The 288,358-nt window shown below is 37.7% G+C and overlaps 2 protein-coding genes across 2 annotated transcripts; one reads left to right on the plus strand and one right to left on the minus strand.

Annotated features, from left to right (window-relative positions):
* The first annotated feature begins 79,992 nt into the window (after window positions 1–79,992).
* Window positions 79,993–196,170, plus strand: PRKG2 (protein kinase cGMP-dependent 2). Its single transcript, XM_033214294.1, has 19 exons — window positions 79,993–80,229; window positions 90,156–90,629; window positions 118,610–118,776; window positions 121,706–121,819; window positions 123,739–123,844; window positions 126,280–126,343; window positions 133,084–133,161; window positions 134,756–134,850; window positions 137,856–137,924; window positions 141,806–141,904; window positions 143,222–143,375; window positions 145,516–145,652; window positions 148,386–148,475; window positions 150,573–150,714; window positions 175,685–175,848; window positions 180,756–180,878; window positions 182,238–182,300; window positions 191,510–191,576; window positions 193,855–196,170. The coding sequence occupies exons 2-19, from the start codon at window positions 90,169–90,171 to the stop codon at window positions 193,948–193,950; spliced, it is 2,289 nt and encodes a 762-aa protein (XP_033070185.1). The 5' UTR covers window positions 79,993–80,229; window positions 90,156–90,168; the 3' UTR covers window positions 193,951–196,170.
* Window positions 196,171–235,772: 39,602 nt separating this feature from the next.
* On the minus strand, window positions 235,773–261,091 carry BMP3 (bone morphogenetic protein 3). The gene is made up of 3 exons (XM_033214295.1): window positions 260,215–261,091; window positions 244,458–245,368; window positions 235,773–237,450 (listed from the first exon to the last, which is right to left on the minus strand). The coding sequence occupies exons 1-3, from the start codon at window positions 260,534–260,536 to the stop codon at window positions 237,259–237,261; spliced, it is 1,425 nt and encodes a 474-aa protein (XP_033070186.1). The 5' UTR covers window positions 260,537–261,091; the 3' UTR covers window positions 235,773–237,258.
* Window positions 261,092–288,358: the final 27,267 nt, after the last annotated feature.

Raw genomic sequence — 288,358 nt, forward strand, 5'->3', positions numbered from 1 at the left:
CCTGCAAAGGAGCGCAGCCCATCACCAGCAACGGATCAAAGCTGGTCAGAGAATGACTTTGACGAAAGGAGAGAAGAAGGCTTCAGTCCATCAAACTTCTCAGAGCTAAAGGAGGAATTACGTACCCAGCGCAAAGAAACTAAAAATCTTGAAAAAAGAGTGGAAGAATTGACAGCTAGACTAACTAATGCAGAGAAGGTCATAAACGAAATGACAGAGATGAAAACCATGACACGAGAAATACGTGACAAATGCACAAGCTTCAGTAACCGACTCGATCAACTGGAAGAAAGAGTATCAGCGATTGAGGATCAAATGAATGAAATGAAGCGAGAAGAGAAACCAAAAGAAAAAAGAAGAAAAAGAAATGAACAAAGCCTGCAAGAAGTATGGGATTATGTAAAAAGACCAAATCTATGTCTGATTGGGGTGCCTGAAAGTGAGGGGGAAAATGGAATCAAGTTGGAAAACACTCTTCAGAATATCATGCAGGAGAACTTCCCCAACCTAGTAGGGCAGGCCAACATTCAAATTCAGGAAATACAGAGAACACCACAAAGATACTCCTCCAGAAGAGCAACTCCAAGACACATAATTGCCAGATTCACCAAAGTTGAAATGAAGGAAAAAATCTTAAGGGCAGCCAGAGAGAAAGATCGGGTTACCCACAAAGGTAAGCCCATCAGACTAACAGCAGATCTCTCGGCAGAAACTCTACCAGCCAGAAGAGGGTGGGGGCCAATATTCAACGTTCTTAAAGAAAAGAATTTTAAACCCAGAATTTCATATCCAGCCAAACTAAGTTTCATCAGTGAAGGAGAAATAAAATCCTTTACAGATAAGCAAATGCTTAGAGATTTTGTCACCACCAGGCCTGCCTTACAAGAGACCCTGAAGGAAGCCCTAAACATGGAAAGGAACAACTGGTACCAGCCATTGCAAAAACATGCCAAAATGTAAAGACCATCGAGGCTAGGAAGAAACTGCATCAACTAACGAGCAAAATCACCAGTTAATATCATAATGGCAGGATCAAGTTCACACATAACAATATTAACCTTAAATGTTAATGGACTAAATGCTCCAATTAAAAGACACAGACTGGCAAACTGGATAAAGAGTCAAGACCCATCAGTCTGCTGTATTCAGGAGACCCATCTCACATGCAGAGACATACATAGGTTCAAAATAAAGGGATGGAGGAAGATCTACCAAGCAAATGGAGAACAAAAAAAAGCAGGGGTTGCAATCCTAGTCTCTGATAAAACAGACTTTAAACCATCAAAGATCAAAAGAGACAAAGAAGGCCATTACATAATGGTAAAGGGATCAATTCAACAGGAAGAGCTAACTCTCCTAAATATATATGCACCCAATACAGGAGCACCCAGATTCATAAAGCAAGTCCTTAGAGACTAACAAAGAGACTTAGACTCCCATACAATAATAATGGGAGACTTCAACACTCCACTGTCAACATTAGACAGATCAACGAGACAGAAAGTTAACCAGGATATCCAGGAATTGAACTCATCTCTGCACCAAGCGGACCTAATAGACATCTATAGAACTCTCCACCCCAAATCAACAGAATATACATTCTTCTCAGCACCACATCGCACTTATTCCAAAATTGACCACATAATTGGAAGTAAAGCACTCCTCAGCAAATGGACAAGAACAGCAATTATAACAAACTGTCTCTCAGACCACAGTGCAATCAAACTAGAACTCAGGACTAAGAAACTCAATCAAAACCGCTCAACTACATGGAAACTGAACAACCTGCTCCTGAATGACTACTGGCTACATAACGAAATGAAAGCAGAAAAAAAGATGTTCTTTGAAACCAATGAGAACAAAGATACAACATACCAGAATCTCTGGGACACATTTAAAGCAGTGTGTAGAGGGAAATTTATAGCACTAAATGCCCACAAGAGAAAGCAGGAAAGATCTAAAATTGGCACTCTAACATCACAATTAAAAGAACTAGAGAGGCAAGAGCAAACACATTCAAAGCTAGCAGAAGGCAAGAAATGACTAAGATCAGAGCAGAACTGAAGGAGATAGAGACACAAAAAACCCTCCAAAAATCAATGAATCCAGGAGTTGGTTGTTTGAAAAGATCAACAAAATTGACAGACCGCTAGCAAGACTAATAAAGAAGAAAAGAGAGAGGAATCAAATAGACACAATAAAAAATGATAAAGGGGATATCACCACCGACCCCACAGAAATACAAACTACCATCAGAGAATACTATAAACACCTCTACGCAAATCAACTAGAAAATCTAGAAGAAATGGATAATTTCCTGGACACTTACACTCTCCCAAGACTAAACCAGGAAGAAGTTGAATCCCTGAATAGACCAATAGCAGGCTCTGAAATTGAGGCAACAATCAATAGCCTACCCACCAAAAAAAGTCCAGGACCAGATGGATTCACAGCTGAATTCTACCAGAGGTACAAGGAGGAGCTGGTACCATTCCTTCTGAAACTATTCCAATCAATAGAAAAAGAGGGAATCCTCCCGAACTCATTTTATGAGGCCAACATCATCCTGATACCAAAGCCTGGCAGAGACACAACAAAAAAAGAGAATTTTAGACCAATATCCCTGATGAACATCTATGCAAAAATCCTCAGTAAAATACTGGCAAACCGGATTCAGCAGCACATCAAAAAGCTTATCCACCATGATCAAGTGGGCTTCATCCCTGGGATGCAAGGCTGGTTCAACATTCACAAATTAATAAACGTAATCCAGCATATAAACAGAACCAAAGACAAGAACCACATGATTATCTCAATAGATGCAGAAAAGGCTTTTGACAAAATTCAACAGCCCTTCATGCTAAAAACGCTCAATAAATTTGGTATTGATGGAACGTACCTCAAAATAATAAGAGCTATTTATGACAAACCCATAGCCAATATCATACTGAATGGGCAAAAACTGGAAAAATTCCCTTTGAAAACTGGTACAAGACAGGGATGCCATCTCTCACCACTCCTATTCAACATAGTGTTGGAAGTTCTGGCTAAGGCAATCAGGCAAGCGAAAGAAATCAAGGGTATTCAGTTAGGAAAAGAAGAAGTCAAATTGTCCCTGTTTTCAGATGACATGATGGTATATTTAGAAAACCCCATTGTCTCAGCCCAGAATCTCCTTAAGCTGATAAACAACTTCAGCAAAGTCTCAGGATACAAAATTAATGTGCAAAAATTACAAGCATTCTTATACACCAGTAACAGACAAACAGAGAGCCAAATCATGAATGAACTTCCATTCACAATTGCTTCAAAGAGAATAAAATACCTAGGAATCCAACTTACAAGGGATGTCAAGGACCTCTTCAAGGAGAACTACAAACCACTGCTCAGTGAAATCAAAGAGGACACAAACAAATGGAAGAACATACCATGCTTACGGAAAGGAAGAATCAATATCGTGAAAATGGCCATACTGCCCCAGGTTATTTATAGATTCAAGACCATCCCCATCAAGCTACCAATGAGTTTCTTCACAGAATTGGAAAAAACTGCTTTAAAGTTCATATGGAACCAAAAAAGAGCCCGCATTGCCAAGACAATCCTAAGTCAAAAGGACAAAGCTGGAGGCATCACGCTACCTGACTTCAAACTATACTACAAGGCTACAGTAACCAAAACAGCATGTTACTGGTACCAAAACAGAGATATAGACCAATGGAACAGAACAGAGTCCTCAGAAATAATAGCACACATCTACAGCCATCTGATCTTTGACAAACCTGAGAGAAACAAGAAATGGGGAAAGGATTCCCTATTTAATAAATGGTGCTGGGAAAATTGGCTAGCCATAAGTAGAAAGCTGAAACTGGATCCTTTCCTTACTCCTTATACGAAGATTAATTCAAGATGGATTAGAGACTTAAATGTTAGACCTAATACCATAAAAACCCTAGAAGAAAATCTAGGTAGTATCATTCAGGATATAGGCATGGGCAAGGACTTCATGTCTAAAACACCAAAAGCAATGGCAGCAAAAGCCAAAATTGACAAATGGGATCTTATTAAACTAAAGAGCTTCTGCACAGCAAAAGAAACTACCATCAGAGTGAACAGGCAACCTACAGAATGGGAGAAAATTTTTGCAACCTACTCATCTGACAAAGGGCTAATATACAGAACCTACAAAGAACTCAAACAAATATACAAGAAAAAAACAAACAACCCCATCAAAAAGTGGGGAAAGGATATGAACAGACATTTCTCAAAAGAAGACATTCATACAGCCAACAGACACATGAAAAAATGCTCATCATCACTCGCCATCAGAGAAATGCAAATCAAAACCACAATGAGATACCATCTCACACCAGTTAGAATGGCAATCATTAAAAAATCAGGAAACAACAGGTGTTGGAGAGGATGTGGAGAAATAGGAACACTTTTACACTGTTGGTGGGAATGTAAACTAGTTCAACCATTATGGAAAACAGTACGACAATTCCTCAAGGATCTAGAACTAGATGTACCATATGACCCAGCCATCCCACTACTGGGTATATACCCAAAGGATTATAAATTATTCTACTACAAAGACACATGCACACGTATGTTTATTGCGGCACTATTCACAATAGCAAAGACTTGGAATCAACCCAAATGTCCATCTGTGACAGACTGGATTAAGAAAATGTGGCACATATACACCATGGAATACTATGCAGCCATCAAAAAGGATGAGTTTGCGTCCTTTGTAGGGACCTGGATGCAGCTGGAAACCATCATTCTTAGCAAACTATCACAAGAAGAGAAAACCAAACACCGCATGTTCTCACTCATAGGTGGGAACTGAACAATGAGATCACTTGGACTCGGGAAGGGGAACATCACACACTGGGGCCTATCATGGTGGGGGGAAGCGGGGAGGGATTGCATTGGGGAGTTATACATGATATAAATGATGAATTGATGGGTGCTGACGAGTTGATGGGTGCAGCACACCAACATGGCACAAGTATACATATGTAACAAACCTGCACGTTATGCACATGTACCCTAGAACTTGAAGTATAATATAAATAAATAAATAAATAAAAGAAAGATTAAAAAGTAAGATATAAAGCAAATGACTTAATAAGTAACCCCTGCTCTTCAGAGGCAGAATGATTGGGGCTTTAGGAAATAGCAATGGAAGCACAATTTTTTCCTTTTAGCTTCTCTTAGCAACCTTGGAGTTCTGTCTTAGTGGATTCTGTAGTCCTCCCATGAGCTAGATGTTTGTTCAGGGACATAAGAAAATGCTTTTTCTGCTGACCTCTATGTGAGCCATGGGAAACAGGATTGAAATGAAGGCAGGAAATAAATAGGACATTTCCCATTAATTTTATAGTAAGAATAGGTTATTAATTTACTCTTTAAAAAAATTACTATGGGCCAATACTGTTTTTATATTTTAAGCATACAAATTGAACACACACCAATTTAACTTTGGCTCTGAGCAAAAGGGCATCCTGGGTTTTAAATGGATGAAACAGATATATTATCTTTTGCTCTAGAGAGCCTGGTCCTTTTTGAATGATCTCTTAACTTTGAAATTGCTGGTATTTTGTTACAGACGTTGAGAAGCTAAATAAATGAGAAGCATCTTGACATAGTGAAAAAAAGTTAAGTTGGGTTCCTGAGTTTGAATTATTGATTACTTGTATAGCCTTTCTGGCTCTCCATTTTTCATTGGCAAAAACTGGAGTAATACATAAGCCCAAGGACTGTTGGTAGAATGAAACAAAACAACATGCAAAATCCTCTGGCACAGTATCTAGCACACGTAACATACTCAAGGGATGTTAGTTCACATAATATGGTATGACATGGTGTTATGCTTCATCCAAGGATCAGTGTCCATTACTCAGTTGGTGAAGATTTCTATGACTGTAGCAGGATTTTCATATGAGAGAATTTATCATCAATGATTTTGGTAGAAATTTTACACTTTCTGGGAACTTTGGATACTGTATTTGCTGCATATAATTATACCAACAAAATCCCAAGACCGCTGGAGCAATATACCTCAAGAGAGTATCAATACATTTTAATAATTTTCTTCATAAAGTGAAGATCTGCTTCAAAAGATAACATCAAGACTGTATTTTTCACTCTGTTAATTCCTAAGATAAAAGAACATACTGATCAGTGTGTATGGGTAGGTAGCAGAAGAGGCTGATGTGTGTGTTTGGGAAGGGATGGAACATTTCTCAGGATTCTGGTTTTAAAGGTTTATTGATGGTGTGAAGAACCAAAGTATAACAAACTTATACTTTTTAAGTATAAACTTACAAAGATCACAAGGCTGACTGTGAGAATACAATTGTTCTATGTGAACTTACTTTTTTAAGCCTGGGAGGCTGTTAGCAACTTGGGGCTCTGTCCTGGACAGCAGCAGGTTTATTGTTATGAGATCCTGTTGGTCTTTGGTTGCCAGAGTCTGTGTGACAGCAGACTGAAATTGATCTCCATCCTTGCAGACAAAGATGAGTCTTATTGGCTCGAGCCAGGACCTCTCAAGAACATGGGATGGGCCAGGCAAGGTGGCTCATGCCTGTAATCCTTGTACTTTGGGAGGCTAAGGTGGGCGGATTGCCTGAGCTCAGGAGTTCGAGATCAGCCTGGGCAACAACAGTGAAACCCTGTCTGTACTAAAGTACAAGAAATTAGCCAGGCATGGTGGCATGCGCCTGTAGTCCCAGCTACTCAGGAGGCTGAGGCAGGAGAATCGCTTGAACCCAGGAGGCGGAGGTTGCAGTGAGCCGAGATCATGCCACTGCTCTCCATTCTGGACGACAGAGTGAGACTCCATCACCAAAAAAAAAAAAAAAAAAAAAAAGAACATGAGACGGACTTACTGTCTGGCTCCTTCTCATAATTGAGGAAATATACTTGTTCCTGGGGCAGAACATTGGCTTAATTGTGGGACAAATATATGAAACCTTCACCCTCCAAACCAGCAGAACCTTTGTGTGACTGTGACTATCCAGCTACAACACTTGTCTTTCCATGCTACAAATCACTAAGCTTGGCACTCACATGTCAGATTAAGAAGACAAAGAGTTTATAATGTGAGGACAATTTACAAATTATTTCTTTGACAAAAAAGAGTCTCAGAGGGTATGTCATAAAATATTGTATTATTCCCTTTTCTTACATGCTCTTTTTACATAGAATCGAGCCAGCAAAGCTCTTTTAAAATTAATATTTATTTATTAAACATTTCATTAACCCTTTTCACACTAAATGATTAGAAGTAGGAAATGAATTAACACAATTCTAAAACAATGCATTATTCCTGAATCTGCTAATTTCACAAGTGTCACTACTGTACTTTCCACAGTCTATTAATAAGACAGTATTGTCCATTCAGATTTGGTTTTTAATCACTCCTTGGGAGAAATGTTTATTACAGTTGGGATATTTTTTTGAAAAACTTGCCTATGGGGCTAAAATATACACTTACAAAGAGTCACAGAACCAATTTGTCTTAAGGCATTTTTTTTCCTATAAAGGATGATAGTCCTATTCAGTAAAGCAGTTTACTCAAAATGTATACAAGGTAGAGCACTGAGGGAGGGGTGAAGGGAAGGGAAGGGAAGGGAAAACCAGCAACATAAGCTGAGGTCTGACTTCACACTTCATCAGCCCTCAGACTCCCTGAGGAGGGTCACGCATGAATAGGACACAATTACATGGTAAAGCAAGGCAGCGTTAGAGAATTTCCTGCCAGAGAAATCGTGGAGGCAGAAAGAGCTCTAGGAATGGATGCCAACCAGCCAGATCAGTCTCTTGGTGTAAGTGGAGTTAAAATACCTCTTCCTGAAGCCTTTGGGCATGGCTGAAAACTAAAGGTGAATGGACTCAAACAGGTGGAAAGTGATGTGAGTTTTATGGACTTGAACTTGGCGTAGCAACATCTCTAAGGACTTGTAGATCCTAAGTGCCATGGCGGAGTTTTTCCTCAAGCTGTGCTTAACAGTTTTGAGTCTCTTAGGAGACTGACACAGTCCCTTCATACACCCAAGTGAGAATCTTTTTGTCTGTAACTAAAGCCAAGTTTGTATCAATGATGAACTGAATAGTACAGTGACTTTGTTTCTCTGCTGAATACTACTAATAGGGTGTAGTGAATAACTCTGAGTCTGACCCATGAAAACAAGCATTCTGGGAGACACCAGAGTGAGATAACAAAACTGATTCTCATTTTCTTTCATCCTATGCCTAACGGCAAATGTGCAAATCCCTACATGGCAATAAAATGTGTGCTCTTTAAAAATAACCTGAATTACTCTGAAAGTCAAATTGAAACCTCACTGACTTCACCTCTTATTAAAAGAACTTGCCCTAGACCAAATCTGGAAGAAATGCTTCATTTCCCTTAACTCTAGAGTCAGTAAAAGAAGACCTTTGCAGATATTGTTAGAAGTTAAAAAAATCTATAGAGCACAATAGTATCTCAACAAATTCAAGATTCGGTGCTTCTAACACCTGTGGGTCTTAGAAGGTTGCTACCCTTTAACAAGGCAAGACACAAAAACTTAATTTTTTTAAGTTGTGGAAAGTTCACTCCTCTTGGCATGCCGGTTTATATCTCAGAGCTCAGTGATAAAAGCCAATGAACCAAAACATAATGTCAACTGGAGTCATGTGTAGGGCTCCCTGACACCATATGAAGCTATGTGTCTATCAGCAACTAAAACTATGTGTCCTTCTTGTGTGACTTAGCCATGTCCTATAGAGGTTGATATCATTTCAAGACACTATGGAAGCATGCCACACAGCCCAGCCTGAATGATGCAAAGAGGTACCATCAATGCCTTCTTGGCTCTTCCTTGTCACTAGCTCTGAGTGCAGAGCCTGGTGTTCCATTAGAGAGCTAGGCCACCTTGCCTGATGTTTTTGATTACAGTGTTCATTTATTATTTATATCCCATCACTTGAAAAAATTTTGAGATGGTTTTGAGACTCTTTAGGTCCTTATAAAGATGGTTTTTGCTTAAAGGAGGAGGCAGTAGCTCTTTTCCTTTTAAGCCTTGACCCTAACTCAGAAAAAAGGCCAGAGATTTTTGTTAATATAAGGGAACATGAGGCAAAATCATTCTGAAATAACAAAATAAGGTGATAATGCTCATAGTCTTTAGCAACTAAAACTAATAGAGAGTCCTTTTCAACAAGGTACCCCTTACATTAACATAAAACTTTTAACAGAGAATTTATTAATATATGCTTTGTTATTGTTTGGAATTTGGAAGTTTCTTTTAAGCTTTTTTTCTTAAACATGGTTTCTACTACTAAGAAAATAGCTTTCTCCAATTTGCATTCATGTAGTACTTTCTACAGCATATAGTAAAAATGCAGAACTTACCTGTATTTTAATAAAAATGTCTTCATTTCTCTAAATGAAGAAAACTGAAGGGAATTCACTATTTTATTGAAATGAAAATATATATTAAAGTTTAGAAAAAGTTTATCCTCAAGTAAGTTTCATTGCAAAGTTCTAAACATTTTTTGCTCACAAAATTTTGTGTCACCATAAGAGATTTAAAAGACATAAAAGCAAGGAAAAGAGGAGAGAGAGAAAATATATGTCAGTAAATTGCCGAAAGAAAAATCCACGTTTCACATCTGGTTATGTGAAGAAACACCTATTCTCCCCTGTGGACCATTGGAACAAATTGTTGAGAACAGAATCTTGTGTTGGTAAGAGGAAAATATATATTCTACACTTTAGGTATAAGTTGAAAATGATAAACAATGTAACTGGGGAAGAAGTGGGAGAAATTTTGTTGCTTCCATATGAAGGGACTACATGTCCATGCCATACAGATTGGGGGTCTTGCGGGAGGCATAGAAGGAAAGAAATTCATCTAGTATCAGAGGCATGACAGTACCCAGGGTCAGAGCCAAGGTCTTCCTCTAAAGACACACATAATGATGAATATGTTGACTTTATCAACTCTGCTTTTTGGGGAGCATGACAAATGCAGCATTTCTCTGTGTATTCATTCCTCAGTTTCTGGAAATTTTACATCCAGAGATTAATGATCCATCACATAATTTATCAGGCCAATGGATTTATTTTTGAAACACTTGCTAGATGATCCTGATTTAAGTCATCCACTTAAAAGTCCAATTCACAGCCTCAGTTTGATCATTAAGCTATAACCACGGCATCCCCAAATGGGTTTGCTGGTCATCTCCATAGTGAAGGCCAGTAAGATTCTTTCCCTTTTATTGCTTTCCTGTCTAGCAATGCCTCTGCCTGTTCCAACCATGCCCACAAGAAACCTACCTCTGGCAGTGATGCCCAGTCAACAAACTCAAAGGGATGTGTGTCTTTCATGGAAACCTGTGACACTTCAAATGCTTACCTGTGTCTATTAGATTAGTACTATATTAGAAGATTAAACTTATAAGTAATTTTTAGTATATTAGGATTATTAGTAGTATATTAATTATCTTCATAGTATATTAGATTATTCATTCAGCAATATTTGAATACTTGCTATTTGCCAGACACTCTTTTAGTCCTATGAACAATACCATGAACAAAACAGATACAAGTCTCTGTGAATGTAGAAGGTTATATTCTACCGGGGGAAAACAAAATAAACCATAACTATAATAAATAAGTTAACTAGATGCTAAGTGCTATGAGCCAAAAAAGGAGAACAGGACAAATAAATCAGTAGTGCTGGAGGGGGTGGTTCTAGGAGGTAGGTAACAGTTTAAAATAAGGCAATTGACCAGGCACGGTGGCTCACGCCTGTAATCCCAGCACTTTTGGGAGGCTAAGGCGATTGAATCACGAAGTCAGGAGATCAAGACCATCCTGGCTAACACGGTAAAATGCTGTTTCTACTAAAAATACAAAAAATGAGCCAGGTGTGGTGGCACACACCTGTAGTCCCAGCTACTCAGGAGGCCTAGGCAGGAGAATCGTTTGAACCCAGGAAGCTGAGGTTGCAGTTAGCTGAGATCATGCCACTGCACTCCAGCCTGAGTGACACAGTGAGACTCCATCTCAAAATAAATAAAATAAAATAAGGTAATCATTATTGAGAAGTTGAGTTTTGAGCAAAGGCTTGAAGAAGATAAGGGAATTACCCAGGGGACGAAGGATCCAAGTAGAGGGAACAGCCCATGAAAAGATCTTAGGGCAAAGAGCTATTTGGCATGTTCAACAAACAGCAAGGATGCTTTGCGGCTGGAGCAGAGGGAGCTACAGGAGACTCGTGAAAGATGAGGTCAGGAACTAGAAAAGAAGAGGTGCAAGATGCGAGCAGCTGATCATGAGTGCCTGGTAGGACATAGTAAGGACAGGGGCTCTTACAGTAAGTGAAATTGGAAGCTATGGTTGGATTTTAATCAGGAGAATGGCATGATTTGTGTTGTCATCTGAATGTGTGCCTTCAAAATTCATGTTGAAATTGAATCCTCATTTTGGTGGTATTAAGATATGGGGTATTTTAAGAAGGGCTCCAGCCTCATGAGTAGAATTAGTATCCTTATAAAAGAAGTTGAAGGGGGCTGCCTTCTCCTGCCGTGTGAGGACACAGAGAAGGTGCCGTTGGTGAAGAACAAGCCCTCACCAGACACCCAATCTGTTGGAACTTTAATCTTAGACTTTCCAGCCTTCAGAATTGTGAGAAACAAATTTCTATTGCTTTGATTGTTTATAAATGTATCCGGTTTAAGATTTTTTTTTTTTTTATAGCAGCGTGAACAGACTAAGGCTATCTCACAGTTAACAAGAATCACTCTACCTATGTAAGAATAGAGCACAAAGTGGGAAGGGGAGAGGCTGAAAGTAGTCAAGAGATGACTTCAGTAACCCTGCTACCAGATGATGTAGCTTGGACCTGGCAATAACAGTCGTGGTAGCAAGGGCTCTTCTAAAGTTTCTGCCCAAAGGATTTCCTAATGGATTTGATTACACAGACCCTGCAGGGCTCAGAGCCATGCCCTTTGGGCAGTAGTCCTCTAATATTTTTTGCCTTTGGTTTTGTCTGTTTGTAGTTCAGATTAGATAAGCCTATAGTCCCAATTCCTTCACTTTTTTGTTCATTTATTTCTAATTACATATTTGTTGTATATGTTATTTCTTGTTAATGATCTTCTTATTTTGACACTTAGGGAAAAAAGAATGAAAAATAGCATTTGTTACAATTATACAAACCAGTTCCTGGACTGGGTATTTAAATGCATATAATGGATTAACTAGTATTTATTAAGTACTTACTACATGTCAGATTCTGTGTTAAATACGTTTATACAAATCATGTTCTTTAATCTTCTCAACAATCATGTGAAGCTACTATTACCTGTTCTTACAGATGAAGATACTGAAGCTTAACAAAAGGTAAATCAGTTGCCTAAGATTATCTCATAAGCAGAAAAGCAGGGAATCAAACTTAAGTTTATCTGGAGCCCCTAAGTATTTTGCTTTTCATTTAATCCTCATTCCTGATTACCCAAAATGCTGTGAGCTTAAGAATTATTGTCTTCATGTAAGTTAAATAACTGTCTAGTAAATTATTATTATTTTCTATTGCAAATCATCTGTTTGTATTTGTGTGCAGACTCTCTCCAATTGGATTATTAGTTCCCTGAATCTAGAAAAATTGAATATACACCATAGCACCAAGTATGATGCTTTAAGCATAGTTAGGGTTGAGTAAATATGGGTTGATTGATTTTGTGCTGTGTTTTTTCATGAGATCACCTTACACCATATGTAGGGTCAGATTCTACCTCTTTGAGTTCCCCAGAGTACATATTGCATAGTTTGTGTTCCAGAAATGTTATTCACAGCATATGTTTGTTACTTAATCTATCTCTGTGATTCTACAATGACTCTTTCAGCTCTCACCCAGCTATTTTGCTATGTCTCTTATGAGAAGACACAAGCACTATTTTTTAATAGAACATTTTTATTGTACTCCCATTTGGGACGATAAAAATGAATCTGACATCAGACCTCAAACAACAGCAGTGTTCACATGGACTTACTTTTGCCAATCTCATGAGATCTGTAAATTTATAGTATTCTTAACCCCTTCAACAGGGGAAGGGAGTCAGTGAGAACTAGATAGTAATTCTAGCCAGGTCAAAAAAACATGGACAGGTGTCATGGCTGATAGAAGAGGCATAAGCCTATCTGCTAATTGGGGAGTCAGAGGTTTAGGTTGGGTTCCTGAAGAGCATAGAAAGAACTTGTGAAGAATTATATGGCACGTACACACTAGATTCTTGCCCTTTTTTGAATGTTTTCTTTATTCATGGACCATATTGGGAATCTCCACTCCTGCAAAACAAAGAAACAAGCAAATAATAACTGCAAGAGGACACTAAAAAGTACATTCATCTTTTACTTAATGGATTATTCCTCTTCCCTTTTCCTATCTTAATATTGATTTCCTTCTCCCATCATAGCATTTGTATTAGCCCATGTGGCTGCCAAAACAAAATACCACAGGCTGTATGCTTTAAAGAACAAAATGTATTTCTTATGGTTCCGGAGGCTGAAGTCCAAGATCAAGGCACCGGCCAATTCAGTTGCAAGTGAGGGCTCTCTTCCTGGTTTGCAGATAGCTGTCTTCTTGCTTTGTTCTCATGTGGTCATTCCTTGGTCTGTTGGAGTGGAGAGAGAAGGAGAAAGCTCTGGTCTCACTTTCTCTTCTTACAAAGACACAAAGCCTGTCTGATTAGGGCTTCACCCTATGACCTCATTTATCACTAATTACATCAGCAATGGTCCTCGTTTTAATGAAGTCACACTGGGAGTCAGGGCTTCAATCTATGAATTTTGTGGTGGTGAGGGGTCAGGGAGAACAGGCAGAATTTAGTCTATGGCAGGGCCTATTTTTGTGGTTTATCTTGAAACTGGGATATATCTATTTATTGAATTATTGAATATAAATTTTCTTTTTATCTGTAATAAAATGCTCCGACCAGTAATTATTTAGGAACGATAGATCCATTTCTGGAATAGCTGAGTGCTGTATTACTCCCATTTAAGATGAAATAAATAATAACTTTAATGATGAAAGCAGATGTTTAAAATTAGCCTTGGGGGACTGACTGCTTCTGTTCAGGGTGTCATCAGCAAATCTTATTAACAATTTAGGAGGTGCTTAAAATAATAAGTTAGATCTATTCTACTATAAGCTCTAGAATAGAGGTAATTGTTTCCAAGTATACTAATTTCCTTTATTGAACACACATTATATAATACTGATATTCCAAACCAGCTTATAATAACAATTTAATCAAATTACCATATTCCTTGCTTTATAATATAGTCAGAATAAAGTTATGTTACTAAGCCAGCAATGTTAGGAGGAAAAAGAGTATTGTTGATCCCTGTTTAGACTTCATCTAATCTGTGTCTATATGACTTTCTAAACAACAGATTGGTTTTAGTCAATTTAAGGAAGTAGCTGGCTAGTACAATAGAGGAAAAATAAGAGTAAATAGTTTTTTGATTAAATACATGTGGTAATGACTGTACTATTTATTATTCTACTTGAGTCAGATACATAAATTGTAATTTTAAAGGCACATTTGGAATTTGAGCTGCCAAAATCAGAGGCTTTTGATAGAATCCTGGAAAAGGAAGGAATTGTAGAATCTTCAGGCTCAACCCTTTTTTGGTGATTATGGCCGTTACTCCAGAGGGACAGTAGGAATGTAGGAGCTCATGCCTAGCAGAATCTGGACTAGAATCTGAGTCTAGGTGTTTTCAAGTTATATTAAGCTTCTCACCTATATCACCCCATTGTAGATTTGGATTATGTCCAAAATATACTGCAATGTTCTCTACCTAATGAAACATTGCTAAACAAGGGTTACCTGAGATATTTCTTGACTAAAAGGGTCTAAATATTCATGGAAGTATTCTTCAAAGAATATGAGAACTAGCCTTTCTTTGTTGTCCTAAGAATTGTGTAGGCACAATGCCAAAAATTGCTATATTAATTTTTTTCTTTTCTTTTTTTTTGAGACGGAGTCTCGCTCTGTCACCCAGGCTGGAGTACAGTGGTGCGATCTTGGCTCACTGCAAGCTCCGCCTCCCGGGTTCATGCCATTCTCCTGCCTCAGCCTCCCGAGTAGCTGGGACAATGGACACCTGCCACCATGCCTGGCTAATTTTTTGTAGTTTTCGTAGAGACGAGGTTTCACCGTGTTAGCCAGGATGGTCTCGATCTCCTGACCTCGTGATCCACCTGCCTCGGCCTCCCAAAGTTCTGGAATTACAGGCGTGAGCCACCGGGCCCGGCCCATATTATTATTTTTTTTTTAGAAAATTATAGTTACAAAAAGTTATAATTTTTAAGTTTAAAGAATTTTCTGGAAAGAGCATCTTATGTTTTATTTACTAGGTCAGTTCCTCCATCTTAACTATTTTGCTTTGCATTTCTTTCTTGAATTTGTGAAATTTCCCTTCCTTGTCTCACTAGCCATAAAGAGTTTACTCTTGCTAACCAGGTACCATGATTAGTGCGGGTAAAAAAATCCACGTGTGCCTTTGCAAGGAATGTCTTCAGCAAGGAATTGGTGAATTGTCACCATTGTCTTTTGAAGTCTGTAGAAATACTACAAGAATACACCTGCGTATTATATTTTTAAAATCATACTGCGACCATTTCCTACTTGTAAGTAGCATGTAATGTGAAACAGCTGAAGTGTTTCAAAAATGGGGCAGATATATTAGAAAACATACGTACATGAAATGCTTAAATTTTGTATTGAGTTTGATAAATAGCATGAGACCTTGGGAAAGTCGGAATGTTTACTAATCTGTGGTATGTCAAGAGTGCTGTCATATTTATGTGGTTGCATTGTCAAATTTGAGCATGAGAAATGGCTTGGTTTTCTCATACAGAGTGGTAGAGTCAAAACATTGTGTTATTGAAGAATTAGAATTAAGATATGGTATATAGTAAATGTATGTATATATACACACATATACATATATACATACACACAACTGTACATATACATATAAAAAGCCCACATACACATATAAATATATATAACCTACTATGCATAAACAAGAATACTAAATTCTGTGAGAGCTACAGAGAAGAATAAGGCAGTGTCCTGGGGAACATGGGATGTAAATATTTAAATAACATTGGTTAGAAAATGTTCAGGCCTTGGTCAGGTTTGTTGAAGATCAGACAGTTGCAGATGTGTGGTGTTATTTCTGAGGCCAAAACAAACAATGGGGAAAGGATTCCTTATTTAATAAATGGTGTTGGGAAAACTGGCTAGGCATATGCAGAAAACTGAAACTGGACCCCTTCCTTACACTTTATACAAAAATTAACTCAAGATGGATTAAAGACTTAAGTGTAAAACCTAAAATCATAAAAATCCTAGAGGAAAACCTAGCCAATAACATTGAGGACATAGGCATGGGCAAAGACTTCATGACTAAAACACCAAAAGCAATTGCAACAAAAGCAAAAATTGACAAACGGAATCTAATTAAACTAAAGAGCTTCTGCACAGCGAAAGAAACTATCATCAGAGTGAACAGGCAACCTACAGAATGGAAGAAAATTTTTGCAATCTATTCATCTGACAAAGGTTTAATTTCCAGAATGTACGAAGAACTTGAACAAATTTACAAGAAAAACACAACCCCATCAAAAGGTGGGCAAAGGATATGAATAGACACTTCTCAAAAGAAAACATTTATGCGGCCAACAAACATTTGAAAAAATGCTCATCATCATTGGTCACTAGAGAAATGCAAATCAAAACCACAATGAAATGCCATCTCACACCAGTTAGAATGGTGATCATTAAAAAGTCAGGAAACAACAGATGCTGGATAGGATGTAGAAAAATAGGAATGCTTTTACACTTTTGGTGGGAGTGTAAATGAGTTCAGCTATTATGGAAGACAGTGTGGCAGTTCCTGAAGGATTTACAACCAGAAATACCATTTGACCCAGCAATCCCATTACTGGGTATATATCCAAAGGATTATAAATCATTCTGCTATAAAGACACGTGCACATGTATGTTTATTGCAGCACTATTCACAGTAGCAAAGACTTGGAACCAACCCAAATGCCCATCAATGATAGACTGGAAAAAGAAAATGTGGCACATATATACCATGAAATACTATGCAGCCATAAAAAAAGAATGAGTTCATGTCCTTTTCAGGGACATGGATGAAGCTGGAAAACATCATTATCGACAAACTAACATGGGAACAGAAAACCAAACACTGCTTGTTCTCACTCATAAGTGGGAGGTGAACAATGAGAACACATGGACACAGGGAGGGGAACATCACACACTGGGGCCTGTCAAGGGGTGGGGGTCAAAGGGAGGGAGAGCATTAGGACAAATACCTAATGTATGTGGGGCTTAAAACCTAGATTTTGGGTTGGTGGGTGCAGACCAGCGACACATGTATACCTATGTAACAAACCTACATGTTCTGCAAATGTATCCCAGAACTTAAAGTAAAATGTAAAACAACAACAACAACAAAATGTTCCAGCCTATGACAAGAGGCCAGGAGACTTTAGATGATGGTAAGGAAGTTCTGGAAAGGGTAAGGAGGCATAAAGATCAATGTTGTCAAAGACAAACAAATCCTCCAAAAAAAAAAAACAAAGCAAACCAAAATCTACTGCGCCTCCTGGACAATTCCTAGCAGTCCTGATCACAAACTATAGAACAGGGCTGCCTGAAATCAAATTCTTGCTCTACTCTTACTACCTATGAGAACAGAAAAAAGTCCTTCACTTCACTCTGCTGGTTTCTTTATTTATACAATGAAGTTGATGGCAGTGCATATTTAACAGGGTTGTCATGTGGACTAAGTGGATAAATATACGTAAACTACTGCAAAGCATGGAAGTGACACAACTCAGGTCAGCCTAGGCCTTAATACAGGGTAGGGGATAATTTGGTGTGAGGAGAGGGAAAGGAAGTGCTTTTTCTTGCTATCCCTAAGGACAGTATATTTTCCAGCTTTAACGTCTATAAAAAAATAAAGTGAGAAATATTAACTTGGTTAAACATCAAGCTTACAACTTCAAAATTTAAAAGTCCAAGGAAATTTGAACTCAATGAATCTCATAATAGTTGTTTCACAGAGGCTCCCTGTGTGCTTTATTGTAGTTAATAATAATGTAATCATTTTTCCAAATCAAATTATGAGGAACAGATGAGTTAACAGTGTTTTGTAGACTTTTTCACTTCCTGATATTTGGGTCAGAAAAAAGAAAACACCCTGCCTTTATGTTGTGTTACTGTCTCCCCGATTGATCCCAGCCCCTATCTGAGGACAGCAATGTTCCTTCTTAAGTTAGTTGTGATTTCTGAGTGTACAAATTGTTTCCTGGGCTGGTGGTTACTTTCAGAAGCAGCATTTAGGTTATTACAGGAAAACACAAAGAGTTTTTTTTTTTTTTTAAACTGTGGTACTTTGTAAGTAACTGTCATAAGAATTATGTAAAAATTCTATCCTTTTATGTTGTAAATTAGACATCTGAGAGAGCTTTCCTTTCAAGATTTATCTACAGAGTACTTTGAAAAAATACAACAACAACAACAAAATCCTTTCAATTATTTCCAGATAAATACTACCAGTAATGTTTATGTTTAGGTCTTTGAGGCTGTGTCACTAAACTGGAAATTCTTTTCTCCTTCAAAGATGCTGGAGTTGTTTGTTGTTTGTGTTTTTTGTTTTTATCGCTCTCTCTCCTTAACTTGTCAGACTCAAACTGTAGACAGTTATGCCTTTATAGTATTAAAAAAGACATAAATCATTTCTTTCCCTGGTGGACAGATCTTGTTTTCATTGATTGATATTTCCCTGGGAAGTCCAATGGGAGTAGGAAAGGACTGTAGAGGGACTGGCCAGGCCTAAGGAATAGTGCAGGTAAGTTTACCTGAAAGATCAAGTTGACTAGTGAGCTGCACATAGGAATTAGGAGATGGGCCTTTGCATTTTTGAAAGAGTGAGTCACCTGAAAAGACAGGTGACTTTCCTTTCTTTCCCCTTCCCCTTCCTTTTCCCCTTCCCCTTCCCTTCCCTTTCCTTCCCGGGTTATAGATCACTTTGGGAAATAGGAACATTTTCATAATATTAATTCTTCTGATCCATGAACAGAGTATATCTGTCTTGTTTTTTTTTGTATCTCAGATTTTTTTTTTTACTGTTTAAAGTAAACTATTTATTGGTTTTGTTTTTGTTTGCTTGCTTATATTCAGGTGGTACAGGTGCAGGTTTGTTACATAAATATATTGAATAATGTTGAAGTTTGGGCTTTGTATCCTGTCACACAAATAGTGAATATAGTACCCAATAGGTAGTTTTTCAACCCTTGATCCCCCTCCCTTAACCCTTTTGGAGTCCCCACTGTCTATTGTTTTCATATTTAGCTTCCACTTATAAGTGAGAATGTGAGGTATTTGGTTTTCTGTTTCTGCATTAATTCACATAGGATAATGCCCTCCAACTTCACCCACATTGCTGTAAAGGTCATGATTTTGTCATGAACACAGTATATCTTTCCACTTGTCTTCTTCAGTTTTTAAAAATTAATATTTTGTAGTTTTCAGTGTACAGTCCTTTTAGTTACTTGGTTAAATATATTCATAATTGTAAATGGGATTTATTTTGGGCTGTAACCCTTCTAATTCTCTCCCTTTGGAAGAAAAGTCCTGATAGAGTCATTGAACTTTTTCCTCCTGCATCTAGTTGGTTGAGGTATGCTTCAGGCTGCCTGCCCGGACATCATTTAGGAAACTCGTTTTGCGGCCTCTGTCCCTGCTACTGTGTCTATTGCCTTGAATGACAGCTCGGCATCAGCAGTACCCTCAACGGTTTGTGTGGCCAGGAGAACAGGTTGCTGTATACGTCCACTTCAGGCAGATTGTTGTGTGCTGCCACATGTGCATGAGGCTGTGTGGCTCCCATTCTCTGTAGCCAGGTTCACCACTGCTCAGGAAATTGTTGCTGATGCTGTGGAAACTAGATATGGCTTCCTCTGCTCCCAAGTCAAATAGTCAAGGGTCTCACAGTCCTCTCCTTTTCTCACAGCTCTGAGAAACCTGGTGTATATCAGGCAGAATATCACCTGGGTGTTTTGAGGTTGAGGCTGGCTGTAGTATCATCACAGGCCTGTATAAATTTCCCTCCTTCTCCCTCTCCCTGAGGTTCCAGCTCTTTGACCTCGAGCACAGCATAAAAACATGGTTTGAAAGGCACTGATGGCTTCATGTGATGGTGGTTGGTCATATGGCTTCACTAGTTATTGATACTGTTACAGCACAGAGAGAACTATGATATTGACATCACTATTATATACTTGATGTCATTTAATTTAACAATTTTGTCTTTCACGTAGATAGAGAAAAAAAATTTTTCTTGTTTTGGAACTACGGGTGGGTGGGAATCAGGAGGGGTATGCTCTTCTCTCCCCATTATAGTTAAGTTACAGCCACTCCTTGTTGTACTCTTTTACCTCACATCCCCCAGGAAACTTTATAGACTGCTCCCCATCATACAGACTTCCCCTTTTGAAGTTCTAGGCAAGGAAGCCATCTCCTAGCCCTGCCTAATACTCAGGATTTTGAGTGTTAGCAGGAGATGAGCAGATAGCCAAGGGCATGACAGAAGCCACAGGGTTGCTTTAGGGTCCTATAGGGGAATGAGGGGTGGATGGAGTAAAGTTGGCAGACTGAGGCCCTGCAGGGGCTGGGGAGATAAGGATATGGGTGCAGTAGGGCACCAAGCAAGGCAGGGCCCCAAGCTGGAAGACTCTTCAGGAACGAAAGGAAAGTTATTTTGAAGTGTTGAGACTACAAGTCACCCTAGCCAATAGCAGCTCTATTTCCTGCCCGGGTCCTAAACAAGTTGAAAAATAAAAAAGAATTGAGAAAGGCCAACGATATCACTTATGTTTCTAATAGAATTAGATGGCCACCTTCCCTGCCATATTAGAAGTCTGGCTACCCTGAAGACTCCATCCTGGAAAGCCCAGTAGAGAGACCACACACGGATAGAGAGAGAGGCTGCAGGTGCCCCGTTCAGACATGTGAGTGAGTGAGACTGCAGGTGATTTCAGTCCTGGACACTATTTGACTGCATCCAGAACCACCTAGCCAAACTCTTTTCATAATTTTAACCTGCAGAGATTATATCATGTTAAATAACTGTTTTAAGCCATTGAATTTTGTTACACAGAAATGGGTAACTGAAATCCTACTTTCTCATTTTGAAAAAAATTGGTTATCATTTGTGGGATAAAACCTTTTGCAATTACCATTAGGAAGCTCTATTTTTGTGTGTATGTGCCTGTGTGTAGGTGTGTCTTTAAATATTTTTCAGTTTGATGCATCTTTATGAATTATTATTATTATATGTTTTATAGGCCAGCTAACAAATAACGTCTACAAAAGGCTTGAAATCCTGCATTTCTAACAAGCTGCCAGGAGATGCTGATGCTATCAGACCAGGGATGACACTTTGAGCAGTAGGACACTAAACTGTATTGTTTTGAATATCAGTTGATAGACTGGATGTCTTCTCGTAGATTGTAGGTTGTAGTACTCTTGGGATAATGAACTCTTGCTGCCTCACTAGAATGCATCACAAGATTTAAAACTGGCAGCCCAAATGCACTAGTGGCTTTTCAGGCCCTTCTTCCTCCAGGTCTATCTGTTTTATTGCTGTCCACTCTTGTGCAAGAATGTCTTTCCAATGTAGCATGGCTTTGAATTGTGACCAATATGTTCTCCTGTTCTTGTAGGTGGGATAGATTTAAAATAAATAGAAGGGTTCATGTTTATTGGAGTTTATTTTGAGGCATTGTAGTAATTAATAGAAATTTCCACAGGATAAAAGGTTTGAAGAAACTATAGTTAAGTTTTCCATAATGCTTATTACTTGGGGAAGCAGTACTTTACCAATAATCAAGTAGTCAATAAGCACAACGTTAGGTTTACATCATTTATTCCTGTTTTGATTTTTATTCCTGTTTTGATTTTGATTTTTTCTTTTTGTGAGACGGAGTCTCATTGTATTGCGCAGGCTGGAGTGCCATGGTATGATCTCAGCCCACTGTAGCCTCCACCTCCTGGGTTCAAGCAATTCTCATGCCTCAGCCCCTCAAGTAGCTGGGATTACAGGTGTGTGCCACTATGCCTGGCTAATTTTTGTATTTTTAGTAGAGATGGGGTTTCACCATGTTGCCTAGGCTGGTCTTGAACTCCTGACCTCAGGTGATCCACCCACCTTGGCCTGTAAAAGTGCTGGTATTATAGGCGTGAGTTACTGTGCCTGACCTTTTTGTTTGTTTTCTTAAAGCTAACATTTAAATAGTCATGCATCCTGGATTTAGGTGTCAGCTGGATAGTAGAGAGAAGCTAGGCAAGGATTAAAAATACGGTAGTATGGCAGGCCAGGTATCACTAATGCAGGCCTCCATAACAACTGGTTCAGTACTGACTGAATTGTTAAGCTAAGTATTAAAAGCTGAAAGGGCCAGGGTCCTTATACAAAGGCTGGAATGTAACAAAAGCCCACCAAGAGTTTTGCCCAAGCACGACAAGATAACAAAGGAATTCTTAGCAGGGCACATTTAGGATTAAACAAGTTTTATTGGGGGTCTGAAGAAACTCCCAAGGCCTCCACAAATAAGTTTAATGAGGGGCTGAAGGAGCTTCCTAAACCTCCATGATTTAGCAGCGGATAAAATAAGGGTAATCACCTCAGCACCTGGACCCATTTAGATTAAGTAAATTTACTGAGGCTCCAGAGGAAAGTCTTCAAGACTCAGACCTTAGTTATAGATTAAAATAAGTTAATCACTTATGTCTTTAGATGAATGCACACTTACACATAGACATATAGTTTAGAAGGTATATAAGCTCTGAAAAACTTTGTAATTTTGAGTTCGTCTGGTGATCGTTTCCAGGCCTTCTCCCTGTAACTGGTTATAAAAATAAAAACTCTCTTCCTCCCCAGTTCATCTGCATCTTGCTTTTGGGTCATGAGAAATAGCAGTCCGATACTCAGTTTGGTGTGGGAAAATTAGCAATTTAATGCTTGAAAAATGACTCCCCTATACACCCTTGTTTGGAAATGTATTATAATAAGAAAGCAGGAAGGGCAAACTTCTAAGACCCTAGGCTAGGCAGGGCTGTAGCTAATAACTTAAATTTACAAAAGAACCAATACTCCAATTCATCTCTCTGTTAGTCCAACATAGATGATGTTGCAAATCTCACAATTTTAGCAGCTTTATTAATTGACATTCTTGAAGTCTCACATACTATGAGAGTAGTTATTATTCAATAATGAATAAAAATTAAAAAGGAAACAAAAGGTAATTGAATAGGCCACTGAAGTGTGCACAGTTATTACTGATGCGTAATGCAGCTAAAGAAGTCTGGAAACAGAGTCACCAATCAGCACATTAAAATCCAAATGTTGGTGAAAGTCATTCTCTATGAGAGCCACTTTAGAAAGTTTGGAAGAGGTGATTGTCTCACCAGATGCATAAACATCAATGCAGGGATACAAGAAATATGAAAAAGCAAGGGAATATGATGCCACCAAAGGAACATAATAACTCTTTAGGAACAGATCCCAAATGAAAAGAAAATCAATGCATTTCCAGAAAAGCAAAGCAAAGTAATGATCTTAAGGAAACTCAGTGAAATAAAAGAAAATATTTACAATTCAGCAAAATCAGGAAAACAATTTATGATATAAGCAAGAAATTTAACAAAGAGAAATCAAAAGAAAGGAATCAAAAGGCAATCCTGCAGCTGAATAATTCAATGAATGAAATAAAAAATACAATGGGGAGTTTCAGTAGCAGCCTTGATTAAGCATATGAAATAATCTTTGAACTTGAAGATAGATCATTTGAAATTACCCAATAAGAGAGAGAGAAAAAAAAAAGAATGAAAAAGAGTGAAGAAATCCTGTAAAACTTATGGGACACAATTAAGCAAATAAATACTTGGGTATGGGAATTCCAGAAGAAGAAGAGAAGGGGAAAAGCATGGAAAAACCTATTACATGAAATAATAACTGAAAACTTTCCAAGTCTAGAGAGAGCTATGGACCCCAAGATTCATAGAGCTCAAAGATTTCCAAGTAGTTTCAACTCAAAATGTCCTTCATAAGGCACATTATAGTCAAATTGTCAAAAATAAAAGACAAAAAGAATTTTTAAAACAGCAGGGGAAAAGTGTCAAGTTACATATAAGGAAATTCCCATCAAACTAATAGCAGATTTCTCCACAGAAAACTTACAGGCCAGGAGAGAATGGGATGACATATTCAAAGTGCAGAAAGAAATTAATATGCAGCCAAGAATACAATACCCAGCAAAGCTATCCTTCACAAATGAGGGAGAGATAATGTTTTTTCCAGATAAACAAAAACTGAGGGAATTTATCACCACTTAGACTGGCCTTACAAGACATGTTCAAGTAAGTCCTACATCTGGAAGTGAAAAGATAGAAATCACTATCATGGAAACATGCCAAAATATGAAACTCACTGGTAGAGAAGACACACAAAGGAGAAAGAGAAAATATCAAGCCTTATTGCTATAGAAAACCACCAAGTCTCAATGATAAACAGTAAGAGAGGAAGGAAAGAACAAAGTATATACAAAAACTTAGAAAACAATTAACAAAATGGTAGAAGTCCTCACCTTTCAATAATAACCTTGAACGTGAACAGATTCAATTACTGATTTAAAAGATAAAGATTGACTGAATGGATCGAAAAAAATAATATATGCTGCCTACAAAAACTCACTTTATCTATACAGATACATATAGACTGAAAGTGAAGGTACGGAAAAAGATATTCCATGCATATGACTATCGAAAGTATGCAGGAGTAGCTATACTTATATCAGATAAAATTGACTTTAAGTTAAAAATTTTAAAAAAAGAAAAAGAAGGTCTCTATATAATGAAAAAGGGGTCAATTCAGAAAGCAGAAAAATAATTGTAAATATATATCCACTCAATACCAGAACACTCAGATGAACAAAGCAAATATTTTTAGTTCTGAAAGGAGAGGTGGATCCAATGCAGTATTAGTTCAGCAGCCCACACTCGACATTGAATAGCTCATCAGGACAGAAAATCAACAAATAAACATAAGATTTAAACTGCACTTCAGATAAAATAAACCTAACAAATGTTTAGAAAACATTTTATAAAATGCCTTCAGAAAACATTCTTTTCATCAGCTCATTGAAAATTCTCTAGGATAGATCACTTATTAGACCACAAAACAAGTCTTAACAAATTTAAAAGAATTGAAATCAAATCAAGTATCTTATCTGATCATGATAAAATAAAACTAGAAGACAGTAACAAGAAGAATTTTTGAAATTGTGTAAATACATGGAAATTTAAAAACATGCTCTTGAATGACTGTATCAATGAAGAAATTGAGAAGAAAAAAATTTTAACTTTCTTAAATTAAAATAGAATCACAACATAACAAAACCTATGAGATACAGCAAGACCAGTACTAAAATGGACGATTATAGCAATAAACACCTATATCAAAAGAAGCAGAAAGATTTCAGATAAAAAACTAATGATGCATCTCAAGGAACTATCAATGCAGGAACAAACCAAATGCAAAATTCATAGAATAAAAGAAATAATAGTTTATCTATGTAACTACATGCACATCCTGCACATATATCCCAGAACTTAAATTAAATTAATTGTTTTTAAAAAAATAAAGATCAAAGCAGAAGTAAATGACATTGACACTAAAAAAATAGAGAAGATCAACAAACAAGTTGGATTTTTGAAAACATGAAAGATTGACAAACTTTTAAGTAGACTGAGAAAAAACGGAGAAAACCCAAATAAGTAAAATCAGAAATGAAAAAAGAGTCCTAACAATTGAGGCAACAGAAACAGAATCATTAGAGACTATTATGAAAAGCTATATACCAAGAAATTAGAAAACCTAGAAGAAATGAGTAAATTCCTGAACACATAAAACCTACCAAAATGGGACCATGAAGAAATAGAAAATCTCAACAAACCAATAATGAGAAATGAGATCAACACCACAATAAAAATTATCCCATCATAGAAAGGTCTAGGACCTGATGACTTCAATGCTGAATTCTACCAAATATTTAAAGAACTAATACTAATTCTGCTCAAACTCTTACAAAAAATTGAAGAAAAGGAAATTCTTCCAAACAGATTCTATGAGGCCAGCATTACCCTGATGCCAAAAGCAGATAAGGACACGACAACAACAATAAAACTATAGACCAGTATCCCTGATGAACATAAAATGCAGACATTCTCAACAAAATACTAGCCAACTGATTCTAGCAGCATATTAAAAAGATCATTTACCATGAACAAGTTGGGTTTATCCCAGGAATGCAAAGATGTTTCCACACATGAAAACCAATAAACATTACCTATCGCATCAACAGAATGAAGGATTAAAAGCATATTATCACCTCAATATACACATGCAGAAAATTGACATTTTAAACAATTCTTCATGAGAAAAACTCTCAACGAGTTAGGTGTAGCAGGAATGTACCTCAACACGATAAAGGCTATATATGACAAACTCAAAGTCAACATCACACTAAATAGGGAAAAGTTGAAAGCTTTTCTTCTAAGATCTGGAATGACAAAATATCTACCTTCACCACTTTTATTTTACATAGTACTGAAAGTCCTAGCTACAGCAATTGGCAAGAGAAAGAAGTAAAGAGCATCCAATCCAAACTGGAAAGTAGGAAGTCAAATTGGCTCTGCTTGCACACAACATAATCTTATTTATAGAAAACCCTAAAAACCCTGCCAAAAACTCTTAGGACTAACAAACAAATTCAGTAAAGTTTCATGATACAAAATTAGCATACAAAAAAGTAATCAAAAAAGCAGTTTCATCTACAATATCTATAAAAAAATACCTAGGAATAAATTTAACCAAGGAGGTGAAAGGTTTTTACAAGGAAAACTTTAAAACGTCAATGAAAATAATTGAACACGACGTACAAAAAATGAAAAGACATCCCATGACCATGGATTGGAAGAAGTAACATTGTGAAAATAACCACATTATCAGAAGTGATCTACAGATTCAATACAATTCTTATGAAAATACCAATGACATTCTTCATAGAAATAGAAAGAAAATTCTAAAATTTGTGCGGAACCACAAATGACCTGGAATAGTTAAAGAAATTCCCAGCAAAAAGAATAAAGCTGAAGGCATCAAACTACCTTATCTCAAAATATATTATAAAGTGATATTAACCAAAGCAGTATGGCACTAGGATGAGAAAAGACACATAGACCAATGGAACAGAATAGAGAATCTATAAATAAATCCATGAATTTACAGTCAACTGATTTTCAGCAATGATTCCAGAACATTAACTGGGGAAGGGACAGTCTCTTTAATAAATAGTGTTGGGAAAACCAAATATTCATACACAGAAAAATGAAACTAGGTCTCTATCTCTCACCATACAAAAGCCAACTCAAAGTGGATTAAAGACTTAAGTGTAAGACGTGAAACTATGAAACTACTAGAAGAAAACAGTTGGGAAACCCTTAAGGACATTGGTCTGGGCAAAGACTTTATGCAGAAAATCTGAAAAGTGTAGGCAAAATATAGAGTGCAATTAACATCTTCATAATGTAAAAATAGACAAATAGGATTATACCAAACTAAAAAACTTCTTCACAGCAGGAGAAATAATCAACAGAATAAAGAGAAAACCTGAAGAATGGGGGAAAATCTTTGCAAACTGCTTGTTTGACAAGGGATTAATGTCCAGAATATACAAAGTACTCAAATAACTGAACAACAGAAAAACAAGTAATGGGATCAAAAGACAGGCCAATGAGCTAAATAGACATTTTAAAAAATAAGACATACAAATGACCAACTGGTATAAAAAAATTCTCAACATCACTAATAATCAGGGAAAAGCAAATTAAAACTACAATGAGATATAATCTCTTGCCATTTGAAATGGCTGTTATCAAGAAGACAAAAAATAAATGCTGGTGAGGATGTGGAAAAAAAGGAAACTTTACATACTGTTTGTGGGAATGTAAATTAGTACAACCATTATGGAAAACAATATGAAGTTTCCTCAAAAAACTAAAAATACAACTATCACATGATCCTGCAATCCCACTACTGTGTATACAGTCAGAGGAAAGGAAAGCAGTATATCAAAGAGATACCTGCATTCCCATGTTTATTGCAGCACGATTCATAATGGCCCAGACATGGTATCAACCTAAGTGTCCATCAACAGATGACTGGATAAAGAAAATGTGGTATACATACACAATGGAATACTGTTTAGCCATAAAAGAACTAAATTCTGTCATTTGGAGCAACATGGATAATCTTGAAGAAAATTATGTTAAGTGAAATAAGCCAAGCACAGAAAGATAAATACTGCAAGTTCCTACTCATATGTAGAAGCTAAACAATTTATTCATAGAAGCAGAGAGTAGAATAAGGGTTACTAGAGGTAAGAAAAGGTAGGGGGAGAGGGACTAGCCAAAGGCTGGTTAACACCTAGAAAAGTAGAGTTCGATAGGAGGGAGAAGTTCTAGTGTTTTATAGCACTATAGGGTGAATATAATTAACAATAAATTTTTTGTGTATTTTCAAATAGCTAGAAGAATGAGTTTCGAATGTTCTCAACACAAAGAAATGATACATGTTTGAGCTAATTTGATCACTACACATATATACATTTATCAAAATTTCACACTGTACCCTATAAATATACATAGTTATTATGTGTCAACTAAAAAAAATACAGAGTGCAATTAAAGATCTTCACAATGTAATAGTTTTAGACATATTATTTCCTTAACAAAAGTTTTCAGAGGTAAAATTGCTTTGTCTTGCCATCATGAATGAAATGCTAACTCCTCTGAGAGGCCTTCCCCAACATGTCTAAGATAGACCCCTCTTCTGTCACTGTTTATCCAATTACCTTATTTTACTTTTTATAGGATTATTACTGTCTGAACTTAGTTTAATAATTTATTCATAGCTATAGAATGTAAGGTCCATGAAGACAAAGATTTTGCTAGATTTGATCTTTACTATATTTCTAGCATCTGGAAAAGTGCCTGGCATATGGCATATGCTCAATAAATATTAAATAAATAAATGTATACGAATCTCTGTTTTCCTATCATCTCCCTAGCACTGGCTATTATCATTTAAAAAGTCTTCAAATAGGTACAAATTGATATCTTGTTAATGGTGTAATTTTATGTCTGTTCAATATTTAGATTGAATTTCCTTTTCATATATTCACTGGCTACTGTAGATTTACTTTAAGAAACCTATAACAGTTCTTTATATATTGACTCATTGCATGCTATGTATATTACTGGGATGAATTATTCCGAATGAATTTCTCTATCTAGATCACATCACTTGCATGTAGACTTTTCAATCCCGAGAAGACAGTGACAGAGACGGATAGTTTGAATAAGCATGGCAGAAAGAATTCATTCTGTTCTTGGAAGTGTGGTTGCAGCTGCTATTTGCAGAATCAGAGCCTTTTGCTTGCTCTGAGTTTCCTGAGTCAGTCTAAGGTCTTCAAAAGCATAGCCTCATCATGCCAATGTGACAAAGCTGGGCCTCATCATTTGAAGTTGTGCTTCAGGGAATCCTTAAAATAGTCCTTCTGTCCCACCCTGCTTGTGGCTGCCCTACTTAGCTCACAATTATGAAAGTTCCTTGAGTGTTTGGTGGTCATCTGTTTTCCAAATGGGGCCAGTTCGTTAAAGCCATGCCAAGATGAATGTCACTTTACTGCTGGAGTCCCTGGCTGGTCATTTCCTGTTCAATAGGTTCATTGAGAATGCTGTTGGAAATGCTCAAGCAAGAAGTGACTTCTGAGGTAGGTATCACTCTCACCATGTTCAGACTTGGGCTTTAAGCTCTGAAATCACATTCTGTCTGCTATCATCTCAAAAATGTGAGCCTTCTTGGTTAGGTTTTCTTCTTTGTCTATCTGTGCAATATTGGATCGACAATTTTCTGACACATTGCAGGGACTGCTTCTCCCTCTGCATGACTGAAGAAACTTCACATATGGAAAGATTCCCCTGATGCAGTATAGCACACCTTCATCTCTTTCTCTCTCTCTCTGACTCTGTCTTTTTTTCTCTCTCTTTTTCTGTCATGACAAAAACGAGAATGGATTATGACAAGTGAAAAATATGAGTACATATGGTACTGTAACTTTGGCCTATCCATTTGGCGATGAGAAACTATATTATATTACATATACATAGAATGGGTTTAAAATAAAACCATTATACCAGCCTCCTCATCTATTTAATATATTAGAGAAATAGGAAGACCTCTAAATTTCAGCTTTATATTAAGGGTTTAGTTATTATAAAATGAGATGATTGGAGCTGGACAGGAATGGACCTGGGAGTGAAAGGTCTTCCTGCTGCCCCTGCTGCCATTTAATTGGGTTGATTTCATGCTGCTCACTGAGCTTTATAAAGGCATAATTGGAGTGTGTAAATGTAGCACATCAAAATCAAAGTGAGCCTTCTATAATAGTTCTGTGTGATAATTCAGAAACTCTTTGCTATGCTTTTTTTTTTTTTATTTTATGAACCTGGCCTTAATTCAACATGTAATTGAATTGGGCCAGTGATAGAATCTTCTACTCACAGATGATTGCAAAATTGCTCTTCTTGAATTGTTAACGCAGATGTGAAGTTGAGGCCATGCTGTTAAGCACTTTTGTTTTCGTTTGAAAACGGTATAACTTTTTGGTGTTTTCCTCTAAGAAAGGGCAGTGCTGGTAGTCATAATCTTTTTATTTTGTTTTCTGAGAGTGCACCTTAATGACCATTTTTATCACCACTTCGCTCTAGCTGAGGATCTGAATGTATGCGAAATAACGTCAGAGGCCTGGGTGGAAACCTTATTTCAGAAACTACCAGCCCTAAACAATCTCTGGGCTTCTTTGGCATGCCACTGGTATACCCTTCCATCAGGTTAGGACAACACCTTCTTCTTTAGAGAAAACCTCTACCAGCTTTTTCACTCTGGTCTTCTCTCCTTTGCAGAAATATAAAGAACTGTGCTTCCCTGTGTGGCTGATAAGCTTACTTCCCATACAAAGGAAGAGCAAGTCCCATGAATACCCTGTATTGTCTAGGTACTTTATAAGCCACAGTCAGCAAACCCACCCCAAAGCCCTATGTTTTAAGGTATGCTACAGTAGGGGTCAATATGGCATGAATCCAAAACTGGGGGACTATTATTTTGTCTTATTAAAAACATGATTTTTATCTACCATGTTGTGAACAATTAGCTACTTCATCTATCAAGACCTCTCTGAAAAATGACATTTTTCATTTTCTCTATTTTCTTTTCCTTCTTCTTGTTTATATTTGGTTTCCATATTTGTTCTTTCAGTGCCATTTGGAATTGTTTGAGGAAGGGCATATAGCACAAAATAAAAAGTAATATTCAACAAGGGTTTTAAGTGAAGTGATGGTGAAGATGCAGTGGATCTTACGATCACATTTCAGGTCACTGGTGTGCTAGAGATGGTTTGCCCTGGCTCTTGAGAGTGGATTATGCTCACCACTTCCTAACTTCACATTTAGTGGGGTTACAGTGGTAGTTTGAAGTTAGCTGTGGTGGGAGTAATTCCACCACAGAAACTGGCAATCTTTAGACATCTGGTGTGTTTTTTCTCCCAAAAGACCCCGTTTTAAACATTTGTCAACATGTCACTGCCTGTGGTCAATAAATGGAGAGTAGGAGGGCAAAAGTTAATCAAGAGAACTCACCTTTAGAAGCGTTCCTGATTGGCGAGAATAGTAGAGCTACTTCAGTTATGTAACAATCCACATAAACTGAAACTATAAAGTACAGAGGGAAATTATTTTTAACAGATGCCAGAAAATAGGTACCTCTAAATGGATCTTCTTTCAAAATTACCACTATGAAAAATGATGAACCCATTCCACTTAGTTGTCATTACTCAAATCCATTTTGAAGGCTTTTCTTGAAAATAGTTTCAGAGAAATATTCGTGAAGCACACACATGTTTTACGATTTCAGTCTGATATGTAATGATACATAAAAGCTAAAATATCTTCATTCTTACCACATTCTACTATGTCGTTGATGGCATTACCTAGTATTTCTCTAAGAAGTGATCTTTGCCCCCATGTTGCTGTGGTTCCAGCAAGACTGCTTACCCAGTGTACCCTCTGCAGGTCCCACCTCTGGGACCTATCCCTTATGACATCTCAGGGGCAAGGCTCTGGTGAATGAGGACAGATACTAGGACTGGCTCCCTCCATTAGGCCTCACCACCACACCACCTTCCCCAGTGTCCCATGTCTGGACTTGAGTAGCGTTGGGCAGACAAACTAGCCCAGTTCCTCCACAGAACTGTAACCAGGGAATGAAACATCAATCTCCACTTGCTGCCGTCACCCTAAATCCTACCAGAGATCTGGTGGGGCTACCCACAACATTCAGGGAGGAAAAATCCCCCTTTTCCAGTAGGGGGAGCTGCAGGGAGGAAATAGTTTCTTTTTATTAAAAAACCCACTGTACTTCCCTAAAAGGGAACTCTATCTGGCTCCCATTTCTCCTCTTATAGTGTTGCCGGATGGGAGGAGAGAAGTAGGAATGCCTTGTATTAACACCTCAAACCCTGGAAAGGTGTCTGGACTCCACTTCTCACGGTTCTTTCAGGAACTTAGCACTCTTTTCCCCCTTGGCTATCACCATAGTTGTTTTACAAGGCAGAGCCTGATCCAGCACCTAATATCAGAAATTCTATTGCAAAAATAGACTTTTTTTTTTGTACAGCTTTTATGCTTAAGAATCCAGTGTGTGAAAAATGGAGGCAATGCAACACATTAGACTTTTAAATGCTGCATGAGAAGAGTAAATGGTAAATTTGTGGGTGGGTTTGTGCGTGCAGAAGCTTGTACATAGGGAAATCACGACTCTTTTTTCAGCAGCGCACAGAGGTCTCCTCAGCGCTGCCTCATCACTATTCATGTTTTATCTTTACTCTCTAATTTTTTGAGGAACACTTTATCATATTTTGAAACCGTATCTTTTAGTACTCCTCTTGCTACTTGGAAAGAAAATGTGAAAGGTCAAGAAGAGAAGAAAAGCTTTGAAAAATTGTGTGATAGGTAACATCTACTCATTTTTATCCTGTTGGAAAAAGAAGCACATTCACTTAATATATGACATTGATTCAAAACAGGTGGACATAGTTTCAGAAAAATGGTAGGAATGTTTGAAATTTGGTTCCTATCATAAGTTCTTCCTCTCTGTGAGGTCAGTACTGGTATCTGAGGGGAGAGATGCAGTTTACTTAGAGCTGGCTTAACACTGGGGCTGGTGTCCAACTTTCACTATAGTAAGATTGGAAAGAAAAGAATAGGAAAGCAGGGAGGTAGGATTGAAGTGGTTTCTGAGGATGGCTGTGGTGAAAACAAGGGCAGAGGAGATGGTATTTGAGAGTCACCTGGATTAAAAGGCAGGTTGAGTGGGAGAGAGGACATTGCTGAAAGGAAGATACTTAATTAAGCTGAAGTCTGCTGTAGCAAGTTCCTGGCAAATGCTGACATAGACTGAAGGATGATTGGCTCTGGGACACAAACCACTGTATAAATTATATGAAATGAATAACACATGGGAAAGGTCTTAGACACATATGTAACATATAATGGAAATTCAATTAGTGTTGGTTTTCCTTCCCTTCCTGCTCTTGATGGTGCTACCAGGTGGCACATAAAACAGATTGTGTGAGTTTGGGTCAAAGCGTCACTGTGACAATATTGTCTCAGTAGCACTTTCAGTGCAGGTAAAAGTTGAATTCAATTCAATGTGTGAAATGGCTGAGTGAGAAAAATAGCAAAGTCACAGATCAGGATAGAAATAAAGCTATACCCTTACCTGGCACTGAGAATGAAATAATAGGGGTCTAGCTTCTCTTGGGAAAGTAGGAGTAAATGGAAGTGCAAACCTAGCATCCCCAGGGGCCAATCCATGAGCTAGTGACCCTGACTATGAGAGGAAAACTAAGCCCAGGGAAGAATGCTGGGAAGTCATAAAAAAAAGTCATATGATGTGGAAGTCCGTGGATAATGAACCTTGGCATTTGGAACATGTTCAGGTGTTAAATACAATTTCTATCTAAGGAGGTCAGAATGCATAGGGCAATTAAAAGGGTAGCGATAGGCAGCTGTCTGCTTCTGTGTGTTCTCTGGGTATGGACTCTTGGACTCTCTGGCTAGCTAACCTGAATCTACAGTGTCTTGATTGTTTACCATGCCCTTTTATGGTGCCTTCCGACTATGAAATGTACAACTACTAGTAAGAGAAATGCTCAAAATGAAACTTTCCTCTTTACTAATTAATCAACTCTTCAATCTTTATTTACTCAACACACATGTGCATGAGTATGTGTACGCACACACACATACAGACACAGAGTACCAATTAAGTCATTAATTTCCCACTACCTAAAAAGACTTTCATATTTCTTTGAGCCTTAAGACTGATATCAGATGTCTCTTTCTGAAGCATTCCCTGACTCCTTCCCTTGGGGTAGTTAATATTTCAGGACCTCAGAAAACTTTGCTTTGTGTAATGGGCCTACAAGACACCCTGACAATGATGTTGATTAATTATCTTTGTATTTATTTACAGGATGGTTGGTTGTTATTTTCTGCCACCCACAATCAATTGTCCCTTTTATATTTTTTTTTTGATAAGGGCATCTATTTTCTTCTGGGAAATTATCCCTCTTCCATTGTGTGTACTTGGTGGGGCTGCCAATCTTGGTGGGGCTGCCAATTTTGGTGGGACTGCCAATTCAGCCCCACCAAGGTGTAGGCATATGAGCTTTGATGGCCAATTGGACTAAAATGGAACTATTTACCTGTTTAAGCAGAAGGGAATTTATTACAGAGAATGGAGTCTCCAGTAATTATTTGCAGAAAAAAATAATTGTTATATAACAAATAACAGTCTGCAAAGAGAACTGTTAACATCAGGAAGCTGAGGAAGTGGGAACTATGATGCCAACTTTTGATTGTCGCTGTAATCATTGCTACCAGAAATATACACGTTAGCTGTGACTGACAGATTAGAAACCATGGCCACAATCATTGGCTCCAGAGCCATGACATGCCTACTGGGACTGCACCAACAAAATGGATGAGCCATGCGATCCTCTAAATATCTAATAAGTGGTTAGCTACTGGGATTTCAGTTAAAGCTGTTGCAGAAAAATCAACCACCTTGCCATCTATGTTCTGCACCAGAAATTGCAGAAGCAGCACAAATGTGGCCTCCACCTCATTTCTGCCTTTCTGATCTCACATGAACACATGTGACTAGCTGGATATTATTAAGTACCTTCTGGAACACTGTCTGCAAACTAGACTATGGAATGTAGTGTTTCGCTTTCTGGCCTTAACGATGACTGAAGGAACTCTAGAATAAGGGCAGAATAGATATTGAATATCAATCCACCATATAAACAATGGACTCTCTCCCCAGGCTCTTGAGCCCAGTGGTTAAAGAGCAGAAGAAAAATGATTGGAGCCAGTGGATCCTCTTGCAGTATCTTGAAGACTAGCTCCCTAGATCCTCCAAATGCCCTGATTCCTGTCCTTTTAGGTTTCTGCTTTTGTAGATTTCCCTTTGGGTCTGGGAGCTCCCACCAGGACCTTGTAATTATTTCCCTTTTACCTGTAGTTAGTCAGATTTGAGTTTTAACATTTGTAATCAAACCACCTCAATGGGTACATTTAGGAACTCAGTTATCCAGTGTTAGCATCCTCAATTCTTGCAGAATGATTTTGGTTGGCCTTAACTCTGCATCTAGAGAGCTGGCTGCTACCAATGTGAATAGCACCCTTGGAATTCTAGTTTCTAGAATCAAAAAAAGAAGTCCTTGGATGTCATCCAATCCAAACTGTACTTTTTATTTTTTGGTTATCAGACACATTCCTTTATTATTAACATTATAGAAATTCTTAAGATAGTTCATGTAGATAAAAAGTACAATTATTTTAACAGCATAGAAATACCTTTGAAGGAAGAAAAGGTATATAAACAACTCTTGAAAAGTTTTTAAAAAATAATGTAGGTTTTAAATCATTGCCATTATTACCTAAGAGTTTTACTGTAGAATTCATAGCCAGACTTGTAAAAATCTGTAAATATCTTATAGAAATTTCTATGATAAGGAAATTCATACTCAGTGGAAATGCTTTGTGGATTTTTAATGCAGCGATTGATCTCTTTTTAATTTTTCAAACTACAACGGGCTTATCTATCAAAGCTTAATGAAATACAAACTTTTCCAATGATCCAGCCACAATCTTACATTCTATGCAGATTTCCAAATGCATTCCATGTCCTTCTACAAAAACACTTCCTGATGAATAATGTTTAAGTTGGTATTTTATAGTAGTGGTCCAAAGACTTTGAAAAACATTCTTAAGAAGCTACTACAGGAACTTCCAATTTAATGAATTTTAACAGCTGTTTCTGCCACTAGGCCTATAAGTGAAACTTGATTTCCCTTGAGTCAATTCCATTAATTTGTTTTTATTATTTTAGGATAGTGAATATGCTTTAGCTGGCTGCGTTCAGACACTAGAATTGGTGTGGTTGGCACAGCAACTCTGGTTTCAATCAGTCTTCCTCTGAGGGCTTCCCCTGAAGACCACCCAGATGGATGGGTGGTGCAAGAGCAAGCAGGGCCACAGTGTGAATGGGGGTCACGTGGCTCCATTCTGCACTCGGGGGTGGGACATTTCTGCTAAACACTTGGGAGAATTTCTCAGGAGATCAGGGCATTCAGCAGTTTTCCAAGGTGGTAGAAAAATATTATTTTCTCTCAGCTTGCAACGTGCACAGACCATCCCTCGGGTGTTTAAGCCCACACCTACTGGAATGTACTTGGAATACAAGGTCAAAAGGACTGTGCTCAAAATGCAGCTAGGCTTCAAAGGGACTGAATGTGACTTCAGATTCTATCTTAGTAAATTAAGAATAATAATATCTGCCCTACCAATTTCTCAGTGCTATTATATGTATAATATATGGATATAAAGACAAATATATTTTAAAAAGAAATATTGCTAAGCATTTCAAATAAGTTTAGACGGAGACTAATATTAAGCTTCCCTAAAAATGTTGTGCCTTATAGACCATCTCTCTCTCCCTATGGTGAGGTTGAGGTAAGGTTTATTTTTTTTTCTAATTATTTTATTGCCAAAGGTGAATTTCCAAGGGAGAAAAGTTAGGACTTTTCCTTGAGAAATCTGAGCAGTTGGGTCAGCAAAGATTCTCTGAATTATTTATTTCTGATCATCAGTGCCCTTCGTCATCAGGTCACAGGCTTTATGAGAGTGCTAAGGAAAGAATCAAGTTGTGCAATCATCTTGGCTCCACATCGTTTGTATTTGGTTACATCTTTATCATAACAGCTTAGTGCTTGGGTTTGCCTGACTCATAAGCTCAAGCTTTCAGAAGCTGATTACTCTGTAATGGATTGAATTGTAAATGGGATCTCAATGAGTAAAATAACTGTTATTTTCATTTTTATTTCCCCATATCCAAACCTAATTTTTTTGTTTGATTACTGTTGCTGATTTTTGGTGTAGGCAGGACTGGAAGATGTGGATGTGGCGAAAGGATTAGAAAATATAATGTTTTTCTGGTTTCAAATATTATATATATTCACTGTAGAAAACATGGGAAAAGCTAACAAATTATGATGAAGTTAATAGAAACATCCAAAAATCTCACTACTCAGAGTCATTCATATGTAAGATTCTTGTTTTTTTTTTCTTTTATTTACTATGTAATTATATACTTCTTTTTTTAAAAAAAGTACTATTATGTGACCCATTTTATTGCTTGTCTTTAAGCATATTTGTTCATCTGATAAGTATTTATTGAGTGCTTTCAACTATACATTTCTAAGTCATTACAAGATATTCAACATGGTCCGTGTTTTACTAACTTATGATCAACAAAGGATGGGAGGGATATAGCTTTTTTGTTTCTTTTGTATGTGTGTCACTGCTTCAGCTCAATAATACATCTGAGTTATCCCTAATTGGGTTTCTAAAGACTCTTAAATTTGAAGAACTCATAAAAATCAGTAGATATGATCATAGTTTTTGTCAGTGAGTATGTGAGTCACTTTTATATTAATTTTTTTCCACTTAAAGAATGACTAGCCATCACTATTTAGTATGTAAAGAATCTGTAGTATAATAGATAAATACCTCATGGCAACAAATGCTCTTTTCTACAACTTTAATACTTTTAAATCATACAATATATTTATAAAAAATGATCAGAAAAACCATTATGTCCACTTTTTCCTTTATAGTCAATACATTCAACAAATATTTTAAAGAACCTTTAACATACAAAACACTGAGCAGGAGAATACATGATTCTTAATCATTGAGAGCTTACATTCTAGTTGGGGACTGTATTAGTTTGTCCAGGCTGCCATAACAACACAGACCAAGTGGCTTAAAGAACAGAAATTCATTTCTCACAATTCTAGAGGCTAGAAGTCCTAGATCAAGGTGTTGGTGGATTCAGTTTCTGGTGTGGCCTCTCTTTCTGGCTGGTAGATGGCCTCCTTCTTGCTGTGTCCTCATATAGCATTTTCTCTGGATATACATGGACAGGAAGGGAGAGGGAGGTGGGAAAGAGGGAGAAAGAGACAGAGATCTCTGGTGTCTCTTCTTTCAAGAACACTAGTCATATCAGATTAGGGCCCCATGCTTATGACCTTGTTTAATCTTAAGTACTTCCTTAAAAGTCTTATATCCAAATATAATCATTGGGGGTTGGGACAACATATGAATTTCAGGGGGACACAGTTCACAGGGAACCAGTCAGGAATATAATTATCTAACTTTTAAATTGTGCCATATGAAGATATAAATGAAGTGCTATATTTAATTTTGATTGGGGACTGTGGTCCCCAATCAAAGTTTCACAGAAGAATTAGCATTTTCGTTTGTTTTAGACACAGACCCTGATATGAAGATTCATGTGCAGGTGATGAAGTGCTCGCTGAAGAACTAGTAAGGAAATGGGTGAAGCAGAACAGGGGAAGGAAAGAAGCCAAGCATAAGGGTGTGATTTCAGGCAAAGTCCTGGAGAGGCAGTTTTAGCCTGATATTGCAGGAGGACCCTAGAGTTTGAGTTTTACCTCAGGGTTGGCCTGAGTCAAAAGGAAGTGAGCTTGATTTTCATACTCCTGTACCAGTCAGTCAGGGGCTAAGGGCTGCCCTGGGGTGAGGTTAGGGGGAGGGGGCAGGACATAAACTCCCAGGCCCTCTGAGCTCTGCTTCTGTGTGCACCATGGCTCCAGTAGTTTCAGGACAGTCCTGTGAAGTGAGTTATAGGTACAAGCTATTAGAAGAACAATCTGAGAGGCCAGGGGAAATACAAACAACAGTGGTAAAAGAGACCTGAGAGGGTATGGGTGAAACATTGACTGTGTTCCCTACAGTGATGGGCATTGAAAGGAAAGAGTAGAATTTCAACAGATTTGAAAATAGGAAAGAAGATTCTAGACCTGTGCTGTCCAATATATTAGTCTCTAGTCATATATGACTAGTGGCTTCTGTGCTGGACCATGTAGATATAGAACATGTCCATCAACAGAAAATGTTCTATTAGACAACACTCTATCTAGACCAAGGACAGTATGAATAAAATTACAGAAAGGTGAAGGAGGAAGTAGTTTACTAGGAATATATGACCAAGTTTGCTGTATTCAGGAGAATACCAGTTTGCTGTATTCAGGAGACCCATCTCACATGCAGAGACACACATAGGCTCAAAATAAAGGGATGGAGGAAGATCTACCAAGCAAATGGAAAACAAAAATAAGCAGGGGTTGCAATCCTAGTCTCTGATGAAACAGACTTTAAACCATCAAAGATCAAAAGGGACAAAGAAGGCCATTATATAATGGTAAAGGGATCAATTCAACAGGAAAAGCTAACTTTCCTGAATATATATGCACCCAAATACAGGAGCACCCAGATTCATAAAGCAAGTCCTTAGAGACTTACAAAGAGACTTAGACTCCCATACAATAATAATGGAAGACTTCAACACCCCACTGTCAACATTAGACAGATCAACGAGACAGAAAGTTGACAAGGATATCCAGGAATTGAACTCTGCACCAAGCGGACCTAATAGACATCTACAGAACTCTCCACCCCAAATCAATAGAATATACATTCTTCTCAGCACATTGCACTTATTCCAAAATTGACTACATAGTTGGAAGTAAAGTACTCCTCAGCAAATGTACAAGAACAGAAATTATAACAAACTGTCTCTCAGACCACAGTGCAATCAAACTAGAACTCAGGACTAAGAAAGTCAATCAAAACCGCTCAACTATGTGGAAACTGAACAACCTGCTCCTGAATGACTACTGGGTACATAACGAAATGAAGGCAGAAATAAAGATGTTCTTTGAAACCAATGAGAACAAAGATACAACATACCAGAATCTCTGGGACACATTTAAAGCAGTGTGTAGAGGGAAATTTATAGCACTAAATGCCCACAAGAGAAAGCAAGAAAGATCTACAATTGATGCCCTAACATCACAATTAAAAGAACTAGAGAAGCAAGAGCAAACATATTCAAAAGCTAGCAGAAGGCAAGAGATAAATAAGATCAGAGCAGAACTGAAGGAGACAGAGACACAACAAACTCTCCAAATAATCAATGAATCCAGGAGCTGGTTTTTTGAAAAGATCAACAAAATTGATAGACCACTAGCAAGACTAATAAAGAAGAAAAGAGAGAGGAATCAAATAGATGTAATAAAAAATGATAAAGGGGATATCACCACCAACCCCACAGAAATACAAACTACCATCAGAGAATACTATACACACCTCTATGCAAATAAACTAGAAAACCTAGAAGAAATGGATAATTTCCTGGACACTTACACTCTCCCAAGAGTAAACCAGGAAGAAGTTGAATCCTTGAATAGACCAATAGCAGGCTCTGAAATTGAGGCAATAATTAATAGCCTACCAACCAAAAAAAGTCCAGGACCAGATGGATTCACAGCCGAATTCTACCAGAGGTACAAGGAGGAGCTGGTACCATTCCTTCTGAAACTATTCTAATCAATAGAAAAACAGGGAATCCTCCCTGACTCATTTTATGAGGCCAACATCATCCTGATACCAAAGCCTGGCAGAGACACAACAAAAAAAGAGAATTTTAGACCAATATCCCTGATGAACATCGATGCAAAAATCCTCAATAAAATACTGGCAAACCGAATCCGGCAGCACATGAAGAAGCTTATCCACCATGATCAAGTGGGTTTCATCCCTGGGATGCAAGGCTGGTTCAACATATGCAAATCAATAAACGTAATCCAGCATATAAACAGAACCAAAGACAAAAACCACACGATTATCTCAATAGATGCAGAAAAGGCCTTTGACAAAATTCAACAGCCCTTCATGCTATAATCTCTCAATAAATTTGGTATTGATGGAACGTATCTGAAAATAATAAGAGCTATTTATGACAAACCCATAGCCAATATCATACTGAATGGGCAAAAACAGGAAACATTCCCTTTGAAAACTGGCACAAGACAGGGATGCCCTCTCTCACCACTCCTATTCAACGTAGTGTTGGAAGCTCTGGCTAGGGCAATCAGGCAAGAGAAAGAAATCAAGGGTATTCAGTTAGGAAAAGAAGAAGTCAAATTGTCCCTGTTTGCAGATGACATGATTGTATATTTAGAAAACTCCATCATCTCAGCCTAAAATCTCCTTAAGGTGACAAGCAACTTCAGCAAAGTCTCAGGATACAAAATCAATGTGCAAAAATCACAAGCATTCTTATACACCAGTAACAGACAAACAGAGAGCCAAATCATGAATGAACTCCCATTCACAATAGCTTCAAAGAGAATAAAATACCTAGGTATCCAACTTACAAGGGATGTAAAGGACCTCTTCAAGGAGAATTACAAACCACTGCTCAGTGAAATAAAAGAGGACACAAATGGAAGAACATTCCATGCTCATGGATAGGAAGAATCAATATTGTGAAAATGGCCATACTGCCTGAGGTAATTTATAGATTCAATGCCATCCCCATCAAGCTACCTATGATTTTCTTCACAGAATTGGAAAAAACTGCTTTAAAGTTCATATGGAACCAAAAAAGACCCTGCATTGCCAAGACAATCCTAAGTCAAAAGGACAAAGCTGGAGGCGTCACGCTACCTGACTTCAAACTATACTACAAGGCTACAGTAACCAGAACAGCATGGTACTGTTACCAAAACAGAGATATAGACCAATGGAACAGAACAGAGTCCTCAGAAATAATACCACACATCTACAGCCATCTGATCTTTGACAAACCTGACAAAACAAGAAATGGGGAAAGGATTCCCTATTTAATAAATGGTGCTGGGAAAATTGACTAGCCATAAGCAGAAAGCTGAAACTGGATCCTTTCTTTACTCCTTATGCAAAAATTAATTCACGATGGATAGGAGACTTAAATGTTAGTTAGACCTAATACCATAAAAACCCTAGAAGAAAACCTAGGTAATACCATTCAGGACATAGGCATGGGCAAGGACTTCATGTCTAAAACACCAAAAGCAATGGCAACAAAAGCCAAAATTGACAAATGGGATCTATTTAAACTAAAGAGCTTCTGCACAGCAAAAGAAACTACCATCAGAGTAAACAGGCAACCTACAGAGTGGGAGAAAATTTTTTGCAATCTAGTCATCTGACAAAGCTCTAATATCCAGAACCTACAAAGAACTCAAACAAGTTTACAAGAAAAAAACAAACAACCCCATCAAAAAGTGGGCAAAGGATAAGATCAGACATTTCTCAAAAGAAGACATTCATACAGCCAACAGACACATGAAAAAAATGCTCATCATCACTCGCCATCAGAGAAATGCAAATCAAAACCACAATGAGATACCATCTCACACCAGTTAAAATGGCAATCACTAAAAAGTCAGGAAACAACAGGTGCTGGAGACGATGTGGAGAAATAGGAATACTTTTACATTGCTGGTGACTATAGTCAACAATAATTTATTATACATTTAAAAATAACTAAAAGAATGTAATTGGAATGTTTGTAACACAAAGAAATAATAAATGCTTGAGGTGATGGATACCCCATTTACCCTAATGGGATTATTACACATTGTATGCCTGTATCAAAAATATCTCAGGTATCCCATAAATATATACACCCATGTATCCATAAAAGTAAAAACTTCTTTAAAAATCAACTCAAGATGAATTAAAGCCTTAAAATTAAGACTTGAAACTAAAAATACTAGAAGAAAACCTGCAGAAAACTCTTCTAGACATTGGTGTAGGCAATGAATTCATGACTAAGACCTCAAAAACACAAGCAATAAAAATGAAAATAGACAAATGGAATTTAATTAAACTAAAAATCTTTATCACAGTCAAAGAAATAATCAGCAGAGTGAACAGACTGCCTGCAGAATGGGAGAAACTATTTACAAACTATATACAAGGACTAATATCCAGAACATATTAGGAACTCAGCCCAATTACAACAACAACAGAAACACAAATAACCCCATTAAAAAGTGGGTGGGCTACATGAATAGATATTTTTGAAAAGAAGACATATAAATGGCCATTTAGTACATGCAAAAATGTTCAACTTCACTAATCATCAGATAAATGCATATTAAACCACAATGAGGTATCATCTTACACCAATCAGAATGGTTATTATAAAAAGATAAAAAATAACAGATGTTGGCAAGGATGTGGAGAAAAGGGAACTCTTACACACTGTTAGTGGGAATGTAAATTAGTACAGCCTCTATGGAAAACAGTATGGAGAGTTCTCGAAGAACTAAAAATAGATCTACCATTTGATCCAGCAATCCTACTACTGTATATCTGTGCAAAGGAAAAGAAATTATCATATTAAAAAGATACCTGCCCTTGCATGTTTATCGCAGTGCTGTTCACAATTGCAAAGATATGGAATCAATCTAAGTGTCTATCAACAGATGATTGGATAAAGAAAATGTAGCATATATACATAATGGAATACTATTCAGCCACTAAAAGAAATAAATCATGTCTTTTGCAGCAATATGGATGGAAATGGAAGCCATCATTGTAAGTGAAACAACTCAGAAACAGAAAGTCAAAAAACGCATGTTCTCCCATAAGTGGGAGCGAAATTTTGTGTACACATGGACATAGAGTATGGAAAAATAGGCATTGAAGACTTGGGAAGGTGGGGGGATGAGACAGGGGAGATAATGAGAAATTTCTTAATGGGTATAATATAAATTATTCAGGTGATGAATACACTAAAAGCCTAGACTTAGACACTGCTCAATATATCCATGTAACAAAATTACACTTGTACTCTTAAATTTATACAAATTTTAAAAAATCATAGTAAAATACATATAACATCAAAATTAACATCTTGCCCATTTTTAGATGTACATAAACTTTAGTGTTAAGAATGTTTACACTGTTGTACAACCAATCTGTGGAAGCTTTTCATCTTGCAAAACTGAAACTCTATACCCATTAAATGACAATTTTGTATGACCCCAGTCCCTGGCAACCATTGTTCTATTTTCTCTTTCTATGAATTCAATTACTTTAAGTACCTTGTCTTTAGAATCATACAGTATTTCTGTTTTTTTGTGACTGGCTTATTTCACTTAACATAATCTCCTCATTATTCATCCATGTTGTTGTATAGGTAATAATTTCCTTCATTTTAAAGGCTGAATAATATTTCCTCTTGTGTATATACACATTTTACTTATCCATTCATTAATCAATGGACACCTGGGTTGGTTCCATCTTTTAGTTATTGTGAATAATGCTGCTATGAATACAAATCATGTAATTTTTACAAATAATCTTTGAGAATGGATCTTTAGTTGGTAAGTCAACATATTTTTTTAACATCACTTAGGTTTAGTAATCATAATGGTAACCTGAAAGCACCCCAAGATATTTTAAGTCATTGAAAATATTTATTTGAAGGCACAATTTCTTGTTCAGATATTTCATTATTTGTGTTCTTTGTCCTGGGCCATAGAGTCATAGTGATCACAGTTCAGAAGACTATGTTTTTTTTTATGTAGCCAACCTGCACGTTGTGCACATGTACCCTAGAACTTAAAGTATAATAAAAAAAAGAAGACTATTTTAAAGATATTTATTATCTTTCTGTGCTGTCAGGCTACCATTATTTAAGAAGTATTAAATTACATTCTGCACACTATACTTTCTAAAGCAGAAAACTAGTCTAACACATAATAGCATGACTTTCAATAAACATTGAAAGAAAAATGGATTATGAATAACATTTTATCTAACCAGAAATTTCTCTTCTTCAGAACATAATAAGCCTTCCAATGCTTATTGACCATATTAAAACTATAAAGAATTGTGCTTCAAAGGATGCAAACCCTTGATTTAATCACATGTTGAAAGGCTAAAAATGACATTTGTGTGTAGTTAATTTGGGGTAGTTTGTCCTCAACCAGATGCAAGAACAACATGATTTCAAATAGGTCCTTTCAGAGCTGAACTTAACCCCAATACATGAAGCAAATCTTTTTAGAAAGATGATTTTCTCAGCCAATTCAGCCAACTTTCACCAACCATAATTTTTACTGTCATGAATGCCTTCTCTTAAGATTTTTGTTCCTTTTTTTGGAATCTGCTAAATTGCATGGTGAGGTCTTTTTTCACCACACACTCACTTGTGGTCCCAAGCCCACTGAAGGCCTTGCAGTGTGTCTGTGCAGCTGATAAACAAGCTCACAAAACAGTTACAGTGAACAACAAAAATTCCTGATTTTCTAAGTTTAGTGGTCTCTTCAGTGTGGGAGAAGGAATGTGTGATACTGGGCGAAATAGCAAATATTCAGGCTTTTAAGTGTATCATTCTGGGAAAAAATGTTTTAAAAAAATACAGTCAAACCTGTTAATTTTATTAACTCAAAGTGGATCTCAGTATAGCTCGATTCGCAGTTTTATTTCTTCAGTCCTTTTAGCCTTGTCAAGGTATTTATATTTGACCTGTAACTACTCCCTTTCAAGGAGTGATTATTATAATATCCTGACCTTATGCCTATTTAAACTTCTCAACTTGAAAATCAGCAGGGCTAGCTTCCTGGATAAAAGTACTTGCTTTTATATTTTCTGTATCTCAGCAGCCTTGAAAAGGGACTGTGACAGATACAGGAGACCAAGACGCAAATATCTGAGCCTGCAGGCAGAGCTTGTGTCATGGCCATGGTTTCCTATATTAAATCCCATCCATGAGTGGGTAATATCTGTTCTCTCTCATTCCAGTTCCTTTCTGAGGGATATAATTTTGTCACATGGACACTGTCCACTAAACCCGCCAGAACAGACAGTGAGTTGTATGATTGTGTACATGGGCAAGGGACTTTGGAGGAATTTGAGGCTGTGGTACACGGTGACCCCAAATGGGGAGAGATTTCCTGGAAACTGAACTTCAGCCGAAACCCAGAAGTTTAAAAAAGGTAAGAAAGTAAATGTCAGTTTATACTACTGGAATAAGTTATTGACGGTGGATTAGGGCAAAAAAAAAAATTATAGTAATTATCTCCATATCCCTATCAACTATGTTTGTTTAATAACTTAATAATATCACTATTAGGCTTTAGAACAGTTTATCAATGTTTATATTTGAGTGTACATGGAAATAGAATATTTTAAAAAGTGAAAACATACAATATAAACCATTTGGTTGTCTGCCTAGTTAGTTTATTTTCTTGCCTACCTTTTTTGGGTTCACTAATCTCAATGGGAACTCTGTAAACTTGTCACATGATTCTTATTGACTTGAGAACTGCAAATGAAAGATATTTGCAAAAGATAAGGCATATCATGTTTCTTTCTCCTTTTATCTACTTTAAAACTGGATATTTGCTCTTTTTTTTTTTTTTTTTTTTCGCTTCAGTTTGGCCACTGTAACCTATGATAGGTGCATGTATGATTCCTTTCCTACATATCCTCAAATACTTCTTTTTCCTGAGAACATTCAGAAGGTAGGAAAACATGAAAAACGATTATAGAAGTCTTAATTCAGAAGATCTGGATTCAAGTTCTAACTATGACTTATCAACTTTGTGATTTTGAATAAATTTTCCACCTTTCTCTGCGACCTAAGAGTAATGATACCTGTCTCAAAAGTTATTTTATGGATTAAATGATATGATGGATGTGAAACACTGAGGAAGTTGTAACAAACCACACAGGTCTAAGACATTATCAAGGTTGGGCATAGTGGCTCACATCTACAATCCCAGCACTTTGGGAGGCTGAAACCAGAAGATGGCTTGAGACCAGGAGTTTGAAACCAGCCTGGGTGGGAAAGTGAGACCCCATGTCAAAAAAATAAATAAAGATGATATTATCCATATAAGATTTAGGATTGGTAAACTCAAAAGACACTAAACAAATAATTTCCTATTCTGGGATTAAAATAATATGATAAAATAATATGATAGGATTAAAATAATAATGATATGATGAATATATTAATAAATAATTGATCAAGAATCTCTAGATACTCTTCCAGGAATGATTTTATTAATCTTAACTATAATTCTATGAGGTAGTGACTATTCTTCTATTTTACAGATATGAAAAACAGTAAGCTGGGCAATGCTGTTTATAATTCTAGTAGGAACAAATGACTTGATGGTCTGCAGTTTTAACCACTATTCTATACTTGTTCTCTGCTACTAACAGATAATTATATATAACACAGATTATGCTCCCAAGAACTCTGTGATATATCTTGGGAATGTCAAAGACAATATAATGTTACTACCATTGGTTCTGATGGCTAATGTTTGTGACAAAGGTTTACAACATTTTTGAGATTTAGCACATAAGATAATAAGAGGAAGCATGTTTTAAGTGCTTACTGTAAGCCGGACAGAAATAACATTTACATATTGCACATTTAACCCTTCTGGCCCAGCAAGATAAGCTGTTCTTTAAAACCACACTCATTTTACAGATCATTTTACAGATGAGGAAACTATTGCGCAAAGAGGCTAATTTGCTCAGAGTTATACAGTCGGTAAGAGTAAGAACAGGGCCTTGACATGTCCAGCTTGGCTCTAGAGGCCCATGTTCTTTTTGTTACCTTTTATTTTTACTTGTCACATAATAATTGTACATATTTATGGGAGACAGAGTGATATTTCAATACATGTATACAATGTGTGATGATCAAATCAGGGTAATTAATGTATCTATCATCTCAAACATTAATCCTTCTTTGCATTGGGAACATTCAAAATTCTCTCTTCCAGCTTTTTGAAAATATACAAGAAATTGTTGTCGTCTATATTCACCCAACAGTGGTATAGAACTCTAGAATTTATTGCTGCTTTCTAGCTGTAATTTTGTATCCATTAATCAAGCTCTCCCTATCCTGCCCTCCTCCTCTCCACCTCCAAAAGCCCATGTTTTAAACTACTACACTAAGTCCCTGATCATCTGTGAATATGAAGACACATCCATAGAGTACCTGATTCATTTTATTTGATCCTAAATAACAGACTGCAATGTTGATGTCAGTCTTTTCGGTCATCAGTTACATATGCAGAAAACATATATATTCATTGTGTCCGCATTCATGAGATGCTGTTTCACACATTTACATTATTTCCCTAAGCTTCTTGTATATGGGGAAAATAAATCATTTAGAAAATGTGACTGAGATGAATAAATCCTATCGCCTTGTCTTTTCTCTTTAATTCTGCTTCTTAGGAAGACATATGATTAGAGGGCAATAAGTATAGTCTTTATAATCCTGGCTCTAGCCTACTAGCCAGAGAGGAGTGTGACCTCACACAGGATACCTAATGTCTCCAAGTCTTAGTTTTTTTTGTTGTTGTTGTTCATAAAATAGAGATAGCACACTTAAAGGATTTTTGTGAAGAACAGAGAGACCATTATGTCAAGTGTCTCCTTACAGTATAAACCTAATAAATATTGATTCCTACCTTTTTTTGCTTCTACCGGAATTCACTTGTTGTCTAAACACTTTAACATTCTGCTTTTAAAACTCCTAAAACCACCAATTCATCTGAATTTCTCAGAATATCTGATATCTAGAAAAGTTTTTAAGGACATTCAAAAAATTAGTGATTTTCATATACCTAGCAATACAGACAGTCACAGGGGATATTGATGCCCTAAAGGTAGCCTCATGATAAAATCTATCTGAAGAATGTTCTAGCCATCTCAATGGCTGATTACTTTAGCTGATATGAGTTACATTTATCATGAAAACCATTAAAATAATTTGTTTGGAATAATGTTCTATGTCCTGGCCCTTACAGTCATAGTGATCACAAGTTCAGAGGCTATTTTTCAAATAGAGAAGCAGGGAATGTTACGGAACAATTCTGGCTGTTGTAACTGGCTGTATATTTAATTTGGTTTTGTTTGTTAGGAACTGATATTCCTGAACAGAGAAAGTTTATTAAAAATTTGTTGAATAAGGAAGAGTACTTCCCAAACAGGAGAGACTCCTGGAAACCTTAAGAAAGGGGATTGTAAAGGTTATTTTTGCAAGAATATAGACATCAATGTGTCTTCAATTTTAAAAGGTTTTGGGGAAAATTTTCTAATATGGTCTGACACACAGACTCTCCGCTCAAGGGAGACTATAATAAAAAGTACTTCCTTGTTGGATCTGGCAAAATCAAAGAAATTAGATTATGAAAGGGACCCCTGAGGAAGCTAGATCATCTCCAGAGAGAAGAGAAAAAACAAAGAAAAATTGGAGAATGCTTTTCAACATTCAAAGATTAAAAAATGATTTAAAAAGAAATAAAACTACAGCGATCTTATTGCATTACCAGAGAGGAAAGAAAGAAAAAGCCCCCTAGCTAAAGAAGTGATGATTATATGCCAAACCAACTTTGTCCAGCTACAGACTACTAAAATAAATGGTCAAAGCACAAAAGGTTTTCTGGACAACCTCATACGGAGGTTAAGGCTGATATCTGAAGGCGGCAATTTGCAAACATAGAAGAAATTATCCACGAATCAACCTATTTCTATAAACAAGATAGACTTTACATATTAACAAACTGACTTAGAGCCAAGCCAAAGCATCAGGCTTCCTGAAAACATAGGAAATGGCAGAAACCCAGTTAAAGCCAATGCAAAAAGGAAAGCAGTGTGAAAATCAAGCAGTGGAAAGCCCCGTCCAATCCCTAGACAACCACAAGGGGAAAATGTTGACACTTGGAAGCAAGGTAGTAATAGGCCCTTAGTACAGTGAGAAACTGTGGTGGTGGTGGTGGTAGTGGATGGTATGCATACAGTGACATTTTTGAGAGTAGAATTGTCCATGATTTTTGGTCGATTGTTCCCAATAAACTAAATTTTTACAAAAATGTCTTTAAAAGAAAAATATAGCTACATAAACCATTAACTTACATCTAAATATTGCTCTGGGGTATGAGTAGTCATCCTTTAAAAGCAGAAAACATCTTAATTCACAGCATTTTAAATAGTTACTAAATTCTTCACGAAGGTGGGTGATGCCATAGTTTGAAAATTTGTCCCCTCCAAATATCATGTTACAATGTGATCCCCAGTGTTGAAGGTGGGCCTAGTGGGAGGTGTTTGGTTCATAGAGGGTGGATCCCTCGTAAATGGATTGGTGCCATCCTTGTGGTTATGAGTTCTTGCTCTATTGGTTCACACAGTAGCTGGTTGTTTAAAAGAGTGTTACGCTTCCTCACCTCTCTCTTGCTCCCTCTCTTGCCATGTGACATGCCTGCACCCTGTTTGCCTTCCATCATGATTAAAAGCTTCCTGAGGTCTCACCAGAAGCAAATGCTGGTGCCATGCTTTCTGTATTACCTGCAGAACAATGAGCCAAATACACCTCTTTTCTCTATAAATTACCCAGTCTCAGGTTTTCCTTTACAGCAATACATAACGGACTAACATAGGTAATAATATGTGTAATATGCAGGATAGGATTTTGAATGAGACTAATCCAGTTAGAGTTGGAATTGTGAATTATCAGTTTCCCAATAAGGGAACCATAAGGCCACTTAAATAGGTAGGATTTTGCAATGCATCTGTTGGTCACAAGTCTAACTGTGTTTAAGTATATAGGAAAACTTGAAAAGGAAAAATATAGAACTTGAAGTAAACGTGAATTTACTAGAAAAACTTCCTGCCAGGTGAAGAAATTGCCCATCAAAGCAATGGTTGGCTGGGAGATTCATAAGAGCTTTGAGATTGCCAAAAATATTTGGATACTCTTTGGAATACTAAGTTGAATTTGATGACCAAACACATTGAACACTTTCTGTCAAAAAGTAGAATTGCTCCTCTCAATATTTACTCAGTTGAGGAAATACTTCTGACATGCATGAAATTTAACTTCACAGGACTAAGTTTATTTTGGTGAAAACATTGGTATTTAGAGATGCAGCATTATACATAAAAATAAATAAACCGTGGTTTCTATCTGAGTGAGGGTGCTGTGAGGTGCACTTGATTTGATTTTTTTTTAGAAATTAGGTCATGTTAAACTTGGAGAAGAACATACTTTGACGAACATATTTTTGGCAGAGGTATTGAGTGAAATATATTAACTTTAGGTTTAAGGTGATAGGGTGATCAGTGCTATTGGACTTCCCAAGGGACAACTTGAAAGAAGAAATGAAATATTTATGTGCAATTACAGCTAACTCATCCTTAGAGTGCGAGAGACACTATATTGTTGGGGAATGTTGATCTCAGCATTTCCCATGTTACCAGCACAGCTCTGGCAACTCAGTAATATCCAGAAAATCTTACAGTTTTAAAACCAAATAAAAAATATACCAAAATTCAATTAAATATAGCCATAATCAGTTAACCTTTGCTGTGTAACAAGCTACCTTAAAACTTAGCAACTTAAAATAACAGTCATTTACTGGGCTTTCTTCATGGGCTGCTCTTTAGGAATAGGCTTAGCTGGGCAGTTCTCATCTTGCTGGTCTTTGCTAGTGTTATGGGCTGAAACACATCTCTTCCCCTTCAAAAATATATATGTGCTGGAGTCCTAATCCCCAGTAACTCAGATTGATACTGTGGTATTTGAGATAGGGTCTCTACAGAAGAAATTAAGTGAAAATAAGGTCATTAGGGTGAACCCTAATCCAATATGACTAATGTTCTTCTAAAAAGAGGAAACTTGAGCACTGACTTGTGCAGAGGAAGATAATGTGAATGTATGGGGAAAATGCCATTTGAACCTGAAGACAGGTGTCTACAAGCCCAGGAGAGGGAACTGGAACAGATTCTTCTTTCATAGCCCTCAAAAACAAACAAAAAAACCCCCAAAAGACACACAAAACACAATACTGCCTAATCTTGATTTCAGACTTCTAAATTCCAGAACTGTGAGAAAGTGAGTTTATGTTGGTTGAACTCCCCAGTGTGTGGTGTTATAGGATTTGTTACAGCAGCCCTCTCAAACAAATACAGCGGGGCTCTCTCATGCATCTGCAGGCGCTAGTGGGTTCGCTAGCCTGGCTGCTTGTGATGGCATCAGCTGGGATATCTGAAAGAACTGGGGCCTCTCTTCATGTAGTCTCTAATCCTTCAGCAGGCTAGCCAACCTCATTCATATCTCATTTTTAAATTTCTTTCTTTTTTTTATTATACTTTAAGTTCTGGGTTACATGTGGGGAACGTGCAGGTTTGTTACATAGCTATAGACGTGCCATGGTGGTTTGCTGCACCCATCAACCCATCACCTACATTAGATATTTCTCCTAATGTTATCCATCCCCTAGGCCCCACCCCCCACAAGCCCCAGTGTATGATGTTCCTCTCCCTGTGTCCGTGTGTTCTCATTGTTCACCTCCCATTTATGAGTGAGAACATGTGGTGTTTGGTTTTCTGTCCTTGCGATAGTTTGCTGAGAATGATGGTTTCCAGCTTCATCCATGTCCCTGCAAAGGACATGAACTCATCCTTTTTTTATGGCTGCATTGTATTCCATGGTGTATATGTGCCACATTTTCTTAATCCAGTCTATCATTGATGGACATTTGGGTTGGTTCCAATTTTTTGCTATTGTGAATAGTGATGCAATAAACATACGTGTGCATGTGTCTTTATAGTAGAATGATTTATAATCCTTTGGGTATATGCCCAAAGGATATAAGGATATAAGGATTGCTGGGTCAAATGGTATTTCTGATTCCAGATCTTTAAGGAATCACCACACTGTCTTCCACAATGGTTGAATCAATTTACACTGCCACCAACAGTGTAAAAGCATTCCTATTTCTCCACATCCTCTCCAGCATCTGTTGTTTCCTGACTTTTTAATGATCACCAGTCTAACTGGCATGAGATGATATCTCATTGTGGTTTTGATTTGCATTTCTGTAATGACCAGTGATGATGAGTATTTTTTCATATGTCTGTTGGCTGTATAAACGTCTTTTTTTGAGAAGTGTCTGTTCATATGCTTTGCCCACTTTTTTGATGGGATTGTTTACTTTTTTCTTGTAAATTTGTTTAAGTTCTTTGTAGATTCTGGATATTGGCCCTTTGTCAGATGGATGGATTGCAAAAATTTTCTCCCATTCAGTAGGTTGCCTGTTCACTCTGAGGATAGTTTCTTTTGCTGTGAAGAAGTTCTTTAGTTTAATTAGATCCCATTTGTCAATTTTGGCATTTGTTTCCATTGCTTTTGGTGTTTTAGTCATGAAGTCTTTGCCCATGCCTGTGTCCTGAATGGTATTGCCTAGGTTTTCTTCTAGGATGTTTATGGTTTTAGGTCTAACATTTAAGTCTTTGATCCATCTTGAGTTGATTTTTGTATAAGGTGTATGGAAGGGGTCCAGTTTCAGTTTTCTACATATTGCTAGCCAGTTTTCCCAACACCATTTATTAAATAAGGAATCTTTTCCCCATTGCTTGTGTGTGTCAGGTTTGTCAAAGATCAGATGATGGTAGATATGTGGTGTTATTTCTGAGTCCTCTGTTCTCTTCCATTGGTCTATATATCTGTTTGCTACCAGTACCATGCTGTTTTGGTTACTGTAGCCTTGTAGTAAAGTTTGAAGTTAGGTAGCATGATGCCTCCAGCTTTGTTCTTCTTGTCCAGGATTGTCTTGGCTATGCGGGCTCTTTTTGGTTCCATATGAAGTTTAAAGTACTTTATTTCCAAATCTGTAAAGAAAGTCTGTGGTAGCCTAATGGGAATAGTATTGAATCTATAAATTACTCTGGGCAGTAAGGCCATTTTTATGATATTGATCCTTCCTATCCATGAGCATGGAATGTTTTTCCATTTGCTTGTGTCCTCTCTTATTTCCTTGAACAGTGGTTTGTAGTTCTGCTTGAAGAGGTCCTTGACATCCCTTGTAAGTTGTATTCCTAAGTATTTTATTCTCTTAGTAGCAATTGTGAATGGGAATTCACTCTTGATTTGGCTCTCTGTTATTTGTATATAGGAATGCTTGTGATTTTTGCATGTTGATTTTGTATTCTGAGACTTTGCTGAAGTTGCTTATCAGCTTAAGGAGATTTTGAAGTGAGACAATGGGGTTTTCTAAATATGCAATTATGTCATCTGCAAACAGAGAGAATTTGACTTCCTCTCTTCCTATTTGAATACCCTTTATTACTTTCTCTTGCCTGATTGCCCTGGCCAGAACTTCCAACACTATGTTGAATAGGAGCGCTGAGAGAGGGCATCCTTATCTTGTGCCTTTTTTCAAAGGGAATGCTTCCAGATGTTGCCCATTCAGTATGATATTGGCTGTGGGTTTGTCATAAATGACTCTTATTTTGAGATACACTCCATCGATAACTAGTTTATTGAGAGTTTTTAGCATGAAAGTCTGTTGAATTTTATCGAAGGCCTTTTCTGCATCTATTGAGATAATCATTTGTTTTTTGTCACTGTTTCTGTTTACGTAATGGATTATGTTTATTGATTTGCATATGTTGAACCAGCCTTGCATCCCAGGGATGACACCGACTTGATCATGGTGGGTAAGCTTTTTGATGTGCTGCTGGATTCGGTTTGGCATTTCCAAATATCTAAGAAAGTAAGAGCAAAAGGTGTAAGGCCTCTTAAGTCTTAGAACTGGCACAACATCACTCTTGCCATAATTTGGTGATCAAAGCAAGTCCCAGGGCCCATACAGCAATGGCTGGGAAAATAGACTCCACCTCTTGTTGGAAGACACAGGGTGTTGTGGAGATTTTTGCCATTCACCACAATGGCCATTTAACGTTATAGCACTGAACCTTTTCCAGTGATCAGAAATATGGGACTACATTATGCTCCAATATCAATTCTGGAAACCTCTTAAAGGGAACCTTCTGTCAAAATTATACTGAGGCTAAACTGGGCATGGGGATGTATTCCTGTAGTTCCAGCTACTCTGGAGGCTGAGGAGGGAGGAGGATCCCTCAAGCCCAAGTGTTTGAGGCCAGTTCAGACAACATAGTGCGACCCCCCTTCTTTCTCAAAAAAAAAAAATTATACTGAGGCCAGTATCTAAGTAACACAGACCAGGTTGTTGAACATCATAGGTGATTTTAAGTGTATTCCATTTCCATAAACAAGTAGTATTTCAAGCAGATACTAACATAAAAGGACTGAATCACTATATTTAAAAAAAGGAAAAATCTCTACTTGACAGGCTTATTAGATGCAAGTTTTATGGACAGAATTAAGGGCATAGTAAATTATAATAATTATTTACTTAGTGGTAAGTCATTATTTACTGTAATCATTATTATAATTTACTATGCCTTTAATTGTTTCTGTCCATAAATTATTTACATTATTCATTCTATCCATTAATTTATTTATAAATTAAACAAAGGCATAGTAAATTTATTATTATAAAAATAGTAAATTATTACTTGTTGAAACTGCCTTTCCCAAGTTCAGATCATTAAAAGCAGAGTTTACCTATTTTGTTTGAACACAAAAGACTGTCTAGAATCACCAATATTACCTTTTAAAGTATCTCCCTTTGGTTGATAATTATTTAATTCACTTACTGAATAAATATTATGGTGAGGGACTTATTACTTGCAAGGTCCTAGTAACATAGCAGTGAATAAAATGGACCCGATCCCTACTCTCATAGAACTTTAACAAAGAAAATATTAAGTCAATAAGAGCACACATAAAAATATCATTAAAATTGTAAAAAGTTCTGACTATTATATAAAGTATGTAATAAAAATCTCATTAATTCAATAAGCACATATTGATTAGCTTATTATGAGGTAGTTAATGTGCTAGGCCCTGGGAATGCCAAGGTATTGAATGAGTCATACCCATCCCTTTATTTTAGGATGAGAGACAGATGAAAAACCAATTAGTTAACTAATTAAAAATAAACAAACACTTATCGTTATTATAACTCGTGATAAGTGCTATGAGAAAACAAACAAGAAAAGGACAAAGTGGGGCTGTCTTTAGAGGCTGTGATCGGATGAGAACCTGCAGAGAAGGTGATACCTAAGTTGAAATCTACAGATGAAGGGTAGGCAATTCCCAGGCGGAAGAAACAGGAAATGCAAAACCTGGAGAGATGAATGATTTTGATATGATGCAGCAGGAATCTTAACTGAAGACCAGTGATCACCATGGTTGGAGGGTAGTGAGCCAGGTGGGGCAGGAGCCAGATCACATTTGGATTTTATTCAAATGAAGATTTTTTTTTTTTTTTTAGACAGAGTCTTGCTCTGTTGTCGGGCTGGAGTGCAGTGGCAATCTCCTCTCAATGCAACCTCCGCCTCCTGGGTTCAAGTGATTCTCCTGCCTCAGACTCCCAAGTATCTGGGACTACAGGCATGCACCACCACACCCAGCTAATTTTTGTATTTTTAGTAGAGACGGGCTTTCACCGTGTTGGCCAGGATGGTCTCGATCTCCTGACCTGGTGATCCATCTGCCTTGGCCTCCCAAAGTGCTGAGATTACAGGCGTGAGTCACTGTGCCCGGCCAACTGAAGGATTTTAAGCAGAAACTGACATGACCCATTATAAGAACAATGTGCTGCTGTATGGAGACTAGACTGAGAAAATTAGGAATAGGAGTAGTGAGACCACTTTGAAAGTTGCTGCAGTAGTTGGTGTAAAGAAGGATGGTGGCCTAGCCTAGGGCCGTGGGACGGAGGAATAGACAAACTAGTGCAAGCTTATAATAAGGCATGATGAGGAATAGAAAGGCAAGGGAAGGCCTCTCTAAATAAATTTTATTTAACGCGAGAACAGTTAATGGAGGGATAACTGTTCCCTCCATTAACAAGAGAGAAGCCTTCATTCACATTGTAACAGCAGGACTGAATTAAGATGGAAAGAAGCCTGAAGTTCCGGAAAGATACTGCTCTTCCTTTTCCCCAGAAACAGACACATCCTTAGGTAATTCAAAATTAAAACTGTGCTAAACCACAAAGTAGGTATAAGCAGGTTCCACAAGATTCAGATTTTTCCCACCACAACCATGTTCATGCTTTCACTTTTAAAATGTCACATATCAGATTATCTCAAGATAGTTTTGTTATGAAATCCTCACATCTGCTGAGTCTGTTTGTTTAAATGTGGTGTTTTACAAAGTCCCTGAAAAGGGAAAGTGTTTGAAGTGTTTGAAGCTGAAAGCAACATGGGAGTGCTGGGAAGGGAAGAGCGGAAGAGCGTGGTCCCTTTAAATGATATGGGAGTGGGGACAGGGAAGTGCTGGCTAGAGAAAGGCATGTGGTCCCAGGCTAGGGCTCTACCCACACAGATCTAGGTGAGGACAGGCACTTCTGCCTTTGCTCCCAAATGTTGCATTTTCCAAGACCACCCTGGCCCGCGACGCCCCCCATTCTGGGCCTATAAAAATCCGAGACCCGAGCAAGGCAGAGACAGAAGCTGCTGGACAGCAAGAGGAACACATCTGCGGAAGAAGACAAGCGGCTGAACATCTAGAGGATGTTGAGGGGAGCACGTCGGTGGAACAGGAGCACACCAACAGCGCCAGCACACTGGCAGGCCATTGACCCGCAGAACAAGGCAGAGTTTGACCAGGGCAGTCTGAGGAGACCCGGGTGATTGAGCCGCCTTACTCCAAGGGAAAGCCATCTCCCTTCTGGATCCCCCATGTGCTGAGAGCTACTTCTACTCAGTAAAACCTTGCACTCAATCTCCAAACCCATGTGTGATCCAGTTCTTCTGGTACACTAAGGCAAGAAAGCGTGGGATACAGGAAGCCCTCTGTCCTTGTGATAAGGAAGGGGATTTAATTGAGCGAACACAAGCCTCCCACAGACGGTTAAACCAAAAGATCACACTGTAATACATGCCCATAGGTTCTTCAGGAGCTGTAAAGATTCATCCCTAGACACTGCCGTGGGGTCAGAGTCCCACAGTCTGCCCAACTGTGTGCTTTCCTAGATGTGTGAGCAGCGGGGAACTGAAGAAGCAAGACACACCCCCCATCGCATGCCCTGTGAGGGGGATAAGGGAACTTTTCCCATTTCAAAGTAGTCTGCATCGCAGACATAGGCATAGGCAGACTATACAGGGATCTGCAAATTAGATAGGGGACTGGACCTTAAGAACAAAGAAGGAGGTATGATAGAATGTTCAAGAGCAAGAGAGATCAGGGAAGTTCTGGGAGGACATGACTGCAGTAACTCAGGAGGGAAAAGAGTGTGCTTTCTAACACAGGTGTTAGTGGCCGTGGAGGAAAGTTCCCCTCAGAAGCCAGGTCAGAGGTTTCTGGAGGTCAGTTCTCAGCAGAAAATGAAGAGCTTACCTACTCTAGTTTTTAGAAAATATATTTATTTGTATACCATGTCTCTATTTTGACTGGAGAAAAGCAGAGTCGAGAGTTACTTTAATTGGTACAAAGAAAACATCAAAGGCAATGTATTGGTTTACTGATTTCTTCCTTGAAAAAACTAAAAAATGTCATTTTGTATTTGGAAATGAACTCTCACTTTGTTCTGTTTTGATCATATGATTTGCTTTAAAGACTATACAGTAGCTACTCTGGTGTGTATGTCTAACAGTGGCTTTTAATATTCTGACCTTACCTATTATCATTCAGTTTTGACTGTACCTATGTATTTTTTTCTTTTAATATTTTCGTTTTCCTTGACTTTCCTATTAGGCTAAATTCATTTTTGATATTTGAATTATCTAATTTTTAGTCGACAGGTTATATAAACTTGAGACAAGTAACACATTCATCTTCATATCTTGAGCAAAAACATAGTGCATGAAACAAAATAGCTGCTCAGTTTGCTGCAGGATGGAATTTAGACAATCCCTGCCCTCAAGGGGCTTGCAGATGATTTAGGGAATCAGCTATATTAAAAATGACACACAGTGTCTTAAGTGTAACAGGGGAAGTATGTCAATACAGAATTAAGAGAGAAAATTAGAGGGTTAATTGTGCACAGCAGCATCAGGGAAAGCATTAATGCAGAGGTTATTCCAGAGGAGCAGGTAGGAAAGGACAACTCAGGTGGAGGAAACACCATGCAATGAAGAAGCAAGGACCACAATCCTTAAATGTACTGGAGTATACTGGGAAAGTAGTGCTATAGAAGCAGACTAAGCTTAGAAATAAGCAGATACAAAAACATACAGAGTTTGCAGGCCAGGTTATGCAATTTGAACTTTTCTTGACAGGCAGTCAGGCAGGGGAAGTGAAAGGTCTTGGCGTGGAAGCAATATGATCAGACTTGCCTTCTGCAAAAAGCACTTTGGCTGCAATGTTGAAATGAGGACAAGTGCAGTGGCAGATTGACTTGGTAAGGTGCTATGGCAATAGAGCAGGGTAGAGGAGACTATGACCTGAAGTAAAGCAGGGGCAATGGAAATGGGGAGATGGGGTAGGTTTAAGAGATTCATAAGATGAAATGGACAAGATTTGATGATTAGGTATGAGGGTTCAATAATAGGGAAGCCTTGAGGAAGTTTCCATTTATATAGCTTTAGAGATAAGTAAATGGTGGCACTACCCACCAGGGTAGAAAATATAGGACTGGTTGTAGGGGAGTAGAGAAAGTTGAGAGCAAAAAGGGAAAATGAGCTCTTTGGGACATTTTGAGTATGGAATGACTGCAGGCCTTTTGATTAGAGAACACTGCAGTGCAGTGTCCTTGTATGACTTCCCCAGGCAAAGGTAGTTTTTCATAAATGTTTTTAATAAAGCTCATGCCTTTGTGATCCCTGTTTAACATCTTGTATATTATTATTCTCTCTGTCCCATAGAAAATCTGCATCTTCTCCTGTGCCTTCTGTCCCAGTCATCCCAGGTAATGACACATACCATCCACTTACCCAAGCCCATCAATTCAGAGTCAATATCAATTCCTCTGCCTTTCTTAAAAGTCACATCTGATAGGTCACTCAGAATGTTCTCTAACCATTCTCCTCCCCTTCTCTTTATGGTCATTGTTTGAACCAACATACCCACCCACTGCTATACACATACATATCTTAGCCCTCTCCCACTAATTTATTTCTCCATGACCTTGTAGAGTTTTCCTAATTGCTATTTCTACCTGTAATCTTTTCCCTGAACTATATGTTATTCACACTATTGCTGGAACAATTTTTCTATAACATGCTTGATCACATTGTTTTGGTACTTAGAAAATCAATTGCTCCTCAATGCCTAAATGGTCATGAAGAAAAACCTTGGTTTTTCAGCATGTGTACAAAACCTATTTTTTTGACACAGCAAATTACTCCTCACTTCAATAATGATAACTCAATTGACTTTAAATATTCTAAGGCACTCCGATAGGTTGGTTTTACGACTCTGTATCATTTCAGGTAGGTTTTGGACGGATGAAAAGAGCCCATCTATCTGAATCCCAGCACCACCACCATCACCACACACACTGTTAGATTCAGTTCCACAATTAATTAAGGATTGCTAAGGATTGGTTTGTTTTCTCCTAAAAGGTGTGTTGGAGTCCTGATTGTCAGTACTTGTGAATGTGACCTTATTTAGAAATGGATCTTTGCAGATGTAATCCAGTTGAGTCCATTAGGGTGGGACCTAATCTAACATGGCTGGTAACCCTATGGAAAGGGGAAATTTGGACATTGTCACATATAGAATGCCATGTAATGACAATGGCAGGGACTGAAGTGCTATAGCTACAAGCAAAGCAATGCCAAGGATTGACAGCCACAACCAGAAGCTAGGAAGTGGCAAAAGGATTCTTCCCTACAGGTTTTAGAGGAAGCAGGGAACTGCTGACATCTTGATTTCAGACTTCTAGCTTCCAGAACTGTGAGACAGTATATTTCTGTTTTTTAAAGCAAAAGTACTTTGTTATAGCAGCCCTCGGAAACCAATACAGATACCATATTCCACGGGATGCAAAATAACCACATAACCTATCTTCTCTCAGTCTCCAAACTTTCTAGTGGGGGGCAGCTGCTTGCAGCACTGTCACTACATGGCAGTGATGCGTCGAATTTAGAAAAAGTGCCACCATTGTAATTCTATGTGGAGCTTACATCACCATTCCTGAAGAATGTATAATCTGTGGTATTCTGTTCAACAGAATGTATGCAAATGTACTTTTCTGATTCTTGATTCAAATTCAATGTTGGCAAAACCAACCATGGAGATAAACTACAGTGAGTGCTCAGGTGTCTCCAAATCATATCTGTGCCTCTAGCTCACTGGAAAGCCCATTTCCATGCAGACTCATTTTTGGATAAAAGCGGTACAGTGTTACCTAGAGTAATAGTCCATATTCACAATGCTAATAAGATATTACCTGAGACTGGGTAATTTATAAAGGAAAGAGGTTTAATTGACTCACAGTTCTGCATGGCTGGGGGTGGGGTCACTCAGGAAACTTGCAATAGTGGAGGAAGATGAAGAAGCCAGCACCTCTTCACAAAGTGGCAAGAGAGAGAACAAACACAGGGGAAACTGCCACTTTTTAAAACATCAGATCTCATGAGAATTCCCTCACTATCAGGAGAACACCCCCATGATCCAGTCACTTCCCACCAGGTCCCTCACTCAACATCTGGGGATTACAATTGCAGATGAGATTTGGGTGGGCACACAGAGCCAAACCATATCATTCCACCCCAGGCCCCTCCTAAATCTCATGTCCTTTACACATATCAAAACCAATCATGCCTTCCCAACCATTCTCCAAAGTCTTAACTTGTTTCAGCATTAGCTCATGAGTCCAAGTTCAAAGTCTCATCTGAAGCAAGTAAGTCCCTTCCACCTATTAGCCTGTTAAATCAAAAGCAAGTTACTTACTTCCAAGATACAATGGGGTACAGGCATTGGGTAAATGTTCCTGTTCTCAATGGGAGAAATTGACAAAAACTAAGTGGCCCCATCCAAGTCTTGAACCGAACTGAGCGGTTATTAAACCTTAATTCTCCAAAATCTCCTTTGACTCCATGTCTCACATCTAGGGTATGCTGATGCAAAGGGTGGGCTCCCATGACCTTGGGCAGCTCCACCTTGAGGCTCTGTGGGGTACAGATCCTGTGACTACTTTTACAAGCTGGCATTGGGTGCCTGCAGCTTCTTCGGGTGCATGGCACAAGATGTCAGTGGACCTACCTTTCTGAGGTCTGGAGGATGGTGGCCCTCTTCTTACAGCTCCACTAGGCAATGCCCCAATGGGGACTTTGTGTGGAGTTCCAACCCCACATTTCCCTTCCACACCACCCCAGCAGAGGTTCTCCATGAGGGCTCTGCCCCTGCAGCAGACTTCTGCCTGGACATCCAGGCATTTCCATACATGCTCTGAAATCTAGGCAGAGGTTCCTAAATCTTATCTCTTCTGTGCACCCTTAGGAACAAGATCATGTGGATGCTGCCCCAAGAGAAGGCTTGGGGCTTGCATTCTCTGAAGCAATGGCCCAACCTGTACTTTGGCCCCTTTTAGCCATTGCTGAAAATGGCATGGTGGGGACACAAAGCACCAAGTCCTGAAGCTGCACAGAGCAATGCAGCCCTGGGTCCAGCTCATGTAGCCATTTTTCTCTCCCAGGCCTCTGGGCCTGTGATGGGAAGGGCTACCATGAAGGTCTCTGACATGCACAGGAGATATTTTCCCAATTGTCTTGGCTACTAACATTCAGCTCCTCATTACTTATGCAAATTTCTGCAGCCAGCTTGAATTCCTCCTCAGAGAATGGATTTTTCTTTTCTACCACATGGTCAGGCTGCAAAATTTCCAAACTTTCATGCTCTGCTTCCCTTTTAAACATAGCTTTCAATTTCAAACCATCTCTTTGTGAACGCATATAACTGAATACTTTCAGAATAAGGCACGTCACCTCTTGAATGCTTTGTTGCTTAGAAATTTCTTCCACCAATACCTTAAATCATCTCTCTCCAGTTCACATTTCCACAGATCTCTAGGGCAGGGACAAAATGCCATTAGTCTCTTTGCTAAAGCATAGCATAAGTGACCTTTATTCTAGTTCCCGATAAGTTCCTCATCTCCATCTAAGACCACCTCAGCCTGGACTTCATTGTCCATATCACTATCAGAATTTTGGTTACAACCATTCAACAAGTCTCTAGGAGGTTCCAAACTTTCCCACATCTTCCTTTCTTCTTCTGAGCTCTCCAAACTGTTCCAACCTCTGCCTGTTACCCAGTTCTAAAGACATATCCACATTTTCTGGTTATCATTTTAGCAGTGCCCCACCCCCAGTACCAATTCTCTTTATTAGTCAATTTTCACACTGCTATGAAGATACTACCTGAGACTGGGTAATTTATAAAGGAAAGAGGTTTAATTAATTCATAGTCCCTCATGGCTGTGTAGGCCCCAGGAGACTTACAATCATGGCCGGAGGTGAAGGAGAAGCCAGCACCTTCTTCACAAGGCACCAGGAGAGAAAGAGAGAGTACAGGGGAAACTGCCACTCTTAAAACCATCAGATCTCATAGGAACTCCCTCATTATCAGGAGAACAGCATGGGGGAATGGCCCCCATGATCCAGTCACCTCCTACGAGGTCCCTCCCTCAACACATGGGGTTTACAATTTGAGATGAGATTTGGGTGGGGACACAGACCCAAACCATATCACCTAGTTTTAAATGCAGAAACTCAGTCCTCTTTGTCTTTTTCCCGCAGCATGGTGATATACCCTATTAAAGTCTTTCTATCCTGGTTGCTTTTTTCTCTGTAGGTGTTTCAGAGTGTGACATTTAAACAAAAGAAAGGCAGTTCTGATTTTACCTCAATAAGGATTTTGTGATATTTTACTACATAAACTTTATCAAGTTTACTTTATTTCATTTGTTTCCTGGATATGCTATACTCTTTCAAGTCTCTACTAGGTTAAGTTACTCATGAAATGTTTCTTTTCTTGCATTTGCTTTAGTAATGGCACATAATAGGTGCCTAATAAACGTGTTGAAAGGATTAGTGTATTCTGAATAAATGCATGCATGGATTATAGAATGAAAATAGCATTTTGTATTACATTGTGAACTTCTGGGAGATCTTGCCTTTTTCAATTTCTACTCCAAAGTGTTGAATAAAAGTCTACTGGTTGAATGAATAATTTGGTTAGTGAATGAATACTTAAATGAAGGATTACAGCAGACTAGAAGCCCTGCATGTGGGAGTTTTCCTTTTGTCTTTTACAAGGGTTGGGAGCAAGTGATAAAAAATCATACAAGGGCCCAAAAGTTTGTCTCATCTTTGTTAACTGCAGATTGAATGGAGCTAATTTAATTATAAGATCAAGGAAATGAAAATATTAAAATCTAGGAACAATTTTATTGTATCATTTATTTATTCATTCATTCACTTTCTCACACTTATGAATTGAGAAAGCATCTCACAGCTGAGTAATGACTCCACTTTTTTAACTTTTTAAAAATTATTGGAAGTCTGATCTGGGGAAAGCTAATTGGGCCATTGGCTGAATCTCAGAGACAGCCAGCATAGTAACTGCTTTTGGGACCATCCATGACATATGAAATACTATGTGACTCATAAATTAGAGTCGTGGTTCACAAAATGTGGTCCAGAGACACATGGGAGTGCCCAAGATATTTTCAGAGTCGCAGTTCAGAGTAATTATTATGATAGTACCGAGACCTTATTTGCCTTTTTGGTTTTCATTAAGTAGAGTTTCCCAGACACTACAGATGTAACCACAGATTGAATGCAGACATCAGTGTGCAAATCCAGCTCTCATCTATTAACCCAAATATTAAAGAAATTTGGAAAAAATGTGAAATAATGCTTCTCTTCACTATTTTTTGGGGAGAAATAGTTATTTTTATAAAATGATGTCATTTGTGCTAATATGTAATGGTTTTATAATAGTTATTTTAGAATGAATAAATGTTTATAAAAATTTCTCAGTTTTAATTTAGAAAATGATAAATATTGATAGATATAACCCACATAAACAAAAGTATGTTGAGGTCCTCAATAATTTTATGACTATAAAACTCTTCTGAGACCAAAAATGTGAGAACCACTAAATTAGATAAATATGGACTCATGAGAAGTTTCAAAACACACTGTCCTTTCAGAAAGTATCACCTAGAGAATGTTTCTTTCTTGTTGGTGTGTAGGTTGGGCATAAATGCAGGAGATGAATCATTTACATAGTTTAGGATGTCCACCTTTTTCTCTGCTTTATTGCTCTTAACTTACTGCCTGTATAAGAGTAACTGTACTGTTATCCTGGGAATCTGCAACTAGAATTGAATGTATACTTATTTATTTTCAAGACAGGGGAGACCTGTCACTCTGTCACCCTGGCTGGAGTGCAGTGGCACAATCACAGCTCACTGTAGTCTCGACCTTCTGTGCTCAAGTGATCCTCCCACCTCAGCCTCCTGAGTAGCTGGGACTATAGGTGCGTGCCACCATCCCTGGCTAATTTTAAGTTTTTCTGTAGAGACGGGTTCTCACTATGTTGCTTAGGCTGGTCTCAAACTCCTGGGCTCAAGCAATCCTCCCATCTAAGCTTCCCAAAGTGCTGCGATTATACGTGTGAGGCACCATGCCCAGCCTACAACTGAATATTTAATCTCTGGCCTGAGGCCAAACTCTAGTGTCCATTCTTCCTAACGCAAATCCCTCAGTGTTTTTCTCCCAGTACCCTGAAGCCTCAGCTCCTTCACAAAATCGTTCAAGGGCAAGTCATTATAATCAGCTACTGGAAGGTGTGCTAATTATGTAGTTTCTGAAATGTTCTCTCAATAAAGTAGCCATTCACTAATGGGGAAAAATAAAATAACCCTTAATCACAGCAACAGAATTTTTAATAAGAATTCATAATTTGAAAAATTGACCCACAAACATTTTCACTTTTATTAAATTGCCAAAAAAATTAAGATATTTACCTCTGGTCTTATAGCTAAGTAGCCTAGCACATGCCTACATCCATTTAAGAAATGTTTATTGACTACCCATGATGTATTAGGTATACTTTGAGAATATATGTAAATATCCAGCCTAGAAGCCGGTGTGTAGCCTGTGACTGGCCTCTGATAAATAGTCATTGAACCTTGCCATTTATAAAATGAAATAACTAAAGACCCGGACAAACTATGCATAAAATTTTTATTATACTTCATTAACATGGGAGCCTGTTTTAAATAATCACACTGGACAACTAAATTGGTAGTTTATTGCCAATTAGGGCCTCTTAAGGGAAGTGAGATGTGTAAATTGAGAAGTCAATAACAAATAATATAGAAGAGAGCCTCATGTAGCTCAGGCTAATCTGTAGTTATTCCCATTGGCAAGATCATAATGTGGAAATAAATAGTGGCATGTGACAATGTGCTAAGATAGAAGACTATGTAGTTGTGTCAGAGGCTTCCTCATGCAACATGCTGGCTAAATACAGGTCCAGAGATGATTTATTATTTGCTGTCTTTGACTGCTTGGAGCTCATTTAGTGGTAAACTGTTTACACAAACCAAACAAAATCCAAAAAACAATTTGACCCAATGAAGAACTGAAACTAAACAGTATTCTCAATTACCTGTATTTCAGGGAAATATTATTGCCAACTGATTAAATGAAACCTTTGGTGTCTGGAGGACTTTCTGGGAGGAAGGAGCAGTTATAGACAATCTGGGTTTGGGAAATGTGATGCTATCTCCAACGATGTCCTAATAGATTTAGCTCCTCTTGAATGGTTATGTGAAAAGATAAATATAACATAGTTCAAGTCAGGTTTCTGCTATTTAAATGCCAGGATGGGAAGATAATAACCCATATATTCATGGTATAATACTTGAATCTAAAAAAAGCCTAATGAAAACAATAACACCTAAGTTATTTTCATTTATCTTCCATTACTTTGAAGGTAAAGGTGTCACTGTTGCTAATACAAATTGATATATAATAACAATGTGAACAACAAATATCACAAACCAAGGAGCAAAAATTAGCCACTAGTAAAAAAGCAGCTTATGCTACCCTAGTTGTTGCTAGCTAGGCATGGATTTTTAAAAAACAATTATAGATAGGTTTGCCATTTATAGACCTGTTGCTATGTGCTATTTCTATGTGTGGGGACACACGGCATCTGCATGCCAAAATGGCTAACCCATCTCTGGTTACTCTATGAGAGGTTGTGCTGTCAGATGAAACTATTTCCCAGCAGGTCAGAGCTATATTGCATTCTGGCTGGAAGTTATACTTGAGTAGGCTGTTAACATCATTCTTTTATTCATTAATCTTCACTAAGTGATTACCATGAAGAAGACATTGTCTTGGCTGCACCGGAGATTACAGTTTAATTCTAAAAGGCACATAAACATATAATTATAAAACTGCTTGATAAAAGCGGTGATACCACCAAAGGCGCCACCAGGTTCTAGCATTGGAGAAATAGTGTGTACACACACACACACACACACACACACACACACATATATATAATTACACACACACTGGAATTGCTAGTTGGCATAGTACTGTTTTGTAGATAATTACACATTTTATCATTTCAATTTTGTAACGTTCTTTTTTGTAGCATGGAAGCCCCATGCAATCCTACAGGTTCTTGACAACCTATCGCCCTAAGCACTGTGGCTATATGTCTGCTAGATTAAGAGACTTGCAGCAGGGGAGCAACAAAGGCAGCTTTGAGTTCTAAAAGATCACTTTGACAGCAGTGTTGGAGTGGGCATAGGAGTGGCTACAGGGAGATGGTGAAGAGACTCTCCCAGCATCCCAGCAAGAAATGCTGCTGATGTTGATTTTGAAGAGACACCTAGGAATATTAGAGATATATTTGGGGCAGAATTTCCAGGACTTTGTGGTGGATTCTTTATGGAGGGTGAGGAAGAGAAAGAGAAAGAGACAAAGACAATGTTTGTAAATTTAAAATTAAAAAATCTAATTGGAGGATGTCTTATTTGTATGACACCTGAGGAAGAATTAGTTCTTAGGGAAAAGATGTTCCTTTACTTTTGGACATGTTGATATTGAGGGGGTAAGCATTTTAATTCTAGAGTGGAAATAATGAAAAGGCAGTCAAATAATCTGTTCTTGATCACAGAAGTCAGAAATGGAAATACAGATTTGGGAATCATGAATATAGATGATAATTAAAACAAGGATTTTTCTAGGCTTCTCTTTCTTTAGAGCAACTGAAAAAGGGCACTACTTTGAAGAGGATGGCTCCTACAGAGAGGAAAGACAACCTTGCTCAATGCTGCAAGGATTTTTAATGTTTATGGCTCAAGGCAAAGTCATTTGCAAGGGAACCTGAGAAGGAGCAGCCAGTGAAGAAAGAGAAACTGGAGATTATGCAGTCACTGCAGCTACTCCTATGAGAAGAAGCGAGGTAACTGAACTCAGTGCCACTGAGTGGCCAAATAAGACAGATATTTCTCATGAAACTAGAAAGATGGAGGACATTAGTCACCTTAGGGAAAGTGTTTTTGGTAGGATGGTGGGAAGCCAAATCACTGAGTCTAGTAGACAAAATAATAGCTCCCCTAAGATGCCCAGGTTCTAATCCTCAGAACCTATGAAGATATGACCTTGCACGGCAGATATGATTAAGGACCTTGAAATGGGGAGATCATACTGGATTATCTGGGTGTGTCAAATGTAATCACAGCAGTCCTTAGGTGTGAAAGAGGGAGGCAAGACAGCCAGAGTCAAAGAGCTTTGAAGATGCTAAGCTGTTGGCTTTGAAGATGGAGGAAGGGGCCACAACCTAAGGAAAGTGGATGACATCTAGAAGTTGGAAAAAGCAAGACAATGGATTCTTCTCTAGAGCCCCCAGAAGGAAAACAGCCCTGACACAATTGACACAATTTTTTTTTTTTTTTTTTTTGAGACAGAGTCTTACTCTATCATCCAGGCTGGAGTGCAGTGGTGCGATTTGGGCTCACTGTAACCTCCACCTCCTGGGTTCAAGCAATTCTCTCATCTCAGCCTCTGAATAGCTGGAATTGCAGGTGTGCACCACCATGCCTGGCTCATTTTTGTATTTTTAGTAGAGACGGGGTTTCAACATGTTGAACAGGCTGGTCTCAAACTTCTGACCTCAAGTGATCCACCCACTTTGGCCACCTAAAGTGCTGGGATTAAAGGTGTTAGCCACCACTCTCGGCCTCTGACACCATGTTGATTTTAGTTCAGTGAGACCCATTTCAGAGTTCTGACTTTATGAACTGTAAGAACATAAATTTGTGTTGCTTTAAGACACCAAATTTGTGATAATTTGTTATAGCAGCATTAGGAAACGGATATACCATAGGTCAAAGGAATGACAGAGGAAATGAAGACAGTGAGTGTGGATGCTGGGAAATTTGTGAAGGAGCGGTATATTACAAGATACAATGAAGAAGCTCTTGCTTAATGTGGGAGAAAATTAAGAAGCCAAAGTTCTTTAAGAACAGGCAGGTGATCAAGAGCACAGGTAGAAGTACTGAAGTTAGACAGAGTAATGGACGCATCATCCTAAGGGAAAATGAGGGAGAAAAGGGTGTATCTTGGCGCAAACAGGCTTCTAGATTTTATGTAGGGGCACTGAGGTAGTGCTTATTGATGAGTTGTACTTAATCCCTTTGTGCCTCAGTTTCCTTATTTAATAAATGGCTAAAATAATAGTATCTCATAGGGTCTTCCTGAGGATTAACTGCATTAATGCATTTCAAGTGCAGTGCTCACATGCATTGTAAGGTCTCAACACATATTATTGTTATTGTATGAGTTGGCTAGGGCTGCTGTAACCAAGTTTCATAGACCAAGTATTTTAATGACAAATTTTATTGTCTCACAGTTCCAGAGGCTAGATGTTCACAATCAAAGTGTTGACAGCATTGGTTCCTTCTAAGGGCTGTGAGGAAAGAATTTGTTCCAAACTTTTCTCAGCTTGTAGGTGGTTGTCTTCATGTTATCCTTCCCATATGACTGTCTCCGTGTCCAAATTTCTCCTTTTTAATAAAGGCACCAATCATATCAGATTAATGACACCCTAATGTCCTCATCTTAATTAAATCTGTAATAATCCTATATCCAAATAAGGTCACATTCTGAGGTACAGGGAGTTGTGATTTTGACATATGAATTTTAGGAGGGACACAATTCAATCCATAACAATTATTTGCTTTGAAGAGTCAGTGAGGCCAACGACCATGAGTAAGAACGGTTAGATGAAGGTTTGAAGAAAGAGGAAAAGATTTACCACATTCACTGTAGTAGAGAGAAATATAGGTGACCAGGTAAATTCAGGAAGATTACCAGGGAGTATTCAGTGCCCAGAGGAGATTGATATCAAGAATTCAGAGTGGTGTAAAACCCAAAATCCTTACCATTGCCTACAGGGCCCTATGTAATTGGGCCTTGCTGTACCCTCTCTGAACTACCCTGATCATGCTCCTCCATGTTCTTAGGTTCCAGCCACAATAGCTTTCTTTCTACCCCTGAAACTTACCAAGTTCTTTTGGCCTTGATATAGTTTGGCTGTGTCGCTACCCAAATCTCATCTTGAATTATAATCCCAGTAATCCCTACATGTCTAGGGAGAGACCTGGTTGGAGCTGATAGGATCATGAGGGCGGTTTCCTCCATGCTATTGTCATGACAGTGAGTGAGTTCTCAAGAGATCTGATGATTTTATAAGGGGCTCTTTCCACTTTGCTCCTCCCAATCTCTCTCCTGCTGTCATGTGAAAAGGTCCAAGTTTGCTTCCCCTTCACCTTCTGACATGATTAGAAGTTTCCTGAGGCCTCCCTAGCCATATGGAACTGTGAGTCAATTAAAACTCTTATTTATAAATTACCCAGTCTCAAGGAAGTTCTTTATAGCAGTGTGAGAACTGACTAATACAGGCCTGTTGGCCATTGCACTTGCTTTTCCCTCTGCCTGGCATATTCCTTCCTAGATCGTCTTGTGGTAGGCTTTCTTTCATCATTTGGGCTTCACGCAAATGCTCCCCCTTAAAAGAGGTCTTCTAAATACCACTTCTCAGAAGTAGCTCTCCATTTCTTTTTTTGTTTTTCCTTTTCTCTCTTGTTATTTCTTTTATTAAAATACTGTACTCCCTAACATTCTACTGTGTTTTTTGTATCTTTTTAATGTGTTTATGCAAAATGAATAATGTATTTTGTGTATATTATCTTTAATTTATGAAAGAATATTGTTATATATATACATATCTCATTGTACTTCTGCTTTCTACTAAATACTGTTATTTTTAAGGTATATCATTTTGTTTGTGAACATCTAACTTGTTTCTAAGTATTGTTTAATATTCTATGGCATATAGCCTTAGGAACTTACCTATTTACCCTCCCAGGGATGCATACCCAGATGTCCTCTAGCCTCTAATCATAACAGTAAAAAAGAAGTTGCAATAAACATCCTAGTACATGTTCCCTTATGGACTCATATGGGAATTCCTCTAGGATATATGGTGTACTCAGAAGTGGAATCGCCAATGGGCTGTACATATTCTTCATTTGAGTAAATCCTGCCAGATGGTTCTTTAGAATGGCTTTCCCACCAGTCTCCTACTGGTGACCCAGAATTTAAGTTTATGAGAACAGAACCTATCTCTACCTTGTTTCACTAGTTCTTATTGTTTAAGTACAAGAAGAAGAAGTGGAATTCCTTCCTAATGGGGGCTTCTCCTGGCTATTGTAAGACATAAGGTTGGGGCAAGGTACCAGTAGTATGAGATAGTGCATTCCATACCAAACTGTGTAAGGAGTATAGTAAAGACAGTGAGGAAGTAAATAGAGGATCAAGGAACTAGAAGGAACTAGAAGTCACTATAGGGCCAGAAACACATGAAGAGAACGTAATAGAGCAATTAAGTTTGAAGGATGGAAAGTTGTTGTCATAGAGTATAATGTCTTATTTTAGTTTGGTTTCTCTAGAAAATAGAACCTAAGGTAAAGCTCACATGTGATATTCTATTTAGAATATTATCCTAGGGAAGCAAGAATGAACAGAAAAACAGAAATAAAAGAGTGAAGGAGAAAAAGCAGATTCGAAGTCGTGCATTACTGATTTGTCTACAGCTTCTCTAGAAAACAAAGCTGGTTGCTGAGTCATGCCAGAGTAGCCAGAAATACAGAACCATTGCATCTTTGAACAGCTCCTGGGTGGGCAGGAAGGGTGAACAATTTATTTGTTGTCTTCTTCCTGGCTCCTGTCTCTCAGTGGTCAAAGTCGGCTCCACAGGGCATTAATTCCACTTATTTCTGGGTTGTGTTTTGGGCCCCTCCAGGCAGCAGTGAGGGAATCCAGAAATCCAGAGCTTCTGTGGGTTTGGTCAGGTCAGCCCAGGGGCCTGGAGCTGCTGATGTTCCCTCTACAGTGGGTGTTATGAAGGTCATGCTGGTCTGGCCCTGGATCCAAGGGAGGCGGAGGTCAGTGACAGCATTAGCCTGGGCTTTACAACCATGGGGACAACACCAGCCATTGCTTGGGCCATTCTGGCTGAGAAGCAAGGCAAATGGCTGAAGCCCTGGAGGCAGGCAGGGCTGTGCAGATCTGGGGTGCATACGCACTAGCAGAATTGGTGATTTTAGAGGGATTTCCAGGTGTGACTATGGGAGTGATGGCTGAAGCTGAGACAGAGCTATTAGATATGGGAAGACTAAGGAGTTGAGAGGTGAAAGTGTTGGATGGGTAGTCCAGGTTGACTCTGAAATAGCACAGGGTGGTGGGATGCTAAATACTGTGAACCTAGTGCATGGTTAGTGTACACTGGCTATATTATTTGATGACTATCTATACCTAGAAAAAAAAATCACTATTTAGGAAAGTTAATGCACCCTGGGCTGAAACTTACTATGTATAGATCAAACCAGAAAACCAAATTTATTTATATTTTGTACTTTTAAAGTAAAATTTACTATTACCTGATTGCCAATTGGACAGACTATTAATTTCTAATTCATACCATTATTCTAAACAATTGTCTATTCCAGAAGGAAAATCAAGAACGTATTCCAAATTCTTTCTGTAGAACTTCAGAAACATAAGCAAAATTCTTCTGGATAACAAATCATGACTTTCTATCAACTCTAGGATTGGACCTGCTGTGTGTGGTACTGGGATATATACAGCAAAGATAATCAAATGTGAACCATGCCCTGCAGGTATTTACAGTTCTGTAGGAGAGATAAATATATTTAGGCACCAATAATACAAAGTAGAAAGTGATAAATACCACAAGAAGGGTTGAGACAAAGTACAGTGCTGGCAAGTTCGGGAAAAGGGGCGGACACCTAGAAATAATCAGTGTAGCTATGAGATGAGAGAGAGAGAGAGAGAGAGGAAAGGGCTGAAACCAGAATCCTGGGAAAATGTGGACTGGGTGGAAGTGGGAATAGACAAGCGGGGACATTCAGAGAGAGCATGGGCAAGAGACTGTTCAATTCTGTCCTAGATTGGGATCACATGAAGGCTCGGCTGCTGCTTGGAGGAGCTTGGAAATAGCCCAGATGTACCAGGAGCTAATGCCTATAACACTCTCATCCCCATCTGGGATCACTGGGAAGGCATTGGTAAATGACAGGCTACTGTGCCCTTTGGAAAGCAGAGTAGAAAGGAGACTAATGCTTCCAATGCTAGGCCTGGAAGATTGTATGACATTATTGATGAGCTTCCACAGAGGAAGTAGAGGCACCACATATGGGGTTCACTTTCAAGTCTCTAGTATCTTAATAGACAGTTTTTGTTTTTTAAAGAAGATAGTAGATTAAAGAGTGAATTTTATTTATTTATTTATTTATTTTTTAAATTTATTTTTATTATACTTCAAGTTCTAGGGTACACGTGCATAACGTGCAGGTTTGTTACATATGTACACTTGTGCCATGTTGGTGTGCTGCACCCATCAACTCGTCAGCATCCATCAAGTCATCATTTATATCATGTATAACTCCCCAATGCAATCCGTCCCCCCTCCCCCCTCCCTATGATAGGCCCCAGTGTGTGATGTTCCCCTTCCCGAGTCCAAGTGATCTCATTGTTCAGTTCCCACCTATGAGTGAGAACATGTGGTGTTTGGTTTTCTCTTCTTGTGATAGTTTGCTAAGAATGATGGTTTCCAGCTGCATCCATGTCCCTACAAAGACGCAAACTCATCCTTTTGGATGGCTGCATAGTATTCCATGGTGTATATGTGCCACATTTTCTTAATCCAGTCTGTCACAGATGGACATTTGGGTTGATTCAAAGTCTTTGCTATTGTGAATAGTGCCACAATAAACATACGTGTGCATGTGTCTTTGTAGTAGAATAATTATAATCCTTTGGGTATATACCCAGTAGTGGGATGGCTGGGTCATATGGTACATCTAGTTCTAGATCCTTGAGGAATTGCCATACTGTTTTCCATAATGGTTGAACTAGTTTACAATCCCATCAACAGTGTAAAAGTGTTCCTATTTCTCCACATCCTCTCCAACACCTGTTGTTTCCTGATTTTTTAATGATTGCCGTTCTAACTCGTGTGAGATGGTATCTCATTGTGGTTTTGATTTGCATTTCTCTGATGGCCAGTGATGATGAGCATTTTTTCATGTGTCTGTTGGCTGTATGCATGTCTTCTTTTGAGAAATGTCTGTTCATATCCTTTGCCCACTTTTTGATGTTTTAAATAATGAAGAGACTTGATCTGGGTATGTTCTGGAGATATAAGCATTGATACAACAAAGTCCTGGCTCTGAAGTCTAATAAGGGAGGCTGGCAAGTTAACAAGGATTTGTAACTTGGAGCACCATGTTGCTGTGGGTTCGTGGGAGAGAAACACTAACCTGCATGGTCAGCAGGACTTCATGGAAGAGATAAATGGCACTGAGGTAAATAAAGGGATTGTGGGCTGCAGGGAGCTTAGATAACATGAAAATTTGGGTGGATTCAATTGGCCCAGTTTTATAACCATATTGATTGATGCTGGAACCTGGACAGCAAAAGCATCAAAGGCAAATGGGATTTTCTCTGGGTTAGGGTTTGGCAAATCCAACTAGAAAAAAGGGCACTTTGACCTGAGGTTCTAGCCTTAGCAACTGAAATGGCTGCTCATGGAGTTAGTCTGGTAGGGTAAGGAAGCCTGAAGATAAATGAAAGAATAAAAGAGGGAAGGAAACAAAGCCAAAGAAATGGTGAGAAAATGGAGTGTGAACCACCAACATGGAATTTTTGTCCCTCTTATGTCCCCAGGAGATTTTTCTGCTGATACATAGAAGGGGCCTCAGTTGGGCCTTGGAGGGCACTAAGTTGGAATTTAAAGGTTAGGAGCACAAGGCTGATCTGATGGGGTGCCCTGACAGGAGTCTGTGTGCAAAGGTAACTACAGAGTCTCCTGTGTAGAAATTTATCCCAAGAAAATAAGATTGTCATGGGATGATCCTAAACCATAATTTAGTCATCCAGGGGCTTGGGAGTCTGAATTAAGTATGGAAACATTACTGGATCTCTTCCTAGCTCAGCCTCTTGGATGCAGGTCCCTGAAAGAAACAGAAAGTCGGCAAAACTGGGAGATTTCTGGAAAACACTTGAGCTGCTTGGAGACTTTTCTGTGTATAAAACAAGGGAAGACAGGCCTTTTATCATCCCCATCTCCATAGGCTACCTCTGAACTTTGACATCGTGAGAATTCTAGTGCTCTGGTAACAGTGCTTAGCAGAGACCAGGAGACCTGGTGGAGCAGAGGCTTACCTAGTGGGAGGAGGATTAATCGTGAACATGTGACACATTGCCCATGTGCTCAGATTAACATTGCAGACGGGCCTCTGAGAGGGCTGTGTTCCTCAGTCAATGGCAGAGAAAGGCCAGTGGATTTTGATTTCTCGTTGTCTTTGTAGAGGTAGAAGAAGTCAAGATTTTAGGGTTTGGAATTATATAGATTGGTTCTGCAACTTATTAGCTCTGTGAATTTGATTAAAGTTACTTAACTCTCTGAGTTTCCTTCCTCAGGTGTGCTTACCTCCTCAGGTCAAAGGAGTAAATGAGAAATTACATGGAAGCCTTTAACTCATGACACAGAGTTCAACATCACAGGCTAGATTCCTTCAGCCTGAAGGTGATTCCTCCTCACTCCTTGTCTCACTCTTACCCACCTTAAGTTTAAATGCCGCCCCCCCTTTTTTTTCCGAGAGACATTATCCCTGTAGCAGACTCTAGATTGTCTGCCCAGCATCTGTTGCCATCCTCTACTTTTTATTCGGGTATGCACTTCTCAAAGAATGCAATCCGAAAGAGTTAGGAACCAGTCCTACAGAGCCTAAGAGCCTGGGAATGGTGGTTCCCCCTCCATCTCCAGCATTTAGCTGTGAGCACATGCTCAGTTTGGATTAATGACAGGTGAGAAGTCTCCTGGAAGCTTCCAAGAACGATTTCCCAGCTCTGGAAAAGAGACTGTCTGCGACCTTTGGGCACTGTTGGGATTGCCCATAATAAATGCAGTTGTTCCAGTCATCCTGGGGCCATGGGTGAAGCAGCTCCAGGAACAAAGCTGCCATACTGGGGATGGCAGGGGGAATAACAGGAACAGGCCAGGGCCTTCCCAGACACAACTCTGTTCCTGAATTCACCAACTAGAGCCTCCTGACCTTGGAACTTCTTCCCTTGTGAAACAGTAAGTTTCCTTATAATTTAAGACATTCTAAATTGGGTTAATTATTAATTACAGCCTCCCACATCTAAATTATAACCTCATATTTTTTTCTCTCATTTTCCTTCACAGTATTTCCCCCATATATGCTTACTTTTGTGTTTACTTGTTTAATGTCTGTTTCTCTCACTGGATTGTACACTCTAAGTTGGCAGAGATCACAAGTTAATTTTGTTCACCATTGAATTCTAAGTATTTGGCACGGGGCCTGAGATGCAGGAGCTGCTGAAAGCACATTTGTTGAAAGACTGAATAAAAGCCTCAAAAAATGGTCACTTTCCTTCTCTTCCTCCTTTTCCTTGTTCAGCATGGTACAGTTGACAGAGCACAGGACTGCTGGGAGGGAACTTAGGTTCCCCCTCAAACTCTTCCTAGCTGGGTGACCTTGGGCAGCAGCCTGCACTGCATTCACAGCTTTCAAGCTTTTACCTCAATGAACGGTAAGAAACTACATATGACCCACTTGACCCAGTGTGCGTGCATACTCTGCTATTTTTTATTCTATTTGATATCATTTTAAAAATGCTGGCTTTGACTCAATACATCAATTTTATAATCCATTAATTAGCAACCCATTATTTAAAAAAAACCCAGGACTCAATGAAATGTGAGGACTTTGCAGCACTATTCACAATAGCAAAGTCATGGAGTCAACCTGTGTGTCCATTAAGGAGTGATTGGATTTATAAATGTGGTTTTATATTATATATACACACATATATAAAATATATACATACACTATGGTGGTATACACACACACACTGTGTACCTATCACCTGAAAAATTCAAACTTTTTTTAGATTCAGGGGTATTACACACACACACACACACACACACACACACACACACACTGGAATACTACCCAGCCACAAAAACAATGAAATTATATCTTTTGCCACAACATGGATGGAACTAGAGGCCATTACCCTAAGTGAAACGACTCAGAAACGAAGTCAAAAACTGCATAATCTCTTATAACTGGGAGCTAAACAATAGGTAGGCATGAACATCCAGAATAGAATAACAGACATTGGGGACTCCAATAGGTGGGAGGGTGGGAGGTGGGTGAGGTAGGAAATATAACTTATTGGGTACAGTGCACATTATTAGGGTGATAGGTGTGCTACAAGCCCAGACCTCACCACTAGGTGTTATGTCCATGTAATGTGACTGCACTTGCACCTCTGAATCTAAATTTTTTTTAAACTAAAGACTTTGAAAATCTGTTTTTCTTCTTTTTGTCATTAAATCGTTTATAAAAATTCAGCCCAACTTAAAAGTCCATTATTACAGTGATATACAATTACTTATTTTCTCTTTTCCTGTGGAATTCTTCCTCACTCCTTTCTCCTCTATTTTTTTTTTTTTTTTTGAGGTCTATATAAAATGTACCGATTCTGGGATAACTTCATGAAAAAAGTACTTTGTACACTTTTGCTATTTTCCTCCAGTTACCACAAAAACAAACAGGACTATATTCCTCCTCCTCTGAAACTTAATGGCCTCATTCAACATATTTTACACGGGCCTCATTTTTTATATAAGTTTATGTATGTAACAGTGTATACAAATGTTACATGAGCCCCACTGCCACCATGTGGTTTAAAAACCCAGGAGAGTTGGTTGTAACATTCTCTAGATGCACAGTGAGGAATAGACCCTCACTGTACTTTCCATCTCTCAACACAGAAACTGCCCTTGTCCTCCGTGAATTTGCTGGTGAAATTCCTCTAGGGGCAGGAGGAAAGGGAAAAAGCCACACGAAGATCTCACAACTCCAGAACACAGCAAATAATGCGGTGGGGTGTACATATATATTTAGAAAACCATATTGCACCCTTCAAGAAAAAAAAAAATGTACTCAAAAGGCGAAGAGAGAGCATTATCTACTTGGGTGATCAAGAAAGCTCCCTGCCCAAAGACCTGCAGATTCGGAAGGTATACTCTCTGTCCCTCGAAACTGGATTCAACCCCTGCCCCCAGCGTCACGTGAATTGGCAAACTAGATGTAAGTTATGGCCCCAGAATCTGGGAGGGGCGCGTCGACGAGCTGCTTCGGGGTCACATGTCTTCGTAGAAGTGCATTGGTGTGACAGAGGAAGGCATGTCCAGGGTACCTGCGCCTGTTTGAGCTCTGGGAGGGAAGGCGAAGTGGAGAGAGCCTGCAGTGAAAACAGATTGGAAGGATGGAGGAAAGGGAGGGGAAGGAAAAAATGAACACCTCCCTGAACTTTCCTCTCCCTTCGTCCCAGACACTTGAAATAGAAATAATAACATGAACAAAAATGCTTACAACCACGATGTTATCGCCTTACTTAAGTTGCCTCACTCTGGAGGGTATGGGGTATAAAGTGCACATTGCGGTTGTGTCGGGAGTAAAGGTTCGGGCTGGTGTGGGTGCGCGCGCGGGTGACCCCACCTTTAGGGAAGCCGGCGCCCTACTCTCCAGGCAGTAGCCCCGGCTGACCCCCTCCCTCCTCCTTCCTTCCTCTTTTCCCTCCCTCCCTGCGTGTCTCCTCTGCACCGGCCCCCGCCGCGGAGCCAGGCGGCAGCACCGACGCGGCCGCAGCTCCTGCCCGCATCGCGCTAACCCGCGCCCCCGGCTCACACGTAGCCGGAGCGACTGAGCCAGCAGCCCCGGGCCCGCGCTGCGCACTGTGCGCACGGCGGGGTTGGCTGAGCTGACCTGCGCTGGGCTCCGGCGCCGCAGGCAGCTGGGGAGGGCGGCGTGGGAGAGGACGCTGAGACGCAGGGGCGGCCGCGCCGAGGTGACAAACTGCGCACCTGGAAAGTTACCCGGCTGTCTGGTGAGGTTCGTGGCCTGGGGGGCTTGGGCACCGGGGTCTGAGGGCGCACCGGGAGGGACAGGGTCGGTGTGCGCGCGTGTGCATGCTGTGCATGCGTTGCGCGATGTGCGCCTCTATTCCACACCCAGCCGGTCTCTTGATTGTGCTGTTTGAGTGTGGACGTGTGTACGCGTTGCATTCGCTAGGTGTGGCAGCGTTTCCTGAGCTCCTGGAGGCAGGGAAAGGCTACTTGTGTTTAGAGGCTCGGATGAGGGCGGGCGAGGCTCAGCCCCAGTGGGGAGTCCTCAGGGTTCTCTAGGTTTAGGGAGGAGCGGCGGTGGAGGCTGTTGCTCCAAGCTAGGGCTTGGCGGTGCTGTCAGGGCTTGCGCTCCCGGCTTTGCTTCATCCAGCTCTGAGTAGTTGCTAGGGGACAGTCCTCAGACAAGGACTTTTAGGAGTCCTGGTAAACTTGTGTGGGTGTCCTTTTGTCACTCTCGGCACCGTGAGGCGCTTTCATATTTCTGTATTTCTCGGTGATGAAGAAACAAGAGCAAACAAAGCCCAGAAACCAGCTACTTTGGGGATGAGAGAAAAAGAAATAGGTTCAGTTTTGAGAAGAACTACGATGCAAGTACAAAGTAGCTGAGGCCAGAGCTGACAATAAAAACAATGCATGCAGAATTAGGTAGAAAGGGTGACGCTGGGACAAATGCCTTGATTTCCTGATCTTCATCTTGTTCCCCAAGTTCTCAGGGGCTTTTAATTTTTTTTTTTTTTTTTTTTTTTTAAGGAAGAGAGCAACATACACCTGCCTCCACCCCACCACACTGTCATACTTACAGTTTCTTAGAATTGTCTCTTTTCTTTGCAAGTTTCTATTTAACTCTTGAAGAAGGCAATCATCCCACATAACATACACTAGCTGTTTTCAGTACTCCTGTTTAGTTTTGCACAGGAGGGTATGGGCTAATATGGTAGAGAATTCTCTTTGGAGAATTAGAGCGCATCCTCTCCATTGGAACACTGTGTGACTAAGAATAAACGACCTGAAAAGATGATGCCCAGACATCTTTCTCTTTTACATGAAATCCTTAACTCCAGTTCTATGAAGTCATTACAAGTGAGGCTAATGAGAATTCACCTCACAATGAAGGTATATGTTGCCTGGCTGTTGCCCAAGGCCTGTGATCCCTTATTGTCTTGCTTCCTCTAGGCTATTTTTCCTATCAATTATCTCTTCTTCTCCCATGTTTTCATTTTTCCAATCTCCTGTGCTTCATTATCCTGGAGCTGCAGACATTTTCAAGTTTTCATTATTTTAAAAATCCCTTACGTGAACCGTGATACCATCTTGCAGGCTCTACTCTTAGTGTCAGCTCTTTCCATGGTTCTTTGTAGTTGGGTGTCTATCCCCATTCTTCTTTGACAAATCAGATTTAGTACTTTTCCCTCTGATCTCATTTCCTGTGACAGGCCTGTGGGATGTGAGTACAGCCTGCTCACCTCTTAAGGATCTTATCTGCATGGTCTTTCTGATGCTTCTCCTAAATCTCTTATTGGTATACATGTTCCTTCTCCTTCTTTGTTATTTGCTTCTCCTCCTCCTCCTCCTCTCCCACAAATAATATCCACAGATATTACCTATTTGTTCATAGGTAACAATAGAGACATTCCTTTCTTATCTCCTTTAGTGATCTCATCTACAAATGGGACTTCAAGTCTTCTATGGAGCAATCTCTTCCCTTGACTTTTCTTTTTTGCTTCTAACTGCTAGACATTTGCATCATGATGACCCAAAAGCATCTCAAAATCAATATGTATAAATCCAGACTCATTACTGTCTTTTCAAAGCAAGCTCATTCTCCTGACTTCTATCAGTGCCACAGTGCCTAGCCCATACACGGTGCCCTATGTGTTCTTTTGGAATGACTGAATGAATGAAGAGTAGATAGTACTACTTTCCTTCAAGCCTCCTAAGATCAAAACATTGAAATCATTTTGATTGCCCTCCCGTGCACATCCATTTAATTACTACATTAGAGATGCTATCCTGCAGTGTTCCTCCTACTCATCCTTTTCTTTTAATATTAATCTCTTCACATCCTCTCTCACTTTAACCAAAGCAGTACCTTCTTACCATATCTTACAGTTTTCTTTCCAACCTCATATAGACCTAGACACTCTTCCTCTCCTCATCACCAATATCCTGGGCATTTGCATCCAATTCATCAACTTCAGCCTCTATTTATGTATCAATAACTGCTTAATATTTTCAGCTTTCCTTTTTCTTTAGCTTTTCTTGTCCCTCATTTCTTACTGCTCACTAAACTTCTCTACCTTAAAGTTTCCACTGGCGCTTCAAACTGAGTATATCCAAAATTAAACTCACCGTCCTATCCTTCAAATCTGCTCCTCATTTTGGTCAATGACATTACCTTTTACCCAGTCGCCATGATGTAAACTTTCAAATCCTCATCCTCTTTCTTCTTGCCACCACTCAAAAATTCTGTCAGCTATAATCTTCTGACCTGGACTTACAGACCCACATTTCTGTGTGTTTGCTTGTTTATCTGTTAATGTAGCCCCCAAAATAGCTGAATTTGGTAGTCAAATATAGGCTATGTGGCATTCATAAAATTCGCTGCAAACATTCTGCTGGGGCAGAGGGTGGGGAGGGGAGGCAGTTTAAAGAAATAATCAACCTCCAGAGTAGCTGCAACTTTGGTACAATAAGGTCATATGATTTCCTGTCAAGAGAAAGTTTTTCTCTAGCCAGGATGGTGTGGACAGAGAAAACAAGCAGTAGATTCCAAACTGAGCCCCAGGTCAACAGTCACAAGGTCAGATGGACAGATGCTTTTAATTGTGGCATTGATGTGAAAGTGAGCTGTTTCTCACAAGGACAACTCTGTGTGGTTTTGTTTCAGGGAGAAGAATCAGGGATTTGTATATTCAATTATTTTCTAAAGGAACTTTAGAGAGACAAGCTAATGGTAACATCAAATGTATCAGTTTCTTATCTACCTAGAATATTATCTGTAAACGTCTGTATAATTCACCCCTCTGATTTCCAGCCGAACTGCCCATTATCATTAAAAAATCAATTCTGCTTTCCATGATGTATTGAAGGGAAGGACATTGCAGTGTTACATATAGCTGTAACTTTTATTGAATCTCATATGACAATGTTTTTCTCTCTGGCTACCATGGAGATGGTCAATTTTTTTCTCGAGTTCAAGAAGTTCAAGTCATTAAGTAGTGCTGGGACTCTGAGCTTTAATCCTGAAACTATCACCTCCTATTTGGATTGGTGCAATAGTATCTTCCCTTGTCTTACTTCCTCTAAGCTCTTTTTACTCCATTCCTTATTTATGAGAGTATTATTTTCCTAAAGGACAAATCTGACCACATAACTAGAAAACTTAGTGTATCTTAAGATTCAGATACCATAATGTGGCATAGGAAGTTTTTCAGTATCTTACTTTTTCAGTTTCATTATTCATTACTCTCCTTTCATCCATCACACATTTCAGCCTGTCCCTTGACTGTGCTATGAGCTTTCTTGCATTCATTTCTTAATACATAATTCTTTTCTTAAACTAATAGACTTTCTATTTTATAGAAATTTTAGGTTTATAAAAAAATTGAGTAAAAAGCACAGAGTTCCTATATACCCACCTCTCAGCACTTTCCCCTGCTCTTAACATCTTTCAGCAGTATGGTACGTGTGTTACAAGTGATGGAACCAATATTGATGCATTATTATTAAAGTCCATAGTTTGCATTGGGGTTCATTCCTTTTATACATTCCATGGGTTTTGACAAGTATATAATGAAATGTATATGTCAATACAGTCTCATATTAATCGTTTTACTGCCCTGTCAATATTCTTTCCCACCTATTCCTTTCTGTCTTTCCCCAAGCTCCTGGCAACCACTGATCTTTTTATGGTCTCCAAGTTTTGTCTTTTCCAGAATGCTATATAGTGGAAATCATACAATGGATAGGCTTTTCATATTGACTTCTTTCACCCAGCAATATGCATTTAAAGTTGCTTCATGTCTTCTCATTGGCTGATATTGCTTTTATTATTGAATAATACACTATTATATGGATGTGCCACAGTTTGTTTATCCATTTACCTACTGAAGGATATCTTGGTTACTTCCAGGTTTTGGGAATTATAAACAAAGCTGCCATAAACATTCATGTTCAGGTTTTAGTGAAAACATATGTCTCGTATTAGTTGGGTAGATACCAAGAAACATGATTGTTGGCTTGTAGAGTAAGAGTAGATTTAGCTTTGTAAGAAGCTGCCAAATTGTCCCCTAATGTAACTGTATCATTTTGTATTCCCACTAGCAATGAATGAGCATTCCTGTTGCTCCCTATTCGCACCAGCATTTGGTGTTGTCAGTGTTTTGGATTGTAGTCATTCTAATAGGTGTGTAGTATTATCCCATTATTGTTTAAATTTGAGATTCCCTAGTGACCTATGATGTTGAGTATCTTTTTATATGCTTATTTACCAACTGTGTGTCTTCTTTGGTGAGGTGTCTGCTCAGATCTTTTGCCCATTCTTCAGTTGAGTTGTTTGTTTTCCTATTATTGAGTGTTCAGAATTCCTCCTTTATTAGACATATGTTTTAGAAGTACATTCTCTCAGTCTATGGCTTGTTTTTTCATTCTCTTTTTTCAAAGCAGAAATTTTAAATTTTAATCAAGTCAAATTTATCAATATTTTTCTGTCTATGAATCAGGCTTTTTGGTCTTTTATCCAAAAAGTCATCACAAAACCCAAGATCACCTAGAATTTCTCCTATGTTGCCTTTGGGGGGTTTTGTAATTTTGTGTCTTACATCTAGGTCTGTGATCCATTTTAAGCTAATTTTTGTGAAAGCTATAAGGTCTGTATCTAGATTCTATTTTTTTTAAAAAAATTAATGCCTAGTTGTTCCAGTACAATTTGTTAAAAAGACTATCCTTTCTCCATTGATTTGTCTTTGCTCTCTTTTGTATTCTTTGATCTTTGGATCAGTTGACTGTGTTGTTTAGGTCTACCTCTGGGATCTCTGTTCTGTTCCATTGATCTACTTGTCTATTTTTTCACCAATACAACACTATATTGATTACCATTACTTTATTAGTAAGCCTTAAAGTTGGATAGTATCAGTTCTTCCTCGATATTGTGTTGGTTTAGTACATGTTTTCTGTTCAATAAGTTTTTCTTCTAAGATAAATTGTCGGATAAATAATGTTAACTGTGATAATAATAGTAACATTTAATATTTCTTAAATACTATATGCTAATACCTGTGCTAAATTTTCATCATGATTTATCTCATTTAATCCTCTAAAATCTCTAAATGACAGGCAGCATTATTTTATCTATCTCTCTATGTTTCTATCTTTTTCTTCCATTACTGACACTCAAGTATCTTGCCTGAGGGCATATAGACCACTAAATGAAAGTGCTTCGACTGGGACTCTGAATCAGTAACCTTAGCCAGCACTATACCATCTCCCATATTGACAGATATACACGTAGCTATACACACACATCTATATATGTGTGTGTGTGTTTGTCTGTGTATATTTATAACAGACTCCAGATGGGTAGAGAGAGAAATAGATATTATCTAGACCAGAGCCAAGATTCTGGTTTCAAACTGCTATAGGGCTGGAGGAAAAACAGAAAACAAAGCTTAATTCCTCCCACATTGACTGCCAGGTGTTAATCCGCCTGCAGGCGCCTTCACAGTCACTTTTGCTTTTCTTATGTCTATTCTAATTACCTCATGGTGGACAGCATTTTCTAAATGGTGATTACATTAATATAATAATTTGTAGTTGTATATAGCTTTTCTCTCTTCTAGCGAAATGCCACTACTCATTTGATTGCTGTCTCCTATACCTAACTGCAGAAGAGTATTGCCCCCACAGTGAACTATGGTTTTTGGTTGCCTTCAAAGATATTTAGGTGGACCTCTGTGTTTTAAGCATTTCATTGCAATGCGTGAAAATAAATAGGGGCTACATGAGAGAATTACAGAGTTTCAATTATTAAGTCCTTGTAGTCATGAATTGGCTCCGTGTCATAAATAATCTTTTTTTGTCTCTATCTTTAGGTGGGGAACTTGTTTTGCAGGCTGTTTGTTTCCAAATTATTTCTTTTCTCAATGGAAGATAGAATCCAGGAAAAGTAAGAGTCCTTTACTCCTGGCCACATCCTCCCAAAGGAATAACGTGCTTCTTTAAAGAGTTTTGTCACTTGAGAGGCTGAGGTAGAAGGATGGCTTGAGCCCAGGATTTCGCGACCAGTTTGAGCAACATAGTACAAGACCCCATCTCAACAACAACAACAACAAAAAAATCAGTCAAGCATGGTGGTGTGCCTCTGTAGTCCTAGCTACTCTGAAGGGGGAGGCAAGAGGGTCACTTGAGTCCAGGAGTTTCAGGTTACAGTGATTGCACCACTGGCCGCTGCATCTCATGGCCTCAGAGGGAGACCCTGTCACCACAAACAAACAAACAACCCACAAAAGACTCTTGTTAGAAGACATTCAGTTTACTAGACTTCTGTCCTACCCAGAAATGATCCTCTCTGGGTTTTCTTCACACCAAGACATTAATTGCCTGTTTCTAGTTACATGCTATAATAAGAGCTGCTTACCTACTTCATGTGTGCGACCTGCCAGGCATTGTATGGGATACTTTACAAATGTAATAATCATAGTAACCCTATGAGATAGATATAAATATATTCCCTTTTGTAGTTAAGAAAGTAAGACTCAAAGATTTTTAGGAATATATAGAAGGTTGAGAAAGAGCAGATTATTTTATAACCCTAATTGGCCTGACTCTATTGCTCATGTTAAATTCTGATCTTTATCTCCAAACTCATTTCTTATTACATCATGTGCTGCCATCTGACTGTAAGAATGATTTTAATAACCTGCAGTTGCCAGATTGATGGAGCAACATTCTGTGGTTCATTTCTCTTTGTGGCTAGCAATACGTATTTGAGGAATAGCTTATCTTAGTGACTGATACAGGAAACAGAGTGAATCTAATTAGGTTTTATGAAGCCAGAGTCTTGAAACCTTGGCTTCAGGGACAACAATATTTAAATGGATGAACTAAGTAAGAAATCAGACTAGTATTGAGCCATTTAGTAACTTACTTATGTATCTTAAATTAGTGACTTGAAAGATGAGTTACTCTCATTTTCCCATCTTTGAAATTCTAAATAGCTTGAAAGATTTACATAGCTTCCAACTAAACCAGAGGATAATTGGTGTTTTGGGAGAATTTAACATCCTCTACCTACTGTGCTTCAAGTTTGTAAAATTATTGGATTGGCACAGAATTTTTCGAATACCATCCATAGAGCAAAAATGATTCTAAGCCTTTTCATATTTGTAATGCTAAAACTGTTTTCTGTGTCAAATTTGACTGCAAATCCATGATGGGATATGCCCCTGATATAGTATATGATACTTTGGTCTCAGTAAACAATTTTTCCATGAACAAAAATGAGTGAGTTGTTAGTTTAATATTAAATTGGAAAGATTTTGTATGTGCTCTTTTCTTTATAAGGCAAATCCTTTTCCTCCTACCATTACATCTCCCTTCTTTCTCTAGTGACCTAAGAATACTTGTCCATGAACTGAGAAGGCTGTCTAGAAAATGGCTCACTGATGCGTGTTAAAAATGTGTGTACACATTAATTTAAAATATTTTTGGAGTACCTTTCTTATGCTTGCAATTCATAATCTCATTCAGGCTTATTCTCAGATTTCCATATAACGTATTCTGAATTGCTTATTCAGGATACAAGTATGTCCAGGGCGAATTCTTTGAATTCTAGTCTCTTCATCCTTCTTATATATTCATAATATACAAGATCAGTAAATGCTGCCAAGTCAACAGAAACTTAAAGGTTAAACCTGCCACATCTCTGCAACATATTAAGGCAATTCTCCGAAGGCTAATGTTTATTAATGACCACTTTGAACCTGAATTATATGAGAAATATCTAGGTGTTTCAAGATTGCTTTTATAAATGCATTTATTTTCTGTTTATACCATCCATTGTAGGCAATCTGCATTGACTATTTGGTCACATCTGTTTGAAACCTAGACACTGTGTTACATCTTTGCATCTGTGCCTTTGTTGTTGTAGAGGTCACTATTATTCTGGTAGAACTAGTGAAAAAACTCTAAGTATTTCACTTCTATTTAAGTGTGAACTTTGGAGGGAGAGGGGGCAGATGTGTGGATTATAAAACTGCGAAGTTTCATTTCTTCTGATTTGAGATAATCAGAAGTAATTCAAGCTTAGTTTACAAGTGTTATAATGCTTTTTGGGTTATGGCTGTTGTATTTGTCTGTTCTCATGTTGCTATTATAATAAAGACACATCTGAGACTGGGTAATTTATAAAGGAAAAGGGTTTAATGGACTCCCAGTTCCACATGGCTGGGGAGGCCTCATAATCGTAGCAGAAGGCGAAGGAAGAGCAACGGCATGTCTTACATGGTGGCAGGCAAGAAAGCATGTTCAGGGGAAACTCTCCTTTATAAAACCATCAGATCTCATGAGAGCTATTCACTATCACGAGGACAGCATAGGAAAGACCCGCCCCCATGATTCAATTATCTCCCATTGGGTACCTCCCACGACATGGGGATTTATGGGAGCTAAAATTCAAGATGAGATTTGGGTGGGGACACAGCCAAATGATATCAGCTGTCAAAAACTGCATGTGTAAAAGTATGAAGTTTAAATAGGTAGTCTAAAGAGCTTTTAAACATTATAATAATTAGTCAGAACAGTATTTCCCAAACTCCACACATTCAAGTTCTACTTTTATGATTCTGCTCATATGTGCTTATTATCTGCAGATGATTTATTTTTATTTTCATCAAATTGACTCAGTAAGCCTAAATATCTAGTTTAGATTTCACTGAAGCAATAATAACAATGAGATCACAACTTTGTGGTGATATTTATATTTCAAATATGTGTTAAAATAAATACATAGCTATTAGACTAAAACAAGTTCTGAATAAACTAAATCATCCCTCATAACCCCTGATCTGCATACCACATCCTGAGACTCACTAGATTCATGATTACTTTGGGGCCTGAACTGAGGACATTCATTTTTTTAATTTTTGAAATTTTCATAACTTCCCACACTACACCAATATAGGAGGACATTCTTAATAGGAAAAGAATAGAGCCTTGCAGGCATGGGTCGTACATGTTGGAGATCCTCCACTTTGGACATAAAATAAAGGATGTAGAACAATTTAAAATTCTTCTTCCTATTGGTGACCACAGTTCAGAAGTGTTTTAGCAGTGAGTGTTATCAGAAATGCAAAAACTTAATAGATACATACAGCAGGAGGAAAGTGCTAATCAAGCATCACCAACTCTGCTTCCGTCTTCTGAGAAATGCAGATGTGTAATTTTCTAAATCTGGGGAAGGTTTCTTACTGTTGCCGCATGGGGAGCTGTGAAAGTTATGACATTTCCATACCTCTGTTGTTGTAGCTGCTCATTTGCATTTTATCTTTGCCATGCTAACATCCAAGTCACAGTTTTGTTGTGATGATTTTGACAGCTGTTCAGAGAGACTATCCAGAGAAAACAGCAGGTAACTCAGACCATTTGTGCAAAATGTTTAGGTGTGATACTTGTGCTCTCAAAGGGACAGGTAAGAATGAACCCAAATGCCAACTCTTCCTCATGGAGGGAAAAAAGAAATCAATAGATAGCTTTTTTTTTTTTTTCTGGAAACATGGGGAAATTTATTACTTTTCAAACAATGATGATTGCTGTGTTCCTATTTATGAAACAAGATAGGAATGAGAGGAATGGTGGGGACTGTTGGGAAGTGAAACTCCACTTGATACTTCCCAATTCTGTGCCCTCTCAGGTCCCTGAGCAAAATGGGAAATGGTTCAGTGAAACCTAAACATTCCAAGCACCCAGATGGACACTCTGGGAACCTCACCACTGATGCTCTGCGGAACAAGGTGACAGAGCTGGAGAGAGAGTTGAGGAGGAAGGATGCTGAGATCCAGGAGCGGGAGTACAATTTGAAGGAGCTGCGGGAGCAGCTGTCGAAGCAGACCGTGGCCATTGCTGAACTCACAGAAGAGCTCCAGAACAAGTGCATCCAGCTGAACAAGCTGCAGGATGTGGTGCATATGCAGGGAGGAAGCCCGCTTCAGGCTTCTCCAGATAAAGTGCCTCTTGAGGTCCACCAGAAGACCTCTGGATTGGTCTCTCTCCATAGCAGGAGGGGAGCAAAGGCTGGCGTGTCTGCTGAGCCAACAACCCGGACCTATGATCTCAACAAACCCCCTGAATTTTCCTTTGAGAAAGCAAGAGTCAGAAAAGACTCCAGGTAAGAAGTTTCCACAACCTTTAAACTCAGATGGCCTTAATATTGTGAAATATGAGAGTGATATTTATTAAGCCACCTTAATGATAAAGAACATATTAACCCTTTCAGATGTGGGGGTAGAGGGGTTTTTTAAATGATTTTGTTTTGCAAAAGAATCTCCCATTGGGCAGAAGTTTAAAGTAGAAATTGCACTATGTATCTCACTCTGTGAGGAGCTCAGTTTACTCACAGTTATTTCTATTACCTTGAAAACCCTAGGGGTGTGAAATAGTATTAGAAAGTGTACACTTCTCTTTCTAGAGGAGTGAACTTAAAAATGTATACACATCATAGTGAATTGTGACTATGTTAGCCAAAAACAGTCACATTTTAGCATTCTTCTTTTCAAGTGTCATGAAAAAGGAACATACTGTAGCCTTAAAGAAAGATGAATTCATTCATTCATTCATTCCAGTTTATGTTGGTCTCTACTCTCTGCCAGCCAGTGTGTTAGATTCTAGGTATGCCTCAGTGAATAGAAACAGAGCCTTTCTAGCAGGGGCGGTAAGCAGTATACACAGAAACAAGTCAGCAATGTGTAATTATTAATTGGAATCAATAATATGATACAAACCAATACTATGGCAGGTGGTATCTGGAGTGAGGGGAAAGGAGGTCAGGGAGACAACAACAGAAGCAGGCTTGTCATGAAGGCCTGGCTGAGGAAGTGACCTTTAACAGACTTCAAGTAGCATGAACCAGGCAGAAAGAGGATTTCAGGCAGAGGGAACAATTAAAAGCTAGAATTACTTTTAAAAATTTGAGTTTTTAAAAGAACATATAAATCTTTGCCACTGCATTCATGTATAGGGGGGTGTGTGTGTGTGTGCGCACGTGCGCGTACATTTCTTTATGGGTGAAAGTTCGATTTTCTGGGTCAGGGAAGACTCATTGGAAACATCATGAATTAGGGTTCCCTTCCTTCACTATTTTCAACTGAGTATTTATTAACTGAAATTAAATCTTTTGCCTCAATAACGCCTTGGTCAAGCCTGAATCTCTATTGCAAAATGCAAGATCTGTGAAATTGAAACAAACTTTAACTTATTCACTAACATAAGTATTATAAATGAAGATAAAACATCTGACCTAGACAAACAAATGATTAATTTTAACCACAGAATTATAAAGGGAGGTTTAATTAATCAATTTGTTGACAGTATTTGAAGCATAGTGAATGATCAATAAATATTTGTGAAGGAAGTTAGTGATGCCAGATTATTAATTGTAATATCCTGTGACTGAAAGAAATTTGATTAATATTGGATTTCAGCAGAGTTTTATTAAGTCAAAATTTTTATTAGTCTAAAACTTTCTCATCTGTTTCCTTTCAAAAGTAATAATTATTTTTAATGGTATGAATTCTGAAATTATAGATGGCACAAACTTATATTTGTTTTAAAAAAACTGAGCATCATCCAGTGTTCTCTTTTGTTATATCAGAGATATATGAACTCTACATAGTATATGTATCCATATACACATATATAATAATATTATAGAATGTATACTGCATTACTATATATATATACATAAGTATAATCTATTATTTACTCACAAAAATGTTACAAATATCAATGTGCTTTTTTATGAAGAATGACATGTAAGAGAATTTAGTAGCAGTTCATCTTCTTTGACCTTCTCCCTATATATGACACCAGATGTATTCTCTTCAATCAAGATTATGTTCAATTACTTTGTTCAAAGACATATGCTCATCTTGAGGCAAAACACCATTCTCCTGGTGCTGAAAAATCTGAGATAAGCATATTTCCTTGAATTTATTTAAGGATAAATTATTAGCTCTGCTATAACCAGGCAAAAAAAATCAGTAGTTATATACAATTTCTGTGCCAAACCAGACTTCTTTCTGTCTGTAGTGAATGGAATGCAGGAAGGATATTGTATCTCCTGAATAAGGATTATTGATTATTCTCCTCACCATAAAGGCAAGCCAAGTGGGTACAAGTCTGTGTTGTGGTCAGGATAAAGAAATGGGCTAATAGATTTCTTAATGATTAAGTCCCAAAGAGACAAAAACTGTATCATCCATGCCCTAACAATCCTCATCTGCTTTCACAGAGCCCTGTGGTTCTAAATTGAATAATGACATAAAAAATGGAAACATTCATTTTCAGTTGACTGTTTTGTACCTCAGTTTCCCTTGCAAAAAGTACAGATACCTCAAGTCTGAAATAGCTAGCTAAACACACATAGTTAACTTTATCAATTCAGAAATTTAAAATTGTTCAATTTTTCAAAAGTGCTCAATATTACAATTCATTTTCCATTTCCAAATCGTTTCAGTATTGGATAAAAGCCAAAAGTAAACTTTGGATATTTTTATATCTCTTTTATATTATACAGCCTATCAAAAATTTGTAAGAAACAATTTTCCAGAAGTTAGAGCATTAACAGGGTAGACGTGTCCTTCACTGATGAAAGGATGATGTACGGTATACATTAGTTTGTCTACTTTTCCAAGCAATTCTTGCTAGATAACAGAGATTTTAAGATCATCAGTCAAAATGACTCCTCTGTTTAATTTTTGGTTCTCCTAATTTATTTGTTGGACTTTTATAAAGTATCCTGGCTGAATTTATGGCTAAATCTGTTTCTACTAATGTACACGTCAACTACATTTTGGATAAAGTTCACCCTTCCATACTGGGCCAGAAAGCCATTGAATGGCTTTTCAGTCTTTTTGTCAAAGGGACTATCTACGATGAACACTTAACAGTGAGCAAGAAGCTGAGGGGGGAGTGCTAGCTCTCCTTCAATCAACAATATTAGGGAGATATGAAGCACCCATAGAAGCCAGAGAATAAAATTTGATGGAATGATAGATTCTGAATTTGAATAATCAGTTTCTGTAATTCATGTCACAGTATTCTATGATTTTGCTAAGGTACCTGTGCTCAGATATATCATAAATGGTGAGTGAGCCTCTTCAGTTGCTGGGCAGCTCCAGCTCATTCCAGCTTTATTGTCCTGTACCCATCAAATACACTTTTATGGTCTGAAGGTGTAACTTACATTGTCTGATTGTACCTCCCTGCTTTATATGGAGGAACTAATAATGACACACTACTGGCATTAGGAAATTCTGGAAATTTGTTTCTTTCTCATTTCAAGGATCTGCATTTTAATATCAGGTTCTAGATTCAGTGCTGTCCAGTAGAACTTTCTTCAGCAGTGGAAATATTATATAATCCATGCTTTGCAATATGGTAGCCAATAATCAAATATGGCTATTGAGCACTTGAAATGCAGCTAGTGCCACTAAGAAACTGAATTTTTAATTTATTTTCTTACAGAGAAGATTGAATCTGATGGATTTTTAATTTTAATTAATTTAAAAACTGAATAGTCACATGTCTATTGCCTACTCTACTGAATACTGCAGTTCTAGATAATATGGTTTTGACTGTAACTGCTATTGCCTAAGATGGGAATTATGACTTAGTTTGGGAACCCTTTATAGACAAAGTGAGACCTACGTTCAGTTTTAGGACAACGCCACAGAAAATGAGTCTATGCCTGTCAGATTGAGGTGGGCACAATGTGAAATCACTGTGTGGGTCAGCTGTACCCAAACTGCAGTATATCATAGCTCTTTGTAGGGACCTGGCTTTGTGCCTACTGACCATTTTAGATCCTCAAAAGCATGCAGCATGCAGTGGGCATGTAGCCTGTTTACATAACAGGCACTCAGCTTTATTGAAGTATAAATGTCATGATGAGTCAGGGTACTACCGTGTGTCAAATACTCTGATCTGTGATTTAAATTTAATATGTTGACCATCAGAAGACCTTAGAGCCATAGGAACCTTAGAGATTGTTTGATGCTACCCCCCTTACTAGAGAAGTAAGGACACAGGTGCTGGGGAGTTAAGGAATGTACCATGGTTGGTGGCAGAGCTAAGATAGAATCCAAGACTCTTGAAATCAAGATCAGTTCTTTTCCTCTTCAGTCGTACTCTAGTGTTCCAAGAACTACCCACAAATGTGAAAGACCTTGATTAGACCAGCCTGGGCACCAGTCTATCTTATTATAATATGCCCTATTGATTGATATTAAGAGTGGTGGTGCTTCCTGGAGCTCTCTAGCTTCATCCATGTGGATTTGAGCAGAGGCGGTCCATTGCATTGATGCCTACTAAGTTCTGGATCCTTAGAGCTGAGGTCTGTGAGAAAAGGACATTGAGAATGGGTTTGATCCACCTGATGGCACCAACTGTGGCATATATAGAGGGTCACATATGGGCTCCTGAATAAGTACAGTGCTTCTCAAGGCTGAGAACTGAATATCACTGGCAGAGAGGGCAGAGAAGAGCTCGCCTAGCATTTCTGCCCATGTCTGGTCTGCCTTGAGCACCAAGACAACCATGCATTCAGATGTCACACCTTTTACTGAGATTAAGTTTTTCTTTTCTGTTTATGTAGATATTGTTTAGAAAACTTCATCAGAGCAAAATTAGGAGCTCATGCTGAATGTCTGGTGGAACACAGGCAAATTAATCAGAGACATCTGGCAAGTTGCTGGTATGACTGCATTTTGCTAGGGATGCTTAAACTATCATTTGAAACTATTGCTCTTTCATGAAAAGGAAAGATAAAACAAAGACTTGCCATCTGACTTCAGATATGAACTCCAGTTTTAGGAAGGACAGTTAGTTTTATCCGTCACTCCAACCACAGGAGCAGAATAGGTAAAAGAAGAAAATGCTAGTGAGTCATATGTTTAAATAAGATGTGGAAAAGGACTGTGGAAGAATATGTTTGTTTTTATTTGCTTCCTTTCCAAAGCAGTACTGAGCATTTGAGGATGTACACTACAGAACATGTTGTATTCCTCTTTATTGAAGAGGAATGTTTCCATGGAAAAAAAAAATATTTATATACCACTAATTATGTGCCAGTCACCACTCTGAATGCCTCACAAATACTGAATCATTTAATCCTCACAATAAACCTATGAGGTAGATATTATTCGTCACCCCCATTTTGTGTATGAGAAAACTGAGGCATACAGAATTATATAACCTGCCAAAGGTTATGCAGAGTTTAATATAGGAAACAGAATTCAAAATCAGAAAACCCACTATCTAGAGTCTGCTCTAATCATTCCTATAGATGATTTTTTCAAGATAACAATCAGAGGTGGACTCTTGACCTTTTTATTGGAAAGCCTTATTTAAAAATTAAATATATAATCAGAAATACATTTTTTTAAATGCAATGATTAGAAAAATCTCCCTGCTATTGTTATTTTTCTCTGAAAATGATTCTTCCAGAAAGTGCTGCTCTATTAGCAGTTTGCAGTAGTGGGAACTTTTGCTGGGAAGGAAACACCCCTTTTTTCCCTTCCATGAAATAGTGACTTATATATTGCCATATGAGAGGCTCTATATGTAGATTTTACATAGATAATTGAAGATTTTAAGAGTGTATATACCGGCTCTTAGCAGTTGGACAGTTAAAAATTGGTATACATTCTCATAAATGCTATTGCCTTAACCTTGGTCTTCAGAAAAGCAAAAATTGAAGCTGTCTATATAGGATAAGGCATGGAAGAAGAAAAATATCCAGTTGTGTGGTGATCTGATACCCAGAATCTACAGGTGAAGGTAACTGGGTGATGTATCTGGTGAATGTTGTCAGTATGCTTGAAAACAAAAGGTTATATTTCATAGTGATAGATAATGTGCATGTAGACACTCAGATCAAAACTAGCTACTCCGCGATGGGATGAAAAAACTAAGTTATTGGTTGGCTATTACATGTCTGTCATTCTGCATATTTAACTCATGGAGGCCTTAGACTTGCCTAATGAGGCATCAGGTTTTCGTTTTACTGAAGGTGAAATTAAAGCTCAGGGTCATTCCATTTGTTCCAGGTTGTAATGTTTATGTATTTTTGGAAACAGTTTTCCAATTTGAGTCTGCGTGATGTCAAATGTGTATTCTCTACCACAATGTGCACAACATTTATAGCCTGTGCAGCCTGCAGTGTGAGTGGCTTCTCTTGGGGTTGTATAACTAGGCTGGGGGCTTTCTTTGTGGGGGTGAGGTAGGGTGGGTGGTACCGTTAAGCTCCAAAAAAAGAAGAGGTAAAAAGCACGGAGGAAGCCGGGCGTGGTAGCTCACGCCAGTAATCCCAGAACTTTGGGAGGCAGAGTTGGGCAGATCATGAGGTCAGGAGATCGAGACCATCTTGGCTAACACGGTGAAACCCCATCTCTACTAAAAATACAAAAAATTAGCCGGGCGTGGTGGCAGGCGCCTGTAGTCTCAGCTACTCGGGAGGCTGAGGCAGGAGAATGGCGTGAACCCGGGAGGCGGAGCTTGCAGTGAGTCGAGATCACGCCATTGCACTCCAGCCTGGACAACAGAGGGAGACTCCGTCTCAAAAAAAAAAGAAAAGAAAAGAAAAGCGTGGAGGAATTTAGGAGCCTGACTGGGATTAAGTGGCAGCTGCCTTGACATCTAGATGAAGTTAAAGAAGCTTTGGCAGCAGGTCTGAGTCCTGGCACCCAGTCAGTCTCCCTTTGTGCCTCTGTCTTTGCTCTAGGAGCCAATGAGCTCTGGGCTCTGCTCACTGTGCTTCCCCACCTTAGCCCTCTCAGCCTCTCAGATGGTCTTCTGCTTGGTTGATATCTGCCGTTTAATCCTTCTCACTTTATCCTTAAAACTTCTAGTCTGTTAGTTGCTAGGCATTAGGAAAAATATTTAATGAAGCTTTGGAAAACACTGAGAATTTGAAGGCTAATTGTTTTGAGTAGTCAAAGTTTAAGTGCTCACTGTAAGCACTGTGCTGACTCCGAGGAGCCTACCCTCGCCTTGTGGGCTGCATTCCTAAGGGGATGCACAATGCTGTTTTTACACCACACAAAAACCATGGCACTTTTGGACCCAGTACCTAGCCTTGGCTTAGCAGCTTTAATGTCCAAGGTTCCCTTTAGTCCTTCAGATTAATACATTCAATGCAACAAATATTTATTGAATGTTGAATCAATGAATCCAGTTCTTTAATATTTTCTTCCACATTTGCTTCCCTTTTCCTTATTTCTTGTTGTCTTCCCTCCTTCATTTTTTTTTCACTAATTCTTTAATTTGGTTTCTTCCTAATCTTCTCTCATTCTGACTAGTCAATGGCCAACACTACCAATTTTGAGTATCTGTTATTGGGTACACTCTGCTATGACTTATCCATAGTTATCTCAGTTATTTTCACAGTTAACCTATCAGGTAAGTATTATTATATGAAGCTTATTAAAAGTAAGTAACTAGTCCATGGTTATCACTAGTAGTGGCTAGGGCTTCTATAAAATCACCTAGATGTTAAAACATCTGCCTCTTAATCACAACAACTCTGAAATCTGTTCTCATTTTATTTTGCTTGCTGTTGTTTTAATTTATGTAGGATATTTATAGCAGTTTCTGGATCTGCTTGGTTCCAAATAGGTTATTCCAGGTGAGTTTGAGCAGTGCTGGCTTTTAACAAGGATCCTGGTTGCCTGGGCAGGAGCCTCTACCTCTTCTCCCTTACATTTTCTAAATGTCCTCAGAAACGGGTGGCTCCTTTTGACACCCCCCCTTTTTTTTTTCTTTTCTCAAAAACATTCTGGACACTGCCCATTCCTTGCTAGATACCCAGGAAAGACTGTAGTAGAAATAGCATCATTGAGAAGAACAGTGATCTTTCTTTTCCTTGCTTGCTGGATAAGAGAGAAACATCACCACTGGCCTTTGCCTCCTAATAAGCAGCACTCAGTTTCCACAGAACCTCCCTTTTCCTTCTGTAAGCCTGAGCAGCTCAGCTCCTGTCGCCTCTTTCTAGAGTTTAAATTGCAATACAATTCTCAAAAAGGGGAACAGATCTGAAGACAAGGATGCAATGTTTCGATTTTCAGACTCTTTGGAAGTCCTTTCTTTGTGAAAGATACATTTCTTATATCTATCCTTTAACTAAAACTATTTCTTTTCATTAAAGTCTCACTTTAAAATGATTTGTCTTCTCTTTTTGCTGATTCTCCTTAGAGGTATTTGTTAGTTGTAGATTTTTCAGTGCAGTTATGTGGGACAGGTTTCTTTTTTTCCTTTTCCTTTTTTTTTTTTGAAATCTATAGCCAGGAATGGCCAGAGAATATTTTATATTTTATATATATTTTATAATAAGGTGTGAGTGATTAAACAGACCAACATCTGTTTAATCCTTATTGGGTTATTTGTGATGCCAAATCAATTTTAATTGGTAAATTTCAAGCAGGTGTTTAAATGGTCTTTTTGGGGCTTACAGATTAAGCTCTGGGAAATATGAGAGAAAGAAAGACCTAGAGATTCCAGTTCCCTTTCCAGGTGAGATAAGGAAAGAGGAAGTATAAGTGAGAAGAACAAGATACAACTTGAAATTACTCAGGAAATGCAAGCATATTGGTTTTCTATCGCTGTGTAATAAATTACCACAAACTTAGTAGCTTAAACAACACATAATTTGCTATCTCAGTTTGCAGTGGGCCAAGAGTCTAGGTGTGACTTGTTTAAGTCATCTTCTCTGACATCAACCCCAAGGTTGCAGTCAAAGGGTCAATTGGCCGTGTTCATTTCTAGAGCTTTCTACAGGAAGAGGTCCTCTTCCAGGCTTACGTGATTGTTGGCCAAATTTAATTCTTTGTGGTTGTAGGGCTGAGGTCCCCATTTTCTTGCTGGCTGTCAGCAGGGGCTGCTCTCAGCTCCTAGAGGCTGCCTAGAGTTCCTGCCTTGCATCCCTCTCACAGGCCCTCTCACAGCACAGCAGCTTACTTCTTCAGATCCAGCTGGATAAGCCCTTTACAGTGACTAAGATGAAGTCTTATATAACCTACACAGGAGTGACCTTCCATCATCCTTGCTGTATTTTGTTGATAAGGAGCAAGTCACAGGTACCCCCTCCTCACTCACCAAGCCCTTTTGCTTCTCTGGTGTGAGATTCCTGTTTAGGAATATTGGCTATGCCAGGTAGGTAAAACTATGCATAAAAAATCTTGTACATCCATGCTTATAGCAGTGTTATTCATAGCAGCCAAAAAGTAGAAACAACCACATGTCCATCAACAGATGAATGGAGAAACAGAATGTAGTATATATATGCGATGGGATATTATTCAGCCTTACAAAGGAACTCTGACACATACTACAACAGGAATGATGCTTGCAGACGTTAGCCAGACTTAAAAAGACAGATGCTGCAGGATTCCGTTTATACGAGGTACCTAGAATAGTCAAATTCATCGAGACAGAAAGTAGAATGGAGATTGCCAGGAGCAGGAGGGATGAGGAGACCCAGGGAATATATAACAGGTACAGAGTTCCAGTTTGGGATGATTCTGGAGATAGATGCTGGTGATGGTTGTAAAACAATGGGAATATACTTATTGTTACTAAACTGTACACTTTTAAATGGTTAAAATGATACATTTTATGTTATGTATATTTTCCTACAATTAAAAAAAATGTTCAGACCCTGAGGCTGACTTGACGGCATGTTTTTAGGTGCCAGGTCAGGTTTCAGGTTCCAGAAAGACTGCTGGGAGGAGGGAGAGGAGAACAGGGATCTTCTCATTTGTGTATTATATTGCAGAAAAGAACAAGCTATGTCAAAGTCTTCTGACAAACATTAATTGATCATTGTTAATCAATACTTGTCAATTACCTAATTGATTGATTGCTTGATGAGCCTTCGGTAGAGCATGTTCCCAGTGCTGTGGAAATATAGAGGGAAGGGACAGCTCAACTCCCTTCCATGTTCTTGTTTACAGCTGTCATCCTTAATCTTCAGTTCACATTGTAATCACCTGTAATAGGAAGTACTGATGCCTGGGTCTGACCCCCAGGTATTCTAACTAAATTGATTTGAGGCGAGAGCCCTGGGCATATGGATTATAGGTGTACATATATATAAAAAGCTCCCCTGCTGATTCTCGTATGAAGCCACCATTGAGGAGCGTTGTGTTATAGGAGCAGGTTTCCCTGCTGCTGACTCCTCAAATACATAGTTTGAAGATTTAAGAGCAGTACTAATTACAGACATTTAAAGGAACTGTTTGTCTTTTATACCTAATTACCATGCCACACAATGATGATTATGCCTGTCATTGAGTGTGTCAGATAAACTTCTTCGTAAGTTTTGATTGTTTTCAACATTTAATTGTTAAACCCTGTTCTTTGATGCTCATGGGAATAGAATAATCTACACAAACTTAAGGAAGAGAGAGAGAGAGAGAAATGTTTTGTTGTGAGCATGAAATAACAGCAAACAGAATTAAATTACAACTGTATTCAATTTTATGGGCAATAAGTAAAAGAATTGAGAGAGGAAAGTCATGCTTATTTTATGACTTCCATGGGATGACCTCATTTTTGTCGTGCTAGTTTCTCAAATTATAAACTTGTGCATTTTTTATTATTTTTTTGGTTCATCACTCAAAAACAATTGTCTGCAGATGGGGAAGAAAATAGAGATGTGTATCCTGTTTATTAAATGTGCCTTGTTTATTAGGGTGACTGACGTTTTCCAACTCCATTCTTGTCCCCATAATTTTTAAATTGGGAGAAAGAATTTGTCATTTGGGTTTCTTAATTTTGTCAAGTTTCTAATACGTGCAAAATACAGTTCTAGATGTTAAGTAATAGGAAAAGCATAGTCATACCCTTAAAGATCAGAGTCTCTTTGGGGAAATTATAATTTATGGGTTTAATAGTCTAAGAGATAGGCATACAAAGGAAAGTGGGCACATTCTTTACTTGGTAGGGTAGAAGAGAAAATCTCTAGCTGGGTTTTTAAGGAGGAATAGATTATATGAGACAAAGAGGTCTGGCACGGTGTGGTTTGGTGGGTCTAGGGTACCCTAAATATGGGGAGCCTGGACATGCAGAGGGGATAGATTGTCAGGAGCATTACCATTTTGAAGTGGCCTTCTTCAATTAAAGTTAGGTCTTAAACATAGACTTTTTGTTTGTTTGTTTGTTTTTTAATTTATTTTTGAGATGGAGTTTTGCTCTGTTGCCCAGGCTGGAGTGCAGTAGCATGATCTCAGCTCACTGTAACCTCTGCCTCCCAAGCTCAAGCGATTCTCTTGCCTCAGCCTCCTGAGTAACTGTGATTACAGGTGCCCACTGCCACGCCCTGCTAATTTTTGTATTTTTAGTAGAGACAAGGTTTCCCCATGTTGGCCAGGCTGGTCTAGAACTCCTGACCTCAGGTGATCTGCTCACCTTGGCCTCCCGAAGTTCTGGGATTACAGGCATGAGCCACCGTGCCAGGCCAGCATAGAGTTTTTAGATCTGTTCTAACTCAGTGTTTAAGGTGTTGGTAACTTGTCTACTTATTATGGTGATAGCTAACCCTTATGCAGTATATTTTATGTACCAGGCACAGTTCTTAGTGCTTTATTTTGTTAACTAATTTAATTCTCATAGAAATCCTGTGACCTGTAGAGTGTGTTTATTGTTGTTTTACAGCTGAGGAAACTTAGAGGTTAAGTGACTTGCCTAAGGTCCTGCAGTTAGTAAGTGGCAGAAGTTGGAATCAAATCCTGACATTCTAACTCTAGTAGATTTTGTGACCTTCACAAATACACCTTACCGTATGTTTTCTAATTGCATGTAGATATAATTAAGCTGTGAAGTGAAATACAAGTAAAGTTGCTGCCTCTTATGTTCACAAAACTCCTTGATAGATAAGAATGAAGGAAGGTAAAGGCCACTGACCCCAGCTTTGCACTGAGCCTTATTCAAAGGAGGTTACAAGATACATGCTTTGACCTGAAAAAAAAAAAAAAAAAAAAACCCAACCCAAACCCAACCAAACCAAACCAAACCAAACCAAACCAAACAAAACAGTGAGAACATGGACCTCTAATATATGAGCCCAGAGAAGAAAGATTGAGAGCCTAATACAACTGTAGGTGAACTTTGCCAAGTTAAACTTTCTGAAGCAACTTAGAAGATGAAAATTTATTGCTTCAAGAAATGTTGACTGTAAGTTGGGGTTATAAAATGATTACAAAAGGATGACTGCTGCCACCTCAAATGGGCGTAAATTCAACATCCAGTCCCATTGGAGGAATTTTGAACTGAGCAGAGGGTCTTGTCAGTGCCTCCTTATTCTATGGTTTTCATAACTTTTCTCATTCCACGCTTTCCCCCAGAAAAACTTCTACCATTTCCATCAACTATGACTACCATTTATTAAGTTACTGGCACGTTATTTAAGTTAATGTGCATAATATTCCTATGAAGTAAGCATAATTACTGCACCCGTTCATAGATGAGAGATCTGAGATTCAGAGAGGCTAAGTTACTTGTCCAGGATAATGAAGCAAGGAAAGTGCTGGCAGCACGTATATTAAAATTGAAGCTAGGAAGTGCCAGAGCTGATATTTCAACCTAAGATTTTCTGATTCCAAAGTCATACACATTTTTTAAACTGAATTTTTAATTGAAGTACACAAATAGTAAAGTGGACATACCCATGTGACCACCGAAATGATCAGAAAATAGAGCATTACTAGCACCTTGGAAGCCCCTCGTACCCTCTTTCCATTTCTACTCATTATCTTCCTTAAAGGGAGCTACTATTTGCACTACTCTTATCAGAGATAATACTTTTTACCTGTTGTTGAAATTTATTTAATGGAAGTATGGAGTGTGTACTCTAAAGACTCTGGCTTCTTTTGTTCCTATAGTGAGATTCATTTATGTTACTGTATGTAACAGAGGTTCACTAATTGTCATTGCTATATAGTATTTATTGTATAACTATATACAATTTATTCATTCTATGATTTATAGGCATTTGGTTAATTCTGGTATTTAGCAGTTATGAATAATGCTGCCATGAACATTTCTGTGCATGTCTTGTAATGTATATGAATTACGATGGGTATAAACCGAGGAGTGAAGTTACTGGGTAATACATTATATCCAAGTTTAATATAGATGGCCAAATAATTTTCCAAAGTGATTAAACAAATATATACTCCCACCAACACATATGTGTATTAAATTACTTCACATGTGCAACAGCATTCAGTCAGTCTTTTTCATTTTGGCCATTCTACTGGATATTTTGTGGTATCTCAATGTCCTTTTAGTTTTCTTTTCCTTGATAATTAACAATGGTGAGCACTTTTTCATGTATATATTTTCTATTGAGGTCTGTTTATCTCCCATAGCTCTGTAGTACAACTGTGGTCATAAATCAGGAATCTATGAGTGTGTAGGTCAATTTTTGAATTTTCTTTTCTGTCCAACAAGTCTTTTTAAATTTTTATTATTAATATTATACTTTAAGTTCTGGGATACATGTGCAGAAGGTGCAGGTTTGTTACATAGGTATACACGTGCCATGGTGGTTTTGCTGCACCCATCAACCCATCATCTACATTAGGTATTTCTCCTATTGCTATCCCTTTCCCAGCCCCTGACTGCCTGACAGGCCCCAGTGTGTGATGTTCCCCTCCCTATGTCCATGTGTTCTCATTGTTCAACTCCCACTTATGAGTGAGAACATGGGGTGTTTTGTTTTTCTGTTCCTGTGTTAGTTTGCTGAGAACGATGGTTTCCAGCTTCATCCATGTCCCTGCAAGGGATATGAACTCATCTTTTTTTATGGTTGCATAGTATTCCATGGTATATATGTGCCACATTTTCTTTATCCAGTTTATCATTGATGGGCATTTGGGTTGGTTCCAAGTCTTTGCTATTGCGAACAGTGCTGCAATAAACATAGGTGTGCATGTGTCTTTACAGTAAAATGATTTATAATCCTTTGGGTATACACCCAGTAATGGGATGGCTGGGTCAAATGGTATCTCTGGTTCTAGATCCTTGAGGAATCACCACACTGTCTTCCACAGTGGTTGAATTAATTTACACTCCCACCGACAGTGTAAAAGTGTTCCTATTTCTCACATCCTCTACAGGATCTGTTGTTTCCTGACTTTTTAATGATTGCCATTCTAACTGGCATGAGATGGCATCTCATTGTGGTTTTTATTTGCATTTTTCTAATGACCAGTGATAATGGGCTTTTTTTTTTTTCATGTCTGTTGGCTGCATAAATGTCTTGTTTTCAGAACTGTCTATTCATATCTTTTGCCCACTTTTTGATGGAGTTTTTATTTCTTGTAAGTTTGTTTCAGTTCTTTGGGGATTCTGGATATTAGCACTTTGTCAAATAGAAAGATTGCAAAATTTTTATCCCATTCTGTAGGTTGCCTGTTCATTCTGATGATATTTTCTTTTGCTGTGCAGAAGCTCTTTAGTTTAATCAGATCCCATTTGTCAATTTTGGCTTTTGTTATCATTGCTTTTCGTGTTTTAGTCATGAAGTCTTTGCTTATGCCTATGTCCTGAATGGGGTATTGCCTAGGTTTTCTTCTAGGGTTTTTATGGTTTTAGGTCTTATGTTTAGGTCTTTAATCCATCTTGAGTTAATTTTTGTATAAGTTGTAAGGAAGGGGTCCAGTTTCAGTTTTCAGCATATGACTAGCCAGTTTTCCCAACACCATTTATTAAATAGGGAATCCTTTCTTGATTGCTTGTTTGTGTCAGGTTTGTCAAAGATCAGATGGTTGTAGATGTGTGGTGTTATTTCTGTGGCCTCTGTTCTGTTCCATTGGTCTGTATATCTGTTTTGGTACCAGTACCGTGCTATTTTGGTTAATGTAGCCATGTAGAGTAGTTTGAAGTCAGTAGCATGATGCCTTCAGTTTTGTTCTTTTTGCTTAGGATTATCTTGGCTATACTGGCGCTTTTTTGGTTCCATATGAAATTTAAAGTAGGGTTTTCTAATTCTGTGATGGAAGTCAAAGGTAGCTTGATGGGGATAGCATTGAATCTATAAATTACTTTGGGCAGTATGGCCATTTTCACAATATTGATTCTCCCTATCCATGAGCATGGAATGTTTTTCCATTTGTTTGTGTCCTCTCTTATTTCCTTGCAGAGTGGTTCGTAGTTCTCCATGAAGAGGTCCTTGACATCCCTTGTAAGTTGTATTCCTTGGTATTTTATTCTCTTTGTAGCAATTGTGAATGGGAGTTCACTCATAATTTGGCTCTCTGTTTGTCTGTTACTGGTGTATAAGAATGCTTGTGATTTTTGCACATTGATTTTATGCCCTGAGATTGGCTGAAGGTGCTTATCAGCTTAAGGCGATTTGGGGCTGAGACGATGGGGTTTTCTAAATATACAATCATGTCGTCTGCAAGCAGGGACAATTTGATGTCCTTTTTTCCTATTTGAATACCCTTTATTTATTTTCTCTTGCCTGATTGCCCTGGGCACAACTTCCAATATTATATTGAATAGGAGTGGTGAGAGAACACAGCCTTGACTTGCGCCAGATTTTAAAGGGAATGATTCCAGATTTTGCCCATTCAGTATGATATTGGCTGTGGATCTGTCATAAATAGCCCTTATTATTTTGAGATACATTCCATCAACACCTAGTTTATTGAGAGTTTTTAGCATGTAGGGGTGTTGAATTTTGTTGAAGTCCTTTTCTGCATCTATTGAGATAATCGTGTGGTTTTTGTCATTAGTTCTGTTTATGTAATGGATTACATTTTTTAAATTTGTGTATGTTGAACCAGCCTTGCATCCCAGGGATGAAGCTGACTTGATCCTAGTAGATAAGCTCTTTGATGTGCTGCTGGATTCCGTTTCCAAGTATTTTATTGAGGATTTTTGCATCGATGTTCATTAGGGATATTGGCCTGAAATTTTCTGTTTTTGTTGTGTCTCTGCTAGGTTTTGGTATCAGGATGATGCTGACCTCATAAAATGAGTTAGGGAGGAGTCCCTCTTTTTCTATTGTTTGGAATAGTTTCAGAAGGAATGGTATCAACTCATCTTTGTACCTCTGGTAGAATTTGACTGTGAATCTGTCTGGTTCTGGGCTTTTTTTGGTCGGTAGGCTATTAATTACTACCTCAATTTCTGAACTTGTTGTTGGTCTATTCAGGCATTTGAATTGTTCCTGGTCTAACTTGGGAGGGTTTATGTGTCCAGGAATTTATCCATTTCTTCTAGATTTTCTAGTTTATTTGAGTAGAGGTGTTTACAGTATTCTCTGATAGTAGTTTGTATTTATGTGGGATCAGTGACGATATCCTCTTTATCATTTTTTTATTTCATCTGTTGGATTCTTCTTTCTTTTCTTATTTATTAGTCTGGCTAAGGGTCTATCTATTTTGTTAATCTTTCCAAAAAACCAGCTTCTGGATTCATTTATTTTTTTTAAGGGTTTTTCATGTCTCTGTCTCCTTTAGTTCTGTTCTGATCTCAGTAATTTCTTTTGTTCTGCTAGCTTTTGAGTTTGTTTGCTCTTGCTTCTCTAGTTCTTTTAATTGTGATGTTAGGGTGTCGATTTTAGATCTTTCCCACGTTCTCCTTGGGCATTTAGTGCTATAAATTTCCCTCTAAACAGTGCTTTAGCAGTGTCCAAGAAATTCTGGTACGTTGTGTCTTTGTTCTCATTGGTTTCCAAGAACTTATTTATTTCTGCGTTAATTTCGTTATTTACCCAGTAGTCATTCAGGAGCAGGTTGTTCAGTTTCCGTATAGTTGTGTAGTTTTGAGTGATTTTCTTAATCCTGAGTTCTAATTTGTTTGCACTGTGGTCTGAGAGTCTGTTTTTTGTTTTTTTTTTTTTTTTGATTTCCTTTCTTTTGCATTTGCTGAGGAGTGTTTTATTTCCAATTATGTGGTCGATTTTAGAATAAGTGTGATGTGGTGCTGAGAACAATGTATATTCTGTTGGTTTGGGGTGGAGTTCTCTAGAGGTCTCAGGTCTACTTGGTCCAGAGCTGAATCAAGTGCTGAATATCCTTGTTATTTTTCTGTCTTGTTGATCTGTCTAATATTGACAGTGGGGTGTTGAAGTCTCCCACTATTATTGTGCGGGAGGCTAAGTCTTTTTGTAGGTCTCTAATAACTTGCTTTATGGATCTGGGTGCTCCTGTATTGGGTGCATATATATTGAGGATAATTAGCTCTTTTTGTTGCATTGATCCCTTTACCATTATGTAATGCCCTTCTTTGTCTTTTTTGATCTTCGTAGATTTAAAGTCTGTTTTATCAGAGACTAGGATTGCAACTCTTGCTTTTTGTGGCTTTCCATTTGCTTGTTAAATATTCCACTATCCCTGTTTTTGAGCTTGTGTTTGTGTTTGCATGTGAGATGGGTCTCCTGAACACAGCACCCCAGTGGGTCTTGACTCTTTATCCAATTCACCAGTCTGTGTCTTTTAAGTGGGGCATTTAGCACATTTACATTTAAGGTTAATATTGTTATGTGTAAATTTGATCCTGTCATTATGATGCTAGCTGGTTATTTTGCCCATTAGTTGATGTGGTTTGTTCATAGTGTTCATGGTCATTACAATTTGGTATGTTTTTGCAGTGGCTGGTACTGGTTTCTCCTTTCCATATTTAGTGCTCCCTTCAGTTCTTGTAAGGCAGACCTGGTGGTGACAAAATCTTTCACCATTTGCTTGTTTGTAAAGGATTTTATTCCTCCTTTGCTTATGAAGCTTAGTTTGGCTGGATATGAAATTCTGGCTTGAAAATTCTTTTCTTTAAGAATGTTGAATATTGGCCCCCACTCTCTTCTGGCTTAGATGTAAATGGGCTAAATGCCCCACTTCGTCTGATGGGGTTCTCTTTGTGGGTAACCCAGCCTTTCTCTTTGGCTGCCCTTAACATTTTTTCTTCATTTCAACTTTGGTGAATCTGATGATTATGTTTCTTGGGGTTGCTCTTCTTGAGAAGTATCTTTGTGGTGGTCTGCGTATTTCCTGAATTTGATTGTTGCCCTGTCTTGCTAGATTGGGGAAGTTCTCCTGGATAATATCCTGAAGAGTGTTTTCCAACTTGGTTCCATTCTCCCCATCACTTTCAGGTACACCACTCAGACGTAGATTTGGTCTTTTCACATGGTCCCATATTTCTTAGAGGCTTTGTTTGTTCCTTTTCATTCTTTTTTCTCTTATCTAATCTTCACTATTTATTTCATTAAGTTGATCTTCAGTCTCTGATATCCTTTCTTCCACTTGATTGATTCAACTATTGATACTTGTGTATACTTCTCAAAGTTCTCTTGCTGTGTTTTTAAGCTCCATCAGGTCATTTATGTTCTTCTCTAAACTGATTATTCTAGTTAGCAATTTCTCTAACCTTTTTTAAACATTCTTAGTTTCCTTGCATTGGGTTAGAACATGCTCTTTTATCACAGAGGAGTTTGTTATTACCCACCTTCTTAAACCTACTTCTGTCAATTCATCAAACTCATTCTCTGTCCAGTTTTCTTCCCTTGCTGTCGAGGAGTTGTGATCCTTTGGAGGAGAAGAGGCATTCTGGTTTTTGGAATTTTCAGCCTTTTTGTACTGTTTTTTTCTCAACTTCATACATTTATATACTTTGGTGTTTGATGTTGGTGACCTTCAGATGGGGCTTCTGTGTGGGCATCCTTTTTGTTGATGGTGATGCTATTACATTCTGTTTGTTAGTTTTCCTTCTAATAGGCCCCTCTGCTGCATGTCTGCTGGAGTTTACTGGAGGTTCACTCCAGACCCTGTTTGTGTGGGTATCACCAGTGGAGGATGCAGAACAGCAAAGATTGCTGCCTGTTTTTCTTCTGGAAGCTTCGTCCCAGAGGCGCACCTGCCAGATGCCAGCTGGAGCTCTCCTGTATGAGGTGTCTGTTGACCCCTGCTGGGAGGTGTCTCCCAGTCAGGACGCATGGGAGTTCAGGGACCCACTTGAGGAGGCGGTCTGTCCCCTAGCAGAACTTGAACTCTGAGCTGGGAGATTTCCTGCTGCCTTCAGAGCCAGCAGGCAGGATCATTTAAATCTGCCAAAGCTGCGCTTACTGCTGCCCCTTCCCCCAGGTGCTCTGTTCCAGGGAGATGGGAGTTTTATCTATTAACTGATGCCTGGGGCTGCTGCCTTTCACTCAGAGATGGCCTGCCCAGAGAAGGGGAATCTAGAGAGTCTGTCTGGCCATAGCATCTTTGCAGAGCTGTGGTGGGCTCCACCCAGTTTGAACTTCCCTCCAGCTTTGTTTTCACTATGAGGGGAAAACCGCCTACTCAAGCCTTAGTAATGGCGGACACCCCTTCCCCCACCAAGCTCGAGTGTTCCAGGTTGACTTCATACTGCTGTGCTAGTAGTGAGAATTTCAAACCAGTGGATCTTAGCTTGCTGAGCTCCATGGGGGGTGGGATCCACTGAGCTAGACCGCTCGGCTCCCTGGCTTCAACCCCGTTTTCAGGGGAGTGAACAATTCTGTCTCGCTGGCATTCCAGGCACCATGGGGGTATGAAAATAAAAATAAAAAAAACTCCTGCAGCTAGCTCAGTGTCTGTCCAAATGGCTACCCAGTTTTGTGCTTGAAACAAAGGTCCCTGGTATCATATACACCCAAGGGAATCTCCTGGTCTGCAGGTTGAGAAGACCATGAGAAAAGTGTAGTATCTGGGCCTGAGTGCACTATTCCTCATGGTACAGTCCCTCATGGCTTACCTTGGCTAGGGCAGAAGTTCCTCAACCCCTTGTCCTTCCTGGGTGAGGTGATGCCTTACCCTGCTCAGCTTGCCCTCCGTGGGCTGTCCCCACTCTCTAACCATCCCAGTGAGATGAGCCAGGTACCTCAGTTGGAAATGCAGAAATCACTCACCTTCTGCATTGATCTTGCTGGAAGCTGCAGACTGGAGCTGTTCCTATTTGGCCATCTTGTCAGTCACTCCCCAAAAGTCTTTTTATCCATTGTTGTGCCAGTAGTATATATTCTCTTAATTATTTTCTTTCATAGTAATTTTTGATATCCATTACTTTTTTTTTTTTTTTTTTTTTTGTTGTTGTTGTTGAGACGGAGTTTTGCTCTGTCGCCCAGGCTGGAGTGCAGTGGCCGGATCTCAGCTCACTGCAAGCTCCGCCTCCTGGGTTTACGCCATTCTCCTGCCTCAGCCTCCCGAATAGCTGGGACTACAGGCGCCCGCCACCTCGCCCGGCTAGTTTTCTGTATTTTTTTTAGTAGAGACGGGGTTTCACCATGTTAGCCAGGGTAGTCTCGATCTCCTGACCTCGTGATCCGCCCGTCTCGGCCTCCCAAAGTGCTGGGATTACAGGCTTGAGCCACCGCGCCCGGCCGATATCCATTACTTTAAGTGTTGCAATTTTGTTATTCTTCAATGTTGTGAAACTAGTCTTGGGCCTTTTTATGACTATAAGAAGTTTAGTATCAGCTTCTCAATTTTCATAAATTTTTAAATTTAGAGCATTGATTGGGATTTCATTGAACCTGATCAACTTGAATGTAATTAACATAATTAAAAATGTAGTGTTCTAATCTATGACCATGGTATATTCTTCCATTTAGTTAGGTTTTCTCTCCCTCTTTTAATAGTATTTTGTATTCTGTGTAGACATCTTACTTATCTTTGTTAGATATAATCTTTCATAGTTGATACTATTTTAAATTATTTAAAAGTTTTTATTATTAATTGCTTAATACTAGAATATAGAAATACAATTAAATTTGTATAGTGACTTTGTATCAAGTGAGATTGTTGAAATCACCTGTTGATATTGGTGGTTTACCTGTATTTTCTTTTGAATTTTTTCACATACGCAATCATATCTTTTGGAAAGAATGCAGTTTAATTTTTTCTTTTTCTACGTTTATGTATTTTATTTTCTTATTTTATTTTTCTTCTTTTTGCTTCTTTTCTTTCTCCCTTTATTAAATTTGCTCAGACTTTTGATTCAGGATTGAAGTGTCCTATTTCTGATGTCTGTAGGAAAACTTTCAATGTTTCATGATGTAATATGATGTGTTTTTGTTTTGTTTTATATATGTATTTTATCAGATTAAGGAGATTTTCCTCTATATTTAATTTGTCAAAAGTATTACTTAATTCAAAAAGTATTACAGGTGTTTAATTTTACCAAATACTCTTTCTGCATCCTACTATATTTCTACATTTTTCTCCTTTATTCTTTTCATGTTGATAATTATGTTAATTAATGTTCAATCTAATTAAGAATATTTATTTTTTATACTTTGCTTGTTTGTTTTGTTTTTTACTTTTGTCCCTCTGTTCATTAGGGATATTAGATTTCATTTTTCTTTTTTGTAATATAACTCCTTATCAGGCTATTCTGGTACTATAACATGAATTGGGAAAAATTCATCTTTCCTGTTTTCTGGAAAATATTATATAAATTTAATATTAATTTTTCTTTGAATATCTATAAGGCTTAATAATAAGGTCATCTGGGTTTAGACTTTTTTGGGTGGGATAGTTTTTATATTTGATTTAGTTTCTTTATTGCTAATCAGATTTTCTATTTCTTCTTGTCTCAGATTTGGTGGTTTATTTTTCTAGAATTTTTTTTCATTTTATCACAGTTTTCCATCGAGCTTCCCTCGATGTTTTTGAAGCTATTTTCAATGATGTCGTTTTAAAAATTTTATTTTTAATTGCTTGATGCTGGACTATATAGTATGAACAACTGTTTTGGCAAGAATGCAGTTTAATTTTTAACTGTAAAGTTGTTCATACTACTCATTTCTCTTTTTATATCTGTAATATCCATAGTGATGTCTCCTTCTTATTTCTAATAATAGTAATTATATCTCCTTCCTCTCTTACTCCCCAAGTCCTGTCTTGTTGTGAATTATCATTTTATTATTCTTTTCAAAGAAATTATTTTGGACTGTGTTGATTCTCTTCATTATACTTCTATACTTTTTTTTCCTGTTTTATTATTTTCTGCTGTCATTGTGTTATTTTCTTCCTTCCTTTTTTGAGTTCAACTTACTTTTCTTTTTCTAGTCTTTTGAGATGGATGCTTAGGATGCTCATTTATAATATTTATTCTATTATATAATTTGACAGCATAAATTTTCTTCTGTGCATCATTTTAACTGCATCTTGCAAGTTTTATGTCATATTTTATTATTTATTTCAAAATATGATTTGGCTTTTCTTATAACTTAAGTTTTGACCAATGGGTTGTTTAGAAATGTATTGCTCAATTCTCAAACATTTGAGGATTTTATGATTTTTCTGTTATTGATTTCTAGCTTTATTCTATTAATACTATATTTAAAAGAATATACTCTGTATTACTTCTTATGAAATGTCTTGAAATGATTTGTGGTTTGCCATGTGGTCAGTTTTTATGATGGTTTAATGTGCACTGGAAATGAATGGGTATTCTGAATTTATTGAATAGAGACATTTAAAATATCAATGAGGTCGAGAGATTAAGTAAAGTTCAGTAATCAAATATTCAGATCTACTTACTAATTTTTGTTGGCTTATTCTATTAATTAGAGAGATGTGGTAAAATCTCCCAGAATTAATGTGGACCCTTGTCTATTTCTTCTTTTAATTTTGCCAGTTTTGTTCCATATATTTTGATGCTATCATATTAAGTGGATACATATTTAGAATAGATATTCTTGATGATATAAATATGAAATATTCCTCTCTATTTCTAGAGATATGTTTTTTTATTAAGGCTTACTTTCCTATATCAGAGAAAAATTCATTTTTAGTTGATGTTTACGTAGTATGTCTTTTTCCACTTTTTTATTTTCAGCCTTTCCATACATTGTCTTTAAGGCATGTATCTTATTAGCAATATACACTTGGTATTTCCTTTTAAATTTTATTTTATTGGTCTGACAAGCTTGTCTTTTAATTGGGGTATTTGATATATTTATCTCCAATGTAAAAAAAAAATTTGGGTTTAAATCTAATATCTAATATTATTCAATTTCTCTTTCTGTTTGCCATGTTTTGAGGATTAATTAAGTATATATTTTAATTCTATTTTATCCTTGTTAGCTTTCTTTAATTAATTAATTTATTTAATTTTATTTTTTTGAGATGGAGTTTCACTCTTATTGCCCAGGCTGGAGTGCAATGGTGCGATCTCAGCTCACTGCAACCTCTGACTCCCAGGTTCAAGTGATTCTCCTCCTTCAGCCTCCCAAGTAGCTGGGATTACAGGTGGCCACTACCATGCCTGGCTAATTTTTGTGTTTTTAGTAGAGACGGGGTTGGCTAGGCTGGTCTCAGACTCCTGACCTCAGGTGATCCATCTGCCTTCGGCCTCCTAAAGTGCTGGGATTACAAGCATGAGCTACCACGCCTGGCCTATCCTTGTTAGCTTTCTAGTTAAACATTCTTTGACTAATCTCCTAGGCCTCACTATAAATTACAGCATGCATCCTTAACTTACTAAACTTTTAACATAGATTAGTACTTTTATCAATTGCTGGACCTTAAATTATGTTAACTCCATTTATTATTCCCTCTCCTGCAGTTTTGGCTGTTTTCTACATTTATTTATTATATATTTTACACTGCACAAGGCATTATTATTGCTCTTTGAGAAACACAAGCTTTCTTTAATCACCTACAGATTTATATTTTCCATTGCTCCTTCTTCCTTCTAACATCTGCCAGTTTCCATCTGAGATCATATTTCTTCTGTCTGGAGCTCTTCACTGTTACAAGTCTGTTGCCAACGGAAAAACATTTTGAAAATATCTTCGTTTAGCTTCATTTTTGAAGGTGATTTTCACTGGGTAAAGGTATTGAAATAGGCTCTTTGAAGCGCTTTGAAGATATGCTACTGTGTTCTGGTTTCTGTTATTTCTGTTGAAGAGTAAGTTAGTCATTTGAAAGTAATGCCTTTTTTTTAAAGCTACTTTTTAGAGTTTTCTCATTGTATTTGGTTTTTCAGCAATTTGACTATGGTAGGCCTAGATATGGTTTTCTTTGTATTTATTTTATGCAGAGTTTATAAGGCATCTTGTCTGTGCTTGACATCTTATAATTGATTTAAGCTAACTCTGCCAACTCTTCTTTTCTTTTCTTTTCTTTTCTTTTCTTTTCTTTTCTTGAGACAGAGTCTTGCTCTGTTGCCAGGCTGGAGTGCTGTGGCACAATCTTGGCTCAATGCAACCTCTGCCTCCTGGGTTCAAGCGATTCTCCTGCCTCAGCCTCCAGAGTAGCTGGGACTACAGGCATGCACCACCAGGCCCAGCTAATTTTTGTATTTTTAGTAGAGACAGGGTTTTACCATATTGGCCAGGATGGTCTTGATTTCTTGATCTCGTAATCTGCCGACCTCAGTCTCCCAGAGTGCTGAGATTACAGGTGTGAGACACTGCACCCTGCCTGATTTAAGCTAACTCTTAAATATGATTCCTTCATATATTGTTTCAGCTCAATTATTTCTCTTTCTTCAGGGTCCCAGCTGATTTTTTAGTTTCAAGTTTCAGATATTGTGTTTTTCAGTTTTAGAATTTCCATTTGATTTCTTTAAAGATTCACATTTTCTACTGACATCTCTGTTTGTCCTGAAAGCATATTGCTTATAGTTAAAGTTGCACCTGATAACTGCAATATATTGATCTACTGTGGTTCTGTTTCTATTGTCTTTTTTCTCTCTGTCCTCAGTCATTTGGCCTTTTCTCTTAGTATGCCTGGTAACTTCTGATGTCATGACAAATATTCGCTATTTTAAAAACTGTGGAGAAAATTTGAGTGTCCAGATTTTGTGAACTTCTATGGAGAATATTTACTTTTGCTTCTGGCAGGCAGTTAATCTAGTGGCAGATAGTTGTAACCAAAATATGTTTTGTTTGTTTGGTAGCTGCTTTTCAGTGTTTTTGAGAGCTAGCCTATTTTGCTTAGTTCTTACTCTTAGGCTGCAGCCCTCCAGATGTCCCATCTGAAATCCTGGGTGTTTACCAGAATCCCAGGTAGACACCCAGGATTTCAGATGGGACATCTGAAGGGCTGCAGCCTAGGAGTAAGAATGAAGCATCCTATCATTTCACTTCATGGTATGCTTTGAACATGAACTTTTGTCTTTGAGATAGCCAAGACTGTGTTCAGTAGCTGCATGAAAAGCAGGAAATGCCTTGAAGGAAATGCAGAGGAGACTGTCTGCCTCATGTTCTCTTGTAGATCATGACTCTAAGTTGTTGCTATGTTGATAGATCTTTAATACTTCCAAGAGATTATCTATCTATCTAATCAGCTTTCATAGTTGTTTTGTGGGAGCAGGAAGAGTTATGCTGATGATAGCTGGTCTATCATAGTTGTAGAAGGAGTTGCGAAGTTTACATTCTTTTTTTTTTTTTTCTTTTGAGACAGTGTCTCTATCGCTCAGGCTGGAGTGCAGTGGCGTGATCTCGGCTCACTGCCACCTCCACCTCCTAGGTTCACGCCATTCTCCTGCCTCAGCCTCCCGAGTAGCTGGGACTACAAGGCGCCCACCACCATGCCTGGCTAAATTTTTTTTGTATTTTTAGTAGAGATGGGGTTTCACCATGTTAGCCAGGATGGTCTCCACCTCCTGACCTCGTGATCCGCCTGCCTCGGCTTCCCAAAGTGCTGGGATTACAGGTGTGAGCCACCATGCCTGGCTGAAACTTATCAGATTTTTAAAATAAGCCGTTTTAAATTTATAATGTACTTTTGAGAAAAATTCATAGTGATAATTTTACTAGTTAGAGACTATTACACTATGTTTATACACTAAGTTATAAAAGTCTGGAAACTTTTTGAGACCATGGGTCATGTTTGATTAATTTTTATGTCCTAAGTAAGTGCTTAATGCCATTTTAAAAGCAGAACAGATGTGAATATAAGTACTCTAGGAATTCAGAGGAGAAAGAAAGGATTGTGTAAACTACAGCATCCATTTAAAATCATCCAATTTAAAATCATGAGGGATTTCTTGGTGGATGTATAAGGTTTGGAAAGGTTGAGGAGTAAAAAGTAAGTTAAGTCACAAAAGAAAACATGTTCCATCTCTTAAGGCAAAGTTCAAAGATACAGGGGATGATAAGGATACCAGTTTATCTATAATAAAAAATTTGTTTCGGGAGTAAGTACTAAATGGATAGATTGGAGCCATGTTGTAGAAAATGGTAAATACCGGGTTGTAGGATATTAATTTTTTTCTATGGGCAAAAGAGTCTTTTTGAGTACTTCCATGGAATGTTGGATATTGAATGAATGAAGTTAAACCAAAGAAGAAATAAATAAAAAGGACATTGAAGCTTGAGAAATACTGGTTTAAAGAGATTTGTTTACAGCAAAACTTCTTTGAATCTTTAAAGTGTGCATTGTATATTTCCAAAGTTGCTTCAACGTAGCACACTTTGCTTATAAAGAAACAGTGTTCTTGGAACATACTTTGGAAAATTGGTATATGTGGGCATTGAGGAAACACTAACTAGAATATTATACTAACATATAAAGTCTGTGAAAGCTGGAGCTTCTTGATATTGTTCACAGTTCTACCAGTTGTACTAGGAGGATTACCTAGCAAAGATACGTTCTCGATATATATTAAGTGAGTTGGCTTTAGTGGATGAAAATAAATTGGATAAGCATGAAATCTATTTTTAAATTTTTTTTAGTAAGAGTAATCTGATGATATAGTACAGATGAATTTTAGGGAAAATAGGCTAGAAGCTTAAGTCCAAGAAAATAAACTTTTAAAGTTGTCCAGACCTAAGATTTGTTCTTGGACTGTGGTGACATCCTTGAAAATGGGAAATAAAATGGATAACAGTGATATTTTTTTAAATGGATTGATAAGATTTGGTAATAGATTAGATGGAACTTCTCAAGGCACTCAAAGAATTTGAATAGCTTTGAGTCACTGTGGGGAAGAAGAAATTTCTTTGTACAAGACTTCATTCTGTTTTCTTCATGTAGCCCAAAGATCTTCATGTAGCCTAAAGGGTCATGAAAGAATTATTTAATTTCATGGTCTTACCTTTTGTTCTAAAACTTTTTGTGTCGAAAAAGATCACCAGTTTTCAAACAGTAATTGGGAGAGAGTTTGAATGAAAAATATAGAAAAGTATTTAAAAAATCATGCTGAGTTTTATGATCAAGAGCAAATATATTGTACAAATTCTGACTTAGCCCATAGAGCATCTTTTCTTTCAGCACAATAATTTTATGAAATATACATATAAAGAATTTTAACTAAAACATTTTAAATTTATCTTAATGACGATTGAGTAACTATTTTGAGCTACGTCTTTTCCAAAATAAAGCAGAGCATTATAGGATTATCAACAAGTAGAACTTGGATTTGAGGAGTGAATGGACTGTGAGATTGGAAATGTCAGTTCTGCCTAGTCCACACATATCTAGAGTAAAACCTAGTCAAACCTAGACTGTCACTGTCACCACCGATGTCTGATCAACCCTACCAAGGCCCAAGGGCTTTCTCCCTTAGCAGCTTTCTCCCTCAGAAGAGACAATGGGGTAGAATGGAAGCAGCCCAGACTTCAGATTCATCTACTTAGTTTTAAATCCCATGAAGAATTAGTTGCTTCTTACCTATTAGTCTACTTCTTCCTAAAATAGGAATAGTCATTATCTCATAATATGGTAATGAGGATTAAATAAAATATAAAATAACTAGTACTACAGGCACTATGCATACATGAATACATCAATGAGTGAAGACTGTGTTGTATTCCCTTAAATGCAACTCCTGTATATCGATGAGATTTGCTTTCCATCTAAAAAATCATGTGTGCATCAGTAGTGTGTCTATGGATCTTGAGAAATGCTACATTTGTGTTGATGGCAATTAGGAACAATAATAATATTGGTGTCATAATGACTATCAGAATAATATTCAAAAATATTTTCATAGGTTTTTCATGTAAGCTGTGGTAGTTATGAAATGTTTGGTGGCATTAGAAAAAAATTGTTCTTGATAGAAAGTTGTAAGTTTGTAGATAATATTATCAAGAATCAGAATAAAGTAAATCTACATAGCAAAACATGATTTTCATTAATCGTAACTAACATCTCTTTTCCATTACAACAGTGAGAAGAAGCTCATTACAGACGCCCTTAATAAAAATCAGTTTCTGAAAAGACTGGATCCTCAGCAGATCAAAGACATGGTGGAATGCATGTATGGGAGAAACTATCAGCAAGGGAGTTATATTATTAAGCAAGGAGAACCAGGAAACCATATCTTTGTGCTGGCAGGTGGGTGTCACAGATTTTTCCGGTTATTATATAATAAATATTTTGCCTGTTGTAATTTTTTGCAGGCATTTATAAAAACGTAAAACTAGTTGCTCTATTTGTAGAAAACATAACATATTGAATTCATGAAATAGCAGGATTGTTGATCTGATCATAATGATGGTAATACTTAATATGTGCTGAAAGATTTCTATATATCAGGCATCCTATTGAGCAGTCGGTAGAGAGATCTCATTTTATCTTCTCACCAACCCTGTAAGGCAAGTTCTATTTTCTCCATGTTACTAATGTGGACTGTGTCTTAGAGAGGGTAACGCCAAACAGCTCATACGCAGTGGAGGTAAAATGCACACTTTGGCAATTTGACTTAAGAATCTGCACATCTAATCTCAATACCACTCACTCAAAAGTGTTTTTATTCAAAATACTGCTGCTGAAGTTAACATTTTAAGATAATGCACCAGGAAAAAAGAAAACAATTATTATTGTGGCTCTGGAAAAGTTTTGGTTTTATACCAATGATTTTAAAAGGTAATTTAGGTACCTTTGACCAACACACAAATCAAATGACACATCTTACAATTAAAACTGGTGTTTTTAGAATCATTTAAATGGTTTCCTTCATCTGTGGTAATTTGAACATGCTTACACGTCAGGAAGATTATAATGGTTAGATAGGCAAATGTTTTATTTTTGTAATGTATAGATCTTATAATGACTACTCAATTTTTTTTCTCTTTTATATATAGCAGCAAAAAATTATGTGAACAGGGATTAAAGTTATAGAACATTTTGTCACATTCTGGCACAACTTTTTGAGTTTTAGGGAAAAAAGTTAAAACTGGCTTACCCAGAAGGAATGATGAATGGAGGTATGCTTTCTATTTGGCATTGTAGTTCCTGATAATCTAAGTAATGCTTTTATTCTTGTTCCTTTGGGGCCTTCAGTGTGAGGCAGAAGTTGTCTATCTAAACAAATTAATAAACATGTATTATTCTATTTATGGTATATAAAAGATTGTTTTTATATACTTTGATTATTTGAACATGCCAATTTAATGATTATTATTTGCCATGTATATCTTTGTAGGCAGCTTTAAAATTATACAGTCATTCCCAAGTAATCATTCTACTTAATTAATGAGCTATAGTCTTAATTTAGCCAGCCTTGAATTTTTTAGGGACAACTTTTCCCTCTTGCAACTTTTCTCTTAGCCATTTTAACTTCTGCTTTAGCAACACTAGAGTATTGCAGCAAGAGAAGATGGGTCATTAAGTCAACAAATATTTATGAAACCTCCTGGGAGAGGATGAGAAACTGATGTTAGCCTAACTCATTCCTTCCCAAGTAGTTCTAATGAAAAGTTCAGGGAGAAAAGAGGTTGAACAGCAGTCAGTATCAAAACAGCTATTGAGATCAGGGTTATGGCACACATGGAAATTAAAATTGGATGGTTTCTTATTTGAAATAATTACAGTGTCACCCAAGGATTGAATTGCCTGGTTTAATTATCTGGTTGGGCAAATTAATTTGATGATTAAAAATATTCCCTTTATGAAACATAGCATGAATAGCAAATAGTAAAAGCATATTTAGCTTAAACTTTTGATATTCCATATAATTCTTCAGCATTGCTTAGGTACCATGAGCCTTAACCAATTTCAAGATAAAAACTTGAAATGCATTAAGATTCATGATATCAATTGGACACTACCACTAAGTGGCTTTGAAAGAATAGCTAATGAGAAATTTTAAATTGCATGTCTAACCTGTAGGATTTGGAGCCAAAACTGAGTTTTTTTTTTTTCTTGCTAATATAAATTCTATCAGACTAAGTATCTTTTCTCTTTTATCCCCTCTATGGCTCTGGCACTTGGAACAGTTCCCAGCACAACATAGGTACTCAGATCAGTTTTACTGAATGGATGGATGGACAGAGATGATCCAGAGCTCCTTAGCAGTGAATTAGGAAAAGGAAAGACTAATTCTTTAAGGAAAGGAGACATTGCCCCACCATTTTATTTTTCCTCTAAGAACTTAGATCTTTTTTGCTTATGCTTTTAGTTGGTTAAGGTTTTGTTTGTATTTGTTCAAAGCAAAAGAAGAGTAAAGCTACTAAGGCAAAAAAAAAAAAAAAAAAATAGTGAAGGGGATACAAAGTTCTGCCTCTCCCTTCCTCCAGTCTTTGCCTAGGTAATGATAAGTGCCAAACACTCTTCTTAGTGATTTTCATTTGTAACTAATATGTATTACATTTAAAGAAATGAGAGGTTAGATAACAATTGAGGCACCATGAAGTAACTTGCTCAAGGTCACATAGGCAAAAACGAGTTGAATCAGGGCACAACCAGGCAGTCTGATTCCAAGGCCAGTCTACTTACTGGTTATGACGGGTTGTCATTCCATCAGTGTGAACAACTGCTCTGTGATTTAAGACGTACAGTGATTGTTGAGCTCCTCATAAAAGAAAAATAGTTTCATGTATTACATTTCTCATAGTTTATAATGAATTTTAAACAAAACACTTGCCATCCACTGCTTCAGGAAAAGAACATTGTAAAAATAATAATATTAATAATAGCTAACACAGTATTTACTATGCACTAGCCATTGTTCTAAACTCTGTACCTAGATTAACTTACTTCATTCTCACCACTGTAAAATAATAATAATAATAATTATTATTATTATTATCCTCATTGTCAATGAGGAACTTCAGACAGATAAAGTTTCTCAAGGCAACCCAGCTAACAGTAAGTGGCAGAGGTGATTTCGGTCTGCACTTTTAACCAGTATATTATAATGAGAATCATAAAATATCTTACCTGTATACTTTGTGTGCTCTATGATTGTTTTATTTTTCTAATTTATACTATCTACATGGATTTTGATTATTTGTGTGTGTGTTTTTAAAATTCTACTTCATAGAGGGTCGACTAGAGGTGTTCCAAGGGGAGAAATTGCTGTCCTCCATCCCTATGTGGACCACATTTGGGGAGCTTGCCATTTTATACAACTGTACAAGGACTGCCTCTGTGAAAGGTAATAAAAGAGGAAATGCTCCATCTTTGGATTGTTGTGGCATGTTAAAGATAATCCAGTTCAGTCACGTTTGCACCCTGATCCAGTCTTTTTGTTTCCCATTTTACCCTACATGTTCTTAAAATAGAAATGCTATGCCTATTAAGGGATTTATATTGAAGCACTTACCTATATAATTTAAGCTAAAAAGAACTTCTCTGGATACCTGTGTATAAAATGTAAAATGGCTTTAAACTGTTCACAATGGTAAAGACATGGAATCAAGCCAAATGACCATCAGTGATAGACTGGGTAAAGAAAATGTGATATGTATACGTCATGGAATGCTACATAGCCATAAAAAGGAACAAGATTGTGTCCTTTGCACAGACATAGATGGAGCTGGAAGCCATTATCCTCAGCAAACTAACACAGGAACAGAAAACCAAACAGCATGCTCTCACTTATAAGTGGGAGTTGAACAATGAGAACACATGGACACAGGGAGGGGAACAACACACACTGGAGCCCAACAGGGAGGGGTTGGAGAGAGAGAGCATCAGGATAAACAGCTAATGTATGCTGTGCTAAATACCTAGGTGTCAGGTTGATAGTTGCAGCAAACCACCACAGCGCACGTTTGTCTATGGAACAAACTTGCATGTCTGCACATGTCTCCTGGAAATTAAAATTAAATTAAATTAAAAATAAAAATAAAAATAAAAAGGTTTGTTCTGCCAAAAACAATGGCTTTAAGGTGACAGATTCCAATATTTGCTTTAATTGCCACTTTACGTTTTACTACATAGACACATGCCTTTGGCTCATCCAGAATGTTTGCTTTCTAGCTGGTCTCAACGAGATTCTGACCATATTATAAGCCAGAGAAATTGATTAAACCATAAAAAATATATCTATGTCAAAAGGAATATGAATTAGAGTAATTAGAGTTTTCATGAATGACTTTTGGGATTACTTTATTTGCTTTTCTTTAGATTTATGTTTTATTGACTTTACGGCAAACGTGGGTTTCCTTCTGAATTACATAGATATGATGTTTTTCAGCGTTTGGGACTGGGTTATACGCGGTAGCCTTGCTGAGGTATTTGATAAAAATGCAGCTTCTGCATCTCTACTCCCAACCTGAATCAGAATCTCTGGCAGTGGAGCCCAGGGAGCTTGTATTTCTAACAAGAATATCAAGATGATTCCAGTTTAAAGTTTGGTAATCCAGAGCTTTGGGTTTTGATCAATTTTAGAGGCTTTGTTTACTGTTTTTTTAAAAAATTGTGCAACCATAATTTCATCTAGATTTTTTAGAGCCACCACTTCTGCCCCACTTTCTTTTTAAATTTTACACTTGCCCTTAAGTCTTTCCTGTAAAAAAAACTATCTCAAAAACTTTCTTTCATAGTCTGTTTCAAATAATTTGTAGGCATTTTACACAAAAGTAACTGTAGATGTTCTTAATATGTAGCTTCTTTAGCAACAGTGTCAGAACAACATAAAAAGACACATAAAAACACACACATACACACAGATATCTTTAACTTTCAATTATGTTTGTGACTTCACTCTCCAGATTAGCTACAAATTGATTGCCTTTCTCTTGTATCACAGCATGAATCTAGAGCACATCCTGATGATCTAGTGCATAATTGGGAATTGCAAACTAATTGGAATGTCATCCTAACTATAACACAATTAGAAAGGAAATTTTTTGCTAGTCATTTCCAAATAATGGTGTATTTCAGTGCCAAAATGATTTATAAAATTGCTCGCTATTTATTTTGCTGTCTCCTTCATTTGTATGTTTAAATAATGCATTTTCCAAGAAATACCATTTTATAAGAACATATAACAAATCCATCGATTTATATTATGGAATGTTTTCACAATGTGGTACTAAATGCTTTATTGTTTTCTTGATTTTTCTAAAGCTATTACCAATGTTAAAACATGGGCGCTAGATCGAGAGGTATTCCAGAATATAATGAGGAGAACAGCCCAAGCTAGAGATGAACAATACAGAAACTTCCTCAGAAGGTAAGAATAATACATTGGGAGACAGTGAAGACAGTGGAGTCGCCATATTGTTAATGTATTGGTTTTATCAGAATAATTATTTTACTATAGCTACTTCCATTTAAGCATTTTCCACATGACTAAACCAAAGGAACATTACTTGCAGTAAATGCCAGTGCATACCAAAAACCATATTTAATTTCCATTATCCTTGTATGCTCATTTACTTCCCTTGCTAGTTTTTGCCCTTGCATTGATGGAGTGATAGTGTACAGCATAGAAAAATGTGCAAAAAACCTAAACTATTATTTGGGTTGCTCGTTGGCTTTGAAAGGCATTTGAAATTTGAAAGTGGTTAGCCAAAAGACAAGCTTTCTAAAAGTACTTTGCTTATAATGGTATTAAAATTAATTAAGTTTACTACCCTTATTTGCTTTACCTGAGACTTTGTATTTGCCTAGTCACACCATCTTCCGAATTCCTATTATTTGTAGCAAATTGACTTGCTAAAAATGTTACTATACTTGTCATGATGACTTGGAACATACTCATTTTGTGAACTGTTCTGTACCTCAACAACTTGAATGAATCAATTTATAAGGAAAAAATGGTCTATGTAAGTGAAAAAAACTATTCCACATTAAAACTTTATTTGGAAGTATAAGTTATTTAAACAGTTTCTGTGCCTTTAGTAGGAGTTTTGCAAGTTTCTGAAGCTGCAATACATTCTGTAATGAAATGTCATCTATGATATGTAATAATAATAATAATAATGATAATAATGTATCACATGATTTCCAAAAATAATTATAAGTTCTTCTTATGGTGATTTTTTCTAGCATAAGAATCCTTCAAAGCTAATGATTTTAGGGCCATATAGTGCTTAGCTTATAGTGTAGACTCTAAATAAACATTGAATAAGATTTCTCATATAGAATCTTACTGATTTGTCCTCCCAGAGACAATAATGTCTGCTGGCAGAGAGCTGCAATAATGACAAGCAGGTTCTCTACCTATATGCCAACCAATGAGTTAGCTATCATATTGTGGGGTCCACTTGAATCTAGGTAATCTCAGAATCCACCAACTGAGCAACACAGATACATTTAAAGCTGATAAGCCACACTTATGCAAGGGCCAAAAAGAGGTACCTGAAAAAAACCAGTGTACCTGGGTTGTGTTTGAATGTCTGAGATAAAACGTGAACTAGGCATAGCAGTTAATTCCCTTGGAGTCTAGTATGTCCTTAGTGGAAAAAGCTCAGATGATCTGCTAGTGAATATTCCTTCCTTCCTTCCCTCCTTTTGTTATTTCCTTCATTTAACTAATACTTATTAGCAGGCACTAAATATTGTAGATTTAGTGGTGAACAAGATAAACCTGATTCTTGCCTTCATAGAGGGGAGACAGAGAAAATATTTTTTCTTGTATCTCTTTTCCCACCAACCTCCAAACGTGCTAGCTTTATAATTGTTAATTTTCACTAATGTTATAGATCCCTGTTTGGACCAGAAGTAAAATTTCATGATAGCCTGTGTTAATAACAAGTTCTGATGACTCTTTTACCATTTCATCTATAGTGAGATGTATTAGGGGAATACATTCCTCTTTGTTTCATAATATACAGTATGTTTTTTTTCCATTTACATTTTTATTTGAAGTATGTGATATTCTATGTGATATATAGTACATGTGTAAGTTCTAAGACATCATAACAAAATGAACGCCCATGAAGCTACTGCCCAACCTAAGGAAGAGAAAGCAGTTGTTGAAGTTCTTATGTCCTTCCCCATGTTATTTCCAGCTTCTTTCTCCTTCTCTCCTTGAGGGTATCTGCATTCTGAAGTTTAGCGATCATTCCCTTGGTGGTGTTTATAATTTTGCCTGTAGCTTGATTTAGCTGATTTTTGAAGTTCATCCATGCCTCTGGCTGTCATTAATTTTAAAAGACAGTACAGTATGACTAATAATCAGAGATCATTTCAATGTCAATTCCCATGTTCCCTCCCAACCCCGGATTCAGTCCTTACTTAATTATAAGGATTTAGACAAAAATCTGATTCTCCACTGGAAGCAGAGCTCCTTGCACAAACTAATAAAAGAGATACTGAGATGTGGAGAGGAACAAATTGCAAAATGTGATTCATTTTGAAAACCAACAACAAATATAAATTTATTTTTACCAAAGAGACAAAATGTGATTTTTCCCCCCCATCTGGTATCTTACTATTTTCATTTATTTGCCTATGGCACATGTCTGTGATTATATATCTATAATTTCCAGTGTATATGGAATTTAGTTATTGATGTGTTTTCAGTTATTTGGACATTTACTTTGGAAGAATCAAAGTCCATTATATATTTTTAAATGTTTGTAAAGATTTTAGAACCTGCATATGTGTATATTTATAGCTTAATTCAGGAAGGTAATTAAAGGTTTCTTTTTAATTTTGAAGTGTATCCTTGCTGAAGAATTTACCTGAAGATAAATTAACCAAGATCATTGACTGCTTGGAAGTGGTAAGAAATTTTGAAGTAAAAAATAAATTTCAGTAGAGGATATTAGAATGTAGTTATATTATTAACACCATAAATAAATAAGAAAAAGATGTCAGAGCACCAGTCCTCAGAGACCAAGAGCCTTTTTCTATGATGAAAAACCTTAAGCTAACTCATGCTGCCTTAAGGGGTGGAGAAAGGTTTAAACTCTTTAGATGTATAAAAGGAAATTGGATTTGCATGTGTAAAGTGAAATTTGATTTACATATTTTAATCTTTTTAGTATATCTTATAAAACAAACCTGCCTTACTCAAGAAGCATTTTATTTCCTACAATTAACATCACAATCCCTTACAGAGTTTTCATAGTATAAAGGAGTCACTGATGCATAATTAAAAACTGGAGCAGAGAAAGGGTATGTTGGTCCTTTTGGTGGCAAGCCTCTGAGTCGGGCTGTGAAACACTTTCTACTTGAACACTCTAGGCCACAAAAACACATTTTAAAAGCTCTACTTAAGAAGCACTTTATCTATTTTAACATCTAGGGGGAAACGGCATATTGGAATGTGTTCAAAAAGTCATTTTAGGCATCACCCAGATGGTTGGTTCTAGTCCAAGACTAGTCAAGTCTTTTCATGAATAATGCTTTTACGACATGTACCTTGTATTCTAACGATATGCATTTTGTGAAAACGTCTTCAGATTTCAGAGATTAAAATTCAAAGCAAATACGTTCTTTAACTTTTTGGGGGGTCAGTTTTATTGAAACCCAGATGGCTTTTATGGAATTTAAAGGAGGTAAGGAATAGTAAAGGAGTCACATAAAGAATTCAAGCTTTTATAAAGCTGTTCTCAGTGGGAGGGAAAAAAACCCCCCAAATTCTGCAAGGCTGATTGTTGACAGATTCATGCCTCTGTCAATCACAATATACAATGTAACTAATATCTGTCAAGCAGGGAGTAGGGACCATTTTATCCGTAAGTGTAATTGACACCAGCAGTGTTTCCATTTACAATTCATGGAACCCATCCAGCAGTTTATCAAGGACAGACCATGATGACACAGTGCCTGGCCTTGTGCCCCCAGGGGGTTCAGATATGAAGTCATTTTCAAGAAGATTGCTTACCCTGGGTCTCTTGAGAGTCTCCCATTGTAACATAACCCAATCACAGATGTTACAAATTAATAATTCATCCTAATTTCTAAGGGTGTTTTTTTTTTTTTTTTATTTAAAGCTGGAGAGGCCCTAGTTTTTTTTTTTTTTGTTAACCAAGGAAATCTGTTTTTAATATAATACTAATAGAGTAGATTCACCAGAGGGGATTTCTATGTTGACAGCAAATATGAAAATTTAGTATCATTAAAAATAAATGGTAAATTAGACATATTTATAGCAGCCACAGGCAATTGCTACAGAATATATAGATGGGGGCTCAAATCCAGTAATAATTAACACACAATTCAAATTTGAAAAACTCATCTTTTCAAACACCCTGGAAAGGATTCACTGTATCTCAGCATTTGCAGACAGCAGCACAGTTTATAAAGGGCTCTTTATTCATACCTGGCAAACAAATGTGTCTCTGTGATGTGTGAAAATTCTCAAATGTGAAAGTGATTAACAAGGGAGTAATGGGATCTATTTAGCGCTAAGAAAAGCATGTGATTTACCAGCGTAGCTTGGACTAATGACCTATCAACTTGGTCCTGACAACAGCCAATCACTACTGTATCAGTTTTGACAGCATCTAGAGTTCTAGGACCAGCTGTCCCATAAACTGTCCCCATAATCTTTGAAAAACACAAGCTAAATCTGTCATGAAGTTTAGGAGTTGATTTGGGAGTTTTGCATGTAGCAGGGGGTGGGGAAGGGAGAATCAGAATTTCCCATCACCAAGTAGTTGATCTGATGTGTTTGTTGAAACTTAGATGGTTGAACTCCTAGAACAAATGGCCCTGATTGTGCAATGTTTCAGTAGCATTTCTTGCTTTAGCTTAAATCACTCAGAACGTTTAGTTATAGAGGCAGCCATTGCCTTTAAGCCTCTTCTTGTGTTCTGATAAGAAAATGAGGGTGAGAATAACACCAACATACTAGAGTTCATTAAGAGTTAACTCATGAGAACTGTAACAGCACGATATAGATTTAGAACGGAGTGTAAAGATTAACGACAATGAAAATAACAGTGTGACTTATGCACCGGGCAGTTGTGCAGTATGGAAGATAAGAGTGGAAGTGGTTTCTGCTCCCACATATGGTGATAAATCCACTAAGCATGAGATTTGACTGTGACATCCTTCTGAACTACAAACATTGTGAGTCATCATAAAGTCACCTGTTAGTCACAGTGCTTTGGTATTTGACCCTTTGGCCTTTTGCACTGTGACTCTAACCTGCCATCTTTCACAAAGCTGAGGTGTATGAGGCTGGGATGAGGGTATAGTGTGAAGCATCCTTGCACTTAGATTGCCCATGGTGCTGATGAGAAGGCATATTCCCAGGCACCACCCCACACTTACTGAATCAGAAACTCAAGTTAGGCCCCCCAAATCCACACCTAACACTCTAATGGTGGGATTTTTATGCTTATTAAAGTCTAAGAGGCACTGGTTTAGTTATGAATGTTTAGAGTTTGCAACCATCTGCCTCTTTCTTTGGGAATTTTACATTTGAATCACTTTTTTAAAGTCTAGTCTTTCTTGTAGTCCTTACCAACACTTACATAAACCAGGATGTTTTTTCCTGTCATCTTAATGGTTAAATCCAGAGTCATAAGAAAGTTGAAATAATTGTAGATTTTGCTACCGTTTATGAACCATTGAGCTAAAGGTGGGGCAGCCAGGTGTTGTAGAAAGGTCACTAGTCCAAAGTCTGGAGATTAGGGCTTGTGGTTCTGCCTCTGTCACTCTACCAGCTCAATGAATTGTGGTGGACTTTAGCATATCATCTCCTCATCTACAAAATAATGGAGTGGTGGGCCATATCTCTATAAGCTCTTTCAACATTTAAATCATAGAATTCTATGATTGGCTCACCCAAATAGGAATAACTTCTGTTGTTTTTCATTTTGTAGTATCTGGTTCTTTGAAAATAACCAATCAGGTGCTACATGCCTGAATGGCTGACTGGGTCCACCTGATCCAGGTGTGCTTGCTTTAAAATTTCTGAGGTGTTTTAAACTCTTGTACTTGGAAAACAAAGATTAACTAGTAACAACATAGATAACCGTAAACAATTTTTTAACCAACACACTTGAGTACATAGTCACATAATGCACAGAGGTATGTGCATGGGTGTGTGTACTACACATCTGGTTGTATATCATCAGTACTTCCAATACTTCTTTTTGATGAAGATTTCATTTGCTTTTTGCAAGATATTTGTAAAGAAGATTTCTAGCTGCAAATTAAAGACTCTAGGGAAGTCGTTGCCTTCCTTGTTTGTCTTTGTCCTCCGTCACGTTGGAATTTCCTTCTCGTTTTATATATTGTATTTACAGGTACTCAGGCTCTAGCATTTTGCTAGATTGTCACAGAATGAGCATTTTGTTTACGGTAAAAATGGGCTAAAACTCATTACTAGGTTATGGAACCAATTTAGAGGAACATTTAAAAAATCAATATTAAGTATAAGTATTATTTTGAAAAATGTTTCAATTTTGTGTAAATATGTGTACATGCTCTTGTGTATGTATTGGGAATACATGCAGAATGTATTTCTTACTGTTGGTGAGGGTAAAAAATGCTTGAAAACCATTGCTCTGCAGGATGGGGTCTATGGCTTCTTGGTCCTCTAAGGGACACCTTTGCAATGTAACCACAAGGACAATAACAACATTATTTGCATTTCTCTTTTTGGTCTCAGTGACCACCCTGGCTTCACTGGTTGCACTCTCCAGTTGACAAACACTGGGCAGTCTAGCATCACAGTCAGTACTTACCACTATATATTTTTGGTCTGACCTATTTCCACAGCCTTTTCCGATCTATGAAGTTACTGTCAACACACTGGGAGGTATTATTTATCTTCCTCCCATGGTTTTGGGTGACAAAGAATCATCCATTGAAAAAAATACCACTAGTAAGGTTGTCCCTTAAAAAATAACAAAGTTCTTCCTCAGTATCCCGTTTCAAGCTTTCCCCCCTTTGAAGTTATTCGGTTGTCAGGAATTAAAGCCACACCTCTGCACACATCAAAGGCTTTATAATAACTGAAGAACAGCCTAACAGCACTTCAGAAATTCTCCGTGTTTCTTCTGCTCCATATGGGTAATGAGGACTAAAATTGTGATGGGAACAGGGGAGCTTGAAGAGCAGACTGTCTGAAATAGGAACATGGAACACAATCCCAGCAGCTATAGCAAAGAACATTGAATGTTAGCTACATGGTGAAGACAGCTGGACTGTGTGGGGGATCAGGATCATCCTGTAAGGGTCATAGTCATCTCTACTGCAAAATCACACTGCATATAGTCAAGGTTTGTGATAAAGCTAAAATTGGGAAGGGAATGAAGGGTCTGAGTAAACAAACTATGAGGCAAAGAAATGCCAAATATCATTGCTTAAATAAAACAGAAGTTTGTCTCTCGTTAACATAACTGTCCAGGGAAGATAGTCCCAATTGGCTCCACACAGTCATTTGGGAACCCAAGCTGATGTCTACTCTGCCATTTTCAACATGTGGTTTTCTAGGTTTATGTGGGCCATGCCATTATAATTGGGGAAAAAGTATAAAGATACATGCATGGAAGCATGCATGGGCTTGGTGTGGAAGTGTCACAGATCACTTCCACTCAGATTCTTTTAGATGAAAGTTGATCACATGGCCATAGGTAATGCAGGAAGGCTGGCAAGTGTAAATTACCTAGACAGTCATGCATTCCTCTGGAAGACTTTCAAGACCAGCTCACAGCCTCTTTCACAAGATGAACAGTCACTGGGTACCTAGTGTGTACTGAACATTCCATCAGGTACTTTAGATACACCATCTTAACTAGTCCTCAAACAACATTAGGTGTAGTAGTAAATACAATCTTAACTTTACAGAAAAGGAAATAGAGGTCCAGAAGATGTAGGAAACAGCTGAGCAAATCATTACCATTCTCCTTCTTAGCATGGCAATTATTAATTGTGCATTTACTGTATTTCAGATGCTTCTAATATTTCAGACAACATTGCCTTTCATTGACTTATTGTGGTAGGCAGAATGGTTCCCTGCCCCACCCCCCCTTCCAGATATCCAGATTCTAATCCTTGGAATGTGTGAATATGTTATATTACATGGCAAAAGGGACTTTAACGGTATGCTTAAAGTTTGGGACTTTAAAATAGATTACCATGAATTGGCTAGGTGAATGACTATTGAGTATAGTTACATGAGCATAGAATTATCTCTGGTTGGGGTCAGAGAGATGCAGCAGAAGTAGAATCCAGAGGCTCTCTGCAGGAGTGGGAGAGACCTGATGGGCAGTTCCCACTGTCAGTCAGTAAGGAAATGGGATCTTATCCTGCAGGTGAATCCTTCCAGCAACCTGAATGACCTTGAAAGTGAATTTTCTCCTGAGCTTCCGGAATGACATAAGCCTTATTGATACCTTGAGCTCCATCCTGAGAGACCCTAACTGAGAAACCTAATTGAGCAACATCGTGCCTAGACTTTCTGACTCAGAAACTATAAATATTAAAAGGGTGTGGCTCTAAGCCACCAAGTTTGTGGTTGTTACAGCAGCAATAGAAAACTAATGCATTTTCCTAAATCTTTGAAGATAAGTGTTGTTACTTTAATTTCATCGGTTGAGGAAAGTAAAATTGATTGTAAACTGGGATTTGAATATAGATGTGTTTGGCTTCAAAGTACTTTTTACTCCAAAAATATTATACTTCCTTCCATGAGATGTTGACATGTCTTATAAAATGTACATAGTATTATGAAAATAAAAGGCGTATTTATTAGTATTAGGAGTGACATTTATTCCAGAAATGTAAATAGGTTTTAAGAATAAATGATCAAGAAAGTACTGAAAAACAACAGACACAAAAGTAGTTTAGTTTGGAATTTATTTTCAAGTCTAAAAGAAAAACAAGAGAGAGCAATTATGTGGTTAGTTATGCCTTTTTAAAAATTAAAGAAGCCACTTTTTTTGTATAAATAATTAAGAGATCCATCTTAGTTCTGTGACTTTAAGACAAGATCAAATTAAAGCAAAGTAGAGGTGAACAGTTTAATCTATCCTTTGTTTTCTGAGATCTTTAGTTGTTCTTTTGGTCTGACAGGTGGATAGATTACTTTTCCCTCCTCAAGAATTTTCTAATCATATAAACATTTACAAGAGAAACAGATGTTAACGAATAAAAAGAAATATACAATAATTTGAGATTTCATGAGAATAAATCTAAATTAAATAATAGAATTTACATGTAAAAATTTCCAATGTCAATGTTTTATGATGAGAAATCTTTGGATATAGTATTATGACAGCATTACCTACTGTGAAAGTAGAATCTTCTGAGAAGTTGCTTTTCAAGGACTTTGAAATTAAGGGTAATTTTCCTAATATCCATTGGGGATATTATATAATCACTTGTTCTTTTTCTAGACCCCAGACTCAATTTTTAGAATGTTGCTGATCACCAAACAGTTTATATTTAGATTATGCAGGTGAAAGCTGGTGATGTTGCCTGGCTCTCGTTTCGCTTTATGTCTTTGGACCCCATGCCTGAAATTCAGTATAACATTTTCTTTCTCTCTCATCCCAACAGGAATACTATGATAAAGGAGATTACATCATTAGAGAGGGCGAGGAAGGAAGTACCTTTTTCATTTTGGCAAAAGGAAAGGTAACTGTTAATTAAATCTTACTAAATCAAAAAGATTATTTTAAATCAGTTTGCCATAATCTCAACTATGCTTTGCATTGTAACATAGGTCCTCCATTTTGGACAGATAAAGGAGCTTCTACCGGTAGAGTCCCATGCAATTCTGTTTGAACACTGGGTTTGGAGCGGAGGCCACAGGACCCCCTAAGAAATAATCACTTCTTAGTAATGTTATGTAGGTCACTTGATTTTTTGGGGGTAGACCTAGCTTAATTGTATATGAGATGGCTGGATTATTTATAAGGTCCCTTCTGGCTATGAATATGTGATTCTCAATCATCCCCAGATTCCAAGATCAGTACTAGAATATTTTCTCATCCAACAGATATGACAAGTAGTAGGTGGAGAATGAATTGAGCAATTGAAGACAGTAACAATTAGGTATCAAGCTTATAGAACCAATATGGCTCAGAATTTCAACTGATACAAAACAACTCAAGTGAACTTAGATGCTGATGCAAAATTTATATTAACATGTAAATAAGTCTTTTTCTTAACCTAGATATTGAATGGATAACATGTTGCCAGTTGTTCCAGTGTTGACTCAACAGTGTTACTCAGAGATAAAAAACATCTGTGAAATATTGAAGGGAGGGGTCAATTCTTGAGTACCTGTGTGTATAAACTGGCAGATTTTTATGTATGTTATCTCTTCTCTGGAAGAGTTTATCATCAGGGAGTCAGGCACTGCCATTTGTAAACTGAATTGTGGTTGAACTTTGAATTTGGCCCCAAGTGAAGGAAAAACATGGACAAAATAGTTTCAAACCTCTGAAACTCTTCAACACTCAGAACTACTTCCTATCATTTTTTCCCAACCTAGACCCCATACTTTGAAATAATTCTTGCTAATAAAAAATTGCATTTATTATTTTTAAATTTTTATTTCATTGTGACATACATAAATGCCAAACAGAATTTCTATTCAGCCTAAAGCAGCACTTGTTACCATGTTGAATTGGAATAACTCTAACCACAAACAGGGCTTTTGCTGTTTGGCCCTGCTGGGTGGGGGGTTCTTAAGCCTTTCTGGGCAACAGATTGCTTTGAGATGCCCATGAAAGTTATAGACCCTTTTTCAATCAATATTTTGCATTCAGTTTTAGGAGGTGCACAGGATTCAGCCAGTCAATCTATTGATACCAGACTCAGAACTACTGATACTCAACCTTATTTTTGATTAATTTGTCAACTTGATTAGGCTTTTTAAAATAGAAAAAGTTCCCACAAGACCATTATTATTTGCTTTGTGGACCTCTCAGAAGGAATCATGGATTCACATTTAAAATTTAACTTTAGGAGGTGGAGTTTAGATGGTGAATTTTCCTCTTACAGTGGGTAGTTATTTGATAATATTGGACCATAAGATTTCCCACATCTATCAAAATGGGTTGATTGTAGGTAATTGTCCTAATTACCATAAAATTAAAACAAAGTATTGTCTTTTTCCTTGTCCAAGTTTATCTAGGTCTGGAGGGTTTGGTTGAATGAATGTGTGTTCAGATTCTCCTTTTCCTTCGGTCTCTTTTTCTTTGTATTGTTTAACATTGTGTAGGTAAAAGTAACACAGAGTACAGAAGGCCATGATCAACCACAGCTGATAAAAACACTGCAGAAAGGAGAATACTTTGGAGAAAAAGCTCTTATCAGGTGAATTCATGAATTTATGTGCCATAGTTTAGATAAAATGCTTTGACTATTTTTTATATAAAATCATTTAGAGTTGTTAAATTGAGCTACCAAGCTAATGGCAACAAATATCCTAATATTATATATTTTGAAGTGATTTCTTAGGACATTTTTTATGTGGGAAATAAGTATACTAATTCGCAGAGGAAATAATTGGAAAATCTTAAGTTTGCTGGTGAAAATGAAATTGGTGTTCTGTTAAACTTTTAGTTTCAAAAAAGTGTCTGAGAAAAGATTAAAAATAGAAAAATTATCCTTATAAACAGATTTTTATATTTCCAAAGTTTGAAATATTGCCTACTTCAGAGTTTTGACCTTTTAAAAAATTATGAAATAATTGTATATATTTTGTGTGCTTTTAAATCATCAGTTCAAAATTAGTATTTTCTTAAGAATTTTTATCAGCTCGTTTTGCAAGTTTTAAAAACAACTCGAAATAGTACATTTGAAATTTTTAGCGCAACCTTCAGTCTTGAGGTATGAGTTTATTTACTGTTGATCTAATTTGTGGAAGAAATATTTTTAAAAACTAATTAAATGGCTTGAGGCACACTTTGCATTTCCTGGAACTCATAAAAACCTCAAGTCTGATCAAATGCATTTTCCTAAATATAAATAACTTTATAAAATATTAAGTTAAAGTTAGAGCAACACACTTTATTGAAATTATCTATGTTTTCAAATTAATACTTGGAATTACTTAAGAAATAAGTTAAAATTTGCATATGACTAAATGCATTTGTTTCAACTGTATGATTTTGGAAAAGGAATAGTATTCCTGTTCATTTATCTTCTTAACCTTTGCCCATGAAACCCCAATTCTGCTGGTTTGTAGATCAGGTTTACATAAGTACAGAGCAAAGAAAAAGTGTTCAGATATTACCTGAAGACAAATTTGAGTCTTTAAAAATCATAAATCTCTTAGTTTTTAAAGAAAACCAACTACTAAAAATAAAGTTTTAGCTATTATTTAAATAATTTAAAAGTGGGATTTAAAGACAAGCTGAATTCTTCTTTACCACTTTATAGCTAGTAATGAACTTGTTTCAGTATTAGGAAAATTATTCTTCTTTTTGTTTCTTTGTAACAGAATATACATTCGTGCAATATAATAACGTAATATTATTATCCAGGACTTCGATATCTTTGTTCTTAACACTTATAGGTTTTCTCATACTTTCAAGCAAAACAGCTGAAGCTTGTAAGCGCACAGTACTTTGTAAATGCAGTATAGAGTCAAAATAGCTCTTGAAAGAAAAGATGTTATTCAGTTTTGCTGAGCCTGAAGTAATTTATGCTATATGTTGTGGCTAGCCAATTATAGTGTTTTCCTATAAAAAAGCATGGAAATTTATGTTTAATATAGACACTCAGTTCCTAAAGGTGTTTGAAAGCATTAAGCTAAAATCAATGAGAAGGAAAGCTGGAGATAAATATTTTTATATTTTTGTGCCTTTTAATGCTATCACTTTTTAGGGCCACTGACCATGATTCAGTATTCCTTATATTCTGTATATTTCCATGACTTGACATTAAATAGTCCCTAGAGTTCTTTCAGAATTTTATGTGCGAAAATAAATCTATGGCACTTACACAGTTACTATGAAAGAAACATAAGTGTATTTACATACATCTAATACTTGTAAAATGTTTGCAGAGAATATTCTCAGTCAGAATCATGATACTGACATGCAAAAGGAATACCATATGCCTTTCCTTTCTCTAAGCTCACAAATCAAATGGTTGGCCCACAGTCAAGATCATGTCTGTGTCTGTGTCTATGTTTATGTCTATTTCTAGATCTGTCTGGCTCTACATCCACCATCTCTATCTCTATCTCTACCTTTACATATACAAGTACAAACTACCTGCTCCTGTCTCAAAGGTCCATGAAACTGAAGTGTTTTCACTGATATCTTCTAACAAGGACCCTGTAAACTTGGGAGGGACAGTGAGTTATGTCAGAAGGTCTCAGAATGTGAGCTAGGTAGATAGGGGTCTTCTTTGAAATAGTAGAGGTGGGCTGCCAGTGTTTTTCCTGTCCTATTACTAAGAGAAGGTAAAGGAAATATACTTTGTGTGATAACATTTTTGATGAAGTTGTCTAGAAGAGTCCCAAAGTGTACTCCAGGATATGCTTGGTACTCCCAAGTCACCTTAAGTGAATCTCAGAGCATGGGGTGCCTTGTGGATGTACCATTTTTGTGTGTGTCTTTTAGTTTATAACTAATAGAGGGAGGAAGCTAATATAAGTAAAAGTCTCTAAAGAAGTACTTTACCTGATACCCATTGGCATTCACTAGGTAATTAAATTTGCAATCGTTAGATCATATACAATTGCAAGCTATCAGTTATAAGATGCACTGCCCTGTTATATACTCCTAAGTAAAAGAAAATGCTGCTAATTACATTGTATTTTACCAATTTTAAGACATGCTCTGATTTCAGAGATTTTAATGGAAAAATATACACTTTACGCTTTGAAATGAAAGTATTTTAGTATTTAATTAATTGGGTGATATGGCACTGAAATTACTTTTTTATTTTATTAATGATTGGTTTATCTTATGCTAATTACTTGACTGTTTTTCCAATACATTTCTCTGATCAGTTAATTTCAGTTTTGCCTTCTTGTTAATGAATACTTCTCCTTTGATCAGAGGAGAGCTATTTTATTTGGACTTTCACAAAGCTCAGAATGAGATTCCATAAACATTTGTTGTCACTTATTCTTCTCTTTCCCAGTGCAATTATCTTCTTCTCCTCTGAATTCCTTAGGTACATAACCTCTGTTGGGGCGTATTTCAAATCTTTTTTGGGAGATATAAATTATGATGTTTAAAAGCAGTTTTTGGGAGGTTTAAGTGATGGTTGTGTTTTCATACAAAGTTAGTACATTCCCTAATAAAAGTGGATGTTTAATTTCTAATTATAGTGAAAATTGGATTTCCTATTTTTGTTTGCAGTGATGATGTCAGGTCAGCTAACATTATTGCTGAAGAAAATGATGTTGCATGCCTGGTTATAGATCGAGAGTGAGTATACTGATGTTGGAGGAGGCAGGCCACTGTCACCTTTGAAGACTTGGCCTTCTGTTACTCCAAGGCCGATCTGTTTTCTCATTCATCACCACTTGGAAATACTGGCCGATCTCAGCTGCAAGTACATTCTATTAAAATTCATGGGAAGGAACAGGGCCTTCTGATCTGAATCGGTCTGTGGCAGGGGCAGATGCTGGCAGGCTAAATATTTTGTGTGCAGAGTTTGTACATAAATATCAGCAATAGACTGATTTAAATTCTGCATCTTCTAAGGAAGTAAGTTTATTAGTTCGCTTATGGATTTCTTCCATACAATATAGTGAACAATTACAAAATTTATTTCTAAAATGCCTTTAGTAGTCAAAAATTTTTTGAACAAAACCTCTCTCAAAGCATAAAATATTTATTAGCTACATATTTTTCCAGAGTCACTTTAATTGAACGTTTGTGGTAATTCATAAGTGATTTGTGTCAATATTAATCTCTAACTGTCTTAGGTTATTCTTCAAAATAAGTCTTATTTTATATCCATCACTCATTTTAAATCATGTTTGAATCTGCCCCCTTGGGTTTCTCATTAATCAATTCAGTATTTATTGGTTATCTACTTGACAAAATGAAGGAAATTCAGTGATACCAAAGGCAGGCCAATGTCAGAAAAGTCATAGTGTAGTCAAAGAAATAGAGCATACTCATAGGAAATATTAACAAAAATTATAAAATGACAACAGATATCACAAGGTAGTATATAGTTGACTGCTAAATAAATAGAACATTTATTGAACATAGATTCTAGAGATATAGAGCTGGAAAAATTTTTAAAGCATTTAAAATATATTTTTATTATGGAAAAATGTAAACATATCAAAAAATAGAATGGTATCATGAACCCATAATGCAAGTTAAACAATGATCAATTTATGCCTTATCTATACCCCTTTACCACTTCCTGCTATATCCATACTATTCTTAACCAAATTCCCAACATAAAATTATTTTATCTATACATTTTAGTTGCATTTCTAAAAGCTAAGTATTATATGTAATGCATGACCACAATAATGCTAACATGCCTGAAATGTTAATAATAATTCTTAATATCACTTAGAGTTGTTTTAATTCTCTCCTCTACAGACACAAAATGAGTCCCAGGTAGGTTAAATAATTTCCCCAACAGTGCTCCCTGTGTTGGAGCCATCCCTGTCCAGGCTTCCTAACTCATTTCCCCATGCCTTCCACCATGCCAGTTGACTCCCAAGCATGTGTTCAAAAAGAAGAGCAATCAGTATGCAGTAAAGTGGTTAAGGTTTTATTTTAATTTTTAGGTGTGGAAAAGGGATTTAAAGTATTAACAGGACTTTTCTAGGCAAAGAGGAAATGTCGAAGTCCCCCTAGGTGAAATAAAACCCTCAAGCAAAAGCGTAGGACTAGAAAAGTGCCAATTGTGTTCAGATAAAGGTAATCTTTGGATGCCAACTCTCAAATGGAAAATATACTGGTACAGTATATCAATAATGCATGGTCTTGTATATATGTTCCTTAAAATATGTGCAAGCACTGAGTGGCATTAGCTGTGTGGTAAAATATTATAAATGGATGCAAAATGCTAGGACTAAAAATAGGATAGAAAGGAGGAATTCATTTCCTTTTCCTTCATTGTAATCACATACACCACATATTTATACAATATCTCATGTATTCATAATCCATAAAGAGGATACAATAATTTTACATGGCTTAAAAGTTACTTGCCAGTTTATAATTTTAAAATGTTTAGTTCACATGTGTGTAATTTAGAGTCTGCAATATATAAAATATTGCATTAGGCACAATGAGACATAAAAATTATGTGACTTTTTTCTGTGGATGAGACAAACTGATGATCAGATATAACTGTGTTTACTTACATCTTGGATTTACTGAGACAATTCAGATTACACCAGCATATTTAATATTGACACATCATTTCACTCTGAAATATATTCCAGCTTGGATGATAAATTATATGATCATCCTAGCTATGACTTATAGACTAGAATAAGATCCCACAATAATGCACTCCTAGCAGCCTTTATACCCTTGTCATATCATTATAACACTTTGATTGCTTTATTTAACATCTGTCTCCCCACGCTTCTGTAAGCTTCATGAATACAGAAACATGTAACTTGTTCACTGCGGTTGCAGTGCCAGCCTTTGACATAGTCCTTGGCATATGGGAAGTGCTCGCCAGATGGTGGCTGAATACAGGGCACCATCCTTGCAATGAAATATAGTGGCTGAAAGCCAGTGACTTTTTATTTCTTCTTTCTTAATTCATGATTTTAACAAATGCTTAGATTGAATACAGTGCAAGAAGGAGAGTTAAAGTTTGAGTTATATTTCCTATTTTTAAAAGTGATAAAATATGAAATAACCCTTTTGTATGGCAAGAGCTCTAAAGAAATGGGAAATGCTATTTGTCACATCTCTATCATTGACCGTTGGTACAAATTTCAAAAAAAGCTCATTAGTTATTTCTCAGACTATAGCATCTGAATTAATGTAAGCTATTTGAATATCACAGCAACAATGTTGTAGCTGTTTAAACTTGACTTTAGGATTAGTTAGTGGAGAATTTCTAGAGACCTATAGCACCTGTCTCACCTCTATTTAAAAAATAAGATTTGTTTACAGCAATACTGCAGTTAGTTTAATAGCCAGCAAAATAATGCTGAAGTATAGAATAAATAAAAGTAAAACAAAGTAAGAGTGTTTCCTTTTTAACAGAAAATTTCAACTATTGGAAATTAGAAAATTCATAACCATCCTGTTTTATGTCTCACTACTCTTCAGTCGACACAGGTCAGCCCATAGAACAGGCTAGAAAAGAGTAGAGAATAGATCTGGAGGGGAAAAGGAAAAATACTCTGCACACTATGTAATATGTGCTTAATAAAGTAAATATAGATTGGTTGTCAAGTAAATGGGTAGAGGCAGTAAGCTGAGACAGCACAATACTGAGGTGGCTCTGGCTTATTAGTTTTAGGTATTTTGAGGTAAACTCACTCTTTTCATTCTACTGTGTACCAGGTACTTAAAATGTTACAAAGATGATTAAAGCATGGTCTTTACTTTTAAGAAGGATACTATTTTGTAGTAGGGAAAAGAAGTACCCTAATAATTACAAGTCAAGATAGATTGTTGGAGATAGAAGCAGGGAAGCATTGGAAGTAATCAAGAAAGTTGGCCTTTCATTGGTGGGGAAAGGGATTAATTTTTCTCAAGGGCATAGGACTGTGTTAGAATTCCCAATGATCATGGACTGGAGACAGAGAGATTAGATCAGGCCCATGAGGAACCTGTGATCCAGGAAGGATGAGAAAGGTAATGAGATGTTGGCTAATCCTCAGAGAACTACTAAAGTAAGGTAAAACGATTTGGATTTAATTATGAAGGAATGTGACATGGAGAGAGTTATCTTGAGACAAGAGATAAATTTTATTCTCGATTTTACTTAACTTAATTAAGCAAAGTTAAAAGAATCTGCAACCCCTGTAACCTGTTGATTCAGTAAACACATCACGTAAGGCTGTTCCCTTCCCACTATCTTCTTAAAAAAATTGTTGTTAAACCTTAAATACCAGGCAGAAAACTATAAAAAATGTTTTCTGTTCTCATTAATAGCCACTTTGCTTTTATAAGCTCAAAGGATCAACTTATATGGCTTTTAATAACCTTTCTACATATTATATCAACTTTAATATCTCATAAATGATTTTAAAATGATTTATAAAATCATAAATAACCAGCTAGTGTTTTATGAGCTTAGAAGAATGTCAAGTTGCCTTGGTAACTATCAGCACGGAGCATTTTATTTTATTCTATCTATTTAGAACATTCAACCAAACTGTTGGTACATTTGAAGAGCTGCAAAAATACCTTGAAGGATATGTGGCAAACCTGAACCGTGATGATGAAAAAAGACATGCGAAGTAAGTGGAGGAATGTTTTCCTGAGCTGGAACTGACTTCTGGCAGCCGATAAATAAAGAAGGGGACAGAGGGTGTGACTTGCTGTGTGGTAATTTTAATGTGCCTTCACTAGAAAATTCTGGAGAGTTCTTTTTAATTGTTCTTCCACAAAGACAACACCACTTCCACTAGAATGGATATTATCTAAGTCTATTATAAATAGTCTGCTCCTTTATTTTGGGTGATGAGTAGGAACGTTAGGGAGAAATGTTCTAATCCAGGGACTTACAAAAGGGATATTTTATGTTGCCTGGTGACTTAGCTCAAAAAGACATTAATATTTGATTAGAGGTAAAGAGCAGGGTTATAGTTAGAATTTTTTCAAAATGTAAAGAAACTATTGCCCAGGGATATGTGGAGGAGGGGGTTGGGTAGGTCTCTAAATGTAGTGATAGTGAGTCATTTTTTTTATGTACTAGAAAACTCTACTTTGTTAAATGAAAATTATTTGAAAATTGCTGAAACTTTTTTTAGAGTGAATGCTTAAGCATATGTTCACTCGATAATGCTATCAAAGCCATATAGTCAAAATTCTTAGAAAACTTAAATTTGAATTAAATTAAAAGATTTAATCAGTACTTCACATATGTTTTTGCAATTTTTATGCTGAAGGCCTTTTGTGGTAATAATTTATGAATGTGTAACCCGGAGCAGTAAACCTTATTAAAAGAGAAAAAAAATGGGTATTTCCAAACAACAATACTTAGACATAAAGTAAGAAATGTACTTTTCGTATTTCACAAAGCAGTTATTTTGGTTCAGCCATGCAAAGCTTCAAGAGCTGACAAAACTAGCAAAATGTGGGAAAGATTGTCAGTGTAGCATTCTCCTGTACATGCAGCAAAGGAAGTGGCTGCCTTGTTTTATTCCCTTTCATTGACTGCTTTTCATGGTTGTTTTTTAATAGCTTTTTTGAGGTATATATATTTTTAATTTAAAAAAATTTCCACACTGAGAAGAAACCTAAGAAGTACATTTTAAATACCACATAACTATACCCATTTTACCTCTCATTGATTCAATTTGGCATTTGTCTGTTCCCTGGTGTATGTGTATGTGTATGTGTATGTATGTGTGAGTTTTATGTTTATATATTCTGTTGTTTTCTCCCTGCATGGGACTGAGTCTGATCCATAGAAGTTGAGATAGCCTTTGTGGCAACTATAAATCATAGTTACAGCAGAAATCAGACTGTCGTAGGAGTGAAATTTATGTATGGCATGACACCTTCTTGATTATGGGGGTGTGTGTGTGTAAAGTTTCACTTCTCTTGTACAGGCGGTCCATGTCTAACTGGAAGCTGTCCAAAGCACTCTCTCTGGAAATGATTCAGCTGAAGGAGAAGGTGGCCAGATTTTCCTCATCATCCCCATTCCAGAACCTTGAGATTATTGCAACACTGGGCGTTGGTGGGTTCGGAAGAGTTGAGCTTGTAAGGGGTTTACGTTTCAAGCATCTGAGAGAAGCCTTTTGACTTTTTTTTTGTTTTATATTCCAGCATATCTTGGAGGAATATATGAATTGTTACTGCTATCTTAAATGTCGCTTTGAACCAAAATAGAGAAAGTAAACTTTTCACTCTGTAAATTGTATAGTAGCAGGTCTGTGCTAGTAAGTAACTTGTAATAATCAACTGCTAGTTCAAGCTTACATCACATCTTTTGTGAATTTTCTTCTCAATAGTTTTCAATGTACCAAGTAAGCACTTCCAAAAGGAAACATAAAATAATGTATTTTCTAACAGCAAATGTGTGTCTATATACATTCATGACACTTTTAGTCTCTATACACTAAAGAAAAGAAGAATGTGTCAAGTGAAAATGCCATAGAAATGAAATATTCAATGTTATAGTTACATTCTTTAAACAAATCCAGTACCATGTCTGTATTTCACCTTCATTATCTTATTTTTGGGTTGCTCAAAATTTCATATTGTGAGAAAAGACAAGAAGATGAATGCAAGGGAATATTTGAAGAGCAGCCTTCTGTAGTGTTGATCAGGATATCTTGGAACTTACAGACTGATTTCAGTTGTGCCTTCCACATCACCCCCTCTCTGAGCTATCAGCTTCCAAAGAGTAGCAAAAGTGGTACTGTCAGAACAAGTTTTCTAAGGAAACTGTGGAATAGAGATCTGTGGCCTTACTGGGTACAGATGGCTCTGAGGCCTTGGCAATTACCAAGTCCTTCTTTGCCCATCAGATTTTTAAGGATTCACCATAACTTATCTTCTGGGAACTCTGCTGACCCGCTGGTCTGCTGGCTGGCCTTGGGCATGAACAGATTCGAAATGTTGTCAGGAAAGTCTGGACAGTACACTTCACACCCAGTCCTTACTTCATCTCTGATGGGGGTGGGGACAAATAGTTCTTTAGGATAAATAATGTGTGTAATGTCTCTTATGCCTTATGGAGAGACAAAGATAATACCCGTCTGTAGTGGTATTTTTCATCTAAGTTTGTAGCAAAAGGATTCGATTAACAAAGCTGAGATCTGTTTTCTAATAATAATTGAAGCAGTAAATTCACCATTGATTTGAAAGTCATGGGCAGCACTAACGGCAAACATGAGCAAAATATGGAGTGCAGCCATTTCTGCACAATCTAGTTACTTGTCTACCGTAGCCTGCTTATGGAGTTTTAAATCTATCAAAAAATTATTTAAAAATGTTTATTTCCTTTTAAGGAAATACTTGTTTGTGCATCTAGAGTAGTACTGTTTAATAAAACTGTGCTGAGGGAAGTCCTGTATCTGTGCTATTCAATAGGGTAGCCACTAATTAGATGTGACTGTTGAGCTTTTGAGATGCGGCTAGTATAACTCAGGAACTGAATTTTTAATTTTATTTGATTTAAATTTAAATAACCACATGTGATTTGCAGTTATCATATTGGATGGTACAGATATAGAGCTTGATTCCATATATCTTGCTTTAGGCTGGGTGCAGTGGCTCATGCTTATAATCCCAGCACTTTGGGAAGCCAAGGTGGAAGGATTGCTTGGGCTCAGGAGTTTGAGACTAGCCTGAGCAACATAGTGAGGCCTCACCTTTATAAAAAAATACAGAAATTAGCTGGGTGTGGTGCTTTACACTTGTAGTCCCAGCTACTCAGGAGGCTGAGATGGGAGGATAGATTGAGCCCAGGAGATCAAGGCTGCAACGAGCCCTGATTGCACCACTGCTCTCTGGGCAACAGAGTAAGACCCTGTCTTAAAATAATAATAATAATAATATGTCTTGCTTTGAAAGCAAAGTGAATAATAAGAAAAAATGGCAATTCTGGTCAAAGGTTTTTATGTCATGCAATTAAAAATAGAATGGCTATCTATTAAGTCTAACAGAATTTTATTTTGCTTTAATACAAAATTTTAGAGGCACATCCCAGATAGATGTACTATTCTAGAAATTATGATGAAAGGGAAGTGTGTACAGTTGAATGAAAGTTCTCAAAGGGATAAGTGGTTAATGGCTTCCATACTAATTAAACATGAAACAGTTTTAACTCTCATCAATTAGCATGTTTTATATAGATATAAGTTAATTTTGAGGTATCTTTCCATTTCTTACATAGGTTAAAGTAAAAAATGAAAATGTTGCTTTTGCTATGAAGTGTATAAGGAAGAAGCACATAGTTGACACCAAGCAGCAGGAGCATGTCTACTCAGAGAAGAGGATCTTAGAGGAGCTGTGCTCTCCATTCATTGTGAAGTAAGTGAGCATTTGGCTTCCAAGGACTTAGGATTTTCAGGCTCTTTATTTATTTATTTACTTAAATTATTTTTATTTTTATTTTTATTTTTAATTTTTGTGGGTACATAATAGGCATATATATTTATGGGATGCCTGAAATGTTTTGATACAGGCATGCAATGCATAGTAATTACAGCATGGAAAATTGGGTATCCATCCCCTTGAGCATTTACCCTTTGTGTTACAAACAATCCGCTTATACTATTTTAGTTATTTTACAATGTCCAATTAAATTGTTATTAACTGTGATCTCCCTGTTGTGCTATCAGTTGCTAGAACTTATTCTTTTTTTCTATTTTATTTTGTCCCCATTAACCATCTCCCCTTTCTGCATGTCTCCCCACTATATTTTCCAGGCTCTGGTAACCACCCCTCTATTCTCTATCTCCATGAATTCAATTGCTTTGATTTTTAGATCCCACAAATAAGTGAGAACGTGTGATGCTTGTCTTTTTATGTCTGGCTTATTTCACTTAACATAAGTACCTCCAGTTCCATCCATGTTGTTGCAAATGACAGAATCTCATTTTTTTTGTATGGGTGAGTAGTACTCGGCTCTTCTTTTAAACTTTCCATGCAAGAGGACAGAAAGAAGAGGAGGAGGAGGCCCCACTCTGGATTCTTCATCCAAGTCACAGCAACAGTACTAAAAATGTTAGAAGTTTGAAATCTGGGGTCAGATGTTTTCCAGTTGTTTTTATTGTTGAGTAAACATCACGAAAGTGTGTGTGTATATACATCTGTTTGAGTATGTATATATATGAATATAAAATTATTGAGGAATAGTTTGAACTGGTTATATTATTCAGACTTAATGCAGAACTGGGGACTAGGGAAGCAAGGATATGTGTGAAACTCCTCAGAGAGCATCCTGATCTTGAATTTCTGCAGGAGGCAGCATTTGGGCACATGTGGGAAGTCAAGGGGGAATGTAACCTGGTCCTAGTAGTACCTAGGTACCAAAACAGTCGTCTCCTAATAGTTATTCTTTCTGTAGCTGTCACAAGAGTTTGCAGAAGAAATGTTAATTATTATAGGCCATAGCTCTCTATCCTTGTGAGTTCAGGGGTAGTGGTGTAAGCCAGTTTATGCTTTCATGTATGTCATAATGCCCCAGAGTGTAGTTTTCGTGATTTCTGGGTAAAGTGTCCCTGTGATGACTAAAATTTATGATTTTTGATCAAATGCTTTAAAAGACTCTTTCTGCCTATCCATCTTTCCAGACTCATTTTTTTCCCCAAGATCAACAAAGAAGTTTGAACCCAGGCAGTGGTGCCAATAGAAAGTCATTCAATTACTTTTATATTAATTATGTTCCCAGAATGGATGCCCTTTTGAAATTAATATTTTGTTAACAAACTATAATGAGCAGCTTCAGGGCATGGATTAGATTGCATTCATTGTCTTATTTTCAACTCTTTCGAAAGTGCCTGGCATGTAGTCAGGCAGTAAAATGAAGAATAAATATTAATGACAACATTTATTGAGAAATTAACATATACCAGGTGCTGTTCTAAGCTATATCTATATGTGTAGATAATCAACACATTTATCTCACTGGTCAATTATAATAAAATGGATATATATATATATTTTTCAATGAATACGTATCAATAATATACATAATAATATGTAATCCATATAGAGTAAAATGAATATATATGTTCATTGAGAATCAATGAGAAAACAGAGGTTGCATAGCTAATAAATGTCTGATCTGGATTTAAGGCTTGGCAGTTTGGTTCAGAGCCCACCCTTTGAACCACTTTACCTGATTGCTGCTTCTATCTGTATATGATATGGCTGCTGTACTGTTTACTTTGGTCTCGGTGTGGCGCTAGGGAGAAAAGGAGGTCTCTTGATGATTAAGACCCCAAAACTGTTTTTACACAATGTTGAAATATGATGCCCTGCCTAGGTTCCGCTTTGGAACTGAGGCCCCCATTCCCCCAGCTTCTAGGAGTGTGGTTGTCAGCTGAGGACTCTAGCTCAGTTCCTCTCTGGGCATTGGTTTATGTTTTTATTTGGTGAAGAGAACCACCTTGCCTAAGATCATATTCTCTCTTTGGGGACATGTATCCAACAACTGCAGAGCCCCTTGAAGCTGAGGCTTTTGTCAGCACTAAAACGTAGCCCAATTCTACTTCCTTCCTCCCCCACAGTTGTTGTTTCCAATTGCACTCCCCACTAATCTGACTGCTTGCAAATCTCAGTCTCAGAGTCTATTTCCAGGGGAATCCAACATCAATTAACCAACTAGGGGACTTAAGACATTGACATAAATTACTACTATGCAGGGCAAATCTTAAAGGTGACATATGCAGGGGTCTCTGAGTGTTTGGAAAAAGGAGAGGACATATTTGGTAGGTGGGATAATGAGCTGTTTTGTTAAAAAGATGGGCTTGAAGGTTGGCCCTGAAGAATGGATAAAATTTTTACAGTGAAACTGAGATTAAGAAGTTCAGTCTGTGGTTAGAGAAAGGCCAATCTAAGTAAAGAGATCCATAGGAGCAGAAGCAAGGCAGTAGGGAAATCAAAGAGGATTTGGCAAGAAGCCCAGTGTAGTTGTGGGGTATTTATATGGAGATGAGGATCATTGTTCATAATGTTATGATGACAGTTCTAAGCAACTTTAAACAGGCTTTTAAACTAGATTTCTAATAATAACCATGTTTTTATCTGTCTTCACAGATTATATCGTACTTTCAAGGACAATAAGTATGTATACATGCTTCTGGAGGCCTGCTTAGGTGGGGAGCTATGGAGTATATTAAGGGACAGGTAATGAAAAAGTTTGTGTACTCACATCTGGTCTAAGGGATGCTATATTTATAATCATTAAAAAAGGCATAGAGGAAATCATTAGGAAATTATTATAAGAAAATATCTCTTGATAAAATAAAGTAGTAATAGTGATATTTTCTTAGCTAATGTTACAATAGTGCCGTAACACCACAGAAGGTAGTTGTTGTCATCTCTGTTTTAGGAATTAAAGAATCCCAGACTAGAGAGGAGGTGAACTATCCCAGGTTACATGACTAGTATAAAGCAGAGTCAGGGTAAAAACCCAGATGTTTCTGATTCCAAATCTCCTAGCAGAAGCAGTGTGATAAACAAAATGGTGGGGGGGTGCAGAGTGGGGAGTGGGTAAGCCCTCACTGAGGGCAGAGCAAGATGCCTGCAAAAATTCAGTTTAACACAAGGGGGTGATTTTCACACAATTAAAGTCACAGATATTTACTAAGCACTACCTATGTAAAAGGCTCCATAGTGCATGGTGGGGGTCAGGAGGAGACGCTCTAGACAGTGTGGATTTTTGTAACCAAAAGAGTAAAAGGTAGAAACTTTACCTCCAACGAGTTTAGAGTTTCCTTGGGAGATATGTATACAGTTCTAAAACATTTCATTTTTTAATGAGAAAACTAAGTGGTGACAAAGAAGTTGGAAATTTGTAGTTAAATGCCAAATAGTGTTGTAGATGGTGAGCTCCGAGGAGGGGAGAGAGAGAGAATGTGATGATAGATGAAGGATTTGAATTAAACTCTAAACATGACCCAAATTTGGAAAGGCAGAGAGGCAGGGAAACTGCTTTAAGACAAAGCAGGGAAGTTGGGGGAGTATTGTGTCTCTTTGTAGATGGTGAACAGAAGAATTTGGGTAGAAGATAAGGGCAACAGAAGACATGAGAACGTAGGCTGGCATTAGATTGTGGAGGCTGATGCAAGGCCACATATTTACAGTCAGACCTGTGCCAGTGTTTTTCAAAGTTGGTCATACATTGCATTCACGTGGAAAGCTTTTACAAAGTAAAAATGCCGGGCCCTAATGCCAGAGGTTATGATTCATTTAATCTGGGATGGGGTCCAATAAATGATTTTTTAAATGCTTCTCAGACAATTTTAATGTGCATTTATGGTTGAGAGTCACTGACTTAGGCAAGGAAAGAACATTGAGCATCTGAGTAGAAGATGAATGTGTTGTGTCAGGAACTTTTTTTGACAGATTTGAACGGGGAGAACCTGGAAGGGTTCTTTCATGATACCTGCAAATGCATTAGCCTCTTCTATCTTTGCTTCAGTAGGCAAATTTGTTGAGAAAATCTGAATCATTTTAGGAAAGGGAGTTACTGCTACCTGTTAGGCACTGTGCTTAATCCTGAAAATGCTTTTAAGTAAGTATCAAACCTTTTTTTACTGATAAGGATTCTCAGCCTCAGAACAGTTAAACAATTTTCTCAAGGATACAGTGAGTGAAAGAAACAGGAGTCAAACCCAGTTTCTGTCACTCCAAAGCCATGTTCCTCTGTGAGATCATGTGGCAAGTCACCACTGCATTAAAAATAATTCAGTGTGTAAAACTACACACAGTGCTGACAGAGGGGACTCTAATAAAAGATCAAGGGGCCCCAAATAGAAAAGACTTATGGTCCCATTTCTGCCGGGGTTACTCTGACATGCTATGCAAACAGGAAATGAAAATAATCACTTGAGTCATTTTTAAGTCAAGCAATAGGTTGGAAAAGTCTGGTTCAAGCACTCCACTATAGTTGCAGTTTCTTCAGAGCTCATGTTGGGAGTTTAAAGACAGTCTTAGTTTTTGGATTTTTCTCTTTTACATGCTCATGTATGATTACCAAAAACAGTTGTTGATATTTTAATTTTAGTGAAGTAGTCCTTGTTTGTATCACATATCTCCCTGAATTGCCTTATGATCTACAAACAGCTTAATTCATGGGTAGTATAAAATACATTTTATTGTTGATACCCTGCAAAATATTTATATTGCATAAACCTGCCAATCCAGTAATTGATTTGACACCTAGAATAGCACCAAAGATGTGCATCCAGAGTATTAAGAGGGAAAATGATTTCATTGCAGAGGCAGCTTTGATGAACCCACCTCCAAATTCTGCGTTGCTTGTGTGACAGAAGCATTTGATTACCTGCATCGACTAGGTATTATCTACAGAGACTTAAAACCAGAAAACTTAATTCTAGATGCTGAGGGTTACCTTAAATTGGTAAGACAACTTTTCTCACTTACAGTCTCATATGAGATATTTCCCCTGGCAAAAGTTGTGTTATAGTTGCAATTTTCTTTTTAATTTTGGTGCAGCTGTTATTGTCTCTTTGGGGGTATGGCCTTTGACATTTCCTGACAATACAGGGAGCAGTGTTATGAGTACATTATTTTTGACCTAAGGATTTAATGTTTAACCATATTCGTGACTCCTACGGAAGGTTCACATAATAGAATGCCTTTAAAATTGGATTTTGTCAGTATTTTTGTTTAATTTTTAATACTTTTAACTATTTTTAAAATGGATCCTTGCTGTACATAGGGAGTGATATAAGGAATAAGAAAAGAAGATGATATGATTTCCACCCCAAGATATCCACTGTGTATATATAAAGAGAAGATAAACATAGAGACGTTAGTAGTTTTCTTGAAATCTTTTGAGGTGATTATAATGGGACCCCAGGATTTAACATCACAACCCTGGAGTACAGGCTTCTTGAGGGCAGAGACTTTCCTGGCTGTCCATCTTTGTAATCTTCTGATCCCTAATATGAACTCCTTTGCATGTCACACTAAAGAAAAAATTACTACCAGTCACATAAACTGCTTTCAGTGAGAAACTGTAACAGACTGGACAGTCATAACGGAGGAGAAAGCAAGGCACTCTGGATCTTGGGAAGGAACCCCATTAGAATGGGGAACCCAGGCTTTTACCTGAGTCCATTTTTACTTCAAGGACGTTAGACCATCTCTGAACTTAACATTTACAAAGATATTAAAAGTTTCTCACTTCAGAACTTTCATAAAAGGAAATATAGCTACAATTTAATCGGCAGTTACTATATTTAAAGCTACTATGCTAAACATTTTACAATTAACCTACCTAACAATCTATAAGATAGGTTAGATAGGTTTCATCACCCACATGTTATAGTTGTAGAATTCAGCCTTATGAATTAAATTTATTATGTGTAAATGCTAAGATATTTTTCTCGGTGGTAAAGAGTAAAATAAAAGCCCTTTCATGTGAAATCTGGCTAACTTCCAAGAAACACTTTTAATCATTCAAGCTTTATTTTATCCATGAAAGATAGCTTTGAGAACTGGTGAGGTACTAACACAAGACCCCAATCGCTTCTGTTCTTCACAATTCCTTCATTGGTTATGCCTCCTACATCTCTTTACAGAAACTCTTTGGAGTATTGTAAAAGTAAAACCAACATGAGAAATGCAGACAATTCAGTAGCTCCATCTCTTTTTTCTCATTACTGATTTTTCTTAAAAAGCTGTTTTTAAAAAAACATATTTCACATGTATAGGCATAGAGCTCAATAAATAACTGCTGTTATGCATTCTGCTAATTCACTTACCAATCAGCTAAACAAAGAGTAAGAACTATAGCCTTCAGTGAGTAAAAAGTGAATATTAAATACTTCAATTTCTCGCTATGCATTAAACTATATATCTTGAAATCCTCTCACTGCAAAATGTCTACTGGATGAAACATGAAAAGCAGTATTAAATATATGGCTGAGTTTATAAGACAACATGAGAATTCCTCTGGGGTTTGAAACCAAACTTGAGCAGCAGTATCTGGTGGAAATCACACATTGAAGCTGCCATCTTACGTGCACCTAACAATCCTAGGTGGTCTAGAGGTTTGATTTTAGTAGCCGTGCCCTCTGGGTACAGGAGACCAAGCTTTGGACCTATGTAGTGTGGGTAGGTGAATCAGAGAACATTGCATGAAACCGGGGATCACATAGATTAAACTCTTGGAGAAATAGGAAACAAGAAATAAATATCAAATTTGTCTTGACAGATTACATGCAAAGAAACATGCTTTTCTCATTATTGGCTCTTGTAGAGGAATAGAAACCTATCCCTAAGAGTTCTTGGCCACAGGTTGGTCTTAGTGGAGGTTGGGTACCCAGTCTTCAAGGATGGAAAAATCTAAGCAAGAATTTAAATGAAATGGATCTATGTTGGTGGCATGCCCAAGTTCCCAAGAATCAATGTATATTCTTTCTGGAAGAATATACTCTCAACTCAGTACACAAAGAACTACTGGATCTAAAGTTGTAGGGAACATAAGCCAACATTAAAAAACATAAATGTATGAGGAAAAAAGCTACTATAGGCATTAGTTTTCAGAAACAAAAAGAGCAGAAGCAGACACATAAATGCTTCATTTATTGGAGTAATCAGATATAGACTATACAGTAAATACATCTAATATGTTTTAAAACTAAGAGAGGGATAAAAAATGAGCAAGGATCAGAAACTTGAAAAAGATCTAACAGGTATGGAAGGAAACTAACAAAGCATCTAACAGGAAATTAAGAGTGTAATGATTGAAATTATATATGCAATGAAAGCTTTCATTAATGGTGAAGTAGCTTGCATTGGACTACCCTCTTGATAAGATTAATCATAACTGAAGGCATTGAAAATTAACAGAGTAGATGTTCAAGTTTTGTAAAAAGGAAACCATGCTGGGTGAGATCCACATTAAAACAGCTGTTATACAGCTGTTCACTTCAGGACATTCTTCAGTGTATAAGGAATGGGGAATAAACCTTTAGTTAAAATTGTACCTCATGGTAAATTACTGAGCATTTTTTATCAGGTTGTGAACAGACAAGAATATCTCCTCATATCACTTGTATTTAACATTGTAATAGAGGTCTTAGCAAATTAAGTAAACTAAGAAAGATAAATGAAACCCCCAAAGATTATAAAGGAAGAAGTTATCTGTTTTTATTTGCAATGTGAATTTTTATTGAGAAAAGTCTGAAGACTCTACCAAAGAGGTACTAGAAACAAGAGGTAAGTTAACTATGATTATAGGTACAAAGTAATATACAAATATAAATTCTGCTTTTATATACCAGCAATAAAAATTTATAAGTGAAATAAAATAACCTTCATAACACTGAAAATTATAAAATAATTTTGAGTAAATTTAATATGTAAAAAGTATGAGACCTCTACATTAAAACCCACAAAATATCACTGAAAAAAACTAAATGGCAAGATATACTATGTTCATGGATTAGATAATTCAATATTTGATAAGCTATGCTCCTCAAATTGATCTAAGATTCAATATTACTGCATTAAAAATTTGAGCAGCCATTTTTAAAGAAATGGAGACATTTATTCTAAAATTTACGTAGAAATGCAAAATGATTAGAAGAAACTTTGAAAAAGAACAAAATTAAAGAATGTATACTATAAATATCAAGACTATAAAGTTAGAGTAATCAAGGCAGTATGATACGGGTATAGGAAAAGACAGATAACTCAATCTAATAGAATAAAATCCAGAAATAAACATGTACAGTCAGCAAAAGAATCGTTTCAAAAAGCATTGCTGAAACAACTGGATATCCATATGTGGAAAAAAATTAACCTAAATCCCACCACAAACCGTATACAAAAATTAATTCTAGATGAATCTTAGACCTGTAAATCACTTAGACATAAACATAGGGTAATATTTTCACAATTTGAGGTAGGCCAATACTTCTTAGAATACAAATATTTGCAATATATATTTACATGACAAAAGTCTTGTGTGTAGAATATGTAAAGAACTCCTACAAATCACTAATAAAAAGACAAGTCAGTTTTTTAAAATGGTCAACATCTAACCACTTCACAGTGGCTGGCAAGACGGCCAAATAGAAACAGCTCTGGTCTGCAGCTCAATGCAGAAGACAGGTGGTTTCTGCATTTTCAACTGAGATACCCAGCTCATCTCACTGGGACTGGTTAGACAGTGGGTGAGCTGAAGCAGGGTAGAGCGTCACCTCACCTGGGAACCACAAGGGGTTGGGGAACTCCCTCCCCTATCCAGGGGAAGCCATGAGGGACTGTGCTGTGAGGAATGGTGAATTGCGGCCCCAGATACTAAGCTTTTCCCATGGTCTTCACAATCCACAGACCAGGAGATTCCCTTGGGTCCCCACATCATCAGGGCCCTGAGTTTCAAGCACAAAACTGGGTGGCCATTTGGGCAGACACTGAGCTAGCTGTGGGAGTTTTTTTTCTCATACACCAGTGGCACTTGGAATACAAATGAGACAGAACCATGCACTCCCCTGGAAAGGGAGCTGAAGCCAGGGAGCCAAGTGGTCTAACTCAGTGGATCCCACCCCCACAGAGACAAGCAACCTAAGATTCACTGGTTTGAAATTCTCCCTGCCAGCACAGCAGTCTGAAGTCAACCTGGGATGCTCGAGCTTGGTGGGGGGAGGGACGTCCACCATTACTGAGACTTGAGTAGGCAGTTTTACCCTCATGGTGTAAACAAAGCCTCCAGGAAGTTCAAACTTGGTGGAGCCTGCCACAGCTCAGCAAAACCACTGTAGCCAGACTGCCTCTCTAGATTTCCCCTTTCTGGGCAGGGTATCTGTGAAAGAAAGGCAGCAGTCCCAGTAAGGGGTTCATAGATAAGACTCCCATCTCCCCAGAACAGAGCACCTGGGGTAAGGGGTAGCTGTGGGTGCAGCTTCAGCGGACTTAAACATTCCTGTCTCCCGGCTCTGAAGAGAGGAGTGGATCTCCCAGCACAGAGCTCGAGCTCTGTTAAGGGACAGACTGCCTCCTCAAGTGAGTTCCTGACCCTTGTTCCTCCTGACTGAGAGACACCTCCCAGCAGATACCTCATACAGGAGAGCTCCAGCTGGCATCTGGCAGGTGCTCCTATCAGATGAAGCTTCAGAGGAAAGAACAGGCAGCAATCTTTGCTGTTCTGTAGCCTCACCTGGTGATACAAAGGCAAACAGGGTCTGGAGTGAACCTCCAGCAAACTCTGGCAGACCTGAAATAGAGGGGTCTGTTAGAAGGAAAACTAACAAAACAAACAGAAAGGAATGGCATCGACATCAACAAAAAGGACTTCCACACAAAAACCCCATCCAAAGGTCACAAACATCTAATACCAAAGGTAGATACATCCATGAATATGAGGAAAAAACAGCACAGAAAGGCTGAAAATTCCAAAAACCAGAATGCCTCTACTCCTCCAAAAGATCACAACTCCTCACCATCAAGGGAACAAATTGGAGGGGGAATGATTTTGATGAATTGACAGAAGTAGGCTTCAGAAGGTGGATAATAACAAAGTCCTCTGAACTAAAGGAGCATGTTTTAACCCAATGCAAAGACTATAAGAACATTGAAAAAAGATTAGAGGAATTGCTAACTAGAATAACCAGCTTAGAGAAGAGCATATATGACCTTATGGAGCTGAAAAACAGCACGAGAACTTTGTGAAACATACACAAATATCAATAGCTGAATCGATCAAGCAGAAGAAGGGATATCACAGATTGAAGATCAACTTAATGAAATAAAGCATGAAGACAAGATTAAAGAAAAAAGAATGAACAAAGCCTCCAAAAAATATGGGACTATGTAAAAAGACCAAACTTGTGTTTGATTGGTATACCTGAAAGTGATAGAGAGAATGGAACCAAGTTGGAAAAAACTCTTCAGGGTATTATCCAGGAGAACTTCTCCAACCTACAACAATCAAATTCAGGAAATACACAGAACACCACAAAGATACTCCTTGAGGAGAGCAACTACAAGACACATAATCATCAGATTCACCAAGGTTGAAATGAAGGAAAAAATGGTAAGGGCAGCCAGAGAGAAACGTCAGGTTACCAACAAAGGGAAGCCCATCAGACTAACAGTGTATCTCTCTACAAAAACCCTACAAGTCAGAAGAGAGTGGGAGCTAAAATTCAACATTCTTAAAGAAAAGAATTTTCAAGCCAGAATTTCATATCCAGCCAAATTAAGCTTCAGAAGCTAAGGAGAAATAAAATCCTTTACAGAGAAACAAATAGTGAAAGATTTTGTCACTACCAGGCCTGCCTTACAAGAGCTCCTGAAGGAAGCATTAAATATGGAAAGGAGAAACCAGTACCAGCCACTGCAAAAACATACCAAATTGTAAAGACCATCAACACTATGAAGAAACCACATCAACTAATGGGCAAAATAACCAGCTAGCATCATAATGACAGGATCAAATTTACACATAATAATATTAACCTTAAATGTAAACAGGCTAAATGCTGCAGTTAAAAGACACAGACTGGCAATTAGGAGAGAGTCAAGATGCATTGGTGTGCTGTTTTCAGGAGACCCATCTCATATGCAGAGACACATGTAGGCTCGAAATATAGGGGTGGAGGAATATTCACCAAGCAAATGGAAAGCAAAAAAATGCAGAGGTTGCAATCCTAGTCTCTGATAAAACAGACTTTAAACCAATGAAAGTCAAAAAAGACAAGGCTATTACATAATGGTAAAGGTATCAGTGCAACCAGAAGAGCTAACTATCCTAAATATATATGCACCCAATACAGGAGAGCCCAGATTCATAAAGCAAGTTCTTAGAGACCTACAAAGAGACTTAGACTCCTACACAATAATAGTGGGAGACTTTAACACTCCATTGTCAACATTAGACAGATCAACGAGACAGAAAATTAACAAGGATATTCAGGAATTGATGTCAACCCTGGACCAAGCGGACCTAATAGATATCTACAGAACTCTCCACTGCAAATCAACAGAATATACATTCTTCTCAGCACCACATCACACTTATTCCAAAACTGACCACATAATTGGAAATAAAACACTCCTCAGTAAATGCAAAAGAAGGGAAATCCTAACAGTCTCTCAGAGCACAGTGCAATCAAATTAGAACTCAGGATTAAGAAACTCACTCAAAACTGCACAACTACATGGAAACTGAACAACCTGCTCCTGAATGACTACTGGGTAAATAACAAAATTAAGGCAGCAATAAATAAGCTATTTTAAACCAATGAGAACAAAGACACAACGTACCAGAATTTCTGGGACACAGCTACAGCAGTGTTTAGAGGGGAATTTATAGCACTAAATGCCCACAGGAGAAAGTGGGAAAGATCTAAAATTGACACCCTAACATCGCAATTAAAAGAACTGGAGAAGCAAGAGCAAACAAATTCAAAAGCTAACAGAAAACAAGAAATAATTAAGATCAGAGCAGAACTGAAGAAGATAGAGACATGAAAAACTCTTCAAAAAATCAATGAATCTAGGAGCTGGTTTCTTGAAATGATTTACAAAATAGACCACTAGCCAGACTAATAAAAAAGAAAAGAGAAAAAAATCCAATAGACACAATAAAAAATGATAAAGGGGATATCACCACTGATCTCACAGAAATACAAACTACCATCAGAGAATACTATAAACACCTCTATGCAAATAAACTAGAAAATCTAGCAGTGAATAAATTCTTGGACACGTACACCATCCCAAGACTAAATCAGGAAGAAGTCCAATCCCTGAATAGATGAATAACAAGTTCAGAAATTGAGGCAGTAATTAATAGCCTACCAACCAAAAAAAGCTCAAGACCAGATGGATTCACAGCCGAATTATAACAGAGGTACAAATAGGAGCTGGTACCACTCCTTCTGAAACTATTCCAAACAATAGAAAAAGAGGAACTCCTCCTTAATTCATTTTATGAGGCCAGCATCATCCTGATACCAAAATTTGGCAGAGACACAACCAAAAAGGAAAATTTCAGGCTAATATCCCTGATGAACATCATTGTGAAAATCCTCAATAAGGTACTGGCAAACCAAATCCAGCAGCACATAAAAAACCTTATCCACCATGATCAAGTCAGCTTCATCACTGGGATGCAAGGCTGGTTCAACATATGCAAAACAAAAAATGTAATTCATTAGATAAAGAAAACCAATGACAAAAACCACATGATTATCTCAATAGATGCAGAAAAGGCCTTCGATAAAATTCAACACCCCTGTATGCTAAAAACTCTCAGTAAACTAGGCATTGATGGAACATATCTCAAAATAATAACAGCTATTTATAACTGACCCACAGCCTATATCCTACTGAATGGACAAAAGCTGGAAGCATTCCCTTTGAAAACTGGCAGAAGACAAGGATGCCCTCACTCACCACTCCTATTCAACATAGTATTGGAAGTTCTGGCCAAGGCAATCAGGGAAGAAAAAGAAATAAAGGGTATACAAACAGGAAGAGAGGAAGTCAAATTGTCTTTGTTTGCAGATGACATGATTGTATATTTAGAAAACCCCATCATCTCAGCCCTAAATCTCCTAAAGCTGATAAGCAACTTCAGCAAAGTCTCAGGATACAAAATCTATGTGTCAAAATTACAAGCATTCTTATACACCAATAACACACAGAGAGCCGAATCATGAGTGAATTCCTTTTCACAATTGCTGCAAACAGAATAAAATACCTAGGAATACAACTTACAAGGGATGTGAAGGACCTTTTCAAGGAGAACTACAAACCACTGCTCAAGGAAATAAGAGAGGACACAAACAAATAGAAAAACATTCCATGCTCATGGATAAGAAGAATCATTTATAGATTTAATGCTATCCCCATCAAGCTACCACTGACTTTCTTCACAGAATTAGAAAAAACTACTTTAAATTTCATATGGAACCAAAAAAGAGCCTGTATAGCCAAGACAATTCTAAGCAAAAAGAACAAAGCTGGAGGTATCATAATCCCTGACTTCAAACAATACTACAAGACTACATTAACCAAAACAGCATGGTACTGGTCCCAAAACAGATATGTAGACCAATGGAACAGAACAGAGGCCTCAGAAATAACCCTACACTTCTACCACCATCTGGTCTTTGACAAATGTGACACAAACAAGCAATGGGGAAAAGATTTCCTATTTAATAAATGGTGTTGGGAAAACTGCCTAGTCATATGCAGAAAACTGAAACTGGATCCCTTCCTTACACCTTATACAAAAATCAACTCAAGATGGATCAAAGACTTAAACATAAGACCTAGGACCATAAAAATCCTGGAAGAAAACCTGGGCAATACCATTCGGGACATAGTCATGGACGAAGACTTCATGTCTAAAACACCAAAAGCAACGGCAACAAAAGCCAAAATTGACAAATGGGATCTCATTAAACTAAAGAGCTTCTGCACAACAAAAGAAACTATCATCAGAGTGAACAGGCAACATACAGAATGGGAGAAAATTTTTGCAATCTATCCATCTGACAAAGGGCTAATATCCAGAATCTACAAAGAACTTAAACAAATCTACAAGAAAAAAAACAAACAACCCCATCAAAAAGTGGGCAAAGAATATGAACAGACACTTCTCAAAAGAAGACATTTATGCAGCCAATAGACATGAAAAAATGCTCATCATCACTGGTCATTAGAGAAATGCAAATCAAAACCACAATGAGATATCATCTTATGCCAGTTAGAAGGGCAATCATTAAGAAGTCAGGAAACAACAGATGTTGGAGAGGATGTGGAGAAATAGAAATGCTTTTACACTGTTGATGGGAGTGTAAATTAGTTCAACCATTGTGGAAGACAGTATGGCGATTCCTCAAGGATCTAGAACCAGAAATACCATTTCACCCAGCAATTCCATTACTTGGTATATACCCAAATGTTTATAAATCATTCTACTATAAAGATACATGCACATGTATGTTTATTGCAGCACTAGTCACAATAGTAAGACTTGGAACCAACTCAAATGCCCATCAATGATAGACTAGATAAAGGAAATGTGGCACATATACACCATGGAATACAATGCCGTCATAAAAATGGATGAGTTCATGTATTTTGCAGGGACATGGATGAAGCTGGAAACCATCATTCTCAGAAAATTAACACAGGAATAAAAAAACAAACACTGCATGTTCTCCCTCATAAGTGAGAGTTGAATGATGGAGAACACATGGACACAGGGAGGGGAACATCACACACCAGGGCCTGTTGGGGGCTGGGGGGTCTAGAGAAGGAATGGCATTAGGAGAAATACCTCATGTAGGTGATGGGTTGTTGGGTGCAGCAAACCACCATGGCATGTGTATACGTATGTAAGAAACCTGCATGTTCTGCACATGTATCCCAGAACTTGAAGTATATATATTTAAAAAAAAAACAGTTCACAAAAGAAAATATAGAAATGGTCAGTAAGTCATGTCAGTAGTCATCAAGGAAATGCAAATTAAAACCACAGAGTTGCCATTTCATACCTACTTAAAAAGATTTATAATACCAAGTGTTGGTGAGGTTGTTCCCCTACATTTCTATTAGGAAAAGAAAATTGTAAACTATTTCAAAGAATAGCTAGGCAGTTTTTCATAGAGTCAAACGTATACCTATTCTGTGACAAGAAATTCCACTTTTTTGGTATTTATCCGGGTAAATTGAAATATCTTCAAATATCTTGACCACAAATTTTATAACAACTTTATTCCTAATAGCCCCCAAATTGGAAAAAGCCAAAATACCCATCATCAACTGAATTTATAAACATGTAGTAGTGTACTCAGCAATGGAATGCTGCTCACCAATAAAAAGGAACATGAATGCAGTTTTTAAACTGACAATCAAAGGAAGCCACACACAGAAGAGTACCTTCTGCATGATTCCGTGTATCAAAGTTCTAGAACAGGTGGCAGGCAAAAATACAATGGTTATCTCTGGGAAAAACATTTGACTGGAAAGGAGCTTGAGGGAATTTTTTGAAATAACGGGAATGCCTATATCTTGACAGTACAGTGGTTGCAGCTACATCAGTATACTATGCATTAAAATTCAATGAACTGCACACTAAAAATCTATGGATTTTATTGCTTATAAGTCAATTTAAAAAACTGTATCATAAAGGTTAAATAGCAGATGATTGACCCAACAAAGAATAAAAATCTGTGAACTGAAAGATAAATTCAAGTAATTTACATAGACTAGAGACATAAAAATGTGGAATATAGGAAAGAGAAATGGAAAGAGTTGGAGAATAGAGTCCTAGACAAAAATCATGTAGAGAATGAGGGAAAAGCAGTATTTAAGAAATAGTAACTAAAATTTTCCAGAAATTAAAAATGACACCATTCATCAAGTAAAGGGACCCCAACAATTCTAAACTAGGATAAACAAGTTCCTATTTTACCTAACAAACCACTCCAAAATATAATAGCTTAAAACAACAATAATCATTTATGATCTCATGTTTCTGTGGGTCAGGAATTTGGAAGTGATTTTGCTTGAGGTCCCTCAGGAAGTTACAGTCAGATGGTGTCAGGGGCTGCAGTCACCTGGAGGCTCAGAGACCCATTAGATTAGAGGAAGCGAATCCAAGGTGACTCCCTCATGTGCTGCAAGCTGATGCTGGCTGTTAGTTGGGTGCCTTAATTCTTCTCCAGGTGGGCCTCTTCCTGGGACCGATTGAGTAACTCATGGCAGCTGGCTTCCCTCAGGGTGAGTCATCCAAGAGATAACGAAAAAGCTACAAAGCTTTTGGAAGACCTGCTCTTGAAAGTCACACACTAGCACTTCCAGTGTGTTCTGTTGGCTAAACAGGGTCTGCTCTTATTCATTGTGGGATGAGACGCTTCAGAATAGCAAAAGGATATCACAGATGTTTGCTATTGTACTAGTGAAAGTACAAAACAAAAACAAACAAAGTCTTAAAAGCTATCCCAAGGAGAAAAGATAGTTTATATGTAAAGGAATAAAAATTAAGCTTTCAGTTGATATCTCAACAGCAACAATAGAAGCTAGAATGCAGAATTTAAAGTTCTGAAAAAAAGTAAATGAAAAACTGGAGTTACATGTCCAGGGAAACTGTCTTTCAGAAAGGATGAAATAAAGACATTTTCAGACAAAGATAAAGGGTGTTTACTTCTACGTACAAAGGATATGCTTAAGAGAGAAGAGAAATGATCCCTGATGAAGGATCTGATATGCCACAAGGAGTGGTGACCATAAAGAAATGGTAAACATGCTACCTTGTTAAAAAATTATGGCATAAAGTAATAATTATTCCAATAGATAGTATTAAAATTTTAAAAATGTGAAATACTGAACAGTAGCATGCAAACTGAGAGTGGGTATAATTGGAATTAAAATAGAAGGATAAAATTCTTTTTTGAGAAAATGTTATTTTAAAAGAGGGCTGCAAAAGAGAAACAGAAAATCCAAAAATAATCAAAGAGAAAGCATAAATTAAGGAAATAGAAAAGAAATCCAGTATATGTAAATGGACTTAACTCTCCAGGTAAAAAAACTATTGTCAAATACATTTAAAAAACAAAAACTGGCCAGGCGCGTTGGCTCACGCCTGTAATCCCAACACTTTGGGAGGTCGAGGCGGGCGGATCACGAGGTCAGGAGATCAAGACCATCCTGGCTAACACGGTGAAACCCCATCTCTACTAGAAATACAAAAAAATAGCCAGGTGTGGCAGCGGGCGCCTGTAGTCCCAGCTCCTCGGGAGGCTGAGGCAGGAGAATGCCATGGACCCGGGAGGCGGAGCTTGCAGTGGGCTGAGATCTGGCCACTGCACTCCAGCCTGGGAGACAGAGCAAGACTGTGTCTAAAAAAAAAAAAAAAAAAAAAAGAAAATCACCTATGTGATGTTTACAAGAGATATGCTTAAAATATGAGGATGCACAAAGGTTGGAATTAAAAGGGTGGAATTCCTAGAGATAAATGGGGTTACCACATGATCATGAAAGGCTGATTTCACCAAAGTGATATAAAAATCCTAATATTCTATTTACCTAATAAAATGCTTCAAAAATAAAAATAAAAGGAATTTGGCAGATAAGGACACATGAGCAATTGCAGAAATTTTAATATATGTTCCTCAGAAATTGGTAGAACATTTAGATCCAAAATCACTAAAGCTTTAGAATATGTATAAAACACAAATAATACACTTCATCTAATGGGCTTGTAGAATATTGTTCCCAGTAGGTGGAGAATGCACATTAACAAAATTTGATCATATACTGGGACATTAAGCAAGTTTCATGAAGTAGCAAAAATGGGAATTGATTGGGCTGACAGCCCAGCCAGAGCTGTTTTAGCTGAGGCTCCTGAGCGGACTGTAGTGGGATGGAGTCTGGAAAGGGTGGCCTAGGGTGGGGTGTGCCCTGTGGCAGTACAACAGGACTTCCATCTGGGTGATGGACACTGTGGGCAGTCCAGTTTTAAATACAATGTCTTATAAGAATGACTTTGGTCTCATTCTACAAATTCTGAGAAGTGGCATTTTCATCCTCCTTCATCAATTCTTGGCAATATCTATGAGGGGTCAGATACCTAAGGGAGGCAAGTAAGGGAAAGTTTGCTTGTCTGTTTGTTCTTTCAGCAGAGGAAAACCAGGGAAAGCCCAGAAAAAAAGGCCTAAATAAGAGGAGAAAAGTCTGGGTCTGGAAGTGTGTCTTTGGAGTCTGTAGTGGTGTGTCCTTTCTTAATAATTACAGATGATGAGTTTGTGGTGAGGGGTTAAGACCTCATTCTACTCTTATTCCTTAGTCATGATTGACATTGTCAGCCTGATTTTTTCCAAAATGAATCTCACCTGGGTTCAAGCTGTTTTTAATCAGAAATCACACTGAGTGGAGATTAAGTAACTAAAGGACCATCATTATATCTTACCTGCCCATCAGAGAATTTCCTATATCTTACTCCACTTTTCAGGCCAAGAAGAGCTGATGAAGGTTAAGAACCTTTTTTCTGGTTGTAGTGAATGAATCAATAATAATGTTAAGATTAGGACAATACTTAAAGGATTTAAAAGAGAGCCCACTTTATTCTCAACCTATGCAGCATTTATATAGTAGCTAGCCTTTTTTGCGATTCTTCAGGAGAAAACTTGGTTTTACTCTAACAAGTAATAATCCAATAAATCTCAGCTGCTGCTCATCAATAAATGTCCTAGATGAATTATTGTTAACTCATGTGAGTAATGCAGCTCAGCTAAAATTCAGGGCCTGCTCACATGCTTTTGCACAGGATGTGTTAACAGAGCAACTTAATCTTACTTATATTGAGTATAAGAAAATATAATACAAGACATATTAAATGTTGATATTATTGCCTGACTATCATCTATCTGCCTCTCTATACTGATAGCCCTATAACGGCAAACTATGCTAGGGTGTTTACTGCTGAACTTAGCATGTTACTTAGCATATAAGAATGAATGAAACCAAAAGTTATGTGAAAAGATCAATAAAATCAATGTCTCTATCCAGATTAAGAAAAAAAGAGTGAAAGAGCAAAGATATAAATTACTAATATCAGAAATGAAAGAGGGCACATGGATTCCACAGATTTCATGGATATGGATTCTACATATTCCATGGATATTAAAATGATAATAAAAGGATGCTATGAACAACTCTGTGTCTACAAATTTGATAACCTAGATGAAATGGACTAATTCCTTGAAAGACACAATCTGTCAAAAATCACACAAGAGGAATAGGCAATCTGAATAGGCCTTTCTCTATTAAAGAAGTTGAATCAATAATTAATAACCTTCTAGAGCAAAAAGAACCAGGCTTAGATGGGTTTACTGGTGAATTCCAGCAAACATTCACCTAAGAAATTATACTGATTCTCTACCATGTCTTTCAGAAGATAAAGAAGAAGGAATACTCCATAACTGATTTTATGAGGCCATTATTACCCTAATACCAGAAGCAGACATAGACATTCCAGGAAAAAAAAAAAAAAAAAAAACTATGCACCAATGTCTCCCATGAACATAGATGCAGAAGCTCCCAGCAAAATATTGACAAATAGAATCCAACAATGTATACAAAGGATTATATACCACAACCAAGTAAAATTTATTCCAGGTATTTAAGACTGGTTCAATATTTGAAAGTCGATGAATGTAATCCATTACACCAGCAGGCTGAAAAGAAAAGCATTATATTATCATATCCATAAATGCAGAAAAGCCATTTGACAAAGTCGAATACTCATCCATGATAAAAACTCTTAGTAAACTAGGAACAGAGGAGAACTTTCTCAACATGATAAAGAATACCTACAAAAAGCCTACAGCTCACATCATACCTAATGGTGAGAAACCAGAAACTTTTCCACTAAGATCAGGAACAAGACAAGGATGTCTTCTCTTACCACTCTTTTTCAGTACCACACTGGAAGTCCTAGTTAATGCAGCAGGACAAGGAAATACAGGGTATATGGATTTGGAAGAAAGAAATAAAAGTCTTGCTCACAGATGATATCATTATCTATGTAGAAAATCTTAAAGAATCAACAACAACAACAAAAAATGTCACAGAACTAAAAAGCACTTACAGCAAGGTTGCAGGATACAAGGCTAACATGCAAAAATCAATCACTTTCCTATATACTAGCAATGAACAAGTAGAATTTGAAGTTAAAAACACTAGACCATTTACATTAGTACGCACAAAATGAAATAGGTTTAAATATGACAAAATATATGTAAATCTATGAGGAAAACTACAAAATTTTGATGAAAGATATGAAAAAAAACTAAAATAAATGAAGAGTATTCCATGTTCATGAATTGAAAGACTCAGTATTGCTAAAATAAAATCTTCAGCCAAATTAAATGTAAAGGAATTTCATTGATCAATGGGTGATTCATGAATTGGGTGGCCCCAGAATCACAGCAGATTCAGGGAGACTCCAGGGGTGCCTCATGGTCAGAACAAATGTACAGACAAAAAAAGGGAAGTGACATACAGAAATCGGAAGATACAGAAACGGCTGGATTGGTTACAGGTTGGTATTTTCCTTATTTGAACACAGTTTGAACATTCAGCAGTGTATGAGTAGTTGAAGTATGGCTTCTGGGATTGGCTAAGACTCAGCTATTGTTACAGGGGCATGCTCTAAGTTAGGTTTTCAATCTTGTCTACCTACTAGGTTAGGTTGCAGTTTGTCCACAAGGACTCAAATATAGAAATATGGAGTCCTTCTCAGGCCACATTTAGTTCACTTTGACAATATCCTTAAGATGTCAGTTCTTCCCAACTTGATCTATAAATTCAATTCAATTTCAATCAAAATCTCATCAGGTTATTTTGTGTACAGTGAGAAACTCATTCTAAAGTTTATAGGTGGAGGCAAGAGACCCAGAATAGCCAATGTAACATTGAAGGAAAACAGAGTTGGAGGACTGACAGTTTCCAATGTCAAGACATACTATAAAGCTACCATACTGAAGACAGTGTGGAATTGACAAAAGGAAAGACAAATAGATCCATGGAACAAAATATAGAACCCAAAAGTAGATCCATGTAAACATAGTCAATTGATGTTTGACAAATAAGCAAAGCAATACATAGAGCAAAGATAGTCTTTTCAACAAATACTGCTGGAACAATGAGACGTCCAGATGCTAAAAAGTAAATCTGGATACAGACCATATACCCTTCATGAAAATTAACTCAAAATGGATCAAAGACCTAAATATATAATGCAAACAATAAAACTCCTAGAAGATAACATAGGAGGAAGACTTTGAATATGGCAATAACTTTTTAGATACAACACCAAAGGCATGATCCATGAGAGAAATAATTGATAAACTGGACTTCATTAAAATTAAAAGCTTCTTGGCTGCGCCCAGTGGCACATACCTGTAATCCTGGCACTTTGAGAAGCCAAGGTGGATGGATCACTTGAGCTCAGGAGTTTGAGAGCAGCCTGAGCAACATGGTGAAACTCCATCTCTACAAAAAACACAAAAAATTAGCTGGGCATGGTGGCTCACACCTGTAGTCCCAGCTACTTGGGAGGCTAAGGTAGGAGGATTACCTGAGACCAGGAGGTTGTGGCTGCATTGAGCAGAGATCATGCCACTGCACTCCAGCCTGGGTGAAAGAGTGAGACCCTGTCTCAAAACAAGCAAACAAACAAACAAACCAAACAAAAACTTCTGCTCGGTGAAAGACTGTTAAGAGAATTAGAAGACAAGCTACTGACTGGGAGAAAATATTTGCAAAAAACATACTTGATAAAGGATTATTATAAAAATATATAAAATGCTTTAAACCATAAGAAAACAAACAACTTGATTAAATAATCGGCAAAAGACCTGAAGAGACACTTCCCCAAGGAAGATATACACATCTCAAATAAGCATATGAAAGGTGTTCAAAATCATAAGTCTTTAGGGAATTGCAAATCAAAGCAATGAGATATCACTACACACCTATTAGAGTGGTTAAATTCTAGAACACTGGCAACACCAAACGCTGATAGGAATGCAAATGGTACAGCCACTTTAACAGGCAGTTTGGAGGTTTCTCGCATAACTACTCATACCTTTACCATATGATCCAACAATCATGTTTTTTGATATGCATGGAAAGTAGTTGAAAACTTCTGTTTACACAAAAAACTATACACAGAAGTTTATATAGCAGCTTTAATCATAACTGCCAAAACTTGGAAGCAGCCACAGTATCCTTCAGAAGGTGAATGGGTAAACAGTGCTAAATCCAGACAATGGAGCATTTTTCAGTGCTAAAAAGAAATGACTTATCAAGCCATGAAAAGACATGGAAAAGCAAAATGTATATTATTAAATGGAAGAAGCCAATCTAAAAAGATTACATACTTCATTATTCCAACTAAATGACATTTTGTAAATGGCAAAAATATTGGAGACAGCAAAAAGATTAATGGTTGGTGGGGTTTGGGGCAGGGGAGAATAAATGAATAGGCAGTACACAGGATTTTTAGGAGAGTGAAAATACTCTGCATGATACAGTAACAGTGGATACCTGCCATTATACATTTGTCCAAATCCATAAAATATGCAACACCAAGAGTGAATCTTTTTGTGACAGGTAGACTTTGGGTGTTCACGATGTATCAATATAAATCCATCAATTGTATCAAGTGTTTCACTCTGGTGAGGGATGTTGATAATGGGGAAAGCTATTTATATATGGGAGCAGGAGTTATACAGGAAATCTCTGTGTCGTTCCTTTCCATTTCACTGATTGCTCTAAAAAAGTGAAGTCTTAAAAATTTTACTAAATCACCACTTTACCAGATTAAATGAGAAAAACGTTATATAACTACCTTAATAGATGCTGAGAAAATTTTAACATATTTCTACATTCAGTTATGATAAAATATCTTAGCAAATTGTGAAGAAAAATAATTTTATTAACCTAATGAAACCTTACAAAATTTAGGGCAAACATTGTACATAATTATGAAACATTAGAAGTATACCACTGACTTTTGAGAGTCGGTGGTATAAGCACTCTATTTGGTATTTTACAGGAGGTCCCAATGCAGCAAACTATGAATAAAATTAAAAGATGGATTGAAAAGTGAACAATAAAACCTTCCAGGTGATGCAATTAAATCTATGGAAATCTAAAATGTAACAAGAGGCCAGGCACAGTGCCTGTAATCCCAGCACTTTGGGACACCTGCGGAGGGAGGATTGCTTGAGTTCAGGAGTTCAAGACCAGCCTGGGCAACATGGTGAAACCCCGTCTCTACAAAAAATATAAAAATCAGCTGGGTGTGGTTGTGCACTCCCGTAGCTTCAGTTACTTGGGAGGCTGAGGTGGGAGGATTGCTTGAGCCCAGGAGGTTGAGGCTGCAGTGAGCCACGATCATGCCACTGCACTCCAGCCTGGGTGACTGAGTGAGACCCTGTCTCAAAATAAATAAATAAATAAATAAATAATAACATGGTAAATAGATAGCCTACAGGATGGGAGAAAATTTTTGCAAACTAGGCATCTGACAAAAGTCTAACATCCAGAATCTATAAGAAACTTAAACAAATTGACAAGAAAAAAACATCCCATTTAAAAGTTGGCAAGGGACATGAACAGATGCTTCTCAAAAGAAGACATACATGTGGCAAACAAGCATATGAAAAAATACTCAACATCACTAATCATGGGAGAAGTGCAAATAACAACCACAGTGAGATACTATCTCACACCAGTCATAATGGCTAACATCACAAAATCAAAAAATAGGAGATCCTATCAAGGTTTCAGAGAAAAGGGAACACTTACACTGCTGAGGGAATTGTAAATTAGTTCAGCTATTGTGGAAAGCAGTGTGGCAATTTCTCAAAGAGCTTAAAATCACCATGCAACCCAACAGTCTCATTACTGGGTATATAAATCATTCTACCATAAACACCTATGCACACATATGTTCATTACAGCACTCTTCACAGTAGTAAAAACATGGAATCAACCTAAATCCCCATCAACAGTAAAGAGAATGTTGTACGTATATAACATGGAATACTACACAACCATAGAAAATAATGAAATCATGTAGTTTGCAGCAACATGGTTGGAACTGGAGGCCATTATTCTAAGAGAACTAACACAGGAACAGAAAACCAAATACTGCATGTTCTCTCTTAGAAGTGGGAGCTAAACATTGAGTACCTATGGACACAAAGAAGGGAATAATAGACACCAGGACCTACTTGAGGGTGGAGGTTAACAGGAGGGAGAGGATCAAAAAACTACCTATCAGGACTAGGCTTATTACCTGGATGATGACATAATCTGTACACCAAACCCTGTGACATACAATTTACTTATATAACAAACCTGCACATGTACCCATGGACCTAAAATAAAAGTTAAAAAAAAGAATCAGGTAGAGAGTTTAGTATAGTTGTGGGTGTAAGATTAATAATACAACAACTTAGTGTATTTTTAAATGCCAGAAAAATAGTTGATACGTAGGCATCAACTATGTAATTTTGGCATTTATAATGCCATTTACAAAAAGCATGGAAATATGTATCTAGAGCTAACTCTAACAAAAGTGTGTAAGAGTTTTATTGAGAAACATAAAAATTTATGGAAAGATGTTTAAAAGACCTAAATTAATAGGTAATATGGATTTTTTCTCTCTTCTGGGTACAGAGCTAGACAGCATATCTCAGACTTTTTTCTGGTTAGTTGTAACCTTGTGGCATAGTTCTAAATAGTGAAATGTGAGCAAAAGTGATGTTTACCACTATCAGACCTAAAGTGTAAAAATTGTTTGCAGCTGATTTTTATGCACTCTTTCTGGCTTGTTAATGAACATAGCCATCTGGAAGTTGACAGAGCCCTAAGATGGAAGAAACCTGCATTTCTGAATCACTCCTCAGCTACAGATTAAATACACTTCCAATGGAAATTCCAGCAGAACTTTTTGTGAAGCTTGGCAAACTGATTCTAAAACTTATGTAGAGTAACCAAGGGCCAAAAATAGCCAAGACATTTCTGAAGATAAACAAGGAGAACAGTGTGGAAATAAATTGCTCCCTCAGATATGAGAACTAATTATAATGCTATAGCTCAAACTATTAGTGGAGGAGAGGCAAGTTAAGACCACAGTGATTTTATACTCACAGGTGGCAAAAAATAAAAAGTTTATATTACTAAATGATGGTGAAGTCGTAGAGCAGTCAGAACTCTTATACAAAGGGGTGGCAATATCACACAATCCCTTTGGAAAATAATTTGGCAATATCTAGTAAAGTTGAAGAAACCATGTCTTTGATCCAGCATTTTTACTCTTGTATACATTTCTACTACGTAACCTAGAAAATCATGTTAATAGAAGCATTTTTGCAATAATACACGATTGGAAATAACACACATGTCCATCAACAGCAAAATGGACAAAAATCATGCTATGTTAATCCAATGGTGTTATAATACAGCAGTGAAAATAAGTGGACTATATAGGGTATAGATTAAATTGACAATATAAATTTTCAGTAAAAAAGACCATTTGTCCGAGATCAAATACATTAAGATTTATCTAAAATTTTAAAAAACTATAAAGTATTTAAGGATATTAGATTTGTGGTTAAATTAGAAATCAATGCAAGCAAATGATGAACACAAAAGTCAGGGTAATGGGACCTTTGGGCAATGAGCAAGAGGACACTGTGGGAGGAAGACAGAAGGCTTTGGCATTGGTTCTGTTTAGTTATTAAACTGTTGGTAGGTGCAGGGGTGTTTTATTCTCATACTTTATAACTTGTTTATATGTCACATTATTTTATATATATCAATTATTTTTTAAATTGAAAATTAAAAATAATCACCAACTGGAACCATATTTTTATTGCCAGATCATTATTAGCCAGACCATTATTAGCTGTACTTGACAGTTAAGTTTTTCTCACCAATGTGCTTAACACATACTGTTGCTTCTCACTTAAACGCCTTCTACTTCCTCATCAATTTATATAGTAAGAAGGTTCCCTTTGAACCTGGTTCAAATTTTACTACAGACATGTATCCATGACCTTCCTAAACCTCATTATGTCGTAATAAAACTGACGTTATTGATTATTTCTTCATTCAATTTTTTTTTTTCACCAAACACAGGTTGAACATGTGTTGCAAAGGCTGTAGGGGTACAAAATGTATAGGATAAATTGCCTTTTCAAAAGAGCTAGATTTATTCACAACTAGACACCACTGGCATTGGGGATGTAATTCTGGAATATAAAAAGTGTTACAGAACCTCACAGGAGAAAGGAATTGGTTCTGTAAATTCAATTAAGACTTCAAAGAAGTGGTGGCATATGAGATGAGCCTCAAAAATATTTCCAGTTTGTCCTGGGGTGTGCAAGTCTTCCCTTCATCTCACCCACCTTCTACTAAATACTCTTAGGTATTTCAGCTGAATTTGTACACCAAACATGAAGAGTGGGTCATTACTTGGAAAGACTCATGCATCCCAGATCTTTAGCTTCTTTCATTTTCACTTCCTCTCAGTCAAACCCATCCATTGTTGCCTCTTTTAGTGGATGGACGTTAGTAGCAGAAAGACATTAAATCAACTTTGGTTGTTGGTGGACAGAATAAACAGATTCCATTTTACCCTTGTCTAGACTTGGGTAAAGGAAGCACACTAAAAATGCCACATAAATATTTTTTTGGAATGGCATGTCACCATGAATCATCTGGTTTAATTAGACTAGTCATTTTGTGTCCATTTTTATGTGACCAAGAGAACCAATATCTGACAAATTTACTGACCCAGAGAGAAACTTCTGGGAAAGAGTTCACACTTACTGGATACCAGCTCCAGCAAGCCACAATGCAAATTTTTCTATTTCTGAATGATGCAATCATCAGTACAGATTTAGAATCATTTTAAAACCTTCTAGTTTATTAAAATCTTCGGAGATGATGTTTTCAGCATGATGTAAGCCATCGTTAATAAAGAGAATTTAATAGAGACAAAGGCAAACCTGTGTACACCTTCCTCAGGTTCTCTTCTTGAAACCTCAGTTTTGGTAGTAGAATTTGAAAAAAACGGGGTGCTCTTCTTGAAACCTCAGTTTTGTTAGTAGAATTTGAAAAAAACAAGGGGGGTGTTGTCTATTCTCTTGTCTCCTAGATTGATCCCTTTAAAACATGTCAGGCCATGCCATACCCCTTCTGTTAATCTTACTGTGATTTCCTAGAAAAGAAAAAACTCTGAAGTTGTTTCTGTGGTTTACAAACCCATAGTGCTCTCACTTCTTGCCTCTCTTCCCCTCATCCATTTTTGCCCAGCCATGCTGGCCTTCTTGGCAGTTCTTGATTCTACCATTCATAATTCCATGTCAGGCCTTTTCATTGGCTCTTCCTTTTGGCAGTATGACTGCTGCTCAGATACTTATACAGTGCTTTCTTTCTTATCTCATGGAGATTTCTACTCAAATCTGCTCAAACGCTACCTCCTCAGTGAGTCTTTTTGGTATATAGTGGTACTCAATAAATATTTATTGAGTTATTTATTAACCTTTCTGTTGTCTAGAAGAGCTGGGATGAAAAAAAGACAGGCTTTCTGGTGGTATCCATGGTGGTACAAGACAGACATAGCGTGATTATTATAGAAAATATACAAAACTTGATGTAGAAGATTTGGGGCCTTCTATATTAGGCACATGTTTTAGATAGGTCTGAGTGTCCAGTTCCCACTGACAAAACGGATTAGACCAAAGTTAATATGATCAAAGGAGATAAAGAAAGTGATACGTTTACATCAATCTTAAAATTTTAATATAAGTATTGCCATCTCTTTAGGCCAATATGAAAATATTACAAAAGCTAAACCAGAAATTCAAATGGAAATATACCACTTTCAGAGCTAGAGAAATTCTCCTGAATAGCTAGTGAGTTTCCAGTGATCCTTACAAGGAAAACTTAAATGCAATTAAAAAAGAAATGAGTTGAAAGGCTGTTATAAAGCAACAGATTAGAATATTTTCATATATGTGTGCATACAAATGATGCACATTACACGTTGCAAACATTAATGTGCGTTACATTGATGCACATTACAAACATTACTTTCTTGCCTTTTAAATTTTGTTCTTTATAAAATTAGCTAGGATTTTCATATTGGTTCTTTCTCTGAGGAATACGTTGAAGTGCTAGTCTCAGCTGGTTACAAATTTTAATTTTGTGATATCCCCAACCACACAGTAGATATAATCACTGTGAGTCATTCTGTGTGGATGAAAAAAATCAGCAAAAGCCCACTTCAAATTAGATTGTTTAAATTCCCTTTTTCCAGTAGGAAGATCCTTGCTGTTGTGTGATAAACACTAAAAGGAATCATTAAAATGGTAAATTTCTAAGGGGTTTATTTAAGGTAAATTAAGATTTTAAATACCAATATTTGAATAAATAAATAGGGGCTGGATTTTATAGTTCAATGACTCATACTTTTTTAGGTGAGGGCTTATTTTGATATATGAACCTTGTTTATTTTTTAGCCAAGATTGTTGCTGTATTATTGAGAGAGGCTATGTGAAATGTGCATGTTGAAGCCCAGGAACAATTTGTGTGACTGTTTATTTGAGGAAGGTGGAGGATAGTTTTATTAGAAGAATATCTGTATATATTGGAGATGAAAAGTATTTGCTAAATATGCCTGGGAAAGAAAACCAACTGTGTTTTGAAGGGAAGGATTTCAATCATGTACACTGCCTCGATTCAATGAGGGGCCCTTCTGTAGCTCCAGCTTTTTTTCTGTCTATTCTGTGCACGGAGTTCTTTGAATAGGGCCTCAGAGAAGAGGAAAGGTCTGTTTTGCAAAAACGGAGGATGATAGCACTGATTCATTACCCTGGGAGAGTTCCTGATCCTCAGTCAGGGCCAAGCTCAGATGTCACCTCCTAATAACATCTTCCCCAACCATCATCTCCCTAATGTTCTCGATATATATGTTTTTTGCCCTCTGAGTTTATACTTTGTTCAATTATATCATGTATAACATGATATAATATTAATCATCTATGTGTACATTTTGCTAATGCACTGAACGTCTCAAAGTTAACTGTGAATCTATAGGCCTAGCACAAAGCCTGACCTTGACTGAGTGCTGAATGTATGTTTTCAGAATAAATAAGTTAATGTAGATGCTACCCACCACTCGCCTTCCTGAGAGAGACAAAAAGTGCATAGAGCCCAGACAAAGTTGGCGTGAGATTACCCTGACTTTGCTTTGGACTGCCAAAATGTGTAGGGTGCAGACATTGTGTATAATGATTTAAAGACTGTCCAGACTTTTAAGCCCCCCTTCTCAGCAGTAGTCCATTTCCCAAACTCTCAATTTTGTTATTATTTTTACATTCATGATGGAGCTTTACTTGCACAGATGTTCATCACTTCTTCCTTGTCTCTTCTTCCCAAAGAATACCACCTTTCAATTAAACATGTATTTAGACCTGCTTGCCCTGAGCTTCAAAGTTGTTGTTATGGCTCTCCTTTGCTAAGCCATTCGTCTTATCCTCTAGGGGTCGTGGGCAGAGAGGTATGTGCATGGATCTTTCCCCAGTTCGACTAGATACACATCTGACTCTGCAAAGGAATACACGAGGTGGTCGCTCTCTCTCTCTGTGTGTGTGTGTATGTGTGTGTGTGTGTGTGTGTGTGTGTGTTTATATGTGCGTGTATGGTATAAAAGGAAGGGCGGGGTGTAGAAAGCAGATTTCAGAGGTAAGAGGGAGACTTAAAGAGGAGCATGAGTTTTATGGTTTCTACACAATTTCTTTGCTGTTCTTTACCAGGTTGACTTTGGATTTGCGAAGAAAATAGGGTCTGGACAGAAAACATGGACATTCTGTGGGACTCCAGAATATGTAGCTCCTGAAGTCATTCTCAACAAAGGACATGACTTCAGTGTGGATTTCTGGTCACTGGGAATTCTAGTGTATGAGCTTCTAACGGGCAAGTATGTACCTTCAAGTTTTATGCAGCCACCTCTTCAGAGAAATGCAAGAATAACCTAATTAGTGATAAAGTGTATATACTTTAAGAGCATAACATTTTGAAAATGTTTTTGATTAAGTATGATACCTTTTTCTTACGACATTGTTTCACATACAGTGAACTTGCTGGTTTGTAACATAAACAAAATATTCAGAAAGGCAAAGGAAAGGAATATAGAATTGCTGTGGTCTACCTAACATGGCAAGACCTATTACTGCAGATAACAAATTAAGTATGAAGGTTTTAATAATTCAGCATAGGCCAGGCGCGGTGGCTCAAGCCCGTAATCCCAGCACTTTGGGAGGCCGAGACGGGCGGATCACAAGGTCAGGAGATCGAGACCATCCTGGCTAACATGGTGAAACCCCGTCTCTACTAAAAAATACAAAAAAATAGCTGGGCGAGGTGGCGGGCGCTTGTAGTCCCAGCTACTTGGGAGGCTGAGGCAGGAGAATGGCGTAAACCCGGGAGGTGGAGCTTGCAGTGAGCTGAGATCCGGCCACTGCACTCCAGTCTGGGCGACAGAGCGAGACTCTGTCTCAAAAAAAATAAAAATAAAAATAAAAAAAATAATAATAATTCAGCATAAGAATAAGAGAAGGAATGAGAAGTTGTGGCTGTATTATTATTTCCTCTTTTTTGTGTAATGGAGAAAATAGCAATCTTAGTTCAGTTAAATCCATTGATCAATTAAACTAAATTTATCCATCTTCCCAACATATCATTAACTAGAAACGCTAGAACAAAGCCCCATTTCTGGATTTAAATTTTAATCCTCTTGTCAGCTGCTTTCTAGAGGTGCTAATGAACAGAGACAAGACACTGCAGGGGTTTTCGCAGTGAAAATTGGATTGTCATTCCCAAAGAGATTAAAGAACTGTATTAATGAATCCAGGATCTCAAATATTTAATGCACATACACACATTATGCACCTATGCAAACACACATACACAGGCTATATGTGATATTACCTCACATTTGTAAAGTACTTTACATTTTACAAAGCACTTACATGTGTATTGTATAGTTTAGTTTTCACAAACTTGTGTGAAATATAAGTCAGGAATTTTTATTATGATTATTTTATGATTTACATTTTTATTATGATTATTTTATAATTTACAGTTTATAGATTAGAAAACCAGGTGAGAGAGCTACCTGTCCAAGATCAGTAACATAATACTAGATCTTCTGACTAAATGTGACATACTTTCGTTCTATATGTGTTTATTATATAATGCATGGGCATACACACACAATTCAAACCAATTTTCTGTCTGATTTTCTAGCTCCATTTCTGGTTAACTGATTTGATCATCCTTATAACCCTTTGTAACAAAATATTCTCAGTCTTAATTTCAGAGAGGATTTGCATCTGGGATGGTTTAAGAAATACTAGAACGAGTCTATTGGTGAAGATACAAGTCTTAACACATAATTTACGAAAAGAGTTTCATAGAAACTTCTTGAACTGTTTACACTAAAATTTCAGTGTTAGACTATCTGTGGCTACATTTTACACCTTTGTCCACATGCACTGAGCAAACAAATATGAAAGATCATTTTACATTGTCTGTAATCATTTTCAAATATTCATCACTTATGATTCTGAAGGAAGGAAGAGAAAATATTCAGTCATTCAGAGAAAAGTTGTTTAAGGGCTTGGGCACAACGAATTCTATTTCAAAAATTTGTTTCTCTGGAAAATTTGTCAGCTGCATTTGTAAGAGATACATGATGGCTTCTGTAGGTAATCAGATATATATCTCGGTTTTCACCAGCTGGAATAACATGTTAGAAGGAGTAGGTCATAAAGATGTTGAGAAATTGTTTTGTTTTGTTTGTTGAGACACGGTATCACTTTATCACCCAGGCTGCAATGCAGTGATGTGATCACTGGTCACTGCAGCCTCCACCTTCTGGGCTCAAGCAATCCTCCTGCTTCAGCCTCCACAGTAGATGGCACTACAGGCACATGCCACCATGCCCAGCTAAGTTTTAAATTTTTTTGCAGAAATGGGATCTTACTATGTTACCCAGGCTGGTCTCAAGCTGCTGGGCTCAAGCAGTCCACTCACCTCAACTTCCAAAAGTCCTGAGATTACAAGTGTGAGCCATCACACTAGGCCAAGAAATTGTTTTTGTAACAGTTGTTTTGTTTGACCTGTAAATGATTTTCTGGGTAGGGCATGAGAACGGTTAACTTTAAATGCCCTGAACTCCAGAGCATAGGAGGGAAATGAAAATAAAAAACAAAACAAACAAACAAAAAAACAATAGTAAATATGTAAATAAGTTGAATATATCATATAATGTTTTTGGTTTCCTGCCTTATTCTCTTTACAAGTGAAATATAGTTTAGTAAAAGTTGGTACACTGACTGTCTCGTTTATTACCTAGAGTGGGAAAGCTCGGTAACACAAGGTCTCCAGCATGACTAATATACAGCAAAGTAGTTCATGAAAGTCGTCTTTAATTTTCAAAATTAAATGGCATAATAGAATAAATATGAAAGTGTTTTTATTATTTATTTATCTATTTTTGAAATGGAGTCTCGCTTTGTTGCCCAGGCTGGAGTGCGGTGAGGCAATCTCAGCTCACTGCAGCTTCTGCCTCCCAAGTTCAAGTGATTCTCCTGCCTCAGCCTCCTGAGTAGCTGGGATTATAGGTGCCCGCCACCATGCCCGGCTAATTTTTGTATTTTTAGTAGAGACAGGGTTTTGTCATGTTGGCCAGGATGGTCTCGAACTTCAAACCTCAGGTGATCCTCCTGCCTCGTCCTCCCAAAGTGCTAGGATTACAGGCGTGAGCCACTGTGCCCAGCCCTGAAAGTGTTTTTAAAAGCAAAGTATATGAATTAAAATGTTATCCAAATTCAGTGGCCAATTCTCCGTCTTTGTTTACCAATCTTAGCAGTATTAGCAATATTAAACTAGTGAGATGATTTTCTAGGATATATCCAGTATTTTTAAAATATACTCTTGGGCAGGTGTTGTGACATGCCTGTAATCCCAGCACTTGGGGAGGCTGAGGTGGGTGGATCACAGGGTCAAGAAATCGAGACCATCCTGGCCAACATGGTGAAACTCCATCTCTACTAAGAATACAAAAATCAGCTGGACATGGTGGCGTGCACCTGTAGTCCCAGCTACTTGGGAGACTGAGGCAGGAGAATCGCTTGAACCCGGGAGGCGGAGGTTGCAGTGAGCTGAGATGGTGCCACTGCACTCCAGCCTGACGACAGAGTGAGGCTTCCTCTAAAATGAATGAATGAATGAATGAATGAATGAATAAATAAATGAATAAATGTAAAATACTCTCTTCACTTGGCTTCTAGATTTTTCTTCTCTATTCTTTTCCCACATTGGTGGCTTCTTCTCAGTCTCTATCATAGATTCTTCTCATCTTCCTACCTCTCAATATTGGACCAATTCAGTTCTTGACCTCTGTTCTCTCTTTTCTACCCACTCACTCTCTTGATGATACTATCAATTCTCATGGCCATAAATACTGTCTGATGACTCCCCAAGTCACACTTTCAGCCTTAACCCCTTTCCTAAATGTCTATGTCATAAATCCACCTTCCTGCTTAGCATTTCCGTCTGGATGTTTAAAACATAATTCTTGATTCCCTTCCCCATAACCTGCTGTGCACACCACCCAACTCCATCTTTCTTCTCCTAGGAAATAACTCCAACAAGGCCAAAACACTTTAGCATCATTCTTGAATTATTTGTTTCTCCCACATGCCATATTCACCCCATTAGCAAATCCTGATGGCTTTACTATGTGTCTTAGTTAGCTTGGGCTACTATAGCAAAATACTATAAACTGGGTGACTTAAGCAGCAAACATTTACTTTTCACAGTTCTGGAGGTTGGAAGTCCCAGATCAGATTAGCAGCATGGTCGGGTTTTGGTGAGCATCCTAATCCAAGTTACTGCTGACTTCTCACATGGCCGAAAGCCAGGCAGCTAGCTCCCTAGCCTTTCCTTAGAATGGCACCAGTCCCATTCATGAAGGCTTCACCCTTCTGATTTAATTACCTCCCACAGTCCTCACCTCCAGATACCATCATATTGGGATTAAGGTTTCAACAAATGAATTTGGAGGAACACAGACATTCAGCCTGTTGCACAGTCTAAGTAGATCTGGAATCCAGCCATATGTCACTACTTTCAACGTTACTATCCTAGGCAAGGTTACTGGGGCTCCTTCCCCCTGACTTTCTCACTATCACCATCATAGTTTATCTTCCACACATTAGGAAAACCTTATTCTGGCTGCTGTAATTTAGATCATCCCACTCAGAATGTATCCCCACGTCCTTCCGATAGCCCACTTCATCTATGCGATGTTGTCCTCATCTGTGTACTCCCCTCTTGCTTCCTCACTCCACCAGCCACACTATGCAGGACCACCCAGGCCCACTCCTGACTCAATTGTCTTTGTGCTTCCTGTCTTAGAACCATCTGCCACAGGTAGTGGTGTGGCATATTCACTTCCTTCTCTCTCTTTATTCATACGTCTGCTCAATTGTCAGCTTATGAGAGGCTTTTCTTATTTACTCTATCTCAAAAAATCACACCTTCTCTGTTCCTTTCTTCATTTTCTTTTTAGTGATCATCCACACATGACCAGTTACGTATGTGTGAGTGTGCATGTGTGTGTGTGTGTGTCTCGTGGTAAATGATATTAAATGAGTGAGATGGTTTTCTAGGATATATCCAAATTTGTTATAAAACAACTGAGAGAGAGAGAGGAAGAAATGAAAGAAGGGAGGGAAGGAAAGAAGGAAGAAAGAAAATTCATTCCAAATGTGATCTCAGACCCTGTTATTAATGTGTCCTGTTTTGGATTTTTTCTAGCCCACCCTTTTCTGGGATTGACCAAATGATGACCTACAACTTGATTCTCAAAGGAATTGAAAAAATGGATTTTCCCAGGAAGATAACACGACGACCTGAGGATTTGATTCGAAGGCTTTGCAGGTGAGAATGACAGTTGGTAACCCCTTGTCTTGAAGAAAGTGTAAAGGCTTCGGTTTCTGTTTCTACACATTTTAAAATTAGGCACATATTTACTTTTTGTGCTTTTTTTATATAGGCCAATTATATTTAAAGAAAGTCATCTTCTGTTTTGCAGTGTAGGGAGTTTTAGTTGACCTCACATTATAGAATCACAGTACCTACTTATAAAGTAGTTTAAAAAGAGATCTAAATTTTTCAGACCACCTTTAGGTATCATCTTTATCTGTAATAGAGCAAAATAAACCACAAACCTTAGGCAAAAATGGAGTAATTTACTATTTCAGCAATAAAAAAGAATGAAGTCATGTTATTTTCAGCAACATGGAAGGAACTGAAGGTCATTATCTTAAGTGAAATAAGCCAGACACAGAAAGACAAATATTCAATGTTCTTGTTTCCATGTCAGAGCTAAAAAATTTGAACACATGGAGATAGAGAATGGAAACGTAGATATTAGGGACTTGGAAGGGAGGGGGGAGGCTGAAGGGAAGTGGGTTAAATATGTAATTTAAAAGTAAGATAAAAGGAATAAAATCAAAGTTCAAAAAGAACAATTGAATACTTAACAAAAATGTATTGTACTCAGGCAATGAACATCCTTAATACCCTGAGTTGATCACTAGACATTATATACACATTACGAAGTTTTTCATGTGCCACCTAAATTTTCACAATATAAAAAAGGAGTAATTTATTTATAATCTTGTTATTTTGAAAGAAAAGTAGTTGTGATAATGAAGTGTTATTATACGACCTCTTTCCAGCTTCATTTTGCAAAAAGTGCTCCTCTGTTCTTATTTTAAATTACCCCAATTTCTACTTACCATTAAAAATAATTTGTCAGAGAATAGGAGACTTCTGGATTTTTTTGTTTAAAATTCATTTTGCTGTTTTTTTCCTATTTGAACTTTTTAGAAAGCATTAAAATTTAGTAAATTTAGAACTAAAAACCTAGCTATGGGTTGCCAGTATGAATTCCTGCATGCTTCTGAGATTTCACCTTAGATGTAAATGATTCTCTAAAGCTTGCCCTGGTTTTCTCAGCAGAGTTGGCAAGATAGTGCCTGCTTGTTCCTTAAAGTATTTATTCGTACCTTATACACACACATATATACACTCCAAAGTCTAATTTAACTGTGGCTCCTCCAGGGAGGAAGTCATGTCTTTTCACCTTCCTAAACTCAGACGTCTGGTCTACAGTAGCAACTTCATGCATGTTTTTGAATGAATGAATGAATGAACAAATAGATGTTAAGTTTTAATTTAAAATTTTCTCAATTGTAATTATTATAAATTGCCTTTCACAAATTATTATTTTAGGCAAAATCCAACAGAAAGGCTGGGAAATCTGAAGAATGGAATAAATGACATTAAGAAACACAGGTACATAACTATTTCTTTGCCCAGTAAAATATAGAAATTTAGAGAACAATGTGGTACTTGCAAAAACTTCTCTCAGGGGGTACAAGGGTCCCTTTCTAGAGTTTCAATTTTTTCTTTATGGTGCTTTGCTTTTTATCTGTGTTTTAGTAGATGTAGTTATAATAATCAAACTCAAAGTGATTTGTCTCATGTTGGAAATTCATATCAAGAATGACTGAAGTTACAAAAGAAGTTACAAAATCACGTCTTCAAGTCATAGCAAATTAACTTTTTATCCAATTCTGTCTGTATTATTCGTGTGTGTGTGTGTGTGTGTGTGTGTATGTGTTTTGACAGAGTCTCGCCCTGTTGCCCAGGCTGGAGTGCAATGCCACGATCTTGGCTCACTGCAACCTCCACCTCTTGGGTTCAAATGACCCTCCTGCCTCAGCCTCCCAAGGAACTGGGATTACAGGCAGCCACCACCACGCTCAGCTGATTTTTGTATTTTAGGAGAGGCAGGGTTTCACCATGTTGGCCAGGCTAGTCTCAAACTCCTGATTCACCTGCCTTGGCCTCCCAAAGTGCTGGGATTACAGGCGTGAGTCACCATGGCTGATCCTAGTATGTATTTTTATTGCTCTATGCTAGTTGTACATATTTATTATACTTTGAAATATCAACTTGGAATCTGTGAAGGAATTACATTCTAATCTGGGCATTTAATTTGTAAAGGAGGATACCATTGTTGTTGTCAGTATTCAAGAGGATGGGTCACCTAAATCAACTGTGAAAAAGTATTATATTTCAGGTTTAATTAATAATATATATTTATTTTAAATATAATTTTCCTTTGAATATCCTCAAATTCTGAACCCTTGTGGTATATTTTCCTTTTTGCGTAGTGGACACTGATTTCACTGGTTTCCACAGAACCTCAAACCATGCTTTATTCTTGTGCAGTAATCTGACATGTACATTTTCAGTTCCGTGAATTTTTAAAGCTGGCCTTCAGAACCATTGATAACCTTCATAAGACATCCTCTCTGATTTATTAAATATTCAAATGTGGCAGTTCAAACCTTCAAGTTTTGGCTTGTCAAATCAGTGCTTGGATAACTGCTGCCATCTTTAAGATATTTTCATTTTGTTCATGATTCACAGATATAAAAAATTCTGAGAATATGTAGATAGTGCAAAATACATTTGAGAATTTTGTTATTGAAATTCTTTGACTACACTGATGTTCACTTTCAGAAATGAAAACACTTCATTCCTTTATGGATCTTTCCACTGAAGAATTAGGGGCACATCAACATGGTATGAATATAAAAGGAGAAGGGCTGCTGCTGAACAGAAATGCTATTCATGTTTCTTAACAGTAGCAGTGCAGCTTCAAAACAAAAACAAAAAATCAACCTGCCAATTCTACTGTATGTGTTAATGAACTTACTTGAAATAAAGTAATGTATTCAATATTGTAAATTCATATTGAGGTCTGCCTTAAGGGTGTTTTTAGGAAGAAAGGGAGGGAGGAAACATAGGAAGGAAAGAAAGATAAAGACACGTGTAGATTTTATAGAATCAAAATGCTTGTAGTATTCTAATGTTCTTTGCTATCCTTTGGATTGCCTTCAGCTGTAAAGCTCATTATTTGTCTTAGATTCTAATTTATTTTCTTCCAGCATTCCATGCTGTTATCACAATTTTCTCATCGTAAAATGACACAGAAACACACTATTCATATTGAGGAAACAAGTGCTCTGTCAATTAAAGCCTTTCTTCCAATATACATTCTTCCTTTCTCTTATTATAGAAGGGTCTTCATGTTTTGCTCTGGCATAGCTGGGAGATAGAAGCGATATATTTGTTAACAGTCTCCAGCTTTAGCTTTTACTTCTTCTTTACCTGAGGCTTATTTAAATGGAGCTGTCAAATTGTCATTAGATGCATGTGCAAATTGATGCTTAAGATTTTCTCACCTCAGCATAGTAATAAAGAATTTTGAGTTTCCTTCCCTGTAGGGATTAATTTGTCTATTCCTTCTTAATAGGCAACATTGTCTTTGCTATATGTAATATAGAGTCTGAGTGCAGAGTATAGAGGTGATTAATAAGTTATACCAAATTTACACAGTGTATTTGGTTGTGTAAATGCTCAGAAGCATTTTTCATTCTATTTTCATAGTGCTTTTTAAGCTATAAAGCTGAAGGTGGGGAACATCAGAAAACTTGATCTCTCTCTTCAAATGGGAGTGTTTAAAAACCTTCCACAAGTCTTTAAGCTGTGTAGCTTCTCTACTCGGTATATTCTTAGAATTAAAAACAAACAACAAGCAAACAGACAAAAAACATCTTGCTAAAGTTTGGCATCAGATTTTCTCAGTCTCTTCTAAAGTAAAACTTTTTTTCTTAGATAACCAGTCACTTTAATTTTGTATTTTAAAACAATATAGTTGTATGTATATGTCCATTCTATATTAAATAATATTCCCCAAAAATAGTTACGGAGCTCTACTGTCTTGTATCTAAGAGCTAATTTAAAATGAGGCACCAGTCATGTCTCCCAACACCTATCTTAAAAGAAGGCTGATATCCTTGTGGGATACAACTAAATCTTTCCGGAAAGGAAGAGGAAACATTTGTTTCAGGTACGGGCATACCTTGTTTTCTCACACTTTGCTTTACTTACTACACCTTGTAGATATTTTATTTTTTACAAATTGAAGGTTTGTGATAATCCTGCATCAAGCAAGTCTATCAGGGCCATTTTTTCCAACAGTGTTTGCTCACTTTGTGTGTCTGTGATACATTTTGGTAATTCTTACAATATTTTACACTTTTCATTATTTTTATATCTATTATAGTGATCTGTGATCAGTGTTCTTTGATGTTAGTATTGTAATTTTGAGGGCACCACAAACTGCAGGCAAACTTCATCGATAGATGTTGTGTGTTCTGATGAGTTTATCGATGGCCCATTTTCCCATCTCTCTCTCTACTCAGACCTCCCTATTTCCTGAGACACAACAGAACTGAAATCAGGCCAGTGAATAACCCTACAATGGCCTCTAAGTATTCGAGTAAAAGAAACAGTCTTATGTCTCTCACTTTAAATAAAAAGCTAGAAATTATTAAGCTTAGTGAAGAAGGCATATCAAAAGCTGAGACAGACTGAAAGCTAGGCCTCCTGTGCCAATTAGACAAGGTTTGAATCCAAAGGAAAATTTCTTGAAGGAAATTAAAGGTGTTACTCCAGTGAACACACATGTATTAGTCAGAGTTCTCTAGAGGTATAGAACTAATGGAATAGATATAAAAAGGGGAGTTTATTAAGTATTAACTCACACGATCACAAGGTCCCAAAATAGGCTGTCTGCAGGCTGAGGAGCAAGGAGAGCAGTCCGAGTTCCAAAACTGAAGAACTTAGAAGAACTGAAGAACTTGGAGTCCCATATTTGAGGGCAAGAAACATCCAGTATGGGAGAAAGATGTAGACTAGGTGGCTAGGCCAGTCTCTCTTTTCACATTTTTCTGCCTGCTTATATTCTAGCTACACTGGCAGCTAATTAGATTGTGCTCACCCAGATTAAGAGCGGGTCTGCCTTTCCCAACCCACTGAATCAAATGTTAATCTCTGTTGGCAACACCCTCACAGACACACCCAGAATCAATACTTTGTATCCTTCAATCCAATCAACTTGACACTCATTATTAACCATCACAACACACATTCTAAGAAAGCAAAACTGTCTTATTGCTGATATGGAACAAATTTTAGTAGTCTGTGTAGAGAACAAACCAGACACAACATTTCCTTAACCCAAAGTCTAATCCAGAGCAAAATTCAAACTCTTGTCAACTCTATGAAGGCTGACAGAGGTGAGGTAGCTGAAGAAGAAAAGTCAGAAACCGTCAGAAATTGGTTCATGAAGTTTAAGAAAAAAAGCCGTCTCCATAACTTTAAAAGGACAAGGTGAAGCAGCAAGTGCTGATATAGAAGCCAGAGCAAGTTATCTGGAAGATCCAGCTGAGATCATTGATGAAAGTGTCTACATAAACAACAGATTTTTAATGAAGAATAAATTGCCTTACATTGAAAGAAGATGCTGTCTAGGATTTGCCTAGCTAGAGAGGAGAAGCTAATATCTAGCTTCAAAGCTTCAAAGAACAGATTAACTCTCTTATTAGGAATGCAGCTGCTGACTTGATGTCAATGCTCATTTGCCATTCTAAAAATCCTAAGGCCCTTAAGAATGATGCTTAATCTACTCTGCCTGTACTTTATAAATTGAACAAAGCCTGTATGATACCATATCTGTTTACAGGATGGTTTACTAAATGTTTTAAGTCTCCTCTTGAGACCTACTGCTCAGAATAAATTATTTTGTTCAAATATTACTCTTCATTGACAATGCACCTAGTCACCAAAGAGCTCTGATGGAAATGTGCAAGGAGATTAATATATTTTCATGGCTGTTAACATCTATTCTGCAGCCCATGAACCAAAGAGTATTTATTTTTTAATTTTAATGTTTTGAGGGTCTCATTCTGTTATCCAGGCTGGAACGCAGTGGCACAATCATGGCTCACTGCAACCTAAACCTCAAGGAATAATTTTGACGAATTTAAAGTCTTGTTTTTAAGAAATACATTTTGTAAGGCTATAGCTTCCATAGCGATTCCTTTGATGGCTCTGGGCAAAGTGAATTAAAAACCTTCTGGAAAGGATTCACCGTTCTAAATGCCATTAAAAGCATTTGTGATTTCTCAGAGGAGACTAAAATAGCAACATCAATAGGAGTCTGGAAAAAGTTGATCCTAACCCTCATAAATGGCTTTGAGAAGCTGAAGACTTAATTGGAGAAAGCAAATGCAGATATTCTAGGAATAGCAATAAAACTAGAATTTGAAGTGAAGCCTGAACATACGACTGAATGTTGCAATGTAATGATGAAACTTGGACAGATGAGGAGTTGCTTATTGATGAGCAAAGAAAGTGGTTTCTTGAAATACAATCTACTTCTTACAAAAATGCTGTGAACATGTTGAAATGACAACAAAGGATTTAAATATTACATAAACTTACTTAGTTGATAATGTAGTAGCAGAGTTTGAAAGAATTGACCTCAATTTATTTATTTGTTTATTTATTTATTTTAGACAGAGTCTCCCTGTCACCCAGGCTGGAGTGCAGTGGTGTGATCAGGGCTTACTGCAGCCTTGAATTCCTGGGCTCGAGTGATCTTCCTGCCTTAGCCTCCTGAGTAGCTGGTACTATGGGTGATGCCACCATGACTGGATAATTTTTTACAGTTTTTTTGTAGAGATGAGTGTCTTGCCATGTTACCCAAACTCCTGACCTCAAGAGATCCTCCCACATTAGCCTCCCAAAGTGCTAAGATTATAGGCATGAGCCACTATGCCTAGCCTGACCTCAGTTTTAAAAGAAGTTCTACTCTGCATAAAATGCTGTCAAACAGTATCACATGCTGTGGAGAACTTTTATGAAATGAAAAGTTAATCAATGCAGCAAACTTTATCATTGTCTTAAGAAAATACCATAGCCCCTCCAACCTTCACCAACCCCTACCCTTGTCAGTCAGCAGCCATCAACACCAAGGCATGACCTTCCACCAGCAAAAAAGATTATGATTCACTGAAGGTTCAGATGATTGTTAGCATTTTTAGCAATAAAGTATTTTTAAATTATGTACATTTTTAGACATAATGCTGTTGTACACTTAATATGTTGCAGTTTAGTTTAAACATAACTTTTATATGCACTGGGAACTCCAAAACTTGTGTAACTTGCCTTATTACAGTGGTTTGGATCTGAGCCTTCAATGTCTGCAAGGTATGCCTGTATTTTAACATTGTTTTGGATATTTCTAGTCTTTGAAATTACTTTCAAGAATAGGCTCTGTGAGTCTTCTGAAATGAAGAAGGAGTTTATGTGCTGTTGCTGCTAATATTTCTCTGGTGAATATTTTTTACACACCAGTGCATGCTAGCGCTTGCATTACTTAAAATGTAGTTAGTGTCAAAAGGCCGTGTGTTAAGTGAATAGCCACGCATGTTAAGTAAATATTGTGATAAGTCAGATTGTAACAAGTACTCTGTAAGCAACACATGGGTTGTTTGATTCAGTAAATTGATGGTAATGATTTTTATTAATATTTGTGAAGCACCTCTGAGTAGAGCATTGTAAAATATGTTAAAAGAAATTGTTACCATATTTGGTGACGAAAGAAAAGAATCCGTAGAACTGTGTACCTAGAAATCCGTAAAAGTGGAGTCTCAGTCTATGCAAAAAAGCAATGGGTAGAACAAAGAGAGGACTTTTGTGGTTTTACAGTAAGGGCAGAGGAGGGATACAAAACAGCTGGGTTGCTGTCTCTCACTCTTTGACTTGAGTTTCAGCAGCTTATGGCAAAATGATATTTTGGTTTAGAATAGCATCTGAAATGGAATGCACTAGAGTCTGCTCTCTCTGTTTTTTGTTCCTTTTATATTGCTAAGCTTAGACTTGTAATGGGAAATCCAGTCAAGCACTGAACCAAACCCAAGTCTGGGGATGAGAAGAGATTGAGAAAGGTGGGAGAGCCTAACTTCTGGTATGGCCAACAGAGTAATGTGATAGCCTCCTGAAAGTTTCCCTGCCTTTAATCACAGAGACACATCACTATCCCATTCTGGCCCCTGTGGTCATTATTTCTAAAACAGCCAGAAGTAGCTTTTGAAAACTAGCTTGTGTCATTTACTTAGAGCTTTCTGATTCTTTCACTACATGTAGAAGTCTTGATTCCTTACTGTGCCTGCAAATCTCTATGTGATCTAGCCTCTGGGTCTTTCTCAGACTCATTTTTTTTTCTAGTTTCCTCTGCATTCACTACACTTCAGCTCATTCCTTCCATCTGGAAGGGCTTTGCCACAGATCTTCCCATGGTTCCCCCTTCTCTTTATTCAGGCTCTTTCAAATATCACTCTTTCAAATACCACCCTAGCTATTAGCAGCCCCTCCCAACCTGTTTTATTCCCGACATCATCTACCACTTTATTCTCTTTTATCTTCCTTGTACTTACTACTATCTGAAATTAATTTAATAATTTATATTGTTTACTTGACTTTTTTCATCACCTCCCAGCAAAACAAAAACATCTTAAAACCGTCCACAACTCTTTAAGCTGTGTAGCTTCTCTACTCAGTATATTCTTAGAATTAAAAAACAAACAAACAAAAAAATTTCTTTCTAAAGTTAGGTGTCAGATTTTCTCAGTCTCTTCTAAAGTAAAACTTTTTTTCTTTGAGAACCAGTCACTTTAATTTTGTATTTTAAAGCAGTATAGTTGTATGTATCTGTCCATTCTATATTAAATAATCTTCCCCAAAAGTAGTTACAGAGCTCTACTGTCTTATATCTAAGAGCTAATTTAAAACTAGGCACCAGTCATGTCTCCCAACACCTATCTTAAAAGGAGGCTGATATACTTGTAGGGTGCAACTAAATCTTTCCTGAAAGGAAGAGGAAACATTTGTTTCGGGTATAAGCATACCTTGTTTTATTGCACTTTGCTTTACCTACTGCACCTTGCAGATATTTTATTTTTTACAAATTGAAAGTTTGTGATAAACCTGCATCAAGCAAGTCTATCAGGGCCATTTTTTGATGTCTGAGACCAAGTTGACTTTCCATAAATATTGGTTGGCTGGCTGAGCTGACCTCAATGTGCCAGTAAAAAAGATCAGTGGCTATAGAACAGCATGATTTCATGTTCTTGATATAAGATCCTGAGAGACAGAGTAGATTGTTTCTATTTAAGAGAAATGAGGCCTCCTGACTCCTGGTGTTAGATATTTCTAGACCATCAAGCTGGAAATATATGCTTGAAGTACATGAAGATCAGATCAGCCCTTTTAGATTAATGATGCGTAAGCAATGATGAAAGAACTTCCGCTTAATCCCATATTTTCACAGATTACTGTAAAATACTTTTTCTGTGTAAGTGTGTTCCTTTGCAGAGTCATTCAGTCACTCAACAACAATTTATTGAGCCCCTGTCCCATATCAAGCACTACTCCAAGTGTTGGGGCACAGAGAAAAGGAACTAGATAAAAATCCCTGCCCTTATGGAGCTTGCTTTCTATTGGGGAGATAGAAAGTAAACACGATAACTAAGCCAAGTAGTGTATTAGATAGCTATAGATGCTAAGGGGGTAAAATAAAGTAGGGAAGGAGGATGTGTGTGTGTGTGTGTGTGGTGTGTGTATGTGTATTTGTGGGGGAGAGTTGCAATTTTAGATTGCATGACCAAAGAAGATCTTGCTGAGAAGATGACCTTTGAGAAAAGATATGAAGTTGGTGAGAGAGTAAGACATGGAAATCTAGAGAAAGAACAATCCAGCCTTGAGTACAAAGGCCTTAAAGTGGGAACATCCTTAGCTGGTTACGAGAATAGTGAGAAGACAAATGAGTTAAGAGAGAAAGAAAGAGAAAAGTAAAACAGTGGTAAGGTAATGGAAGGATGATGGTAGAAACAATGATTTTATAAAGCCTTGTAGGTTACAGCAAAGACATGGAATAGACTTTGCCTTTTACACTGAGTAAGATGGAAAAGGGGAGGGAATATTGAACCAAAGCATGCTGTGACCTGACTTTGCTATAAATGATCAATCTTGCTGCTGAGTTATCTGCAGCACAAAAGTAGGGCTGGTTCCTTGCTTGTAGAGTAAAAGTGTTGAAGACTGGCCAGATACTGAATATAGATAGAATTTGAAGCTAGCACTGACAAGATTTGCTCATAGACTCAGGTAGAATATAAGACAAAGAACAACTACAAGAGTTTTGGTTTGAGCAACTGGAAGAATTAAGATAAGGTTGGTGGAGAAAATTTTAAGCTTCTCTTCGGACCTGATACATGCCAGATGCCTTTTAGACATCTAGTTGTGAGAAGATGAATAACAATTGTAGACCTTAGCCTGTAAGCTGATGGAGGGGTCTTGGTTGGAAATAGAAATCTGGGAATAATTAGTATGTAAGTGCTATTTAAAGCTGTAGCAGATAACTTGACATGCGAATACTTTATCATCCAAGTAATATTACTTTTTGTCCTCTCTTTCTCTCTTTCTTTCTCTCCTTCCTTGTTTCTTCCTTCCTTTCTTCCTTCCCTCCCTCCTTCCTTCCTTCCCTCCCTCCTTCCTTCTTTCTGTCTTTCTTTCTCATTTTTCAGGTGGTTAAATGGTTTTAATTGGGAGGGACTGAAAGCACGGAGCCTTCCATCGCCTTTACAAAGAGAGGTAGTGTATTTATTATATTACTTTTTAATTTTTTTCCCAGGGACTTGTTTTTGTACACAGATTTTAGATGTATGTGAATGTATATGCCCATAACAGATTTTAGGTGGTTTTTCTTGAAAAACAGGTGTTTCTTTTTAATTAAGTAAATTTATCTTAGTAATTGTGATTATAGGGACTAAATAGTACTGCCTAGTTGATGGACATTAACTTACCTATCAGGAACCTAATACATGTCAGTGCCACTTAAGTCCCAAAGTAGTCAGTGTTGTTCAGGCTGACAAATGACTGTAGAAATTTGATGTGAACAGTGTATGTAACTTAAAATTTTCTAACAGCCATGTTAAAAAGGTGAAAAAAAAAACAGGTGAAAATAATTTTAATTATTTATCATAATACCTCCAAAATATTATTTCAATACGTAATCAATACAAAATAATAGTAAGGTAGGTTATGTTTATTTTTCACACTGAATTTTCTAAATCCCAAGTGAATTTTACTGTTACAGCACATCTCAGTTCAGATGAGGGACATTTCAAGTGCTCAGTCACTTCGTGTTGCTGATGGTTATATTATTGGATAGTGCAGCTCTAGAGGAAGCAGAACTTCGGCTAACATGGGAGTAAGAATGACTTAGGAATGATCTAGGTCAACATACTAATAAGTTTATGTTAGTGTTTTTTCCAAAAGAATGCAAAGATCTGTGTTTCCTGTTATACATTTGTAGATTGATATCTGAATTTTTTTCCTCAAAGTGTAGTTGTGGAGAGTATGATTTCTAGTATGTTGTAAATATTGACATTTTAAAATAAAACACTACTGTTACTTCATTCCTTTAAATGTGTCTACTATAATTTAATACCATTGAGATTTAATACATATCAGCCACTTATAAAGTATGGGCAGAAATATTGTATCACTCCTTTTCATCATATCATCATATTTTCATTCTATGTTCCCTATAAGATTTCATCCTAATGTAAAATGTTTCTATGCTTGACAGTCTTTCTTGATCATTCTTTAAATGCCTTTAAATTTTAGATTTAAAATTTGTAATAACATCAATATTTCTTCTCAATTCCGTTATAATTACATTTTTATGGCATGCAGTATCAAATGGCATAAATATATTGTGAATTTCTAAAGGTCATTATTAAATAAACATTTTTTGAGAATAAATTATTTCATGGTACCTATGGATAAATGTTGTTTATTAGAAGAATGGGATCAGATTCAGCATCAATTCTATTCCTTTTTAAAATTATTGTTATATAGATACAAGTTCTAAGAGTTGTGTTCTCACATATATAAGTGGGAATGGAGGGTTCTATTACAGCGATGTCACTTTGAGCTCCTGAATAATCTCTAGTTCTCTTCCTCCACCACATTATCATCTATCATAAATAATATTTTTAATTATTTTTCAGCTGATTATTCAATTAGACACTACTTACATTTGTTTGAAAGCAGAGTTAGAAATCATTTTATTTGTGAAATAATTTAATACCAGCATAATTTTAGTCTTTCAACAGGGTCACTAGTATTTTGAATTGTTCCTTTTTTGGCATTCTGAATACTTTATATGGATCAATTAATCGTAAAAAAAATCAGGATTGGTGAGAAACTTATACAATGGAAGAAGAATGCTGGCAGATTTTGATTTTAAAAGAGTTTTCAATTAAAAAAATAAATAGACATAATTTCTGTCACTTTTTTTTTTTTTTTTTTGAGACGAAGTCTTACTCTATTACCCAGGTTGGAGTGCAGTGGTGTGATCTCAGCTCACTGCAGCCTTCACCTCTCAGGTTCAAGTGATTCTCCTGCCTCAGCCTCCAAAGTAGCTGGGATCACAGGTGTGTACCACCATGCCCAACTAATTTTTATATTTTTAGTAGAGACGGGGTTTCACCACATTGGCCAGGTTGGTCTCGAACTCCTGACTTCAGGTGATCCACCTGTCTCGGTCTCCCAAAGTGCTGGGATTACAGGCATGAGCCACAGCCCCTGGCCTATTTCTGAAAGTTTTCTTTAGGAAAACTCCTTATGCCATGTAGTTACTATTGAACGTTATCTGGTGACCAAATATATTTGGTTGTAAAGAGAAGATCTCATGAGGCTGAGACTAGGACTCAAGAATGATAATTGGTCATTTTTTCTAGTATGTAACTTCCAAGTTGTTGCAGTATGAAATCAGTGTTCTGATATAACAAGCATTACCCATATGTGATGGCATGCTTGGTCAACATTATTCTTCCTTTTGTTTTAATTATCTCTATATTAGCTCAATGGACCCATAGATCACAGCTACTTTGACAAATATCCTCCTGAAAAGGGAATGCCTCCAGATGAGCTATCAGGCTGGGATAAAGACTTCTGACAGAAGAAAAGTTGATTACTGCCTGTACATTACAGAAGAGGACCTCAACGATCAATAATCCAACACATTATTTTCTTTTCAGAGTATTATAATATCTTTGGAAGACCATTAGGGAAAAGAAATCCCTGCACAAGGGGAAGAGGAGAATGGTATGGATGTGATTCTGAGTTATAATGTCTCATTTAGATGCTGTGAATTGTTGATGTATTACATTCTTTGCTTTTCTCAACTGCTAGAGGCTGCCCCATTTTCCTTTCCACAATCAGAGCCATTTTTGTTAAAGTGGCAGTTTTTTCTGTGATCTATTGTTCCACTCTAATCATATCCTTCTAGTTTGAGTACTACTAACGTTTAAAAAGGGTCTTGTCCTTGAATAACTAAGTCATACAAATAGAAGGAAATACAATGGTGAATTTTGGAGAGCTCCCCAGCTCTCAGAACTTCATATAAGCATGATGGCATCTTAAAATGGTGGTCTGCAGAAAGCATGGTAGCCAACAGAACCTCCTGACTTTCACCTGCTTGTAACCTGAAAGTATATTAATATGCCTCTGACATGAGTCCAGGGAGAGGGAAGATTGAGCAATAGTCAGTGGTACCTTTTCCCAAAGTAATTGAATCAATCAATCCAGTCAGATAATTATTTTCTATTGGGCAATAGAAAAAAAAGTAAAGCAAGAACTATTTTCTTTCCTTTACGATCAGCTGTGATACCTTAGAGACTTTTCAAAAGCCTTTGTTCAAGATAGTTACAAATGTGTGGTTAAATGATGCTAAAATATTTTCATAACCAAAGTAGAAAATATGCTGGAACAAAATTGTGAAGGCTTTTGCCTTCCAGTAAATAGAAAGGAGAATATATTCTAATAGGTAAGACTGCTAACTCTGAAAATCTGAGGTATTTTGAAAAATTCTGTGATTGTTATTAATAAACCAAAATTGTATAGAATCATCGTTAATTTTTAATCTAAATCCCATTGACAAATGTTGATGCACTGTAATCACTGCTGAGTTAATAGTTCTTTTTAAAGACATCTGAGTCATGGATGGGTTTATAAATTTAGATTGTTAAGACAGGCAAGCCACTGGAAAAGTGATAGGATTTCAGAAGTAAAAGGGACAACAGCATTCCTCCTATCCCTTCCTTGCAATCATCCAAATAATAAATAGGATAGTTTCAACAGCATGGGATCCTAGTACCTAAGAACTTCACTGGTGAATGGTTGTATGTATTGACCATGATCATTCCCTTACCCTCCTTCCAAAATGAATGAGAAGCAGAGACTTTTCTGTATTTTTTAAATCTAGCAGAGTAAAAATGCTGTATAAGTTCCGGGATTATTCGAGCTTCTGGTTATATTTTCATATGATAATGTTCTATGTCAAAAGCAACCTCTACTCAGTCCCCACTCATAATTTCATCATTCAGAAAAAAGCCAGCTACATGCTTCCTTAACAAGTTAAGCTAGATAAGTGAAGCCCAATCCAGAGAGGTGCATCCTTAACAAATTAGATTTCCACATTTATAATCCTTTTGCTGAACCAAAGAGTTTTTGTTCCTGGAGCTGTATTTTTAAAGATTATGTATTGTACATAGAATAATCATTTTTAAGAGGATTGACATAACCTGCTTAAAGAATTTCTAAGAGTTTTTAAAGATTTTTATTTGAATTTGCTTTATTTGTACTGTACGTTTTTCCATGTATATATTTTTAAATTACCAACATATAAAGATAGAAAATTTACATATTGGGTGGATATTAGGACTGTACAGTTATAATAGGAATGATATTCTCAAAGCAGATCAATAGTTGTAATTTTTAAAACCCTACATATATAGAAATAAAAACCAAGTTAGAGTACTACAGGTTTATTTTTCCTGTGATTGACCATGCCAATGTGTTATCTTCCCATGTGATTTTTATTGTTTCCTTAGAGTACTTAAAAGATGAAGAAATAAGAGATTGAACCATTAAATAATCCCAACTCTGCTATTTACTAACTGAGTGACTTTGGGAAAGTGATTTAGCTTTTTGAGTACTAGCTTTCTCATTCATAGAAAAAGGCAGAGTAAAGTAATATTTACTTTAGAGGTTTGTTTCAGGGATTAATTAAGTTATGTAGAGAGTCTTTTGCCCGGTATCTGTGAAATAACCATTGCTGCATAGACGGGAGCTACTGTTACTGTCTCTATTAAAATTAAAGGGGCCTTAATAACCATTTAGTCCTGAATCTTATGTATCATTGGTATCTGTATGCAGAATTGTACTGATCAAATCCAGTATCTGTCTTTTTTTTTTCTTTTAAATCATGAAGTAAAAATGATTGATGAAAAACTTTGGTGTATGAGATGAAGGGTTAACCCTCACTAAAATGAAGTGCTTCGTTAAGTTAACCTAAATTTTATTTTTTGTGAGTTAAAGATACACACATATAAGGAAATACAGAAAATTATCCTCATATATGCAAACCCATCATTTTCATAATCATTAAATCATTCCCAATCTCTCTTGTTAGGATATAAACTTAATTTTTCATCCGTGAGCTTCTTCCAAGTGGGACCAACTTTTCATAATTATAGGTTCTTAATGTTTTCTTAAAATATAAACACATCTGAAGAAAAGAGAGTATAGTAGTGAAAAGTAAGAGATTTAGAGAAGAAAAAAAAGACTTGGGCTTGAATTCCAGCTCTGCCCAGATTTATGTAACCTTGAACATTAAACCACAGCTTTATTCTTCTGGAACTTGGAGATATACATTTAAAGCTTTGAAACCTTGCGCCAGAATATTATTACTAGTAGTTCATTCATAACAAACATTTGAAAATAAATATATATGTATTTTTTTGGGGCACAATAACAAATCCTTGTTCTTTATTGCTAGGCATTGTACTAGGAGAATTTATATCTTAATAGATATAAATAATCGTTCACATAAGATTCTAAAATAATTATAAATATACAGATAGTTGACTTTATTCAAAATTTTTTATTTATTGGCCTTAAACATGCATTTTTTTTTTAAAAAAAAGATGCTCATTTTATTTTTTGTTTAAATTACCTGAGGGCTCCAGTATGATGATGATGATTATTATTATTTATATCTTTCTCTCATTTAAAAAATTCTACATTCAGGGTGCACATGCATGTTTGTTACTTGGGTATATTGCATAATGGTGGTGATTTGGTTTTCAATGTACCCATCACCCAAATTTAAATATACATTTTATTCACGATTTAGCTCTGATGGTTTTGCATGGCTTAATCCCAGTTGTTATAACTGTGTAACAAATTACCCCAAAACTTAGTTGCTTAGAACAACCATTTTGTTACTTTCCTAGATTTCATGGGCCAGGAATTCAGACAACACATGACAAGGATGGCTTGTCTTTGCACCACAGTATCTGGGGAACCAGGTGGAAAGACTCAAAGACTAAAGGTGACTCAGTGGCTAGGAGCTAGAATTACCTGAAGCCTTGTTCACTCACATATCTGCTACCTGGCTGGGACTTTTTAAAGACAGGACTTAGGACCAGGTTGCCTACACTTACCTTTTCCACAGCTTGGATTCCTCATATAATGGCATCCTTAAACTAGTCAGATTTCTTCTGTGGCAGCACAGGGCTCCTAGAGTGAGTATTCTAGCTAACAAAGCAGAAGCTATACTACCTTTTATGAATTAGCTTTGGAAGTCAAATGACATCACTTCTCCCACACTCTGCTGGTAGAAACAAAAACCCACCCAGATTTGAGGGGAGAGAACATAGACTTAAGTTCCTAATGAAGAGAATTTTAAATAATTTGTGAACAAGTTTTAAAACTGCCACAGTTCACTTCCTGGCCACACATTACTTATATTACTCCCATATGAAAAACAAATTTATTCCCTCCCAAGAGCCTCTCTAAAAATGTCATCAGCCTCTGTGTCATGGCCCTGGGTCATGTCATCTAAATCCAATTCAAGTGGAGATGACACTCTTCAGGTGTAATTCCTTCCATACATTATTTTAGGTCTAAAATCCTGTGAAATAAGTAAATAAGTAATCTGCCTGGACACTCACACAACTAGCGGTAAAAAGCAAAGGATGACAACACCAGATACTTGGATTAGGAGGAGAGAACGGAAGGCCCAAAGCAATAACTAGCCTATGGTAATCCTGAAATTTGGCCAGACACATGTGAGCTTTTCTCGGCTAAGGACTCACTCCCACGCCCTGTGAGTCATTGTTTATAGCTCATGGTGCCACCATTTAGAATCTTGGTTCTGCCTTCTGAGCCATCCTTCCTCTTCCATAAAATATAGCTGATTTTTCAACTGAGGAGACAGCCACTTTGATGCATGTGAAAATTTGATGGTAGAAATGCCTCTTTTCAGCTTGTTTCTTCCTCTTTATTTCAACTGATACCTTTCTTTTAAAAACTTCATGACTTTTTGATATGCAAATTCATAATCCAGTCCACTAGACAATAGCCAGTCACAAATCTTTTCTCTAAAGATGCTCTGATAAAATGCACTTAAGATTCTTAGAAGTTTTACTTTTTATGAGAGAAGTTCTGTACAGCACATGCAAGATGCCTCAAAAGATTGGTTGACGGGGTGGGGTGGGCACCTTCAAAGATGGCTTCCAGCAATCCCTGCTTATGGTAGTCACGGCCTTTTATAATCCCCTCCTCTCGAGTATTGGCTGAACCTAGTGACTTCCTTCTAGCAAACAGAATATAAACAAAGTGAAGGGATGTCACTTCTGAGATTGGATTACAAGGTGACTCCCCGTATATTCTCCTGAGCCTCTCTCCCTCGCATTTGCTTGCTCCCAATGGAAGCCAGCTGCTGCAATTTGAGTAAAAGTGGCAAATAACTGAGGGAGCCTCTGGCTAACAGCCAGAAAATGAGGCCCTCAGTCAAGCAACCTGTGATGAGCCAACACCTGTCAACAATCACGTGCCTGAATTTAGAGCAGATCCTCCACTGAGTTGAGCCTTTAGATGCAACTGCTGCCCCAGCCAATACTTCGATTGCAGCCTAGTGAGAGCCCATGTACCAGAGGACTCAGACAAATGATTCTGGAGTTCCTGGTCCACAGAATATGTGAAATAATAATTGTTCATTGTTTTAAACTACTAATTTGGGAAGGGAAGATTGACATAAAATGGAGGAAGAAGGATAAAATGGACAAAAGAGAAAAAAGTTGAATCCTTGAGGGAAAAACAGATTTGTAGTGACAAACTGGAACACATGAGGACAAAACTGAACCTGCATCTGTTTTTCCTAGTTGCCAGCCTTGGTCATATAGGTGACCTACAGGATAAGCTGGCACCTGTAAAATATTCCTGCTTTAGGATTTGAAGATGCTGAAGGAACAATCTAGCTGGAGCTGGCAGTGCTCTATATCAACAAGGTGAGTCAACAGATGAGACAATGTGTATGAGCTGCAGCAGTACTTGGTCTTATATTGTCCTCTGGAGTGCAAATATAGCTGCTTCTCATGCCTGCCTTTCAGATCTTATGTAAATTTCTCTTGTGAAAAGACCTAACTCAGAATCATACTGAGAAGGGAATTCTGGGAAATATATTTCTGGCTTAGCTAAATTGACATAGTACAAAGTCACTCAGTTTTAAAACTAGTAAAACATATTATATATTATTATTATTATGTAATTTATTCAGTTTGATTTGGTAATGAGATTTGCTTTCCCTCTTTCTACCCAATAATCTTTGAAATATATTTAGGGCATGGGACACATGACTCAATCAAAATCAGTGATAACAATTTGTCTCAAGTGATTTACAAGCAAGCTATAAACTGAATTAGAGCTGGAGCATTTTCAATTCTGAAAGATATAAAACCAAGATATTTTTGTTTATTTAATTGTTGGTTGCTAAATTAAAAGTGGTACAATGAAAAGTAACATGGAATTTGTTTTGATAAGTATAAACTTCCTCAGTAAGGGAAACACAAATAGACATGCATTTTGGGGGAAGAAGCAGAAGATGATGTGATAATAGAACAAACGGGACTTACTCTTCAGGCAGATGAAAGCAAGCTAGGAGTCACACTGGAACACAAGCTGATATGAGCCAACCACCCAATTCTGCTGCTTAAAATTCAGAAGGATCCTCAGATTGCTAAGTGGATCATAACATGCAAAAGCTCTAACATTGCGCTCTTCTGAATTCTGCCTGTTCAGCCTCTTTTCCTTTGATACAGGGCCTTGCTCTGTGTTCCAGCCTGGGGTGCAGTGGCACAATCACAGCTCACTGCAGCCTTGACCTCCCTGGCTCCAGCAATCCTCCCACCTCAGTCTCCCTACTTCCAGCTACCCCCCCCAAAAAAAACCAAAACAACAACAACAAAACAAAACCCCCAAAACACAACTTTATTTTGTACTTTTTGTAGAGACTGAGTTTCACGACGTTGTTCAGGCTGGTCTTGAAATCCTAGGCTCAAGCAGTGCACCCACCTCAGCCTCCCAAAGGGACTACAGGCATGAGCCACTGTACCTGGCCTTAGCCTCTCTGAAGATCTTGTGCTCAGTTTTGCTTTTGGGAAAGATAGTCAAAATATTAAAGTGTGCCTTTTCTCTTTGAGGGCTCATAAGGATTGAGAGTAAGGGAGACCTCTTATTCAAATGGGTGCTGAATGCAAAGAAAATTATTATGTACATGTCTTAACTGATTCACTCAACAATTATGAATTTGAGCATTTATGTTCCAGGCATTGTTCTAGGTATTGAGAACACAGCAGGATAAAACTGTAGTTCTAGTAAATGCTTATATTTATTATATAACTATGTTAACAGTAATGATCTCCAGGTGGTATAATCATGCATACTTTTTCTATTATCTATATTTTCTTTGTTCCATACATTGAAATTATATAATACAAAAAAAACTTCATTAAAAAAAGAAATTTGAATCAGAAATGTAGGCTAGATATCAGATATATTATTTTTAAAAAGGGGGGACTGTTGAACATCTATAAATTTTACTACATCACATCAGTTTATTGGCAGCATACTGGCATAGTCTTTTTCAGGCCTCAACAGCATTCAGCACCTTTATTCACTTGAATCTTTGAGTTAAACTTTTACAGACTTCCTGGTTATGCTCTGTATTAGTCCGTTTTCATGCTGCTGACAACGACATACCCAAGACTGGGTAATTTATACAGGGAAAAGCATTTAATGAACCTATAGTTCCACATGGCTGGGGAGGCCTCACAATCATAGCAGAAGGCAAGGAGGAGCAAGTCATCTCTTACATGGATGGCAGCAGGCAAAGAGAGAGCTTGTGCAGGGAAACTCCACCTTTTAAAGCTGTCAGATCTCATGAAACTTACTCACTATCATGAGATCATCACGGAAAAGACCTGCCCTCTTGATTCAACTGCCTCTCACCAGGTCCCTCCCACATGTGGGAGTCAAGATGAGATTTGGGTGAGGACAGAGCCAAACCACATGATTCCACCCGTGGCCCCTCCAAAGTCTCATGTCCTCATATTTCAAAACCAATAATGCCTTCCCAACAGTCTCCCAAAGTCTGAACTCATTTCAGCATTAATTCAATAATCCATAGTCCAATGTCTCATCTGAGACAAGGCAAGTCCCTTCTGCCTATGAGCTTGTAAAATCAAAAGCAAATTACTTCCCAGATACAATGGGGGTACAAGCATTGGGTAAATACAGCCATTTCAAATGGGAGAAATTAACCAAAATAAAGGGGCTATAGGCCCATGCAAGTCTGAAATCCAGCAGGGCAGTCAACTCTTAAAGCTCCAAAATGATCTCCTTTGATTCCATGTCTCACATCCAAGTCATGCCAATGCAAGAGGTGGGTTCCCATGGTCTTTGGTAGCTCTAGCCCTGTGACTTTGAAGGTACAGCCTCCCTCCCAGCTGTCTTCATGGACTGGTGTTGAGTGTCTGCAGATTTTCCAAGCACATGGTACAAGCTGTCAGTGGATCTACCATTCTGAGGTCTGGAGGATGGTGGCCCTCTTCTCATAGCTGCACTAGGTGGTGCCCCAGTAGGGACTCTGTGTGGAGGCTCCGACCCCACATTTCCCTTCTGCACTGCCCTAGCAGAGGTTCTCCATGAGAGCCCCGCCCCTGCAGCAAACTTCTGCCTGGACATCCAGGCGTTCCTATATATCCTCAGAAATCTATGTGGAGGTTCCCAAACCTCAATCCTTGACTTCTGTGCACTTGCAGGCTCAACACCATGTGGAAGCTGCCAAGGCTTGGGTCTTGCACTCTCTTAAGCCATGGCCTGAGCTGTACCTTGGCCCCTATTAGTCACTGCTGGAGTGGCTGGGACGCAAGGCACCAAGTTCCTAGACTGCACACAGCATGGGAAGCCTGCACCAAGCCCATGAAACCATCTTTTATTCCTAGGTCTCTAGCCTGTGATGGGAGGGCCTGCTGTGAAGACCTCTGATGTGCCCTGGAGACATTTTCCCCATTGTCTTGGGGATTAACGTTCAGTTCCTCATTACTTATGTAAATTTCTACAGCCACTTGAATTTTTTCTCAGAAAATATAATTTTCTTTTCTATCACTGTCAGGCTGCAAATTTTCCAAACTTTTGGGCTCTGTTTCCCTTTTAAAACTGAATGCCTTTAACAGCACCCAAGTCTCCTCTTGAATGCTTTGCTGCTTTGAAATTTTCTTCACAAGATACTCTAAATTATCTCTCTCTAGTTCAAACTTCCACAGATCTCTAGAGCAGGGTCAAAATGCTGCCAGTCTCTGCTAAAACATAGCAAGAGTCACCTTTGCTCCAGTTCCCAACAAGTTCCTCATTTCCATCTGAAACCACCTCAGCCAGGACTTTATTGTCCATATTGCTATTAGCATTTTGGGCAAAGCCATTCAACAGTTCCAAAGTCACTTTTTGGGTATCTTTTCAGCAGTGCCACACTCTACTATTACCAATTTAATGTATTTAGTCTGTTTTCATGCTGCTGATAAAGACATGGCCAAGACTGGGTAATGGATATAGGAAAAAGCATTTAATGGACTTACAGTTGCATGTGGTTGGGGAGGTCTCACAATCATGGCAGAAGACAAGGAGGAGCAAGTCACATCTTATATGGGTGGCAGCAAGGAAAGAGAAAGCTTGTGCAGGGAAACTCTGCCTTATAAAGACATCAGATTTGCTGAGCCTTATTCACTATCATGAGAACAGCATAGGAAAGACCTGCCCCCATGATTCAATTGCCTCCCACTGAGTCCCTCCGACAACAGGTGGGAATTCTCTAGTATTTGTTTTTCTGTTCCCACCTTAATTTACTTAGGATAATGGCCTCTGTTTCCATCCATGTTACTGCAAACACAAATGGACATGATCCTGCTCTTTCTTATGGCTGCATAGTATTCCATTACGTATAGGTATCCCATTTCCTTTATCTAGTCCACCATTGCTGGGAATTTAGGGTGATTCCATATCTTTGCTGTTGTAAATAATGCAGTGATGAATGTATGCCTGCATGTGTCTTTATGGTAGAATGATTTGTATTCCTTTGTGTATATACTACATAATGAGATTGCTGGATCAAATAGTAACTCTGTTTTAAGTTTTTTGAGAAATCTCTAAATTGCTTTCCATAGGGCTGAACTAATTTGTGTTCCCACCAACAGTGTATAAGTGTTCTCTTTTCTCCTCAACCTCACCAGTATCTGTTATTTTTTGCCTTTTTAATAATAGCTATTCTGGCTGGTGTGAGATGATATCTCACTGTGGTTTTGATTTGTGTTTGTCTAATGATTAGTGATGTTGAACATTTTTTCGTACGCTTTTTGGCTGTTTGTATGTCTTCTTTTGAGAAGTGTGTGTTTATGGTCTTTGCTCATTTAAAAAATATATATTTTTTCTTCTGGACATAGGGTCTCACTCAGTCACCCAGGCTGGAGGGCAGTGATGCAATCTCAACTCATTGCAAACTTGGCCTGCTGGGATCAAATGATTCTCCCACCTTAGCCTCCTGAATAGCTGAGACTACAGGCATATGCCACCACACCTGGCTAATTTTTGTATTTTTAGTAGAGATGGGGTTTCACTATGTTGGCCAGGCTGGTCTCAAAATCCTGACCTCAAGTGATCCACCCTCCTTGGCCTCCCAAAGTGTTGGGATTACAGGTGTGACCCACTGTGCCCAGCCTGCCCATTTTTTAATGGGGTTGTTTTTCACTTGTTAATTTGTTTAAGTTCCTTATAGATTCTGGATATTAGACCTTTGTCGGTTGCATAGTTTACAGATATCTTCTCCTATTGTGTAGGCCGTTTACTTTTTTGCTAGTTTATTTTGCGGTGCAGAAGCTCTTTAGTTAAATTTTTGACTGTTTCAAAAAAATGTTTAGTCCTACTTCTACCAGACTTTGTATGCCTTGTTCCCTCACCTTTTCCCTCACCACCAGGCAGAGTATCTCCTGACAATACATTCTCTGTGCCAAATGGATACATATTGATTAATTAATTATTTGACTGATAGAGTCCCTCAACTAACATTTTTGCGACTACTCTGTGCCAGGCACAATTCCAGCACTGGTGTTCAGCAATAAACAATATACATGTTCATCATAAAACACACAATCTAATTGCATGACAATGACAGTAAATAATGAAAAACAGAAGGTATTACAAAATTTATCTCAACGTACAACTTGTGCATAAAAACTTTAAAAGTAGTATCTGTAGCTTATCTCATCTCTTTTGAGCTTTCACCTACTAGTTAGCCGGTAGGGAGGGGAAATGAAAAGTCTCATTCAGTTTAAAGTTGATCTAATCGAATACTTTAAGCCGTCCCTCTAGGGCAGTGGTTTTCAGATTTTGGTGTGGAACTTGATACACGCATTAAGAATCAGGCCACACCCTTTAAGGATCCTGGTTCTCGCTGAGCTTTCTTAATAACCCAGGTGGATCTGACAAGCAGCAAAGTATGAGAATCTTTGCTTTATGAAAATTTGAGTCCCTCTTAAACAAAAATGCTCAGATTATCATTTAGCATCTCTTCTAAATATGTTCCTTACCAAGGTGAAGCCAATGTCAGTGCTCTAAGGCAGGATATCTACTTGGTTGCTGTTTGGCTGATACTCAAGGTCAAAGTCTATGGCTAGGGAAGCTCATCATTTGTCTCTCTGGGCTGGGACAGGGCCCAAAGCCTCCTTCATTGAGTCAGATTCTGATTGGTTATGCTAGCACTAGAGACCTTCAGGGTTTGACTATGGTGTCTTGCAATTCTAGGCAAGATTTGCTCTGGATAATTCACTACAAACCTACCTCCTCACTACTAAGGGAATCCCCTCTGATCAGCTCCCTAGCTGGACATTCAGAGTTATAGATTCTGTTTTCACAATGTAAAAGCCAAAAGGATTCATGATAATTATAGCTCAGGGCCTCCTGCTGCTCAGCTATGCTGCACCCTCAATATTACTGTGCTACAGTTGCCTCAGGGAAGCCTGTGAAGAGCCACAAACACAGGAAAGTGGGGATTTTTTTTCCTTTCCCTTTCCACAGTTTCCCGAGGGTAGAAAAGTGCAGGCTTTCTCCTCTTTCTACTATGTCTGGACTTCCCTTAGATACGTAAAACTCTCTTGTCTCTTCCACAAAGCCTGATCCTTTATAAGCTGAAGGAGGAGATATAGGAATTTAGATAACCCTTTCTGAGGACCAAAGCTTGTCCTTTGAATTTTAAAAGCTAAATGTTTCCTAGGACTTTCTCAGAGCAATCCTACTGGAACTAATCCTGTCGGCAGGTGGATGATTCCAGAAAAGAGCCAAGATTTATTCTTGGTAAGCAAAGGCAAGATCACATTAATAATTTAAAAAGAGAATTATTTCCCCTTTGCAAAAATAAATAAAGCAGAAACTTTCATCACTGTAATAAATGCTATTAATACAATTAAACAGGATCGTGGGATAGAATGCTGCTGAGAAGAGGTGAGAACGGCTTTGAATAAGTGGTAAAGAAATGCCTTCCTGAGTCAGTGACATTTGAGCTGAAACCTGAATGATGAAAAAGAAACAGGCTTGAGACAGTCTAGGATAAAGTGTTCCAGGCAGAGAAATCAAATGCAAAAGCTGTGGGGTATTAATGAATTTGGCATGTTTCAGAAACAGAAAGCAGTCCTGTAAGTTTCCAGAATTGTGAGAGCTCAGAGAGGTAGACAGGCCCAGATTGTGAGTCTCATAGGCCACAGTAAAGAGTTTGGTTTTATCCCAAATGAAATATGAAGCCATTTGATTTTTTTTTTTCTTTTGGAGCAGAGGAGGGATCTGATTTATGGTTTTGAATGATCACTCTGGTAGCCATGCTAGGATGAAACATAGATTGAAGAATGAAGGAAGCAGGCAGTGGAATTACTTAATTCAGGGGAAAACTGATGAGGGCTGGCTCAGACTAGAGTGTCAGGTGGGTCATGGACAAAGAATACTGGGTAGACTGGAACTGTGTTTGGAGAGAGAGGTGACGAGATTGGATGTGAGAGTGATGGAGAGAGAGGAAATAAGCAAGGACAATCCTTGGGGTTTTCAAGGTCTTAAGTTGGTATTCAAATGTACACAAATATGTATGTATGTGTGTGTGTGTCTGTGTATGTGTGTGTAAAATATCCTTTCTTCTAATAACGTTTGCGGACTGTGGTCTCAGTTATTTTTCAAGTAGAGTTGCAGATATCGGTGATTACAATTTTATGAGGTAAAACAAAAAGAAAGAAGAATCACATTTTAAGTACTTCTGTGACAGCAGGGCACTGAGTACTTTATATACATTATCTCACTTGACATTTTTGCCTCCATTTTATGTAGTTATTATTATTACCATATGTTAAGTTGGTGCAAAACTAAATGCAGATTTTGTCATTAATTTCAATGGCAAAATCTGCAGTTACTTTTGCACCAACTTAGTAATAAATGTGGAAGCTTGACCCAAGTTGGAAAAAAATTAGCACACTTCAAGGACTTATTCAACTAACATTTTTAAAGGACCTACTGTGTGCATGATATTTATTGTTGTTACTCAGAATGGGTAACATCATTTCTATCACTATGACCATTTATGGGGAATAAAAGAGTTTTAAATAATTTATGGGGAATAAAAGAGTTTTAAATAATCATTGTCGTGTGGTATATTTTTGTAGTCAAAATTGCTTAAAACAAAAGACCTTGCATTTCATGAACTAACTATAATATGTAATAGCTATGGTCAAAAATATTCTCACGTATGCATCATACTGGGGCGTCAGTCAAAATATCTATATTATGTACAAGCAGTGCTGTTAAGGTTTTAGATGATGGAATGTGATCAGAGTGGGAGAGTTTTGAACTTAGCTTTTTATCTCTCTTCATTCAAAGTTCAACTTCTGCTATGTTTCAAGTTTAACAGAGTTGGGAATACTAGCTCTTTCTTTTTTATCCTTTAGCCTATTTTTATTTAATTTTGTCTTACATTGAAATTCAACATTCACTCAATAAACATGTTTGAGCACCTATCGTACATACAATAATCCATAGAGCAACTGAAATCAAATACCACAAAGAATTTCTTGGTTATGGTTGTGATTTCATATTACATATTAATGACTTGGCCTTGATTCAGTACACTTTTTATATTACAGGGGAATATTGGATATCATATAAAAAGAATCATTGTTTAATATTAAGGGGAATAGAATAAAATTTAAACTTTACGGTTGCATACAAAAAGAGAGAAAAGACCAAAAGAAAATAACAAAAAAAAATGTTGACCTCTGAGTTGCAGAAAAATAGATTATTTTCCATGCTTCCTATCTTCTCAATATTTCTCTAAATTATTGAAAACATATGCAATAAAAATTTTGGTCATGAGAAAGATGACCTTTTTTTGTGCGGTAAGAGCACTTAACCTGAGATCTACCCTCTCAAGTTGTTAAGTGCATAATACAGCAATATTACCTATAGGCAACTTGTTGTACAGCAGATCTCTAGAAGGTATTCGTCTTGCAAAACTGTGACTTTACATTTGTTGAATAGCAACTACTCCTTTCCTCTTTGCCCCAGCCCACGTAACCACCATTCTACTGTTTCTTTGAGTTCAACTATTTTAGATACTTCCTATGAGTGGAACGATGCAGTTTTTGTCCATCTGTGACTGTCTTATTTAATTTACCATAGTGTCTTCCAGATTCATCAGTGTTGTCACGTGTAGCAAACTTTTCTTCTTTCATAAGGCTGAATGATTTTCCATTATATGTACATACCACATTTTCTTTATCCATCCATTCCTCAATGGACATTTAGGTTGTTTCTCTATCCTGGCTATTGTGAATAATGCTGAAAGGAGCATGGAAATGGAGATACCTCTTTCAGATCCTGATTTTAATTCTTTTGGATGCATATCTGGAAGGGGATTGCTGGCTCATGTAGTAATTCTATTGTGTGTGTGTTTTTTTTTTTTTTTTGAGAAATCTCTATGTTGTTTTTCATAGCAACAGCACCATTTTACATTCCCAAAAATAGTATACAAAGGTTCACATTTCTCCATATCCTCACCAACAATGGTTATTATTATTTTTTGATAATAACCATCCTAAAAGGTGTGAGGTGATTTCTTATTGTGGATTTGACTTGCATTTATCTGATGATTAATGATGTTCAGTATCTTTTCATATACCTGTTAGTCATTTGGATGTCTTCCTTAGAGAAATATCGATTCCAGTCTTGCCCACTTTTCATTGGGTTATTTGTTTTTTTCCTATTGAGTTGTAGGATTCAAATAAATAAAATCGGAAATAAAAAAGTGGACATTGGCCGGGCGCGGTGGCTCAAGCCTGTAATCCCAGCACTTTGGGAGGCCGAGACGCATCGCTTCTCGGCCTTTTGGCTAAGATCAAGTGGGAGGCCGAGACGGGCGGATCACGAGGTCAGGAGATCGAGACCATCCTGGCTAACACGGTGAAACCCCGTCTCTACTAAAAAATACAAAAAACTAGCCGGGCGAGGTGGCGGGCGCCTGTAGTCCCAGCTACTCGGGAGGCTGAGGCAGGAGAATGGCGTAAACCCGGGAGGCGGAGCTTGCAGTGAGCTGAGATCCGGCCACTGCACTCCAGTCTGGGCGACAGAGCGAAACTCCGTCTCAAAAAAAAAAAAAAAAAAAAAAAAAAAAAGTGGACATTACGATTCATGACACAGAAATAAAAAGGACCACAAAAACTACTATAAACAATTATGCACCAACAAACTGGTAATCTAGAAGAAACAGATAAATTCCTAGACTCATACAGCTTACTGGAACTGAACCATGAAGAAACAGAAAACATGGACAGACTAATAAGCAAGGAGACTGAATCATCAATCAAAACTTCCAAGCAAAGAAAACCACAGAACCACATGTCTTCACTGGTGATTCTACCAAACATTGAAAGAAGAGCAAACACCAATCTTTTCCACGACTCCAAAATAATTGAAGAAAAGGGAACATTTACAAACGTATTTTGAGTCCGTCATTACTCTGATACCAAATCCAGACAAAAACCTCACAAGAAAAGATCATCACAGGCCCAAATGTCCTTGATTAACAAAAATCCTCAACAGACTACTGGCAAATCGAATTTGACAGTACTTTAAAAGGATGGTACACCATGACTAGGACCATACATCATGTACCACACATCATGGGGTTCATCTTTGGGGTGCAAGGATGGTATGATACACAAATCAATTAATGTGAAACACTACATTAAAATAATGAAGAATAAAAATCACATGATCATTTTCATGATGCAGAAAAAGGGTTTGACAAAACTTAATAGTCTTTCACTATAAAAACTGAAAAAACTAGATGTAGAAGGAATTTACCTCTACATAATAAAGGTCACATATGATAAACTCACAGCTCACATTATGGTAGATGACAAAAAACTGAAAGTTTTCCTCTAAGATTAGTAAAAAGATGAAGATTCTCACCCTCACCACTTCTATTCCATATAGTGTTGGAAGTACTAGCTAGATCATTTAGGCAAGAAAAATAAATGAAAGGCACCTAAATTGAAATGGAAGAAGTAAAATTGTCTCTGTACATGACTTGGTCTCATATAGAAAAGCTTAAAGACTTGACAAAACAAACAAAACAGAAAAACAAAAAACCTGTTAGAAGTAATTTAAAAAGTAATTATAATTGTAATATACAAAATCAAGATATAAAAATCAGTTGTGTGTTTATACACTAATAACAAACTCTCTGAAAAGGCAATTAAGAAAACAATCTTGATGCTTATTTAAAGCATCAAAAAGACAAGAATATTTAGGAATACATTTCACCAAGGAGATGAAAGATTTGTACACTGAAAAAATATAAAACATTGATGAAAGAAATGGAAGAAGACATAAATGAATAGAAAGAAATTCCACATAAATGGGTTAAAAGATTTCAAATGCCCATACTAGCCAAAACAATCTACAGATTCAATGCAGTCCCTATCAAAATCCAATGGCATTATTTGCAGAAATAGAAAAAAACACTTATAAAATGTATATGGAAATACAAAAGATCTTGAATAGCCAAAGTAATCTTAAGAAAGAGCAAACCACAGAGATATAGACCAATGGAACAGAACAGAGTCCTCAGAAATAATACCACACATCTACAGCCATCTGATCTTTGACAAACCTGAGAAAAACAAGAAATGGGGAAAGGATTCCCTATTTAATAAATGGTGCTGGGAAAATTGGCTAGCCATAAGTAGAAAGCTGAAACTGGATCCTTTCCTTACCCCTTATACGAAGATTAATTCAAGATGGATTAGAGATGTAAATGTTAGACCTAATACCATAAAAACCCTAGAAGAAAATCTAGGTAGTACCATTCAGGACATAGGCATGGGCAAGGACTTCATGTCTAAAACACCAAAAGCAATGGCAGCAAAAGCCAAAATTGACAAATGGGATCTCATTAAACTAAAGAGCTTTTGCACAGCAAAAGAAACTACCATCAGAGTGAACAGGCAACCTACAGAATGGGAGAAAATTTTTGCAACCTACTCATCTGACAAAAGGCTAATATCCGGAATCTACAAAGAACTCAAACAAATATACAAGAAAAAAACAACCCCATCAAAAAGTGGGGAAAGGATATGAACAGACATTGCTCAAAAGAAGACATGCATACAGCCAACAGACACATGAAAAAATGCTCATCATCACTCGCCATCAGAGAAATGCAAATCAATACCACAATGAGATACCATCTCACACCAGTTAGAATGGCAATCATTAAGAAGTCAGGAAACAACAGGTGTTGGAGAGGATGTGGAGAAATAGGAACACTTTTACACTGTTGGTGGGATTGTAAACTAGTTCAACCATTATGGAAAACAGTATGGCGATTCCTCAAGGATCTAGAACTAGATGTACCATATGACCCAGCCATCCCACTACTGGGTATATACCCAAAGGATTATAAATTACTCTACTACAAAGACACATGCACACGTATGTTTATTGCAGCACTATTCACAATAGCAAAGACTTGGAATCAACCCAAATGTCCATCTGTGACAGACTGGATTAAGAAAATGTGGCATATATACACCATGGAATACTATGCAGCCATCAAAAAGGATGAGTTTGCGTCCTTTGTAGGGACATGGATGCAGCTGGAAACCATCATTCTTAGCAAACTATCACAAGAAGAGAAAACCAAACACCGCATGTTCTCACTCATAGGTGGGAACTGAACAATGAGATCACCTGGACTCGGGAAGGGGAACATCACACACTGGGGCCTATCATGGGGAGGGGGGAGGAGGGAGGGATTGCATTGGGGAGTTATACATGATATAAATGATGAATTGATGGGTGCTGACGAGTTGATGGGTGCAGCGCACCAACATGGCATAAGTATACATATGTAACAAACCTGCACGTTATGCACATGTACCCTAGAACTTAAAGTATAATAAAAAAAAAAAAAAAGAATTGCTACAATGTAAAATACAGACAAAATTCTGAAAACTTGATAGGAAAATTAAAAATATAAAATATCTCAATAATGTTTTGTTGATTAAACATTAAAATAATACTTTTGACTTATTAAATTATGTTATTAAAATTAAAAAAAAAAAAGAAAGAGCAAACCTAGAGGCATCACACTTTCTGATTTCAAGATCTATTACAATGCTACAATGATGAAAAGAGTATAATATTAACATAAAACAGACATACTGACCAATGGAACAGAACAAAGAGCCCAGAAATAAAACCATACTTAAAAGATTGATTGATTTCTGACATGCTTGACAAGGGTACCAAGCATGAACAATGGGGAAGAATAGTCTCTTCAACAAATGATGTTGAGAAAACTGGATATCCACATTGAAAATAATAAAACTGGGTATATGGAAACAAATTAGAAATCCATATAAGCCATTCTGAGAAATCAGACTACCAGGAAAATCCTGTTAAGTATAAGCCAATCGTATCACTTCTCTCTACAAAATCCTGTGATGACTTCCCTTCTCACTCAAGAGGAAAAGCCAAAATAATTCGTATCTAATAGCCTAGCCCATTCCACTTCCATCTCTGTTACCTGTCTGACTTGATGTCCTACTTTTCTCTCTCACTCACTCCATTCCAATCACATTGGTCCCCTTGCTCTTCCTCAAACATGGCAGGTATACTCTCATTTTGCATGCACTTCTTTCTCTTCCAGGAATTTAAGTATTTACCTCCAGGTATTTACCTCTCTTTAAGTTTTGACTCAAATCTAACCGTCTTAGTGTGTTTTTTCTTGATGACCTATTTAAAATTGCAACCCCTCTAGTACTCTTTATCCTTCTTCTCCTTGTTACTTTTTCCATAGCATGTATGACTTTCTAATGTAACATAATATACATTTTATATATTTATCTACATATTTTTTCTTATTTTCTGTCTCCCTCCAGTAGAGTGTAACTTTGATAAGGACAGGGTGCTGTATCCCTGGTGTGTAGAAAAATGCTTCATGTATTATGGGCAATTAGCAAATGTTCTTGGATGAATGAATGAATTTTAGGTGAGGTAACTGAACCTAGAAGAAACAACTTCACCCAGTATTGGCAAACTTCATTACAGCCTCCATCTTCTGATTCTATTGTCCAATATATCTTTCAGCATACAGTTTTACTCTTACAATATCTACATACTAAATTAAATATGATTTTTTTGTGGTTGTCTGCTACTTATAAATGCTTACAAATGAATGGATTTATTTTCTTATACAAAGACCACAGAATTTAGAGTATGGCTTTGACTTGTTGATTTCTCAAATATCCCTTTGTAGGATTTGACTGTTTTCTTTTTTTTTTTTTTTTTTTTTTGAGATGGAGTCTCGCTCTGTCGCCCAGGCTGGAATGGAATACAATGGCGTGATTTCAGCTCACTGCAACCTCCACCTCCCGGGTTCAAGCAATTCTCCTGCCTCAGCCTCCCGAGTAGTTGGGACTACAGGTGTATGCCACCACACCCGGGTAATTTTTGTATTTTTAATAGAGACAGGGTTTCACCATGTTGGCCAGGCTGGTCTTGAGCTCCTGACCTCAAATGATCCACCCACCTCAGCCTCCCAAAGTGCTGGGATTACAGGCGTGAGCCACTGCACCGGGCTGTTTTCGTTTTTTAAATAAATCAATGCTAGAACCTAACATAGGCCCTAAAAATTTCAAATCAGCATGTTAAGCAGAAGAGCACATCAGACCAAATTGTGCACAGATATACAGAACTTCACTTTCATGTATTTAATGTAAATGTCCAATTTACAGCAAATTTAGGGAATGTTTGATAAAAATGTTCAACGAGACCATTAACATTATCTAACATTCTGACTTTCACTTCAAGCTGCAAGGTCCAACCTGTCCTCATACAATTTTGCCTGAGAATGTTAGTGTTTATCAAGGTATTAGGGGAGGGAGAAAATAAAGTGTTAGACTATTTTCCTACCTGAACTGTGTATGTCAAGATGAAACCTATAGGGGTAGGCAACATTATATAATTTTATAAGTATCAAAAATATACAAGGTGACAACCTGAGAGCTTACTGTTTTGCAGGTCGAATTTATGGGACCCTATGACTAATTGGTTAAATGATGGGCTATTTCCCCAAATCTGTGTTTTAAATATCTCAATCATTCTCAAGTGAACTGATGAACCTGTGTGTATATTGATTCAGGGGAGCCCTGTAACATTTGTTACAAACTTGAGCTGTTTAAAGGAGACAATATTTAGACATATTAGTATGTATCTATAAGGTATTTTCTCTGTTTCGAAATGAGAATTAGGTTTACTTGATTGACGGTGAGCATCCTGGTGAAGCTTGGCAATTCATTTTTTGTGCAAGTGATAAGGAATGAATTTAATTTTAAACAGTGAGTGCTCAGCAATTTTTAAATTATAAAATGCTGTTCCTTGTTCTCTCTTACTTTCAACCATGTCTCACTCACGTTTATATGTGATGAATTTGCATGGGTTTGTCTTTCTCTTTGCTGTGAATGAATTATCTGTTTGTGAGGCTCTTCAGTGGAATTTTGAAGCTGCACTTAGATAATGATAGACTCTCTCTCTGTCTCTTTCTCCTTTATCTTTATTGCTTTTAAAGAGAAAGAGTGTTCTAAACATTCCTGTCCTCAGTCAAATATTTCTGGGTTCGATGAGTTTGATGGGTTTGTTACAAGCTGTGTAAATTCAAGAAGTATTCAAAGCATAGAAAAAGATGACAAATGCTAAATTTCCTATGTCCTCTGTGACAGAACAACAAATAATGTGACAAAAGGTACCCCTGAATCTATTTCCTGAAAAAGTTTTAATCGAACATAAGATCAAAAGGAACTCCATTCTAGATCCACTTGGCATTTAATACTTTAGATTAAAGAGTAAAGCTATTTCTTGATGTTTCCTATTTCAGTGTAGCAACAGCCATCACCAGACAAATGCAATCGTTCTGAATTCTTTTTGGGCAGAAATAAATGACGCCGAGAACAGGGATGTGCAGATTATTTTCTCTCAGAAAACAATAAAAAAGGAGAGAGAGAGAGAGAGATTATATGAACATCTAAATGTAACTTCAAAATTCCACTGAAGAGCCTCACTAATGTCTGGAATCATTGGAAGAGAGGGCTGCCTAAAAACTATTTCTGCACAGTAGCAAGGTCACATTCTGGTTAACCTGGGAGGGGTCACTGGGTCCACGCAGAAGCTAGGATGCAATAATCAAGCAGTCTTGTCTCTTCAGGCTAATAGCTGCACTCCCTCTAGTGGTCACAATAATGAACTGAGATCTAGAGGCTTGAATACTTTAAACCAAGGTAGATAGACTGGCACTGTTCTCTAGAGGTGGCTACTGCTTCTGGCAGAGCATCTGAGAGTGACCAAACACAGAGCCTCTGGGCCTCTCTATATCAGATACTTTGATACCTCCCGTTTTGTCAAGCAGGAGTCTGTTGTAGCTGAGGTCTTTGTAGGCCAGGAGTGTTTTTGCTCAGTTGAAGCCAGTCTCACACTGACGTTTGCTGTATGGCGCATTTTATTATTAACATTATTTAAAACAAGAGAAGATAGTGGAAAGTGTACTGAATGGAGTGTCAGGAATATTGCCTCTGCTTTGTGACCTCGGGCAGGTCCATGAGACTCAACCTCTGTGTGACAGTTGTTTTCATGTCTAAGACCCCAGGGTGAAATGCAAAGCTTTTCTTCATTCGTTTATTTCATACTAACCAGGTGCTAGGCTGAGTGCTTTGTGGGGCTCAAAGGGTTTCAAGCTCAAGGGAAAAGATAAAATTTTAATGTAAATATCTAAAATACATTATAGGAAGTACTAAATTTCATACCAGAAGGCCGCAAGAGAATACTAGGGGTATGATAAGTACCTGAAGGTGGTAGGCCTGAGGAGGTGTCATGAATATTGATCTGTATCTATGTGAATATTGTCTCTCTGTCTATTCTCCTTTTGTGTATACATGTTTAAACACAATATATAATTATATTAATGTATGCATATATAATATATGCATGTATAGTCAATAAAATGAAACCCATAATTGATAAAAAGAAAGATGACCACTTGGGGGAAGAGGTTTAGCAACATGAACAGCAGATAAAACTTCTATATTGTTAATGCATAAGGAACTCTTACAAATGAATAAAAAAGTTCAAATGTTTTGGTGACAAAATGGGAAACGGATATAAACATGCCCTTCTCAAAAAAAGAACTACAGATTCCCAAAAATATGTAGCAAATACATCTAAGAATACTAGGAAATAGATGATTTAAATTAAATTTTAGTTAAATTATTTTAAAATATTATTTATTATTCAATTGAATAGATTTAATTGTAACTAACAATAAAATTAAAAATTCTGATTAAAGCAGTAATATTTGAAAAGTTTGATGATCACTAGTATTGGCAAGGCCATGGAGTAAACAGGCTTTTAGACACTGATGAAGGGAGTATATATTGGTACTCCATCTGGAGAAAAGGCTGGTGATGAGTCAAAATGTAAAAGATTTGATTTTTAGGGGTATATCTAAAAAACAAACAAACAAACAAACAAACAAACCTGAATGAACAACTATACAGAGCTGTCTGCGTAATCATCTTCATTTTAGCAGTTTGTGTAATAGCAACAGAAACAGAAAACAACCAACCAACCCCAAATAACTTGCTCTTTGGGAGTGGTTAAGTAATTGGGGAAGAGCCACATGATAAAGCATTTCACTATAAAGAAAATTTCTGTAGATCTACATTTATAACATAAAAATACTTATAATATGTTATGGAGAAAATAGCTTATAAAAGATATGTATAATATGCCACTATTTTATTAAAATAGTAAACTGTGTGTGCATGTGAATTAGCATGGAAAAACATCCAGAAAATACACTTTAAAAAACATTATTACGTTGCTCACTCAGTGCTGAGATTACAGGCAATTTTTACTTTCTTTTTACACCTTTCTCTCTTGTCTGTATTATCTACAATTATGAAAAATTACTTTTATTACTAGGCAAACCAATTAAGCAAGTTTTATTGAGGATGAGAAAGCCTGAGCAACTGGGGCAAATTCCCATGAAAATCCCTAACTACATCTTCCACAGTGCAGTGTTTCCTAATCTGAAAGTACAATTTCCTGCTTCAGTTTATAGCACTGCAGAGGTAAATAAAGGGACTAACAAAAGAGATGCGTCTTTTCACAGACCATAAAAGTTCCATTTCATTGGTGAAAAATTCTCTTTTCACGTCCCTTAGGCACTATATTAAACCTCCATATGGATGAAGGTAAAAAGGACACTTGCAAACACACAAAGACCCTCCCTGAAGGAAGTATAAAGACAGAGAGCTTACCTGGTCAGGACACATCGCCCTCTGCCAATAGTCAGCCTCCTAATGAGCCTGGTGTGTGTGCTGTCCTCAGCATCAAGGTGTGAGAGCTAAAGAAATGGCCAGTGAGGGGGCCGGAGCAAGACGGCCGAATAGGAACAGCTCCAGTCTCCAACTCCCAGCCCGAGCGACACAGAGGACCGGTGATTTCTGCGTTTTCAACTGAGGTACTGGGGTCGTCTCACTGGGGAGTGCCGGACAGTCGGTGCTGGTCAGCTGCTGCAGCCTGACCAGCGAGAGCTGAAGCAGGGCGAGGCATCGCCTCACCTGGGAGGTGCAAGGGGGAAGGGAGTCCCTTTTCCTAGCCCGGGGAACTGAGACACACAACACCTGGAGAATCAGGTAACTCCCACCCCAATACCGCGCTTTAAGCAAACGGGCACACCAGAAGGATATATCCCTCACCTGGCCGGGAGGGTCCCACGCCCACGGAGCCTCCCTCATTGCTAGCACAGCAGTCTGCGGCGATCTATCCGCAAGGCAGCAGTGAGGCTGGGGGAAGGGCGCCCGCCATTGCTGAGGCTTAAGTAGGTAAAAAAGCCGCTGGGAAGCTCGAACTGGGTGGAGCTCACAGCAGCTCAAGGAAACCTGCCTGTCTCTATAGACTCCACCTCTGGGGGCAGGGCTCAGCTAAAAAAAAACAACAGGGGAAACAGCAGAGGCCTGAGCAGACCTGAACAACTCTGTCTGACAGCTTTGAAGAGAGCAGTGGATCTCCCAACATGGAGGTTGAGATCTGGGAATGGACAGACTGCCTGCTCAAGTGGGTCACTGACCCCTGAGTAGCCTAACTGGGAGACATCCCCCACTAGGGGCAGTCTGACACCCCACACCTCACAGGGTGGAGTACACCCGTGAGAGGAAGCTTCCAAAGTAAGAATCAGACAGGTACACTCACTGTTCAGCAATATTCTATCTTCGGCAACCTCTGCTGCTGATACCCAGGCAAACAGGGTCTGGAGTGGACCTCAAGCAATCTCCAACAGACCTATAGCTGAGGATCCTGACTGTCAGAAGGAAAACTATCAAACAGGAAGGACACCTATACCAAAACCCCATCAGTACATCACCATCATCAAAGACCAGAGACAGATAAAACCACAAAGATGGGGAAAAAGCAGGGCAGAAAAGCTGGAAATTCAAAAAAATAGAACACATCTCCCCTGCAAAGGAGCGCAGCCCATCGCCAGCAACGGATCGAAGCTGGTCAGAGAATGACTTTGACGAGATGAGAGAAGAAGGCTTCAGTCCATCAAACTTCTCAGAGCTAAAGGAGGAATTACGTACCCAGCGCAAAGAAACTAAAAATCTTGAAAAAAGAGTGGAAGAATTGACAGCTAGACTAATTAATGCAGAGAAGGTCATAAACGAAAGGACAGAGATGAAAACCATGACACGAGAAATACGTGACAAATGCACAAGCTTCAGTAACTGACTCAATCAACTGGAAGAAAGAGTATCAGCGATTGAGGATCAAATGAATGAAATGAAGCGAGAAGAGAAACCAAAAGAAAAAAGAAGAAAAAGAAATGAACAAAGCCTGCAAGAAGTATGGGATTAGGTAAAAAGACCAAATCTACGTCTGATTGGGGTGCCTGAAAGTGAGGGGGAAAATGGAACCAAGCTGGAAAACACTCTTCAGGATATCATCCAGGAGAACTTCCCCAACCTAGTAGGGCAGGCCAACATTCAAATTCAGGAAATACAGAGAACACCACAAAGATACTCCTCCAGAAGAGCAACTCCAAGACACATAATTGCCAGATTCACCAAAGTTGAAATGAAGGAAAAACTCTTAAGGGCAGCCAGAGAGAAAGGTCAGGTTACCCACCAAGGGAAGCCCATCAGACTAACAGCAGATCTCTCGGCAGAAACTCTACAAGCCAGAAGAGGGTGGGGGCCAATATTCAACGTTCTTAAAGAAAAGAATTTTAAACCCAGAATTTCATATCCAGCCAAACTAAGTTTCATCAGTGAAGGAGAAATAAAATCCTTTACAGATAAGCCAATGCTTAGAGATTTTGTCACCACCAGGCCTGCCTTACAAGAGACCCTGAAAGAAGCCCTAAACATGGAAAGAACAACTGGTACCAGCCATTGCAAAAACATGCCAAAATGTAAAGACCATCGAGGCTAGGAAGAAACTGCATCAACTAACGAGCAAAATAACCAGTTAATATCATAATGGTAGGATCAAGTTCACACATAACAATATTAACCTTAAATGTAAATGGACTAAATGCTCCAATAAAAGACACAGACTGGCAAACTGGATAAAGAGTCAAGACCCATCAGTCTGCTGTTTCAGGAGACCCATCTCACATGCAGAGACATACATAGGCTCAAAATAAAGGGATGGAGGAAGATCTACCAAGCAAATGGAGAACAAAAAAAGCAGGGGTTGCAATCCTAGTCTCTGATAAAACAGACTTTAAACCATCAAAGATCAAAAGAGACAAAGAAGGCCATTACATAATGGTAAAGGGATCAATTCAACAGGAAGAGCTAACTATCCTAAATATATATGCACCCAATACAGGAGCACCCAGATTCATAAAGCAAGTCCTTAGAGACTTACAAAGAGACTTAGACTCCCATACAATAATAATGGGAGACTTCAACACTCCACTGTCAGCATTAGACAGATCAACGAGACAGAAGTTAACAAGGATATCCAGGAATTGAACTCATCTCTGCACCAAGCAGACATAATAGACATCTATAGAACTCTCCACCCACAAATCAGAATATACATTCTTTTCATCACCACATTGCACTTATTCAAAATTGACCACATAATTGAAGTAAAGCACTCCTCAGCAAATGTAAAAGAATAGAAATTATAACAAACTGTCTCTCAGACCACAGTGCAATCAAACTAGAACTCAGGACTAAGAAACTCAGTCAAAACCGCTCAACTACATGGAAACTGAATAACCTGCTCCTGAATGACTACTGGGTACATAATGAAATGAAGGCAGAACTAAAGATGTTCTTTGAAACCAATGAGAACAAAGATACAACATACCAGAATCTCTGGGACACATTTAAAGCAGTGTGTAGAGGGAAATTTATAGCACTAAATGCCCACAAGAGAAAGCAGGAAAGATCTAAAATTGACACTCTAACACCACAATTAAAAGAACTAGAGAGGCAAGAGCAAACACATTCAAAAGCTAGCAGAAGGCAAGAAATAACTAAGATCAGAGCAGAACTGAAGGAGATAGAGACACAAAAAATCAATGAATCCAGGAGTTGGTTTTTTGAAAAGATCAACAAAATTGACAGACCGCTAGCAAGAGTAATAAAGAAGAAAAGAGAGAGGAATCAAATAGATGCAATAAAAAATGATAAAGGGGATATCACCACCGACCCCACAGAAATACAAACTACCATCAGAGAATACTATAAACACCTCTACGCAAATCAACTAGAAAATCTAGAAGAAATGGATAATTTCCTGGACACTTACACTCTTTCAAGACTAAACCAGGAAGAAGTTGATTCCCTGAATAGACCAATAGCAGGCTCTGAAATCGAGGCAACAATTAATAGCCTACCCACCAAAAAAAGTCCAGGACCAGATGGATTCACAGCTGAATTCTACCAGAGGTACAAGGAGGAGCTGGTACCATTCCTTCTGAAACTGTTCCAATCAATAGAAAAAGAGGGAATCCTCCCAAACTCATTGTATGAGGCCAGCATCATCCTGATACCAAAGCCTGGCAGAGACACAACAAAAAAAGAGAATTTTAGACCAATATCCCTGATGAACATCGATGCAAAAATCCTCAATAAAATACTGGCAAACCGGATTCAGCAGCACATCAAAAAGCTTATCCACCATGATCAAGTGGGCTTCATCCCTGGGATGCAAGGCTGGTTCAACATTCGCAAATCAATAAACATAATCCAGCATATAAACAGAACCAAAGTCAAGAACCACATGATTATCTCAATAGATGCAGAAAGGGCTTTTGACAAAATTCAACAGCCCTTCATGCTAAAAACGCTCAATAAATTCGGTATTGGTGGAACGTACCTCAAAATCATAAGAGCTATTTATGACAAACCCACAGCTAATATCATAGTGAATGGGCAAAAACTGGAAAAATTCCCTTTGAAACTGGTACAAGACAGGGATGCCCTCTCTCACCACTCCTATTCAACATAGTGTTGGAAGCTCTGGCTAGGGCAATCAGGCAAGAGAAAGAAATCAAGGGTATTCAGTTAGGAAAAGAAGAAGTCAAATTGTCCCCGTTTGCAGATGACATGATTGTATATTTAGAAAACCCCATCGTCTCAGTCCAAAAGCTCCTGAAGCTGATAAGGAACTTCAGCAAAGTCTCAGGATACAAAATTAATGTGCAAAATCACAAGCATTCTTATACACCAGTAACAGACAAGCAGAGAGCCAAATCAGGAATGAACTTCCATTCACAATGCTTCAAAGAGAATAAAATACCTAGGAATCCAACTTACAAGGGATGTAAGGACCTCTTCAAGGAGAACTACAAACCACTGCTCAGTGAAATAAAAGAGGACACAAACAAATGGAAGAACATACCATGCTCATGGATAGGAAGAATCAATATTGTGAAAATGGCCATACTGCCCAAGGTTATTTATAGATTCAATGCCATCCCCATCAAGCTACCAATGACTTTCTTCACAGAATTGGAAAAAACTGCTTTAAAGTTCATATGGAACCAAAAAAGAGCCCACATTGCCAAGACAATCCTAAGTCAAAAGGACAAAGCTGGAGGCATCACGCTACCTGACTTCAAACTATACTACAAGGCTACAGTAACCAAAACAGCATGGTACTGGTACCAAAACAGAGCTATAGACCAATGGAACAGAACAGAGTCCTCAGAAATAATACCACACATCTACAGACATCTGATCTTTGACAAACCTGAGAAAAACAAGAAACGGGGAAAGGATTCCCTATTTAATAAATGGTGCTGGGAAAATTGGCTAGCCATAAGTAGAAAGCTGAAACTGGATCCTTTCCTTACCCCTTATATGAAGATTAATTCAAGATGGATTAGAGACTTAAATGTTAGACCTAATACCATAAAAACCCTAGAAGAAAATCTAGGTAGTACCATTCAGGACATAGGCATGGGCAAGGACTTCATGTCTAAAACACCAAAAGCAATGGCAGCAAAAGCCAAAATTGACAAATGGGATCTAATTAAACTAAAGAGCTTCTGCACAGCAAAAGAAACTACCATCAGAGTGAACAGGCAACCTACAGAATGGGAGAAAATTTTTGCAATCTACTCATCTGACAAAAGGCTAATATCCAGAATCTACAAAGAACTCAAATATACAAGAAAAAAACAACCCCATCAAAAAGTGGGGAAAGGATATGAACAGACATTTCTCAAAAGAAGATATACATACAGCCAACAGACACATGAAAAAATGCTCATCATCACTCGCCATCAGAGAAATGCAAATCAAAACCACAATGAGATACCATCTCACACCAGTTAGAATGGCAATCATTAAAAAATCAGGAAACAACAGTTGTTGGAGAGGATGTGGAGAAATAGGAACACTTTTACACTGTTGGTGGGATTGTAAACTAGTTCAACCATTATGGAAAACAGTATGGCAATTCCTCAAGGATCTAGAACTAGATGTACCATATGACCCAGCCATCCCACTACTGGGTATATACCCAAAGGATTATAAATTATTCTACTACAAAGACACATGCACACGTATGTTTATTGCGGCACTATTCACAATAGCAAAGACTTGGAATCAACCCAAATGTCCATCTGTGACAGACTGGATTAAGAAAATGTGGCACATATACACCATGGAATACTATGCAGCCATCAAAAAGGATGAGTTTGCATCCTTTGTAGGGACATGGATGCAGCTGGAAACCATCATTCTTAGCAAACTATCACAAGAAGAGAAAACCAAACACCGCATGTTCTCACTCATAGGTGGGAACTGAACAATGAGATCACTTGGACTCGGGAAGGGGAACATCACACACTGGGGCCTATCATGGGGAGGGGGGAGGGGGGAGGGATTGCATTGGGGAGTTATACATGATATAAATGATGAATTGATGGGTGCCGACGAATTGATGGGTGCAGCACACCAACATGGCACAAATATACGTATGTAACAAACCTGCACGTTATGCACATGTACCCTAGAACTTAAAGTATAATAAAAAAAAAAAAAAAGAAAGAAATGGCCAGTGAGAGTTAAGCCTAGGGGAACTGGGTATGACTGGTGACTGTGCAGGCGTTTCATGGGCTCAATGACGGTCATGACCGCTTATCTTAGAGCTCACATCCTGATGTCTCCCCACTAGGCAGGTAGCACATTATCCACAGCCCCTTTAAGGATGCCCTTCTCTACTCTTGAATGTTGTTGTCAAACTTACTCTATCTGCTGCCACAGTGGAGGAGCCAGACAGCCTTGTGCTTGAATCCTAGCATTACCATTATGTGATCCTTGGGCAAGAAACTGAACTCTCTGAAACCTCAGTTTCCTCACCTATAGAGCAGAGATAATCCCATTGCATCAACTTCTTGTGAAGATGAGGGGACATAAAGTATAGTGCCTAGCACACAGTGTTCCAGAAATGAAAATTAAACCATTTCTTGTATATTAAAGCAAAGTGGTTATTTACTTCCATTAGTCATAAGTTGAGTGACCAAATAATTTATTAAACAAATGAGATCACCTGTGACAGTGAAAAGGTGTGCTTTGGTTATGCTGAGGCAAAGTGTAATCTGAAGCTGGCGTGGGCAAATTGAGATGGATGGTCATTCTAGTTATAAGGTTCTTCATTTGATTTTCTGAAATTGTACAATGTTTACAGCAGTCGTGCTTTATTATCAGCACTGAATCTACGTGACTTCTCTAGGGGACAGAGGTTGTGAGAACGTGAGAATTCCCTGAGTACATATCCACAGTGCACTTTATTGCTTTACTATTATTTGCAAACACAGCAATGTTTCCATGGTGTGTTATTTGACTTTGTGTCTCTAGTGCCTAGCATACTGTACATGCTAAATAAATGTTTAGTGAATTCATGACCAGATGCCCTGGAAATATTAGGCTCAGATGCCAGGAAATGGCCCCAGCATTTTCCGGGTGGTTCGTAGCAGTGAGCCCAGCTTTCTGGTGGCTGGATAATTGTGCTCTTATGATCAGCCTAAGGCAGCAACAATCATTGTGGCTGTCTCTTCCGTGAAGAATAGAGGTGCTGATTGCTGCTTTTCATAAGATGTTCTGGGGATTTCCGAAGGGACTGGGAGATCGCCTGGCTTCCTTGACATCCTGTGGTGTCACTCTGCTCTGCTTGTTGAATCACGTTATAGGTACTGGGCTGTGAATTCTTTGAGAGCAAGCATCAAAATTGTTTTGTTTATGCTTGTGTTCCCAGCCCAGATAGCATACTGAACACAGAACTTAATAAATATTTGTGGAAAAAAATAAATAAAAGTGGTAATCATGAAATAATTATGAAATAAAAAATCAAAAAATAAATGGGCAGAGCATTGTAATTTTTCCTATAAATTCACTTATCTTTAGGCCTCATTTTCTTATCTATAAAATGGGAAAAATAAGCTCACAGAATAACATAATGCATGTCAATCACCATGAGTCATTAGCACTATTAATAGTGGCTATGCTATTAGCTTTGGATTCAGAAGACTGGAGTTTGACTATAACTTTTATTAACTGTTAGATCTTGAAAGTTACTTAGCTTTTCTAAGTCCCAGTTTCTGCTGCTGTAAAGATTAAACTAGATGTTTTGAAAAAATTAGTATTATCTATTGCTCAATAAGTGGAAGACATCAATATTGTTATTCATGTCTAAAGTTGTTTTAAGGTCTTAGAATTTCATATTTTTGTTTCTATTATTTACATAACATCTGTAAAATAAAAGAGTACCATTAACATTCTTATTCACAATGAGAAAGCCAGGAAGATTTATTAAGTTTGGATTATTGGGAATTGAGAGTGAATTGATAGATATGATGCGTAGAAACAAACAGTAACTGAAAGTTGTATTGTATTTTAAGGTGCAAAAATATTTTCACAACCACAAGGTTCACAACACAGGAATAAGCTATCTGGTGTTGGTATGTTTGTGTGCATGACCATGGATTGCATTTGTTCCTCCTCACATTATTAGGGAGCTCCCATGAACACTAGAAGCCATGTGTAACTCATTTACCTGGCTGACTTAAGAGGAATTTGATAGCTTCCAAAAGTTTCCACTCTCCTCCCTAGCCAGGAAATCAGAATGCAGGTGCATCAGAGAGACTGAAGAAAGTGTAATGTAGATTTGTCAGGTGTAGGGGGGAATACTTGGAGAGAAAATTTCTGTAACTGTGTGTGTGTGTGTGTGTGTGTGTGTGCATGCATGCTCTTTCTGCATTCAATGACAAATGCTCTTTCTGCATTCAATGAGAGAGACAGTGGAGAAAAAAATTGTAATGACTCATTCTGAGCCATGGAAGAATTTCGAAGCAAGTGCTAGAACTCTTTACTCTCCCGTCTTTAGAAGTCTCTCATTTATTTATTTACTGGTTTCTCAAACAGAATTTCTGAACACTTGTCAGTTCTAACACTTTGTGTATCATCTTCTTGATTACTTATTGCTCACAGTTTCCATTTCAAACATCTTATTTCAGTTATTAAGTTTCTACTTAAAACTAGGTTGGAAGCAAGAATGAATAATTCAGTACTCATTTTCTTTATCCATTTCTTTCTGTAGATAAGATATTGAGAAGAAAATTCTAAAGCATCCTACACATTTTGAAAAACATAACTAAGATATATTTCATGCACATGATCTGTGAGTTCCATTCTAAGTGCCAGATACATTAACACTTCTGGTCAGTTGGCAGACACTTCTGTATCTTGAGAAGCTGAAAAAATTTGTTTTTAATGTTTTAGAGGAACACAAGTTCTTCAGAATACAGAAAGCAAGTATATCCTGTGAGCTATAGAGACTAAATATTTCCCTTCTAAAACTGAAGCTTTTCCAGACAAACATTCATCAAACAGAGAAGTAGCTCGAGAGGCTAAAACTGACTGCTTTTGTTCAGTTTATACCCACAACTTCCTATGTTAGCCTTGAAAATGATGACCTTTCTGACTTAATCATTTTTAAATATTTATTATTTATTTTAATAACAATCTACTTATCTCAAAGGAAGGTAGACTGATACAAAATTTGGGGGAAAATTTTACATTTTAGAATACATAAATATATGATGCAATTTAAATCAAATCTCTATAAAGTAATTGTGATGTTTTTCTACACCATTGTACATGGTTGTAAATGATTTTGATTTGTGAAGTGATTTGCCTGTATAGAAGAATTACTAAACTGAATTATTGTCAAACAATTGAAATATTTCAATTGTTTCATCAACTATTTCAATTGAAATTGTTGTTCAATTTCAATTCAATAAAATTTTTTTTTCAATTTTTAGTCATCCATGAGGACACTGAGTCCTTTACTGCTTTTCTGGCCAAGTATCTCCCTATTTGACAGTGTCTCTTATTCAGCTGAGGGACACACAACAGGCAACACTTTTTTCTGAAGGGTCAAAATCTATCTGTTTCCTATTTATCCCTTAGATTCTTGCCATCCGAGAGAACTGTCTGTGGTAATGCAAATGTTTGATATCTAGCTGATCCAATAAGGGTAACCATTAGTCGCACACAGCTATTGAGCACTTAAAATGTGGTTAGTTGGACTGAGAAACCGAATTTTAAAATTTTATTCAATTTTAACTAGTGTAAAGTTAAATAGCCACATATGGCTAGTGGCTGTGGTTTAGCAAAGCCTCAGATTCATGCTCTCCCAACTCTTTCATCTACTAAGGGAATTTTTCTGAGTGGTTTAACATTATTTTTGCTAGACCTTTAAACCTTAGGCCAAAATGAAATTCCAGTCTGCCTGTCATTCAAACTACTGAACAATAGTCTTTCCACTGTCAGCCACTGCTATTTATGTCAATTAATAGATAAATTACTATTCAGGACCTCTTGTCTCGGAGGATGGTCATGGTAATACTCTTCAAATTCCCAGTGGTTCAAAACAAACACTATTTTTTGAGTAAAAGGTTTTACAGTCCAAATAATTACTTTTCATCAATTACGAAAGTCTAGGATTTGGCTTTGTCATTTTACCATAAATTCAGTAAACAAAAAACTTCAAAAAATACTTGATAGATAAGTAACTTTAATCATTCCATTTTTTAAACTTACTTTAGTTTTACTTTTTATACTAATTCAGATTTGTAGGCCATCATCTACATGTGCCTGACAACCATTCTAGAGGCGACTGAGCCTTCTCTCAAATTCAAATTTTACTCCAGAAAGCTGCAAAAGAAATAATACTAACAAAGTCCAAGATTCTTTAAGATTTTTATGTAAGTAAAATATGACATTTTAATCTAAATCAATATACTCACGTTTAGACGATTTCTTCCTTGTTCTCAAACCTTGAGGTTATTTTCTCACAGGCAGTTCAAAAAAATGTTGTAGAGGAATCTGCCTGCTACAAGACAGAGATCCCATTCACGTAATGATAAATTACAGATCTCAGTTCTGTAACTAGTTAGAGTGAGATAGAATTTAAAGTCAACCCCATTACACTGTGAAAGAAGAAATGGGACTGCTGCTGATGACAATAGAAGCAAATGAACTTTGAAATGCTCTCAGCCTATCCTATCACACCTGAAGCATCTCTTTATCATGTGTTGCTATCCCATGGATGTGTTAGAAGGTGGCTTTCAAGTCAAATGAAGTAGAAACCAGAGCTCCAAGGGGCCAGTTTTGACACATACTCCCTAGCTAGGCAGGTCATCTACCTCTGCATTACAAAATCATCTGAAGATTACTAACAGTTCCAAGCTTCCATGTATTATCACCAGCCTATGGGCGCTGGTTTCCATTCAGCATTTGTCTATGTGACTGTTTCACCTGCCAAAATTTTGATATTGTACCATTAATTTTTTTCATTTCTAATAAATGAGATAATTTAGTGAAATCACATATGCTAGGCCCATTTTAAAAAATCCATGTATGTTCATGTGTGTATATGTCAGTGTTTATAGTGATGGACAATCTCCAGAAAACAGGGCTGAAGTCCTGTAAACACCAAATGTTCTCCTTAAGTGAGTTCATTTTGGGGAATGCTCTTTCACATGATTCTTGCACATAATTTGCTCACCTCTGGACTGCTGCATTCACATCTGGCCTGAGCCCCATGAAGTGGGGGTTGGTTTTCATTGCAGCTTGATGGCAGTTTGCCTATGTGATGAATCTGAAAATGTAGTTGGCTAATATTTTGAACAAAGGGTCGGATCATGACCATATCTCTCTCTCTGCTTCTGTGATGTTCTGGTAGAGCTATGCATCTCTCTCTGTTTCTTTCCTTCTCTCCCTTTCTCCTTCCCCCATCCCCAGTTCCCAGTTGTGAGTAGGTTGGAATGAAGGGAATATGATGAAGAAACACCTGCTACCTGCTGATTTAACTTTTTCTAGGACGTGTGTGTGTATGTGTGTGTGTGGTATATGTGTCAGAGTATGGGTCTGGGATCAAGGGAATAAGGGGAAGAAAACACCTGCTACTCTCTGATTTAACTTTTTCTGGGACTGGATTTTTTATTGCCCTTAAGGCAGTGTTTTGATGAACCAAAAAGAAATGAGGAACAAACTGAAACCAAGTTGCCACCAACTAAAATGATAACATTGAGCTGGGAGGGTAAAAATAATGCTTCTTGGGTATTCTGATCTGGTTAATTATCAACAGAGTAGCCTCCAATTGTCTTGCAAATCAGAGTTCTCTTTCTCTATGGGAGGTATCTCAAATACTCAGACAACTATGGCCTTGGACTTGAAGCAAACCAAAGATGGATTTTCTTTCCACATCCTCTGATGGACCTAGAGAAAATAGGCATAGTACACAAGGCAAGGAAATTCATACCAAAAAAAATGAAAATAAAATAAATCCCAACTACCTAAAATGATTACTGTATATAGTGTTTGCTTAAATTTCATAACTTATGTTTATTTTAATTTAAAAAGAGATAAGAGACAGTTCATAAGATATGTTAGGAAAGTCACTTTTACCCCATTTCTCATTTTTCTCTAAAGGGAGCTCAACTTCCACCCGAATGGCTAAGAGAAAACAGTGCTGGGAGACACTTCTGGTTTTTTTCTTCCTCCTCTCATGGCTTTTCCCCATGGGAGGAGAAGCAATGATCCTACGGATAACAGGGTAAAAGCTGGCGATTTGACCATTGGTTCATAGTTTTAGTAGGGCCATGTTAAGATTTAAAGTTTCAGTCACCTGTGTTGTTGTTCTTTTGGGCTTTTCAAACTTAATGGGATGTAGGGAAGGCCAGAATTTCCTATTTAGTGGCATTGTGGAGATGAGGGGGAGGCTCTTACTAATATACTACCTCTATTCTCCTTAGACAGGAACAGGAATTCCTTTGTACTCTCTGGGTGGAAACAGTTTGGAAGTAATATTTTCTGCTCTTGTCCCCATCCTTTCTCTTTAAGGGGAGAAACATATCTGATTGATGATGATAAGAAATGGGAACTGAGAGCACACAGTTCAGCCCCACTTTGACTTTCCCTTTTTCAGAATTTTTTTACTCAAAACACACATTTTTCCATCTTCCAAGAATTTAGCTCACTGAGACCATCTCTGTACCACCCAGGTTGACCTGAAATTGGGCAGGGAAGTTCAACTCAGGGGAAAGTTCTCAGATCCAAACACTAATCAAATATTACCATTATTAAAACCTTTTTTTTGCTTTCTTTATGATGCCATAGTCTATTTTCCTCAAATTTCTCAGAACTCTGAGGAAAGATGGGTAAAATTACTCTGGCAGCTTTCTTTAAAAAGAGGCATCTGAAGTGAAGTGCAAAAGAATAGGACAATTGGGGTGAGATTATCACTGCTGGAACCCCAGCCCTGACGTTAGCAGCATGGTTCTGACCTAAGGTTTATCAGTTATTCTCCTGGGTCAGTAAAATGAGGATACTACTCACCACTACTTCTCAGGGTCAAATGAGGACTCAATCACGGAAGTGTATAAACTGCTTTTTGAAAAATCAAAAAGCTAATTTTGAAGAGTATTAACTTTGTGCTATGAACATTTATAAGTGTTTCATGTATAATGGCTCAAGTAATTTTCACAGCACTGTAAGGTAGGCTCTGTGTTTTGTTCTTATTTTACACATGAGGACATGGAAACAGAAAGAGGTTTAATAACTTGTCTAAGGTCCCACAGTAAGTGGCAGAGTTGAGATTCTAATGTAAATTGACTCTAAGCCTATATCTATAAAATACAATATGCTTAAAAACGAACTTTCATATACCAGAAAAACACATATATATTATTTTAGTCTATTTTTTATAATTCCTTCGGCTTTGTTTTTTGTTAAGGTATTAGATGACTTAATTATTTGTTAAAATATAGTACGACAAATAATAACATCTACTTTTTACTATTAAAGTAAGAGGAAGAATACTCTAAGTAAAATATAGGTGTGAAAAGTAGAAGAGTCTCACAAACACCATCATATGATAGAGGTAAGATAGAATCAGCAATCTCCTAAGTTGAGGGACAAATGATCTATTCCCCTGGTCCTTTCTTGCGTTCTTTTCTTTCCCTTCCATCATGACTTTTGTTGTTGTTGTTTTCCCAAGACGTGATAAGGAGAAAAATGTTGGTAAGTTGTGATTTAATATGGATGTTTGACTCATGGATTCTGGTATTCTAGAGCAAAAAGGAATTTTAAGGACCACCTGGAGAAAATTAGGATGTCCAGGAGGTGAAGGAACTTAGGAAAGTGCTCAAGCCCAGAGCTTAGCATTGCCATGGATTCTGATGTTGCTTCAAATGCAATTGAAAAAACAAATATTACCCAAATTAAAATTTAAATATCATATTATGAGAACATCCACTTTTTGTGAACAAAAGAGTATGAAGGGAAGGCTCATTAGTTCTTACGTTTTGTGTGTTGTGGGTGTAAATATATAACTCTGTAACATTGTGCTTTACCTATGTGAATATATTTTCATTTTACTGGTTGATATTCACTTGTTAATAGTTACATATAGCTAACTTCCAGTTCTGAGACTGCAGACAATGTAGGCATTAATGCTTTATATCATCAAGCACATCTCTGCCCATTAAAATAGAGTTTTGTACAATGTGAATAATCCTTGGTAATACTAAGTGGATGTGTGCTCAACGTTCTTATTCTCAACCTTAATGCCCACCATATCTTCTAATAGCTACAAAGACCAATTCTAAGTGGTTTTTCAAGACAGTCCTCTGGCATGAGAACTGGGGAAACTCTTTTGTAAGTATTCACTAGTCACAAAACTGGCTACCCTGAAAGTATGATGATTCCATCAATATTCCTCAGAGGCATACATTACTCTGGTAGTAACTGATAGAACCAGAATTCAAACTCAAGATGGTATAATCTCAAGGAAGATGCTCTCTCCATAATGTTATAAAGGATTCTAATACCAGTTTTTCCAGTAGCTAGTCTTATGGAACTGGGATACTTAGTCCAGTATATCATAGTCAATACTGTTTTGGTTGCAAGTTACAGATATTGGCTTAAACCAGCATAAGTACAAGTGGGTAATTTGTTGAGTTTTCAGGGATGGCCTATGCAATCCAAGGACAGAAAGTTCAATTAATGAGAAAAAGGTACAGGAACTAAAATATCATCAGGAAACAGAGCAGCCACTCTTTTTACTCTGCAAGGCCCAATGCTCTCTCTATCCATGGCCAATTTATTCTTCTCTCTCCACGACTAGTTTTTACAACTTTTCCACATGCCTGCTAAAAACCAGTGGCAGCCTCCGTTGCCAGTCATGCTGCTAACTAACCTCTCAGCTTTACCAGCATTGGTCCAATTTCTGACTGATGTCCACTTTTGTCATATGTCAAGGAACCCATTCTTGTTGATGGGGGCCAATTCCAAAGGGAGGCATGATGGGTAGACATCCAAACTCACAGTATAGCTTGTCTACAATTCCTCACTGGAAAATGGGAAGACTAGATTAGATAACAGTAAAAATAATAACAATTGACATTTACTAAATCTTTATTCTGTTTTAGACACTTGGCTAAGTCATTTATATGTATTATTTCATTAAACCTTGTAACAACCCTATGAAGCAGAAAGTTTATTGTCCCATTTTGTAAGTGAGATAAATGAAGCACTGAGAAGTTAAGGAACTTGTTCAAGATGATCTTTAAAATTTCCTTGTAGTTCCAAAATGCAAACATCACACACAGGGTTACAAAGATGGATAAAAATAATAAAAATAATATAAAAGCATATTTTATTTCTTAATTTCAGGTCTTTTTTTTTCCTTAAAAAACTATGGTCTAAACAAAAATGGCTAGAATATATCTCAATGATAAGATTAATTAAATTTAGATAGTTATCATTCTAAAAGAATAGGACATGATAAGAATGATAGATGAAATAAAGTTATTGTCAAAATAGTGAGTCAGATATCCAGAAAGAAAAAAAAATCTCCAACTATTAAATGTGGAGTTTTTGGTTAAAAAGGAAAAGAAAATATGAAACAAATTGAGTTTCTCAAGCTTGAAAGATATGTTTTTTGTGATGGGTATTTTTCAATATTGTTTTACAATGTTAATCATGTTCTGTTAAGAGGAAGTTACGATGCTCCATTTAGAATATCATTTGAAAATATTCAACTCTATGCTTAAATTAAGCCTTATTACCTCTTTTCAAATGCAGCACACTTGAAAATGTGTGGAAATATATAGTCTTTCCCAGTAAGTAAAAATGAATGGTCAATGAAGCAATTTTTATTTCCATACTGTATAATGAATAGCTTTCATTACTGAAAGAAAATGATACAAATTCAACAAAGCTTATACATTGGTAGTGAAGTATCCTTCACAGTTTCACTGCAATATACCCTCTAAGTGGATTTGACTAAAGAACCAAACTACGTTTTGCATCTAAAAACTGTAGTAAAAAGGAATTTTTCTTGCTAAAATTATTACCATAATTAAGGATGAAAATTATTATCATTATAGGAAGGCAATAGTCATTAAATAAATTAAAATCATATTTGAACTTTTTCCATATACATATATAATATATATTTAAAATTGCCATTGACTGTACAAGTATTAAACATTTACAGCAACTGTGGAAAGCTGAAGGGAAGGACTGGTTTTTAGAAAACAAGGATCATTTTATCACTTATAAACTACATTAAAATACAACTCAGGGGGAAAAAGAGCTATACAGAAAAGTCCAGCTTACCCAAGATTTCTTATTTAATCTGTTCTTTAGTCTTACATATCAGGTGTGCATAACTATTTTCTAACCCAACTTTGATTCAATAAGCAGTCAATGCCCAGACATTAGTTACTTGTTAGCATAGAGAAAAGTGAAAGCAGAAAGGCCAAACTGAAAGACTAAACTGAATGAATTATACAAACATTTGTAATAAATCAGACTCTTAGCAGTATTACTCACATTTGATTGCCTATGAAAATATTAAATGGACAACAAGTGTTTTATTCAGAAATATTAAGGTAAAAAGTCTTAACATATAAATGTTCATCAGTTAATATATAGCAAAAGGAATGTAAAAATTTATCTGGAATGTTGTAGTCCTGAGATCTGAGGAATCCAATCTTCCAGTTTAAGTTCTACAACTCCAAATCCTGTGAATTGTGTATTATTTACACAGGTTACAACAAAGTATTTTAAAAATATTCTATTGACACTGGCAGTCCCTTAATTTGAATTCAAGAGAACAGTTATTGAAAAAAAGAATTCTTTTTATCAAATAAAAAAAATAGCCTGGCATGGTAGCAGGCACCTGTAACCCCAGCTACTTGGGAGGCTGAGGCAGGAGAACTGCTTGAACCTGGGAGGCAGAGGTTGCAATGGGCGGAGATCGCGCCACTGCGCTCCGGCCTGGGTGACAAGAGCGAAACTCCATTAAAAAAAAAAAAAAAAAAGAATTTTTTTTTTCAGTAACTGACTCTGTGTGTGTGTGTGTTTGTGTGTGTGTGTGTGTGTGTGTGTGTGTGCATGCTGCATCTGGAAATAGGGGTAGAGAGATTACTTGTAGGGGAAGAGAGAGAGAGAGTATTATGCATGATTTAGCAAATGGCATTTATAATTGTAGCTTCTCTTCTCATGAGTGCCAATTTAATAATTTAATATCAGATTTCTAAAACTTCTATGTAGGAATTATACAGAAACTAGTACCTTACACATTGTAAAACAGGCACGTACTCAATTTTCTAACTATTATTAGTAAATCTGTATTAATTAAAATAGTAATACATTTACTTCAGTCTCTACTACTGAAAGATAATCTTGCTTTATTCTTTGGGAATAAAACTCTTCCAATTTATGCCATAATACATCCTCAATTCAGTAGTAAAATGATAGTTACAAAGCACCTAGAAAAACTACTGGTTAAAACCTATTTTCATTGCTAAGAGATTACCCAAGTTCTTTCATTGTGTTGTAATTTTATATCAATTGCTACTTAAAATATAATCTTCATTAGTTGGTACCTGTAAATTTTGTTATGTAGTGGGTTTTTGGCCATTGTGGGGTGCAATATGTAATAAGTAGGCATTGATTCAAATTAAGAAAGTAATAAGTAGGCATTGATTCAAAATAACAGACAGGCATTTGGTTATAAGAAGGCTAAGAAGTGATACTGGGAATTGCCAGAAGTTTTGGTTGTTACATCTCTAGAAAAAAACCTGAATTTAGAATTTCACCAAATCTACCAATGAAAATGTTTTCTTTATTGAAAAACAGTATGATCAGGATGGTGGCCACATTCTGGCCCACTTCTGTCATATACTTTTATTTTCAAACGTTTGAGAACAAGTATTAAAAAGTAATTTTATCCTCCATCTCACTTTGAGTCTTTAATGTTATGCTACTGTAAGAAAAAATGAACCAGAAGAAAGCATGGTAACTTAGGCACCAAAACTTCACTCATTTTTTTTTTTTTAGAACCGGTGTGTCTCACAGAATTAACACACACCCACACCAACATTTGTGTACCCCAAGGTGTCAAAGAGCTTTTTTTATGAGTTGTTCTTTTAATGGGTTTTCAACAAAATACCACTTAAACCAAAGCAAATGCCGTACTGATTTACTAACAGTGAAGTATAGGATGTTCTTGCATTTAGTTTATTAAAAGAGGGACTTACAGTGTTTTTATATCTATCACTATCATTTCCTTCAAGGAAAACGGGTATGAAATAGCTGGAATTATAAACTTAACCCTTCCAGCTCATGACCAGCCTCTTCATTTTACCAGTGAGGACACTAAAGACACAGGTAACACAGTGCCTTTCACAAAATAGATGCTCAAAACATATTTATTAAATGACTGAACCATCATAATTAGCTACAGGCAGAGACAGAACAAACTCCAAGTCTTCTGATACTGCACAGCCTCCAAAATGGCTGAGATATATCTAACTATCAGGGAAGACTGAATTAAAATGAGGATTAACCACAGATTACCACCAACAATGATCTATGGCCTGAAAATATTTCCATCACACAAATAAATACAATGAAAAGAAGGCTTTTGAAATAATTTTTAAGAGTAAAGGTATAAGAGGACACATATATGTATGTGACACATAGAAATGGAAAACAAAGTCAAACAAGTGTCTATATTTGATTCCCATACCTGGTGAATAATGTTTAGCAAGCTTTGCTAAATTGTAGATTTCATGACTGAGCCAAACGCCCTGATCTATGTGAAAAAGTGCCTGACTTAGAAGTGACTGAAGAATGATATGCAATATTTGGTTATGGTTAAATTGATCATTTAAGAAAATCTTCAATATTCCATCAGTTTTGGGGCCTCAACATCTATCAATAACTTCATAGTAAGTAAAGGCGTATCAGGCGAATTAAAAAGTTAATGGCTTTAGGAAGGATTTTTAAATTCAATGTAGAATAAATAAAAGCATTTGTGAAAAAGAAGTACAAAAGAGGAATTATACTTGTGTTTTCAAAAACTGGGTTGCTGATTCCCTTTTCTGGTAGGAAATGAAATGAAAACAACTGTATTTGCAATTAAATAGCTGGGTCAAGTGGTAACTCTCTGTATATGCTCTTGAATTATTCTATCATTTTTGGCAAAGTTCTCATAACCAAATGGTGTTTGCCAAAATATAAAGTTAAAAAAATAAAGAATCCTGTGTAAACTCAATTATAAAACCATATTAAGCAAACCATCCTACAGAGGGCACAGGCACCTGGTACATGTACGCACATACATAGATACTAACACTCAGCACAACTTTCCATTACACTTCCACAATGACTTGTGGAGGAAAAACAAGGGTAAACAAGAGTCTCAACAACGTAAGAAAAACATCAGAGTTGATTATTCAGCACTTTCTCAGGAATCTAAGGCAATAAGCCTAATTCGAAACATGAAATTGTTCTCTATTTCCCATTAGTCATTAAATGAGACAAATGACAAGCTATTGCTGCTTCTCCATTCTGTTTTCAAAGAACATTACAAAAATAAACCAGTGTGTTCTCTAACAGTTCTAAAAACAGTTTGATAAGTTGTTGTGTTTGATTACAAAAAGAGAAATAGATGTCCATATTTACTAAAATCTCGCTTTAAGTTACATTCAGAAACAAATACAGTCCTTTTCCTTGGTGGAAATCTTCAATCTATTTGCTCATTCCCCTCTGACTATAGAAATAATCTTTTGAAACAAAATGCATTGGCAGTGCAAAAAAAAAAAAAAAAAAAAAAAGGAAGTCCATAAAAATAAACTAATGATTGAATTAAGCATTCAAATGAGTTCTTTGCCAGGTTATCTGCAAGCGCAAGACTCTACTGTCATGTTAGGATATACTTTAAGCACTACATTCTTATTTTCATCAAAGAATAAAATACTGAGCGAGGACATCTTTTCTGGTACACAGCAAGGCTCAGGAATCCCAGGAACGACCCCCACAGCTCTCACTATACTCTGGATGGTAGCATGATTTGATGGCTTCAAAGACTAGAAAAAGAAATGAAAGAAGAACACATATGTTAGGTGGAACTGCCTTTCCACTCCTCAGTCCTCATTACACAAAATGCTTATCTAAAGAATTTGTTTCAACAATTTCATAAAACCTCTGGCATAATTACACATTAAGCCCAATCTCCTATCCCACCACTATCAAAATGGTTATTATTTATTAAGTGCCTGCTGCATTCCAGGCATGTTATATGTAGTATCTCTAATTCTTACAAGAAAGCTAACATTTCTTACGTCTTACAAAGGCTCAAAAAGCTTAAACGACATATCTAAGGTCAAATAACTTGTAAATGGTAGGGGATTTAAACCCAGTTATCTCAGCGAGAATCATTTAATTACAAACAACTTAGTCACCAAACATGGAATTAATACATTCTACGATGTTCTCAATAACAAGATTGCAACAAAAAATGATTTGTTATTGACCTTATATTAATCAAAATCCTAACAAGCACTCTATTTAACAGAGATACATTATTGCCACTGCTATAGTGATATTTAGGGACTGTTGTTAAAATAAGACCAAGCATGTGAGAGGTGTATTGATTTATCTAGTTTATTTAAGAGTTGCCAAGATGGATTGGATGGTGACTATTCCACTATGTAATTATTTAGCTCTCCTTAGAAGCACAAACTGGGGGTAAGAAGACCACACCATTGGCCACTGGGGGTCACTGTTGCTCCACTGGTTTAGAATTAAGCATGGTAGAGTTGTGTTCCAGGAGTGGGCCGTGTCCTCTGGGAATTCCCTCTGGTAATTATGAGGGCCTAAAATTATCCCATGGATACCAGAATTTTCACCAAAGAAGCCTGAGTAAGAATCTTTTCCTTGAGAAAATGTCAAATGGGACCACTAAATCCATGTGAAGCATGTGGTTTCATTTAGAGAACCCCATACAGCTATGCTCTAGCTAAAAGTACTAAAGAACAGTCATTTTTGCAAGTCCAGAATGTTAGGTATTGCCGGAGTGATAACAAGAACTTTCTAAGAGATGCCCCACTGTGCGACACCTGTTTTTCGCGATGCCTCTTTTAGGCAGGTGAAAGTAGTTTTGTTTTAAACACATTGAGAAACAGAAATTTGGTAACTTGCCAGAGACCAATTCAGGAGTAAAACTTTTGCTTTTTAATTTCAGGACTTTGAGCCATGTTTCTCATGGCTCAGAGGAACCCCTGCCCCAATGAATTGGTATTTTAATGTCAAACTCCTAAAACTCCCAGCATGGGAAACTGGAACAAGTTAAAACTTTAAGGGTATATACAAACCAAGAGAGAAGCAAATAATATAGAAAGCAGGCATACTCTAAAAAAATTAAAAAAAAAAGGATTCTTTTTGGCAGAGAAAGGTTAAATCTCATCCGATCTTTTAATATCAATGAAATAAAATCCATACATCAGACTTCAACTTTATTGTGATTAGGCATAAATAACTAAATAATTAGACTTAATGATGGGCAACTGTTCTTACTTTTTTTTTAACTAGAGATTTTCAGTATATGTTAAAAAGACTGGTTAACTTTGAATTAACTAGCTTTAATTCATTGTAAAGGAAGTTATTCCTCCCTTAAGGAAAAGAAGTCCGTGCTGTTTTATTTTGCACATTGTATGCCCTGCATCACCAATAATATCTGTGTAACTTACATAAACTGCAATCAGTATTGTACAACAAATGTCAGTAGCCATTGCTTGTTATTGCTATTGGCAATTTCTAAAGAAAGCTTTTGTAGTCATCCACTTTTCTCTACTGATTTAAAGTTATTTTTATGACTCAGTCATCTAAACAGCTTGTCACAAAGCAAAAATAATTTTTAAACCAGATTTTCCAAAATTATTCTACTATTTTAATGTTTAATGACTCCTATAATATTTGAATTTTATACAAAGTGGATCGACTTAATTAGATGAGACCTTGGGTGCTAAATTCTGCTGTGCATTGCTGTTCCTGAGAGCCTAGTATAATCTAGGCATGGAATAAATGCTTGTTAAAGAGATGAAATACTTAAAAGAAACAGCATACCCTCCATTTTATCCATTTCTGTGGAAATAATTCCTATCAACAAAAATACAAGTTTCTGTGCAAATGACCTGGTGTAGATATGGAAAATATTCATGGGTGTTTCCTAGGAAAATTCCTGTCTTTTTTTTTTTTTTTTAAAGCTTCAACTAACAAACGATAGATTCAGAAACTATGAGTATATGAGTAGTCTCTAGTGGGCCCACTGGAATTTGGACAGAAGCCCCTGATTCTGCATTGGTGTATCTTATCAGGAACTTCTCAGATTACTAGGGAGTTTCCCCTGCTTTTTTTTCTCACTATGAAATCCTCTGATCAACCTGCCATTACCAGAAATAATTACGTCGTGCACAAAAGATCCATGTGGTAATTTGCTGGTGTAAAGCATATTGCCAGTCTGGAATTTCTGTTTGTTTCTGAGTTCAGGTCATGTTTCTCATGACCCTTTACTAAACAAGTTAAAAAATTAAGAAATATATCAATTACTAATGCATATCTGTGCTATTTTCCTTACCATCTCTTTCTAATGAGGATGAAGCACGACTTCAATAGCAGTTAGGTAATTTTTTGCTTAAGTAACTCAGCACATCAAGATTTAATGTTTTTGGAGTTCATTTTTATGACCAGAGATTATAATTGGAAGATTCAGGAAATTAATTGAGGTTGTATCATTTTGAACTCATTAAATGTGAATTTCTTTTTTGTAGGGAATACTCGGTTCAAAGTGTTTAGACTCTTTGCTGCCTAATTCTATGTGTTTGCTATTTCTAGCTTTTGCACAATTCCTTGAAAACAAAAAAAGCAAAACCAATTTCTCTTGGATCTTTGTCATTGACAACAGCTCAATCACTTTCATTTGAAATTTCTGTTTTCCATCTCTTCTAAGGTGATGAGGAGAGGCAAGGGTACAGAACTTGGCGCTAACTGTATGGGTATGTTTCATCTCATGGCAGAATTCCAAGAATCTCCCTCTGGGGGAACAGATTGGCTGTAAGGGCTAGAAATCAGAAAAATCCAAACTGCTGTGTCTGTGAATGAAATCTACAATGGTCAGGCCTGCACCTGCCAAGCTGTGTATGATGTCCTTGAGTTGAATTTGATTACAAGTGCATTAGCAGGGGAGAGCATGTCATCAGCTAAGAGCCTTCATTCCTGACCTGGGCCATGGAGTTTTACTCCACAGTTCTTCCAGTCCAGCCCACATGGGTGTGATAGCCCAGAAACTATCTAATTGGAATCAGTGAAAGGGCAAAGCCTGGAATTTGGGAAAGGCAGAAAGAACACAGCTGTTCTGAATTAAAGAACAGGTTGTCAATTTTTGCAGACAAAAAGCCCCACCATATAGAACAGTCTTTGGCTCAGGAGGCCAAAAGAAAGGAGGGCCAACAAAACAGTCTAGCCTGGAGGAACTTTCTCTGGGGCAAAAACTATATCTAAAGTCTGAAATGTCTTTGGCACCTCAGTTATTCCACATATTTTGTACTGATCTGACTAGTGGCCTTGATTCTCCTCTGTTGTTTAGACTATATTTTTATTTACCAAGTTCACTCTAGTTGCAGTATTGGACACTGTGCTGATAACAGGGATGCTTATTAATTACCCCTAATGCAGCAGCTTCATTTGGCTTCATGTTTCCCATCTTTTTGGTCACTGTACCACTTGAAAGACACAAATCTGGAAGGCTTAAAGGGAACCACTAGAAAGCTTTAAAAGTTAAACAGATCCACACAAGGTGATGAGAGATTGAGAACTCTATGTAACAGCCAAACTTCCACTCTCAACTTGGCAAAAGGAAATCTGAAGCTCAGAGAGAAAGCTCCACACTTATCCCTGTTATGTCTCCCTGGAGTTCTGATGCCATTCCAAGTTTTGACAAATATTATGATGAGTTCAGCTGCTGCAACTGATGCTCTCCTGATTCTCTTACTCTCCAAAGAAACCTCCCTGGAAGAGCTCACGGGCAGTTGAACCTACAGGGAGAAACTATTTTCAGCTTTGTGATGTTTGAAAAGGGACTAGAAACATTGAGAAAACATTTTCCTGCCTTACAACTTTTATTCTCTTGATCTCTTTTCCTATGTAGTCTTTCTTTAGAGTCCTACATTTGCCTTTCTTTCTCCTCAGTCTCAGAAATGGCCGTGAATAATAACATCAATAACAGGTATTTATTGAGAACTTACTATGTGCAAGGTGCTCTCCTGTCTCATTTTCCCACTATTTTTGCTATATAGAAACTATTGCCGGGCGCGGTGGCTCAAGCCTGTAATCCCAGCACTTTGGGAGGCCGAGACGGGCGGATCACGAAGTCAGGAGATCGAGACCATCCTGGCTAACACGGTGAAACCCCGTCTCTACTAAAAAAAAATACAAAAAAGTAGCCGGGCGAGGTGGCGGGCGTCTGTAGTCCCAGCAACTCGGGAGGCTGAGGCAGGAGAATGGCGTATACCCGGGAGGCGGAGCTTGCAGTGAGCTGAGATCCAGCCACAGCACTCCAGCCTGGGCGGCAGAACGAGACTCCGTCTCAAAAAAAAAAAAAACTATTTTTTTATTATTTACTATTTGACCCATTTCAGACTGTAAAAATAACTTGTAGAGAGTCTGAGTAACTTCTCCAAAGAGTTATAGCAGGTAAGTGGTAGAATCAAGATTCAAGCTAAAAGGATTTGACTCTCATTTTTGCTATTCAAAGTGCAATTCGTGAATCAGCAGCATCTGCATCACCTAGGAACTTGTTAGATATGCAGAATCTTAGGCTCTACTCCTATACCCACTGGAGCAGAACCTACATATTAACTAAATCCAGGGCAATTTGCCAGGACATTAAGCTTTAAGACGCCCTGCTATGACCAAGCATGTACATTTAATTATTCTCCTGCACTAACATACTTCTCTCCTTAAATTTATTTCTGCTATTTTTATCTTATTCCTCATCAGTTCTTAAATTATTATTATTTAGATCGCTGAGAACCACGATGGAGCTCTTCTGAAGTAACAGCAGGTTTCTGAACAGTAAAAGCAGGTAGAACCAACAAATGAGAGGGACAAATTGGAAGTAATTGTGGTGGGGTGGATACCAAATCAATTCTCCAGAGCTAGGGGTTCAAAAGCAAACCAACAGAGTATCTCTGCATTATCATGGCTTCCTGAGTCCTGAAGATTGTAGTCAGGAGAAAAGGGAAAAACTCCTTCCCCAGGCTACCCAGAAGATATTACTCTTTATAAGTGAGAGGGATTATTTGGAAAACTTCATTACCCAACTAAAGTTATTCATCCTGGGTTTAAAGACAGATTTTAAAACCATTCTTGTCTCTCAATGCCGCAAGGCAAGCCACACTGTAACATAAAGGCTCATCACTGCTTGTTACATTTGTCATCTTTGTTGTGTGTGTGTTTTTAAATATTATCTCAGTTGGGCAAGTTTTGTTTGATCAGCAAAATATCCTTTATGAATATTTAGACAAAATATGGCTCTTCATATAATTGCATGTGTACAGAATTCATACTTTGTGTTTGGGTTTATGAAACATAAAGTGATCAAAAATCCTTGGGAAAGAAAGGGTCTTAGAAAAGTATTATAACAAGAAAACAAAATTTCAATCAAGTTTATGGCCCTGAAAAGGCTAACCCAGCCTTGTGCTGTCAGCCCTTTGCTTTTTTTTTTTTTTTTTTTTCAGAGTCAGGGTCTCGTTGTCTCACTCTGTCACCCAGGCTGGAGTGCAGTAGTGCAATCAGAGCTTACTCCAACTCTTGGACTCAAGTGATCCTCCTGCCTCAGCCTCCAGAGTATCTGGAACTACAGGGCATGCCACTGTGCCAGACTAAAGCCCTTCGGATTAATGTGTTTGTTATGCTTGGCATCCCAATGATGAACATGGGATCCTAATAGAACATGATAATGCTATTTTAGAGATGCATAAGCAGAAGTTGGTCATTTGTTGAGACAAAGGATGTTTTTCTTCATTATCATACAATAGCAAAAATTGACTCATTTCAAATTAAAAAAAAAAAACTGTATTCTTCCTTTAAATTCTGTTCCTTCAGCTACTTTTTTTTTTTTTTTTTTTTTTTTTTTTAGTATAACAGAATATAAACTGCTACAAGCTGAGAATGGAAGTGCACCAATAAGCTTAACTGAAGGCTAAAGAGTGCCACTATATTTTACTATAGAGGGTACTACTTAAACTTTAAATTCAAAGAGAACAGTCACTTGAACTTGCTGTGCAAGTTGGAGGTGAGGGTTGGAGAGAGTTCTGCAAATATATTTGTCAGGAGACTGAGAACTGATATGACAAAGTACAGATCTTATGGATTTTCAAGAGACACAGGTAAGCTCTGACAGGTTGAAATTAGTCTTGGCAAAAGTTTACAGAGTCATCATATCCTATTTTGCTTTCCTTTTCTGATGTTTAGCAGTAAAGCAAATGAAATAAGCATGTGGTGGATTTCATGAGGCCAGTTTACCTGAATCAGTCCTGATCCTGACCTCTGTGGGGACAACTTAGCTCACAAGAGGGTATTTATTAAAACATGTTCTACCTTAGTGCATCAATTCCATCAGCTCTTCTCTGTGCTCCCATGATATGCACTTATTCCTTGAATACTCTTACAAGATCAGCCTTCTACCATTTGTGGCTTTCTTACATGAACAGGTGCAGGTTCACATGTAACCATGTGGCTGAATATGCACCATGTTGAAAAGCAACGCAGAAAGTATGTTTTACACATACTTTTTTTCTTGTATCCTTCTTTGTACCAATATTGACTTCATATTACTTTAACAACTACTAAAAAAAAACCAAGAATAACCATATCACCTATTATACTTTAGAATGTAGTAAATAAGGGTCCCGATGGATTTTGCAAATAAACACAAACACTTACACAAGCCCCCTGTATGCACACTCAACTTAATCAATGTGCCTTTCTACCAATGGAAATAGGAAGTAAGTACAGGACAGAGAACAATGACTACCTTTGGCATGGGGAACTGGCATGCTCCAGAGCAATAATAGGCATCAAAGGACTTGGGGGAGATAATCCATTCACTCCAGCCAATATCTGCAAAGTCTACTTTAAGGTATCTCCTGGCGCAATTCCGAGGTTCAATCCATTGCTTTCTCCTTGCCTTTTTCAGGGTCTGCTCATCAAACTGGAGTGTCTGGCTCTTCTGGTGAGGTCCCTTTCTCTGTTTCTTTTTATTCTTACTCTTTTCAGGGGGCTGAGTCTGAAGGGTCTTGTAAGGCTTTCTCTCCTCCCACACCTCATCGTTTTTATACTGGTATTCTGCCCCAGGAAGCTCGTTGTTCTGCAGAGGCAGCAAGACCCCAGTAGAGCGCTTCTTCCTCTGTTCAATGGAAAGGGCAGCTCTGATGTGGCTATCCCATTTGGGAACAGTTCCAGTGGGAAAATTCTGGTGTCCCTGTAAGCTTGATACCACACTTTCTGGCTCAGAAATGGCAGCATCATTGGCATATATCAAGATATAAGGCTCCGGAAAAGGTAACATCCTCTTTGGCAGCTGGTGTCCCTTGGAGGTAATGTTAAATCCTATGAGGAACTCCTCATTTTCTTTGGCCTTCCTCAAGAATTGAGTGATATCTTTAGACAGCCAGGACATGATATCTCGATGAGATGTGGCCATATCCACTGACAGATGGCCAAGGAGTTGACTTTGGTTTCTGTTGAATTTGAGGATCCATGCAGAAAGATCAATCTGAATTTGTTTCCTTGGAGCATGATGGGAGCATCCTCCAGACACTGGACAACTCAGGCTGATGTTTCCTAGCTCTCCAATATAGAAATATAGTGTGGCAGACAAAATGTTTTCAGACTTGGTTAGCGATGTCAGATTGAAGATATACAGTCCTTTTCTTTCAAGAGTTTCTAGGAAGGAAAAAGAAAGAGAGTAAACAGGAGTAAACAAGACCATTACTTTATTATATGACAATTAATTCAAAATGAATCAGAAACCTAAATATAAGAACTAAACCCATGAAATTGTTGGAAAGAAACCTAGGGGTAAATCTTCATGACTCTGAATTTGGCAATGGTTTCTTAGATATGACACCAAAAGTGTAAGCAATAAAAGAAAAAGTAGATACATCAATAAAATAGGTACATTTATAAAATAAACTGGACTTCATTAACATTAAAAACTTTTGTGTATCAAAAGACATTATCAGGAAAGTGAAAAGACAACCTCCATAATAAGAGAATATAATTGCAAATCACACATTTGATAAATCTAGTATCCAGAACATGTAAATAATAGTTACAACTCAACAACAAACAGACCTAGAAATCAAATAAAAATGGGAAAATGCCTTGAATAGACATTTCTTCAAAGAAGATATACAAATGGCCAAGAAGCACAAGAAAAGATACTCAACATCATTAGTCATCAGGGAAACACAATCAAAATCACAGTGAAGTACTACTTGACACGCACTAGGATGACTATAACAAATAAACAAAAAAAACCCCAGAAGGTTACTGAAAAGGTGGAGAAATTGGAACACTCTCAAATTGCTGATAGGAATGCAAAATGGTTCACCGGCTATGGAATATTCTTTGGCAGTTCCTCAAAAAGTTAAACATAGAATTATTATGATTGCACAGTTACTGTCCTATGTATACACCCCAAAGAATTGAAACAAGCACTCAAATAGCTACACGGTTATAGCAGCACTAGTCACAATAGCCAAAAGTTAGAACAGCTCAAATGACTACCAATGAATGAATGGATAAAGAAATTGTGGTATATCCATACAATCAAATATTATTCTGCCATGTAAAAAAATGAAGTACTGACACATGCTACAATGTGGATGAACCTTGAAAAAATTATGCTAAATGAAAGCAAGACATGGAAGATCACATATTGTTTGATTCTATTTATATGGAATATCCAGAATAGTAAAATCCATAGAGACAGAATCAGATTGGTGTTTTCCAGAAGCTAAAGGGAGGGGCTAATGAGAAGAAACTCCTTAATGGTTACAGAGTTTTACTTTAAAATTGTGGAAATATTTTGGAACTATATAGACTTGGTGATAGCACAACATTGTGAGGGTATTAACTCTCATTATATTGTTTACTTAAAATTAGTTAAATTTATACTATGTGAATTTCACCTCAATTAAAACAAAACAAAACAATTATGTAGTCTCTTGTTTTTGAGAGTTCCTGGAAGTGGAATAAAAAGAGTAATAAACAGGAATACTTTTAAAAGACAGAAATAGGTTAGCAAGAATCAGCCATTTTAATTAATTTGCTCTTTCCTTTACTGAAGCACCATAAACGTGTGAAAATTTTAACACAGAAGTAAACTTAAAGGGGCGAAAGCTCAGAGTTATGGAAGACTACCAAGACTTCTTCCTACAAATTTGGCAAAGTATTGTAATAGCTTTTTATCTGAGGCATGTATAGCCTACGGGCTACAAACACAGGGTTTGGAATTACACTCACCTTGATTTGAGTACTCGCTCAGCCACTTATTAACTTCACAACATTACACAAGCTAATGTTCTCATTCGCAAAATGAGACAATATCTACCTACCATGTCATCAGAATTAAATGAGACATGTATAAAGCAGTTCATAAAGTGTCTGTGAAGTGTTTCTTTTTTTTTTTTTTTGAGAAGGAGTCTCGCTCTGTCGCCCAGGCTGGAGTGCAGTGGCCGGATCTCAGCTCACTGCAAGCTCCGCCTCCCGGGTTCACGCCATTCTCCTGCCTCAGCCTCCCGAGTAGCTGGGACTACAGGCGCCCGCCACCTCGCCCGGCTAGTTTTTGTATTTTTTAGTAGAGACGGGGTTTCACCATGTTCGCCAGGATGGTCTTGATCTCGTGACGTCGTGATCCGCCCGTCTCGGCCTCCCAAAGTGCTGGGATTACAGGCTTGCGCCACCGCACCCGGCCTGAAGTGTTTCTTAAATATCAGTTATTACTGTTATTAGTTCTGGTATTAACAGTCTTACAGGGATTAAATCTTCTACCTACTTCAAAAAATGTAGGACGAGGTCAGGTGCAGTGGCTCACACCTGTTATGCCAGCACTTTCGGAGGCTGAGTCAGGTGGATCATTTGAGGACCGGAGTTCGAGACCAGCCTGGCCAACATGGTGAAACCCTGTCTCTACTAGAAATACAAAAATTAGCAGGGCGGTAGTGGCACACACCTGTAACCCCAGGTACTCTGAGGTTGAAGCAAAAGAATCGCTTGAGTCTGGGAGGTGGAGGTTGCGGTGAGCTGAGATCGTGCCACTGCACACCAGCCTGGGCAACAGAGTGAGACACTGTCTCAAAAAAAAGGGATACTACAAAAATGTCAAAAAAAAAAAAAAAAAAAAAAGAATGCTGCTGTGGAGCTTGTTTGAAGTTTATGACATTCCATAAATTTAAGAGATAACTTTCTATATAGTGCAACAAAAATGATTAAAATTGTTCACCCGTACTTCCAATTCTTCAAATCCAGAAATGAGAGAGAAGAAGAGAATGAGAGCTTTATTAATAAGGGCAGAATTTGATTCCTTCCCTTTAGCTCATAAAACGAGATCCACAAGACTGAGGTTAGAACTCAGGAATCTCCCATCCTGGGATCAGTCACCAGAGCCTAAACCCTTCTCCATGCACTTGTTCCATATACATATTTGTTTCAGAAACACACATGCAATCGTGAAATTATGTTCTTGATCAAAAACACGTTTCAGTAAAAACAAAACATTTTTATAAAGATGTGGAAACTTAAAATGAGTTCATTGAGTCCCCAAGCACAAGGGAAGTGCAATGGGAAACATATTTTATTCATTTTTAACATTGTGTGAAGGAAAAGGAGGAAACTGCCATTGGTGCACATTTGTATAATCCATGACACCAGGATAATATTTTACAGACCTTTATAACAAAGCCATGGCATCACGACTTTTCAGAGACTTGAGCCTTAATTCATACCAGTCACCGGAGCATATACTTTTACCCAAATTTAGTGTAGCAGATAGAAGTTTAAAGTGGAAGGAAGAGAAGCCACTCTGTTCTAGGTATGTGGCAATCCAGTGGTTGCCAAACAAACATGCTGCCAGGGAATAAATGATCTCCAAGGGATACGGGCAGCAGTACCTTCATGGGTAAACCAATCCTGCCCCTTGTCCCACATTTTGCTTCAAAATATTTTCTTCTTTCAAACGTGTTTCCTTCTAGTCACCTTGTGACCTGCTGTTAATCAGCTTCTACCTCTGTGTCTAATGTACAACATCATCTTGTAAAAGTCTCAGAATCTGTCATACTGCCTCTTCCAATGGCTCTCATTTTAAACCAGTGCTTTATTATGAAGTCAAAGCCCATTGGCCCAGTTGCAATTTCACTACACCCAATAGCGGCCCTCAGGCAAATAACCTAAGCTCTTTAAGTTCTGGTGTGCTATCTATAAAGTGGGTCTAGTAGTAACAACTATAGAGTTGTTGTGAGGATTAATTGAGAGAAGGCACATAAAACACATAGAAAATATTCAATAAATGTTAGCTAACTAGAATTGTGGTGCCCACAATATGTAGCCACTTACATTCAAATTGAGATGTGCTGTAAGTGTAAAATACACACTGAATTTTGAAGACTTAGATATCATAGCAATATGTTTTATATTAAGTCAGCCTGTGTTAAAGTGACTTTATTTAACCATATCACATTAAATATATTACTAACATTAATCTCACTTGTTGCTTTTCACACTTTGAATTGTGACTACTAAAATTTTTAAATTATATATGTGACTAACATTTGTGGCTCCCATTAAATCTCTATTGGATGGTCGTGGTCTAGGATAATCACTAGTTTTATAGTCAAAATGAAAAGGAAAAAAAAAAAAGACTGTGCCATGATGATAATATAAGTAGCTATGCCATAATGATAATACAAGCTGCCGAAGGTGTTAACTATGCTTGGAGCAGAATTGAGAGCCATTAACTTTACCCAGGTAGAGGCAAAGAAACACACAGGTAAGAAGTAAGCTTTGGATCAGACTTTTAAACATGAAGGAAGAAGGAAATTTTGGCGAGGGGATGGAAGGAACACGTTCTAGCAGTATGCAATGCTGTATATCTGGAAGTTTTTGCAAAAGAAATGTTGCCAATGTTTTAAATAGAAAATATAAAAATACTTACAACTAACCTAGTTATTGAAGTTCTAGTAGTTCTATAGAACTGAAATTATAGCAAATGTCTAAGCCATCCAAGTTGAGCAAGGAATGGCCAATTTGAGGCCTAACCAAAGGTGTTATGTTATGCCCAACACTTGATGTGTTTGCTCTTGTCATTTCCACCTAAGCTAGGGATCTCTGCCTGTTCTAGATTCTCTCCCTCCTGGGCTAAAAAAGAAAACCAAGAAGCTAAACAATAAGCTAGAATTGTCAGCCATTTCACAAAGCATTCATAGAAAAGACTTTGACTTTTCTAACCCATACTTTATTTTTGCCTTCTCTGATTCTAAAACATTTTATTTTTGTGTAAGTTAATGATCTTCTCTCCAAACCAACTCAACAAATAGTTACTGAGCATTTATAATGGACAAAAAAAAAAATAGTAATAAGCGAGCAGCATGGGGTCAAGTGAATGAATATAGAGAAGTAAATAAGAATGAAGTAAACGCCTTCCTGCAAATAGCAGTGCATGATAATATCTACTCAATTACTTTCATGCTCTTTTACTTTTTAGATTTTATATTAACTTTTAAGGTGAGTAACTTTCCATACTTATGAACAGAAGATTTGCATTGTCTCTCTCTTCCTCATGAACAGAAGATTTGCATTGTCTCTCTCTTCCTCATGAGTTTTAGCGCAGCTTTATCTATGCACACAAATATCTATGTTTGAATATCAGTAAATAAAAAATATCTTAATATTCACCTTTTCTATTCTCCTGAAATATTCAAATACTTATCTATTGGGAATGACTGAATCAAAAACCTGAAGTGTACTTCCTGATTAATAAGAGCAAACTGATATAATAATGATACAAAAATAAGGGTGGATTTTTTTAGGCTACAAAAAATACTTAGGCATTTTTAGGCTGTGGATAGTATTCGGTACTGGAAAATATTAATTGTATGCTACACTGATCATCTAAATGTATCTGGAATTGCATGCCTAATTTTGGGTGCTCTCATTCTAACCAGTTTATTAATTCAGGAGAGAACAACGTGGAAAGTAACCCAGATGATGAGGGGTCTGGAAACTATCTCATACATTTTAGTTGAATCAATAAGAAAACATGACCTGGAGGGAGAAAAAAATGTTTAGCAATGACATGAGAATTATTTTCCAATATTTGAGGGAATGTGGAGAGATCAGGGTTTTTCTTTCCAGTGTCAAAGATGAGAATGAAGTCTAACAGTGATAATTAAATGGAGGCCAAATCCAAGCCAATGTAAGTCATGACTTTCAAACTGTTTCATTTAGTGAGACTCATCTGTGGGACTGGGACAACTGGAGATAAGTCAAGACTATTACAGGAGGATGTTTTTATGGTAGGGTAGATTGTGAAAGGTGAACGAGAGAATCTCTCATCCCTTGCAAGTAACTATAACCGGCTTTGATTTCTACTTTCCCCAAATAAATATTTTGATGCCAAAATGTGACTACCAATAGGTGGTGCTATTTTCTTACTGTTTGCTGGCACTGGCACATGGGAATATACTTACTGCAGTCTAGTTAGGGTTTACCATTAGCATTATAATCTTATATTTTGGATTTTCTAGAGTTTTAACACCTGAGTATTGAAAAGGAGGTTGGAAGTCAGGCGAGTTTCTGAACAAGCCATATTCTCTTTTACACACTTGTTGGGACTTTTCACCTGTTGCTCCTTCTCTCTGCAGTGTCTCTACCCACCCCTTTTCTCCTTGATAATCCAGATTTGTTTTTTAAGGCAAGGCAGAGATACTATTCCTGGATGCAAACTTGTCATGACAACCCATTTCCTTGGCTAGGACTCTGCCTCTATTACCATTTTCATTACAACTTTGCTCCTTCTTAAGGCCATAAGTTCCTTAAAGACAGGGCTCTAAATTATATCAGACTCTTCAGCCTCCAACACAGGGCTTAACACTAAAGCTTTTTTTTATATGAATGAGCAAATTTAGTTCAACCTACTCATTAGAGAAATGCAAACATGAAGGACCCTAGGAGTTAGCCAGCTAGCTAGCAATTGACTTTGGAGAGGAAGCCAGATAGGCTTTTTAAAAGGAGTTTGATTACTAAATAAAGGTAGAAGATTTATTTCTGCTTTTATCTAAAAACAAAGCACTTGCACCTGATGAAACCAAGGACTCATTTCAGGAAGTTGGGTTCTGACTTTGGGACTTAAGGCCAGCCATGCTATTGCAACAATTCAGTGCCTCTCTAGGAGTAGCTGAGCCTGTGTCCAGGGAGTGGTAAGGGGAAGTTCACCTTTGTGCTGGCCCACACAGAACGTTTTCAAAGGGAATTAGAACACACAATGGAAAGCTTTCTATGTAAAGTCTGATTTTAAAACAAATAGACTAAATGAAATCTTGATGATTAGCTAAATCCCCAGGAAGCAGGGAAAACATTTTAGTCATACAGAAAATATGTAACTAAGAACAACCACCTCCCCAACCTCCCCCTGCCCCAACTTCTTTCTTCAAACAAAGTACAGCTGCTAGAAATGCCAGGGGTGCCTAGGACAGGGGCACATCCACCCTCAGTCGCTGGCTGAATATTTGCTGCGGATTACTTAGTCAAGATTGAAACGTCCCTGTGCTGCCTTTAACTTTCAGGCACAGGCAAAAGGAAGAATTTCTACGGAGAACACAAAGTCACAGAATTGTGCTTCTCTTGCACAGTCTCAGTCAAACGACTGTGCTTTATGGGATCTCAAAACAACCATTCTCTATGTCCAAAGTAAAAGCATCAAAGATGATATGATGTATGTTTTTCTAGAATAGTAAAATGTTCACTAATCAGTTTATCTACTCCTAGCCTCTGCCCAAAGGCATTCCTAGACTGTGAGCGCTCAGAGGGCAGACCTATGTTCTATAGATATTTGAATTCCTAGTATTTCACATAGCCTAGAGCACTTAAATCCCAAAAGGTATTTGTTCAGTGTGTTAAATGAACAACTCTGTAAACTTAACAGATTTAAAAGTATTTCCTACTTAACACCAAAGAGTAAAAACTTTCAAGTAATTTCAAGTTCCCAAAGTCAGCAAGAGCCCTTCTTGGGTATAAATACCATGTGATATTTCCTTTCAGTTCATTAGAAAATAAGAATTATTATAATCATTGTATATGAAGTAGAATAGTATTGCCATTTAATATATAAATGATAAAATGCCCCATAAGAAATTCCTTCAAGGTAAGTTTATTTTTAAAGGATATTTGCCGGCCGGGCACAGTGGCTCAAGCCTGTAATCCCAGCACTTTGGGAGGCCGAGGTGGGAGGATCACAAGGTCAGGAGATCGAGACCATCCTGGCTAACACGGTGAAACCCCGTCTCTACTAAAAAATACAAAAAACTAGCCAGGCGAGGTGGCGGGCACCTGTAGTCCCAGCTACTCGGGAGGCTGAGGCAGGAGAATGGCGTGAACCCGGGAGGCGGAGCTTGCAGTGAGCTGAGATCTGGCCAGTGCACTCCAGCTTGGGTGACAGAGCGAGACTCCATCTCAAAAAAAAAAAAGGATATTTGCCTAGCTGATAGCTTTTGAACTGTCTCATCTTTCCTCCTAATACTGAATATCTAATTCAACTCAACTGAAGTATTTAGTGAGTGTCAACTACATGGTAAACTGTGCTAGGTCCTCAGAACACACAGATGAAATGAAAGAGACTCTATGTCCTCCAGGGACTTGCTTTGTAGGTCCCTGCTCATACCATATTTTTATTCTAGCAAATTTATTAAATCATAAACTCTCTGCAGTCATGAGTGAAGGGTAAGCAGTCTTCATTAACTTATTTCGAAGACTTCTTTATGGCAAAACCATTGTAATATGTTTTTAAATTTTTATATTTATTTTTAAATATATACCTTCTAAGGTATATATTTCTAAGGTATATATTTTAAAAAGCTTACCATTATATAAGTCAATAAACCATTTGTCTATGGATAGGCCCACTAAAAGGGCCAGATGAGATCAGGAATAACAGGATAATCAATTCTAGATTTCAAAAGGCTGGTTTTGATATAAAATACTCAAAACTCTAGGGACAGAAGCTTAGAGCAGTGTTTCTCAAATATGGATCAGAATCTTGTGGATGGCTTTTTAAAACACATATTTCTGAGCTCCACCACCAGAGTTTGATTCAGTGGGTCTAGTACGGGCTGGAGAATTTCTAACAAGGTTCTAAGTAATACTGATGCGGCTAGTCCATGAACTATACTTTGAGAACAACTAACTTCAAGAAATCTCTCTAAAAAAGCATAACCCTACACCGCTCAGCCACCATGGTCAGGACAGAAAATAGTACATTTGTTGAATATAGGTTTGGGATATCATAGATTGCACAGATGATTACCAACCATTTTTACATCATCACCCAAATGTTTTCTGTGCTACAGACAAGTGCGTATTATCAACATTTGAGATATGTTTAACTCTTTGTGGAAAGCTAGAGGGAAACAATCTCAAAATATTAAGAATATAAGAATACCTAATTTATATAGAACTTCTAAACTTTTAAAGCATCTTTACATTCACTTTGTCAATTGAGTTTCACCATCTTTCTGTGAGACAGGCACAGGAGGTATAATTTAACCCATTCGATAGATGAAGAAAGTAGGAGTAACAATATTAAATGACTTTACTTATTATCAGTTTAGCCAACAATGGAAGTTGGATCTCCTAACTCTTAGCTTTAGGTAATAGAAAAAACAAAACACTAATAATCTTTTCTTTACTTGAAAACCATTTCACTTAACACCAAGTACAGCAATTACCCTTAATTCAGTCTTTAGATTAATTACATGCAATTAAAGAAAAAAGTTTTTAAAGGAAAAGAAAATAAAAGTATGTTGGACAGTTGCTTTAACTGTAAAATGAGGGGGCTAAACTAAGAACCTTATACTTCTAAATTTATTGAATGTAATTATTTTATAAAAGAGATATTTAACAGTACCTTAGTAAAGTAAAACTAACTGAAGCCAGTAATAAAGTGAGATCATTTTGCACACACACTTACATTCATGGTATGCCCAAATACAATCAAGGTACTGCATTTACCATGGTTCTACCACCATGAAAAGATGGCTTTTAAAGAAATACAGATCATTGAAAGAGTCAATAAAACCACTGTGGTCATTTGATTCTATGATCTACATGCTGATGTTTTAGATAAAGAGAAATTCATGCCTTTAAAGTATTATCCCTTAAAATATGTGTTATCCAGGAGTACTACTGTATATGCCATTATGCTAAGACACAACCACTGCTAACATGTAGATAGACTAGTAATTTTATTGACTGTTACATATATTCCATATATGAATGCTTTTTGGTTACATTTCATCTTTTACTGCTGTCAGAAGTAGATATGATCCTGGTATACTTGTGTTACTTGATTAATATAAAGTCAATCTTTCTATTAGAAATTCTATTTTCATGGATTCAGAACACAATCTTAAAAATTTACTCAACTGAATCATGCCAGGTTGAGTTAAGATTATTTGTGATACTAAATGTTTTTCCACTACTACCCCCAAAATAAAGGCATTAAGACACTAACTGATTATTAGTATATACAAATTTAGCATAAGGGAGAATCATGAAAATCTGGGGAGACATGTTCTGTTATTGAAGCACAAAAATCCTGACTAGCCAATAGAAAATATATAACAAGTTGCTCAAGCATTTTCATAAGGTTTTTTGATAGGCGTGATTTTTTTTTTATTATGCCTATTAAACAAACACTGGGGATTTATAATATAAGGAATTTGATTGACATCTTGAGTAAACGTGTCCAAGGTAGTAATGGTGATAAAACATTAATAAAGTGATAATATGATCATTAGTGAATTTTTCCACAAATAAACTAGCTTTTCTTTTTAAAGCATAATACCTATGTGAAACAATGAATATTACTCTTATAGATGAAACCAATGAAGGAAAATTCATAAAGATACAGGAAAAAATAAAATTTAATGAGAGAAGAATTCTAAAATTACATTCAGAGGCGTTTATAACATAAAAGCAGGAAGATGGTACAATGCCAATTGAACCCAAGTCCAAAAAGCAATAATATAAGTAAACATACTGAGATAGGTACTGCATGGGAGATGAGAAATGAGACAGTGTTCAGTTGAACCACTGTTTTCCCAACTCGACATCTTAGAAAGACATTTCTGTAAAATGCTTTCTCCAGGAGAAAGTATTCCCCTTTTATGGGGACTCATTAGCATTTAAAGGCCTTGAAAGGCACCACAGCAAAGAAAATTGATCACATTTTCCAAGTTTGACTATGGAGCTCAATTTTATATAATACTTGTTAACATCTTGCAAAGACCTGTTTTGTCTAATTTCTCCTAGAAAATTAGATTTGACCATTAAAAATAATAGGTTTTGAGATGAGCTCAGTATGTTTGAAAAATTGTCTGGCAAATACATCATGGTACTTGTTTCTGCTTCCATTAAAGGAAGGACTTGTTATCTCGAATGCTTCTTCCAAATATAAAATTATATGATACAAAAATACTTAAAAGCAGATTCGACATTCATATCCCTATGTAATTTTTAGAAAAATCCGAACTCATTCGATCATGTGCTTACAAACTTCCACTACTTAGGTAAAATGTATGTACCTCTTCTAATTCATTCTGAATTATGTATATATTTCTAGTGTGCAAATATTCCTTGAGTGAATTATTTGCTTAGGAGATGTTTTCTTCATTGACCCTCATGGTCTCTTGGTCTCTTCAAGTGTTTCTAGCTAAACAACAAAGTTAAATTTAATTTTTTTATGTAATTCATTCCCTTTCTCCTTTCCATTAGCATGAATAATCAAGAATTCATGGCATTATGATGTTTTTTAAATGTCAGAGATTATAAAGCTGTCTTGCTTGTTACAGCAAAAACTTCATTAAAGGCTATCATGTATTCAGAGTAGTATATAATTCAAAGCAGCTCACACCCAGCTCCTCTTCCCTAGATGTACTATTGTCCTTTAAATGAAAACATCAGATTATCTAAGTACTTTTAAATTTCAAGTCTAGTTTCTAGGTGCCAGGCACTTCAAGGTAACTATGTTTTAATTGTTTTATAGTCCCTTAGCATCAAACCCATCACAAATGATGTTGTCCCTCTGGTTCCATATATTTTGAAGGAATGGCTCCCATTGGAATCATCATTGAACACTTAATTATATACTACCTTTGCCAAAGCCTTATATTTTAACCTTATACTTCAGAAACATTTCAATATTATAATTACTTATATTAAAAGTACTTTGGTCATAGGAGGAAAGAATCTCTTCTTCCTCATGGCAGGAAAATATTCACTTGTGGGGCTGGATTGCCTCAGTTTTTTTTTTTTTTTTAAATCTATGAAGTATGTGAGATTTTTTTTAAAGGTGACAAATACTCACTAAAATGTGCTATTTTTGTACATGCATGTCATAAATAGTGATAGTTTCCAAATAACATGTATGCTTTAATTGTTTTTCCTAAAGAGATTTCATTTGCCATTAAGAAAAGTAAGATTAAGTAACTATGGGAATCACGAGAAAGTGATGATCCTAAAGTATCTTAAAAGTTCAAGACAGAAGAAAACTTCATGTAAAATACTCTTCTTTATCATATAGCAGCCAGAGACAACTTAAACCAAAATCAAAATAAATGCTAATTTCATATCCTTCTGTCTTCCTTCACATGGCGTGTTTTATGAAGCTGAACTTCTCCGTCATTAATATGTTTTGTGAATTACCTTTTGCAAAGGGAAAGATAAAACCTATCTTTATGTAAACCCTTCCACATCACAAAAAAACTTACAAGCACTCCAAACTTACGGTTTTGGCACACCAACTACATAGCATTCAGGGAGGAGAAAAGGGGTTAGCAGAAAGTGTATTTAGGATGGATGCCACCCACCATCAAGTAATAGTTTAAGTAGAAAGCAATCAGAGGGAGACCACAGCAGCTAAATTTCAACCAAAGATATTCTAGGTTTAGAACAATAAACAATTTTAATCAGGTATGTTCCAAGGAACAAATAGGACTCTAAAGCTGTAACTCAGCCTGAATAAGCACTCAGAGACTGCCGGATCAGCAGCTACCCCATACACAACACACCACCTGATCTTCCATTAAAATTTCTAACGTCTTCAGTACAGAGAAACCCATATGTTCTAAAACTTAAACTCTCTGGACTGGAAAACATATCTACTATATTAATTTAGACAGCATCTTTCACCTACAAGGGAACATATGTCACGAGGTGAAAGGGTGTTATGGAAATGCTGATATGGATGAAGAGAGAGGGACACACATGAAAACCTTAGCACCTTCGTGGAGTCCGGCCTTATTAGAGCCAGAACTGCCTTATAATAGTCTTTTTAGTGTGTTAGTAACTAAACACTCTTGGAAGGGGTCCAACACGAACCACCTCTCCAGGAGTCTCAATGAGGTAACATGACACTTAAGCTTCCACAAAAACCAGTGTCTACATTTGATGAATAAGTCATTAAGACAGTCTCTAGGATGCTAAAGGGATTACTTTTCTTATCAGGGCACACAGTCTTGTATATATGCATCAAGTTGCAACTCATCATTTCAAGGGAATGTCTGGCCTCCATATCAGAGTTTATTATTTGATGCTATGAGACTACAGTGAGGCTGATAAGGGACACTCTGGAATTATATTGCAAGGAATGAGTTGAAGCCAAAAAGAACATGGTGCCTGAGTTATTAAAATCTTTATCCATGGTTAACTTAGCCAAATAAAAGCTGTACAATATGTGAATGAAACAAACTCGAATTCTACCTCCAAACCATATGGTTCATACTATAAATGAAACTTGTTAATACAAAAAAAAAAAAAAAAGTTGTTTTCTTATCTTAGGGGCCTCAGTTATTTCCTAGCAATATAACCAAGAAAACAAATATCAAGATGAGAGTGATTTGAGTACCTTCATTTTTGCCACCTGCCTAGCTCACCCAACTTCCTTTCAATCTTTGCAACTCTCACACGAGTTCTTCACTGAGTTATGCCCCTAGAGTTGCACTAAAGTAAACAGAGTATTCACTGGTGTAGTCAGCTGTCAGGACAGCCTCCTCCAATGGCTGGGATACTGTGGATAACACAGAGCAAGTTTCTTTTTCCTTACTGGTGGCCATCTCCTCACAGATCATGCTCATGATTTTAAGAAAGTAAAATCTGGTTCAGTTCGGTCTCTAGCTAAATACTTCTGCATTAAGAAGCATAATTCACATCTATTGTAAATGTCATCATGCCTATAAGCTCTAGAACATATTTACACAGACAATGCAGAGCTTTCCTTGATGAATGCTTTAGTTTTCCCTTTTTCCAGGAGTCCTACATATCAGACTTTTGGGAGATTTCTTTCTAGTGATTCTGACAGTATTGATTGAGGCATGGCCTCATTTTCTTGAAGATTCTTGGCTATTGTTCAACAGTTCACTGAAGATAGGCTTTGCAGTTACATTTCCCCTTATCATGAATGTAGTGAACAAAAAAGCCTGGTGAATCCTCAAAGCATAAAAACAGAGTTAGTGTCCAGGAAGCTTTCCCTCAAGCTGTTAACACAAGGGAGGGAGGCTGTTAGCATAAGTTATTCCCTTCACCACAGGGGCTAGGAGAAACCTTGTTAAGCCATGAATTTCAGTTCGCAGTGATCTGTGCTGAAAAATGGGATGAGCAGATTTTCTTGGGCAGATTCCAAGAAGTGTTTACATCCAGGGTTGCTCCCTCCCCTGGTCTCCCAGCTCCTCCCAGGATGGATGGTACAATCCCTATTTACCCAGAGGCGTTTTAAATAATCGAAACACCCAAGCACCTGTTTCTTTCTTTCTTTCTTTCCTTCCTTCCTTCCTTCCTTCCTTCCCTCCTTCCTTCCCTCCTTCCTTCCCTCCTTCCTTCCTCTCTTTCTTTCCTTTCTTTCTTTTCTTTCTTTCCTTTCTTTCTTTGCCACTAAGAACTATCAAGTACAGTGTCAAATATAGTACAGTAACACAAAGGGCGCGAATTTACAGCGGGTGCAAGATCTGGAGAAGCGACTATTTAAAAGGAGAGGGGAAGGCGTCTTATTCAAGTGTGATTTCTCTCGCGGGCCCTGGCATTGGCATAAAATGGCATCTGCCTCTTAGTAAACATGGCTAAAGCCCAGTCCAAAGGAATTTCCGCTGGCCGATTTAGGAATCAACAGAATAAGTTACCCTAGAGGTGTTCCAGTCACTCAGGGCAGGAGGCCTCACAGGCATGGGGTGTCACCCCTTCCCTTTTTCCACGAAGTTCCTCCAGCCTACCTCCTCCACTGCTCCGCGTCCTTCATTCCCTCTATTTCCCCCTCTCACTTTGGATTTGAAAACTGGGCTTACAAGAGATGCAGCTGGTGACACGCGGGGTGTGACTGGAAGGAGGAATCCAGAGGGCAGCTGCGGAGGGTGGAGAAAAGTCCTTGGGCAGCGCCACCAAGCAAGGGGCAGACAAGGAAGCTGTGGGGGGTCCTGGGAGAAAGCTGGGACGGGACCGCGGGAAGGGGTCTCACCTCGCGTACTCACCTGCTGCCGCCGCCCGAAAGCTGCGAACCGTGTTGCCTTCACGCAGGGACTGAGGGCGCCAGGGCTTCGAGCCTCCTTCCAGGGAGCCAGGTGTCCGCGCTGCCTGGACCGTGCTGTACCTGTCATAGAGCCGCAGCATGTGTTCAGAGACTTTGTCTTGCGGCTGCAGCTCGGAGGCCGGGCCACCACCTGCCGTGCGGTCACCTGGCACAGCTTTGCGGAGCTCTGGCAAAGGTGGCTTCGGTCTCTCTCCCTGCGCTAGGCTCACGCAGAAGCAGCCCAGCCACAGAAAGAGCAGCCTGCTCGCTCCAACCATGGCCATAGCGAGGTACCCGCGCGGCGCGTCGGCTCCCGGCGTCGCTGCGGGACACTCCGAAGGCGCAAGGAGCCGGTGGCGGAGCCGAGGGTTGAACTCCAAACCAGCTAGGGCGAGGGCGCACGGAGCCCGGGACACGGCCGGGTGCAGCGAGACAGCGGCCAGCCCCACTTGCCGCGCGGACCCAGCGCAGCCTGACAGGTGGGCTCTTCCGCAGCAGCCGCGCGGACCTCACCCGCGCAGGACGCTGCAGGCGCGGTCTCCACTCCGACGCTGAGAAAGAGCTGTAGGTCGCGGCGTGTGTGGCCCGGGTGTTTTCAAGATCTGTCTGTACCTTCCCTCCTCGCTTTATTTTTGGGAACACCCGGCCAAACTGGCCGCGCTAAGGACTAGGACTAGCTCTGCTTTGGGCGCCAGGTCGGAGCCGGGGCTGTGCGCAGCGGTCGGGAGGGCGCTCGATTGCCTTTTCCAGGGATTGGAGCAGCTGCGGCGCCTCTGGTCCGAGTTTTTTAGTGTACACGTGTGTGTGTGTGTGTGTGTGTGTGTGTGTGTGTGTGTGTTGTGAGAGAGAGAGAGAGAGAGAGAGAGAGAGAGAGAGAGAGAGAGAGAAACTTAGTTCTTTCGCTCTCTAGCTGATCTGTCGAGTCCTCAGCCAATCTCTCCCACTCCCCTGGTCCTCGCCCTCTTAGCTTGCACCAGGCTGGGACAGAAGCAAGGCGGGGAGTAACCAGAGAACCAGAGAACTGGCAGCGGGAGGGAGAGAAGAGGAAGTAGGGGTGGGGATGGCTGGGGAGAGGAAAGGAAAGGGAGACTTAGGACTAAAGAAATGGTCGGAGGGACGGCTTTTTTTTTTTTTTTTTTTTTTTTTTTGTTATTCTCCAAGAACAGTGGCTGCATGGTGGCTAGCAGGAGGGCAGAGGAAAACAGAACTTCTTTCTGGGTTTTTGCTCTTCTGATTCCAAACAAAGTCACAACGTGAACACCATTCTCGCTTACTTTCCTGAGCCTCTTCTGACGGACACTGCAGGCCCCTGCACCTGTACCCCGTCATCGTAGCTTCCTGTCTTTCTGAGCGCATACCCATCATAACGCCCCTCTCTCCCACATCATCTTCTCTCGAGGTGAGAAATATGTGCGAGTCAACATCATGTTAAAACCAAGTAAGAAAACAAGCAAACACACCACAACCTCACCTATAGCTTTCCCCAAAGGTTTCCTTCCTACAGGTCCCCAAAAGGTTTCCCAGCAGGATGGTGCGGTGGTGGTTAAAAACAAGGGTGTCTGGAAGATCCCTGAATCTGGAACAGAATATGAGAGTTGCTAGCTTTGTCTTCCTAATCCTTTCTTGTCATGACTGTACAATGGAGATTAAACCAGGAGCAGCCTGGCGCTGTGGCTCAGGCCTGTAATCCCAGCATTTTGGAAGGCCGAGGAGGGTGGATCACGAGGTCAGGAGTTCGAGACAAGCCTGGCCAACATGGTGAAACCTCATCTCTACTAAAAATACAAAAGTTAACTGGGCGTTGTGGTGCGCACATGTAATCCCAGCTACTGGGGAGGCTGTGGCAGGAGTATGGCTTGAATCCAGGAGATGGAGGTTGCAGTGAGCCAAGAGTGTGCCACTGCACTCCAGACTGGGTGACACAGCAAACTCTGTCTCAAAACAAAAAACAAACAAACAAGAAAACAACTACAAGCTAACACTTTTCTCCACACTTATACTCTAGACATGCCTTGTTATTTATATTTCACGTATATTACCAAATAATTTTCACAACAAAACCCATTTTACAGATGAGGAAACTGAGGCAAAAGGATACATAGTAAGTTCATGAACTGAGATCCAAACTCAGGGAGTCTGATTTCTGGCCTCAGGCCAGATCACCACACTATTAATAATGAAATTAGCATTTAAACTGAAGTTGCAGTGTGCAATCCATGTAAATGTTCTTAGTGTAGTTCTTGGCAAGATGCAGTAAAATCCTCAGTCAATGCCTATTACATTTATCCCTCTTCCCCTCTGTGGGGCAATGGAGTTGATTGAAACGAAGATAGACTACTGGAGTCACACCATGTCTCCAAATCTGAGTTTCTTCTTTGATGGTGAATAACAACACATTCCATTTAGAGTTTTGTTTGGATGACATTAGAAAGCAGTGCTAAAGTGACTGGCGCACTCACTAGCCTTTAGTAGGGGCTCAATCCCTTTCTATCCTAAATTTATCCCAAATCCAGACTACATTCTCCCCACTCAGTCACTTCTTAACCCACTGTGGTTTGGATTTTGCCCTTAGCCGCCCTGGGAACTGTTCTGCAGATAATAACACGTACTTCAAGAGTAGCTGTGAGGATTAAATGAGATCATGTGTTTGATCTTTGCTTGGCATAAAGAACATAATAGCTTTTGTGATTAATAATGAAGATCTAATTGCAAAATTCAATAGGCCCTGGAAACTCTCTGTCTTTGATTTTTTCCCTGTGAACTATTGGCTGTTTTTCCATTCCTTTCCGCTCTCTCTCAGTTCCGTGATCTGCCTCCCCTTTCTAGGCCTGCCTCAAACGTTCCTGACATCTTTACTCTGCCCTGGGAGAATGCCAAACCCAGAAGAAAATTCTTCTTCAGTTCTTCTGCCTTGGTGGTCACCTCTGGCCTTTAAATATATAGCTCTGGGTCCCCCCAAGCTCCAGTCCTCATTGCTAAAAGTTCAACCTCTTCCCCTTTGAAACCATCTTTGTGACTTCCCTCCCTTTAGCTACAGTGCATATTTCTGTCACAACATTTGCCACTCTGTACTCCACATGATTCTTCATTCATAGATACTGAAGACTGACAGCACGTCTGCAATGGCTCCCTTCCCTTTGCTGTGCCTCCAGTTGGTTATTTAAGCCAGAACCATAAAATAATAGTGCCATCTCACAGGGTTGTTGTAAAGAATAATTGGATAGTCCATATCAAGAGATTAGCATAGTGCCTAGCACATAGCAAATGCTTAAAAAGAGTCAACTGAGACCTAAGAGAATCGCTTGTCTGTTTTTGTCTAAGGCACAGATCAAGGCATGCCATCTTTATATTTTAATGACCAGCCATTACCTTCAGAATAATCAAAGTAACAGGGGGTGATAAGCGAGTAGAATAATCCCTAACAGAGATTTTCAGCTGTAATTCCAGACTAGAATAGAATCTGGATATGGGAGCCAGCAAACCAGAGAACACTAGCAGCAACCAAAATTTGGACTTACAGTAACTCATTTGCAACTAACATACACCCAAGAAGAGGGAGCAATGGATGAAATGGATGAAGCCAGCAGCAGCATTTCCAACAATGACAAATAAATGGCACCCCTGCCAGACTCTTGGAATGACTTCTTGGGAAACTGAATTGAAAGCAAACTAAATGGGAAAGAAACAATTCCCTCATCTGCACACCTGGAGATGCCATCTTGTGATATTCAAGACAGTAGCACAGTGTTTCTTTTATCAAAGGCTACAGAATCCCAGCCTTGGATGGATTAAATTGTTTCAGAATGCTGGCATCTTGAGATGCCTCTGCTCAAATGGTTTAAATCATAGGATTCATATTTCTGGCTTAGCATCTGATTTCCTTGATGTATGGAGGGTTTGCAGCTTTTCAGGAGGAACTGAGTTAAACGTATTGGTGGTAGTACATGTGCCTTTTATTTGATTTCTCTGTTGCGTTGCATTAATTAAGAGTTGTTTTCATTTTTAAATAATAGGTCTTTCCTATTTTATGTTAGAGGTTGTGACTGTTGTAGCCAACTACTGAATCAGAGGATTCTTATCAGTCTTTTTTCCTAAACACAAGGAGAGTTAAAGGAAGGCATTTCTAAAATAGAAAACAACAGCAGATTAGTGGATTAGTGGATTCTGTTGCATTAAACTCTACTTTTGACTATAAAAACCCTATGTGTGTATGTATGAATACATGTGTATTATGCTTGTCTTTATTGATATTCTTGAGTAATATAAAATTATTTTCTAAAAACTTCCCATCAACAATTATTCAATTCAATAACAATTATTATTGAATACTTATGTAAGACTATATTAGTAGTTGTGAAGTTTTGTTTCCTTCCTCTTTTTATTACTACCATCTTTGATTCATTTGCTCAATACATATTTATTGTACTGCTCAATACATATCTATTGTGCTCTTGACAATTTAGGGTTGAAAATACAAAGATAAAATGAAATGGTTCCTGTCCTCTGAAAACTTAGTCTACTTGAGAGATAGGAATAACCACTTGAAAAACCTTAAGGTGTTTTGTTTTGTTTTGTTTTCTGGCTGAGTAAGGCAGAGAGTGCTGCATGGAAGAGACGGTAGTTGAACTGAGATTTAAAAGCAAAGTAGGTGATTTTCCAGGGGCATTTTAGATAGGTTATTTCAGACGGAGGAAGAATATCATCTATACTTAGGTGGGCAAAGTCTTTCTTCTGGGGTCTTCTGGGGGATCATACAACTTCATACCAATCTTTCTCTCCATTATTTCTCCAGTTAAGTCACTTTAGTTATATGCTTGTATTTGGTTACCAATAACTCCACAAGTATTTCCAACCTTAAGTCTCTACAGAATTTCAGCTCCCCCGCCGAGTTTTTATAAACTGTGTTTATCCTATTGGTATCATAAATTCAGTGCATCTAAAACGAAATTGGTCGTCCATCTTAATTTCTTGGTTTCCGAACCTTTATGTTGGCACTCTTACCATTTTAGCCATCCAGGTTCCAAGTCATAGACTTCTATTCACCTTCTCCTTCTCTCTGAGCATCATAAATTAATTACTAAGTCACATAGAGGCTATCTCTTCTATTTCTTTCATTTATTCTCTTTATTTCTATTGCAACCCCTTTCATTTAATTATTAATTTATTTTAATCTAGGCTACGTTTTTAGTCTCCTAAATAGTTTCCAGTTCTTCCCCACTCCAGATAAATCTGATTTCTATTGCTGCATAACAAATTACTACAAACTTAGAGGCTTAAAACAACACCCATTTATTATCTCATCATTCTGTAAGTCAGAAGTTCAGTGGGGCTCAGCTGGGTTCTCTGCTTAGGGTCTCACATTCAATGTGTTGGCCAGGTGGTATTCTTATCTGAAGGCTGTGGGTATAAATACTCCTCCAAGCTCATTCAGATTTTTGCAGAATCCAATTCTTTGTATGTAATTGTAGGACCATGGTTCCATATTCTTACTGACTTTTAGCCAGGACTTGTTATCAGCTACTAGAAGCCACTTGCCATTTTTTCTGTGTGTTCCCCCGCCATATTAAAATCAATAATAAATAATTTTTTGCATGTTGAATACAGTACTTCTAATTTCTTTCTCCAGAAAGAAACCCCATCTTTGTAAAGGGTATGCCTGAAGTGAGGCCTGCCAAGCATAACATCCCATTCTTAAAGTTGACTTGGCCATTGAACACAAGTGAACCATGTAATATACCATCATATCCATAGTTTCCTTCTACATTCAAAATAGAGGGGATCGTACAAGATCATGGGTCACTGGGAGTCATTTTAGAATCCTGCCTACCATAGTAACCATGTAAATACTGCCACTAGATTTATGTTCCTAAAACTTAGTTCACGAATGTTATAAACTTTCTCAGAAACCAATAAGTACCTGTTCATTGCCAACTAAATAAAAAAAACCCCAAAAAACAAAAAACACCAGACACCTCAGTTTGGTACTCATAGCCTTGCCCAATTTGTCCTCAACCTAGTTTTCTGTATCTCTCTCCTTTCTCATGTTATCGCCTATGCACCAACCATACTATGTGCTTCTTGTCCACTTTCCTTCACTTGGCATATTCCATTGCCTGGTTTGTCCTCCTTAAAATGCATCTGAAAATGCTACCTTTCTCATGATGTGATTCCTAATTAGTCTGATGTGTTGTGAGCTCTTAATCCTTTATCTTTTTATAGCATTTAGTACTTATAGCATTAAGAGATTCTGTTACATGCTTCCTTTGTTTATTTTTATAAAGAAATGACTGTTTCTCTAACAAAATAAAACCCAGCTCCTCCAGACTTGGCAGTACTGGGAGAACATCCACCTGGAGAGGGAGTAGCTGGACCTCTTGTCTGACTCCTTCTCCAGAAATTTTCCATCTACCGATCCTTCTCTGACTGATTCCTATTTCTACTGCACTGCACTGAGGGATTCTGCTACTCTCTTCTCACTTATTCTGCCCTAAGCTTGAATACATAGATCATCCTTAATTTTTGTCTCAGACTTGAGACAAGCCTGGAACTTGCTGACAATAATTGACTACAGGCTCATGGGAATAATCACAGAGATCAATGCACACCAACATGTTAGGTTGGTGCAAAAATAATTGCAGTTTTTGCCATTGCTTTTAATGCCAAAAACAGCAAGTACTTTTGCACCAAACTAATATGTCTTGCAAAATTTTTGCTCTTGATTTTCTGCTATTTGGGTCTTTTTCTTCCTGACTCCTGTCCGACTATCACTTTTGCTAACAATTTTTTACTGAATATCCACTATGAACCAGACATTCTTCTAGGTACTGGAGATGCAATTGGGAATGAAGTGAAAGTTTGTCTCTTTTTTTAAAGTCTAGGGTCAAGACAATAAGATCAAGTGAGGCAGAAACAGATGTTCCCTCTCTCATTTGTTCATACACATTCATCAAATGTACATTATGAACCACACACTATTCTGGAAGCTGAGGATATAGCCATACAAAAGACTTATGAAATCCCTACCCTCATGGGGTTTATATTAAAAAAAAATAGACATAAACTCAAACCAAAAAAAAAAAAAAAAAGAATTTTCTAGAAGTACCATGAAAACAGTAAAACAAAGTAGTAGATCAAGAACGGTGTGTATGTGGGTGTGGTAAGTGGGCTGATTCTCTGGCTGAGAATGGGCGGAGTGGTGGTATTCTAGGGTGGTGAGGTGGTCAGGAAGGGACTCTCTGAGGACACGGCATTTGAACTGAGACCTATATGATTTGAAAGACAACCATAATAAAGTCTGGAGGAAACATGTCACAGACAACAGGAAAAGCACTTGGAAAGGAGGGTTGCCTGCGGAGGACTGTTCATTAACTAACGAACTCCCATTTCTTAATGATTTACACTGAGAATAATCATTCAGGGGAATTTACCCAAAGGTTTGGTCCTATTCTCTGTCCTAAATAGGAACATCAGACAAGAATCCAAGGGATACAATTGGGGTTGGGAGGAAGTGGAGGAAGAATTACATGAATTTACTTCTTTTTAGATGCAGGGACCTCGAAGGCAGGATTATTATTCAACTTTTACTCCTCCTGCTTTCCCCGATTTCCTTATATACCATTACCTGCTTAATAGATATTTGCTGAGCTGAATCAAATTGAATAGTGACAAGCTAAAGGGGTGTCATACCAAATATCTCCTGCCAAACACATTTGTTTTCTTATATAATATACAGAATAAAAAATACATAATCATATTCCTAAAGCCCAAAATAATTTGATTTTAGCCTTTACTTATTTCCTCCTTTTTGAACTTCATTTCAACTGCCCTAAACTAAGACATTCCATAAAATTGTAATGATATGAAAAGTGAAGATGACTAAACAAATATAATAAAGAGTAAGAACTAGTCAGCTTCTTAAGGGCAGAAACTGTGTTTTATGTATTTTTGCATCACTCATAGTCACAGAACCCAAACAAAGCCAAAGCCAAAATTAACATTTTGACATATATCTTCCCAGTGTCCTGTTTTCTATGCCAAGAGTATAGAATATTTCTGTGTGATTATATCTGTCTAATCATATAAAGCATTTTGATTTTTTCTATTTAATTAAAAATAAATAAATTATATTATGAGAGCAGGAATCCCTTTTTATGCTGCCTGCCTTACATCCTCATTCATATTAACTTATCAGAACAACAGACACACTAAGGTTTTTTTTTTTTATTTTTATTTTTTATTTTTTTTTAAGATAGAGTTTTGCTCTTGGTGCTCAGGCAAGAGTGCAATGGCGTGATCTCCGCTCACTGCAATCTGCCTCCTGGGTTCAAGCAATTCTCCTGCCTCAGCCTCCCGAGTAGTTGAAATTAAAGGCATGCATCACCACACCCAGCTAATTTTTTTTGTAATTTTAGTAGAGACAGCATTTCACCACATTGGTGAGGCTGATCTCGAACTCCTGACCTCATGTGGTCCACCCGTCTCAGCCTCCCAAAGTGCTGGAATTACAGGCATGAGTCACCATGCCCGGCCCATACTAAGGTTTTATAAGTAATTAACATAGTCATATTTTCCTTTGTATTATTCAATTCCACTTTTACTCAAAATTTCTGCTGATAATGATGCTATGAGAATTTATCACTATGCCTCTAAAAAAAAAAAAAAAAAGAATTTATCACTATGCCTCCAAAAAAAGAGGTAGACTATTTTGAGTCACAGCACGACAAATTTTGCGAACCCACCTTAAAAGTTTTCTTTGCACAGGCTGTTGATTTATTCCTTGTGATCTGATATTTGGAGAGTCTGCTCAGGTGCCCTTCGTACTGTTTCCCACGTGTAGCCTACAGGCTCTGCTCTGTGGAACGCTACCCACTGTCCTAATCTGTTTCTTTCTGCAGGCAGTTCAGCTGGCATCCTTCCTCTGTAATTTGTGTTTAAATTCTTACGGCTTCAGAAAGGTCTTATTTATACCAGCAGTTTTCTCTCTCTTGGTCTTATCAGCCATTTCAAATCAGTTTACCAGTCTGATTTTTGTCTTTTGGGAAAAGTTGTTACTTTAAAAATTGTTTTCTTCTTAAAACTTATCTCTCTTTTTTCACTTAATTCCTTTTGTGATTGTTTTGTGAATTGAGTTTCTAAGCATGTAACAAATGTATTGCTTGCCCTGGCACTTGTGCCCTACACAATGCATTGAATATTTCCATTCATTTTTTTATAGTCATTTTCTCCCAGGTGGTCATGTCTCCAAGCCCCCATAGGTAAGGATTAGCTGCCAATGCTGAAATATGTGCAGCAACCTCTTTCCTTCTCCGCTGTCTGGCTCTTGGGTTCACTATCCTCTCTTTACCATCTTCCACTTTCTTAATTCTTCCTCCTCTCGTCCCTCTTCTTCCCCACCAATCCTACCCTTAAATGCAGTCCAGGAGATCTTGGCAATGGGATTGTGGGTTGAAGAAGTTACTGACCCTCCAGTATCTGGAGCTGAAAGGCATTTAAAGGAGGTGATCTCATTTGTCACCTCAGCAACTCAGAGATTCATTCATTAGCATGGTTGCTGGCATCTGCCTTATCACCCTGAAAATTTCCAGGTGTAGCTGCTCAGATGACTCATGTAAAACCTTAACAGGATCAATTAAAGTTGCTTAGGTATGGTGATGAATGCTTTAAAAATATGGACAGATGGGGGTGTAGAAATGATAAATATCACCACTGGGGACTAATTTTACTCTTTACATGTGCTTCGGGGTTTCCAGGTGTTTTTCTGGCGTTTCTTCCTTGAAGGAAGTAGTTTAAAACTGCCCCTGGATATCTGCCCACGAAAAAGCAAACAGCTTTCTTTGACCACAAATGATCACCTACCAACAACTCCTCCACCCTGTTTTTCAATTTTTGAACTCTGGAGTAAATTCTTGCCTTATAAAATTAAGATCAAGATGACTCTGGCTATGAGCCAAGTTCTGCAAACCAGTTCTTTTACTGGGCAATGAAAAGTGATTGCATAAATGCTATATAAATATTTCAAGTATCTACGTTGTCAATCCTGGTAACTATTGCTGAGCTGTAAACAGAGCAGGAGTGTCTGGGTAGTGCTGGGTAAACCGAGAAGGATTTGACTGGACGGGAATGAAAATAGAATGGGAGCTGACAGATCCTAAGCAAGAGCAAGGGCTGCTGCTTTTCTATTTTTGTAATCCCACATCTATATTAAGTATGCAATACATTTTATTGCATTACATATTTTCAAGGAAATGCAAATAATCAAATAGAGATTTGTGATTATCTTTGTAGCTAGTTCATGATATATTTTTGGATTCCCAGGAACTGACAAGGAATACCCCCAAGGAATCTTTTGCTGTCTTGTGACAGTTGTTCTTGCTTTAAAACATTCTAGAGCAAATTTCCTGGTGATGTGACACACAACCAAAACCAAAATATTAATCCACTCCAGATCAGTGACTTTCAGATTTCATTCCTTATTATGATTTGATACATAAACATATGAGAAATTAAATAACAATATTAAATGGGCATTTGAGTATGTTTGTATCTCTATTTAGATTGCAGCTTTTTAAAACTTTTATTTTTAGAGATGGGCTATCTGTCACCCAGGCTGAAGTGCAGTGGCTCCATCATAGCTTTCTGCAGCCTCTGACTCCTGGGGTTCCTCCCACTTCAGCCTCCCAAGTAGCTGAGACTATCAGTGTACACCACCATATCCAGCTAGAATGCAGCTTTCTGAGGACAAGAATCATGCACAGCACGTGGAGAGCTTTTTGCCTACACTAGATATTCAGTAAATACCCTTTAGGAAAGCAGTTGAAAGAAGAATATTGAAGAACAATTAGTGATATCCTCATTCTGTCATCTAAGATGGTGGAGAAATGAAAAGAAGAGGCTTCATTTTTTAAAAAAATTTTAAGTTGGTCTTACTCTAGACCTCAACAGCCTCAACAGGAGCTATACAGAGGAACTACATGTTGATAGCAGAAATTTTCTTTCTTCTTAGAAGAAAGGCAGCACTATTTTTCTTTCAGTAATGATTGGTTAAAAAAGAAAAAAGAGCAACATCTATAATGTTTTTCTCTCTACATTCAGCACTTGCTTATAATGTGTGACCACTTTCTCCAAATCATTTAAATGATGGATGCCATAATAGATATGCAGGTAATCCTATAGCAAACCTCCGTTCCTGAGTTCCTAGTTCCCACTTTTCTCTTGAATCATAAGTAGTAGACTAGCTATTTAAATTAATTCAGGAAATCAGATACAAGTCCCAAAAAAAGGCAGTGGGGCAACCAGGCCTTTTCCTGGTGGTTTCAGATTGTTCCATTTCCCTCCAGCCCTCAGGTAGGAAGAGATTTCAAATGTTGATCTCCTTGGAAATGCCATGGTAAATGTCTCTCCTGTTAGGTGAAAGAAATCCCACCTGGTGCCAGTGTTTGTAGTCCCAGGAAATGCCAGGAAACAATTCACTTACTAACAATATTTAGGCACAAAGAATGGAGCTACAAAATGTTTTCAGGGATCCTGCCTCCTCCTAATACAGAGATGGTTCAGACAGAACCAGACCCATCTTGATGTCAGGTAGTTCTGGGCATAAAGGAAATTCCTTTTGTTTCCACTTTAGCCCTTGAAACAAAGCAAAACCTCAGGGTACTGACTGATGTAGGAGGAGAGGAGGTTTCTTTCTGGGGATGGTCTCTATGGTGGCAGGGTACAGGAGTTAATGGCCCCCGGGGCAGGACACTATGTGAGTTATGAACCACTTTCCATCAGTGGTTCAACAGGTCCTTTCTTTGGTTCTTGACATTCAGCCAGACTTCAAGAGTCCCCTAATAAAATGTAGATATTCCTGGGAAGGCTAACACCTTGAGCATTATCAACTGGTATCAGTTAACACCTTAAGAGGAACTTAGGACAATTGCCAAAAGTTGGTAGAGAACAAAAAAGGGAAAGCAGAAAAAGGGAAGCAGAAACAGCATGCAGTATAAAGTATTGCCTACCACACCACTTTGCTGAGGAGCAACCCTGCTTGAGCCTCCAGAACAAGTGGACCCTCTCTCTTACCTCAGTGGCCTTGGGCAAGTTCTTGTGCTATGCTAGTTTCTAGTTTACCTGTTAATTGGAGAGAGTAATTCTTTTTCTCATGAAGGGTGTTGGGAGAATTTATGGTCTATAAAACATTTGATATTTTCAGTGTGAGGCAGTTCATAAGTACAAAGTGTTATTACTGGTTTTATTGCAGGGTTGTAAATGGAATCTAAGTAGCATCATACTGGCGTTATTTTGTGGAAGTAGTTATCTCCAGTTGTGTGCAGAGAGGTGGACCTATCTGCATCTATTTACCCAGCCATGATGGAAGTCCTACAAAATATTGATAAATATAGATTAATTCTTGATACAAAGGAAATGTTGTTGACTTTTATTACCTAACACAGGTGTTTTATCTGAGAGTAATATCCGAATGCTATAACTAAGCCTAGCTTAAAGTCATTCTCGGTAGGGATTTTTAAAAAATCTTCTGAAAAGGTGGGAAGCCTTTCTTTTACACTTCCATAGATACCACTGTTACCCTACTCTTCACTGGCAGGACGTACTCATATTCATGCTGGTTTCGGGATGGTATTTGTTTGTATCCCTTGTCTCTTTCCACATAGAGACAGGACTGGAAGAGCCAAGGATGACCTTTCACTTCATACTTGTTCATTAATCTATGTTGACTCTCCAGGGCCTAATGCATTTAACATTTGAACTTCCCAGTCCAGAATTCAAGGTTTTCCGTGAATCCCTTCCATCAAATTTATTTCCATTTTCATTTTTTTCCATAAACTCAATACATCTATTTTATTTGCTGCTAGTAACCTACCTACTCTGTACTGCAAACTCCATGACTCTGAGGACAATTTTTGCCTCAATACTATGAAAAGCATCTGGTACATGGTAACTGTTCAATAAATAGTTGTTGAATGCATGAATAAATGATTTAAACCCTGAAACCCTTTCCCTCATTCTCTCTCCTAATGTGTTCCTTAGTTCTATAAAGTTTTGCCCAAAACTCAATTCCTTCAGGCAAGCTTTTAATTCAATGTGCCACATCACTGGAAATACAGTACATGCTTGACATGACATTATGATCTCCTTGACTGTGCCCGCTTGATTGTACTCATCCTTCTATTAGACTTCATACTTAAATTTGAATTTCACTCCGCTGATTTGGTGCTTAATAAAATGAGTGTTAATGGTTTTGTACATGTCATACACATAACAGAATGGGCTTAGATACCAGAGCAGAGCCCTGGCTTTGCCTGTATCTAAATTATGATCTTGGGTAATTTACTGATTTTCCCTAAGACTTAGTTTCTCTATGTATCTGTCTCTCTCTCCCTCCATCTCACTCTCTCTCTCTCCCTCTCTCTCTCTCTCTCTCTCTCTCCTCTCTCTCTCTCTCACACACACACACACACACACACACCCCATAAGTGTCGTAGGTGATCAGAGACTATATGGGCCACTGGCACGGGTGGTAATGTGGTTTGACTGTGCCTCCACCCAAATCTCATCAAGAATTGTAACTCCCACAGTTCCTGCATGTTGTGGGAGAGACACAGTGAGTGGTATTTGAATCATGGGGGCGGGTCTTTCATGTGCTGTTTTCACAATAGTGAAGAAATCTCATGAGATATGATGATCTGAAAAAGAAGAGTTCCCCTGCAAAAACTCTCTTTGCCTGCCATCATCCATGTAAGACATGACTTTCTCCTGTTTGCCTTCTGCCATGACTGTGAGGCCTCCCTAGCCATGTGGAACTATAAGTCCATAAACATCTTTTTCTTCCCAGTCTCAGATGTGTCTTTATTAGCAGCGTGAAAACAGACTAATACAGTAAATTGGTACCAATAGAGTGGGGTGCTGCTGAAAAGATACCCAAAAATGTGGAAGCAACTTTGGAACTCGGTAACCGGAAGAGGTTGAAACAGTTTGGAGGGCTCAGAAGAATATAGAAAACTGTGGGAAAGTTTGGAACTTCCTAGAGACTTGCTTAATGGCTTTGACCAAAATACTGAAAGTGATATGGACAACAAAGTCCAGGCTGAGGTGGTCTCAGATGGAGATGAGGAACTTGTTGGGAAGTGGAGTAGAGGTGATTCCTGTTATGTTTTAGCAAAGAGAGTGGTGGCATTTTGCCCCTGCCCTAGAGATTTGTGAAACTTTGAACTTGAGAGAGATGATTTAGGGTATCTGGTGGAAAAATTCTAAACAGCAAAACATTCAAGAGGTGATTTGGGGTATATTAAAAGCATTCAGTTTTATAAGGGAAGCAGAGCATAAAAGTTTGAAAAATTTGCAGCCTGACAATGGGATAGAAAAGAAAATCCCATTTTCTAAGGAGAAATTCAAGTGACTGCAGAAATTTGCATAAGTAATAAGGAGCTGAAAGTTAATCCCCAAGACAATGGGGAAAATGTCTCCAGGACATGTCGTAGGTCTTTGTGGCAGCTCCTCCCATTACAGGCTGAGAGGTCAAGAAGGAAAAGTGGTTTTGTGGGCCGGACCTAGGGTCCCCACGATGAGTGCAGTCTAAGGACTTGGTCGTCTATGTCTCAGCCACTCTGATGGTGACTAAAATGGGCCAAGGTACACCTCAGGCTGTGGCTTCAGAGGGTGCAAGCCCCATGCCTTGACAGCTTCCATGTGGTGTTGAGCCTGTGGGGGTACAGAAGTCAAGAATTGAGGTTTGGGACCCTTTGCCTAGATTTCAGAAGATGTATGGAAATGCCTGGATGTCCAAGCAGAAGTTTGCTGCAGGGGCAGGGCTTTCATGGAGAATCTCTGCTAGGGCATTGCAGAAGAGAATTGTGGGGTCAGAGGTCCCACACAAAGTCCCTACTGGACACTGCCTAGTGGAGCTGTGAGAAGAGGGCCATCATCTTCTAGACCCCAGAATGGTAGATCTATAGCTTGCTTCATGCACCTGGAACAGCCACAGACACTCAATGTCAGACTGTGAAAGCAGCCAGGAGGGAGGCTGTACCCTACAAAGGCCACAGAGGCAGAGCTGCCCAAGATCATGGGAACATACCTCTTTTATCAGCATGAACTGGATGTGAGACATGGACTAAAAGGAGATAATTTTGGAGCTTTAAGATTTGACTGCTCCACTGGATTTTGAACTAGAATGGGACCTGTAACCCCTTTATTTTGGCCAATTTCTCCCATTTGGAATGGGTGTATTTACCCAGTGTCTGTACTATCATTGTATCTAGGAAGTAACTAACTTACTTTTGATTTTATAGGCTCATAGGCAGAAAAGATCCCTTGTCTAAGATGAGTCTTTGGACTTGGACTTTTGAGTTAGTGCTGAAATAAGGTGAGACTTTGGGGGACTGTTGGGAAGGCATGACTGGGTTTGAAATGTGAGTACATGAGACGTGGGAGGGGCCAGAGGTTGAATGATATAGTTTCGCTATGTCCCCACCCAAATGTCATTTTGAATTCCCATGTGTTGTGGGATGGACCTGGTGGGAGTTAATTGAATCATGGGGGCAGGTCTTTCCCTTGCTGTTCTCATGATAGTGAATAAGTCTCACAAGATCTGATGATTTTATACGAGGGAGTTTCCCTGCACAAGCTCTCTGTTTGCCTGCTTCCATCCATGTAAGATGTGACTTACTACTCCTTGCCTTCCACCTTAATTGTGAGGCGTCAGTAGCCACATGGAACTGTGTCCATTAAACCTCTCTTCCTTTTGTAAATTGCCAAGTCTCAGCTGTAGGTAGAGACATGCAGATTTATTAGAGAAAGTGTGAAAATACATTGCAAGGGTGCAATGGGCACATCAGCAAGAAAGGAGCTAACTGCCAGGAAACAAAGTCTTTCTGGGGATTTTATACAATGGTGCTTGTGCTGTGTGCTGAAGAGGGCTTTGTGAAGCACTGATAATGCCAAGATTGCAGTGAGTTAACTTGCATTTTTCTGTCAGCCTGGGGTCTGTTGATCTTTGGGTGCAGGAAGATTGTGAGTTATTTGCACAGCAGGGCTATGTGTCCTGAACCATAAAGGAAGGTAGAATTGTAGCTTATCTGCTTTCTCTTTTGCTTTACCTTGGTCCCGCCAACCTGATTTCTTTGTCCTAATTAAGACTACACAAGTTTGCATATTTGTATATAATATTATTTGGATATTTGGAAGATAAAATTAATAAAGCCATTCTCCTAAATTTCTAAGCTTCCTTTGGAAGTGGAATAGGGTTCTTAAGTGGTTTCTGAAAAGACTAGTATATGGAGAGTACTGCTAATATAGGGAAACTACATAGTTAGGAAAGAACTTTGGCAAAATTTACCAGGTGGTCCAGAATGAACATTTTTTTTAAAGTTTTTTTAAAAAAAAATTTTCTGTGTACTCCTTTGTAAAACCTTGTGTGTTTATTATGTTTTCAAGGTTCATGCATGTTGTAGCATGTATCAGCAGTTATTCCTTTCATTGTCAAATATGATTCCTTGTATGGATATACCACATTTTGTTTATCTCTTCATCAACACTCAAATGTTGATGGACATTTGGCATGTTTCCTTGTTTTGGCTATTACAAATAGAGCTGCTATGAACATCTGTGTCAGTTTTTCCTTGATCACAAAGGCCATATTTTTAAAAATTTAACTTATATAAAATATTCAGAAGAGGTAAATCCTGGAGTTGGAGAGAGTAATTGTTTAATGGGGACAGTTTTTTCATTTGCGGTATTGTGAAGCTTCTGGAACTACCTTGCTTTCACATCATTGGTACACACACACACACACACACACACACACACAACCTAGTGTAGTGCTAAGTTAATATCATTTGACTTGTGATTGGTTGGATCACTTGTTCCAAAAATAATTGGAATAATCCTGAAAACCTATGTGCATAATGTTCCTTTACACCAGGCAATTTGCTGCAGAAAAGAACCACTTTAGTGTGAGCAACTTGTCTTGGTTTGTTCATGACTATCCTGGTCTTATCACTGAAATGTTCCTGTTCCACACAGCCCCTCTTTCTTGGGCAAACCAGGATGGTTGGTCACTGTATTTATCAAGATTTTCCAGAGAAACAGAACCGATAGGCCACATACACAAACACACAGAGATATCTATTTCATCTATCTATCTATCTATCTATCTATCTATCTATCTATCTATCACCTGTCTATTATCTGTCTGTCATCTATCTATCTAATCTATGTACCTATCTAAAGAGATTTATTTTAATAATGTGGATCATGCAGCTATGGGAACAGGCACATCTGGGATCTGCAGGGCAGGTTTGCAGGATGGAAACAGTAAACATTTGTATGTTGCAGTCTTCAAACAGAATTTCTTCTTCCTCAGGAGGCCTCTGTCTTTGCTTTTAAGACCTTTAGCTGATTAGACAATGTCTATTCACATTATAGAGAATTCCTGGTAGAGTAGAATTTTGTTGTGTATATACACTACATTTTCTTTATCCATTAGTTCATTGGTGAACATTTAGGTAGATTCTATATTTTAGCTATTGTGTATGAAAAGTGCTGCTATAAATGTGGGAGTATATGTGTCTCTTCAATATACTGGCTTTTTTTTTCCCCTTTGGATAAGCATCCAGGAGTAGGATTGCTGGATTGCATGGTAGTTCCACTTTTTAGATTTTTGAGAAACCTCCACACTTTTCCATGTTTATACTAATTAATTTAAATTCTCACCAACAGTGTATAAGAGTTCTCTTTTCTCTGTCCTCACTTGAATTTATTTTTTATCTTTCTGACAGCAGCCTGTATTAGTTAATTTTCATGCTGCTGATAAAGAGATACTCAAGATTGGGCGATTTACAAAAGAAAGAGGTTTAATTGGACTTAGAGTTCCATATGGCTAAGGAAGCCTCACAATCATGGCAGAAGGCAAGGAGGAGCAAGTCACATTTTACATGGATGGCAGCAGGCAAAGAAAGAATGAGGAAGACGCAAAGCAGAAACCCTGATAAAATCATCAGATATCATGAGACTTATTTACTACCGCAAACACAGTTTGGGGGAACCGCCCCCATGATTCAATTATCTCCCACCAGGTCCCTCTCACAACACTTGGTAATTATGAGAGTATAATTCAAGATATGATTTGGGTGAGGTCACATTGCAAAACCATATGATTCAGCCCCTGGCTCCTGCCAAATCTCATGTCCTCACATTTCAAAACTAACCATGTCTTCCCAACAGTCACCTAAAGTCTTAGCTCATTTCAGCATTAACTCAAAAGTCCACAGTCCAAAGTCTCATCTGAGACAAGGCAAGTCGCTTCTGCTTATGAGCCTGTAAAATCAGAAGAAGCTAGTTATGTCCTAGATACAATGGGGTACAGGCATTGGGTAAATACAACCATTTCAAAAGGGAGAAATTGGCCAAAACAAAGGGGCTACAGGCCCCATTCTAGTTCAAAATCCAGTGGAGCAGTCAAATCTTAAAGCTCCAAAATTATCTCCTTTTATCCCATGTCTCACATTCAGTTCATGCTGATGCAAGAGGTATGTTCCCATGATCTTGGGCAGCTCTGCCTCTGTGGCTCTGCAGGGTACAGCCTCCCTCCTGGCTGCTTTCACAGTCTGACATTGAGTGTCTGTGGCTGTTCCAGGTGCATGAAGCAAGCTATGGATCTACCATTCTGGGGTCTAGAAGATGGTGTCCCTCTTCTCACAGCTCCACTAGGCAGTATCCAGTAGAGACTTTGTGTGGGGCCTCTGACCCCACATTTCTCTTCTGCAATGCCCTAGTAGAGGTTCTCCATGAAAGCCCTGCCCCTGCAGCAAACTTCTGCTTGGACATCCAGGCATTTCCATACATCTTCTGAAATCTAGGCAGAGGGTCCCAAACCTCAATTCTTGACTTCTGTACCCCCACAGGCTCAACACCACATGGAAGCTGCCAAGGCATGGGGCTTGCACCCTCTGAAGCCGTGGCCTGACCTCTGTGTTGGCCCCTGTCAGCCACAGCTGGAGCAGCTAGGACACAGGGCACCAAGTCCCTAGGCTGCACATAGTTCGGGTCCCTGGGCCTAGTTCACAAAATCACTTTTTCCTCCTTGGTCTCCAGGCCTGTGATAGGAGGGGCTGCCATGAAGACCTCTGACATCCACTGGAGACATTGTCCCTATTGTCTTAGGGACTGACATTTGGCTCCTTGTTACTTATGCAAATTTCTGCAGCCAGCTGGAATTTCTACTTAGAAAATGGGATTTTATTTTCTATCACATCATCAGGTTGCAAGTTTTTCAAGCTTTTATGCTCTGCTTCCCTTATAAAACTGAATGGTTTTAATAGTCCCCAAGTCACCTTTTGAATGCTTTGCTGCTTAGAAATTTCTTCCACCAGATACCCTAAATATCTCTCTCAAGTTCAAAGTTCCACAAATCTCTAGGGTAAGGCAAAATGCTGCCAGTCTCTTTGCTAAAACATAGTAAGAGTCATCTTTGTTCCAGGTCCTAGCAAGTTCCTCATGTCCATCTGAGAACACCTCAACCTGGGCCTTACTAGTTCATATCGCTATCAATACTTTGGGCAAAGCCATTCAACAAGTCACTAGGAAGTTCCAAAATTTCCCACATTTTCCTGTCTTCTACTGAGTCTTCCATACTGTTCCAACCTCTGCCTGTTACCGAGTTCCAAAGTCGCTTCCACATTTTTGGGTGTCTTTTCAGCAATGCTCCACTCTGCTTGTACCAATTTACTGTATTATTCTGTTTACATGCTGCTGATAAAGACATACCCAAGACTGGGCAATTTATACAAGAAAGAGGTTTCACTGGACTTACAGTTCCACATGGCTGGGGAGCCCTCACAATCATGGTGGAAGGCAAGGAGGAGCAAATCATGGATGGCATCAGGCAAGGAGAGAATGAGGAAGATGCAAAAGCAGAAACCCATGATAGAACTATCACATCTCATGAGACTTACTCACTATCATAAGAACAACATGGGGGAACCACCCCCAGCATTGAATTATCTCCCACCAGGTCCCTCTCACAACATGTGGGAATTATGGGAGTACAATTCAAGATGAGATTTGGGTGGGGACACATAGCCAAACCATATCACAGCCACTCTAACTGGAATGAAGTTATCTCTTGTTGTGGTTTTGATTTGTATTACCCTGATGATTAGCAATGTTGAGCTTTTTTTCATATACTTCTCAGCCATTTATATGTCTTCTTTAGATAAACGTCTATTCTTCAGAGTCTTGGCCCACTTTTTAATCTATTTGTTTTTGTTTCTGTTTTTTTTTTTTTTTTTTTTTTTGCTGTTAAGTTCCTTGTTTATTTTGGACATTAATCCCTGGTTGGATGAATAGTTTGTAAATATTTTCTCCCATTCTACAGATTGTCTCTTCACTCTGTCGATTGTTTCCTTTGCTGTGCAGATGCTTGTAAGTTTAGTTTTGGTTGCCTGCAGTTTTGAAGTCTTAGACATAAAATCTTTGCTTAGACGAATGTCCTAAAGCCTTCTTAACAATATTTAAGTAAACAATACCATATTGTTAATTGTATGCACTGTGCTCTACAGTAGATTGCTTGGATTTATTCATCTTGCATAAGTGAAACTATGTAACCTTTGATTAACAACTCCCTGATTCCCCTTCTTCTCTATAAAATGTTTTTATCCTTGTCATAGATTGTTGGGAAAGAGTATGTAAAATATCACTTTCCCGGTCCAGTGTTTGATTCAGTTGGTATTCAACATATAGTGGCTACAGACAGAATAATAGACAGTTTAGGTAGTTAACATTCACTGGGCACTTTTGTGTGCTAAGCACTGTGCTAGTCACTTTACAGGAATTATTTATTTAATCCTCATAATCTTCCAATTATGTAGTGATTGTTCTTGTCTTCATTTAACCTGTGTACATAATTAGTCTTTTAGAGTATATTAGTTCATTCTCACACTGCTAAAAAGAACTTCCCAAGACTGGGTAATTTATAAAGGAAATAGGTTTAATTGACTCACAATTCCACAGGACTCACAGTTCCACAGTTCCACAAGGGTAAAAACATTTTATAGAGAAGACTGGGAATCAGGGAGGCCTCAGGAAACTTACAATCATGGCAGAAAAGGAAGCAAACATGTTCTTTTTCACATGGCAGCAGAAGAGAGAAATGAGTGCCCAGCGAAGGGGGAAACCCCTTATAAAACCATCAAATCTCGCGAGAACTAACTCACTATCATGAGAACAGGACAAGGGAAATTGCTTCATGATTGAGTTATCTCCATTTAGTCCCTCCCCTAACTCATGGGGATTATGGGAATTACAATTTAGGATGAGATTTAGGTGGGAAAACAGTCAAATCATATCATTCCACCCTGACCCCTCCCTAAATCTCATGTCCTCAGAATTCAAAACACAATTATGCCCTTCCAACAGTTCCCCAAAGTCTTAACTCATTCCAGCATTAACCCAAAAGTCCAAGTCCAAAGTCTCATGTGAGACAAGGCAAGCTCATCTGCCTATTAGCCTGTAAAATCAAAAGCAAGTTAGTTATTTCCTAGACACAATGGGGGTACAGGTATTAGGTACATATACCCATTCCAAATGAGAGAAATTGGCCAAAACAAAGGGGCTACAGGCCCCATGCAAGGCTGAAATCCAAAAGCACAGTCATTAACCGTTAAAGTTCCCAAATTATCTCTTTTGACTCCATGTCTCACATCCAGGTCACACTGATACAAGACGTGGGATCCCATGACCTTGGACAGTTCCACCCTGTAGCTTTGCAGGGTACAGCCCCACACCTGGCTGCTTTCATTGCTGGCATTGAGTGTCTGTGGCTTTTCCAGATACACAGTGCAAACTGGAGGTGGATCTACCATTCTGGAGTCTGGAGGATGGTGGTCCTCATCTCACAGTTACACTAGGCAGTGCCCCAGTGGGAACTCTGTGTGGGGGCTCCCTCCCCATATTATCTTCTGCACCGCCCTAGCAAAGGTTCTCCTTGAGGGCTCTGCCCCTGCAGCAGAATTCTGCCTGGACATCCAGGCATTTCCATACATCCTCTGAAACCTAAGCAGAAATTCCCAAACCTCAATTCTTGCCTTCTGCACACCTGCTGATCCAATACCATGTGGAAGCTGCCAAGGCTTGTGGCTTGCACTCTCTGAAACAATGACCTGAGCTGTACCTTTGCCACTTTTAGCCATGGATGGAGCAGCTGGGATGCAGGGTACCAAGTCCCCAAGGTCCACACGGCGGTGGGGGGGTGGGGGGAACGTGGGGGGCTGGCCCTGGCCCAGGATACCATTTTTTTCTCTCTTAGGCCTCTGGCCCTGTGATGAGAGGGGCTGCCATCAGGGTCTCTGACATGCCCTGGAGACATTTTCCCATTTTCTTGTCCTTGTTACTTATGCAAATTTCTGTGGGGGGTTGAATTTCTCCCCAGAAAAATGGTTTTTCCTTTCTATCACATCACCAAGCTGCAAATTTTCCAAATATTTTTGCTCTGCTTCCTCTTGAACGCTTTGCTGCTTACACATTTCTTCCACCAGATACTCTAAATTGTCTCTCTCAAGTTCAAAGTTCCATAGATCTCTAAGGCAGGGACAAAATGCCACCAGTCTCTTTGCATACCAAGAATGACCTTTACTCCAGTTCCCAATAAGTTTCTCATCTCCATCTGAGATCACCTCAACCCATACTTTATTGTTCATGTCAGTATCAGCATTTTGGTCAAAGTCTTTCAACAGGTTTCTAGGAAGTTCCAAACTTTCCCATATCTTCCTGTCTTCTGAGCCCTCCAAGTCAAGGAAGTTTCAAATTTTCCTGTCTTCTTCTGAGCCCTCCAACCTATTCCAATCTCTTCCTGTTACCCAGTTCCAAAGTCATGTCCATATTTTCGTGTGTCTTTACAGCAGTGCCCCAATACCTGGTACAAATTTACTTTATTAGTCTGGTCTTGCTCTACAATAAAGAACTGCCTGAGACTGGATAATTTATAAAGAAAAGAAGTTTAATTGACTCACAGTTCCACATGGCTGGGGAGGCCTCAGGAAACTTACAATCATGGCAGAAAGGGGAGCAAACATATCCTTCTTCACATGGCAGCAGGAGAGAGAAATGAGTGCCCAGATATGGGAGAAGTCCTTTATAAAAACCATCAGATCTCATGAAAACTAACTATCAGGAGAACAGGATGAGGGAAACCACCTCTATGATTCAATTATCTCCATCTGGTCCTTCCCATGATGTGTGGGGATTATGGGAACTACAATTCAAGATGAAATTTGGGTGGGGACACAGCCAAATCATATCAGAAGAGTTAACTTATATTTCAAGGTCAAACAGCTAATAAATGGTACCATTAACACTGGAACCCAGACACTCAGGTTCCAGAACCTGTGTTCCTAATCCTTCTATCACACTATTTGGCAAAATGAGTTAAGGCTAGTGTCCTTACATGAGGCTACGTTTGAATAATTATTCAACTAGTTATTTCCTAGCTGGATATCTTTGTGTGAATTATGTATGCTTTCTGAGTCTCTGTTTCCTTACTAAATATTATTAATATTTTACTGTCGTCAAAATTTCCATTCTTTGAAGACTCCATGTTTGCAGATTCACCTACTTGCTAAAATTTGTGTCCTCCAAATCAATACTGGGGCACTTTGCAGTTATTCTTGAACATGCATGGAGTGAAAAAATGTGAGTCACCTACTCTGCACATTCCCAGCTGAGGATAAACAAGGCAACACTGCCTTCTTATTTCAGCTGTCATACTATAAAGACCTGTCCTTTTCACAGTCTACTGAGTGACATGTTTTTCACATTTTGTGTACTTTTGTTGGTAATTTCACTGTTTACCATGGTCCCCAAGCATGATGCTGAAGTACTGTCTAGTGTTCTTAAGCACAAGAAGGCTGTGATGTGCCATATGGAGAAAGTACATATGTCATATAAACTTCATTCAGCCATTACAGTAATGTTGGCCATTAGTTCAGTGTAAATGAATCAACAATATAGATTAGGTAAGGTGTCTTTAAACAAAACACACATAAATCAAGAGTTTACATTGATTGGTCGATAAAATTATTGTGGCCAGAGGCTCCCAGGAACCTATTCCTATATCTCCCTCAGGAGCAATGATTTAGTATTTGCTAATTCAGTGTTCATGGTGACTTTATAGAATGTAACTATTTTGAATAATAAGAATTGCCTCTATTTTATAGGAGCATTAAATGGATTAAAGAAGATCAGAAAATTGCAGTTTGATTGTTTTTTCTCTTTCAAGATTGCTGTATCATTCTAATTTAGAGATCAGTTGGTGCAAATCTAACCATGTTGTTGCAATACATCATTTCTAGAAGGTATCCTTAAAATACATGGTATAACCTCTATCTCAAAGAAATTATAGTATTTTAAGAATTTTATTGTTGAAGGACATGTAATAAAAACTATTTCTTATTACATTTACTGTGAATTATGGTATAGAATCAAGTAATTACCATTTCAAAAGACAAACTCTTACTGCTCCGCTTCTAATAACTGATTGACACATTGAGAGATCAGTAAGTTTCTAAATGACAATACAATTGAACAGAATTCTTCAATTGTGCACTTAAAAAATCAAGACTGTTAAGGGCTTTTCAGTAAAATAAACAAGAATTAAACATTGAAGAAACCTGTAAAAACTCATGTACATTGTAAAAATATTGAATTTATAGACTACTATCTAAACACATATTTTATCTGTCCACATTACTCAGATATCAGTGTGGAAAATGTGATTCTTGCTCAACTCTTTTATGCTTTCAAAAAATTTCTTATTAATTTATCCCAAAGACAGTAATGTCTACCATTCTCAACTCTCTTAATCTCTTCTCAAAATGATGTATTTTATTCTTTGGAAAGAAATACTTTTGCATTTAAGATTTACAAGATTGGTTCAAAAGACAACATTTAAATGACAACCCAATGGGATTTAGTGAACTGATGATGGCTCAGTTCTTTCTACTGGGAACGTCATCCTTGGAGGATACATATGGCGAACTCCTGCTCAGCCCTTGAGAAGAGGTTCAGATTTTACTCCCTTCATGAAATTTCCATAGCCAAGAGTAGCTTTCCTGTGTTCTCCAGTAGCATTCTTAATATACTGTGTTGTCTTATGTTTCACTATTGTCACCTGATGTTATTTTCTCTGTCCTCTCTATGGGTTCATGAATGGTTCCTAGCATGAAGAGGATGTTCAAGGAAGTCTTGTTGAATGAATGAATCAATGTTATCTGAGTTTTCAGTTTTAGTGTGTGTTTAACCATAGCGTGTTGCCTTTCTTATCCAAGCCACATAACTAGTATGTGGCATGTCGGCCTTAGAGGAAAAAAAATGAAGATTTTTTCTTCTGTGAAAGGAGGTGAGTTCATGTCCTTATTGATTAAAAAAGAGCTCATTCTCAAATGTGTATTTTTCCTCCAACACTTATCTTTTTTTTAGGAGTGATGAAGGGCATCTCCATCAATTGTAAAACAAACTGTTAGCTCTAATGCAGTGTGTGTTAACATTATGGATCTTACTGATGAATTTAAGATAAGTAACATTGAAGTCTAAGCCCCACTCTTGACCCCAGTGCCTGGAGAGCTGTCAGCATTCTGGCATGTCTTATCAGTTACCACCAATTTAAGGAAAACTTAATGAACTTACTGATTTCTTGGTGTTATGTGATTCTTAGAATAATTTAGATCACTTTTGTTAGTAAATTGACCTCTATCATGTGGTCTTTCTTAATTAAACACTTTTAATTTTTTGTGCTCCCTTCTTCCTCTCTTATCATCTGCAGTTGTTCCCAACTTTTGCCAGTTCTGACAAAGATCTGATTGCTTGTTTTATACTCTCATTTACACCACTGTAATTAATTTTTCTTTGTCCTCATAACTATGTTAATGCATCAACCTCAAGAAATAGGTTTCCAATCTTTCAAATTCTCAATTCTCCCTCCCATCTATTTTGCACATAGCTAATGCATTCGTCTTTGTGCAGTATAAATTGCTTCTGCCTTTCCTCTGAGAAAAACACATTTAATGATTCCTTATTGTCCACCTCATTAAGAATAAAAGGCCTGGGCAACTCAGGGAGTGATCTTCCAGGGAGACTCCCAAACACTCTTGCATTTCTGTGATCTGGCCAAAAAGTTCATGCTCTATGTCCATCTTCGCTCACTGCTTTATTTTCAGAACCCAAAATTGCATGTGGCACATTAGTAAGCACTTACACGTAAGTTTTGGTTGAACACATCAATTAAGAAAACTGATTTTAAATTCCCTTTGACTTGGATTTTATCTCCAAATGAAATACATAGTTCGACAATACTTCATACAAACATACATGGAGTCACATACAAAGGCACTATGTGTCTGTAGGAGACATGAAGTTGTGAATTTAGTTCTAGCTCTGCTTTCCATCCAATCTATACATATTTAACTTTCCTTAGCACTTTGCCTTTATATGTTAAGCTGCCCAGAAATAGTAATGGTTTGTTGATGATTGATTTTGTCTTAGTCTATAAGCATATCTAGATGTTGTTTTTATTCATATTTCAGGATGTCTTAAAGTGGGGAAGTGATGAAACAATGGCACATGTGATTATTTGGCTTTTCTCCATTTTCTCCAGACCCATTGCTAGCACATCTTCAGTTTTCTTCTCTGCCATTATTCAGTGAGTAGGAAAGGTTAATGGGAAATCTCTTCAGTAAATATTACCTCAATTCAGCGATTTCTCTTTTCTATTGCATTTCCAGTGATACCACTTTTCTGCTCTATACTTGAGTTTTCTAAGCCTACTTTATGTCTAATCCAACTTTTCACTACAAGGAGAGGGAATATCTGGGAATATCTGGTTCTTATCTCACCAGGTGCAGTGTTATGTTATATTGCTAAAGCAGCATACACCAATTTTTACTATTTTTGCTTTTCTTGAGAAGACTTAAGGAAACATAGATCAATTATTACCATTTGCTACCATTTACTATTACGCTGCCAATTGTTAAGGAGGCATAAATCAATTTTTGCCATTTTTACTTCAGTTGAAGTCTTTCAATTCTCACTAGTTGACCACTCTACCCATTAAATCCTGAGAATTCTTTCTTGGTTTGTGACAAAGGCTTGGCTCAGCTGTGACTTTTTAATCAGTTCTCCTGGGATGTCCATGGTGGTCCTTTCTACTTCTTTCTGGTCCTTTTTTTTTCCCCCTTGTTCCTACTCCCTTCTTCCTGTCCTCCCTGCATGTTTGTGTTCTTACCCAACATCTGCCCTTGGCCCAGGGGGCAATTTCCAGCTCTGGATATTGTCTATTTTTTTTTTTTTTCCTTTTACAATATCTCCCTCATGGCAATAAACACACATTTGCATTTCAATAGCAACTCCTGGGTATGTTTTAAAAAATACCACCCACATATAATTAATATTTAACATAGGAAATTCTGGTTCCCCTTTTTATTCTCTCTCCTCCCTCCCTCCTCCATCACCCACTGCTTTCAGAAGGGGGCTGCATTTCTCACACATTGCCAGCTGTGAGTGCAAGTGAAGCTTAAAATAGCCAGGCCTGACTGCTTGTGCTTTTCACACTTTGAACCTGTGATGACTGTTGTTCAACTTATGATTGTGGCTGCTATCTCTCACCTTTTTCCTCAGGGACTCACCACACCTTGTTTCATATAAACTATCCAGTACTTGACTTACAGAAAGAAATAATGATGACTCCTTTCTCTCACTTCACACCTCCAGGCAATCCCTCTGAACTGTCACAGAAAAAGATGAAGACTGTAATTTGTATACCAAATGCTCACGTTTCTCTTTTGCACTCTATCCTCAACCTCATCCCCACACCTCTAGGTTTGTACAAGTAGATTGAGAGTAAGAAAATCAGTGAAGACATACCAAAGACTTTTCACTTTTTTTTTAAGGAAGTAAAATAAAAACAATTTAATTTTGTATATCATTTGTAAATTTCAGAGTGTTCCAATTTGCAAGCCACAATAATACTTTGGAAGTAGAAAGGACTGTTATATTATAATATTATTAAATCCAGTTTCCTAAGGAAGAAATAAAGGTTCAAGGAGGTTAACTGATTGCTT

The sequence above is a fragment of the Trachypithecus francoisi genome, unplaced genomic scaffold (genome assembly GCF_009764315.1).
Source record: "Trachypithecus francoisi isolate TF-2019V2 unplaced genomic scaffold, Tfra_2.0 Lachesis_group1, whole genome shotgun sequence".
In the NCBI taxonomy this organism is placed as follows: domain Eukaryota; kingdom Metazoa; phylum Chordata; class Mammalia; order Primates; family Cercopithecidae; genus Trachypithecus; species Trachypithecus francoisi.

Excerpts from the sequence above, each read along its gene's own strand:
- PRKG2 (XM_033214294.1), top strand. The coding sequence starts at position 90,169 with ATGGGAAATGGTTCAGTGAAACCTAAACATTCCAAGCACCCAGATGGA. Across the intron at positions 143,376-145,515 it reads GGTTCGGAAGAGTTGAGCTT|GTTAAAGTAAAAAATGAAAA; the intron begins GTAAGGGGTTTA and ends TTTCTTACATAG. Across the intron at positions 180,879-182,237 it reads TTGATTCGAAGGCTTTGCAG|GCAAAATCCAACAGAAAGGC; the intron begins GTGAGAATGACA and ends TTATTATTTTAG.
- BMP3 (XM_033214295.1), bottom strand. The coding sequence starts at position 260,536 with ATGGCCATGGTTGGAGCGAGCAGGCTGCTCTTTCTGTGGCTGGGCTGC. Across the intron at positions 245,369-260,214 it reads CTTTCGGGCGGCGGCAGCAG|AAACTCTTGAAAGAAAAGGA; the intron begins GTGAGTACGCGA and ends TTTCCTTCCTAG. Across the intron at positions 237,451-244,457 it reads GCCAGTTCCCCATGCCAAAG|TCTTTGAAGCCATCAAATCA; the intron begins GTAGTCATTGTT and ends TTCTTTTTCTAG.